At 34.1% G+C, this 236,405-nt stretch overlaps 12 protein-coding genes and 7 long non-coding RNA genes across 25 annotated transcripts; 11 read left to right on the top strand and 8 right to left on the bottom strand.

Moving 5' to 3' along the window:
• Positions 1 to 10,428: 10,428 nt before the first annotated feature.
• LOC141487112 (uncharacterized) lies at positions 10,429 to 13,148 on the bottom strand. Its single transcript, XR_012468202.1, has 3 exons — positions 13,042 to 13,148; positions 12,652 to 12,863; positions 10,429 to 12,479 (listed from the first exon to the last, which is right to left on the bottom strand). It is a non-coding gene; the product is annotated as an uncharacterized lncRNA (long non-coding RNA).
• An 11,422-nt stretch (positions 13,149 to 24,570) lies between these two features.
• Positions 24,571 to 24,988, top strand: LOC141487132 (uncharacterized). The gene is made up of 2 exons (XM_074185931.1): positions 24,571 to 24,757; positions 24,810 to 24,988. Exons 1-2 carry the CDS (start codon positions 24,571 to 24,573, stop codon positions 24,986 to 24,988), a joined length of 366 nt encoding a protein of 121 aa, XP_074042032.1.
• A 1,572-nt stretch (positions 24,989 to 26,560) lies between these two features.
• LOC141487131 (uncharacterized) lies at positions 26,561 to 35,898 on the bottom strand. The gene is made up of 3 exons (XM_074185930.1): positions 35,769 to 35,898; positions 29,886 to 30,571; positions 26,561 to 28,166 (listed from the first exon to the last, which is right to left on the bottom strand). The coding sequence occupies exons 2-3, from the start codon at positions 30,145 to 30,147 to the stop codon at positions 27,019 to 27,021; spliced, it is 1,410 nt and encodes a 469-aa protein (XP_074042031.1). The 5' UTR covers positions 30,148 to 30,571; positions 35,769 to 35,898; the 3' UTR covers positions 26,561 to 27,018.
• A 2,854-nt stretch (positions 35,899 to 38,752) lies between these two features.
• LOC141487103 (uncharacterized) lies at positions 38,753 to 39,840 on the top strand. Its single transcript, XM_074185903.1, has 2 exons — positions 38,753 to 39,315; positions 39,411 to 39,840. The coding sequence occupies exons 1-2, from the start codon at positions 38,753 to 38,755 to the stop codon at positions 39,838 to 39,840; spliced, it is 993 nt and encodes a 330-aa protein (XP_074042004.1).
• Positions 39,841 to 45,114: 5,274 nt separating this feature from the next.
• Positions 45,115 to 46,314, bottom strand: LOC141487122 (uncharacterized). The gene is made up of 2 exons (XR_012468210.1): positions 45,570 to 46,314; positions 45,115 to 45,368 (listed from the first exon to the last, which is right to left on the bottom strand). It is a non-coding gene; the product is annotated as an uncharacterized lncRNA (long non-coding RNA).
• A 773-nt stretch (positions 46,315 to 47,087) lies between these two features.
• Positions 47,088 to 49,656, top strand: LOC141487117 (uncharacterized). Its single transcript, XM_074185915.1, has 3 exons — positions 47,088 to 48,743; positions 48,888 to 49,380; positions 49,442 to 49,656. The coding sequence occupies exons 1-3, from the start codon at positions 48,213 to 48,215 to the stop codon at positions 49,654 to 49,656; spliced, it is 1,239 nt and encodes a 412-aa protein (XP_074042016.1). The 5' UTR covers positions 47,088 to 48,212.
• An 82-nt stretch (positions 49,657 to 49,738) lies between these two features.
• On the top strand, positions 49,739 to 50,686 carry LOC111511390 (uncharacterized). Its single transcript, XM_023167403.1, has one exon. The coding sequence runs from the start codon at positions 49,739 to 49,741 to the stop codon at positions 50,684 to 50,686; it is 948 nt and encodes a 315-aa protein (XP_023023171.1).
• A 751-nt stretch (positions 50,687 to 51,437) lies between these two features.
• LOC111511385 (ATP-dependent DNA helicase pif1-like) lies at positions 51,438 to 52,772 on the top strand. The gene has a single exon (XM_023167400.2). The coding sequence runs from the start codon at positions 51,438 to 51,440 to the stop codon at positions 52,770 to 52,772; it is 1,335 nt and encodes a 444-aa protein (XP_023023168.2).
• A 2,253-nt stretch (positions 52,773 to 55,025) lies between these two features.
• LOC111511388 (uncharacterized) lies at positions 55,026 to 61,083 on the bottom strand. Its single transcript, XR_002722913.2, has 2 exons — positions 58,537 to 61,083; positions 55,026 to 55,312 (listed from the first exon to the last, which is right to left on the bottom strand). It is a non-coding gene; the product is annotated as an uncharacterized lncRNA (long non-coding RNA).
• A 16,967-nt stretch (positions 61,084 to 78,050) lies between these two features.
• On the bottom strand, positions 78,051 to 95,842 carry LOC111511387 (uncharacterized). 2 transcript variants are annotated; one of them, XR_012468219.1, is made up of 3 exons: positions 95,461 to 95,831; positions 87,893 to 88,110; positions 84,193 to 84,331 (listed from the first exon to the last, which is right to left on the bottom strand). XR_012468219.1 is itself a non-coding variant. In XM_074185932.1 (2 exons), exons 1-2 carry the CDS (start codon positions 95,780 to 95,782, stop codon positions 82,932 to 82,934), a joined length of 1,722 nt encoding a protein of 573 aa, XP_074042033.1. In that variant the 5' UTR covers positions 95,783 to 95,842; the 3' UTR covers positions 78,051 to 82,931. The 2 variants fall into 2 exon arrangements, 1 of the variants encoding a protein (XP_074042033.1); XM_074185932.1 differs by lacking the exon at positions 87,893 to 88,110 and having other exon boundaries at positions 78,051 to 84,331; positions 95,461 to 95,842.
• A 16,865-nt stretch (positions 95,843 to 112,707) lies between these two features.
• On the top strand, positions 112,708 to 127,107 carry LOC141487116 (uncharacterized). Its single transcript, XR_012468208.1, has 2 exons — positions 112,708 to 112,915; positions 125,770 to 127,107. It is a non-coding gene; the product is annotated as an uncharacterized lncRNA (long non-coding RNA).
• Positions 127,108 to 129,742: 2,635 nt separating this feature from the next.
• Positions 129,743 to 132,648, top strand: LOC141487115 (uncharacterized). Its single transcript, XR_012468207.1, has 3 exons — positions 129,743 to 130,894; positions 131,810 to 131,972; positions 132,423 to 132,648. It is a non-coding gene; the product is annotated as an uncharacterized lncRNA (long non-coding RNA).
• On the bottom strand, positions 131,833 to 150,075 carry LOC141487114 (uncharacterized). Its single transcript, XM_074185914.1, has 2 exons — positions 144,640 to 150,075; positions 131,833 to 143,634 (listed from the first exon to the last, which is right to left on the bottom strand). The coding sequence occupies exons 1-2, from the start codon at positions 144,776 to 144,778 to the stop codon at positions 142,784 to 142,786; spliced, it is 990 nt and encodes a 329-aa protein (XP_074042015.1). The 5' UTR covers positions 144,779 to 150,075; the 3' UTR covers positions 131,833 to 142,783.
• Positions 142,246 to 144,604, top strand: LOC111512933 (uncharacterized). The gene is given in 4 exon segments (XM_074185912.1): positions 142,246 to 142,377; positions 142,450 to 142,682; positions 143,715 to 143,869; positions 143,871 to 144,604. Coding segments are annotated over 4 exon segments (1,158 nt in total). The 5' UTR covers positions 142,246 to 142,312; the 3' UTR covers positions 144,576 to 144,604.
• A 3,216-nt stretch (positions 150,076 to 153,291) lies between the features above and the next one.
• Positions 153,292 to 171,358, bottom strand: LOC111512934 (uncharacterized). Of its 6 annotated transcripts, none has more exons than XM_074185910.1 (3): positions 170,967 to 171,358; positions 161,965 to 161,982; positions 153,292 to 155,060 (listed from the first exon to the last, which is right to left on the bottom strand). In XM_074185910.1, the coding sequence occupies exons 1-3, from the start codon at positions 171,247 to 171,249 to the stop codon at positions 153,694 to 153,696; spliced, it is 1,668 nt and encodes a 555-aa protein (XP_074042011.1). In that variant the 5' UTR covers positions 171,250 to 171,358; the 3' UTR covers positions 153,292 to 153,693. The 6 variants fall into 6 exon arrangements, 2 of the variants coding, with proteins under 2 accessions (XP_074042011.1, XP_074042012.1); XR_012468206.1 differs by lacking the exons at positions 153,292 to 155,060; positions 161,965 to 161,982 and adding exons at positions 163,673 to 169,617; positions 169,700 to 169,894 and having other exon boundaries at positions 170,967 to 171,094; XM_074185911.1 differs by lacking the exon at positions 161,965 to 161,982 and having other exon boundaries at positions 170,967 to 171,354.
• An 18,869-nt stretch (positions 171,359 to 190,227) lies between these two features.
• On the top strand, positions 190,228 to 191,536 carry LOC141487111 (uncharacterized). The gene is made up of 2 exons (XM_074185908.1): positions 190,228 to 190,396; positions 190,460 to 191,536. The coding sequence occupies exons 1-2, from the start codon at positions 190,245 to 190,247 to the stop codon at positions 191,169 to 191,171; spliced, it is 864 nt and encodes a 287-aa protein (XP_074042009.1). The 5' UTR covers positions 190,228 to 190,244; the 3' UTR covers positions 191,172 to 191,536.
• Positions 191,537 to 202,451: 10,915 nt separating this feature from the next.
• On the bottom strand, positions 202,452 to 203,692 carry LOC141487092 (uncharacterized). Its single transcript, XR_012468196.1, has 2 exons — positions 202,624 to 203,692; positions 202,452 to 202,565 (listed from the first exon to the last, which is right to left on the bottom strand). It is a non-coding gene; the product is annotated as an uncharacterized lncRNA (long non-coding RNA).
• LOC141487094 (uncharacterized) lies at positions 203,461 to 205,067 on the top strand. The gene is made up of 2 exons (XR_012468197.1): positions 203,461 to 203,598; positions 203,687 to 205,067. It is a non-coding gene; the product is annotated as an uncharacterized lncRNA (long non-coding RNA).
• Positions 205,068 to 211,614: 6,547 nt separating this feature from the next.
• LOC141487102 (matrix metalloproteinase-26-like) lies at positions 211,615 to 212,052 on the top strand. Its single transcript, XM_074185902.1, has one exon. The coding sequence runs from the start codon at positions 211,615 to 211,617 to the stop codon at positions 212,050 to 212,052; it is 438 nt and encodes a 145-aa protein (XP_074042003.1).
• Positions 212,053 to 236,405: the final 24,353 nt, after the last annotated feature.

Genomic DNA, 236,405 nt, shown 5'->3' with positions numbered 1-236,405 from the left:
GTTATTGAATGTTCTGTAATGTATCTGAACTGGCCATAAATTTATATAAACCAAAAAATTTAAACTTTCCATGAAATGAGGATATGTATATTTATACACAAACTATTTATTGGTCATAACGATTCCAATATATAATTACACAAACTATTTTAATCAAAACCAATTAAACAGATTAATATTGAATCAAAGTATATTTAGTCATAATATTTTTTCTTTCTTGAGGTTTCATGAATGAAAAATTCAAAATTCAATTTGAAATTTAAAAATAAATTTAAAAAAATTCAAGGTAAATGAATAATCACTACTGAGAAGATTTTTTATAATTGATTATCATGTCAATAATTCGATTGATAGGTAGAATTGCAATGTCATAAAATGGCATAAAATCAATCTAATGAAAGCCTATATATACATACTATAACTAAAGCACACTTTCTTGACGTGCTTTTAGATAAACAAGTTAGCATCATCAAGAGATGATCGAAACTGAATCTTCAACTAAGTTAGAACCTTTTATTTACAATTGGAGGTAGCATATACATCGAATCCAGAACTGGACTCACTGAGACGGATAAACAGTTCCACCCTCCTCACAGGAATGTATATTAGAGGAAGATACCTTTGTGAATATTCTACCATTTTTCAATATATGAAGTAGAAATAACAAAAAGAATACAAGGTTGTTCAAAAAATAAGATGAATGTTCATACATACATACCTTCCTACATACCTACATACCTTCGATCAGCGATTTTTTTATATTGGTACACTCGTGTACCAATATAAAACACAGTTTCAGCTGTTTAGCATGTTTAGTTTGTTGGTGAGAGGCATAAAAGTTTTAAGTATTTTGCATGTTCGGCAATTTTCTACTATGGAAAAAAATTGATCAAATAATCTGCATCAAATTCAAGTGCTCAAAAAACACTAGAAATTTTGACAGTGGCATACGGTGATTGTACTCTGAGTCGAAAAAATGTTTACAAGTGGTACAAGCTTTTTGCAGAAAGCCGAAAAGATGTGATTCAGAATATTTTGTCAATTGAGATGGAATGAAGAATATCAACTGGTAGAAGAATCAAAAAGCATGAAAAAATTATGGGAATGTTCATTCCAGTGTGGATATCCTAGTAACAAAAGCTTAGTAATAAAATTGAAACTAATAAATTGATGGATGTAGCCTTTACTACGAGGCAGGAAATCATAATGAAGAAAAGAGAATTGAAACTTTCTATGTTTTTTGCCACTTTTATTTGTAACTAACGATAATGCAGTTTCTTCCTATAAGGACATTTTCAAACTTATACAACTATAATGTATAAGTATATTATGGAAATAATAGTTTGAGTAGATTTAAAGGGTGCCCTAAATGTAATAGAAATGAAAGATTTCTAATTTATCAATATCTGTTAATTTCTTGAAAAAATTTTGCAGAATATTTGACATATTTTTCTTGTGTATCCGTTAATAGTAGATGATCGTTGATGAATTTTTCACGTAAAAATAGAAAATAATTCATAGATAACAATTACAACATCAAATCAATTTGCAGTGCCGTCAGGGAGGGTGGAAAAAATAAAAATCAAATTTTTTAACATATTTTTTCTTATATCTCCGTTAATAGTGGATGATCGTTGATGAATTTTACACTGAAATATAGCACATTATTCATATATATCACGTACAAGATCAAATCAATTTGCAGTGCAGTCGAGGAGAGTGGAAAATAATATGACATTTTCCAATAATTTTTGCGTATATCTCTGTTAATAACCGATATGCGTTCACGAAACTTTCACTAAAATGTCGGGAAATATTCTATAAAGATATTCCTGAACTCAAATGAATTTGAAGTTCCGTAAGAAAATGTATGAGGAAAATAATATGTCATTTTCCAATTACACTAGTTTACAGCCAATTTACGACTTTAATGCCAAAGGCAGTTCTTTGTTAATTTTTGGTCTCTAAATGCGAAAATGATAGTAAAAATTTCCTAACACGTAAGAGTTTTGAGTAGTGGTGAGTTAGTATTAGAGAAGCGAGGTGAGCAAACACGCGAATATTAAGAGTATTATATTACTGTCATCTTTGTGAATAAAATAATTTGACTCCTGTAAACGCAGTATCACATATTTGAACTCGACATACGCAACAGTACAAAAATGTCCAAAGTACAAAAACGTGGCTGCGTTAATCCCGCAGATAGTTTTTGCTATATGTGTGGTCAGTTTACTCCTAAATCGCAGAAACGGCCAATTAATCAAACGACCAAAGTAGCTTATCCTAAGTATTTTGGATGTGTTGTTGGTGATCAAGATCGGGATTGGGCTCCTCACATATGTTGCCAAACCTGTGCAGCAAATCTAACTAATTGGTTAAATGGCAAACGCTCTTCTATGCCTTTTGCAGTTCCAATGATTTGGCGAGAAACAACAAATTATTACAACGACTTTTTCTTTTGCATGACAAACGTGTCTGGTTTCTCAAGAAAGAACAAACACAAAATTATATATCCGGATATTCTTTCTGCAAGAAGGCCGGTTCTTCATGTAGAAGATTTACCAGTTCCAACACCCCCGGCAAATTGGGAGGAATATTTGGAAATGTATGATGACCAGGCAGGTTCCCATGATGTGCCAGAAAAAGGAAGAACACCCCATTTAATTGAACAACCTGAATTAAATGACCTAGTTCGGGACCTCCACTTGTCCAAAGAGAATGCTGAACTATTAGGGTCTAGATTACAACAATGGAATTTACTAGCCCCTAAAACCAAAGTTACAATATTTAGGAACCGTAACCATGAGCTATCCTCGTTTTTTACTAGATTCGTCTAAAACAGGTTTAAAAGCTGTTCTGCTCCATAATGGTGACAAAAGACCCTGTACTATTCCTCTTGCACATACAGTTGCCATGAAGGAAACACACGAAAGTATGTTACTTATTCTAAATGCAATAAGTTATAATACGTATAAGTGGCAAATATGTGGTGACCTTAAAGTCATAGGTCTTCAGAGCAGATTCACGAAGTTTTGCTGTTTTCTTTGCCTTTGGAACAGTAGAGCAACACAGAGCCATTATCAAGTAAAAGAATGACCAACGAGAGATAAATATCTTCCAGGTGTGTTTACTTGACCCTGAAGAATATACCTTTTGTTAATCCCAAAAACGTTTTGTTACCTCCATCACACATTAAACTGGGGTTAATGAAAAATTTTGTAAAAGCATTAGACAAAGAAGGTGATGCGTTTAAATATCTTAAACACGTTTTTCCAAAATTAAGTGATGCAAAGCTCAAGGAAGGTATATTTGTTGGACCACAAATTAGAAAACTAAGTGATCAACAGTTTGATCAAACATTAGGTAATGTTGAATTTGCTGCGTGTAGTTCTTTCAAAAGAATTGTTTCGGAGTTTTCGGGAAACAAGAAAGTAGAAAATTACGAAACACTTGTAGAAGAACTACTTGAAAACTACTATAATAATATTAATAGCCTTTATTACCCAACAGTTAAAAACCATTTACAGAGTTGAGTAAGTATTTTAAAAAAGTAAATGAAATGAAATACTGAGATGCAGTGTCAAGAATATATTTTAGGGAATCAAAATTTATATCACATAAATTTGAAATAAAATCGAAATTATTGCAAATGCTAAAGATAGGTGACTTGAGCCAGTTGGCTGTAAAAAGTTTTTGTACTTCTAGTTCTAAAATGAGGCACACAGAAATTTATAAGAGATCACACCTCCATAGCATCCACATGGTTCTGCAGTAATTTATACGGAAAAATTGTTCCATCACGTTTTCTGCATAATTCAAGATATGGAATACCTCTATCAGGATAGATACCATAAGATTTGAAGTAAACAAACTTTAGGAAACAATGTTGAACTTTTTCAAATAATGTATTATAGCAATTGTAGAATGGAGACCTTAAAACACGGCCATATTCTAATTTTGACCTTACGTAGGCTACATAAAGAGAAAATAGAGCAGATATGTTTGAAAAAGATCTACAATAATTGCGAACTATAAAGCCATAAACTCTCAATGCTTCACTTACTTTCGATCTAATGTAGTTGGAAAAAGACAAATTTTGAGCAAAATATACACCAAGATCTTTGAGTTACTTTGTGACAGTGAAATGGTATCTACTCGATGACTAACATTTTCCTACTTTAAGACACTACTTTACATTTGGATGCATTGAGATATAGTTTGTTATCTTCACACCAAGTCTGTATATTTCAGAATGGGATGTTGCATGTCTCTCAAAATCCATTTCTTGTACTCCCATTCGAATTTTTTACCAGAAAATTTGGATGCTGTCAGTGACGAACAAGGGGAAAGGTTCCACTGAGACATACTGACAATGGGATGCAGCAATGATGGGGGATTATTGTTGCTTCTTTAATGATGAAAAACGATGAAACATATAAACAAAAGTCAACATTTTAAAAAAGGTTATGCACAAAAGACTTCATCTGAATGTTTTTTCATGTGTATTGTAAATAAAGTTTATTATCCTCAAAATATATGGTTTTTTTCTTGTTTTGATCTCATATTTCCGTATATGTGAAAATTTTTGTATAAAATAAAAATAACTACAACTCAAAATCTTAACGTAATGGAAAATTTTTGATGTTGAAGTTGCAGTCAGGATGCTTCAAACTCTCATGTATAGCCATTATAACATTAATCGCAATTTATTTTTTTATTTCTTGGCAAACTATTTTGATTCATACCAATCAAACAGATTAGTAATAAATCAAAGTGTATTTATTCATATTTTTCTTTCTAGAGGTTTTATGAATGAAAAATTCAGTTTAGAAGTTTGAGAATAAATTGTAAAAAAATTCAAGGGAAAATAAATTATTAATACAGAGATTTTTTGTAATTGATTATTATGTCACTATTTTGATTGATGGGTAGAACTGGAATGTCTGGCATAAAATGATTCTAAAGAAAGCCTTTTTCACACACTATAACTAGAGCACTCTCTCTGCATGCGTTTCGCTAAACAAGTTAGCATCATCAGGAGACGATTTAAACTAAATCTTTCCACTAAGTAAGAGCTTTTTATATACAACTGGATGTACTGAATACATCAAATTAAGAACTGGGCTCACCGAGACGGATCAACAGGTGTACCCCTCTCACAGGAATGCAGATCAGAGGAAGATACCTTTGTGAATATTCTACTATTTTTCAATACACAAAGTATAAATCACAAAGAGAAAACGAATGTGTGAAATGTTGACAGTGGCATACGCTGATTGTACTCTTGAGTCAGAAAAATATTTAGAAATGGTACACAGTAGCGGCGTTAGGGTATGGCGTGGTCAGGCGACCGCCCAGGGCGCTGTATATAAAGGGGCGCCTGTGGCGCCCCTTTATTTCCTCTCGCTCATTGAGCGAGGCCTACTTACTCGTAAATTCCCTAAATTTAGCGAAAAAATCGTTATGTTGGCAAAACTAGAATGGAACACAGTGTTCAAATTGGAGCACTGCACTGCATGCATTGAATTTTACCAGGAATTCCCGACCATCCAGAAAAACATTATCTATCTCTTTTTTACGTTTAAATTAGAGAGAGTTCATGTTAGGTAAATTTTCATTATGTGGACACCCGGCGATTTTGAAAAATTTTTTGACTGTACTTACGTATTTTGATGCGTAGATTACGAATCCGAAAGAAAAAAAGCGGCGCTCTCCCTTATTTAAAAAGTTACGGCCCTTCAAAGTTCAGAAAAGAGCAACTTTTCAGCCTTCTTTTTCACTAAATAAACTATTCAAAAGGTCACCTTTACACCTTATTCCTCCTTCTTTAACACTTTTCACTTCAATAATCAACATTTTTCTTAACGAATGCTTCTCCTGGTGACATTATTCTATTTTTAGGTTAGTTACTAGTGACATTTCAGAAAAAAACGGTTGGTATTTGCCGTCGCCTACTATTTCAAATTCGTAATACACCACCAAAAACCAATTTACGATCTAAAGAATGAAGGTAAAAAACATTTGAATTACTTCAGGAATATGGACTGCATCAGTCGTACCAACCATATCATTAACCTTAAAAACGTAAAATACAGTGATATGTAACCAAAAAGCAGCTCCGTACATTTTTTAACATTTTTATAAGAAAAATGTTGATTATTGAAGTGAAAAGTGTTAAAGAAGGAGGAATAAGGTGTATAGGTGACCTAGTGAATAAATGCTTGTGTTTTTAAATAGTTTATTGTGAAAAAGAAGGCTGAAAAGTTGCCCTTTTCTGAACTTTGAAGGGCCGTAACTTTTTAAATAAGGGAGAGCGCCGCTTTTTTCTTTCGGATTCGTAATCTACGCATCAAAATACGTAAGTACAATCAAAATATTTTTCAAAATCGCCGAGTGTCCACATAACAAAATTTACAAAATTTACCCATTTCATGATATTTCCTTCAAAAACCTCTTCATCCCCAACAGATTCAAGCTCTTTCTTAAAAAATATTTCACAATCCTCAATAGCCATTATCTTTGAATAAAGCCGAATTGTTTTCAACGACGAATTCACTTCACTTCACTCAAAGTTCTTGGCCTTTGCTTCCAGATAGGCGCATTTAGCCAGCTCGATTCGGATGGTTACGGCTTGGTCTGATTGTGAATCATGCTGTAATCCAAGACTTCTGTTTTCTTAATTAGATTTGGTGTTTACTGGTCCGTTATCTCTTCTCGTACTAGATAAAGTCGTTATTTTTATTCAACTTTGTCAACCCTTTTTTGAACGGAAGTAATGTAATTCTACTTATTCTTTTCTTGTTTACTTGTGGTCCAGCACAGCCAAAAATACTGTTTCGGATAAAAGGCACCTTTGGATGGATGAACATAAATATTGTTTCTGCATGTTTTGTTATTCATATACTCAGAGTAATAAAAAATATTCATTACTCTGAGAATCATGTACATATTTCATATGAACAATAAATCAGTGTCAATATGAAACTCAAATGGAAGGAAAAAAGAAAAAAAATTCGAGATTCAGTATAGACTGCTATAAGTGTATTTTACTCCGAATCTGTCAATTTCTGCTCGATCAATATACATCGAGCACAAGGTGTATTTTGTTGACACTCAAATTAGAGATTAAGTAATTTCCGTCAAAAGTTATTCGTTATTTATGCTCCTTGTATTCAGATCTAACAGAGAGAGTGAATAACTTGGCATGAATTATATATTTGGAATATGATTGATGCCAACAAAACATATCTAGTACGGACACGCAGAATGGTCACGTACTTTCATTTATTGCTTCGTGGAAATTCTGACTTTGAAAAAATTTGAAGTACCGTTCATAACAAGGAATGAAATACAAATTGCTATCGCATCCGATGTCAATAAAAATTTTTCCTGAATTTCAAAGCAAGTCAAAAGCAAACAGGCACGTTTATGACGGGTAATGAGAGGTTATGGAGAAATTGTTTACATTTGAAGTGAGTTGGACCATAAAACAGTGGCGGTTGGTTTAGTTGATTATGGGAGGGACATTATTTATATATTCATGCTGACGAATTCTATAATTACGGAAAATCATTAATGTAAATGAAAAAAACCGTATTCAAAAATGAAAAATATCTTTTTCATATGTGTGCCACAAGTCACAATAATTCTGTAATCAACAGATCAAAAGCTGTCTGCTCAATGTTCAGTTTGCATACTAAATAGTTATTCCTGTGCAACCGGTGTTAAATCTGTTATTGCTCACTTAACAACTAACTTACGTCGTCACAAAAAGAATATGATTTCCGTTTTGGTTTTATTTTCTTTGCACGATGCTCTCGCGTTGCATACAGACAATATTCAATAAGAAATGCCTGTTGTCATTTTTCAACCTTTTTTTGGTTGAGATATGTCGAATAATGAAATAATATAAACCTAGTTTCAAAAACTTCATTTATAAGAATAAGATAAAAAAAATGATCATTAAAAACATCAAAATATAATGTCGGTCCACAAAGACCCCTAGATATCAATTTTAAATGAAATCATGATTTCTAATCGAAAATTCTTAATATCGGACCTCACAAACCGTACCGCTGGTTTATGAAATCTGAGAATAAATCACAAATTTCTTCATCTGATTTTATGAAGCAAAGTTCATTACTTTTGAAATTGGCATTCATCATTGTTATGAATTAGTTCATATGAAATAATTTAATTTTAACCCAGTAAACCACGCGCTTTATTATAAAGCCATACATAAATAAAAATCTCGTAGGTGATAGAAAAACTGGCCTCATTTCCATAATCATTAATAATAAATCAGATTTTCTGTAGGAACTATTTAAACATAATTCATTTTCACATGAAATGATTTATTTTATAAATATATAATATCCCTCCGATTATCAACTAAACCAACCGCCACTGTTTTATGGTCCAACTTACTTCCCGTAAACAAACAAAGTTATGCTGCCTTCAGTGAAAGGATGGAAAAGGCCACTGTATTTTATTTTGTTACTCTGAGATCTTTTCATTCAAAAGTAGGTAATTTGAATTACCCGCCCTTTAAAGTCAATTTTTATATGACGTCATGGTATGAAAAACATCTGGTATGAAAAAGAGTTAATTTCTAGTACAATAAATTTCCAGCCAGAAACATCACTGCACCAGCAAAAGGATTATCCCGCGGTGCCAATCGTCAACGTCACACCAACCTACGAACACATCGGTCAATTTTGTTCATAGATGTATTTTTGGCTCGTCTAACCATAATGAAACTCGCTCAACAATTTGCAATATTTGAAACTGAATGAATACAACAATTTTCAAAAATCTTCAAGGGTCGAGGTTAGTGTTGGCCATTTTTTTCATGCCATTATCTTTATCTAACAAAAATGTAGTATTTTCAATAAAAACGTAATGAAATTACTATCAAATTACCTTTCAATGAAGAATGGCTTTTATATTTGAAATAATGAGAAGTAACTCATTTTGTTACCATTTTGGTTTGATTTTTCTGTGAAAACATTATATTTTACATTTTATGTTATTAATTTGATTACATTTACATGTATATATACACGCTTTGACAACAAAATGTTATTTTTTAATATTGTAATGAATCTGAAGCCGGCCCTGACCGTTATCTCAGACACCAAACATATGACTCATCGCGAAAGGAATGATCTCGACAAGTCGCCGCGAACAGTCTAGGCCACTACCGAAATAACTAGAGAAATCTAGCACGTTCGTTGCCGCTATATAAGCCGAACTCTCGTCCCGAGATGGCAGTCTGTACCTAGAAAGTGAATCGTGCGTTTAAAATAAATAATTCGAACTGTAAAGATAAATTAAGAGTTAGTTGCTAAGTGTTGTACATGAATTAGTTGTGATAGTGAAATATTGTTAAAAATAAATTTGTTTAAGACAGTTAATTCGTTACAATATTAAAGCAAAGCATATTTTCATTGATTGATTGATATCTCTCAACTCTGAAATCTGTCCATTTAAATATTAGTTTGAGGTTAAAATTTATGATTACGAAATGAAATTTATTCACTGGATAATATATTCATTAGTTTTTCAAACAACAAGAGCTACCGTTGATTAAACGACAAAGTATAGTGTTTTGCTTTCTTTTTTAATTGTAGAAGAAAAAGATGCTATTTACTAATCACTCACAACGATCAAAATGATCCTTTAGTCGTTCAACATAACGACCGCAGTCGTTGTGATCGCGACGAAAACATCACTCATAATGTTATTATTTTCGCCTACGGCAAGCTCACAATGACCCATCTGAAAGAAGTGGGTCAAAGTGGACGTTGACAATATTTCAGCGCAATTTTTGAAATAGAACATTCAAAGCCTAAAGAATGTGACAAGAAAAATCACCTTATTCCATTCAGAAATATAAATTCCAGTGGAAGATATTGTTTTTAAAGCCGATGCTGCTCATGCGTTAACAGGTGTGCAATTAGACATAACATTTTCAAAATCTACAGTGTGAATATGTGATAAAAAATCATATACCTGAAATGACTTGTGAATCCTTCATCTAAATAACGATTTATTCTCATAATCAATAACACGTGGTCTTAGTTTTCGGTATTCACGATTACAACATTGTAAAGTTGCATTTCACTCTTCATTTGAACCTCAGAGTAATAAAAATTAATTATATCATTACTCTGAGATTTGAACTAGTTTCTGCAGCACTATTACGGCGCATCCACAAATATCCAATTACCGTCAAAGACATTCTAATTACATTCAAACCTAATTTGTTTGATAACTTCACTGAAATTATATAAAAAAATTGAATTGTACTTCTTTTTTCATATAAATGAAGTCAGCTTGCAATTATTGAAACTAATTGTTGAGGCTTAGCTAAACTCTTCAAAACTTCTACTTTATATTTTCAACATCGCCATTTGTAATGTTTACATGAACGCCCAAAACGTTCCATTATCCATTCCACTTGAGTAACGCTCGTAAGCAAGTGGAACAGGAATTACTGCGGTAGTAAGGGTAATCTTTGTGAACGCTTAGTGGACCGCACTATTAAAAGTATGTGTTTTATCGATGATGCATAGAATATCTATGGTATGATCACTGACGAGAGGCTAAACCGCCCAGTTCGTACCAACGTTGCCAAGTGTACCCAGTTCGTATTTCGCGGGAAATTCAAAATGCTACGCTAATAAAAACTACTTTATAAAAATAAGTTTACTGCCAAACAAAAAACATACATATCGAAATGGTGATAATCAACAATATTGGTGGTCACGTATAGGTTGAACTGATTTGTAAAAAAATACATCTTCAGGGGCATGCAATAGGTTTTCTTGAATTGTTGTCAGTTCTTGTGGGGAGGCCCGTTGAAATGCTTTTTTCTGAACGCATTTCTTTTTTGTTGATGTGAACCTAATTTGTGGATCAATGTATATTTTAGAAGATTTATTTTTGGGTTTCAATTCATTATCCTTTTCTATCAATTTTGTGCATTTAGCCAAGTTATTCATTATGGATAAATGCTGATGTATTTTATTGATAGTGTCATCAAGCTGATGAAAATCTAAACTTTCTAATTTCATTATCAATTCTTTTGTTTGGTCTATTCTGCGTTCTATGTTTGACTCTTGATGTTCTTTTCCCAGAGCTGATAAGCATTCAGATATTGAAATGTCTCTATCAGTCGAATTAAAATGTTTTTCTGTTTTGTAGATTTTTTTATCGTCATATGGATATGTTTGCACATAATTTTTCTTTCTGTATAGAATTTGCACTCACATGTAAACATATAATTACACACCTCACAGAACAAACATAATTGTTCACAGCATTTCGATTCTAATATCTGGTGGATAGTGAACTATTTTGATTTTTGGAAATTTTCCAGTGATTACTAATTTTCAAAATTGTATACTCATACCTATTTTCAATTGCCTCCATATGATTCTGAGATATCAGTCTTGTTTGTTTGGTATGTTCACCTTTGCTCAATGTAATAATTCGTTCTACACCCTTGTCTCTTACATATTTCAATACCATGTTTAAACCCTTGTCAAGGCGTTTTACTGTCGTTTCTTTCCAAGTAGAAATACTTGATTACTTTATGCATCGACTCCAAATGCATATTTGTGTTAATGCTAGCTTCATTTCTGAAACAGTAAGCCCATTTTTTAAATTTATGACTGTAAGTATTAGAAAAATACTCTCCAAAATGTCTGGTTGCACATATAACTCAAAGCATTATCCAAAGCTGAAACAAAGTTTGATTCAATAGTTTTTTGTTGCAATATTTTTAGTATTTTGTAAATTTCTGAATGCTTGTCCTTAGTGGAAATTTTATTCAAATTGCTCTGCCAAGCTCTGTCAACATTCCAGGAGCAAAATAAGTGTTGTGAATAAGATTAAAAAACACCTCAGCCACATCTGACATGAAAAATTTACAATGAATAACTCCTGAAATAAAACAACTATAAGTACCAACCATCACCAAAACAAATCAATGTAAGATTGTACATACCTATGGTTGATTGCTGAAAAATACACTCTGCACTATGGTATCTTTTCTATTTGTGAACATTTCATTTCAGCTACGGGAAAACCATGGTGATATTCATCTAAGACCATTTAATGGTTGTCATTTCAAATTCATAGTATTTAGGCAATGGGTACTATCAATGGTAATTGTAGATGGAAACTGTTTAATCATTTGTCTTTGAAATGTGTTCATTATTATCAAGCAAAAGTCATCTTTTCTTAAAATAATATGGTCCTTTCCTTGCTCTTTATACAACAAAATAGGATTTTCTTTGAGATTTTCACATTCTTTCACCCAAAGAGCCACAGAAAAGGCATCATTCGAATCTCGTTTTCCATCTTTCAATTCAAGACCATAGCTTATTTTTATATTCCTCAGATCCTTAGTAGTTAACAAATCTACTCTTTTCAAATGTTCACCAATATTATCACGAGTGGATTCCAACATTCTGTGAAAAAATTGGTTAGGTTAATGCTCTGGTAGAAGGTGAATAATTCAAAATTGATAAGTGAATATTTAGATGCTATTTTACATCTGAATCACAGGATTCTGCAGAAATTGGAATAAGAATTGTTTATTAATAAGTCTCTGATGATAACATAAGTATAAAATATGATTACCTTTGGGGGGCAACACCATTTGTTATCTTTGTGGCAATATTTTGTTTTTCAGTTTCTGGCAATCTAATATGTTGTATGTCAAGCTATGACCAGAATTTTGTTGTTTTCTTTAACAACTTTGATTTTGCTTGTGCAAGAACTATTTATCTTACAAGATCCCTGGCTCTTCAACAATCTACGTCTTCGATCACTGTTGTCACTGAGGATATAACCTACGACAGAGAGATTTTTTTATTTCATCTCACCCTTTATTAAATTCCACTTATATAGGGTTAATATTTATTTAGATTTTTTAAATATAGGTACCCTCTCTCAGCAGTACCATATCCATGTAGCATCTCTGTACCCAATATCTATACCTTTACACTCAATACTCAAATTAGTACTCACTTGTTGTACTCCTGTTGCACTTGTAATACACTATTTCACCAATGGTACTAGCATTCCTACTTTTCAAAACATAAGAGCAATTGTTAATTGTTTCAGTATTTGATTTCAAAATCTGAAATAAATAAAAATAAATTTGAAAATAGTGTTATTCTGATTTTAGAATTAACAAACCATTTATATATTTCATAACATGGCACTCTGTTTCAAACTTCAGCTAATGAATTATCTGAAAATGGTCCACTAAATTCTTATGGGTTTTGAATGCAGCATCTCAATCTGCTTCAAGGCAACGGCTATTAAAAGTTGCACCGCATTTCTTCTGAGATGAATAAGATGGAGGCTCTGGATTTTTTTGGTGCACTTCTCGTATATGTCTGTTATGAGATGAGTGTGTGGCATATACTTTCTCACATATACTACATATAACTGGCATTTTCTGAATTCAAATTTACAGGTAGATAAAAAAGATTTACAGGTAGATAAAAGCAAGTTCTAACACATAACCTGATTTTTAAAGTATAGTTTGTAATTTCCCGCAAAATACAAACTGGGTACACTTGGCAACGTTGGTACGGACTGGACAGTTTAGCCTCTCGTGCACTCGCCGTCACGTCATAGAGCATCACAACACACCACGACATACTAATGTAATTCCGGCTTAAGGCGAGTTCATATTAGAAAGATTGCGATAATATTTTTGCAGTTCCGCAAATTTGGCCCAAGTGTCATGTTGAAGCGGGCAATATCTAGGGATTTTATTGTTGAATTTTAAATTGTATTACATATTACATGAACCTGAGTGATGACATACGACTCATACGAATTTTCTCAAGTTTTGATTAATAGGAGCGTGTCTTCAAACCACTTATCTTAACGTTACTGCCAACTTGAGTGCAGGAGCGATGGGTTCTTTTGCAAAATGAGTTTTCTTTAATGAAGGGCCAAACAAATTCAAAAATTTATTGAATAATGGGAGAGTCAGCCTGAAGCAGTGGAAATATTTCTCTGGATCACTAATTTTCATTTCAGCCACAAGGTTGTGATATTTTCCATATTTTCTTCGGTTTTTGAAAATATTTCTCACATCATAACGACGAGGTTTTCTTCATGAAGCTTTATATATATGGTAAAGTTGATATAATTCGAACAACCTGACACATTCGTCCATTTCGGATTCAATTTCGATGTATAGGCTTAAAAACGAGAGTCAAATAACAATATAACCTCATTGTATTTTGACATTAAAATTTTGTGGAAATCGCAAAAAAGTTCAATTTTTTCAACTTTTTCACGATAAGCACCACGCCATTTTAAATCGCACTTTTTATGCGATGTTCGAGTTCCAACATGAACTAGCCCTAAAGTGTTGTTTTTTAAATACTTATATTGAGAGCATATAAATTACCAAAATTAAGACACGAAATTTGAATTTGCTTACCACAAAAAGCACATAATGCATAAAACTGATTGTGATGATGGTGTCTAAAATTAAAATAACAGGAAATGGGTGTTTATTGGAAAAACTTTAAACAGTATTTTAATGAAAGAACAAACTTAGTTTATTTAAATTGAACAAACTTTCAGAAAAAATTATTTAGAAAACACATTTTCCTCCAAGTATTTATGAAAACCATTCCCGAAGAAACAAATTTGATATATTGTGAGTTATAAGCTACACCAAATGGACCCTTAAGTGCTTTGATTAAAATAAACGGGGTATATTGTTAGGAGAGATTAATGTCTGAGATTGGTGCCTAGATTGGTGCTAAAGAGGCAATAAGACAAGTGTCTTACTCCGAAATATCGGATGTCCGCCATTGAGGATGACAATGTTCCATGTAAGTGAAATTTTACTTATTTCAAATATGTGATGCAATGAACTTCATTTCAACTTTCCCTAGAAACATTGGCCGTTTATAATAAGAAAATTCAAAATCTAAATGTGTATACAATATATAAACATGTTCAAAGATAAATTGTCAAAAGTCTAATAAATATTTTTCCAAAAGTACTTTAAAATTTAAAACAAATTTTATGTTTTTAACACGTTGACTGCCACGGCAATTTTCAGAAATCTGGCTTAAAATGATAATTTGATTCAATAACATTATATTAAAAACTCTAATTCTAGTTCATAGTCATCATCAAAAAGCATAAAAAACGTGTTTTTTTTCTTTAAAAAGGTCTTACGAATTATCTCGAAGTTGGCTTCTGTAAAAGCCCACACGTCGTTCTTTTTCGACAGAATTACCTGACATGCAAAACTGTTCGGGCAATCACGAATCGTGGTGGCACCCACACATAGCTCGGTTCAGTTTTCTTTCAGTATTGTCATCGTCATGGAGACGACAGTAGCGTTAGCTGCGGTTTTTGCATTAAAAGTTAAATATGCTAAGAAAAAACGCTCCAAATGGGCAAAAGAGTGGTTTCTAAAAAGGAAACAATTCTCTCACGTTAATTTATTGGAGAAATTGCAGTTATAACCAGGTGATTGGTTTAAATATCTGAGAATGGATGAAGACACATACCTAGAACTACTTGGGTAAGTAACGCCTTCAATCAAGAAAGAGGACACTCTCATGAGACAAAGTATAACCCCCCATGAACAGCCACTTTGAGTTTTATCGCTACCGGAAGAAGCTACGGAGATTCAAAATTTTCAGCGATAAATATCTCAAGTTTTGGGACAAATCATATCCGAAACCTGTAGAGCTATATACCATGTTTTGAAAGAAGACGTTCATCGAATCGAGTCAATTCTCATCTTCATTCTTTCTATTGTTGCCGATGAATCAAATTCCGTTAGCTTGGTTGACATCTCCTCGTACGCCTTATTCTTTTTATCTCTGTCAGCATACTCGCTCGATTTGTCTTTCCAGAGACATGGAAAGTTTCTGTACATTTCAATAAATTCCGTCATATATTGTTTACTGCATTGCCTTGTTTTATTGATAGCACATTTTTACATTTTTTCTTATCTTTGATATTTTTTTTGTTTTTTTTTGTGTTATTTTTAATCTTCACTGTATTTTTCTGAATAGTATATAGACCTCAAAAAAAAACAACATTTTATATATTTTCAACATTTTATGTATTTATAAACATGACACTCTTTGTCGACAAATTGTATTAAATTTTAGTTAATAAAGATCTATCTATCTATCTATATCTATACTGATCGATAGAGAATTTTGTACTCTAAATATCGATGCTGTAATTTTTTTCAAAATTTTAATTTTTTGCCTCTTTTCAGCTCTGCGAATTCAAATTGAACCAAAGTTCTGACGGAATAGCCCGAAAATACCAGACACTTTGCAATGATGAGTGTCGATGAACTCATTGTTCAACATTGGTTTGCAAAACACCGCTCCGAAGATTTTAGGCTCGACGATGAGCCTCGAAGTGGCCGACCTACAGTAATCTAGGACGAGGATTTGAGGACCCTGCTAGAGACTGACCAATCACAAACGGTGCATGGGATGGCGGAAGATTTGGGTGCCAGCTCCCATGCGGTTTTTGATGGTTTAAGACGTATTGGAAAGATCAATGAGCTTGAAAAGTTGTCACGTTTCGAGGTTTGTCCTTCTTTTTGGTTTTGCACAACAAAAATATCCCTTTTTGGATCGGATGGTCACGTGTGATGATCCTCCATGACAACAGGAGACGTTCAGGACTGTGGTTGGAAACCGATGGGCCCCCCAGGCACTTTCCAAAGGTGGGAACCTACCAAAAATACCGTAGTTACTGTATGGTGGTCAGCGGCTGGTGTGATTCACTATAACTTTCTGTATCCAGGCCGAACCATCACAGCAGATTCCTATTGCGTCGTTCTGCCTCACCCACCACACTCCCCAATCATCTTTTCAAGTATCAAAAACTACACCTCACGATTTGATCTCCACAAACTTTATTTGAAAAATATATCACAACATGTTTCGCTAGCACAGTAGCTGTCTCAAGTGATGTTTCAAGCACTTCGATAATTTTCTCACCAGTAGAATCTTCACCACTCAGGACCAGGCAAAAACGGCCTTCGTCGACTTCATCGAATCCCGAACAGGCAATTTTTATGCTGACGGAATTATTCGACTTGTGTTACGTTGGCAAAGGTGCAGTGATTCAAATGGTCCTCATTTCGATTAAATTGAATAAGTACTAACTGAGATATTAGTTTAAAGAAAATTCATAAAAACGGACAAAACTCTTGAAACAACGTAATAATATGTATTTTTCGAGGCATGTCAATGCAAAAATCATTATATCCTTTCTGGTCAATATCCTTGCTTCTTATTAACTCCACGGATTCTCATTTTTTTTAAATCGGATACTGCGAATTTTGCAATGCCAAGCCTCATTTTCATTTTACTGGAGTTTGACTTTTAATTTATGATGCACTGTTTGGAACCTTTGGTGTAGTAATGAATATTACTACACCAAATCGTTATTTTCAACACCTCGATACGTGTTTCGATCACCAAGTGATCATCTTCAAAGAGGAAGATTAAAACTAAGAACTAGTGCGAGCTAATCCTATTTATGCTATAAAGTAAACTCATACAGGTAAACCATCCAGGTGTACCAACCATACAGGTATACCAACCTAAATTAATTTTACAATTTTGCCTTATCTATCATTTTACAATATATGTTTATATAAAACAATTTTCAGCTATATTAAAATTAATTTCACAATATTGCCAAAACTATATTGCCTCCCAAAAATCCACAAACCGGGAAAATCAATGCGCTCCATCGTGTCAGCTATTGGAGCTCCTACCTACCAAATAGCAAAGTGACTCACTAAAGAATTTGAAACCTTGTCTATTGCGGAACCAGGTTTTAGTATAAAAAACTCTTTAGAGTTCATACAACATACAAAAAACGTGGTTCTGCAAGAAAGTGAGATTTTGGTTTCTTTTGATGTTAATTCCTTATTTCCTAGCGTCCCAATTCCACAGACCTTGCAATACCTCAGGGAATTACTAGAGAAAAATAATTTCAATAATAACGAAATCGATGAAATCGTTTCTCTTACTAATTTGTGTATGAAACAAAATCGGTTCCAGGTAGAAGGTTGCTTTTATGAACAACAGGAAGCAACGGCCATGGGAAACCCCTTGTCCCTCTACCTGGCAGACCTGTTCATGAGCAGATTTGAAATGGAAACCAAAGAAAAGTCGAAGTATTTTCCTAGGATTTGGCTAAGGTATGTGGATGATATTTTCGCGATATTCGATACCAAAAAATCGAATATTGACGACTTTGTTTCCATTTTAAATAATAGATGTCCATCAATAAAATTCACATATGAGTTAGAAAATAAGGGACAACTACCATTTCTTGACGTTTTTGTATTGAGGAGCCAATATGGAGGGTTAGAATACGATATATTTAGAAAAGAAACAAGCACGTACAGATATATTCCTGACAGTTCACATCACTGTGGACAGCACAAACGTGCTGGGTTGAATTTTTAAGTGCATCGTCTTTTGACTTTTCCTCTAACACATGATAGGTTCACAAAAGAAAGACGTACAATACAGGAAATAGAAGCCATTAACGGTTTCTCGAGGGATATTGTAGAAGACATAATAAGGAAAAGAAGTTTAGGTTGAGAGTGAACGAAATCTCGACTTTCAGAAAGGACAAAAACCAACATAAATACATCTCAGTTTCATACCACCAATATACGATGAACTTTGGAAAGATTTTCAAGGAACTAGGTATGAAGGTGGTTTTTAAAACAAGTCATACGCTACAGAGCCTTTTGGGAAGTCTAAAAGACAAAGTCGAGAATTCGGAAAAGTCTGGAATTTACGAAATTGAATGTAAGGACTGCGATGCAAAATATTATGGACAGACAAAAAGATCTATTAAAGTAAGATATAAGGAACACATAGCACACTTAAAATATGGAAGACCTGAAAAATCAGCAGTCGCCCATCATATTTTGCAACAAAACCATTCCATAGACTTCAGTTCATTAAGATTAGTTAGACAAGTTAACAACAACAGGCAACTAGATGCCTATGAGAGTGTAGAAATAAGTAAACACAATAATACTATGAATAACGATGACCGACCTATACCAAAGAGCAAACTATATAGCTTGTTAAAATAAAATAAAATAATTTTGTTGGGTTTACTGATTACTACATAAGGACACATGCAAAAATAAATTTGGATAGGCAATATTGTGAAATTAATTTTTATATAGCTGAAAAGTGGTTTATATAAACATATATTGTAAAATAGTAGATAAGGCAAAATTGTAAAATTAATTTAGGTTGGTATACCTGTATGGTTGGTACGCCTGGATGGTTTACCTGTATAAGTTACCTTTATAGCAGGTTTGTTCTGGTTCTGCGAAATTCAGGTTCTAGGACGTCAGGATCATGCGCAGTTGATTTAGAGCGTTCTGGTTTATTGAGGATAATTTCGGACTAGTGAATCCTCTGTTCTGGTTTTGACAGCGAAATGATCCTAAACTGTTTTGAGTTTTGAACCGTCCCGAATCGTTCTTGCTCTCGAGGCTGAACTGTTCCCGTTGCTCATGCGCATTCATGTGGAAAATTTGTTTGGGCAATTTGCTAGGATGTTTTTTTATTTATTTGATTTGAATAATTGATGATTGAGGGTAGATACCATTTGAGCTGACTATAGGGATACGCTACATAACAAAATGGACATGATTAATAGTATTTTCTCGTCTTCATCTCTTCATATATACGATAGGTGGCACAGTGGTCTCCTCAAAAGCGTTCTGGTTTAAATAAGTGTCCGAGACTATTTCGGACTGTTTGAGATTTTTTGTTTGTACGCCCCATATCTTGCGCAGTTTCCAAACGTTTTGGGATGTTAGAACCAGAACAAACCTAGCATAAATAGGATTAGCTCGCACCAGTTCTTAGTTTCAATCTTCCTCTTTGAAGATGATCACCTGTTGATCGAAACACGTGTCGAGGTGTTAAAAATAACGATTTTGTGTTGGGAAAAAACTCCAGTAATATTCATATATTGACTTTTAATGTTAACAGTAATAAAATTGCATAGGTATTTGTAGGACTGTTGAAAAGCGTTTGCCTTCAGCTTGACTCGACACACTTTGTTTTATCAAGTAATGGCGACATTGGATACTGCGAATTTTGCAATGCCAAGCCTCATTTTCATTTTACTGGAGTTTGACTTTTAATTTATGATGCACTGTTTGGAACCTTTGGTGTAGTAATGAATATTACTACACCAAATCGTTATTTTCAACACCTCGATACGTGTTTCGATCACCAAGTGATCATCTTCAAAGAGGAAGATTAAAACTAAGAACTAGTGCGAGCTAATCCTATTTATGCTATAAAGTAAACTCATACAGGTAAACCATCCAGGTGTACCAACCATACAGGTATACCAACCTAAATTAATTTTACAATTTTGCCTTATCTATCATTTTACAATATATGTTTATATAAAACAATTTTCAGCTATATTAAAATTAATTTCACAATATTGCCAAAACTATATTGCCTCCCAAAAATCCACAAACCGGGAAAATCAATGCGCTCCATCGTGTCAGCTATTGGAGCTCCTACCTACCAAATAGCAAAGTGACTCACTAAAGAATTTGAAACCTTGTCTATTGCGGAACCAGGTTTTAGTATAAAAAACTCTTTAGAGTTCATACAACATACAAAAAACGTGGTTCTGCAAGAAAGTGAGATTTTGGTTTCTTTTAATGTTAACAGTAATAAAATTGCATAGGTATTTGTAGGACTGTTGAAAAGCGTTTGCCTTCAGCTTGACTCGACACACTTTGTTTTATCAAGTAATGGCGACATTTCTCTCTTGTTAAATAATATACCTACTATTAATTACTATATTGGTCATTTTTTTAGTGACTGAAACCTTTCCGAGGTTTGTCTTTCAAATAAGCCTTTTCTATTGGCTGATTTCAATTATCTGGATATTTGATTATTCGGACTAAGGGTGGTTCCAATTGATCTAATTAACTGGGTTTCTCAACTGTATTCCGTTCTCTCCACGTACCTACGATGAAATATTTGAGACTTAGGTTGAAGTTGTCAAACTTGATGTTCATTCAAACTAAAAGTTGTTTTTTAAATACTTATATTGAGAGCATACAAATTACTGAAATTAAAACATGAAATTTTCATTTGCATACCACAAAAACACATATTGCATAAAACTGATTGTGATAATGATGTGATAAAATTACGATAACAAGAAATTAGTGTTTATTGAAAAAAAATAAAGTGTTTTTATAAAAGAACAAACTTAGTTTATATTACACATATTTACATAAAACATATTTCAGAAAGAACGTTCCTGTAGAAACATAAATTTGATATATTGTAAGTTATAAACTGTACCAAATTGACCCTAAAGCGATGACAAAAATTTCTTAATTAAATTAAAAGGTATTCATATTTAGGAAAGATTAATTTTTGAGATTGGTGTTGTTGAGATTGGTACTCAAGAGTAAGACAAGTGTCTTATTCAGAAACATCGGATGTCCGCCATTGAGAATGGCATTGTTCCATGTAAGTAAAATTTTACCTCTTTTCATATACTATATTGTTTAACGATCTTGTGATGTCGTTCAATTCCATAACGGATGTTTGAAGTACAAACTGAACAGGAAAAAGTTTTTTTGTTGTGCAATTCAATGTTTATGAGAGTAGTTGTTTTGACAGGGATTTTTTCTTCCAGTTTGCGTCTAAAAGTTACTTCTACACATCTTTATAAAGAGTTTATTTTGAAATTAGTTGTTTTCCTTCTTTGTTTGAAAGTTTCCCACATTTTTTGTATAAACATGAAGAAGTAGAAAGGCAAAACCTTTCTTTCCCAATTTCTTGATATACACGAGTTTTTACCAATTAATAGTCTGACGAAAAACTGATGTAAATTTTCCCAATTTCTGGTAACACTGTTTTTACACTTACAAATATGAGGTGAAGGCAATGTAAGAATTTGCAAATGGGAAATCAACTGTTTACATAAAGTTCTTAGATAAACCCCATAATTCAACTTTTGTATAATAATAACTTTATTCACAACGTATACAGATTAGAGTACAATTGAAACAAAATATGTGAACAAAGTGGTTTGGCGATAAGAGCAGAGCTCTTGTTTCGCAAGAAGTTATAAAGAATATGTAAGTACATAAATATTTGTATAAAAATATGTATGGCCTTCATGGAGTAGAAACTACAAAACATTTTATCAAATTTTGTGAATTTGGTGTTATAGTTAAGCAAATTATATTTCAGCTTGAGATAAAATAGGCCAATTAAATACTAGACAAACAAAAAGTAAGAAAATAGATAAAACCTTAGAGAAATTCATGTTCTATAATAATAAAATATTAATGTACAAATAGATAAAATCTTAGGCAATATGGATAAAATTATACTACTTACAATACAGTATGATACAACATTGGGATAAATTTGACTATGACTAATTTATTTCACTCTAACAGATTTTTAAAAAAGTATCTGTCTTTTACGAGAATGTGTTTTCTAATTTGTTTTTTGAATATTGGTTTGGAATCAGAATTTTTTATTTTGTGAAAGAATATGCTCTTTGTGAAATTGACTTTTTAACAGTAGGATAGGTTAGTTGGTCGCGATGTCGTGTGTTATAGTCGTGGTTTCGTGATGATGCTTTATTTTTGCTGAAATGATACTTCACGTTTGTACAATAGTAATATAATTGTCTCATATCCATAACTTCACACTCTTTATACAGGAGATCTGACGGGAAACGTGAATTTCTAGACATGATCAACTTCATGAATCTCCTTTGTAATACCTCTAACGGATTGAGGTGTAAACGCAGAGCTGATCCCCATGCTGTTATACCATATCTCAAATGGCTCTCTACTAGGGAACTATATAATTGATTAAGTTCTTTGTGAAGTAAGTAATTTTTCAAGGAACGGAAGTTGTGAAGCATTGTTTGCAGTTTTTATATGAGAGTCCCACCTTAAGTTTCTGTCTATGTAGACGCCCAAGTATTTGATTTCTCTCAGGAAATCTGTTTTTATTGTTTTTCCTTGTTCGCCGACATCAAGAGATTCAAATGGACAATCATTGGATAGATTGCAGCTAGATGGAAGAAAATTAGTTTCTTCCAGATTCACTGTAAGGAGCCTTTGGTCAAACCATTTTTTGAGCAAGTGGAAATCTGTTTCTTTCTACGTTCTTTTTCAAATCAAGCCAAGTGTATGCCTCATAGAATATCGCAGTATCGTCTGCGTATCCAATTGTTTTCCCAACGCTGTTGAATAATTCATTTAGATATAAATTGAAAAGCAGAGGACCCAGTACCATAATGAATCAGTACTGCCCCAAAACATCAGACCATATGCTTTAATAACTTCGTTTCCGATTCACACGTTCAAAGGTTTTGTAATTAGTTTTTGAAATAATAGTTCACATCATGTTAAAACAAATCTCTCGAGAAAAAGTTGTTATATTTACTGAGAGTATTTACCCTCGCTATTAAATGCTATGATTTTTTTTGTGACGAGTAGATGTGTAACACCAACGTACACGTTATGACTTGTTCCTCAAACATAGCAAGTTTTCGAAAAAATATTGAAATTAAGAATTACTAGATGGGCTGTAAACTTCGTAGGCTAACACACAGATGGCGATTTTTAGTTACCCCTAACCTTCAAAAGACACGTGTACAAATTTTGTAGCTATCGGACTTCTACTTTGTGAGATAGAATATGTTGAGTGAAGCAATTTTTGTTAGTTTGAAGAAAATGAATGACATGGATTGTCGTGGGTTAATGAATCATCGCTTTTTGGCGAAAAAAAAAACTGTTAAAGCCAATGCTTCGTTTGATAAACATTATTCGGACTTTAAACATCAGAAAAGTCCACAAAATAATTTTGGATTAACTCAAGGTGGAGTTGATCGAAATAGCTGAGGCTCAGAAGATATCAAATGATCGTGTTGGACATATCGTGCATGAATACTTGAAGAGATTAATTTTTTTAGCTACAATACTCTTGCGAGTTGCGGTCAGTGTTGCCACTTGTAACATAATTATCGAATTGTAACATATTTTTTCCTCAAAAGATAATGTGTAACATAATCGATAATTGTAACATAATTTTTTAGTCTTGGAAGGTTTCAACTTTGCAGGTTTTATCATTACTGTACCAATAAAAAAAAATTATTTTTTTTATTCCATTCAATCAGTATCGACACTTCATGATAACCACCATCTATGTAAATATTAACGTACTTGAAAGACCGGCAAACGTCTCTGTCTCTTGTTTCACTGAGCAGGGAATTCACTCAACTGCACAGGGTTCCGGCCAGTTCGGGGTTTCCCACGGAATCTTTCCCGTGTTATTCGCTGATTTCTATGGCGATTTGCCGATGGCCGATGTTTGTTTTGCATTCTGCTGTGGTTTATTTGTTCATAGTGCGCAATAGTTCAATGACAAATATTTTATTGTGTTTCACCTATCGAAAGTGATTATTTTAAGCAATATGGCAATTACCAGTAAATGCAACTTGATACACGAACGCGATGATAAAGTCTCTGATTCTGACTCGGAAAAAGATGCTAAAATATTAAAGTTAAAAAATGTGAATAGGCGAGAGAATAGGCCTCAAAAATATAGGGGTGAATGGGAAAGTATTCTTGATTTCAAAGGATGGTTAAAATCTGTTGAAGGTAAGATGTTTTACTGTTGAAATATTTGTGTAGTATTATACGTATTTTTAAGGAAAATCTTCTCGTGTAAAATGTATTGTTTGTGATACAGAATTTCAAGCAGATATAACTGTTTTGAAAAATCATAGCAAGGAAGTGAAACATTTAAAAAACGTAAAGAAAATTGCAGAAAATCAACCAAAAATTACTGCCATGATATCTAAAAGAGACGAAATTAAGGATCAAGTATGAAGAGCAGAAATAAAAATTGCTGCGCTATTAGCGGAACACAATTTGCCGATAAGATTTTGTGATCATTTGATTCCTTTATTAAAAGACGCGTTTTCGGATTCAAAAATTGCGCAAGGAATGCAGATGGGAAGAACGAAGGTGACAGGAGTTATAAAACATGTTTTGGCAAATTCACATTTTGTTGAACTAGTTGAAGAACTGAAAGTAAAAAAATGTAGCATTTTGATAGATGAATCCACAGACATAGGTGTAGTGAAAAATATTTGTGTGTGTGTGTGTGTACGGTACTTTGGTAACAAAAATGAAATAACCATGAAATTTTTTAATTTGGTTCAAAGTTTTTCAAATCAAAATCCAGCTGAAGCAGACAGCAGAAGTAATTTAAACAAAATTGAAAGTTTATTTGAGTCTGCAAAAATATCTTTTGAAAATATAATAGGTTTTGGCTCTGATGGCTTTAACACTATGTTTGGTTCCAAAAATTCAATAGTGAGTAAGTTGAAAGTAAATTTTCCTGGTATTATAGTATTAAAATGCATTTGTCACTCATTACATCTATGTGCTACAATTTCAATGTTACAAAGTATATGATAAGTTCAATAACCTCGTATAAACACGATAAAGATGAAAATGTTGATGTTGATATTCATTTCGATACCAAATAATTTCGGACTAGATTTAGCTTTTTGTGTTATTTTTTGTTATCTGTTTTTTTATTTGATTATATATAAATAGAAATGAGTGCGGCGTTTTTTTTCCAAAACAACAAAACAAAGAAAATTGTATCATAATTTTCAAGAGAAATCGATAATTTTGGCAGCTCTGTAGGATAATTTCTTCATCAGCTAGTGGAAAACAGTGGTTGCGGTGGAGGGTCGGTTAGACACAATCAACTACGTATTCGTTTGAAAATGTTCTTATAGGACGAAACTGCAGTAACGTTAGATATAAATACGAGTGGTAAAAAAACATAAGATTTTAATTTCTCACTTTTCATGATGATCTCCTACCATGTAGTGACGGCTATATCCATCAATTTATATATTTATTTGGTTGATTTACCAACTTCGAATGTAGGAAAATTAACTTATTTGCTGATGATACTGTCATTTCCTGGCAGGCAAAGAACCGGTCAGACTTGAAACAATTAGTAATTCAAACAATGTATACCCTATTGTTGAAAGAACAAATTTCTTACCGAGAAAGCATAAAATGTATAACAGTAGTTTCGAGAAACTTTTTCTTCCACTTTGTGTCTTAAAGTTACTTCTTTGCATGATCTGCACATCTCTGTGAAGAGTTTATTTCGATATTATTTTCTTTCTTCAGTTATTTGGAAAATTCCAACATTTTTTGTATAGAGATGGAGAAGTAGAAGGCCAAAATCTTTCCCAAAAATTATTCTCTCTCAAAAATATATCACTTTCAATTCAATCTGTCAAATGTTCTGTACCTTCATAATGTGTGTGTAATTCAAGTATATCTATTTAGTTATAGTTGCTTGCTTATAATGTACTTACTATTGCAATTGTAAATGGTACTCAGTTAAACAGAGCAGTATCAATACGGGACTTTGCCGTGGATTGAAAAATAAAGACAATTTTTAATTTTATATTTTGAGATAATAAATTTATTTTATCAACTTCACGATTTTCTATACCCAAAAACAAATTATCAAAAGATAACTTAGCAGAATGAAATAATTTTTCCGATTTTAATGAGTTTTCGAAGACTTCAATGTGATTTTACACTGCAATGGTTTTTTCTCAGTATACGTTCGGTATAAAAAATCATTATGAATGTGTTTTTTCATGAGTTTTCAAATTACTACTTTGATTAAATGACTTCAAGCAGATTCTACACTGAAATGGCTTTCCACCAGTATGGGTTCTTTCATGCGATTCCAAATGAGCACTCAGAAAAAATGACTTCGAGCAGATTTTACACCGAAATGGCTTTTCACCCGTATGGGTTCTTTCATGAGATTTCAAATCAGTACTCTGAGAAAATGACTTCCAGCAGATTTTACACTAGAATGATTTTTTTCCAGTATGAATTCTTTCATGTCTTTTCAAACTACTACTTTTAGTGAATGATTTCAAGCAGATTTTACACTGAAATGGCTTTTCACCAGTATGGGTTCTTTCATGATATTTCAAACTAGTACTGTGAAAAAATGACTTCGAGCAGATTTTACACTGAAATGATTTAATTCCAGTATGAGTTCTTTCATGTTTTTTCAAATTACAGTTATGAAGAAAAGACTTCAGGCAGATTTTACACTCAAATGATTTTTCCCCAGTATGAATTCTTTCGTGGGATTTCAAATTACTTTTTTTAACAAATGATTTTAGACACGTTTTACATTGGAACAATTTCTCCCCTGTATGGATTTTTTCATGAGATTTCAAATTAGCACTCTGAGCAAATGACTTCGAGCAGATTTTACACAGAAATATTTTTTTTCCAGTATGAGTCCTTTCATGTGTTTTCAAACTACTACTTTGAGTGAATGACTTCAAGCAGGTTTTACACTGAAATGGCTTTTCACCAGTATGGGTTCTTGCATGTGTTTTCAAATTACCCCTCTGAAAAAATGACTTCGAGCAGATTTTACACTGAAATGGCCTTTCACCAGTATGGGTTTTTTCATGTGTTTTCAAATTAGAACTCTGAAAAAATGACTTCGAGCAGATTTTACAATGAAATGATTTCTGTCCAGTATGAGTTATTTCATGTGTTTTCAAACGACAATTTTTAATAAATGACTTCAAGCAGATTTTACACTGAAATGGCTTTTCACCAGTATGGGTTCCTTCATGAGATTTCAAATGAGCACTCTGAAAAAATGACTTCGAGCAGATTTTACACTGAAATGATTTCTTTTTAGTATGTGTTCTTTCGTGGGCTTTCAAATTACTTCTTCCAACAAATGACTTTAGACATAATTTACATTGGACTGATTTCTTCCCTGTATGAGTTTTTTCATGTATTTTCAAATGACTTTTCGAAATGAATAATTTTGAGCAAATTTTGCACTGATACTGTTCCACAATATGATCGTTCGCAGTGTCAAACTCTTTTTGACATAACGCTGATGAATTCTTTTCATTGAAGCTATCTTCTTTCTTATCGATGACCGTTTCATCCTCCATTTTAACAAAAAAGTTTCCAGAATCTGTGAAAAAATTACAAATGAATTGGGAATTTTATACAAAATCATTTGTTTGAAAATAATATTCATTTTTCACTTAATTACTGTTGATTTTACCGCTCAAAAAGGAGTAACCAAAACATTTAACCTTCTCAATCAAACAGATCAATAATAAATCATAGTATATTTATTCATATTTTTTTCCAGAGGATTCTTGAATAGAAAATTAAAAATTTGATTAGAAATTTAAAAATAAATTGTAAAAAAATTTAAGGGGAAATGAATTATTGATACTGAGGAGAGTTTTTGTAATTAAATATTGACTATTTTCATTGATAGGTAGAATTGGAATGCCTTGCATAAAATTAATCTAATGAAAGCCTTTTTTACACACTATAAATAAAGCACTCTCTCTCTCTCGGCGTGAGTTTTGCTAAACAAGTTAGCATCATCAGATGATTAAAACTAAATCTTTTAACTAAGTCAGAACCTTTTATATACAACTGGATGTACCATATCTATCAAATTCAGAACTGGGTGAACCGAGACGGATCAACAGTTCTACCCTCCTCGCAAAAATGCAGATCTGAGGAAGATATATTTATATAAATAATCCAACATTTTTTCTTATACATAGTATGAATAACAAAGAAAATACGAGGTCTGTTAAAAAAATAAGGTGAATGTTCAAATTTCGCAGGCTATATACATTCGATTAGCAATTTTTTTTATGTTGGTACACTGGTGCACCAACATAAAACAGTTTGAGCTGTTTGACGTGTTAAGTTTGCTGCTGAGAGGCATGAAAGTTACAAGTGTTTTGTAACTTAACAGCAATTTTCTGCTATGAAAAAAAAATTATCAAAAAATTTGCATCAAATTTTGTGTGAAAAATGGAAATGCTCAAAAACACTTGAAATGTTGATTGTGACACACGGTGATTATACTCTTGAGTCACAAAAATGTCAATAAATGGTACAAGCTTTTCACAGAAAGCCGAAAAGATGTAATTCTGAAGATTTTGTCAATTGAGAAGGAATAATAATAATAATGTTTGTACATCAAAAAATTACAATATTGAATACATAAGTTTATATCAGTAGTGCTCGAGAGCTGCATAAATAAACAATGGCATCACTGAAGAAACAATCGCAAGATTGCTCCTTGTGCGTGATGTAGCCTCTAGAAAAGATTTTAAAAAATGACAAAAAACATTCATGTAGCACATAATACAATATTTGAAATATCACAATGATTGGTTATCAGTTTCATGCAAGATTATTACATGAGATAAAATATCACAGTCGAGTCGATAAAAACGTCACATCCAGATCAAGTGAATAACACGATCGGTTTGAAATCTCAGTGAACATAATATACATATATGACATTACAAATTATCTAAATATCGCCAATAGAATGAAAAGTGTCAATTGGTAGAAAAATCAAAAACACAATAATTACGGGAATGCTCATTTCAGTGTGGATATCATATAGAATGGGATTGGAAAATTGAATATAAGATGAAAAAGATATCTTTTGTCTGATTTCTAGAAGTTTTCTATTTGTTACAATTAGTTTCAGTTTGTTAAACCATTCTCAAGTAAACACGGTTTGCTGTATTCTACTACTTCTACTCAGTACCAATATTCAATATGAATTTCTACAAAATAAATAGGTCATCAATCGAACATGATTGGAAAATTACTGAATGCAAAACAAACTTTCATCAAACTACATTACCTGAGGTGGGTTTTGAATCATGAGTCATATCTTCACCCTGTATATCAAGGAACTTAATTTGAGGGCCTTCAATTATTTCTTCTATACATTTTTCTGATTTGGGTTCAGCAATGACACTTTCACCAAACAGATTTTGTCCAGATTCACGGAATATTTCAGTTTCACTTGTTTCACATTTCATGATATTTGTTTCAATAACCACTTCATCCCCAACATATTCAAGCTCTCTCTTAATTACTCTTTCACAATCATCCGTAGCCATTATCTTTCAACAGATAAGTTTTGTTTTCACCGGCGAATTCTTTTTTTTTCAATTTTGTCAACACGCTTTTGAAAATATATAACATCTTCTTCTTCTTCTTATAGCTCTGCTTTTTCAGCAATTTGCCAGTCATCGGTGATTTGTTTCATCACCCTTCCCTCAGATGTTTAGGTTGTCTCACTCGAAGTGATTCCATAAACATCCTATTCTGCAATTATGACTATATATATTTTTACTTAACTTATTTACAGTGAAAGACAATGTATAGACCAACTGACCAGGTGAATGATTATTTTTGAGGTAGGTATAAGACAGATAGCACAACAAAGGATGTCACTTTTCTCGCTCCGGAGCAACGGCGGAGCATTACACACCCGAAATGTTGCCTCGGACTAGTAGCACCCAGGTTATAAAAAGTAGGGATCTGTAAGAGTGATTTTGTTATTATACTATAAGTCAATTCTGTTATAGGTTATAAATTTCATTAGGAGTAGCATTATTTTGAAGTTCATATTATATAAAATGGTTTGCATTGATAGAGGAGATTTTAAACCAAGATTTTGAAATTCATGGTATAAGTCCCACTCAGGTATATAGTTTATAGGGCATTCCAGTATGATATGATTGAGGTCCTCAACTTTTCCACAATCACAGTAAGGATGTTCTCTGCAACCAATTCGAAATAAATGGGCTCCTGTAAGGCAGTGTCCTGTTCGCATACGAATTATGGTGGTGAGGTGCCTTCTATCAATGAAAGGAAATTTGTTATACCAAGGTGATATTGGAAAACCTTCCTGAATTAATGTATACCATTTTCCCTTATTAAGGGATAGATTGTACCAGGACTCATTGAATTTTAGCCAAATTTGATGCCTCAACTTACATAATATTTCTGACTTATCTAATGGTATTTGTTGGGGGATATTGAGGATCCTTCCTATGGATGCCAACGTGTCAGCTTTATCATTGCCATCGATGTGTGTATGTCCAGGGATCCAGGCAATGCGATAGTCCATTCCATTTTCTATGGAGTCGTAGAAGAGCTGTTTAGTACATAGGGAGACGTAGTCATTTGATGAGTGTATTCTTCTCTGAGAAAGTTCGAAATAGCATTCCGTGAGTCAGTAAAAACAATGCATTTTTTGATATGTTTTTTTAAACAGGTACTTATACCTGAATTAATTGCAGCGATTTCGGCATTGCAAATATTTAACAAGTTAGGTATTCGGGATGAAAATGAAAAATTAATTTCTGGAATGTACACCCCAATCCCTGTTTTTTCATTATTTCTTCCCACATCGCATTTTGAAGCATCTGTAAATACAAAGGAATAAGGGTCTGAAAACTGCTGGGTAGCCTCTTTAAATAAAGTATTATTAAATAATGAATCTTTATTAATGTTTAAATTTATGGACGGGACTTCCCATAACTGGAGATCATATCCAAATTCAAAACATGGTAGTTTGTTTGAGTAGTAAATCTCGTCCTTGTAAAGAATGATCATATTAAAGGCATCTACCAGGTAGGGAGTTTCTTTGCGGTACCAGTAACCAGCATCAGTCATACAAATTTTTTTTAATTTTTCTAGGCAGTTTATAAGTGGATGTCCTTGAATTGTTATAATTTTTAATAAACATTTTGTAGCCAAGCATTTACGTCTATAGTCCAGGGACATCTCTGAAGTCTCCGCCAATAGCGCATTTGTCGGAGTAGATCTCATGCATCCAGTTATTACTCGAAGCGCCTGATATTGAATACAATCAAGCTTGTTCAGGGACTGGATAGATGAAGGTTTGATAAAAATTGATCCATAGTCTAGATGTGATTTAACAAGGCCGTTATATGCTATATGAAGAGTAGCCGGATCTGCTCCCCACCAGACTCTGCTGAATGATCTCATAATATTTATACCTTTTATACTTTTCATTTTAACTGTTTCAATGTAAGGTTCCCAATTAAGATTGTGTGTGAGATGGACACCAAGGTATTTAACCTGTTTTTTTAAGGGTATGATTTGGTCATTGAAAATGATGGGATTAAGGATATTTTTCTTGCTATTATTTTTTGTAAACAAAACACATTCACTTTTTCCAACGGAAACTTGAAAATTATGTTTATTCATCCATGCAGCAATGTTAGTGAGTGTCTCGTTCATAAGATTGCCCATTCTAAGTGTGTTTGAATCTTTTATAAGGATTGTAAGATCGTCTGCATATGTCAACAGGATAATATTTTCAGGTATTATTTCATAGATGGAGTTCGTATAGATATTAAAAAGAAGAGGGCTCAGCGAAGAGCCCTGGGGAAGACCCGTTGAAATTTGTTTAGGTCCTAACATACAATTATTGTTATCTTTGATAAAGACTTGCCTATTGATGAGAAGTCGTATAACAAGATTGGCTAATGCAGAAGATATGCTCATTTTGTGTAGATATTCGTATAAGAGAAAAATGTTGACATGGTCATAAGCAGCTTTTATGTCCAAAAATACTGCGAGAACTTGTTCGTTATTACTGAAAGCTAATTGAATAAAAGTGATAAGTTGAGCTATATTATTGGTTGTACCCATTCCTTTTCTAAAACCACATTGAAAGTGGTTCAATAATTGGTTATTCTCAATAAACCATTCCATTCTGTTTTTGATCATTGATTCTAATAGTTTAGAAATGCATGAAGATAAAATAATCGCCCGATAGCTACTAGATAAGCTTGGGTCCCTGGATTGTTTAAGGAAGGCTACAATGGATTGTTCTTTCCACTGACTTGGAATATCTCCTCCAATGAGGCAGTTATTGTAAATTTCAAGAGGTTTGTATTTGGCACATAAAGGAAAATGTTTTATCATCTCGTAGGTGATATTATCCCTACCAGGAGCAGACTTTTTTCTATTTTCTAGAGCGTTCCATAATGGAAAAGTAGCTAACATTTTCAGTAACCGTTAAAACAAAACTTGGATCTATGAAGCATGTTGATAGATCGTCTAAGATATTCAAACAGATTTGTTCAGTAGGGAGTTTTTTTGGGGAGGTCCCTTGTTGGATCAAGTTAAACTTTCGAACAGTTCGCCAAACATATGTTACATCCGATTCTCTGTTAAGCGAAGCACAAAATATTTTAAATTTAGATTTTTTTTTTTTGTTTTAGAAATTTTCTGCTTAGTGCAATAGTTTTCTTCGCAAGTATATAATTTTCTAAAGATGGATTAGATTTGAAAGAGTTTATAGCCGCCCTACGTTCTCTGATTTTCTTAGAACATTCTTCATCCCACCAAGGACATTCCGCTTTCTTTGATTTGAAGGGGTTACAGGTTATGGTTGGAATGGCTATTTCAACTGCATAGTTAACCATATCGATAAATGTCTGGTAACTTATTTTTCCAGTAGAATTATAAAGTGCAAGGGATATTTCTCTAGAGTAAATACTCCAGTCAGCTTTAGAGTAATTTCGTTTACTATAATGTTCAAGGTTGCACTCGTTAGTGTTTATTATAGATTGGTTATAGATACACGCTGTAGGAAAATGGTCACTGTTCGCACAGTCCCCCAATACTTCCCAGCAAGTTTTTGTGCCTAACTCATTGGATACTATAGTGAGGTCGAGGGGACTAGGGTTCTCGTTAGGATTTGATAAACGTGTCGGAGAGCCATCATTCAATAACACCATATTATGATTGTTAATTATCTCTATTAAAATGTTGCCATTCCTATCATTATTAGCGCTTCCCCATAAATAGTGGTGAGCATTAAAATCCCCCATTATGATTAGAGATCCATCTAGTTTATTAACTATATGGTTAAAAATTGTGAGAGATATTTTATTTGTGGGAGTGGAGTAAACGTTTATTATGTTAATATCTTTATATTTGATTGTTAAAAATTGAAAATGTTTGCTTTGAAATTCTGTCGGGAATTGTATAATGTCAAATTTCAAATCTTTCCATGTTCATTGTTTAAACTATGGGTAATATCTTGCCTGTCAACTCGTACTATGTTGTAATTTTTAATATAAAAGGTTTGTGTAGGTTTTAAATATGTTTCATTGAGTAATAAGAAGTGTGGTTGTTCGTCACGAATTAGATTGATGAGATTGCTCCTGTTGGAATTTATACTTCTTATTATCCATTGAATTATTTTTAAATTTTTTATTGTGTTCATTTTACTTTTTTTATTTAAAATAAAGTTTTTTTTTAATTAACTATTTACTTTTTGGTGAATCTATGTCTGAAGGAAGCCTCGAGAGCTGATAACTTGTGTTGATCAGTTCCCTAAGCTTATTTCGGAATTCTACAGGAAATTGCATGAAATTGTTATAAAATTGTAATATATCTGAGTTTTCGGAGTTGATGTACGATGCACTATTATGAGGCTGGGTAAATGATTTCGAGGCACTACTATGAGGTTGATTAATTTAACGTATGGCACTAATAGGCTTTGATAATGTTGAACTAGTTTTCAGTTGGGAATCAGTATTACTTGGTTGTGAATAATTATGATATATGATGGGTCTATGACTAAATGCTCTTTTTTCTGGTTGGGAAGAATTGAAGTTGAAGGTGGGGGTATTTTCAGCGGATTTATTTTCAAATCCTCTGAATTCTGTTTCTGATGCCACAGCTCTTTTTTTGTAGGTACATTAGCTACCTCTCCGTAGGAACGTTTGGATTTAACCATCTGATTTTCTAAAACAGACCGCCTTTGTTCAATACTTATACTATTGCTTTGGGAGTTAAGAGGTTTTGAAATGTTTGGAAAGTCACCCGCTACTAAAGAGAAGTTACTAAATCTAGGCTTTCTCGGTGTGTTGACTTCTGTCCTATCATTAAGAGATCTATCAATTCTAGGAACAAGCTGTTTAGCATCAAAATAACCAAGGTTTTCATAAGCCATTAATCGCTTAATTTCTTTCTGCCGTTCAAATTCCGGACATATTCTACTCAATGAATTGTGCTTACCACTATCGCAAAATTTGCATTTTTTTATACATGTACTATCATGAACTGTATCGGAGCCACAGTTGTGACACCTTACTTTACTACTCCTACACTGATTTCTAGTATGTCCAAATTCTAAGCAAGAAAAGCATTGCATAACTGGTTGAATGTATGGAATGACTGGCATAGATGGGAAACTCATAAAAATATGTCTGGGAAGGATTATTCCTTCAAACGTCACTAAAATTGTTGCAGTGGGAACATATTCCACCGTGTTATCTTCATTACGAACTCTCCTATTTAATCTTCTAATGTCCAAAATTTTGAAAGGACTGCGAGTTATTGCTTTAATTTTGTCAAAACTAAAAGATTTGGGTACGTTTCTGATAATGCCTTTGCATGTAACTTGATATTGTGGAATATAAATATTATAACCCTTATTTTTCAGACCCTCATTCTTAGTAAAGTTATTAGCAGTCTCTGCATTGCAAAATTCAATCCCTAACTTATTAATTCCTTTAATTTTCACCATTTTTACATCTTTTAGTTGAAGATCAAAAATTTCCGTTGCAATCGTGAGATGATTAAGTCTCCCTACGTTTTTTTGAAGCTCGTCCTTGGCTTCAATCATAACCAAAAAAGGCCCAATATCTGAGTTTTTATAATAGATAGGTTTAACGGGTTTTTTTACCTGGTTGTCTGTCGTATTTGGACTATTGTTTCCCACTTCATTATTTTTTTGTTGTTTTGCTATCCTGGCTTGCTCTTCGTCATATTCATCATCCATCAAAGTATTATCATTATCACCATCCTGATTTTCCGTAGTAATAGGGGGGTTGACCCCCCCAGGATCTAACATTTTCAGGAACCCTTGCTACTCCCAATATATAATAGTCCTCACCAAAAACAAAAGGAAAAGAAAGGTTTAATTTAAAACAAAGGAAAAGTTGGTTAGATTTCGCTAGGAAAAAAAAACACCCGGTTTTGAAACACGTCTATACAGAACAAAGTTTGACAACTGAATCCCCAATATATAACATCAACATTTCGACACATCAATGTAAAGTCAAATGGAAGAAACAAAGTTCTAGATTCATAAGTTTTCGGAGTTAGGTTTGACGAACCACGTGGGAAACGAGGTGAATTTAAAAGTTAGTGTGGAAATTGGTGTTTTTTATCAATCACTAAGCTAATTTTGTGTGAGTGCGACCCTACAAAACATTAGTGAGTCAAACTTTCTATATTAATTCTATTGGTGCTTTAAGTTGCAAAACTTTCACTTGCTCAGCTTTGTGTAGTCTTAACAGTCGATGGGGGACGAATCCCCCGGTCCCCCTAGGGGCCATTCCTCAGATGCAAACATGACAATAGATAATACAAACCTAATAATTAATAATCTTCTATCCCCTTCCTCTCAAACATTTATTAAATCCTTGCATCAAATGTCCCCTGCACAGTCCCAGGCAATAGAAAAATTATACTCAGAACAATTTAAAAATGACCAAACTATGCTTATCCAAATTAATGAATTGTATCGAAAGCTACAAAGGACAATTACCTACACCAACAGTGATTTTGGACCTTTCTTGGTTATGGTTGAGAAAAAGCAAGGAACCTCATTACATCCCATGGATTTGGGCAAAATATTTCACCATAGGAATATTAAAAATATAATAAGCTTTACCAAAAAGGGTAATCCGAATAGGAGTACAGTTTTCTAATCCACAAGATGCAAATGAATTGTTAACCAATTCAACGATTCTTTCGAAAGGCTATGCAGCATACATACCTCAACGCTTCATAACAATTAAGGGTATCATTCGAGACGTGGGCCTATCAATTGATGCAGAAGATGTTATTGAATTTGGTAAATCCTCCCTAAAAATCATTGAGGCTCATCGATTCAATAGGAAAATTACAATTGATGGAGAAGTATCATATGTGCCATCCACAACTATGCTAGTTACTTTTCAAGGTAACACACTGCCACATGATGTAAATATTTTTAAATATTCTACACAAGTCGAGGCATACATACCGTCTATCCGTCAATGTCAAAACTGCCTTCGTTTTGGCCACCCAGCCAAGAACTGCCGAAGTGCAGCACGATGTCCTCGTTGCGGAGAGAACCATAACAGTAATTGTACGGCTCCTATCAAATGCATCTTTTGTGATGGACAACATTTAGCCAACGACAAGAAAAATTGTAAGGAATTTGAAAGGCAGGGTTTAATTAATGAACTAATGGCACATAAGAATATGTCTTACTATGAAGCAGCACAAGTATATCCTTCATTGAAACGAAGAGAAGGTCCACGATCCTTCCAGCGTAGCAGTCATAACTTTCCTTCTATAGCCCATAAAAACAACAGTGAAAACTCTTACGCCAGAATAACAACACAGACAAAACGCAGGAGACCGTCTCCAATAGAAAAGCCAGGATATGACGAAATAGCTCATTGAAACCTATTACTTCCTCAATCACATCATACGCCTGTAAATTCTCCAATCTACAATAGTTCCTTTTATCACAATACCACTCCCTTGGAAACTACATCCCCACTTGGGATTAATACCTCAGATTCCTCCAATGGAACCGCCAGTATTTCTGTGATACCAAACATCCCTTCTGAGATTAGAGAGATCACACTTTTCAACAAAATCAAGTTATTCTTTTGGAAAGCTTACATACAATAATAAAACGTACAAATAGTAATTATAAACACAGTACTTATATTATGTTAATTCATTATAATTTTTATAAAAACAAAACAAATATTGCAACCATAACTGCCGCTGTCAACATTGGTGATATTTCAACATTTTCAATATATATTAGGGTTAAGGAGAGGAAAATATTCTCGTCTTCTTCTTGTTTTTTTAACTCGGACTCGATGGCAACGTTAGAAAGTTATAAATGCCACGATTCGCGACACTTGAGGGATTTAATTCCCTGGCTGATCAAACCTAAAGAATGGGATTTCTACCACTGTGTTGGACATACCCTTCAATCGACAGATATCCTACCAGGGTATTACATAATTCACAAGTTAATATTTTTAGCGATCGCTTTATATTTGATATTATGTATAAATAATCAGTTGTCGGAAGCGTCCGATTGGGGAGTGCATGGCACTCTGATCTCTAACATTCATATAATTAATATCAACGTTAGGTTTTTTCCAAACCACAAATACTTGACGCACTTATTGAGCAGCTGGATTGTGATACCAATAAAACGCTATTTCAAAACCTATCTCAATAAACAATTGTTAATTAATGGCTTTAAAGATTCTTCATTGGAACATACGTAGTTATTACCAAAATCATGACTTATTGGTGTCATACATTCGAGATCACGTGGTGGATATCATAGCAGTCAATGAAACTTTCCTACAACCACACTACTGCACCAAATTGAGGGGTTTCAATCACATAAGATGGGACAGAGAGGACGGACGAGGCGGAGTCGCAATTTTTATTAAAAACCACATCCCTTGTAACAGTATCGACTTCAGCAATATTCCGATGCATGATAATATACAAGTAGTAGGTATTGAAATGAAACATATGATGCTTATTAGCATATATGTTCCGAGAGAAACCCCATACTTTTCACATACTCTAAACAACCTTGTGAACACATATCCAGGACCACTACTGATCATTGGGGATATGAATACACAACACCCAGCATGGGGCTCTGGCATCTCAAACAGACAAGGTTCCCAGTTGCTGGAACTTGTTGAGGAACATGGCTTAGTCAAACTAAACGATGGTAGCCCTACACGACTGACTGCTCCAGGTATTAATGCAAGTGCTCCCGACATTGCCATGTGTTCACCACAACTATCACACAGTATAGACTGGATCGTACTCCCTGATGCTGGAATGAGTGATCATTTCCCTTTTTTATGTTGTCTGAATGATCGAAGAACCTCACAATCAAATACAACTCAACATCGGCAAACGTTCAACACTAAGAAAGCTGATTGGTTTCGATACGAGCAACAGCTACTCAACCAAATACATAGTGGGGATATACCTTACGAAGATCTGGCTGCCATGGTTTTAGACGCTGCTGATTCAGCAATACCAAAAAAATCTCCGGCTATAGGAACAAAACCTCAACATCACTGGTGGGACGCTGATTGCAAGCAGCAATTACAGCAAGGAAACTCGCATTTCGAGAATACAAAGACCATCCTCATATGCAAAATTATATCAATGTACGTAAGGTAAGAGCATCCACTAGAAAGCTGTTACGAGAGAAAAAGAAACAAAACTTTCAAATGTTTTGTACACAACTTTCACCTGATACTCCTATTTCTAGGGTATGGTCTTCAGTTCGAAAATTTGCCAATTCCAGACAGCCATCCCGACGAAATCCTTCACTAAACAACGACATTGCTGAAGTTATGCTCCAATCTTTAACCCAACCACTCCTTTACAGCATTACTCCCATGGAAAACCCTCATATCCAACCCAGTATACCATTCAACATAGATGAATTGCATGCCGCCCTTTGGTACAAACGGGATACCGCACCGGGTCTGGATCTCATAACTTACAGTATGTTGCAGCATTTACCGCAGAGCGGATTTGCGAGTCTTCTGAATATTTTCAACAGACTCCTGAATGGTTCCATTACCATCCCAATGGAGTGGAAACGGCAATTACTCTGCCTTATTCCAAAACCTGGCAAGGATATATCGACAGAGTCGGGTTGGAGACCCATTACCCTCACATCTTGTCCTGGTTAACTTTTAGAACAGGCTTTCGACGAGGTAGAGGCACTACTGAGAATCTCATTGGAATTTACTCTATCATTGCATCAAATTTAGCATCAGGTAATAACGTGGTAATGGTCTTGCTAGACATCAAGGCAGCTTACTATCACGTTCTCATACCCAAACTGTTGGAACGATTGGCTCAGTGTACAATTCCACATGATCTCGCTACATTGATCGGGCATATCTTTACTAATCGACAAATTAGCATCCAAGATCCAATCACAGGGCGCATAATAGAGCCTGAATCTACTAACTGAGGTCTCCCACAAGTATCGCCAATCAGTCCTATCTTTTTCAATATTTATAGCGATCCCATAAAACATTTAGTAGAAGACCAGGTATCTTTATTTGGGTATGCTGATGATCTAGCATTGATAAACGTCGGTACAGATACTCGAAAACTTATACATGATCTCAATGTGTCTCTGGAGAGAATTCATAACTTTCTGGAAGATTATGGGCTATCTCTTTCCATCAATAAGTGCCAAGCAATTTCTTTCATCAATAAACACTTGCCTGATGTCCGCTATCATATACTCATCAACAACAAACCTATTCCGTGGTCACAAGAGGTAAAATACCTAGGCATAATTTTTCATCATCAGTTATCATGGCGCCCACATATTAATATGATTTGTGCAAAAGCACAAAATGAAATAAATATAATGAGAACTCTATGTCGGACGTGGTGGGGGGCCGCTCCTTCTACCTTGATCCTACTATATAAAGCTCTAGTTCGCCCACATCTTGATAGTGGCAGCATATTTTTTGGCAGATGCTCAAAAACAGTTTTGTACCAGCTCGATAAAGTACAATATCAAGCATTACGCGTAGCCTTGGGTTTAATGAGATCAACACCCAGTACAATACTACTATTGGAAAGCTCAGAGATGCCTCTTGCTCACAGGCGAAATTGGTTGGGAGTGAGATGCATTTCTAAATTGTTATCTTACGTGAATCCTAATATTCATTCCGTTATGGAGTTGCATGATACATATATTCAATATCCAACATATTGGCGGCTCAATTGTCTTCCCCCTATCCTTACTGCATATATCAGATTAATACCCCACATCCCAGATATTATGTTGCTTCCCAATTTTCCCTGTTACCGTTATAGTTTACATGGTCAAATATTCCCAATTCCTCACCATGAAATGTATCTCTCCAAAAAGAACGACAACCACCAGGATTTTCTCAGAGTCGCCCAACAACAATTTGCCAATCACACATATTTTTTCACCGATGGATCTAAAGATGAACGCGGTAATGTTGGCATTGGAGTTTTTTCACACAACCTAAACCATTCTGGACGACTACCCTCTTTCTTTTCAATATGCTCAGCTGAAATAACAGCCATCCAAGAAGCAATACAATATATTGTGGACAACGATCTCAAACACGCAGTTATTTTTAGCGACTCAAAAAGCGCCCTGGCAAAAATCTCCCGGTCAACTATATCGGCAAACAGTGATTACCTTTCATTACGTACAAGACAACTGATATACAGAGCCGTCGCAAAGGGATTCAGCATACATTTGGCATGGCTTCCTAGTCATTCCAACATCAAGGGTAATGATATAGCCGATACTTTAGCCAATATTGGAAGAAATCATCCACTCTCTAATCACCCTCAAGCAGACTATAGAGAGTTTCAAGCATTATTGAAACATAATATTTGGATAGACTGGACCAATCAATATAGCGAGGACGGACAATTCAAAGCCAAACTTTACTTTTCCTCCGTACCACAACCTTACAAAACTCCATGGTTCAAGGATCTGGCTACTTGTTCTCGTAAAGAAATCGTCAATATGTGCAGAATTAGGAGCACTCATTCCCTCAATAAAGCGCATCTCCACAAAATTAAGATAGTTGATGACGACCGCTGCGAATGTGGGGAAATACAGACTCTCCTACATATATTCTTTGCCTGCCCTAATAATTCTCATAATATACAAATACTGCATGCCTCTCTTAGCATCTCTCCTTCAACCATTCAGCCTCTTACCTTCCACGATATATTTTTCAAACATATATCACCATCTTACATACAAACCATATCCAAATTCCTGATTGCATCCAATATAAAGCTGTAGTGATCAAGACAGACCTAATACTTGTGCGCATGCAGTGCTTTGCCAATCATGACCTGATCGTAGTGTCCATACACGTAACCGTAGTGCATCACCTCACATTAGTGCTTACACTCTAATGCAGACGGACATTGCTTGTTAACTGACCTCAAACTACAGTCGAACTTTGTTATAGCGCAAAACCAAGTGGGGTTTGGGTCCAGCTCAGATCCACTTTAGTGTGGGCTCCACCTGTAGTAGCAACATGATCCTGGAACTCCTGGCAGCTGAAGCCATTCATGGAAAAAGAAGAAGAAGTTCTATATTCAGGACACACTGCCATAGGTGTGTTTTATTCCAAATCTGTCATTTCCTGCTCGATCAAAATACATCGAGAAGTTGTGTTTTATTGGCACTCAAATTGAGTAATTTCCTTCAAAAGTTATTCGTTATCTATGCTCGTTCAAACAATGTCGGCGTCCTGAAAAGTCTATAATTAAAGAGACGAAACGTATACTTTTCCTATTATGCGTATATATGATGAATGGTACTGTGCTTTATCAATATGATTTTGCTCTGAAAGTATTGTCCTGTAGGGAGTTTAATATATAAAATAAAAAACATTCTCAAACAATTACACGAGTTGGATATCGAGTTGAAGCTTTTCCTATGTGTAGATGAAAGAGAGTAATGACCACTATAACAGCATCGGGTCCAATTTCAGGAATGGCTGTATAAGGTACACCACGATAAATATCGAAGAAACCCGATGGTCAGGCATGAAGGTAGGTAATTCGGTACGGGAATATGGGATCATGAGTGAGCTTCTGGTTCACTCAAGTGGTGAAATCGTGGAACGCGACCTTATTATGTTGGCCTCACTGAATGAGTGGAACGAGGTTTGAAGTGAGTTCCTTGTTGTCATTGCCATTGAGGTTATGGAAAGTTTGTTTACATTTGAAGTAGTTGAACCATAAGACAGTGGCGGTTGGTTTAGTTGATAATCGGAGGGATATTATATATTTATAAAATCAATCATTTCAGGTGAAAACGTATTCTGTTCAAATAGTTCCTATAGGAAATTTGATTTATTATTTATTAATGATTATGGAAATGAATCCAGTTTTTCTACCACCTACTAGATTATTATTTATTATAAAGCCATACATAAATAAAAATCTAGTAGGTAGTAGAAAAACTGGCACCATTTTCATAATCATTAAGAGACCATGGAAGCACGTGACTAAATTATTATCTGTCAACGATATTTTCATCTCTCTTCTTGCTTTACTCTCTCTAGCCAAATTAATCATTGACGCACGTTCCTGCTGGCGGGTACCGGAAGTGAGCGCGAGAATAACGTAAATTATCTCACCACCTAGGACAGTCCCGCTGATCTAGCAGTACCACCACCCTGTTCCAGATGCTGACAAGACAGTTCTCACAGGAGCGCACATCTTCGATGCTTCGCATCCAGAGTCAGTCAGATTTCATTCCTCAAACCAATAACACGTATAATTTCATTTATTTTGTACTTCTGCATTGCAAAATTCATGGAACGCATGTCGTAGATTGAATAGTGGTATATTACTGGTGGGGCAAAAATGTACGTGTTAATACCCACAAAGTTGAGCTGGAAAAATGTTATTTCGAAAATCTGAAAATGGTGCATTGTTTTACTCCTGGATGTAACCATAGGTATACAAGCAATTGCAATATGTTTGCAATTCCAAGGAATGAAAAATAAGCAAAAATATATAAAAATATACTAATAACTCTCATGAAGTTGAGAATGAATTTTCCCCACTTAGATTTTGCCACTCGATTTAATTGCAGCCCAACAACTATTACAAATACTTTTTTTACTTGGGTTCTCCTTATTCATAAAACACTTTACAGTGAGTTCATGACGAAACTCCCATCGAGATGTAAAATTATAACATGTCTCCCTAATTCTTTCTCTCATTTACCAACTGCAGGCTTATTATATTGACTGTACAGAGGTAAAAATTACAAATACAAAGGATATGAACATGAAGAAACAAACTTACAGCAATTATAAGCGTGCAAATACTTATAAAGTATTGGTGGGAGTTACCCCAAATGGCGTTATATCATTTGTAAGTAACATGTTTCCTGATTCAACGTCAGACAAGCAAATATTTGATGAGTAAATTGAATAATCATTTAGAACCAGGATGTTTCAAAGCCTGGAGTGACCATTAATGTGCCTCCATTTCTAATGATCAATCAGTTCACTGAAAGTGAATCCATGAGGACATTAGAGATAGCTAGACCCAGAATTCACGTAGAGCAGACAAATGCAAAAATTTCAGAATTTTGAATTTAATTCCTGGTTCAATGAAGAAATTCTCTTCTGCAATATTTCAAGTTATATGTTCTCTTGTTAACTTACAAAACCCTTTAGTTAAAAATATTGTAGAGCAAAATGAATGAATTTTCATTTTACCTTTTTTTAAGAAACCATTGAATGTTAAGTTTTTACTTTTCCAGAGTTTTTAGTTTTCAATAGAATGACTTTTTTTATATATTAATTTTTTATTATCAGAAAGTTTTTTTTTGATTTGTGCAGATTCTACTTTTTTCAGAGTTTTCTTTCTCTAGTCCTACACAATATAGTTACGTGTATTGAAATGAAAGGTGATTTAATTTGGGTTTTTCATATAACTATTTTTCCTCTGAGTCAATAATAAAGAGAATACAAACTGTCTATGCTTTGGCGTTGAAAATAAGTTGAGCTGAACAATTTCACTGCCATTATACCTATCAACTTGTTACATACTTCCTGCATATGAATTAATTTAGGATTATTTCACAATATATCTGATATGAGTTTTTATATAAAAATCAGCAAATCAATTAATTACATGTTTTCTCATTCATCTCAGAATACAAAACAAGCAGTAACTGCATCAAGTAAATGAATAGCAAATGTGCTGTAGGTATATTGATATTTACAAATTGTCCTATTTAATGTTTTTCTGTGATAATATGACTGTGTTGGCTGGAATATTTAGTTGATGGCCTTTTGGTATTCACCAATAAAGTACTTGTATTATTATAATCATTACGACTGTGATAAATATGACTGTGAAGAATGATTTACTTTTAGTATAAACATCACATTTTCCAATATCAGTAAACAATGTCAAAATTCATTTGCATATATTATAAAATAATAAATACAATACAACATGAGCTTATATAAGTGAGATATTCATTCAAATGAAACTCTTGTAGTATATTAATATTTTTTCCCAACTCTTATCCTTTTCAAATGTCTTAATGCGGCACCATCAGCAGTGGTCCATAAAACTATTGTCCCTTCCAGTAATGTGTAGCTGTCACTTTTCTTCAAATTATCTGCCAAGGGGGAGTTTTTCAAGGTATATGGACACTTGACTTCAATTATTCCATAAGTTTTAATTTTTTACACCCTCTCCGACGGCACTGCAAATTGATTTGATCGTGTACTTGACATCTATGAATAATGCTCGTTAATGAATTTCTCACTGTATTGTAGCACATTATTCATAGATGACATGTACAAGATCAAATCAATTTGCAGTGCCGTTGGAGAGAGTGTAAAAAATAAAAACTTACATTTTTTGACATATTTTTGCTTATATCTCCGTTAATAAAGGATGATCGTTATTGAATTTCTCACTGTAATGTAGCACATTATTTATAGATGTCAAGTACATGATCAAATCAATTTGCAGTGCCATCGGAGAGGGTGTAAAAAATGAAAACTTACATTTTTTGACATATTTTTGCTTATATCTCCGTTAATAAAGGATGATCGTTAATGAATTTCTCACTGTAATGTAGCACATTATTTATAGATGTCATGTACAAGATCAAATCAATTTGCAGTGCCGTCGGAGGGGGTGTAAAAAATTAAAAATTTTTTTTTTTTTACATATTTTTGCTTATATCTCATTAATAGTGGATGATCGTTGATGAATATTTCACTGTAATGTAGCATATTATTCATAGATGTCATGTACAAATTCAAATCAATTTACAGTGCCGTCGGTGAAAGTGTAAAAAATGAAAACTGAATTTTTTGACATATTTATTTTGAAAGGTTTCAATGCCCCCTACTATGCCTACATTGAAAGTGGACGTTGCCCAGCAAGAACCACGTAGAGGTGTAGGGGTATCTCTAAAAAAATAAAAATTCAAGAAATAACTGAGATCTGGTATCACTTGTATTGTTTCAGCTGGTAGAAAAAATAACCTACAGCACTACCCCAAACTTCAAAAATAAACAAAATGAATATGAAAAACTCAACAAACACATACTCTAATAAAAAATAAATTTATTCAAAAATGAATATCACTCAATATTCTTGAAATCTCAAATAAAATCAACATTCTTCGAAATGAACATATCTTAATATGCTCAAACTCGATAATAAATAAAATGAACATTATTCAAAAATGAATATCTCATTTTTCTTGAAATCATAAATAATATCAACATTCTTCGAAATGAACATAGCTTAATATGTTCAAACTCGATAATAAATAAAATAAACATTATTCAAAAATAAACATAAAGAAAATAAATACTGGCAACTCAATATGCTGAACATAAAGGACAAATACCAAGTTTGCATCAAAGACTATCTTTCCTTGAATCATATTCAGAAATATCGATACATTTCGCATGACTTATCTTCTGACAACTGCTGCATGTTACTTCAAAAGATAATTGTGATACTTCACTTTCGCAAAACAAACATTTGTCACTCATATCATGGAAAGACCGAATTTTAATTAAACTATTTCAAACTATTCCTATAATGTGTTATATTAACATTATTATTTAAATTTTCCCCATTCACTAACTTATTGAAAAAAATATATAATAAAAACCCCACAGTTATATGAATCTACTTGTTTATCGTGTTCTTTAATTTCGATTGACCACTTGTCAGTATCTAAATATGTTCCATTGACTTCATTATAATATTTTAAATACTTCAAAAATGAATTCAAATATTTATAAATTTCAATTTTACTACTTCCGTAGCGGTTCAAGAAAATGATTTTTTTATTTTCAATATCCACAAGCGCTAAACAAAAATGATGAGAACTTGAATTATCTGAGTAATCTGAATTTTGAATAATTGGAAATACTACATGATTTTTTCAATTTGGAATTCAGTAATTGAATGATGTTTCTCTCCATTGTCAAATAAGAATATTCTGGTAGCCAGCATGCAGGTTACAATTTGAAATGTTTTTTCAGGATCATTGAATATGTTCTGGCAAATATCTACAATAAAATATGTAAGCCAAGCTTTCCCAGATAATGTTTCAAAATCTTCATTTGTAATTTCTTTCACTTCACAATTGAAATTAGGAAAATACGAAATATAGTAATTTCTTCCAATGCTTTTATAATATTCTGAAGCAGAAACTAGCCCATTTGATAATATATTCAGTTCATTTACAGGTTTCCATTTAATAAATCTAGGTGTGACCACTGCCCCTGAGAGAACCGGAAGCATAATAAAATTAAAAAAACTGTTCAATTTAGGAAACATATTACCCCAAAAAAGTTTATTTCTATATATTCGTTCTACTTCAATACCCTTAAATGTCCAAATTACCAAATCACACCAACACCTGTCAGTTATCTCAAGAAGCCCTTGAATCTGATATTGATATTTATGATTTTTCAAAAGAAGTCCAGAACGTTTATCACAAAAGGTTATTTTACCAAGAAAGCATGCCTCATTGGGATTCAAATTTCTACATGAATAAGAACATTTAACCTCAACCAAACCATCATTACCCATCTGGAGATCCAGCAATGAACTGATATCTACTATATAAAAATAAGTCGGGTTTTCCTTCCTGACGCTATAACTCCAGAACGCACGAACCGATTTCCACGGTTTTGCATTCGTTGGAAAGGTCTCGGGCTCCGTGAGGTTTATAGCAAAGAAAATTCAGGAAAAATTCAACAGAAAAGCGGGAAAATAATTTTTCACATATTTTAAGTACATTGTTTGACAGCTACTCATTGTTCTCTGCTCAGTTAATTTCATGTGACAAATCGGTATTGTGTTCAGTGTGAAATTGTGAAAAAAAAGTAAAAAAAAATAAGTTATTCGTTTGCTAACATTTCAATTGGAAACCATCAAATCAATCACGTGTATTGTGCAAATTTTTATTCAATTTCAACAGCAGGCATTTGTCTTTAAGGTGGTAAGTTGAACTGTGTAAATTATGTGGATCGTGCATTTGAGGTTAAATTCACCACTCTGTCCATGGTCCAAAATGCCTAGAGGACGACGTGCGAACATCGGCGGCCGCACAAGACATGCCAGCCAGCAACAAGTGTATTCACAGAACTTAAGCGAAGAAAGACAAAATATAATAAGAGAAAATGCCCGATTGAGACAACGCGTGAGCACACGAAGATCATTGGCATCATACAATCGCTTGGCATTCCAATATGATCCCACTGCGAACTACAGTGATGATGAAAATTTAGATATTGGACCAATGACGACTGTATGCCGATATTGCAATGCGTTAAAGTTCAAAAAAGAAACGGCTGGATTGTGCTGCGCAAGTGGAAAAGTCAAACTGGATCCATTACTTACACCACCACAGCCACTGAAACCATTGTTCGATGGAAGTGATCCCGATTCCAGCCATTTTCTTCAACACATCCTTGAATACAATAACTGCTTTCGCATGACTTCCTTTGGAGCTAATATCATTCGAGAAGGCGGCTTCATGCCGACTTGCAAGGTAAAAGATACAACACATAACCAATCACTCACACCAACACAATGAATTGCAACACATAACAACTACATATATACCACACACTACACCATCACACGATCAGAAGTTACACCGTATTCTTCAACAAATGATTGTTTGCAATTACAGATACAAGGACAAATATATCATTTGCATGGTTCAATGGTGCCAAAACCAGATGAACCGCATCAATTTCTGCAAATATATTTCATTTCGTTGATGGTGGATCAGCTGAATGTGCGGTGCAATATACAGAGAACACAACAGTTAAAGAGACGAATTATTGAACAGTTGCAAGCATTTTTTCACGCTAATAACGCTGTGGTTAATATGTTCAAAACAGCATTGGAACGAATGCCATCGGATACCCACAAATTTGTCATAAGAGCTGATTGTACCCCAACAGGTGAACATGTGCGAAGATTCAATGCACATGATGTTGCTGCAATTATTGTCGGCGATCCAACTAAATCGCGAGACATTGTCGTTCAGCGAAGAAGCAATATCATGCATCGTGTAAACAAGACACATCGTTTGTACGATGCGTTACAATATCCAATCATTTATTGGCAAGGGCAAGACGGATACGACATCACGTTGAAGATGGACGATCCAATCACAGGTACAATATTCACACACTAAATTGGTTTCCATTAACAATTCATTTAATTTTGCATTTTCAGGCGTATCAACGAATAAAAATCTAAGCGCAATGAATTACTATTCGTATCGTATGATGATTCGTACACATGAGGAGAATGTCATTCTGAAGTGTCGTCGGCTATTCCAGCAATTCGCTGTCGACATGTATGTCAAAGTCGAGACCGAACGTTTAGCGTTCATCCGATTCAATCAGGCAAAGCTACGATCTGAGGACCATATAGGTACACTTGCGTGATGCTATTCATTCAGATGGTGATGTTCAGAATATTGGACGTCTGACGATTCTCCCATCATCTTATATCGGAAACCCACGCCACATGCACGAATACGCTCAAGACGCTATGACGTACGTGCGAAATTATGGAACTCCGGATTTATTTATTACGTTCACATGCAATCCGAAGTGGACGGAAATTGAACCTGAGTTGGAACCGGGCCAAAAACCGCAAGTTCGCGATGACATAATCGCCAGAGTATTTCAGCAAAAACTCAAGGCTATGATGGATGTGCTTACTAAGTATCGAGTTTTTGGTGACACACGTTGTTATATGTACTCGGTGGAATGGCAGAAGCGTGGACTACCGCATGCTCATATCCTAATTTGGTTGCTGAACAAATTGCATTCAAATGAAGTGGATGACATCATATCAGCTGAAATTCCTGATCCAGTCACTGATCCCCATCTACACGACATTGTGACGACACAGATGGTGCATGGACCGTGCGGTGCATTAAATCCATTATCGCCTTGCATGGCTGATGGAAAGTGCACAAAACGATATCCGCGCCCGTTAGTTGCTGAAACAGTCACAGGGAACGATGGATATCCAGTTTATCGTCGGCGTTCAAAAGAAGATAATAGTCGAACTATCAAAGTTAAAGTTCAAAATCAAGAGATTGAGATCGGAAATGAATTCATTGTACCATATTGCCCGCTGCTGTCACGAATTTTCGAAACACATGCAAACGTTGAGAGTTGTCATTCGGCCAAATCAATCAAATATTTTTGCAAGTACGTCACAAAAGGCAGCGACATGGATGTGTTTGGTATTGCGTCGGAAAATGTGAATGACGAAATCAGCAACTTCCAAATGGGCAGATACATCAGTACTAATGAAGCACTGTGGCGATTATTGTCATTTCAAATTCATAAAAGATATCCCACAGTTGTACATTTAGCAGTGCATTTAGAAATGGCCAAAGAGTTTACTTCACTGAGGCTAATGCGGCACAACGAGCTGAGAGACCACCATCGACAACATTGACTAGCTTCTTTGCAATGTGTGAAGCAGATCCATTCGCAGCGACGCTGATGTACGTTGAAATGCCCAAGTATTACACTTGGAATCAATCAACAAAGAAATTCCAACGTCGCAAACAAGGAACCCCAGTTCCAGATTGGCCATAGGTGTTTTCCACTGATGCACTAGGTCGCATGTATACTGTTCATCCTAGAAATGATGAATGTTTTTATTTGCGACTGCTGTTGGTAAATGTACGTGGGCCAAAATTATTTGCGCATTTGAAAACTGTGAATGGCCACCAATGCCAAACATATCGAGAAGCATGTCAACTATTGGGTTTGCTGGAGAACGATTCTCATTGGGATTTAACACTTGCGGATTCAGTTGTTTCATCAAATGCGTACCAAATACGAACGCTGTTCGCAATTATCATCGCCACATGTTTTCCTTCACAACCAATTCAGTTATGGAACAAATACAAAGACAACATATGTGAAGATATCTTGCATCGCTTGCGCATTCAAACGAATAATCCTGACATCCAAATAACCGATGAAATCGACAATGAAGGATTGATTCTGATTGAGGATCAATGCTTGACTATTGCAAACAAGCTACTGATTGAAGTAGGAATGATTGCGCCAAATCGATCGATGCACTCAACCAAGAATTAAATCGAGAGCTGCAATACAATGTTGATACATTGCAGGAATCCGTTCGAAATAATGTGCCGTTGCTGAATGAACAGCAAAAACAAGTATACGAAACATTAATGCAAGCGGTGGACAATAATACTGGTGGTCTATTCTTCCTGGACGCACCTGGAGGAACAGGGAGAACATTTGTCATTTCATTGATTTTGGCCACTATTCGATCAAGATGTGACATAGCTTTGGCGTTAGCATCATCTGGAATTGCGGCGACTCTTCTAGATGGCGGTCGCCGTACTGCACATTCTGCGCTTAAGTTGCCACTCAATTTAAACACAATTGATACTCCAACATGCAATATTTCCCGATACAATGCAATGGGAAAATTGTTGATGCAATGCAAGCTCATTGTTTGGGATGAGTGCACAATGGCACATAAGAAATCACTTGAAGCACTCAACTTCACACTGAAGGATCTTCGGCGAAATAACAACATCTTTGGCGGCTTGATGATATTGTTGGCAGGCGATTTCAGGCAGACGTTGCCAGTAATTCCCCGTGGAACGCCTGCAGATGAATTGAATGCTTGCCTGAAGGCATCACCTTTATGGAATAACGTAAAAACATTATCGTTAACCACTAATATGAGAGTTCAACTTCAAAATGATCAAAGTGCTGCACAATTTTCCAAACAATTGTTAGCTGTTGGAAATGGGAAAGTCCCAGTTGATGCGACATCTGGATTAATTACTCTTACCAACGACTTTTGCCGATTTGTAGACTCTCAATTAGCTCTTATTGAAAATATTTTCCCAAACATTAGTGAGAATGATCAGAATTATGCTTGGTTAAGTCAACGAGCAATTCTTGCCGCAAAGAATAATGATGTACACGCACTGAATTTCACCATTCAATCAAAAATTGCTGGCGATTTGGTGACATACAAATCCGTTGATTCCATAACAAATCCCGATGATGTAGTAAATTATCCAACGGAGTTTTTGAACTCTCTGGAGTTACCAGGATTTCCACCACATAACTTGCAACTCAAAGTTGGTACAGTTATTATGATATTGCGTAATTTGAATCCACCGCGACTTTGCAACGGTACTCGACTTGCGGTAAAAAGACTTATGCCGAATTTGATTGAGGCAACCATTATTAACGGAAAGTACGCAGGTGAAAATGTATGTATTCCTCGAATACCAATGATTCCGACTGATCTTCCGTTTTACTTCAAACGATTGCAATTTCTAGTTCGCCTTGCGTTCGCAATGACAATTAACAAGTCTCAAGGCCAATCGCTTAGTATTTGCAGGATAAATTTAGAAAATCATTGTTTTTTACATGGGCAGTTATACGTTGCGTGTTCACGAGTTGGGAAACCATCCGCTTTGTTTGTGTTGACGTCAGACCAAAAAACAAAAAATGTGGTTTACCAAAGAGCACTTCAATGAAACGGATAATTTGCGGACACGTATAACGCTTCGATTCAGTATTTACTTTGGATTCACTTTCATTTACTTGGAGAAGTTCAACTAAATAACACTTCATTTTTGTAATCGAAATGAATTCATTACTGTTGTGAAATGAAATAAAATTTTTCCTTTTCAAATATAAAACAAAAAAAAATGTTTCTTCATCTTTTAATCACCAAACGAAATGTTACATAAAACGAAGCCATCTGGTGGCGAAACGGAATTCGCCGGGTTTGCTAGTAATGAAATAAAAATTGAAATTGGTAACACTACCTTTTGGAATATGTGTCTGAAATAAAGTATCTGGGAGTTATTGTAGACCACAAACCACCTACTATAGAGTAAGTAGTTTGTGTTGTAGACAACACTTTGAGTTTGAAGTCATGCTGAATACGTTAATAATTTTTAAAAAATTATATTTTTTTCTAGGATAACAAATAATTTGATTATTAACTCCAGAATATTAACATTACTACAATGGCTGTCGATTTCAAATCGATTATTCTTTTTAACAAGGGTTTTTATATTTAAAATAACCAAAAGTCTCCAACCAACATATTTTAATGAATTTTTGGTTTTCAATAATAGAATACATGAACATGAGACAAGATCTTATGATAATTTTCATATATATAGAACTCACACTGGTGGCGGAACGAAAAACTTATTCTATAAGGGACTACGGGAATTTAACAATTTGCCAAATGCCATTAAAGAGGAAAATACTGTAAGAGGGTTTAAAAGTAAATTATTGGAATACCTAGAGCGTTAGTTAGTTGGAAAATATGTATATTATGTGTATGTTACTATATCAGTATTGGTTTTCAACATTGGGTCTTATAAATTGTATATTTTTTATTATTATCTTTTTATTTAGTTTATCTTCATTATTGTTATCTATATACAGATTTGAATTTTATTAATATTTTTGGCACTGTGGAAATTTACATTGTTAATTAGTTATTATGTCTTGTAAGATTAGGATGTAACCTATAATAAAGATGTAGGGAGTTTAGACTGGCCTGAACGAATTGTTCCTTTAGATGATTTGATTGTTGAAGTTATTCATTAAATTATTTATAACATCAGAGAAGTATTCCGAAAAATCATCAGCTGTCAATTCAGACGTTACATTAGAATTTTTATTAATTCTATTTTCATCGATTATGTCCCATGCTGTTTTTTGTTTGTTATCAGCAGTTAGGAGTTGTTTGCTATTTTCCTTGTTTTATTTTATTTTTGTAGTCCTTCTTCAAAGTATACATATACTTACATATACATGAAAATCTTCATTATTCCTAGAACAAGCAATTACATGAACAGCATCCGAGGTGCGTTTTGTTTGTTGCATATCATTATCAAAAACAAACTCTTTGTTATTTTGCTTGGATAAAAGTAATTGAAATGATAATAATAACATAGAATTCTGCACGAGTCATTTTTTGTGGAGGAAAGGCAGTTTTATATCGAACTTTTTTGGATATTATCACCTTCCACAATCTATAAAATATGAAAATTATAATGAAGAATTTGTCGATAACAAAAATTTATTTGTCAATATAAAAAATCAATAACAATTTACAGTTGTTTCTTTTTTATTCATAATGCACTCATCCAACCATTTTTAAACTTGAACAAGCTTTAATTTTTTTTTTTCGTATTTTTATGAACGCATCCAATATTTTTAAACTCCATAGCTTATTGATGATATTCACATTTTCTTGTATAAATATGAAGAAGTAGATAGCCAAAGCTTCTCTCAACTAGTACTTCATGCACCAGATTATTGTATGAGTAATGTGAGACTGTAGTCTCACATTATAAACGAAGTCTCACGAAGGCCAGCTGATATTCCAAAGATTAACTGTCAACAACTGACAGCGGAAACTGGATTATTTCTAATCCGAATAAATAACTGTTTCATACCCACAATATAAATTTGACACGGAAACTGTGTTTTGAAATTCTTTTGAATTTAAGTACTGTGAAGACTTTACACACCCCCGAAGAAGCCATTGTATGGCAAAACACATGTTTCGTTTTTGTAAAACTGATGGGTGAATATCTCACAATAAAGTGATTTTGAATACGTAAGCTTTGAAACATTTAAAAATATCAAAAAATTGAAGTTGTTAGCATGTGTTAAAAGCAAAAAAATATTTGAAGGGGTTATATTTTTAGGAGTGATTAATTTTTGGGAAAATAGGTTTTTGATACAGTAAAAACATAAAATTCGAACAACACTTTCCTTTTCTTCCACATACTTTATTTTTTCATATTCCATGATGAGGCTGTTCTTCTTATTAGAGCACACTAAGGAAACTTAATCACTTTGATGATAACTTCTGCCATGATTTTTCCACTTGATGAGTACTAGGAATATGATCTTTTGCAGTGCCAAACTCCAAATAAGTCATCAGCGTTTTGACATAACGCTGATGACTTATTTTCATTGAAGCTCTCTTCTTTCTTATCGATGACTGTTTCATCCTCTATTTGAACAAAAACGTTCCCAGAATCTGTGAAAAAATTACAAATTTATAAAAAATTATTTGTTTGAAAATAATATTCATTTCTCACTTATTTACTGTCGATTTTACTCCCCAAAAAGGAGCAAACTTTTGGTTTTCTACTATACAAATAGAATAGAATAGAATTTATTCGTCATTAAAAACATTACACACATAATATATAACATTTTATCAGACTAGTCAAAACAGTTGAATATAGTTAATTTAATAATAAAATTGTAAAGATAAAATCTAAAAGCTGACAATGTTAAATGTGTTGTATAAATTCCTCATATAGTTGATGTGAAGATAAAATAATAAAATTGTAAAGATAAAATAATAAAAATTCCAAAAGCTTCAATGTTAAATAATGAAATTCTAAAGTTGACAATGTTAAAAGTTTATAAATTCCTCAACAGAATAAAATGCATTTGATAAAAGATAATTTGTAAAAGCTGTTCTATATCTATTGAAGTTGTCTATATTTCCCAATATTTTTGTTGCTTTGTTAAAACAGATGACACCTTGATAGCTTGCAGAGTCCTGCCCGATGGTCAACCGTGAATAGGGTAGCCTCAGTTCATAACCCCGACGAGTGTTGTATGCATGCATCATATTTTGTTTTGTGAAGAGGGATACATTTTTTTATATTTGAAACTAATAATGATATATAAAGTGATGGTAGCGTCAATATACCCAATTTAATAAAACTGATCTTACATGATTCTCTGTGGTGTGAGCCAGCAATACATCTTATTATTCATTTTGAAAACTTTTATCGAGTGTGCTGAATTTCCCCAAAAGGTTAATCCATAGACTGTACAAGTCCAAAATAGGCCAACTTGAGCACTTGATGAGATACTGATCCACGTAGTTGCCTGAGTACAAAGCAAACACTACTTAATTTGGACGTCAAATAGTCAGTGTGGTTTTCCCAGGTTAATTTTTGGTCAATTATCAAACCTAGATACTTATATTGGCCTAACATCTCTATAGAAAAAGGAAACGTTTTTTTGTTGATAATTCATGAAAAAGGTTTTATTACCATTGACTAGTAGACCATTATTTGTACACCACTGAGAGAATTCACTAGCAGATGTATTTTCGGTCTGAACAGAAAGAGATAGTTCATTTTCTGCTATTATTTGATAGGTATCATCTGCATAGATTATTGTTTTTTGGGAAGATACACATGAATACCCTATATCGCTCATAAATATTATAAAGAAAAGTGGAGCCAAGGTTGAACCCTGTGGGACTCCTATTGAAACAGGGGCAGGTTGAGATTTAATTGAGTCTATAACTACTATTTGCGACCTTTGTTTTAAATAGGAGGCTACCCATTCGATTCAGTTTCTCAAGCAGCAGGACATGGTCAACTGTATCGAAAGGCCTGGTTAAATCAAAGAATAATTCGATTGGATTTTTTTATTATTGAGATTATTGTAGATATTATCACATAATTCATAAATTGCAGATGATGTTGATCTTTGTTGTCTGAAACCATGTTGACAGTGTGGAATAAGTTTATGATACTCAACAAATTTATTCAATCTCAAATAGTAGCCATAGTCAATTACTTTAGCAAATTGTGATTGCACACATATATTCCTATAGTTATTCATATTATTTTTAGATCCCTTGTTTTTATATATGGGTATAGATTTCGATATTTTTAAGTGAATCTGGGTATGTTCCGTCACAAAAAGATTTATTTATTATGAATGATAAAGGGTGACAAATAATGTCGCTAACAACTTTCAGAGTTTTTCCATGAATATCGTCTATTCCTGGAGCTGAAGTTTGAGTAGATTTTTTAATAATTACTTGAACTTCGAAATGCGAAGTTGAATATAAAAATAGAATGTCATATGAGAATGGCGATAATTTAAGGTTGTTTTTGTTTGGTTCCATTATTTTAATGTCCATGAAAAAATTATTGAAAAGATTACCAATGGTTGTTTTATCTGAGATTATATTGTTATCAGTGACCAGTTCTAAAGTTTCTTCATTTTTTATTTTACATCTATTTTCATTTATAATTTCCCAACTCTCCTTACTTATATTATTTGCACTAGTAATTCTTTTGTTGTTGTACCCCGATTCAGCTTGTTTTATTACTTCGTTATACCTGTACTTGAGTTGATTATATCTTTGAATGATAATTTCATTGCCAGTGGACTTGGCTATTTTACACATATCACATACCATTTGATGTAGATGTTTAATTTCTTTAGATATCCATGTTTTATCCTTATTACCATTATTCCTATCCTTTAGTCTTTTGAGTGGAAACACATTATGATAATGGAATTGATAAGTTGAGTAGAATGATTCACATCAGTGCCTTTGTATACTTCTTCCCATTGTTCATTTATCAACAAGTCTCTGAAAGCCATCAAGTTGTCATCAGAGAAATTTTGCTTATAAATAAAATCTACTTTATTACTCTCAAAAGAAGTTATAACGAATTCACAGATTTGGAATCTATGATCTGATAGCTGAGTGTTTTCGATAAAAACCGTTGAGGTAGAAATATTTGCATACACAGCATTGATGCTTCTATTAAGGCGTGTGGGAGAAGTAATTTGGTTTTCCATGCCAAAAGCATTGAAAATATTTTTCATTTTATTTATTTAGTTTATAACTACTAAAAAGTTTGTGAAACAAAGTTATTGATTGTTGTGTAATGTTTCTGGAACCGACTATAAATTTATACAAATCAAAAATTTTCAACTTTTCATGAAATGAGGAAATGTATATTTATACACAAAACAATTTACTATACATGAGGATTCCAATATATAATTGAACAAACTATTTTAATTCAAACCAATCAAACAAATTAATAATAAATCAAAGTATATTTATTCATAATATTTTTCTTTCTTGCAGTTTCATGAATGAAAAATAAAAAATTTGATTAGAAATTTAACAATAAATTGTAAAAAAAAATTCAAGGGGAAATTTATTATTAATACTGAGGAGAGTTTTTGTAATTGTTTATTGACTATTTTTATTGATAGGTAGAATTGGGATGCCTTGCATAAAATTAATCTAATGAAAGCCTTTTTTACACATTATAAATAAAGCACTCTCTCTCTCTCTCTTGGCGTGCATTTCGCTAAACAAGTTAGCATCTTCAGATGATTAAAACTGGATATTTTAACTATGAAGAGCCTTTTATATACAACTGGATGTACCATATACATCAAATCTAGAACTGGACTCACCGAGACGGATAAACAGCTGTACCCTTCTCACAGGAATGCAGATCAGAGGAAGATAACTTCGTAAATATTCTTCCTAAAAAGTGAATTAAGTTTGAACCATCTCCTAAAATTTTGCCATGCTGAAGTCCATTCCAGAATTTCTTATGGAATTATGGTATGGGGAAACACTTCAGCTGCACATAGTGTGTTCCTATGTCAGAAGCGTATCCTAAGATGTCTGGGTTGCCCACCTGACCATTCATGTCGAAACATTTTTGAAGAACATGAAATATTAACAGTCAGTGGCAAATAATTCTTGAACTGTTGACATATGTACATTATAATCAAAATACCTTCAAAAAAAACTGTAACAAACATACTCACAATACTAGGAAAAAAGAGAACTTTCAGGTACCCTTCAGCCCCCCGGAATTATCCAACACATATTTTTAGGCGAAAACTAAAAAATGGTTCTAGTCGATCTGTGTCCTTATACAACAAAAGAATTTAGTAGCAATTTAGCTTTAATTTAGTTATAACAAATTCAATAGATTATCATATGGAATATTGTATGTTTCTATGTTTTTAGGACTGATAATATTTGTAAATGTAAGACCTTTTTAATGCTTTTATTGACTTGTCCTATATCACATGTGATCTCCCAGGATGATTAAATTATTGTATTACATTGTATTGTATTGTATTTTTCAATATACAAAGTATAAATAACAAAAAAGAAGGTGAATGTTCAAATTTCGCAGTCTACATACATTCAATCAGTGATTTTTTCATGTTGGTACACTCGTGTATCAATATAAAATACAGTTTCAGCATGTTTAGTTTGTTGGTAAGAGACATAAAAGTTACAAGTGTTTTGCATACTCAGCAATTTTCTGCTGTGGAAAAAAATTGATTAAAGAATATGCATCAAATTTTGTGTGAAAAATGGAATTAAGTGCTCAAAAACACTTGAAATGTTGACAGTGGTATACGGTGATTGTACTCTGAGTCGGAAAAATGTTTACAAGTGGTACTTACAAGCTTTTCACAGCAAGCCGAAAAGATGTGATTCAGAAGATTTTGTCAACTGAGATGGAATGAAAAACATCAACTGGTAGAAGAATTAAAAACCATAAAAATTATGAGAATGTTCATTTCAGTGTGAATATCCTAACAAAAACTTAGCAACGGAATTGAAACTAATGCATTGATGGATGTAGCCGTTACTACGTGGCAGGAAATCATAATGAAGGAAAGAGAATTGAAACTTTCTATGTTTCTATGTAACTAACGTTACTCTGCAGTTTTTTTCTATAAGGACATTTTCAAACTTATTCATTATAGTTGTAGAATACATTATAGTTGTATAAGTTTGAAAATGTCTTTATAGGACGAAACTGCAGTAACGTTAGTTACAAATGAAAGTGGTAAAAAACATAGAAAGTGTCAATATTCTTTTCTTCAAATTGAAACCACCTGATCAGATTGAATGGGATTGGAAAACTGAATATAGGATAAAGAAGATAACTATGAATTTAAACAAAATGAATAGGTCATCAGTTGAACATGATGATTGAAAAATTACTGAATGCAAAAAACCGTCATCAAACTACAGTACCCGTGGTGGGTTTTAAACCGTGAGTCATTACTTCACCCTGTTTATAAAGGAACTTATTGTGAGGGCCTTCACTTATTTCTTCTATACATTTTTCTATTTAGGTTCATCAATGACACTTTCATTTTTAATCTGATCTATATCATATTTTTCTTCCAGGTTATGAGTAACCATTTCAATATCAAACATATATTGTCCACATTCAGGGAACATTTCAGTTTCACATTTAACCATTTCATCCTCTACACATTCAAGCTCTCTCTTAATAATTCTTCCATAATCATCAGTAGTCATTATCTTTGAACAAAGAGGATTTGTGTTCAACGACGAATTCTTTGTTTTAATTCAATTTTGACAATACTTTGTCACAGCACAGCACCTATGCTGTGACCGTGACCTGACCACAGCATATGTAACAATCAGCAATGCCACTTCGCTTGGCGGGAGAAGTTCGCGCATATCCGTCGCGTTGATGAGTCCGCCATTTTGGGAAGTGAGAGACTTTCTAAATTCTGCTTTTGGCTTTGGTCTTGTTAAGACGAATATGTTACCTGTGTTCTGTGCGTATCGTAAATTTTAACTTTTAAAATAATGAAAAAACTAATGGTGGTGGACACGTTTGTGCTGTATTATAGAACCAGTGATGTGCTCCAGCAAAATGTTATGAAATATATTTGCGGTTACTTGATAAATAAATTACTGAAAATTCATAGTTGTGACATTTGTGTGAGCTATTTCAAAACAAATTGTGAATTAAATAATGAATCTCTTTACTATTATTTCAGAGCATTTCAAAATGGAACTCTTGACACATTCGTTAACTCAAGGATGCCCAAAAATGAATTTGTTTATTTTATTTCCTCCTTGGAAGTAAACTTCCAAAGCAATTTGGAGAATATTATTGTGGGAACAAATGTCATTGCAGGATTTGTATCATTGTTTGAACAATTCAATTATAACCATCCATGTGAAAATGTCCCAATATCTCACCTTTTAAAGTTATATAGTAGAGTAAGATTATTTTATACATTAAAATATATAGGAATTTCAAATCTCATAAAAATATTGCCAAAAAGAGAAGGAAGAATAAAATAATAATTTGGAGACACGAATAAATGTTTCAAAATGAACAATTTGTAATTCTAGTATATTCCTTACATAATAATCACCAGCTACTCTGGAAACCTAGAAGGATCCTAAGTGGATCAACTACATGATATTGACATTTCAGAAGGGTAAAAAACGTTCTGTGAACGTATTACTAAAAAAGAATACAAAGATTGGAGTAACAAAAGTAAGTTGATGTTTGGATACAACTTACCTATGTATATATAAAAAAAATACATTTATGTTGAAAAAGAGTTCATTCTTAAATGCAAGGAGAACGTCAATTTTTACAATAAAGAACAAGCAATTCAACTGAAAAGTTAATTAGGAATATACAAAATTACATTTATTTTAACGCTGGACAATTTCTCCTTCAAATTCTAGTTGATTGTATTATTGTATTCCTACTGGTGATTTTAGAAATAATTCAGATGTTTTGACATTTTTTGAAAAAACCATGTAACCAGATAGAATGTCTGCACAAGAATTATTATATCAATTGAATTTGGGTACATTCCGTAAGGTATATAAAAATTATATGAGCATTTTAGAAATAAAAAAGTCTGAGTGCGAACCTGTCCAAAACCATTTCGCGAGTCCTGCCCTCTTATAGTCCCTTTCCAAAATGGCGTCCAGATGCATTTCCACATCAAAGGCGGCATGGCCAAGTGTCCATGCTGATTGTTATCTATGCTGTGACCTGACTTTGTGAAGAAAAATAATGTCATTCAACTTCTTCTTTTCTTGTTTATTTGTGGTAGCACAGACAAAATTGCTGTCTCGGATAAGAAGCCCCCTGGATGGATAATCTTAAATATGTTGTTTTCTACGTTTTATTATTCATATACATATAATTCATGTGAATGATTGAAAATTATTCAGTTAATAAAAGAAAATTATTTTGAATAATAAATCAGTATCGAAGTGTCAATTTCAAAGTCGAATAGAAGAAAAATAGGTTCTAAATTCAGTACACACTGCCATAAGTGTGTTTTACTCCAGATCTGTCACGTCCTGCCCGATCAAAATACATCGAGGAGGAGTTGTGTTTTGTTGGCTCTCAGATTAAGTAATTTCCTCCAAAAGTTATTCGTTATCTATGCTCGATGTATTTAGATCTAATAGAGAGAGCAAATAACTTTTGACGGAAATGATAGATTTGGAATATGATTGATGCCAACAAAACACATCTAGTAAGGCAGAATGGTCACATATTTTTATTTATTGTTTCTTGGAAATTCCGACTTTGCAGATAGTATTAGTAACGAAAAAATTTGAAGTTCCGTTCATAATGAGGAGTGAAATAAAAATTGCTATCGCATCTGCTGACAATAAAAGTAATTTTCTCTGAATTTTGAAGCAATTTTTTTAAATCAATCTTTGATCGAAATAGAATAAGTATTGAAATATAATATTTCATTGATAATAATAATAAAAAACTCAAGAACGCCTGGACCAATTTTTATGATTTTTGTGTATTCGGATTTGTCTTTTTCGGAAATAGCATAATAAGTATTGAAATATGACATTTCATCATTGAAAAGAATAATAATAATAAAAGAACTGTAGAACAACTGGACCAATTTTCATGTTTTTTTTTGTCTTTTTGGTTTGGTCTTCTTTGGGAATAGAAAAATAAGTATTGAAAAATGATATTTCATCAATAAAAATAATTATAGTAATGGAAGAACTCAAGAACGCGTGGACCCATTTTTATGATTTTTGTTTTTGAATTTGTCTTTATCGGGAATAGAATAATGAGTGATAAAAATTATATTTCATCAATAAAAATAATAATAATGAAAGACGCAAAATATCAGTGATAATTGTGACGTGTTATAATAGAACGAAACTGACAGCTCACATTTAGGTATATCACAGGGTGCTTTACCAAATAGAGCACTCTTACTTATCAATTCCCACGACTTGTTTTATAAAATTCTGTAGCTGTTCTTTTCACAAAATCAATAAATATTATCTTTCAGTTTTATGATTAAATTACGAACAGTAAATGGAACAAAATGATTGGTTTCTTTCTGAATCTAATTCTGAATGAGCTGATTTATTTTTTTGCAGCGTCAATTGCCGATACAGTATGACCTTCAACCTTCAAAACAGCTTGGCGAAAACTTGCTGACTGATAGTGTAAAAAACAAAGCAATAATTCAGATGTAGGATCTTCAAAAAAGTCTTTTAATGAATTGGGACATTACGTCCCAGATCATTATTTGGTGACAACGGGACAGATAGTCGAATAAAGGGACAGTCCCGTTCAAAACGGGACGTCTGGTTACTTTATATATACTATACTTGGGAATTATCATTGAGAAGCAAATAATAATAATAAATGACATTTATTATTAATTTCTTCAAGTAAATGAAATTGTTCTTAAAGAAATTGAAAAAATTTAAAAGCTTTTTCATAGTGTCACTGAACAAATAAGTGTGACAGCTAGCAAAGCCATACCACTATACTTATTATGAAATGTTTAAGAACTGTGTTAGACACAATTACGCCAAGTGGCAACTTGGCGTAATTGGCAACACAATTGAAATATTCCTTCTAAACGGAATTTGGTAGATAAGCTTCTATCCTTGTCAAAAACAATTAATTATACCGACCTAAACTTGAATAATAAATATGATGATAATTCAATAGCGACTAGTTCTGAATCACCTGTTTCATCAAAACTGACGGGTTGTAAAATGAGGCTGAACATTTGTGAAAATAATTATTTTTAGTTTTTTTATTGTTTAAACTCAAAGATTTTGAACAAACAGATAGGTATGCTAGTTTTTGAGACCATAATAAATGCTCATCATTTCATTTCATGTTCAATCTAATGAAATGTTTAAAGGTAGTTAAAATTTGTAGCAATAATATTTGATTTCCTTAATCTTTACCTTGAAAGTTTGAAGAAACATTTGTTTTGATTTTTAGTTTTGAATTCAGAATGTTGTCATTTTGGTTATTTTATATAATTATCATTTCATTTGATTTTTAATCTCATGAATTCTCAACATGAATCTCTTAGTTCTATTATTGGTATATAAAAAGCATGTAGTTTTTTGAATAATAATAAAAATTGAATTTTTCACAGAAATCGATTATTTCTTTCTTCTGAAATCGATTTCTGACAAATATATCAATATTGAAAAAAGAAAAATCGATTTTTAAATGATAAGATTCTTTTTTTCAACTTAATGAATAATACCTGGTGTTTTTAATCGATTCAGTTTTGTTTCATCAAAAACTCTCGACTTGAAAAATGAGTTTGACCCAATTTTGTACACATGTTGATAGATGGCGCAAGAATCGAAATTTGTCATGTGTATTTTATTGAGATCTTTAATTTATGGATCATAAATCAACGGTAGCTCTTGTTATTTTGAAAACTGATGAACATATTATAAATTTCATATCATAATTATGAATTATAACCTAAAACAAAGATATTTCACAGTAAATGAATTTTATATCGTAATTATGAATTTTAACCTCGAACTAATATCTAAATCGACAGATTTCAGAGTTCAAAGAGGAAATATAAAATATAATTTTCTACAGAATAATTACTGAAACTCTAAAGCAATCTTCATTCAAAGAAAATTTTATAGTAGTTTCATTACGTTTTTATTCAAAATACCTACTACATATTTGTTTTAAATGTTGCTAATTGTTGAGTAAGTTTCATTAATGTTAGAAGAGCCAAAAATACATCTATGAACAAAATAGATTGATGTATTAGTAGGTTGATGTGGCGTTGATGACCAGTCACGGCTTACCAGTATGAACACTTCTCATCTTTCCGGTAACAGTTACCATTACTGGATTCTCCTGCCATTTCATTCGATGACACTGCAGAATAATGCCTATGCTGGCGTCAGTCAACCATTATGGACAACAGGATTGCTTACTTTTGCGATTTTGTTAAGCACGTCACGTGATCTCGTGACGTAACAGTGGTGACTCTGGATTGATTCGGTACTGGGCTTTTAAATAAAAATAAACTAATTTCAGGTAAATCCCTTATTAAAATATCATTTCTATATAGGATTAAATACTTAATATAAATGGATTGATACTAAATAACATTTTTTCTTTTCTGGATGATAGGGCGAGCTATTTTGCCCTTTTAAAAAGTAAGAAGTTTCATCAGTTTTTTATTATTTTCGTTAAAACTGTAACTCCCACAAAAAATTTGTAATGAACTTTGATTTAGATAATAGTATTACCTAAAAAATTTTTTCATAACTTTTCGTTCCATCTTTTATAATACACGCTAAATAATAAAAATATATACAAGTAATAAATTGTTTACAGGTGTAACAACTTTTTTTCTTTATCTGACAGAAAATACATGATAGGGTATTCATTTTTTATAATATGAAAATGATGAAATTGATAAATCTACAATTTAATATATTAGGTATAATACTACATTTAGAGCAAAAAGGAACTACTCTATCCACTAAATATATTTGAATTAATTTTTTTGCATGAATGTAGAAAAATAAATTTGAAAGACTATGTATTATTTTATTTAATTTTCGATTTTTTTTCTATTAACAGAATTGTTTAAATTTTTTTTTTTAAGTGACCTATTTTCGTCGGCCTTTTCATTCTGATAATTGTTCTCAGTTTGCAAAATTCAAAAATAATATTTAAAGGAAAAATCTTTCCTGTTTGCAATTTTTTTGAGTTTTTACAACTCCTGGCCCTTTTCTAAATCCATTTAAATGATGTTTTTCGAAAAGCTTGTTCCACTTTTTAATTTTTTCTAACCAATTATCTGTGGGTTTGATAAGACCTCCCAAAGAAAGTTGCTGGACCCAAGACGGTATATTATGATTATGATATTCTGCTTCTATTTTATAAATATAATCATCCAAACCAGGTAGATCATTTTTATGCGTTTTATCAAAGTATCCAGCAAACCGAAATTTTTACGTCGATATGTGACAATGGCACAGCAATGGATGAAACATGACACTTCACTCCGGAATAAAAACGATCGTCATCTGAGTGGAGAACAACTGATGAACCTCTTCCAAAGCGCTCGAAAGCACAACAATCGGCTGGAAAGGTAATGGGCTCGGTATTTTTGAATGTGCGTGGTATAATATTCATCAACTATCTTGATAAGAGAAATATCAACAACAGTGAATATTATATTGCGCTATAAGAGCATTTGAAGACCGAAATTGCAAAGAAACGATCGCATATGACAAAGAAAAAAATGTTGTTTCATTAAAGACAATGCATCGTGTCACGGGTCAATCAAAACAATGGCAAAACTACATAAATTGCTCCCACTTTCATAATATTGGCCAGATTTGGCTCCCAGTGACTACTGGCTGTTAGGAGACCTCAAAAAAATGCTCACCGGTAAGACATTTCTCTCGAATGGAGAGGTCATTGCTGAAACTGAGGCCTATTTTGAGGCAAAAGAAGAATCGTTCTTCAAAAGTGGTATTGAAATGTTAGAGCGGTGCTGGAATGATTGTGTGACTCTTGATGGAGATTACGTTGATGAATAAAGCCAATTTTGAACACAAAATTGATCCATTGGTACGTTCACATACAAAACGTTATTTATTATTTCAGTTGAAAGCATACAATTTATTATCAGCATTGGCAGCGACATAATCTACGTTGTGAGGTTGAATTCTTCGCAGCGGATATCTCGTTTGAGGCACTTTTCGATCGAGCACTCTGTCTTGAATATGTAAATTATTCAACTGCTTCGAAAGTTTTCAATTGCAAATTCCAAAATCGAAATTTTGCTTAGATTGAGTCATAGCGGCGAAAAATCTTCCATTATGTTTCCTTGGTATCAACAAAAACCAATTCAGTTAGCGATGACGAAATTGCAATTGATTTTTTATATGACTGACGTATCTGCGCATTCATTATTTCATTGTTCTCAATTACATTCTATACTTATTCTATTAGAAAAATCGGTTCTAGTTCATATCATAAACGATTTTTGATCTTTCTGTCATGCGTTATTTGTTTGAGACGTATTTTGAAGCACTAAGCCACTCTATATACGAGTATTATGCATTGTTTTAGTCACTAGCAGGTATTGTCACAAAAGTATAATGATACGCCTTGTATACGTTTCTTCTGTTAAAATTATCAATCAAAAATTTCCTAAATCTAAGACGCTCTGTTTCATAAAACATGACATGAAGTGCTCTGAAACATATGCACCGTTGTCATATTTCTTCCTCACACAATGAACTTGACATAAATTCCTTGCTCTATATCATAAAAACTTTTTCTCTTAATGAAACGTCTAAATAAATTCAGGTTCCGTTTCCTATTACAAACAGTTTACTGCCTTTCTGTTAGACGATATTCCTATTTTTTGAAAATATGTAGCAATAAAAAATGCGAAACATTGGAAGCAGTTGATGTGCATAAAATTTTGATTAGCGAAACATCCTAAATAATGTTTTAAAGAAAATGATTTCGATATTTTGAATACTAAATTTGCATAGTAATTTTGAGATGAATTTTATTGGCTGATAGTCTGTATTTTCAGATGAAAATTGATTAGAACCGAAAAATCGGTTCTAGTTCATATCATAAATGATATTCGATCTTTCTGTTATGCGTTATTTGTTCGAGACGTATTTTGAAGCACTAAGTCTTTCTGTATACGCGTTTATATATTTTTTTGTTTGGAAAATATGTAGCGATTATAGCGTTTTTTCAAAGCGATTGGAGTGCCTGAACGCATCGAAATGTGAAATTTTTCATGTGATAATCGCAGCATAAATGAACGTAATCGGTTCTAGTTCATATCATAAACAATTTTGTTACTTTCTATCATGCGTTATTTGTTTGAGACGTATTTTGAAGCATTAAGTCACTGTGTATATGCGTTTACAAATTTTTTTTGTTTTGGAAAATGTGTGGCAGAAATAACGTTTTTCGAAGCGATTGGAGTGCCTGAATTGATTGTTTCAACGCATTGAAATTTTGCGAAATATTTCATGCGATAATCGCGGCATAAATGAACGTTTTATCGCGCTGAATTTTTGACATTTTTTTGAAGCGATTCCCATGTCATTTTTGCATCATTTTCCGTGACGCGATCCAATGCAAATCATATGGGTTTTTAGAAGAAATGAGGGTTTAAAAATGTATTTTTTTCGATGCGATTCAAATGACAAAACTGTCTCATTTAACGCATCGATATTTTGCGAAATTTTCAATGCGTTTTTCGAGACAAAACTGAACGTTTTATCGCATTATATCCTCCTAGATACTCGTTACCACATTTCTTTCTCAAACGGCATCCTATATACATTTTTCTATTATGTTTATCTTTATCTGGTTAACTCCTCCTGAATCTTTGTTTTTCCTCTGTCGATGTATTCTGCATTTCTTCTCCTTCCATTTACGCGTTGTACATGACGGTGCTACTATTATTAACGAAAATGTGGTTTAGTGCCATTTTGACTGCAATCTTGGTTTTTTCTCTACTCCACGCTGACTTCATATACACTGTACACTTTTAAGAATCACATGTTAAAGCGATAGAGTCCCGTTAAAGTGTCACGTTTTTTAATGACGCATTTTGGGACATCCTGTACACATTGACGTCATGGCGTAATTGACGTCTCGATGGCAACCATGTTTTTTTCTTTGACGCTGGTAGCCATGTTTTTTTCTTTGACACTGGTAACCATGTTTTTTCTTTAATCCGATTTTTCATTCATTATTTTTATAATTCAAAAACGCCGACGTATTTTGAGACACCCTGTATACATTGACGTCACTAACACAAAAACGAAAAAAAAAACGCATGTGACGTATTTTGAAATGGCATTGCTGAATACCCCCATTGCCCAATTTTCAAACGTTGCCCATTGGGATCGAACGCTACAACGTTTGGCCCTTCTGACATGTTTTTTCTTAAATGAGACACCCTACCCTGTACACATTGAAGAATCACATGTTGAAACGATAGAGCCCCGTTAAAATGTCTTGTTTTTTTGATGACGCATTTTGACACACCCTGTACACATTGACGTCATGTTTTTTTCTTTAATTCAATTTTTCATTCATTATTATTATTATTATTATTATATCATTATTTTCCACGCTGACGTATTTGAAACACCCTGTACAAGTTTTTATCCTAAACGATGAGACACCTTGTATGGCAGCCATGTTTTTTTCTTCAATCCGATTTTTCGTTCATTATTAATATTATACCGTTATTCTCCACGCTGACGTATTTGGGACACCTCGTACATGTTTTTTCTCAAACGATGAGAATCATTGAAGAATTACATGCCAAAACGATAGAGCCTCGTTGAACTGTATGTTTTAAATGACGCATTTTGAGACACCCTGTACACATTGACGTCATGTTTTTTTCTTTAATCCGATTTTTCATTCATTATTATTATTATTATACCATTATTTCTCAAGCCGACGTATTTTGAGACACCCTGTACATGTTTATTCCTAAACGATGAGACACCCTGTATGGCAGCCATGTTTTTTTCTTCAATCCGATTTTTTGTTCATAATTAAAATTATACCGTTATTTTCCACGCTGACGTATTTTGAGACACCCTGTACACTTCGACGCCATGCTTTTTTCTTTTACGTTGGCAACCATGTTTTTTCTTTAACACCCGTGGCCATGTTTTTTTCTTCAATCCGATTTTCGTTCATTATTATTATTATATCATTATTTTCCACGTTGACGCATTTGAGACACCCCGTACATGTTTTTTTCTTAAACGATGAGACGCAATGTATGGCAGCGATGTTTTTTTCTATTACGTTGGCAGACTTGTTTTTTTCTTTAACGCCCGTGGCCATGTTTTTGTCTCTAATCCCGATTTTTCGTTCATTATTATTATATCATTATTTTCCACGCTGACGTATTTGAGACACCCCGTACATGTTTTTTTCCTAAACGATACGATGAGAAATATAACAGTCCCGTTAAACTGTCATGTTCCTTAAATTATATATTTTGACGCACCCTTGTATACTCGACTCAATGTCCGTTACATTGCCGCCATGTTTTTTTTCTTTAACGCTGGCAACCATGTTTTTTTCTTTAATACCCGGTATACCTATTTGTTCTCATTCCAAACGCGCTCGAATCGTTATCTTCCAAACCGCGATAACGCTGCTCAATTCTCTGCCGTACGCGTGACCTTGAAAGGAACCAAAAATTGCAGAATGAACCTTAGCCGTTTTCCCATGTTAATCTCCATAAGAAAACTTTTAGAATTCCTGTAGCCCCTTTACTTGAGGTCTACTTTGAGGCAAAAGAAGAATCGTTCTTCAAAAGTGGTATTGAAATGTTAGAGCGGTGCTGGAATGATTGTGTGACTCTTGATGGAGATTACGTTGATGAATAAAGCCAATTTTGAACACAAAAATGCTATTTTTTCCAAATTTTTATTTTTTGACTTTTTTCGGCTTATATTACTATATGATGTCGTTAACTGACTAAAACCACTAAATGGTAATTTGGGGTTATAGTAATGGGGTCAACGGAAGTTGACATGTAATATTCATCCTCTTTTCTATGACATGCTGAACATATTTCATCTATTCACCACTGTCGTTTACTCCATCAATAACCGTTTGTTGGTTTCCTAGTCGAGAATCACCGTCTGTTGAATTCACATGAATAGGGGGGAAGACGTAGGAAAGTATGACGATATTTTGTCGATTACATATTCTTCATTAAAGTTTTTTTTTTTTAAGCTTTCAATAGCATTTTTATCGTAGCCTTTTTCGGAACTTCTATATTTATATGAATTTAAGAATTTTTTTTTGTGCTATTATTAGGAACTTTTATTATGTAGACAGAAATGATGAGCCGCATTGTCATGACAGTAAGAGAATTTGGGGAAAGATTTGGCAGCAGTTGTTCATTAAACCACTTTTTAAAAAGACTGGCGGTCATATCTTCATGGTAGTCAGCAGATGAGTGTTTCATTTACTGCCTGCGTAAAGAATGTAAACCCGTTTACCGCGAGTTTACCGTCATCCACCCATTCATATTTAATAATATCAAGTGTTCATTGAAGTACACTCTCTTGTTTTGATTGGCGGAATTTCCTAATTATTCGTAAATAATGCTGCCGCCATGCTACGATACGAGATGACTCAATTATAAACATTCTTTCATTTATTTTTCTGTACTTGGAGCCACTATATAGCAAAATATTATGCAGCGTGTCCAAAGATGTATATTCATAATCGAGATAATTCTATAACTCGTTACGAACCATTCCTAAAGTTGAAACCTTGTTTTATTAGTAAAATTTATATACAATTCGGCGTATAACGTCGTTGTCGACATTATCAACCTTCTTGGGCTTATGATTTTTTTTTTTTTGAAATGATCAATGACATCTCCTGCTCTAACAACAGTAAAAATTAGAGTACCAGCAAGTTTAGTCAGTTCACAAATTCTTTTTAAAATATCGTTGAGTTATTGGGCTAAGAGTAACACTACTTTTGTTAAAAAACTAATCAAGAGTTTATTGTATGATTTTCACTATAAGGGTTTTACAAAAACCGCGACACGTGTTTCGCTATACAATAATTTCTTCAAGCATAACTGAGAGTTACTTCTAAATTACAACCTTATATACTATAACATAGTACCTATTCGTCTACCTAAGTAATAAATCTATCTGAAAAAATATACCTGAAAAAGGCAGGTATCAATACATTTTTCGAAAGTCTACCTGTAAATATATTTAACTATTTTTACCTGCGAATGAACAGATTCAATAATGGCGAATTATTCAATTCAGTTTGATCGTTCATAAGATGTTGAGAGTTTTTGAATTTGTTTATTTCCATACTCTCCAATAGGTTAAGTTTCAAACCTTTCTTCTGGAAATGGAGGGGTTTGTATTCATGGTTGAACTCATGTCCCTCTGAGATTAGATGACTGGCATATGTGGAATTTACTTTTCCGTTCTGAAAACTATGTTTGTGTTGCTTTATGCGGGTTTTGAACGTTCTTCCAGTTTGACCTATATAAAACATCGGACATGACCCACACGATAATTTATACACTCCTGATTTTTAATGTGCATGCTCAAGTTGTTGGTTTTGAAAGCAGTATTTACACCTTTGCTGTGCAGAAAATCTGAAATGTTTGTAGTGGGTTGGCCTAAGTAGGTTAAGGTTTTATAACTTTTATCCTCTTCTTTTCGAATTGGGTAAACTTCTTTCATAGCTTGACTGTATAACTTTTTTGATAATAAAGAAAGTATCAGACCACTATCATAACCATTGTTGACGGCTATTTGCTTTATTAAATTCAGTTCTTTATTGAAATTCGCTTCTGACAAGGGTACATTTATTAGTCTGTGGATCATGTACACATGTCGCGGTTTTTGTAAAACCCTTATAGTGAAAATCATATAATAAACTCTATTGATGAGTTTTTCAATATGGATTTTCATCAAGTATCGGTCAGTTCTATTCAACTACTTTTGTTATTTGAAAAAAATAAAATAAAAATGGTTTAATATCTAAACAGGAATAAATCCCAATAACAAGACATATTAATATTATTAACAAGCATGTTACAATAATAATAATGATATAATAATAATTCTTTATTGGTGTGATGACATTAAAAATGTTTACACAAGTCAGGATAAAGGATAAAGACATAAAAATGGTAATATATATATATATATATATATATATATATATATATATATATATATATATATATATATATATATATATATATATATATATTACAATGTAGGTTTTCACGGATGGTAGAATATGATGTGTTGTTTTTCCGGGTGTTCATCCGTTGTGTACACCTCTCGAAGCGAAGCAGTAACTCGTCTTGATAATGCCATCTGAGATGATGGCGAAACGTCGACTATCGAATAGTACACAACGGATGAACACCCGGAAAAACAACACATCATATATATATATATATATATATATATATATATATATATATATATATATATATATATATATATAGTAATACAAAGTACAAAAAAAAAACTTATTGTAAATACTACAGTTCACAAATCTTTGTAAAATCAGCATTTAAAAATTCGTTAAAATCGTAAAAGGCACCCCTGAGTAACAGTTGCTTAATTTGGACCTTAAATGTGTTCAAATGTGCATTCTTAATCGATTCGGGTAGAGCATTGAAAAATTTTGGAGCATAGTAGTTGATTCCATTGCGACTTTTTGAAATTCTCTGGTAATCTAGGTATATGTTTTTAGAACTTCTGGTGTGGTGATTATGTATGTCAGAGTGACTTGTGTATTTATGTAAGTTGGTTTTAATATATATAAGGCACTGGAAAATGTAAGAGCTGGGAACTGTAAGTATTTGTAGAACTTTGAAGGAGTCCTTGCAGTCATCTCTGTACTTCAAAGCCTGACAGTACCCTTATAGCTTTTCTTTGCATGCCGAAGACTTCTGCAGCGTGTGGAGAGTGCCCCCAAGAAATGATTGAGTATGATAAAGAGGAATGGATAAATGCATGATAAGCGGAGAGAAGTGTGGCGTTGTTCACTGTTTGAGATAGGGTGCGTATTATATGGATGTGAGAAGATAGTTTTTTGCAGATGTTTTCTGTGTGATGCTGCCATGACAATTTTGTGTCTATAGGTATAGACTCCTAGGAATTTCACCGACTCTGAGCAATAGAAATTTTCGGTGTTTCGTAAAGAGAGTATGATATTTTCAGTTTTGCTGTCGTTTACCTTTAGTTTGTTTGCTAGAAACCACTCATGTATGATAGAATTAGAGTCATCAACTGTTTGCTTAAGTCTGTTTGGATTTCTGTCAGAATGGATCACAGTCGTGTCATCTGCGTAGAGTACACATCTGGATTGTGGTGAAGCGAGTGGCAGGTCATTAATAAAGATAAGAAAGAGAATAGGTCCCAATATGGAGCTTTGAGGAACACCATACGTAGTAGGTCTAGAGTTTGATGTACATACATACACATATACATGAATACAATACTAATTTATCAACTAGAAACACCTGAAGCGAGTAAACAAAAAAAATGAAGTAAACATTTAGGAGAGTTAAGCAAAAAATTAGGTCGAACACTTGTGTGCAGCAAGCTAGGAGAGTAATTGAAAAAAACCTTAAGTCAGATATAGAGCTAACAAGTAAAAACATAGTTCAGGTGTGTTACAAAAAAAAACATAATTCAGCAGTAATACAGTAGTAGTAATAAGATCACATGGTAGAATAATTTTCAATTTGGGCTCATGTATTTTGACTAGAGTGTAAAAGTTTCTTAACGTGGTTCTTAACTTGACCAATAGAGATTTTCACAGAGTTGATTGTAAAGTTTGCTCATTGCAACAACTGGTGACTTAAGTAATATGTTTGTTCTAGAGTTTGGTAGATAAAAAGTCAGTTCATTTCTAGAATTGATTCGTGGAACATGAAAGTTGAAGTGGGAGAGTAGTTCGGGACAGTCAATCAGATTATTCACTAGTTTATAAATGAAAATTATAGAGTAGTAGGTTCTTCGGTTTTGAAGGGATAATAGATTAAATTTAGTCAGTAGTATTCTGTTGTCGATGCCTTGTTCAGGGTAAACTCCTTCTAGCTTATAAGTAATGTATTTCATGAACTCTCTTTGTATAGACTCGATTTTGCTTATGTGGAAATTGTATATGGGTGAACATATAAGGGAGGCATATTCCAGCCGAGATTTGACGTATGCATTGAAAAGAGTTAAAAAACTGTCTCTGCTACGAAAGTTCTTACAGTTACGATAAATGAGCCCTAGCATCCGTTTGGCTGAGCATGTTATTGTGTCATAGTGGATGGAGAAACTCAGTTTAGGGTCAAATATGACACCAAGATCCCTTTGATGAGAGCTTATTTGAAGAGGTGTGTTATTTATGCAGTAATCATGAGAAATAAAATTATGCTTAAGGGTGTATTTTGAGTATTTACATTTGTTTGTATTGAGGGGAAGATTATTTTCGGTACACCAATTGTACAAAAAGTCAAGGTTTTTTTGTAAGATTAAGCAGTCCTCCTGTGATTTAATAGGCCGAAAGATTTTCAAATCATCTGCAAAGAGTAATAAATTGCTAGAGAGATTATTTCTTATGTCTTTAATGAAGAGTGATAATGAAAGAGGTGCTAAATTGCTTCCTTGAGGGGCACCACTGTTTGCAATAAATTGGAACGACTTGTGACCCCTATAATCTACGAATAGGATACGTTCAGTTAAGTATGAGCGGAAAAGGTTTAAGAGTTGGTAGTCGAATCCATATTGGTGTTTATTGATAAGAATGTTATGATCCAACTTGTCAAATGCCTTCGAGAAATCTGTGTGTCTGATTGTGTGAAGCACATTAAGTTAGTTATTGTTGATCTTTTGCTAAAGAAACCGTGTTGATTGTTTGAAATTAAATTCTTAACATCAGGAAAGCACATCTCAAAAGCCTTTGCAAAGTTTGATAACAAGGTTATAGGTCGGTAGTTTTGGATATTGTTTATGGCACCAGCTTTGAAAATTGGGCAAATTTTTGGTATTTTCCATTTGTTAAGAAAGCATCCTGTACTCTGTGCTAGATTGAAGATGGACTGTAATGGTATGGCTAGGAGGTGTGCACAATCTTTAACGAAAAAGCTTGTGAGTTTTAGTTTGTTGAGAGAATTGCAGACTTCAATTAGTGAAAAATGTTTTGAAGAAATTATAGGATTGTTTGAGGTAACATTCGTGTGTTCATATGATTGTAGGGGTGGAGAATATGCACTTTCAAAAAATTGTGCGAATGCATTAACGATTTCGGAGGCATTGTTGTATTCAACATCGTCCCAGAATAGAATACTAGGAATTCTTGATGTACCTTTCTTATTTTGAATGTACGACCAGAAATTGGTAGGATCTTCTTTGATTGCCCTTTCAGATTTATTTTCATATTCTCTGTATGCTAAATTGATTTTTGTTTTGATGGATCGACGAAGAGATCGGAATTCTTCTTTGAGAATATCCGAGTCTGTAGTTTTCAGTTTTCAAAACATTTGATTTTTTCTTTCAATATCGTTGATTATTTCATTATTGAACCGGGGAGGATATTTTCTAATGAAGTTGTGACTAACCGGAACACACTGACTAATAATTGGGGTTAATAATGAATAGAATAATTCGGTGGCTGAGTTAACTTCTGTACAATGGTCGATGGGCGACCAGTCAATATTTTACATTAGAGTATATAAAAGTGGAAAATTGGCTTTGCGAAATTTATAACTGCATTCTGATGAGTTATATGGTATTGCTTGTTCTGGTGATGAGAATTCAAAAATTATGTTCAGTGCTGGGTGATAGCCATCTTCGGTTAGAAGGGGTAGTTCATCGTGGGATACAGAGCATTGAAAATTAGATAAGACAAGGTCAAGTAAACGATTTGACATATTAAGCAGATAATTGAATTGGTTTAGATCATAAAAACTATTGAATTGATGGAGATTGTCCAAGTTGTGATTCCCATTTACGAGATTTTCGTTTGAATAGTTTGGTATATTGAAATCACCTGTAATGGGAATTTTGTTATCGTATAAACATTCAAGTGACTCTATTGTTTCAAATAATTTCAGGATATGAGCTTCGCTAGTACTTGGAGGTATGTAAATCACAAACATGAAAAAAATATTGTGCTTGAATACAATCTTACAACCTATGACATCAATAGTAGAGAAGTTACCCTCGAATTCAGAAAGATCAATTTTAACAGCCTGACAGTCATCTCTTACTGCTAATAGAACGCCACCACCTCTAGATATGGAGCATGCTTCGAAGTTTCTGTCTTTTCTGAAGGCCACATAATTATCAGTAAAGAGTTCCAAGTTGTAAACGTTGGATTGGATCCAGGATTCTGCGATGGCATTGATATGGCAATCGGCTTCAGAGATATATTTGTAAAAGTCATTTGTTTTTGTATTGAGACCTCTGACATTTTGATAGTAGCACTGTACATTGATGAGGGATCTCTGTTTAGACGAGCTTAGCTTATGATTCTCGGCTCTCCATTTATATGTTTTACTTTGAGATTTATCTCACCATTATTCAAGCGGTCAGTTAATTGTTTCTTCATATCTTGATACTGTTTCATTTGGTACGGAGTTTTGTCAGAGGTAATGAATATGCTTTTGAATTTATCTATGGATTTTATATTTTTGTTATTGTATAGTATATCATTCGCCTTCTCAGACGAATTAAATGCGATTTTTACAGGCCTATGTTTAGTATAGTTTTCATTTATTCTCCCAATTCGAAACATCAGATGTGACTAACTATCGTCCTATCGCTCTTTTAAGTATTTTCTCAAAAATCTTTGAGAAACTAGTTAACGAGAGAATGGCTAACTTTTTGTTGAATTTTAGGATTCTTACTGACTGCCAGCACGGTTTTCGTAAAGGTAAGTCCACACAGTCAGCTGCCTGTAGTTTTGCTGAAATCATCTATAACTCCCTAGACAATGGTATGCACGTAGCAGGAATATTTTTTGACCTCTCACGTGCATTTGACTGTCTATCTTATGACTTTATTGAAACCAAACTTATAAATCTAGGATTTAGGGGTGTATTTTTGCAATGGCTCAAACATTTTCTTTCAGACCGTACAATGTTGGTCAAAATAAAAGATACACTACCTGATCCTCAACCAATCAGTTCAGGAGTTCCTCAAGGCTCTGTCCTGGGACCGCTTATCTTTCTATTATTCGTCAATGATCTACCCAAATACTTCAACATCAACAGTCTCACTCTCTTTGCTGACGATACCTCGTTAGCGGTGTCAGCACACAGCCTAGAGGAATTAAAGTCATCAACGGAAAGGTTTATAATACACTTCTCAGATTGGTGCAAGTTAAACAATCTGATTGTTAACTTGAATTAAACAAAATTTATCCATTTTAGTTCTTCCATCGGTCTTGATAAACAGCCTACTGTCTTTGATATTAGAGGGGTGGAATTGGTATCAACGAATTTTACAAAATTTCTAGGTGTCTATGTGGATGATTGCTTAAGATGGTCTGAACACATTACAGTCACTTGTAAAAAAGTTAACCGTCCTATGCTCTCTCCAGAATAAAACATTTTATGCCGTTGCATACCTTGCTGAACGTATATTATAGCTTGGTCTACAGCCATTTAAGCTACAATGTGGTTCTTTGGGGATATGCCACCAACAAAGATAGGGTTTTTATTTCCCAAAAAAAAAAATTATCAGAAAATTATTTGATATCCCATGGAGAGAATCGTGCAAACAGCACTTCATATCATATCAAATCCTGCCATTCCCTTGTATTTACATATTTAAATGTTTATCCACGATAATATAACAAAATATAACACAAATTCTTCTTACCACAGTTACTCAACCAGAAATGGAAAATTGTTAAGTATTCCTAGACACAGATCCTCTAAATTTGAACAGTCACCCAAATATATGGGAATAAAATTATTCAATCACCTACCTGATCACTTTAAAACCATGAGTTTGATGTCATTTAAAAGAGAAGTTAAAAATTTGCTTCTGTCTAAGGCTTATTACAGTGTCAGTGAATTCCTTTTAGACGACTTTAGCTGATTGCGGTCCAGACTTTCATCCAGATTTTATTATTTTATTATACATCCAATTTTGACTAATCTTGTTTTTTTTTCTTTATATTTTATACATTTTATACTTTAAAACTACTGAGATATTTTATCTTAATGTATGTTTATTTTTTTTATACTATTTTAACGTGTTGTACTGACATGTCCTATACGTTGTTAACGTCTAAAAGAATAAATAAATATTATTATTATTATTATCATCATCTTGGTCAATGTTAGGATTTATACATTTAATAATTTCGGTGCAGGCTAATTTATCTTCTCGGTTGTTTTCGTTTTCAGGAAGGTTAAAAATAATCACATTTTTTTTTCTTGATTCCCTGTCTGCGATTTCGGCAATCACTTCACTCATTTGGAGGGCGGGAGGTTCCAGAATCTGCTGCTTGTTCTTCAGGGCTTCAATTTCGTTCTTTAGATCTGCGATTGATTTAACTATAGCAGGAATCTGCTGTAGGGCACAGCTACAATCATTGCATAAAAACCGGAGGACCCTATTTTTCAGTTGCATACACTTGATTTCGGTGGCTGATAATTCAGAGCAGAGTGAATTCGAGTGAACAGCCCTCTTACAGAAATCACACTCGAAATACGCTTCATCTCCCACATCATTCGTACATTTGCAGCACTTTAGTGGCAAAGTATATCACAAGCTTGTAGTTTCAGAATGATACGCACCAAATGATAAAAACTAGTCACTGTATGCACACACTACAACTCGCCTCTAGTAACTGTAACTCGCCTTTGGTAGGGTACGCCTCTGGTAGGGCGCTCTACCCACTTGTATTAACAGATGTGGCTAATTGCAAGCAATTTACGACTTAGTCCTAGTACACTGAATCAATTTTTAGTTTTAACTAACTCAAAACTAATTTCTATTTTCACAAAGTTATTCACGGTACTTTCACTGTCGTTTTGATGAGAAATTTGAAAATTTTCTTCTGGAAAAAAACCACTAAATCTTTAGTTTCTGTCGGGACAGCGGCGATGCACGTGTAAACTTATTCACAGATGGTAAATAAGCGCCATTTTCTAAATAATGGATCAAAAACAATTTCTTTTCTTAATTTTATACTGCTTCTTGATGGTAAAGAATACCCTTCAAGCGAAGCAAACGCTTGAAAAGTATTATAAGGACTCGGCTCCATCAGAAACAACGTTTTTGCCGACTTCAAACGTGGTCGAAGAGACACCGATGATGCAGAAGGCAGTGGACGTCCAAATGAGGCAGTAACACCAGAAAACAAAAAATCCACAATATCGTTTTGAATAATCGAAAAGTAAAGTTGCGTGAATTAGCTGTAATGTAAAGCTATCAAAAAAACGTGTTGGCTTTATATTGCATGAGCATTTGAGCATGAGCTCACAATCGTGCGAGCTCACAATCGACTAAAAACAAGAACATCTTGATAATTCTGAGTAAGAAATGTCGCTCGAATGGAGAGGTCATTGCTGAAACTGTTGTCTATTTTGAGAAAAAAAAAAGGATCGTTCAAACTGTACAGTACAACATTGTACTGTACAGTTTGCTGATGATACGTCCTTTTTACCGAGTTCTTCTTCTTTGTGAAGGGTTATCTGACCAGGCTGCTATTTCAGTCTGTTTTCATTTCCCTTTGCACAACAAAAATGATCCTTATCGTCACGTGTAATGATCCTCCATGACAACAGGAGACGTTCAGGACAGTGGTTGGACACCGATGCGCCACTCAGGCAGTTCCCAAAGGCGAAAACTCACCAAAAAAAAGACCATGATTACTTTATGGTGGTCAGCGGCTTGTGTGATTCACTAGAACAGAGCTAAACAACCACAGCGGAGTCCTATTGTGGGGAAATCAACGAAATGTACCAAAAATTGCGTCCGTAGCAGCCGGCACTGTTCTGCACATTTAAAAAATCAGCGTCCGAAAATTAAACGAATTGAGCGTCGAAGCACTTCGATAATTTTCTCACCAGTAGATTATATCGCAATATGCTAATCTAGACAATATAAGGATTTGGCAAAGTTTCAACTTCAATTTGGAAGTCATAATATCTCTACTTTGATGGAGTTGACGTAAGATACTATACGAGCTACGACAAAGTGAATTTATTATGTTTGTGAAATTTCAGATCAGCATCTAGCAACAAACCGAAGTTCTTGCTTTCTGTAAGTATTTGTAGTAAGTCTTGTCCAAACAAATTTGATTTCAATAAGTCATTTTTTTAGTCACTCAAACCTTTTCGGGGGTTTTTGTCTATTGGCCAAATTCAATTATCCGGATATTCAATTATCCAGACATTCAATTATCCGAACCAACGTCAGTTTCAATTGATCCGGATAACTGGGGTTCTCTACTGTATTGCATACTCTCCACGTAAGATGAAATATTTGACTTAGGATGGAGTTCCCAAACTTGATGTTTATTCAAACTACAAGTTGTTTTGTAAATACTTATATTAACAGCATACAAATTACTAAAATTAAGACATGAAATTTTTATTGCATACCTACCACAAAAAACACATATTGCATAAAACTGATTGTAATGATGGTGTCTACAAATTACGATTACAGGTAATGAGTGTTATTTGAAAAAACTTTGAACAGTATTTTAATAAAAGAACGAACTTAGTTTATATTAAACAAACTTTCCCAAAAAATTATTTGGGAAAACATTTTTTTCCAAGTATTTATGAAAATTGTTCCTGAAGAAACACATATTTGATATATTGTAAGTGATTAGAAAAAAATTCTCAATTAAATTAAAACGAATATATGTTTAGGTAGAGATTAATTTTTGAGAATGGTGCTGAAAAGGCAAGTGTCTTATTCCGAAACATCGATGTTCACTATTGAGGGGTGACGATGTTCCATTTGAGTAAAATATCACCTATTTAAACACTATTTGTATAGCAATCTCTGAGTCGATTCCATAACGAATATTTGAATTAAACTCAATGGGAAAAAGTGTTTTATGTATAATTCAATGTTAATATAAAATTAGTTGTTTCAAAAGTTTCTTTTTCTTCTGTGTAATTCTATGTTTATATGAGAGTAGTTGTTTTGAGAGGGCTTTTATCTTCCAGTTTTGTGGTTGAAAGTTACTTTTTTGCATGATCAGCACATCTTTGTGAAGGGTTTATTTCGAAATTATTTGCTTTCTTCCTTCATTTGTAAGATTCCCACATGTGTTAGGAATCACACATTAAAAGGTAAGACCTCGTTAGTCCTTAGCTCGCACAAGTTTCTCAACTTTTGAGAGTGGTCGTTCGTTTGGGGGCGACAGCTGATTAACGGAAAACATATTTTTTTCGAACAGATTTTTTATATAAAGGTGAAGAAGTAGAAAGGCAAAAACCTTTCTTTCCCAAAAATTATTCTCTCTCAAAAATATAGCGCTTTCAATTCAATCTGTTGATCGCTGTTTTGTGTACTGGACTTTGCCAAGGATTAAAAAATGAAGACATTATTGTTAATTTTATATTTTGAGATAATAAATTCATTTCATCAACTTCTCGATTTTCGATACCAAAAACAAATTTTCAAAAGGTAACTGTACAATAAAATATTTTTTCTGATTTTCATGAGTTTTGGAAGACTTCAAGTAGATTTAACACTGAAATGGTTTTTTTCTCAGTATATGCATAAAAAAGCATTATAAATGTGTTTCTTCATGAGTTTTCAAATTAACACTTTGATTAAATGACTTCAAGCAGCTTTTACACTGAAATGACTTGTCACCAGTATGGGTTCTTACATGTGATTTCAAATTAACACTGTGAAAAAAGGACTCCAAGCAGATTTTACATGGAAATGAATTTTTTCAAGTATGAGTTATTTCATGTGTTTTCAAATTACTACTATGAGTAAAAGGCTTCAAGCAGATTTTACACTGAAATGGCGTTTCACCAGTATGGAGTCTTTCATGTGATTTCAAATGAGCACTCTGAAAAAATAACTTCGAGCAGATTTTACACTGAAATGACTTTTCACCAGTATGGGTTCTTTCATGAGATTTCAAATGAGCACTCTGAAAAAATGACTTCGAACAGATTTTACATTAAAATGATTTTTTTCCAGTATGAGTTCTTTCATGTGTTTTCAAACTACTACTTCGAGTAAACGACTTCAAGCAGATTCTGCACTGAAATGGCTTTTCACCAGTATGGGTTCTTTCATGCAATTTCAAATGAGCACTCAGAAGAAATGACTTCGAGCAGATTTTAGACTGAAATGACTTTTCACCCGTATGGGTTCTTTCATGAGATTTCAAATGAGCACTCTGAAAAAATGACTTCGAACAGATTTTACATTGAAATGATTTTTTTCCAGTATGAGTTATTTCATGTGTTTTCAAATTACTACTATGAGTAAAAGGCTTCAAGCAGATTTTACACTGAAATGGCTTCTCACCAGTATGGATTCTTTCATGTGATTTCAAATGAGCACTCTGAAAAAATAACTTCGAGCAGATTTTACACTGAAATGACTTTTCACCAGTATGGGTTCTTTCATGAGATTTCAAATGAGCACTCTGAATAAATGACTTCGAACAGATTTTACATTGAAATGATTTTTTTTCAGTATGAGTTCTTTCATGTGTTTTCAAACTACTACTTTGAGTAAACGACTTCAAGCAGATTCTGCACTGAAATGGCTTTTCACCAGTATGGGTTCTTTCATGCAATTTCAAATGAGCACTCAGAAGAAATGACTTCGAGCAGATTTTACACTGAAATGACTTTTCACCCGTATGGGTTCTTTCATGAGATTTCAAATGAGCACTCTGAAAAAATGACTTCGAGCAAATTTTACACTGAAATGGCTTTTCACCCGTATGGGTTCTTTCATGAGATTTCAAATGAGCACTCTGAGAAAATGACTTCGAGCAGATTTTACACTGAAATGATTTTTTTCCAGTATGAGTTCTTTCATGTGTTTTTAAACTACTACTTTGGGTGAATGACTTCAAGCAGATTCTGCACTGAAATGGCTTTACACCAGTATGGGTTCTTTCATGAGATTTCAAATGAGCACACTGAGAAAATGACTTCGAGCAGATATTACACCGAAATGATTTTTTTCCAGTATGAATTTTTTCGTGTGTTTTCAAATAACTACTTTGAATAAATGATTTCAGGCAGATTTTGCACCGAAAAGATTTTTTACCAGTATGAATTCTTTCGTGGGCTTTCAAATTACTTCTTCCAACAAATGACTTAAGACATATTTTACATTGGAATGATTTCTCCCCTGTATGAGTTTTTTCATGTATTTTCAAACGACTTTTCCAAATGAATGATTTCGAGCAGATGTTGCATTGATACGGTTTCACAATATGATCGTTTGTAATGCCAAACTCCTTTTGACGTATCTCTGATGACTTCTTTTCATTGAAGTTCTCTTCTTTCTTCTCAATGACTGTTATATCCTCAATTTTAACAAGAACGTTCTCAGAATCTGTGAAAAAATTATAAATTTACACAAAATTATTTGTTTGAAAATAATCATATTTCATTTATTTACTGTTGATTTTACCCCCCCAAATGGAGCAACCTTTTGGTTTTCTACCATCCAAATAGTTTATAACCACTAAACAGTTTGTGAAACAAAGTTATTGATTGTTCTGTAATGTGTCTGAAACCGACCATAAATTCATATAAACTAAAAAACTTTCATGAAATGAGGAAACGAAGTATATCAAGTTGACGAGACACTTTTCGAAATTTGCAAAACGAATGATTTTATAATTTGCCGCTATTTATTCGCTAATTAGTTGCGGAAGAAAATATTTTTTCGCTCCTTTTTTCAAAAAAAATACATGTTGTCTGGCTAACTCGATATCAAGTTAGGGATACGACTTTTTTATTATTAAGTTTGGCTTCCAATCTAAGAAGAGCACCAATGATACAATTTTCAATTTGCTCAATGAAGTATATACAGGGTGTCCCTGGACTTCCTCTTTTCCTCTCGGGAATGTATAGATGGGGTCAAAATATCACCAGTACTTCATATAACTTTTTTTCCTAAAAGTCTTCGTAACCAAGTAACGGGCCCTGAAAAATGTTTTTCTTTGATAACTTTTCAAGTGAATATTCAAAATCATCCAAATTTTGGTAATTGACTAAACAAATGAATTCCTTTGATGAGCTTTCATGTAGGAGTCAGTTGTTTTGCTACAAAGTCAGGAACGGACTACCCCCGATGGTCCACACCCCAAAACTTTGAAATGACAGATATTTTTCAATATTTTTCAACAAATTAAGGTTACTTGGACAATTTTATGAATAAAAGTACTCGTGTGGAAAGTCGATCGGAGCAACGAGTCTTGATAAAAATGTAGTTCTACTCGACGACATTAAACCCGCTCGTCCACCATTATTTGAAATGAATAAATAATTATCAAAGCAGAAATAATAATGATAACGTTAATTCAACAACATTTATAACAGGAATAATACAAAGTATGCTAAAATGAAGTCGTAAACAAAAAGTACAGTACCTATATGGAAGTTTAAGTCACAATTGTGATAGCAGATATTTTTTCAAAAGAAATATCAAGTTCTGTAGATTCGTGGTGTTTTTAAACTAACAAGCTACTCTACTATGAAATATCGAATTCATTCCATATTTTGTATGTACATAATACGTGTGGAATAATCACGTTTCGTGTTGATCAGTTATCTGAATCTCATGAAACTCAACATTCGAATGTTTCAAATTCTTCTTCACAGCTAAACTGTTGAGGAGTTTCACTGATAATTATAATTTTATGGGAGAAATTTTTTAACACAAATCTAAATTTAGCTGAAAAAACGCACATCGGAAAAAATATTTACTATACTAATAAAAAGCAAACGAATGAACTACAAAAACGGCTGCACATGATCAGGTGAAAAATATCCAGGGAATAATTATGTTCCATTTCTTTCACAGATGTTGACAAAAAAACCTTTTAGAAAGTTTTGATAAAAAATGAGAAACTGGAATGCGATTTTGTTTTGTTGAGTGGTGCGTTGTCATATGACTATCATTCTATTGTCAATATTCTATAGGATATTTTGAATTTTTTTGATATGGCCGAACAGTTTACATTCAATGAATATGCAGATATGCATGTATTTAATGGACGAGCATTTTGTAATGCTGCAGAAGCTCGTCGTCTGTATTCCGAGCATTTTCCCAATCGAACGGTACCGTCAAGAGAAACATTCGAGCGTGTCGATCGCAGCTTGAGGGAGACAGGTATGTAATAATTGATAATTAATTTGAGCACGTTGTTTTATTTCGATATTATTGTAGGTACAGTTTTGCCAAAACGAGGTGGTGAGGGTGCTCCTAGGACTGTACGTACCGTTGTATTGGAGGAAAATATTTTGGAAGCCGTCGCTGATGATCCTTCAATGAGCATCAGAAATCTATCAGAACAGTTCCATACATCCAAGTCCACTATTCATAGAATAATTAGGGAACAACTGCTCCACCCATTTAACATCCAGAAGGTACATGCCATGACACCTGAAGATTTTCCAGCACGACTGGAATATGCCAATTGGTTCATGGATAGGCAAAGAGAGGATATGACTTTTATTAATCGAGTTTTATTCACTGATGAAGCAGGTTTCAGTAGAGATGGAGTTATCAACTCTCATAATCTCCATATATGGGCCGAAGAAAATCCTCATGGGATATTGCAAACCAAACACCAACGGAATTTCAACGTGAATGTTTGGGCTGGTATCATAGGAAACCATCTTATAGGACCATTCGTTCTACAGGACCGATTGAATAGAGAACGTTATTTGGAGTTCATTCAGAACGATTTGAATGGACTTTAGGAACATGTTCCATTGCAAACCCGAAGAGATATGTGGTTTATGCATGATGGCGCTCTTCCTCATTTTAGTTTGATTGTGCGTGACCATCTGAACCATATTTTCCACAATAGATGGATTGGTAGAGGTGGGCCATATTCATGGCCATCGCGGTCTCCTGATTTAAATCCATTGGATTTCTTTCTGTGGGGGCATCTAAAAAGCCTTGTTTACGCTACACCTATTCACACAAGAGATGCATTGTTGAATAGAATAACATTACATTGTGAAGCCATACGAAACGACCCTGGAATGCTATTTCAAGTACAGAGAGGGTGTCTTCGCAGACTAAGAAAATGTATAGAGAGAGAAGGTGGTCATATCGAGCAGTTTCTGTAGCGGATTTTTCATTTCTGTTTGCTCTTGAGGCTCTTGAGTTTCGTTAGTTAAACGTGTTTGCATTATAAAAATTCGTTATGAACATTTTACCTATCATTTCCATTTTCCTTGAAAACTAATATTTTCGAATAATGGTAGACATCTCAGGATAAATGTTGTTGAATTAACGTTATCATTATTATTTCTGCTTTGATAATTATTCATTTCAAATGATGGTGGACGAGCGGGTTTGATGTCGTCGAGTGAAACTACATTTTTATCAAGACTCGTTGCTCCGATCGACTTTCCACACGAGTACTTTTATTCATAAAATTGTCCAAGTAACCTTAATTTGTTGAAAAATATTGAAAAATATCTGTCATTTCAAAGTTTTGGGGTGTGGACCATCGGGGGTAGTCCGTTCCTGACTTTGTAGCAAAACAACTGACTCCTGCATGAAAGCTTATCAAAGGAATTCATTTGTTTAGTCAATTACCAAAATTTGGATGATTTTGAATATTCACTTGAAAAGTTATCAAAGAAAAACATTTTTCATTTTGTAACTTCGAGGGCCCGTTACTTGGTAACGAAGGATTTTAGGAAAAAAAGTTATATGAAGTACTGGTGATATTTTGACCCCATCTATACATTCCCGAGAGGAAAAGAGGAAGTCCAGGGACACCCTGTATAGGACTAAATGACGGTGAAGCTGTTAGAGCTGTGTTCTGTGATTTCTCCAAAGCCTGATTGTGTGGATCACAGTATACTGCTCCGAAAGTTGAAATGTTATGGGTTCAGAGGGGCTGCAAATAAATGGATTGAATCATACCTCTCCAAAAGAACTCAAACTGTTAACTTCCATAATAAATTCTCTGATCCTTCAAATATTGAATGTGGTGTTTGTTCCTCAGGGTTCAGTTCTTGGGCCAATCTTTTTCCTTGTTCATCTGAATGATCTCAGTAAACTCGACATTCGAGGATCATTTACAATGTTTGCGGATGATACCACATTACTGTGGCATGATAATAATGTTGAACTTCTGAAATCTAACATTTCCAAGGACTTAGAAAAGGTTAAACAATGGTGCGATGCAAACTTGCTTTGCTTCAACATTGATAAAACTAGCATATTGACATTTAAGTTCAAATATAATGACCTTTATCTAGGCAGGTATATTGTTATCAACAAATCACATACCAAATTCTTAGGAATCTACTTAGATGATAAATTAAAATTTGAGGAACACATAAGAAATCTAAATAAAAAACTAGCCTCAGGTTGTTATGCTATTAGAGTGATAACTAATGAACTGGGCTTTAATGCTGGTATAATGGCCTACTTCTCCCTTATTGAGTCTCACCTGCGATATGGCATTGCCTTTTGGGAATTTGAAAAGAACCAGTTGATGAAATCAATTTTTGTGTCTCAGAAAAGAGCAATTCGATACATTTCTGAAAGTAAACCTAGGGACCACTGCAAACCACTCTTTCTCAAACGTGGATTAGTAACTGTATACTCCATAAAAATTCCATTATATTTGAAAGTAAAAAGTTATATAACCATTCACTTAGTCTATCATTTATTCCATTATTTCGAAAGACCGTTGAAAATGCACTTGTGAAAAAGGCATTCTACAGTATACAGGAGTATTATGTTGACAATCTGGCTTAGTCCTGAAAAGCCCTAAAGTTGTCGCTTATAATTTTTACCGTAACTTGGATCATCTTTGCTTTTATCATTCTAAAAATGTTTGTACATATAATGGGTGTTTTTTATAGAGGTATAGAACTTTAAGTTGGCATTACTTTTCAAGATGGCGACCGATTTAACAGTTGTCAAGTGATTTATTCTTAGTTTGGTTTGGCAATTCATCATGAATAGACTCACGCCTGAAGAACGCTTGCAAATAGTACAATTTTATTTCGAAAATAATGGTTCTGTGCGGAAAACGAAGAGCCATGATTACTAACTTTTTCATTCCTGAATTGAATAACCATGATGTCCAGGAGATGTGGTTTCAACAAGACGGTGCAACATACCACACAGCTCGTGCCACAATAGATTTATTGAAAGACACGTTTGGTGACCGCCTAATTTCACGTTTTGGACCTGTGAAGTGGCCTCCAAGATCTTGTGATTTAACACCGCTAGACTACCTTCTGTGGGGCTATGTAAAGTCATTGGTCTATGCGGATAAGCCACAAACGCTTGACCATTTGGAAGACAACATTCGCCGTGTTATTGCCAATATACGGCCACAAATGTTGGAAAAAGTCATCGAAAATTGGACGTCCAGATTGGACTACATCCGCGCCAGCCGTGGCGGTCATATGCCAGAAATCATATTTAAAATGTAATGCCACAAGATTATCTTTCGGATAAATAAAATTCATGTCAATCGAATAATCCATCGTTGTTTTATTGCAACTTAAAGTCTTAGTTCTAATACTCTATTTATAAGATATTAATTTTGATATTAAAGTATATCTCACCTCGACTTCATATGACTATGATTATATATATATATATATATATATATATATATATATATATATATATATATATATATATATATATATATATATTATGTTTATAATTGTATTTATTTCTATATTTATATTTACATTTTGATTTATATTTATGTTTGTATGTATATTACTTATATATTTAGGTTTCATGTTTATACTTACTATCCATTCTATATAAACATGCTTTGTCAATAAGGTTTATTCTTGGACAATAAAGCATATTTTGATTTGATTTGACTATTGGTTTAGTATATTTATTCGCTAATTAGTTGCGAAGAAAAATATTTTTTCGTCCCTTTTATTTAAAAAATACATGGTGTCTCGCTAACTTAATATGAAGTTAGCGATACCACTTCTTTATTATAAAGTTTTCCAGAACTTTGACTAGAACATTGGTTTGGTATATTTACTTCGCTAATTAGTTGCGATAGGAAATATTTGACTTACTCTTTGTTTGAAAAACTACATGGTGTCCCGCTGACTTAACATCGATACAACTTTTTTCATTAATCAATATGAAAACAGCCACGAGTTCCAGACATGGATTTGTCGAACCGACGCGAGAGATCTCCCATGAATTAACTCAATTACCTAAAATTTACTCCGATGGCATTGACATTTTTCATCAGATGTCGGACTTTATATGTCAGACCTTTTGTAGGGCAGAAAATCAACCTTCACCCATGTTTTTATTAATCCATTACTCTCTCAAAACATTCGTAGATGTTAATTGTTTCTTATTAACATATATTATAAATTACATTATAAACAAGTTACACATGTCAAATTTATTTTGTCAGGCATTAAATCATCCCTGTTGTTATCCATTTTCAACAAAAATTGATAACTCCTTCCAAAAATTTGTGGATAGAATAAAAAAATAAATTCACAAATGTTTTTTGGAAACGAATGAAAACAGGGATGGAGGTTGATTTTTTGCCCGACAAAGTAATTTGACTTACGTAATTTGTTTAGTAAGTTATATTAATATATGTTAATGAGATAAAAGTCACACCCACGAAAGTTTTGAGAGAGTTACGAAATCATAAAAACAAGAGTGTGGGTTCATTTTCTGCCCAACAGAAAGTCTAACATATGAGCTTTGATCAACTACATAGTTTACATAGAATTCTCCAGATAAAGTTTTCATCCACGAAAATTTTGTTGAAATTGAGTCGTGACTGTTTTCTCACTGATTTTTTATTATTGTTAATTGTGTTAATTGAATCTAATAATGTCCTGATAACTACTTATAGGTCCTCTTTGTCCCAAGATTATGATTTATTTTTCAATAAAGTTGAATCAATTATCACAAGAATTTCAGATCAATACAAAAGGATAATCGTTGTTGGAGATTTCAATATTGACATAAATAAAATGAACTATATTTCTTGAACTTGGTTGAATATTTTGGATTCTTTTGGTATAAAACCCAAGATCACTACTCCCACTAGAATCCAAACCATACCAAACGGGTTTAGATGGTATGAAACAAGCTCTACAACTCATTAACTGGCATATTTTCTATGATGATAAAAATCCATTAGAAGTATTAGCATAAACCCTCAATGATACTTATAGTAATCTTGTTTCCAAATTTTTCCCTTTGAAGAAATCTAAAAATAAATATGCCAAAAGACGAATAAACTTTTTCGATGATGATTTGCGCCAAATGAGAAACACAATGAATACATTTCAAACAGTCAGCATCTCTTCAAAAAATCCTAAAGATAAAGGCTATTTTCAAAAAATACAAACGAAGATACCAAAGTGAATTGAATTTGGCAAAAAGAAACTCATACGACCATTTTATTCAAATGTCAAATAATAAAGTCAAAGATACATGGAGACTGATCAATTTTGAACGAAACTTTTCAAATATGGTCAATAAAAATACTATTACTATCAATCCAAATGAATTTAATATATTTTTTTCAAATATAGCCAAAAATATAATTAAATCTCTTCCAGCATGTAATACCAGTACATTAGACTATTTAAGTAGTTTTTCCAAACCGTGTGATTCTTTTTTCAAGCTTCCTATGCTTCATGAAGATGTAGTGGACACAATAATATGACATTTATCATTTAAACAGTCGAATCCTCAAAGGAACTATAAACATTCTTGTAGAACCTCTAACAGTTCTCATAAATCGCTGTTTCAGTGAAGGACATTTTCCGGATGTATTTAAAATCAGCAAAGTAATACCCATACATAAAAAAAGGAGACTTGAATTCCCCTGATAATTACCAACCTATTTCAATTAAACCTTTTTTGGGAAAAATCGTTGAAATTATCGTTGAAGAGAGATTAATGCTATATCTGAATAAACACAATATTCTACATTAACATCAATTTGGATTCATCAGAAATAGATCCACCACCGACGCAGTGCTTGAAGTCATCTAACAGGTGATTAGATACGTAGGAAATGGAGACCATACAGTTCTAACATTGTGGGATCTGAGCAAAGCTTTTGACTGTGTAAACCATCATTTACTAATAGAGAAACTTGAATTTTATGGTATCAGAGGATTAGCTTTAAAATTCTTCCAGTCTTATCTCTCATCTAGAAAACAGACAGTATACATAAATGGTAACTTATCAGATGAAAGGTCTATGAATAATGGAATACCTCAGGGACCTACCCAGTACAGTAATCTGTTTTGCCGACGACACCACAATGTTACAATGAAATTCTGATAACTCAAATTTACTTGTAAATGCCAAAGAAACCGAAGACAAAGCAGAATACTGGTTTACATCCAACAAACTAATACTAAACAGGGAAAAAACTCAGAAAATAACTATATCGTCTAATACCAGGGTAACAATCAAAGCTCAAGTTAAATTATTAGGTATAATTATAGATGAGTCACTTCGATGGGAATCACATATTGACCATCTCTGTAAAAAACTCTCAGCACAGTTGTTTCTACTTCGCCAGTTGAAAAAAGCATTGAGCCATAAAACACTTCTCATTTCGTATCATGCACTTTTTCACTGTCATCTTTCATATGGGATACTCCTTTGGGGTAGATCTAGTTATGCGATCAGAGCTTTTCGCATGCAGAAAAAAGCCATGAGGATTATAGCTGGAGCTTCATTTGACGCACACTGCCAACCACTTTTTAGAAAATTGGAAATAATGTCTTTGCCCTGTATGTTGATTTTCTACTCACTGTTAGAGATACATAAAAACAAACTACTACTCTCTAAACACTCATCATCATCATCATAATTATGAAACTAGAAATGCGGAACAACTCAGACAGCCAAGATTTAGACTTGAAATGTCATTACGAAATTCCCTGGACATTAAATTATTCAACAAACTTCCATGTAATGTGACTGAATTGAATTTTAATTTGTTCAAAAGGAAAATCAAAGAGTACCTTATACGAAATTGTTTTTATTCTGTACATGATTTCATGCAAAGTACATATTCAGACTAATTTTTTATATTACTATATTTACGAATCTTTCTTTTTTATAATTTGATTATTTATTTGTTGACAATTTTGTAAATCATCTTCAAAATTTAAATTTAATGATGCTTTTATATTGTTCTATCTAATTGCACACTAATTTGTACCAATTGTCACAAATGTATATTCATAACGTAATTGAATAAAAATCTATCTATCTATCTATTGAGTTTTCAAGATCTTTGACTATACCATTAGCATGTTCTAGTTATTAGCGAATTACTTGCGAAGGAAAATATTATAATTTCCTGTCGTTTAAACAAATTTGCTAATTTGTCACCCCTGTTAAGCTAGCAGAACCACTTTGGAATTTTACATTCATTTTCAGGCCATAATTTAAGGCTAATTTTTTATTCAATTGCCGAATTTTTTGCTCTTCGTTCAACATAGATATCATGGGTCCTGCTAGCTTAACGCTAAACTAGCAAAACCCACCCTTATAAAAAAATATTTTGTCAAATCGGATTCCATCATAATTTCTGGCTCATTTCAGGCACATCTTTTCTCTTATCGCCGATTATCCAGGAGTTCTATTTTTTGAAAACATGTTGGGTTTTGCTGGCTTAACCGTTAAGCTAGCAGAACCAAATCTAAATTCTTCACTTTTTAGAAATTTAGCGAGACATGTATTTTTTAAAAAAAGGGCTGAAAAAATATTTTTCTCTGCAACTAATTAACGAATAAATATATTAAACCAATGGTCTCGTCAAAGTTCTGGAAAATTTTATAATAAAAAAGTGGTATCGCTAACTTGATATCAAGTTAGCGAGACAACATGCCTATTTTTAAAAAAAGGGACGAAAAAATATTTTTCTCCACAACTAATTAGCTAATTAATATACTAAACCAATGGTCTAGTCAAAGTTCTGGAAAACTTTATAATAAAAGAGTGGTATCGCTAACTTGATATCAAATTAGCGAGACAACATGTGTTTAAAAAAAAAGGGGCAAAAAAATATATTCTTCTGCAACTAATTAGCGAATAAATAACGGCAAATTATTAAATCATTCATTTTGCAAATTTCGAAAAGTGTCTCGTCAACTTGATATTATACATGAGGAAATGTATATTCATACACAAGCTATTTACTGGTCATAAAGATTCCAATATATAATTAAACAAACTGTTTTAATGTAAACCAATCAAACATATTAATAATAAGTCAAGGTATATTTATTCATATTTTTTCTTTCTTGAATGGAATATTCAAAATTTGATTAGATATTTAAATATAAATTGTAAAAAATTCAAGGGGAAATGAATACTCACTACTGAGATTTTTTTGTAATTAATTATCATGTTACTATTTTGATTGATAGGTAGAATCGGAATGTCTGGAATAAAATAATCTAATGAAAGCCTTTTTCACACACTATAACTAAAGCACACTTTTGGCATGCTTTTCGCTAAACAAGTTTGCATCATCAGGAGATGATTGAAACTGAATCTTTCAGCTATGTTAGAGCATAAAAGTTACAAGTGTTTTGCATGTTCGGCAATTTTCTACTATAGAAAAAAATTTATCAAAGAATTCTGTGTGAAAAATGGAATTAAGTGCTCAAAAACACTAGAAATTTTGACAGTGGCATACGGTGATTGTACTCTGAGTCGGAAAAATGTTTCCAAGTGGTACAAGCTTTTCACAGAAAGCCGAAAAGATGTAATTCTGAAGATTTTGTCAATCGAGACAGAATGAAAAATATCAACTGGCAGATATCATAGTAACAAAGCAATAAAATTGAAACCATCTGATCATATTGAATGGGATTGGAAAATTGAATATAGGATAAAGAAGATAACTTTTGTCTGATTTCTACTACTAACAAATGAAAATCGTAGTAGAAATCAGACAAAAGCTATTTTCTTTATCCTATATGAAAATTTTTTAGTTTCAATTCGAAATTTCAAGAATGTGTCGAAATAAAGTTATAATTTTGAATTGATAAACAAATAACTGATAATTGAACATTTTATTTTACTTTCTAAAAATGCACCTATGCTTTTCATCAAATCGATGGAGTAACCAAAGAATTAAAGAACGGTACACTGATGTATCTATCAACAGTTCATTTTGAAAATTTGCTTCAAAATTCAGAGAAAATTACTGTCATTGACACCAGATGCGACAGTGCATTGCCCAGACTAGAAACAATAAATGAAAATATGTGACCATTCTGCTTGTCCCTACTAGATGTGTTTTGTTGGTATCAATCATATTCCGATTTTTAGTTTGTTACACTCAGTTTAGTAAATTCTACTACTTCTATATTCTCAGTACTTATATTTAATATGAATTTATTCAAAATAAATAAGTCATCAATTGAACATGATAATTGAAAAATTACTGAATGCAAAAAACCTTCATCAAACTAGAGTACCTGTGGTGGGTTTTGAATCATGAGTCATATCTTCACCCTGTATATCAAGGAACTCATTAAGAGGGCCTCCACTTATTTCTTCTATACATTTTTCTGATTTGGATTCTTCAATGACACTTTCACAATTAATCTGATCTATATCATATTTTTCTTCGAGGTTATTGGTGACCATTTCAATACCAAACATATCATATTTTCCAGATTCACCGACCATTTCAGTTTCACCTGTTTCACATTTCATGATATTTGTTTCAAAAATCACTTCATCTCCAACAGATTCAAGTTCTCTCTTAATATTTCTTCCACAATCATCGGCAGCCATTATCTTTGAACATTGAACAAGGAAGATTTGTTATGTCTTATGTCGATTGCCAAAGAGACCGTGGTTGCACGTGACTAAATTATTATCTGTCAACGATTTTTTCATCTCTCTTCTTGCTTTACTCTCTCTAGCCAAATTAATCAAAGACGTACGTCCTTACTGGCGGGTAGCGGAAGTTAGCACTCGAAATAAGTGCGACGAGAATAAAGTACAACATTTCTTAGTGAATGCCCACATTCGCCTGTTCATCACTTGGCAACGCTGCGCTGGTGAATTCAAAGACAAGGGTTGAAATACAACCGATGTTTTCATTCCTTTCTCAGTGGCGGGGCCAGAGATCGCGTGGCAGTGCGCGTTAAAAATTGAAAATACGAAATGCAAATTTTAAATTTTATTTTAGGTTTCTCTTGTTTGCAGTTGAGTTTGTGATTCCAAAGAATGTAGCTTTGCCGAATTTATATTAAATTTCTAACTGAATAGGTTTCTGAAATTAGTATATTTGATGCATTTTATGCTTGGCCATACTTCTATAGAATAGCTTCTATAGAAGAGTTACGAAAAGTTTATTTTTTTGTAACGAGCGCAAGTTACAAAAAAATGAAATCCTATCGTGTTACATACAAGATTTTTTTATTTCATTAAAACGTTGTTTTCATTATTTTTCGATCATAAAGTTGTAACGTTTTTTTTGTTCAGAGTATAACGCGAACTATTTTATGAAATTACCTGTATACATGTCATATTCCATCACGATCAATTCATTTCGTACTGTCCTAGTGATGCTCTTTACTGATAGGTGCCACCAGCCAACAATGAATTCGAACTTAATATTTATCATTTATTATGTTGTCTATACCTAAAACATTCCAAGTTCTACCTGTCTCTATTAGATGGCACACGACTTCACTCTTCCGAATCCCAAACTCCATTTCTGTCCTCTGAAAATATTTTTGAATATTGTGGATAGTTACCAAGGTGATGTGATATGATAAGCGGCTTTGCCTCTCTCTGCCTCAGCAAATTGCGTTTATGCATTATTTCTTAATTGGATTTGGTATGCTGTATGGCTATTGCTTTTTCATCACTTTGTAGATCATTTAATAGTAGGTTTTATACCTATTTGGAATAGAAACCTTCCTTTACTGGGGTAAGTTTTTTTAGTCCATAGTTTTTTTATAATTTCATTTGCTTAAAAAAAAAAGGGGAATTGGCCTATTTTCCAATCACGTGAAAATTTATTCCTAATTCTCTCGTAGGGTTTCTTCTGGAGAGTATCAACTCAGTCAGCTGAGAAAAGCTTACGACTTCAGAATTTGTTATATAATAAGTTTGATCGACTCCAGTATCCGAATCACCTTCGTCAGCCGAATCCGAAGTATTGGTACTAATTGGCAGAATCATATTTCTACATTTCCTGAGAACTCCTCTACTCCATATTCATGTAACAGTGGAACATTTTTTTTTATAAGAGCACTGCTACAAGTTGTCGTCATCTCTTTAGGACATTACCAAGAACTCCAAGCTCCATCATACATTGAGGGAAATTAAGGCCAGATTTTCGATATTTCCTGATTCATTATTTTTTTATTTGATTACCGATTATTAGATGATATTATTTTCTCCTCCGTAACTGATAATGAAAAATTATTGGCACTGATATATTTATCAGGTGCAATTCATTTAAAATAATTACTTTGAAGAATCAATCTTAATTTTTTTTACAGCGAGTCATTAGAAGACTCACACTTGTTACGCTGAACATAGTACTATGAACAGGCGAGTTATATAATATAAATGTTGATTATATCTAACTCAGATCCTCCTAAACATTTGATTATTTGAATGTTCTAATTATTGAATGATATTTTATTTTAATGTTGTTTTCTTTTTTCAACAGAGATAGTGGAATATTTTATGTAATCATTGGATAGTTTTTTTACGTCATATAATATGAATTTTGTTTTCCGTGGTTGGCAAAATTCTGAAATACTACTGTTTTAAACCCGGTGGCGCCCGATTCAACATCAAATTTTTTAAGTTTCCTCCTACTCACGACCCAAAGAAGCTTCCTGACTAAGAGCTCCGTGCAAGTGTACGATTTGATTAAAAAAAAGTTACAAAGTATCGAATCTACAAATATTTTCATTAATCAAGGATGCTATTCATCAAATAGCTTGTCACTTTGGCGTCTTCTTTATATTCATTTTGCTCCATTTACTTTGAGTGATTTCATAGAGGCAGTAGATATAGAGTAATGACTGATCAGAGTTCTCAATGGAAATTTGTTCTTGTGCTGTGTGATTTCCGAGTTGAAAAGTATGATAAAATCACTGAACCGAGACAAGAATTAGCGAATGATATAAACATATAGTTATAAAAGGCACATTCGGTAATCATTTACAAAAAATAAAACATGTCATGATTGTTTACAAGAAGTGAGGCGTTTCGTTTTTGTTAATTTCATAAATATATTTTTTATATCATTCGGTAATTCCAAGCAAGGTTCAATCATTTTTCCTTACTTTTCAACTTGGAAATCACTCAACGCAAGTACAAATTCTGATTCAACACTACATCCAACAATTTTTTGTCTTCTTTCACATTTCAAAATCACTCGAAACGAGTTGAATGAATTTATAAAATACGTCAAATGACAAGTTATGTGATAAACATAATTGATTAGTGGAAATGAACTGTGACTAATACTGCCGCCAGTAGTAAAAAGGCGGCAACTACAATTTTAGTGATTTTCAGATTTAACGGTCGGTAAGTTGGTGTGACTGTTTTCAACCTATATACGAACTTTAAAAGCGGTAAAAGTAGTCAGCATAGATAAAAAAGGCGAATCAAATTGGCCGTAAGTTCGGAGCGTCATCAGTTCAGGAAGTTAAAAGGCAGCAAGTAGTAAATATTTAGTGAGAAAGCGGTGACAGAAAATGTCAATTACCGCCTTTTTATTACAAACTCCTTGATTGATATATGTTAGTACTGACTGTTTTCTTGTCGGTGTCACAAATCGCGTTTATATTTTCTAACTTAGCGTAACATAGTAGTGGTCAGTTCAGTAAATAAGTGAGAGCTGAGTAGAATTGTAAATAAATAAAAATAGTGCAAAGAATCCACTTCTATAAATAGTGCATTTTGCTGAAATAATATTTCACTATAATGTCGACAAGTACAGGTCATCTTCTAGTGGCCTTAGCTAGAAATGAAAGCCTAATGTCTAACATTGTGAAGTGTAAATCAGCGAAAACAAATGAAAATGATGATCCTACTTTTTCTCCTCCGGACAAATCTTGTTACCGAAATAGTTATAGTAGTAGTTTTCACTCTTCAAATCTTCCTTGCACGCGAAAGGAGCTGCACGAATTACAAAATATCAATTGCGACAGTCCCAACACTATTGATAATATCAATATAGAAATATGTGATGCAGATTTTCAACAAAATGATGACCTAGGTAAAAATCATTTTTTATATTACGAACTGATTATCTAATTGACACTCATTATTTCAAGATGTTGAATCTAATAAGATAACCGATTGTACCTACTGAAATTAGAGAAGTTATATTTGCAAGAACAATATTTGCAGACAATAGTTGGAATATTGATATTAACAGCATAAATGAATTCATTTATGTCCGAGAGAGTAAGGATAATAGCAATTCAGGCGTCTTCAAATATGGTGAAAATGAGATACCATCAGGCTCAACTGTGATACTGAAGGATACTAATTTTTCAAACATGAGCATGCACCATTTTCACCAGTCTCTAATGAGAATAGCAAGATTAACGTTATACAGCATATTATAATAATACCGACACCAATCGTGAAAGTAGATTCTGAAGACCAATTCAATCAAGAACATATTATGGATCCCTCGAATAGTCTCTTATTGGTTACCAAAAAAGGTAAATCCAGAAAAAGGCGTACTCTTTCGACGCCACTTGATGCGAGAAAAAAAGCCAAAAAAAAAAGAAAAACGAAAAGAATATTACGTTGAACCTCCATGTTCAGTCAATTGTAGAAGAAAATGTATCTCGCATATAGATGAGAATTGGAGGATCCAGATAAATGATGAGTTCTGGCAAATGAGCTGGGATGAACAACGTCAGTTTATTTTGAATAATACTCAAAGGTTGAACGTTGAAAGGCAAACTAACAGAGTTGATGTTTCTGCTAGGAAAAATAGCTACACCTATCACATGAAGAATGAAAATGGTACCATTTTTCAAGTATGCAAACCATTCTTTCTGACTACCCTTGGTTTCAAGCCAAGCAACGACAAAGTTGTTCAGCACACTCTCAATATGTCTGTCAATCACCTTACGTTTACACGCGATATGCGAGGTTTGTATATCATTTCGGTGTTTAACACAATTTTCCGCCTACCTCTATCCGAAGTATACATTTCCTGGCCTCAAAGTAGGAGGCGAAGTCGTACTTTGTTATTTGAGGGAGGCGGAAAAATCATATGTATAACATGGGGGTTAAGTGCCTTTTCCTCCCTTGAATGATAATGCCCTCCGCTACGCGACGAAAACTTCATACTCGGGAAGAAAAGTAAAAATTTTCTCCCTTATCATACAAATAGCTATTTTTCAATCAGTATTACTTTTCAGGAAAGGAGCCCTCTACAAAAAAACTGGACAGAACTAAGATACGGCTCCATATTGAATCATTTCACCCCTCAATCTCTCATTATCCTAGAGAAAATGCTCCCAATAGACGGTATCTACCAAGTCATTCAACTTTGACATATATGTGTAAGGAATTTAATAAGGATAATCCAAATTTTGAATATTCGTATGACGTATATAGAAATGTTTTGAAAGAACTCAATATTTCCTTTGCCAAACTTGGCCACGAAGAGTGTGAGATTTGTGGAACATTTGATCAACACGAACACACCAAAGATAATCTGCAAGCAGATTGTACCACTTGTAATTCATATAGCTGTCATAAAGATAGAGCTAATAAATCCTGAGATCAGTATCGTAAAGATGCCAATATGTTGAATTGAATAGAATATCAGACGTGTGCTTCTCTGCGGAACTGCAGAAAATCATAATGCTACCACTCATGGATCAATATAAAATTGTCCTATTTACCCCGAGAATCGTCTTATTCAATGAAAGTTTTGTTCCTGTAGGTGTACATCAACGTCAATTAAATCCCATTGCCATTCTATGGCACGAAGGAATTTCTGGAAGGAAGAAAGAAGACATAATCAGCAGCTTTTATGCATTTTTACTCAAAAACACGATAAACCTCTGGTTAGATAACTGTTCGGCACAGAACAAAAATTGGTGTTTCTTCACGTATCTGGTCTATATTGTTCATAATTGTACTGAGATTAGTGCAACACAAATTTACATAAAGTATTTCAAACCAGGACATACATTTATGAGCGCAGATAGTTTTCATCACCAGGTGGAACAAGCGATGAAGCGTTATGGAAATATTTATGACTTTAGCGATTTTGAAAAAGCAGTACAAGACGCAAATTGTAAAAAGGTGTCGACTATTTCCATGCAGCCAAAAGATTTTGCAAATTGGCTGGATTGCACTTCACAGGCCAAACTTAAAAAAATTAACCCTCGGCCATATCTGAATAGCATAGTTCAGGTTTGTGCAACTAGGGGTAAGAATACCCTCAGATACTGGACGGATTTTGATGGTGAAGCAGTTGAATTGAATTTTTTAACAGCAAAATCAATTAAAACAGGTATAACAAAACCACAATTTCAAAGTGTCTTTCGTGGTATACCTCAAAATAAAAAAGATACCATCATCACGAATTTATGTCCACTATTGCCGGAGAACAGGAAACAGTTCTGGCATAAAATGCCCGTTGAGGACGTTGCCGATTTGAACGTTGTTCAAGAATAAAAATATTATATTAATTTTGTGTCTAATGAATTTATTTTCTTATATTTTGCGTTCATTTTATTCAAGTGATCTGAGGAATTCGAACAATGATTCGTATTTATGGTACTTGTCGCTTTTATATAACGTATTACCCTACTTTTTCTCTATTATCAAAGTAGCTGAAACGGATGCATGTGATACAATGTAAATGTTGCCGCTTTTATGTTACGAATCGCTCCAGGCTCCAAATAGTATCTACGTAGATGAAACGATGCATGTGTTATAACTTCAATGTCTAAGGACACAAAGCAAAAATATATATATTCCAGAACACAAACACTTCCATATTTTTCATTAACGAAACGAAATATTTTGAAGTTCTTTCATTTCTTTCGTGGCGTAGCACAAAAACGTTTTTCGCCATTTTCTCAAAACTGGACTGGTGGTAATTGCCACCTTTTTGCTACAGGCGGCAGAATACTCAAAGAGAGTTTCATTGAAAACAACAAAATATAACGTAGAATGAGCGAAAATAAAATAAATCACATTTCTATGAAACAGCAGAACGAGTGGCTAGGAAAGTGTGGTTAGGAAACTGTGGCTAACTTCACACTAATGTAACTTCACAACGTTTCGAATGTTAATATACACAATCGTCTTCGGGTGATGACTGGACTGATTCCTCCGTGAGCTGACTATTTATAGGTCATTTAAGTACTTTCCTTTCCAGTATTCTCATGGTTCCATATTATGAAAGTGTCATCAACGTATCTCAACAAGACACAAGGTTTCTTGTGGGCTTCTTCAACGGCCAGAGTTTCAAACCACTCCATATATATGTTGGCTATGACTGGTGAAAGTGGCGATCCCATTGGCAGTCCCTCATCTTGTGTAAAGAATTCATCCTTCAGTTGGAAATAACAGTTTCGTACACAGCATCCTAGCAATTCCATAAATTATTTCTATAGGTAAATTCGTTCTGTCTTTCAAGCCCCCTTCTTCGGATAACTTCCTTTGTATGATTTGGAGTGCTTCTTCTACCGGAACGTTGGTATAAAGGCTTTCCACGTCGAAACTGATTAGTTGATCTTCATGTGAGACTTCAATTACCCCTTAGTAGTTCGACAAAATGACTTGAATTTTTCACAAAAGACGATGTTTTTTCTTGTAATGGTTGTATTATGGGGAATAAAAATCTAGGCAAGTTTTGTGTAGACGAGTCTCTGAGAGCGGAACGTCCTTATGGACCGATCAGTCATCACGATTGTTGATACTAACAATCGAAACGTCGTGAAGTAACTTGACTTGGAATCTCTTAACTTTTTGATTTTATTTTTATATTTTTGTTCATTTTGTTCCCTTTTTACTTGTTTTTTATTTCACTTTTATTTTATTTCAGGTTTTTTTTGCTTAATATAATTGTTTTTTCAGCTATTGATTTTCATTCTTGTTATTTAATTTTTTAATTCTTCTTTTTTAGTTCTTTCAGAGATTTCGAATCATTTTATATAATATCAGACCATGGAAGTCCGAACTAATGAAATTCATCATGAAACATTAATCACCTTCAAACAAACATATATTTTTTTTTTATAAAATACAATAAACTGTAACACTAAAATAAAAAATGGAACTGAGAGAATCTTTGAAGATGGAAAACTAATATTTTGGGAAACTTATTCTTTATCAATTTCAATAGAAATAAAATAGCAGATGGAAAAAGTGATGATGATCGAATTTATTCGTGTGAAGTTGACAAATGGAAAATAAAAATTTGATACTAACTTTCTGAACAAAAGAGTGTAGTTCAACTTATACGAAGAATAAATTATAATAACATATATTTGTGAAGATATAGAAATGATCGAATTGATTAAACGAGATTGGATGGTGTAAAAGTTGAAACTTGTTGTAGACCAGCGGCGGCTCGTCAGATGAAGCAAGGGAGGGTTAGAGAGTCATAGTTACGACCGCACCGGGGGGCCTGGGGGGCCGGTTAGGCCCCCCAGACGTACCCTGGCGTTGGATGCGATCGGGCGTGGAGGGGTGGATTTTCGGGAAATCCTTGCGGGTACCGCCCCTCACCCCACACCAACAGGATTTCGCAGGGCTTCCTCCCGCTCACCGAACCCGGAATTGCTTCCTTACATCTACTTAGTGTGGCTAACCAAGAGACAGGACCATCGGCAGCGTTCGACCGAACGTTCGTACAAGTTAACTAAGCTCTTCTTTCGCCAGAGAGTGCTCGCGTCGCACACCTGCCCCCGCCAACCATGCCAAATCAATTGGGAATATGGTCCCGGAAGTGGCCGGCCGGGGTCCTAAGCTCGGATACTAGTAGCTCCGTCCATCCGGGTTCCGACACCTCAAGCGTCTGCCTTGGTGCCCTCCAAGGCTAGACTCGGATACTAGAGCCCGGAAGGACCGCAAGCCCAGACACCTCGAACGCTTGGATCCGTACAGAAGCAGGCGAGGATCACGGAACAGCATAAGCCGTCCAGTGCCTCATAATGGGGCTGCAATGCACCCATGAATGGATTACCGCAGCCCTGTATCCCTTTACCCGCTAGCGGAGCCGCTGCCCCTAAGAGGCCAACGCCAGTTGGAGATGAGGCTCACTAGCCTCCAGCCGCGAGCGGGCACTCACCTCCCCCCTAGAACTCATGTTAGGAAAGTTCCCTTTCCAACGTTTGATGAGTAACCGTCGAGGACTCTCACGAGCATCCTCTACCACACATCATATGTCGAAGATGTCGCGCCCATTACCCGTATAGGTGCGGGATAGGGCGGTTCATCAACGACTTTTGGGTGTACGCCGTGTGGTCTGCACCGCATACCCTTACGTTACCCCAAGGGGCACTCATGTTAGGAAAGCTACCTTTCCAGCGTTGGATGAGTAACCGCCGAGGGCTCTTGCGAGACACCTCTCCCACACATCTAGCTTGAAATCGGCCAACGCCTGTTGCCCGCAGATGCGGGATAGGGTGGTTGACCGATAACTTTACTGGGTGAGTGCCGTGTGGTCTGCACCGGGGGGACTGTCAAACACCCATAAGAGAGAGACAGTGATCCCCCGCCACTCACCCCGCAAGGGAGGGTTGAGGCTATTCATCACAATGAATTAAAAGATATTGACGAATAATTATGATTATTTTTTTTCTGAAAATGCTTGGGTATTATTACTTTACCATTATTTTTAATATAAATACATAATATGCCCGAAAAAAACACTATCAGTCACTACGTAGTACGTACCACACTGTATCCTGTATCAACAAACCTCAAACGCACCGCCCACGAATGAATAACGAAGAAACCATCAACCCGAAATAATAAATACCATACGTTGATACGTTGCAAAGGAGCCTATCCTCCGACCGCTTTAAAAAACACAAGCACCGCGAGACCGATTCAGCCAGCGATATACGTCCCGATTTGTAATTTCAGTTGCAGAAATTATAGCGTTAGAGGAGGCTAGCTTCCAGTTGGTCTTTGTTAGTGTACGACTGCGTTTATTTTTGATTTAATTATTCGGACGGGATGCCGTGACGGAACGGTACTGAAAAATATTTCGGTAAATCGTTTTAGTGTTTCTTAATAATATTTGTTATTTGTGTATAAAACAGGCAGTATTGTATTTTATCAGTGCTTTTTGGTAATATTTATAATGTGTTTTTAAAGCATGCACCAACATAAAAGATTGCCGCGTATTTTTTTCAAGTTTGTCTGGATTTTCGGCATTCTTTTCAAAATTCACCAATAGAAGCTATGTTTTGAATGAAATATGTGGTAGCCTAATGCCAACTTTTGCTGCTACGCGTTGGAATTCTACCTCTACAGCAGTAATTTCAGTGCATTCAAACAAAGACAAATTGATTGATGTCTTTGATTTTATCCTAAACAGTGACGATTTTAAAACCGACGACCAAAGTCTTAGGGAGGCGAGAGGTTTTAAATATATTTTAAATGATCACAAGTTTTGTCTCTTGTTAGAAATATTCAAATTAATATTTGAACATACCTACCGATGTTGTTTTTTCTATTCTTCAAAATAAATCAACAGATATTAATTATTCAAAATAACGGTTAAACAATTTAACAGAAATTTGGATGAATTTTAGAAATAACGATACATTTTTTAATAATATTTTCGAATCAATTGATTTAACTCTCGAACCGCCGGCGCCGAAAAAAATAAAATGCAAATCAAAGTTAGATTTAAAGATTTACTCAAATTAAACTACTTTGATTTGTTGTTGTTTGAAACATTTTCGTTCTATACCAAAGATTTTCCCCAAAAACTTTATAATAACTTAATAGCTCAGTATCCATTTTTCCATGTTATTCAACTGAAAAATTAATTAATCGTAATGTACAGCGACCCTCAAATGCTTCAAAATTGCAAGGCTCCTTCAGATTTATTGAATTTTATGTTTAAAAATGATTTGAGAGATTGCATGCCTGAGTGATATGAACTGATGTCTATAATTGTGACAATTCCCATAACATCAGCGTCAGTTGAAAGACATTTTTCAGCATTGAAAATAGTAGAAATTCGAAAAAATAGTAGAAATTAGTAGAAATTCGATGACTCAAAGTAGATTAAGTAATATATCTCTTCTTTCAATTGAAAAAGAGTATATAAAAGAAGTGACAGGCAAACCCCAATTTTATGACGAAGTAATTGACTACTTTGCCAATTTAAAAAATAGAAGGATTCCTCTTATATTTAAAGCAGAGTAGGTATATCAAAAAATCTGTATATATTATATACAGACTCTATATATATATATATATATATATATATATATATATATATATATATATATATATATATATATATATGTTAACTCGAAGATTCTCACGGATAAAGTATGATGAGCTGTTTTCTCGGGTTTCGCTCCGTGTTCTGTGTATTTTCTCCCCATAAGGATTATTTTCACAACGTTTCGGCAAAGTCTCATTTGCCATCTTCTGGTGATGTCTGGTTTTTTTCAACTAGACTGATTAATTCTAACTCTGTGTCTCAATTTATAGGGATGGATGTTTCCCTTTACCTGCGTTGCTGCCACTACCTGTGTTTGCTCGTGGCAGCAACGCAGGTAAAGGGAAACATCCATCCCTATAAATTGAGACACAGAGTTCGAATTAATCAGTCTAGTTGAGAAAAACCAGACATCACCAGAAGATGGCAAATGAGACTTTGCCGAAACGTTGTGAAAATAATTCTTATGGGGAGAAAATACACAGAACACGGAGCGAAACCCGAGAAAACAGATGGAGATTTTACACTTGGCTGCACCGCGCTGATGAGGCCAATAGCCAGAAACACGTGTCTGCAGTTTGCCCCCCCTTTTTTTTATTGAGTATTGTGTCCACGAAATATTTCATTCCTGATATATATATATATATATATATATATATATATATATATATATATATATGTAAACTTGGCAAGTTGACTTGGGTGTTACACCAATAGGTGGTTCCACTTATGTTTTTTCTGGTTTTTCACATTTTGTCTTCAATTGAGGACCGCCTGCCCGAGACTGACGATGCCCAATAGGCTGAAACAGCTGTCTACCGGTGGCTCTTAAATTGAAATCAATATGGGAATGATCAGAAATTACTTATCTATTTATCTTTTGATTTTCATGGAATTATTTTCCAGCAGCTTGACTGCATTAACCTTTGTCGATTTCATATCATTTCTAGAAACATGTGGATTCGTTTTCCGATGGCATTTCAGGTTAGCTTTCCAAATTCCTGCTAGCGCAGTTGTCGGTTGATTGGTCAAACTACCAACACTGACATAAAAACTTGGCAAGTTGACTTGGGTGTCACACCAATAGGTGGTTCCACTTATGTTTCACTTGCGTTTACGCAGCTACTTTTATCAAGTACTTTTCTGGTTTTTCACATTTTGTCTTCAATCGAGGACCGCCTGCCCGGTACTGACGATGCCCAATAGGCTGAAACAGCTGTCTACCGGTGGCTCTTAAATTGAAATCAATATGGGAATGATCAGAAAGTACTTATCTATTTATCTTTTGATTTTCATGGAATTATTTTCCAGCAGCTTGACTGCATTAACCTTTGTCGATTTCATATCATTTCTAGAAACATATGGATTCGTTTTCCGATGGCATTTCAGGTTAGCTTCCCAAATTTCTGCTAGCGCAGTTGTCGGTTGATTGGTTAAAACTACCAAAACTGACATAAAAACTTGGAAAGTTGACTTGGATGTCACACCAATAGGTAGTTCCACTTATGTTTCACTTGCGTTTACGCAGCTATTTTTATCAATTAGGTACTTTTCTGGTTTTTCACATTTTGTCTTCAATCGAGGACCGCCTGCCCGGTACTGACGATGCCTAATAGGCTGAAACAGCTGTCTATCGATGGCTCTCAAATTGAAATCAATATGTATATAAAAATGCATGTTTCTTCCTAGAATTGTTGTATGAATAGTTACATTATATTGCACTGTTTCCGAGTGTGAAGTAACTATTCCTTGATAACTTAGATATATAAATATCCTTTGAATTTGGTATGTTTGATATTTATGTGACCTCATAGGTTGAAAAGTGGTGTCTGCACACAGTGGCTCAAATTTGTACAGTACACAGTGAACCATGGTTCACTGTGTACCCTACAATTTTGAACTTTTCAACTGTGATTGTAATAAACAAAAAAGGCGTTAATAGAAGATTTAATACTAATAACAGGTAATCTTTTTGTTTTAGAATGGGTCGAACTAAAACCGATATCCGAAAAATTGGTGGACATGATGCCAACGACATGAAAAAAACTGTAGATCTGGTAAAGAATGGAACGAGTATCCATAGAGCTGCACAGGAATGCAATTTAAAATATTCAACCGTCAGAAGATACGTGAAAAAACACAAGACTGAAGATAATGCTAGATTCGTTCCGAATTACGAGGTAAACGCTATTTTTTCACGTGAACAGGAAGAGATATTGAAAGTTTATATAAGCTGTATCGTTTTCGCTACCGGACATGCCCTGCCTCCCGCCATGGTTTTTCCCAGAAAAAACTTCAAAGCTCATATGCTACATGGTGCACCAGCTGGAACAGTTGGTTTAGCCACACCTACAGGATGGATGAACGCAGAGTTATTTGTTGAGGTGATGAATCATTTCATAAAGCACACCTCTGCATCAAAGGAAAATCCTGTGTTTCTCATTTATGATAACCACGAAAGCCACTTGTCAATAGAAGCTCTAAATATTGCGAAGTCTTCTGGTGTAACAATACTAACCGTACCTCCCCACACTACTAGATGTTGGACTGAATGGACCTTTTAAAACTTTTTATAATGCAGCAGTTGACTCGTGGATGCTCCGAAACGCAGGACATGCATTTACAATCTATCAAATAGCTGAATGTGTAGGTCTTGCATACTTAAAAGCAATGACACCGGTAAATATTATCAGTGCTTTCAAAAAATGCGGTATATTTCCGTTTGATGAGTCAATATTCACAGAAGAGGACTTTTTACCAAGTGCTGTAACAGATAGGCCAGACCCACAAATTGAAGAGGTTGAGGGTTCCTCTTCACCTACTATTTTTTTGGATCTAGAAACAGGTAGTCCTCAGATTCCATTTGGTGCTCTAGATAAGTCTGACCAACTTCCAAATTTTGAACAGCCAGAAATAAACACCAATGCTCAAGAAGAGACAGCATGTTCTACCATGACCAAGCTAGAACCAAAGCGACAGGATTCAGTGCCCAGAATGACTATTTCGCCAAGGCCATCAACTTCACAACAAGGGGCAGAATTCATTACACCTAAAGAGATTAGACTCCCTCTGAAAGCAAGTCCTCGAAACACTAAAAGAAGAAGGACATTAGCGAAAGTATGATAGCGACAGACACTCCCGAGAAGGATAAGATAGAAGAGAGAAAGAAGAAGGTGAAGGGACTAAAGAAAGTGAAGAGAAGTGATATTTTTGAAGACAAGAAACCAAAGAAAGTACAAAGATTGGAAAAACATGACTGTGACAGTAGTGGCGATGAAACATTTTGTGCCAGTGGATCGTCTTCTGGGGTAGAGATATTTTTAAGCGATAGCGAAGACGACGACCCAGTGATTCTGGATGATGACATTATTTCCAAACCTCTGCCAAGAAACCCTAAAGTGGGTGACTATGTGGTTATTTTGATAGAGACAAATAAAAAGAAAAAATATTATTACGTCGCAAAGATTATAGAAGAGTCTAATGAACCGGGGTATGACTATTTTGTATCCTATTTAAAACTGAAGAGTAAAGTTTTTATAAATTTGCTGATCCACTGGAACCAAATATGGCAGAAGTTTGGAAAAATGACATAAAATTTATACTTCCTGCCCCTAAAGTTGAAGGCAGTAGTCGCCGGCAAGCAACTTATACATTTCCAATAAATTTGTCACTTTTGTCTTTTCCTCTTTGATTTTGTTGGAAATTTATAGAAGTTTATGTAGAATTTGATATTTTTTTTTAAGATTATCATTGTCAGAAGTAAGCCTTAATGCTGGTTTTGTTTTTTGTTAAGTTTACTTCACAAGTACCCTTTTATTTAGATGTGTTTTTTTTTGTTTTTGACGATGATGAGGTTCATTACGAAGGTGATATAATTTTAGTTCATTTGATGAAAACTGTTATAAGAAGCTTTTACTTTTTTATATTTTGACATTTTATATTTATATTTTATATTACTATAATTTTATTTAATGACATTACCATCAATAAATATGTTTAAATATGCGATTAAGGTAGATTATTCAAGTGATGGTTCACTGTATACACAATGGTCCACTGTCGACTCACCCTCCGATTCACTCTGTACTTATACTGGTACACAGTGAACCATTCGCCATCTTTTAAAAAAACCAATATTATCAATAAACTATTAGAATTGGTGCTGAAATTGATATGCAAAACACAAGTTTAATGAATTACCTTTCGTTTAATGTCAATAGTTCTCAATTACACTTACGTGCGGTGGATTTATAAATGTTCAAACTTTTAGTGGTTCACTGTTTACCATGTTACCCTATGTTTTATTTATCACAGTTTGTAACTCAAGCAAAGTATTTTATTTTTATGTATTTGTTTTTATTATTATTTTGTAATTTGTTTTTTTGAGTTTTTGTTCGTCTTGGTTAAGAACGAATGTTATGTTTACTTTTAGTTTCTTTTTTTATTTTCTTTCTTCCTATCCAAAATTGAAAAATATACCTTTCAATTCACTTTTCAAAATGCGGGACCCTCGCAGACTATATTGAACTTGAATGACCGCCGATTAAAATTATTTTGCGGGTACCTTGTGAATTCACATAAACAAACCAGATTTAACCTTCCGTCCTACCCCATCCTTTCTTTCTTTTCCTGGCAAGACACGACTCTCACCTCCCCGTTGGTTCTTGCTGGACAACATTTACTTTTAGACCTGTTTTTATAAGCATAATTAAGTACTTGTGCTTATAAAATATTTGTAGCAATTTTTAACCAAACTGTTATACTAGAAGAGAAAAGTATTATTTATTGACTGAGAAGAGTTCATTTATATTAAATAACTCAAAGACAACCCTTTTTCTTTGTTTTTTTAATGGTCAGTTTTATACGTATAATTTTCGGAAATACACAATTTTTGTTTGCATTTATGCAAATATTACGTATTTTGCTTGAAATAGATGCGGTACCCCAAAAAATTTTCGCGTCTCCGGCTGGCTTTTCTGTGTGTATACAGCGTGACTCACGGTCGATGGTAGGTAAGACGTTTCTGGAAAACGCAAAGCATGATTTTTATGAAAATTTCACCTCTCACATTTCCTTACCTGTTCTATCGATCTAAAATATTTTCAGCATTGCGGCGTTGCCACTTCCATCAAAAAGTCCTAGCAACTTTATTTTTTAAAATGGAACACCCCGTATATTAATACATTTTTGGAATCGCTTTAGTATTTTATTACTTTTTTCAGTTGACAATCAGTTGACAGTGTTTGTAAGCGAAGTTCCAAAGAATACCCCCTTCAAATATAAACTGAGGCTGATATATCAAGATCTTTTAGAAGTAGATACGAAAACAGTTGAATTTGTTCCAGAACATGAGAGGCTAAAGAAATCACAAATGGAATTTGACCTTTATAGAATTCTCATTATAGTATCTACGATATTAGCATGTTTACTGATTAAGGTTGTTCAAGAAGTAATTATGGAATTCAATAAGATATGGATGATTTGGTTCAAATAGTAAATAGTTGAATATTCACGAATTTTCGTTTTATTTCAAGTCGAAAAAAATATATAAGTCATGCATAACTAATGTTATCACGTTTTATTGATAAAGCCAGAAACAGGAAATTTACGTTAAGCCAAAACAGGAAATATGCAATAAGCAAGTTGGCATTGAGTCGAGGAGGAGGGGACAGGATATATGCCAACGGTTTTTCTGTTATCTGCATGTCAACGGTTATTTATTCCATATCAAATATTCTCGAATGTTGTTTTGTTACCACGCTGGACGAACGATAAGCTTCAGTTTTCGATTGATTTAGCAGCAGTAAAAATTTTCTTGTTGCGTTTGTGTGTCTGTGCACCATCTCTAACAATCAAATTTAATTGCAATATTTTTTTTCAAAATCTTTGTATAATCTTGTTTTTCATTGTTGAAACTCAGTAAACCGAATTTAATTGAGCTGTTTTCACAATTTTCGTTCAAAATTTTGCGCTTTTGGTATTTGTGTAAACAATGAATTACATTTTTCAATTTGAAATACAAAATATTTCTTTTTCCAAGATGTTTTTGCATCTATGAAGATTTTCAAAAAGTTTTTCAATTTTTTTTTTCAAAATTGTACTATTTAGTTGTGTAAACAAAAAATTTAATTTTATTTCAATTCGAAACACGAAATATCATTTGTAGTATAAGTTTTGTTTGTCGTAGATGGATTTTAATAAAATTAACGCTCCATTGTAAAGGAAAAACCCATTGTGGAATTGCAACATCTTCAGTTAGGAGTGACCCACATCATATTTCCTCAGCCAAAATAGTATCCACTAAATTTGGGAAGACAGTACTCAATATATCTACAGGAAAATGTCGTGTTTTTGCCGAGGAGTATTACTGCATATTCATATGAGCCATTCATTTCACATTTCCAAGGAGGAATATACGCCCTTGTTTTGAAAGGTGTAATAGACGTGGGCAAGGCCAACCCTGCTACATAGTTAGAGATTGTAAAATCTTAAAGGTACCTATAATAAACTAGCCATTATTCACTCAATATAAATGAACGTAACCTGAGACTTGCCATTTATTTTGACCAGAACACTGCGATCATTCTGATTTAGTGAAAAGATGATTGTATTAGTTTTTGAGCTGTTCAGAAAGAGATTGTTCGGACTAGTCAGTCCAACTGTGAATTCCTTTGATTTAAAGTCGAAATAAACCAGGAATCAAAACGTTTCAAGTCAATATATTTATTTCATAACTCTTCAAATTATTGTCAATGTCAAATCGTCTTTTTTATAAACAAACCATGATCAATTATTTCAACATACTAAGTGAACAAAATCAATTTAAAGCAACAACAGACACCAGTTTGAGAACAATATTTTTGCATATTAGCAACTGCTTGATTAGCCTGACACGACAATCCCTCATAATCCGAGAACTTCAGAATGAACGAAGAATCGTCGGCAAATTGCACTGTACAATTATGACGATTACTGTTATTGAGGTCATGTACGAATAAAAAAACAGCATCTAGGATGCTACCGTGGGGAACACCGGTGGTAAAAACACAGGTTCTAGAGTGGAAGGTCCTAGCCTCCAGTTTAACCCTCACAGTTTGCGTTCTGTAATCCAGATAAGATCTCAACCAATCCAGAGATGAGCCACAAATTCCTAGACAATTTAAAAAATATTAAGTGCAAATTAACTCGTCACGTTTCCAAACGTACTATTGCTTCGGGTGTGTTAATAGGCACTAAAATTAAAATAATTCTTTTCAAGAAACTGAGATGTACTCTTTCTGATACTACCAAATATCTAATGCCGTAACAGAGTTGAACACAAGACTCATTGCTAATGATCCAAATAATTTCACTCGTGGATACCAGGCTTTTAGCCAAAACCTAACTGAACAAGATAAGCTTTCAAATTCAAGTCAACTGTGGGTACAATTTTTTTAAACACCAAATGCTAATGTATATTAGGAATTGTTGAAAATTGTGCAGTATATTTCTTGCATTCCGGCACATAATGCCAATGTGATGAGAATATTCTCATTAATTACAGAAGAGTGGACAAAAGAAAGAAATTTACTAAGGGTAGAAACAATCTCCAAAGAGTACAGTTGCATTGATTGTTACAAATTCCTTTAAAAAAGGGGAAGACTTTCTGAAAGCTATCGGAAAGAGTGATAAATCCAAAAAAACTGAAAAGTAAAAAAAGCAAGAGGCTGAAGATAGTCAAATGATGTACTTATGAGTGCAATAATTTATTTATTTATTTATTTATTCAACGGCAAAGCCAATTTACAAAAACGTATTTAACAAAGTATGAGGAACTACAAAGTATTTTTGAATGCTCACGTCTGATGTCTACATTACAATTTTACAAAACATTTAGCAAAGTGTGAAATATAATTAATAAATCCTTATGTCTAGTGACTACATTACTAAAAAATGAAACAATTCTGGTACTTACAAAGAAAATGGTAAGGTAAAGAAAAGCTTCGAAAACGCTATAGCTTTTTCAATTGATTTTTGAAGACCTGACCTGAAATGTACTCAACATTTCGCGCGTGATTTCAATTATCTAATTATTTTTTTACATTTTCCGAAGATAAGATATTTATTCCCCTTTAAAAATTTTCACGGAAAAACAGTAAGTATGTTACAGTAGTCACACAACTGTTTTTTGTTTAGGTACGTCACAAACTACAAAAAAATATTTAATAATGAAAAAATATGTTAGTATGAAAAATTCGATATTGACATATTATATAAAATCAGTCACATTTATACATGTATGAGCAGGTATCACAAAATATGAAGTCCACACTCTTGACATGCTGAAATATTAGTATTTAGACCCATGAATGAAGAAAGATTTCATTTATATCATATAGTGGATTCAGCAGCATTGATTGTTTTAGTTGGTATTTTAATTTTTCAGTTGTGTAATACTTCCATTCCACTGGTATTTGGTTGTATAGTTTCATTGGCAAATATTCAGTTTGTATTTTTGTTTTTTCCTTATTTACTTTCGACGTTCTATATTGCTTTTTATTTCGTGTATCATATCCATGAAGATCTGTTCCCGAAATATATTTATCTTTATTTTGATGTATCCATAGAATTGCCTTCATTATATATAAACTAGGTAATGTCAAGATTTTCATTTCAATAAAAATTGGCTTGGCGTGTGCTCTGTTGCCCAAATTGGCCATGGTTCTTATAATTTTCTTTTGGCTCACCAATAGTTGACGACAAGCCGGGCATGTTCCCCACAATAAAACCCCATATACAAGATGGCAATGTACCATGCCATAGTAAACAGTCTTCAACACTTCGCTAGATAGTACTTCCCTGAGATTTCTCAAAACAAATATAGCCTTGGATAGCTTTTTTTGAGTTTCATTTATATGTATTTTCCAATTCAATTGAGCATCAACATGAAAACCCAATAGCTTAACTGTTGTTTCATCGTCAAGCACTTGCCTATTTTTCGTGAAAGTGATGTTCTTTGTTTTATTTTTGTTTAGGGACATACTTACGTTCTATCGCGCTTAAGTTTTTGTCCTGTAACAAAAGAGTAGAGTCATCTGTGTACATAAAAACATCACCAGTATCAATAAATGTTGGTAAGTCGTTTATGTATATGATGAAATATAGGAGACCTAGCACTGAGCCCTGAGGCACCCCATGTTTGACTTCTATAGTTTTTGATGTCTTATTAATTAGGTGATACATATTGCTGTCTTTTAGGTATGACTCGATGAGATCTAATGCTGTTCCACGTATTCCATATTTGTGGAGTTTTTTCAACAAAATATCATGAGAAACACTATTAAATGCCTTTGACAGGTCACATAAGATTGCACATGTATGTATCCCTACATCTTGATTTTTGACTATCGTGTGCTCTATGTCGGTGACAGCTTGAGAGGTTGATCTGACAGAACGAAAACCATACTGATGTCATCTAGGAGTTTTCCCTTTTCTAAAAAATTAGTTATTCTGTCCTTGATAATAGCTTCTATTATTTTTGAGATTAAAGGAGTTATTGTTATAAATCTGTAGTTGTCACAATTATTAGCATCACCTTTATTTAGAATATGGGTTGCTCTCCCCAGTTTTAAGTGTGATGGAAACTCTCCCTTTACCAGGCAAATATTTATCAGATGTGCAAGAGGTTCTGCTAAAATTTTCGAACTGATATTGTATGCATCCATACTACTACTATTTTTTAAGGTTCTCAAAAGTGTTAAAATTTCATTCTCGTTTGTGGGTCTCAGGAATACCGAGGTTTTTACATTAATTTTCAAAAGTTCCTCACCTCGCAGATCGGTGGGAGGTATTGTTTTAATAATATTGTCAACCATTGTTGCACTATATTCACTGAAATCACGTGCTTTCACTAGTGAAAGTGGATTTCTCTCTGATCTCATTTACTATTTTCCAGGCAGTTTTTGAAACATTTTTACTATTTGTGAGGACACTATCATACACCTCCCTTTTATATTTGTTTATTTTTTTTCTGTAGTCTTTTTTTGCTAAAATATAAGAGTGTTTTGATTCTGGATTCCCCGTCATTTTATAAATGTAATTTTTTTGTTTCACTTCATTTCTAAATTTTTTCAGATCATCTGTGAACCACTTTGGTTTATGAATTTTTTGGTTTTCTTTTTTTAGAGGAAATGCTACTTCAATCGCATACGTTATGTTATCACACAAAAATTTAGCTAAGATATTTGGATTGTCAGATAAGGAAAATTGTTTGTTTGAAGGTGATTGACAATGTTTTGTGATGAATTTCACTAGTTCGGACTTCCATTGTCTACTATATAAAATGATTTGGAATCCCTGAAACAAGTAAAAAAGAATAATTAAAAAAGAATAGTTGAAAATAACAATTATATTAAGCAACAATAAACCTGAAATGAAATGATAGTGAAATATACCTACAAGTAAAAATATAATAATTGAATAAATAAAAATTAAAGGAATGAAAAAAAAAAGTGTAGAGATTCCAAGTCACGTTAGTTCACGACGTTTTGATTGTTGGTATCTACAATCGTCTTCGGGTGATGACTGGACTGATTCCTCCGAGAGATGACTATTTTATAGTATTTCAACGACCTATAAAATAGTCATCTCTCGGAGGAATCAGTCCAGTCATCACCCGAAGACGATTGTAGATACCAACAATCGAAACGTCGTGAACTAACGTGACTTGGAATCTCTACACTTTTTTTTTTTAATTATTATTATTTTCTTTTTTCATTCCTTTAATTTTTATTTATTCAATTATTATATTTTTACTTGTAGGTATATTTCACTATCATTTCATTTCAGGTTTATTGTTGCTTAATATAATTGTTATTTTCAACTATTCTTTTTTAATTATTCTTTTTTACTTGTTTCAGGGATTTCAAATCATTTTATATAGTAGACAATGGAAGTCCGAACTAGTGAAATTCAAGGAAAATTGTGTCCAATCTATTTTGCTCATATGATGTTTGAACTCTGATATGCCCATGTCACTTATTTGCCTGAATTTTTTTAACTCTTTGTTGTCCCAAACAAAATCTGTATTTATTTTAACACTGATAAATTGCCCGAAATGATCTGATATCTCCTCACTGATGATTCCAAAGTCTATATAGCTGTTGAAATTTACGCAAATCAATAAATTGGCGCTTCCTGCCGCCCCGCTCCGTATGGCACCTAGGGCTGTGGTTACCTCAAGCTACGCCACTGGTTTCTCGATTTAAAAGCATTATGGATGAGTTTTTTCATGAGCTTCCAAATTATTGCTTTGAGTAAATGACTTCAAGCAGATTTTACACCGATATGGTTTTATTCCGGTATGTATGTGTGAAACATTTTTTACGTAATTGCGATTGAAATAGTATTATTTTCTGCCTGAAGGATTTGATATTGGTGTATAAATCAGAGAGAAGCTGATTTTCTCCTTGCAATCTCAAATTCAGTTTGTTCATATGATTTGTCAAATCGACATAGAAGGCCAACCTCCACATCCATTCACTATTTTCTAAATCGGCAAAAGGGCGCTGCTTCTCATTTAAAAAAATTTCGATCTCTGCTCGAAGTTCAAAAAAGCGCTTAAGTACTTTTCCGCAACTAAGCCAGCGTACGGCAGTATGATATGGTAAATCATTTTCTCCAATCTGTTGAATAAACTCGCGGAATTGTCGGTGATTCAGCCCAGTGGATCTGATGAAGTTAACAACTGATATGACTGGGTTTAGAACTTCAGACATATCCAAACATATTCCGCACAAGGACTGTTGATGAATGATACAATGTAAGACTAATGGTTTTGAACCACCATCATTTTCTACAGCCTTTGACACAAGTGCAACCACTCCTTTATTTTTACCAAACATATTTTTGCCTCCATCAGTTGTTATAGATTTCAAATATTTCCATCGAAGGTTCTTTTTATTAATGGCATTTTCAACTCCCTTAAAAATATCTGCCCCAGTTGTTGTGCCCTGAATACTATCAATATCAAAAAGTTCTTCGTACACTTCATAGCTTTTATCTACTCCGCGAATAAAAATCAACACCTGAGCAGTATCTGACACATCCGTTGACTCATCCAATGCTAGAGAAAACCACTCATGATGTCCATTTTTGTCAGACAGTTGAGATGATATATTTTCTGCGATGTCTTGCACCCTCCGAGCCACGGTGTTTGCTGACAAACTGACACTTTTAAATAAATTTACCTTTTCGGGGCATATTTCTTCGGCTACTGCAATCAAGCATTCTTTTATCATTTCTCCATCGGTGAATGGTTTGCCACGTTTTCCGATTTCAAGAGCCACACGAAAGCTGGCGCGAGTTGCAGACTCTTGTTCAGTATTCGCTTTGGTAAACAAAGATTGCTGCGATTTGATTCCGCGTTTCAAAGCTTCAAATTTTTCCATCCACAAACTTCCTGTATACTTGGAGTAACTTTGAAGATGTTTCGATTCATAGTGTCGTTTAATGTTATAGTCTTTGAGAACAGTTATGGTTTCATTACAAATTAAACATAGCGCCTTATTACTGGACTCAATCACAAAATACTGAAAGTACCATTTTTCTTGGAACATTCTGCATTCACTGTCGATTTTTCGCTTCTTTTCCATACTAACAAATCACAAATAAAAACAATAAGTCAAATCAAAATACTTTTATTGACGGGTGTTACTTTATTTCACAATAGACAGTTTCGCTTCCTTCGCCTTTCCTACGCAGACTAACTCGCAGTTGCGCCGCTAGCCTTTTTATATGCAATTATTACTGCCATCTCGAGGTGATCGGAATACACTAGCTAGAATCAGAACTTTTTCGAACTAACGCGGTAATTCCAAATATTTAATTACGCCTAATGCCACCTAGCGGGTAGCTGAAAAAGATAGTACATAGTACCACTACTCGCCACTAGATGTCGTTAAGTGTCACAATACACAATACTAATTGAAATGCAAAAAAAGCGTAAGTTTGCTTAGGTCACGCACTTTGCGACTATCCTAGTCTAGAAATATAGTTAAGGGCAGAAATTGGCCCTTGGAACAAACTGAAAAAATCATTATGGCCCGAAGGCTTCAAAGTTTGGAGACCCCTGTTCTAGAAGATTGAGTTTCTACTACCGAGCAACGTCGAAAATGGTAGCAGATTGCCAAAAACGACTCTCCTCGATAGGAAGACTTAACAGATTGTGTCTGGTCTGGATTCCTGGCTATACTGGCCTGGAAGGCAATGAGGCTGCTGACTCCCTTGCAAAGGAGGGTGCTGCAAGCAGCTTCATAGAACTAGAACCTGCCAAACAAAAATTGAACACCTGGATGGCAAGATTTATGGAATTCTGGCAGAATCTTCCAGGATTGGCTCACTTCAAGGCGTTTATTCACCCTACGAAGCGTGATACCAAACAGCTGTTGGACTACAGTATGGATGAACTACGATGTCTAACAGGCCTTCTTACAGGTCACTGTCATTTGAATCATCATATGCAGAGACAGACTGTCGGAAGACAGTTTGTTTTGCCTCTGTTTGTAAAATGATGAAACAGCAGAGCATATACTTTGTGCCTGCCCCGCTGGGGACCGAATCAGGTATTTAGAGTTCAGCAGAGCCACACTCTGATGAAACAGCAGAGCATATACTTTGTGCCTGCCCCGCTGGGGACCGAATCAGGTATTTAGAGTTCAGCAGAGCCACACTCTTACCATCTGACCTGATTTGATTTTTTGATTTATTCATTTAAGTAGGACAATCCTAATTTACAAAAAATAAACTAGTTAACATACTTATTTTACACTAAATATAACTTATAATAAATGTAAGTAAAGATATATAATAAATTTGAGTATAAATATACACATACACACATATATACAAATCTATAAAGTTAAATACAGTATAGAATAATAATGGAATTTTTTTTCAATTATAATAAAAAATTAAATTTTGTTTGAATTCTGGTATACTTCTTGACTCTTTAACATATTGTGGTAAACTATTGTACTGAATGAATCCTTTAAAAAATAAACTTTTTACACTATATGAGGTACTCTGCCTGTTTACATATAAATGAGTCTGGCCTCTAGTATTGTATGTGTCGATTTGGTTTACAGTTATAATAAACTCACCCATGTAAGTTGGAGTCAGTTCATGTATCATTTTATAGATATAGATCATAGTTAAGTACGTCAGTCTTCGCTCCACAGTAAATAACTTAAGTTTTCAGCATCAATGATATAGAAGTTGACCTACTACATCGCAATACTATTCTCATTGCTCGATTTTGTAGCTTTTGTAATTGGGATATTTTATTCAATCAAAGCAGTATAGTAATGTAGGGCAATATTCAAAATGAGATTGAATGACAGTCTTATACACAGTTATTCAGGAATTCAGACAAGTTTTGGGACACTCTAGAAAAGAAAGTTTTTTCAAGATTTTTTTTAATATATTCAAAGTGGCTACTAAATAATAAATGATTATCCAACATAAATCCCAGATATTTAAATTCCTTTACAATTTCAATTATTTCATTGCTTATTTCTATGTTAATGTTACTACCAATTATTTGTTTATATTTATAAGGTGTAGTAATTATCATTGCCTTACTTTTACTTACATTTAACTTCAATTTATTCATTTTCAAATATCTATCCATATTTTTCAGCACATCATTTATTTTGATCACTGCTCTATCGATATTCCCATCACTTACTGATATCAGAGTATCATTTGCGAATATATGAATGTAGTCACATTCAACACATTTTTCCATATCAATAATATACATTGAAAACAATAGAGGGCCCAAAATACTACACTGAGGAACTCCATGATTCACTGTAATAGCTGACGACATTACGCCACAAATTTTTGTTGTCCGTTTTCTATTTGTAAGTTATCCTCTGATCCAATTGAATACTTTACCCTCTACACCATATTTATTTAGTTTTTTCAATAATTTCTCTCTATTTACTGTTTCAAAAGCCCGTTTTAGATCCAGTGATACTGCTATAGTGTACAGATGATTACTCATTTTTCTTTCCATTTACTGACAGTGAGTTGTATAGCTGATTCACATGAGTGCTTTGATCTAAAGCTAGACTGATTAGTGAATAGCAAATTATTTGAGTTAATATATTGTAATAACTGTTGATAAACTACTGTCTCTAATAGCTTTTCTTCAAATGGCAAAGAATTGATTGGTCTAAACTCACCACTTTTACTTGTATTTGCAACCTTTTCGATAGGTATAACAATGCTGGTTTTTAATTCCTCGGAAAATGAGCCATTTTCCAATGATACATTCACAAAGTGGCACCACACATGACCAATAACATCAAAGCTATTTTTCGCAACTTTACTGTTTAGTTCATTAATTTGACTTCCTTTATTTTCTAAATTTTTCATAATTATACCCAACTCATGTATAGATACTAATTTAAAATTACTGAATTTTTTTTCACTCCACTGTATATTACAAGAAAACTCAATATCTTCAATACTAGATACCATATCAATACTATTGACAAAGAACTCATTAAAATGCCCAGCAATCTCTCCTTTATCTCTTACACAAAAAATCTGACAATTTTTTTCGAATTGCACACCATTGCAGAAATCATTATTAATTTGTTTAGGGTTTATTAATTTTTTTAACGTTTTCCACTTTAACGTGGATTATGCATATTTCTGTCAATTTCGTTATAATAATAACAATTTTTTTTCTCTTTTATCAAATTAACTACAGCGTTACGTTTTTGTTTATAATTTTCCCAGTCGGTTGTATTAGAGATACTTTATAATTTTCCCAGTCGGTTGTATTAGAGATACTTTTGAAGATTTTATATGCACGATCTCTTTCTCTGCTTAATTTTTTTATATTATCGTCATACCAAAGTAGGTCGTTTACGCCATATAGGTATTATTGTTTTCACGTGTGCAATCTTATTAACAATTTTGCCTACAATGTCCTTAATATTGTTGTAAATGTCGTTAACATCTATACTATTCAGTAGGAATGGACTATTAATTAAATTTAAATTTATGGTATGCAGGTTTTCATCAGTTAACTTTCTAATCATTTTAGTGCACCTCCCTGATGTATAAGGTCTCACATTTTGAAAACATTTAACAGTTATTATGGAGTGATCAGTGATCTTGGGCTCATCCAATATACTTCCAAATTATCCTGATTTATCAATACATACATAGTCTATTAAACTATCTATTATCTATTACTGATGTTAGTTATTCTAGTATATGTTTTCACATTTTGATGTATACAATAATGAAATTGCTGAATGGAAACGCACTTTGGAAGCCATGTTAATTTTATATAAAAATAAGTCGGCACCAATATAATGAGGTAAAAAAGAATATGATACTCGCTTGAGAAAATTTAAAGAAGATGAATATTTGAACAGAATAAAGACTTCTGATAATAAAAATAAATGTATGCGGACAATATGCTCAGAATTAACAGGAAAAGAGAAAAAAACCGAATATCAACTACAAGGGGATCCAGAGAAAATTGTGAATGACTATAACAAATACTTGATTAAAATTGTTCCAGAATTAATATCAAACCTCCCAAATATTCCTTTCGAATGTTCAATAAAATCTAATTTTGAGTCAATCTTAGCAAAGCCAATATCTCCTCAAGAGGTAATAGAACTATCACAAAGTTAAAAATAAGCACTCTGGTGGGTACGATGAAATTCCCACTTCTTTGATGAAAAGAAGTATACTAAGCATAAGTGAAATTATATCATATATCATAAATAACTCCATGAAATTTGGCGTCTTTCCTTCCAGACTGAAACTATCCCTAGTGAAATCTATTTATAAAAAGGGGGATTCTGAACTTATGGAAAACCATCGACCTATCAATATTCTACCAAGTTTTGCAAAATTATTTGAGCTAGCTATGTGTAATAACATTACAAATTCTCTATATAAATGTAATATAATTAGCAATAACCAACACAGATACTTACGAGAGTGATCAACAAACAGTGCAATATTTCAATTTACTCAAAATACAACAAACTTAATAGAAAGAAAATACTTAGCACTTGGTATGTTCTTAGATCTGCTTAAATCACGAGATACTTATTAAAAAACTAGAACTATATGGTATAAAAGGAAACTCACTGAAATGGATTGAATCTTACCTAACAGATCGCCAACAAATAGTAACTATTAACAAACATGGTCGAACATACAAATCTGAGAATGCGGCAGTGAAAGTAGGAATACCTCAAGGAAGCATTGCGGGCCCCTTGTTATTTATTATCTACATAAACGATTTATAATATAATTCAAATACACAATTCAATTACAGTCTTTGCTGATGACACTAATTTATTAATAGGCCGTGGAACATACCCTGAAGTAGTAAAAACAAGTATGGAAACGTTTAATGATACAAAGGAATGGTTCACTAGGAATTGGTTAATTTTGAATGAATCTAAAACTAATCTTATACTTTTCAGAACTAATCAATTACGTATAGAACGACCTCAAACTTTGGATATTGAAAACATAAGTATAAAATATTCAGAAGACACCAAATTTCTAGGACTTCATATTGATGAATTCTTGAAATGGAACAAACAGATTGATTATACAGCTAACAATTTGAGCAAAATTTCGTATCGACTAAGGGTGGTTCACAAATATCTCAATAAAGAATCGGTAAAAATTTTATATTTCTCCAATTTTGAGTCTGTAGCTAGATATGGAATCATATTTTGGGGAAGCAATAGTAATATAAATAAAATATTTATAATTCAGAAAAGAGAAATCAGAATGATGAGTAATTTGAAGTATAATCAATCGTGTAGAAATGTCTTCAAGAATAATGGGATAATGACGATATATGCTCTTTATATTTATGAATGCTTAATGTTTGTATTAAAAAATAGGCATCTGTTCGTTAACAATATTAATCAACATTCCTATGGAACAAGAAGAAATGATTTCGTGCTCCCTATACATAGGTTAACCAAAACAAAAAAAACTGATCGAATCAAAGATTTGAGGAGCATAAAAAAATTTAAGAAAGAAATAAAAAAATATTTAATAGATTTAGAACCATATAGTGTTAGTGACTTTTTAGACCAAATCGAATTATAGAAATGTATATATTTATGAGTATATGTAGTCTTTTTATTATTTTTTTGTTGTTGACATTATTTCATTCTATGTTGTCTGTGTACAAGCTGTAATAGTCGGCATATTTTTGAAATAAAGATTATTATTATTATTGAAAAGATCTTTAATTTTTTTAACATAAAATTCATTAGACAAGAAATCTAAATTAAAATCACCAGCCGAAATCACTCGAGCATTCCTGCAAAATATTTCTTCACATATTATCTCCATTTGATCAAGAAAAGCTGCATGACTTCCACTGGGTGAATGATATAAACTTCCTATTATCCATTTCGTGCTCCCGCTGGTTACAGATATTAATTTACATACATAATTTCCATTTTGCACATAGGTTTTACCGTTTGTAATTTTAATATCTTTTCTAATATAAATAATTACACCTCCTGTGTGTCTTGAGTTGGAGTCGCATCTTATAGTTGAATAGCCTGATATTTCAAGTTCATGGTTATATTCAGGCTTCACTTAGTAAAATAATGGCAGGATGGTAACAAACAATGTCAGCTATCAATTGAGTTTTGTGAGCTAACAAACTTTCTATATTTAAATAAACAATATCTACATTGAACTCAATTGACGTGAATTCTCTCTTATCTGTTGTATGATTCAGTTTTTTGTATCGTGACCACTCACCATACAAACTAATCGGCTTCGTTAAGAAGCTGGGTTTATTTGGTCGAGTGTGAATAGTTGTGAGCCACAGGAAACCCTTGCGGGTTGCGGTGGATGGTCGAATATACCCACTTACTTTGGACCTAACCTAACCATGTTCAGCCCTACAGATTGTCATAAACAGTTCAATTTTAGTTATATGCTTATATACTCTCCATGTTCAGTGATACTCTCCATGTTTGGTGTTTTATTTGTAGATGTTTTTTCCGAATAAATTGTCCTATAACTTTGTAAGTTCCACAGGATTAAATGAATGATAGATTGAATGTTTGAAAGTGGTTGACAGTGATTGTGGATACTAACAATCAAAACGTCGTGAAGTAACTTGGTTTGAAATATTTTTTAATTTTGTATTTCCATTTTCAATCATTCAATTTTTAATTTCAAGTTTTTGCTTATTTTTATTTTATTGTAATTTCATTTCACACTTTATTGCTTAATATAATTGATATTTTTTGGCTATTCATTTTACTTTTATTTGTACTTTCAGAGATTTCAAATCATATTATGATCAATAGACAATGGAAGTCCGAAGTAATAAAATTCACCATGAAACCATGTCAACCACTTTCAACCAAACGTTGAACACTCGGTACAGCAACTTATTTCGAGGATATAAGAAGACTATGATCAAGCTTACCAAGGAAAACGCTCATCCCTTTGCCAAAATTGAAAGCACATGCTTAAAGATCTGCCAAGACATGGAGAATACCCACAACAGGAAGTGGCGACATTTGGTGAGGAAACAATGCCCAAATGCAGACCGAAAACAGTACAACTACGAAGCCGCCAACGTCACCTGCTTACGACCATACAGGAATCCTTGTTACGGAAAGATCTAAACTTCGCCATTGCGCCAACATCTGTGCCCACTTTGGAGATAATTACTGCAGTGGAATCCACCAGTTCCCTTATTTGTCAGACCGAGGCAGCAGAATTTAGATGGGAAATCAGAGAACATCTAGATCGAGAACCAGTTCCAACGTCTAACATCAGGGATGAAGAACGAAGAGCTCCGTGAACGGCCTGAGAAGAGACAACACCATAAAGTCATTGAATCTCAAAGGGACTGTAAATTACTCCTAAAAGGTTTTGACTGTTTAGCTTCTTGGTTTAAATCTGTTTAAAATCTGTTTTTCTGTTAATCAGCTGTCGCCCCCATACGAACGACAACTCTCAGAAGTTGAGAAACTTGTGCGAGCTAAGGACTAACGAGGTCTTACCTTCTAACGTGTGATTCCTAACACGGTGTAAAAGTAAAACAAATGAATTACCCCTAAGTATACAGAAATGTCATTAAACTAAGAATCAAAAAATCGTGAAGTAACTTGGTTTAAAATCTTTATAATTATTTAATTTCATTTTCAATTGACCAAATTTTGAATTCAATCTTTTGCTCATTTTTATTTAATTGTAAATTCATTTAACGTTTTATTGCTTGATATAATTGATATTTTTAGCTATCCAGTTTAATTTTATTTGTTCTTTCAGAGATTTCAAATCATATTGTAAGTGGTGACATCAATGTAAATTTTTCAACTGAAAATAAAGACACTCACAAAGTAATTAATTTATTCAAGGAATTTGACATGATAAACCACATTGACAAACCAACTGCTATTTCTACGACTGTTTCAACTGATATAGATGTAATGTTCTCTAATCTATCCATTATGTCAAAGAATATTTAACATTCATACTTATCAGACCATACATTTCAGACTTGGGAATTTCTAGATTATGAGACGGATGAAATTATATTCGAATATGACTTTTCAGAATGTAACTTAACAACTTTCAGAAACTTAGTAATAAATGAAAAATGGACTGAGGTATTTAATTCCAAAACTGTAGATAAGGCATACAATTGTTTTCACTCCACTATTCAATATTACTTCAATATTGCTTTACACATTAAAAAAGAAAAAAATTAAGAACAGCAAAAAGCCATGGTTCAACTCAGAAATAAAGAACCTTCATCGGATGTTATGTGAAATGTTGAAAATAGTCAAACATACACAAAATGATTGCATCAAAAAACATTATAGATGTCTAAAGGTTCAGTACAGAGAAAAACCCAAGAAGGCCTAATTAGAATATTTGTTAAATGGAAGATAATCGATGAAGCAATAAATAAATCAACAACTCCACTACCATCATAACTAACAATAAATAATATTCAGGAAAAAGATAAAGCTAAGATTTGTTATCACTTCAATGAATTCTTAAAGAACGTGGGAGCTACTAAACCGAAGTTGGAGAACTGCTGAATGAAACTACAAAAGTGAAACCTATAATCGAGAGACTACTGAACATAGAAAATCGCTTTGCTAAAAACGAATTTATACAAACCAAAAATTTAAAAACTTTCATGATATGAGGAAATGTATAGTTTTATTATGTATATATCGTCCTCCCTCAGGGGACACTGAAATATTTTTTAACTTACTGAGTAAAATATTAGATGCATGCATTAGATGCATGTTTAGTGAAATTCTCTAAATTTAATATAATCTTATGCGGAGACTTTAACATAAATCTACTAACAAAAGACGCACTGACAAATGCCTTTTTAACCATTTTAACCACCTATGATATGCATCAAACCATATTTGACCCAACAAGAATTACAAAAAAATCACATACCCTTCTAGATAATATATTTATCTCTACAAGTAAACACTATGAATCAAACATTCTAAATACTGCACTTTCTGATCATGAAGGAAAAATCTTAATATTATCCACATTAAGCGAAACGAGACCCAAAGCAACACAATGCAAAAGAATATTCTCTGAAGCAAAGATGGAGCAATTCAGACTTGAAATAGACTCTCTTGATTGGAAAGAATTATCTACTACTGATGATCCAAATATAGCTTATGACATATTCATTAACAAAATAATGAATCTGATAAATATTTAATCTGAGCCAAAAAAAATTAATACTAAAAATGAAGACACAAAAAACTGGATGACTAAAGGCATTAAAATATCATGTAAAAATAAAAAGTATACTCTATCAAAAGAAATTAAAACAACTTATATCAAATGAAAAATACCGACAATACTGCAAAATACTAAAAAATGTTATCAAGAAGTCGAAGGTAATATCTGACAAACAATATATTTCAAATGCTTCAAATGCAAGAAAGGCAACATGGTCACTAGTTAAAAAATACACTGGGAAAGCAAAAAATGAAAGCGACACAATTTTAAGAAACCTAGATACAGAAAACGGAAATAAAAAACTGGTTCTAGATAAAGTAAATAGTTTTTACATAAATCAATGCTCGGAACCTGCGAATCCAAAATTAAATAACCCTTCTAGTCTCCTTTCCAAACCAGCAAACAATAAAATAAATAATCCTGCTAGCTTACCATCAGCGAACCAAACTCTATTTCTTACACCAACAACTGAAAGTGAAATTTATAGCATAATACTATCTCTAAAAAACATCAGATCTGTTGGCTATCATGAAATTCCTGTAAAACTACTGAAATTCACTGCGCAAGAACTTTCAAAACCCTTAACATTGATTGTCAACATGATGCTTAGTAATGGCATATTTCCCAATAAATTGAAAATTGCTCACATAAAAGCAATTTTCAAAAAAGGTGATAGAAATCAAATTGAAAATTATAGACCAATAGCTCTACTATCGACCATTAGTAAATTATTCGAAAAAGCCCTATATAATCGCCTCATAGCCTATCTAGAAAAGTTTGAGTTATTGAATGACACCCAAAATGGCTTCCGAAGAGGCAAATCTACTACACGAGCGATTTATCAAGCCTTGTGCACAGTGCTAAATAGTCAAAATGAAAGAAAACACACTTTAATGATTTGTCTAGATCTGTCAAAAGCTTTTGACAGTGTCGACCATAATATACTAATAGGCAAGCTTAATGCCTATGGAATCGGGGAAATCTCAGCCGATTTAATAAAATCATACTTGCAAAATAGAACGCAAAGAGTTGTTGAAAAATGCCACCTCACTAACGAAAACATACAGTCAGATGAATTAACAATCTTGAGAGGAGTTCCGCAAGGATCAATCTTAGGGCCCCCAGTTAACACAAACATCTATGCGATGTTACTTTCTTGTCTTTTAATCTATTGAAATGTGAAGTTCTTATATACATCACTGTTACCGTAAAGGGATATTGAATTTGAATTAACGCGTCATCTCTCATCACTTTTTTGCTACAGCAAGGCACAAATAGACCTGAATCTGTGATGCTATTTGATGTATCAAAGACGCCCAAATGTGAATCACAAATTTATCATCTATTGATTCGCATTTTTTTCGTCTCAGTGCAGTATATACTATTCACATAACGGTTCACATTCGGGACTCACAAAATAGTAAAGAGTGAGTTGGATTTTAACCGAAGTTTTATTTGTACCAAAAGTAGAAAATTTGACAAATAGATAGATTCTGTGGTTTCGCATTACATAGTGTTCTGTGGTTTCACTGAGTTGTGTTATCTGTTTAAAAATTATTTGGGATTGTTGTTTTGATGCAAAAGGTAAGTGGCAAATACAATAATAGTGAAAAAGGACTCCGCGTCTTTTCATATTCAGACATAAAACTCTCTCAATCAAGAATAATCAGTGTTTTAGTTATCACATTGAAATATTGAAGCGGATCAACATAACCTCAATTTCACCATGGTAAGGTATAAATCAGTTCAATGTTGTATGAGCTTCCGAAAGAGGAAAGGAATGATTTTGTTACAGTACCATACATTCATCATATGAAAAAAAAAATTTAAACAATATTTGTAGTGTTTAAATCACAACTGAAGGAAGTTGAAATCATTATTTGTTTATTTGATAAATGAGTTTTGTTTTCAATATGGGAGTTTTCAGTTTGAATCAGTCAACGAGTCATTTTCTTAGAGTTTCCCGTCGAACAAAATATTGATATTTATTTTGTAGTTGTAAAGTTTGTTTTTAAGTTATCCATTTATACAGGGTCATTGTTATTTTAGTTTTTCCATAATTTTATCAGTCATATATCACTCTTGATATATCATTATGATACTATATTTTATATAAATACTTTACTAGAAGACGGATAGTGGTCCTTCAAAAGGGATTGATTCAACCAATTTGCTTTGAATTAAAAAAAAATTGTGTAACCAGTTCTTGATCTGTCTGATCCCGCTTGTATTTAGTGCAATAATTTGCTTATTGGCAACATCACTGTAGTAGAGGTTCATTCAGAATTTTTCTGAAAAATGTCAGTTTCTCGTAAAGTCTGATTATTGCAGTTATATCTCTCCAGATTGTCTCCTGTTATTTTGTTTACAGTATGTCTTATGCTGTGGTTTGCTTTCTTCATGAGAGTGAGGTAGACTCCGAAGTGCTACAGGAGGTGCCACTAACATGGTTGAGAGAAGATAACACAATATGTTTATGACCACTAACTAATCAAACTCGACAAACTAATAGCAATGTTTGGGAAACTTACAGTGAACTTGGAACATACAAAAATCACATTGAAACCAGTTACGAAAACACAGAAAAATTTCCCTTCAGTTCGGTCGAGGGAATGGTCGAATTCAATAGTATTGTAAAAACAGACCTTCTACGAAGGAAAGAATTGGTATGTACTAATTTAAAAAATTTGAATTGAACTGAGCTAAGAAACTAATATGTTTTGAAATTGTTTTCGAACTGAAACACTATAAGAACTAGTACTGTGTTTTATAATAATAACAATTAAAATTAGTTCCATTGTTGAATATATTATCAGGGTTTGTTGACCGTAATATGCACGTTTTTGTGCCTGACGCTTCATTCACAACAAAAATTTGCAGACCATGGCTGATAAAAATGGAGAATACCTTTGAGAAAGTTAACATTGATGAATTATTTTCATTTCAATATTTATTTATGTCTGTATTATAATAAATGTGTGCTTGTTGTTCAAACTGACCAAGAACAATCGCCTTTTGTGTAAATCAATGTCATATATATATATATATATATATATATATATATATATATATATATATATATATATATATATATATATATATATATATATACTTACTTACTTATATACACTTACGAAAGTGAGGTTAGTAATTATGTTCATTACATAATGTAAAGTTTTTATTTCATGTTGTTTTTTACCAAGAGTGTTTGTCGTTTGGGAAGTGTTATGTTTACATATTGCGGCAAGTGAAAGGGATTACTAACCTCACTTTCGTAAGTGCAACACATTTCACAATATCTTAAATAAATATTACAATCAATTATCAATTCATTGTAGAGTTCCTGGTGAAGAGCCAATAAAAACTCAAAAGCTAGAACAGAAAAAAGAGTTCACTTATTTTACCATCCCCTTATTGACTGCATACCCGAAAATTATAAACAATTCTTTCTCAGGAAATTGTAAGCTAAAATATTTATCTTTGTTGACGTTTCAAAGGTTACAATTCCCAGAAAAAATACAAAAAAATTCACACCAGAGAGTTTTAACAATATTCATAATTATTCATCCAAACATTTTCAGACGAAGTATTTTTTGACCATCGGAGGTTTGACTGCCAAAGACTTCCACAGCAAAGCTATGGGAAAACTGATGACCAACTCGTTGGCGCTGATGTGCAGCTGAAAGGGGTTGAAAAACAATCACAAAATTGGTGATTACCAATTACTGGAATAATGTTTATATGGTGAGAACATCATGAAAAAATCACTAGGTATTTCTACCAGAAGATGAGTTTTTGCTATTAACCTTTTTTCTTTTTCAAAACAATTGTCAAACTATAACAACGTATTTGAAATAACGCTTTATTGTGTGATTTGAGTATTGAGCATGTCTGAAGAAACTATTGTATAGTGAAACACGTGTCGCCGTTTTGTAAACTGATAAGTGAAAATCAAACAATTAATTGTTAATTGAATACGTTATGATGAATTTTCATCAAGCAGCCATTTACATCACTTTTATTAATATATTATAATATATTCCACCAGGAATGTAAGGATGGTATTTGTCAAAACATTTTATTTTAATTTTTCGTTGATAAATTCTATTCAGTTTTATTTCTAAAATTTATAAGATTTCAATAGAAGCATTATGAAACATATCATTTGATTTTAAGCTGGGTTTTTGATTTCAGGTGCAATTTGTCAAAGATTTGAATTGACTTTGAAAGACGAAAGATTGGCTTCGCCATGCAAAGCAGAGGAGGACCAGGGAAGAAAATAAATCATCTTGTTAGTTTCTGTCATATGAGAAACAGTTTTCTGGGAATTTTGTTTTTGTTTGTTGCTTTTAGAGTTTATTTTTATTTATATTCATACTTATATACTATATGATGCGCAAATATAAATTGCGAAAATGCTTATTTGACTTTTTATTTTACTCTTTGGTGTTTGGCTATTGAACTTTGTAACTGCCTACAGCATATAGTGTGTCACAAATGAGCTTCCTATAAAACTTTGAGGGAAAGAATTATATGAAAGATTTAGCTATTGGTATTTTTTTGTATATTATCAATGTGATGAAGTGAAGAGTACTAAGAGAAATACCAATAATTGAATCATCAGAAGTTCCTTAAAGTTTCAGTGGATGCTCCACGTGAGACACTATAAGTGAATTGATCGGCTTTATCGCATTCACTATGAAAGCAACATCTATGCGAGTTACAACACACTTCAGAAAATGCATCGTTTTCATCGGAATGTGAGTTACTGAGTGAATCTTAATGTAACTCTCATTTTGAGAATTTCCAATCTCACATTTCATTACTAAAATCATGATTATGCGAGTTTGATTTTGAAGCGAAAGAGTACCTCACATTCAGCTCTTTTAGAGTTTCATTGTGCAACACAATGTGATGCCTGAAGCCGGTCACCAGGGTCCGAAATAGAAGTTCGTGAGATGTCAATGTGAGTCAAATTGCGATTCAAGGCTGTGATCTGAAACATGAATGTGCAGCACTTTGACATCTCTGAGATCGTTTTGTGTTAACTGGGCCGTTGCTATATATTCTGTATACCAATGAGCTAGCAAATGCTATCGATTTCAACACTGTGCAGTTTGCAGATGACACAAGTGTAGTAATCAAGGAACATAGTATAGAAGAATTAGACAGAAGCGTGTTTGAAGCAATGAATACATTGGAAGATTGGTTCACACATAATAACTTAAAGTTGAATATAAACAAAACACAAGTAATAAAGTTTTCCCAACAATCAACTGCATGTGAAAACTCAGCCTCAGATGGTAGATCAACAATATCAGCTTGCAAAAGTACAAAGTTCTTGGGAATTGAGCTTGATCTTAGATTGGACTGGAAATCTCACCTAACCTCAATAATACAAAATATTGCAAAATACTGCTATGCTCTAAGAGTACTAACAAGATCAATAGATATAAACGTTGCTATGTGTGTCTACTATACGCACAAGTTCACTCAAGGATCAAGTACGGTTTAATATTCTGGGGTGCTTCGACAGATGTCCCCAAGATATTTAAGATGCAAAAACGATGCCTTAGAATTATATTTAACCATATACAAACTGATAGTTGTAAACCCTTATTTATAAAAAATAAAATACTAATCTTATACAGCCAGTACATTCTTGATACTATACTATTTGTTAAGGAAAACACCAAACTTTTTAAGAATTCTAAAAAGACACACATATACTCTACAAGAAATAAGTCAGACTTGACCTGTAATAGTCCAAACTTCTCATTTATTCAAAAAAAGTACCACATACTCTAATAACAATTTACAACAAACTCCCTCTGACAGTGAGGAAATTTGATAAAACAACATTAAAAATAAAATTAAAAGCATTTTTACTTGAAAAAGCATACTATGCAACTGACGAGTATTTAAATGATACTATTATTATTATTTGATCTATTTGACTGCTTTTACTACAATCATGGACTCGTAAGAGCCTATATCTACATGTATTAATATTTTAATATATATGCATATACTTTTGTGCAGTTTATGTACTGTACATCTTTCCTTCCTCTTTCAACCTAATATTATTGTGATATATGTTTATATTTATACTGACATGTTCTATGCCCTCAGGGGTACTGTATTTCTATCCTGAACAAATAAATTTTATCTATCTATCTATCTATATTTATACACATACTATTTACTGGCCATAAAGAGTCCAATATATAATCAAACAAACTATTTTAATTGAAACCAATCAAACAGATTAATAATAAATCAAAATACATTCATTCATATTTTATCTTTCTCGAGAAACGTATTGAAAAAACACTTTAGTGTGATTGAAGGTGATCGACAATGTTTCATGATGAATTTCATTAGTTCGGACTTCCATTGTCTGATATTATATAAAATGATTTTAAATCCCTGAAATAACTGAAAAGAAGAATTAAAAAATTAGTTCTTTAATGAAATTCACTTTAGTGTGAGATTTTCATTAAACAGTTTTAACAAAAATGGGTGTCTTTACGCCCGAAGAAGCTATTGTATGGCGAAACACGTGTTGCATTTTTGTAAAACTCTTTAGTGAAAATCTCACAATAAAGTGTTTTTTGAATAAGTTAGTTAAGGATTTTCATCAAGTATCGGCCAATTCTAATATATTTCTTTCTTGAGGTTTCTTGTAATTAATTATCATGTCACAATTTTGATTGATAGGTAGAACTGGAATGTCTGGCAATTAATTAATCTAATGGAAGCCTTTTTCACACACTATAACTAGAGTACAATCTCTGATTAAACGAGTGGAGACGATTAAACTATATCTTTCAACTAAGTTAGAGCCTTTTATATACAACTGGATGTACCATATACATCAAATTCAGAACTGCACTCACCGAGAAGGATCAACAGTTGTACCCTCCTCACAAGAATGCATATCAGAATATTCTAGTATTTTTCAATATACAATAAAAAAAATACGAGGTCTGTTAAAAAAAATAAGGTGAATGTTCAAATTTTCCAGGCTACATATATTCGATTAGCAATTTTTTTCATGTTGGTACATTCGTTTCGAATATATGTTCACATTTACAGCTGTTTAGCATGTTTAGTTTGTTGGTGAGAGGCATAAAAGTTTGAATTGAAGTGTTTTGGGTGGCCGGCGATTTTCTGCTATCAAAGAATTTGCATTAAATGTGTGAAATTTTGACAGTGGCATACGGTGATAGTACTCCAAGTATTACAAATCTTTTCACAGAAGGCCGAGAAGATTTGAGACGTAATAAAAATATCAGCTGGTGGAGAAATCAAAAAGCATAAAAATTTTGGGAATGTTCATTCCGGTGAGGTTATCATAGGAACAAAAACTCAGCAATAAAATTAAAACCACCTGATCATATTGAATGGGATTAGAATTTTTTTTAAGGACAAAACACAAGCACTGCAGGAAATCGTTAGATAGATAGATAGATTATCTTTATATTAGTTCTTTGGTACAAAGACCCTTACGGGTGTAGAACATCTCAATGTATAAAGGAGTATGATAAAAATTACAAAAAAATAAAAAATAAACATAAAAATAAAAAATATATATATATAAATAAACACATTGCATACTATAAGACATTTCAGACAAACATATAGTATAATAATAACATTGTAAAAGTATACAAAACAGTCAGACAAAGAATATAAACAGTCAAAGTCTATCAGCGAAATATTCTTCTACCGAATAATAAGCTTTTGATAAAAGCATGATTTTTAGTTCTTTTTTCATTTTTCTAACAGGCAAGTTTTTGATGGAATCAGGTATTTTGTTATAAATATTAATCACAGAAAAAGGAACATTTTTCTCAACAAAAGAAAAACGTGTCATTAAGTTGAGAAGACTGTTTTCATTGGGAGTATTATGAGAGTGATTCCTATCAAAAATTTCAAATAATGACATGTTTTCTTTAACAAAAATAACACATTCATACACATACATACTTGTAAGAGTAAGAATTCTCTCTTCAGTGAATATTTCCCTGCAACTCTCTGTTCTAGGTAGATTGAAAATTTTTCTCAAACATTGTTTTTGTAGAATGAATATTCGCTGAGTGTCCACAGACATTCCCCAAAGGATGATACCATATCTAATGCGACTTTCAACGTATCCATAGTATGCCGGTAGTGCTGCATTTTGAGAATTATTTTGTGATATGACTTTCAAAGCAAAACAGTATCTTGATAAAGTTGTTGCAATATTATTTATATGACTCTTCCAGTTCAATTTTGAGTCAATTGTTAAGCCCAGGAAAGACAATTTAGGAGAAGATTCCAATGTTGTTGATCCATTACTGAGATTACAAACACTACTAGTACCATTTCATGTAAACGTTATGGCATGCTTTTTATTGGTATTCAATTTCAGATTATGGTCTGAAAAGTAGTCTTCTAGCAGGTTCAGGGTTCAGATATTGGTTTTTTCAGAAGAAGCATCATCTGAACTAAAAATCACAGAGCAATCATCAGCATATTGCACCATAAATTCATTCACAGCGTCTGATACGTTATTAGTATATAATATATAGAGTAAAGGACCCAAGATTGACCCTTGGGGTACCCCTCTGATTATTTTCTCTTTAATTGATGTTATTAGTTCGCCGTTTATTTGATCCCTTTGAATTACGCACTGCCTTCTATTTTCCAGATATGATTTTATTAATTTGAGAGGCAAACCTCGTATACCATAATTTGACAACTTGACACCCAATATTTCATACTCAACACTATCGAAGGCTTTTGACAGGTCCAAATTACCAGCTGTTGTAATTTTATTTTTGTTGATGGAATTTATTATGTTACATAAAGCCTGATAGGTTGCTCTAATGGTTGATTTCTTTTTCCTGAAACCATTCTGGGTATCAGACAGATTATTACCTTCCAGAAAGGTTATTAATTTCATGTATATACATTTTTCAAAAACTTTACTGATATTGGGAAGAAGTGCAATAGGTCTGTATATAGTTGTTAAGCTCACTTTTTTGCCTTTTTTATATATAGCTCTCACATATGCTATTTTTAAATTATCTGGAAAAATACCCGTTGAAAAACAGATTAATTATATGTGATAAAGGCTCACGAATATCATGTTCTATATGTTTCAGTAATTTAACAGGGATTCCATCTTTGCCTACTGATTCAGTGTTCTTAAGGTTTTTGATAATGTCATATATTTCTGTCGAAAAATATGCTTTGATTATAAATGGGAGAGGTTAGAAAACCACTTCCATGATTTTGATTTGTAATTTTTGGACAATTATGTATGAAAAAATTGTTGACTTTGCAAAGTGCTTTTGTTTTGTCATTTTCATTCGGAAAAACATTATCTATTACAGAATCAAGCTGCTTCTTTCCACCACCAGTATAGTTCTTTACTAGATTCCATACTACTTTAGACCTGTTAGAAGATGATTGCAAATATTTTATACTGGCCATTTTTTTTGCTTCCTGTACTACTTTTTTAAGTATTGTGCAGTATCTTTAGATATGATGCCATTCCTTTGAAGTCTGTATAGTTGCTTTTTACGTTGGCTAGATGTTTTTATTCCTAGTGTCATCCAACCCCTTTTTTTGTCAAAGTTTCTAGTCCTTAATGTTTTCATGGGTAAAATTAAATTCATTTGATATTTGATAATATTATTAAAGTAGTCATATGCTTTATTTGGATCGCCCATGGTGTAAAGTTCGTGCCAGCTATAATTTTTTAGTTCATTTTTTAACTGTGACAGTTTCACCTCTGAGAAAATTCTCTTCTTGATTTTTGACGTTTTGTTGTCAATACTAGGTAGGGATTTAATTATAAGTAATTGGGCCTCATGGTCAGATAATGCAGATGTTATCATCTCACCCGGATATTTATTTTCAAAGTTAATGAAGATGTTATCCAATAATGTAGATGAATGAGGTGTTATTCTGGTTGGCTCATTTATTTGTTAGTGTAGATCATAGGAGAGTAGGAGATTAAGAAAAGATTGTGTGCTTCAGCTGTCTGCGTTCAATAGATTGATATTGAAATCCCCACAGACAATAACTCTATATTTTTTATATTTCATTTGTATGAGATCAAGTATTTCAATAAGCTCTTGAAAAAATATATTGAGGTCTCCATGAGGAGGTCTGTAGACACAAATTACAACTAGTTTTAAGGCGTTCTAAGAGCGGTGCCTGTTGAGAAAGTAGCGATTCATGTTGGATTTGAATTGCTGGAGTTTAAATTAATGTAAGCAAAAAAATTCATCAGACTACAGTACTGCCCTGCTAAGCAAAAGTGTCGTATTTACAAAACAGCCATTTTGAGATATGCGGTCAATTGCGCAGTGATAGACGTGTTCCTTGATTAACTTGGACATTACTTACTTTCAACGATAGTAATTTTTCAAATACTCCACGTTTTTCCGCTGGAAAAAACATATACTGCAGAAATTGTGTAACCATTACAAACGAAAAATGCAGTATAATACACGCATATACTGCTTTATTATCGGGCAGTCTTCACATACTGCATTCATGCGTAGTAACTTGCTGAATAGTGTGAATGAGAAACTACATTGCAAATCATTTTATATTGCTCCATTGAAATATCAACTAATATTATCATTAATCACATTAATGGGACCAATATTGATTTTTTTCATATCTCTCAGAGTACTCTTAGATATACTCTGCGTGGTTTAGATTTATAAGAATTTTTTTTTATTACAATTTTATTTTAATTTTCTCTATGTAGGTTGATTTATTAGATATGTATATACTAGAATAGTTAACTTTCTAAGGTTAATATATTGTATAAAAATTGGGGGTTACACGTTGAATAAATAAATAAAACATTAATCAGCGACAGTTGATTAACGGAAAAACAGATTTTTTAAACAGATTGTAATTTATCATGAATTCTCAATTTCTTGAAGGCAAGAGGGGCCTGATTTCCAGCTCTTCCCAAAATCGTTTCCTATTATTTGGAATAACATTATTGAGATTCTTGAGAATACTTTCGCGTTTATCTACTGACACTCCACATGGTGATGATAAAGGGGATGGTGCGGGCATTCTATTGTTTTTCATGTTCTTTATACATAGAAAATCCAGTGTCATATAATCATCTTTCGCCAAATTGGTTTTACATTTCAGATAATAATTCCCCCTCACTGCTTTTATGTCTACTAAGTATAATCTATTTTCTGCCTTTTGAATTTTTTGTTGCGACTTGAAATCCTTCCAGAGAAAAAAGTCTGTGTTTCATTTCTTTCATGTCCACTTTTGACTTATTGTCACTTTGAACAGATTCTGAGAAATCCCTGAAATTGTAGGTTTTTTTCTGTTTCTTCAAAGCAGCTTCCACCTGATGGTGAAAGCTATCAGCTGACATGAATGTGTGACCGGGCACAAAGTACTGTATATCAGTTTCGTCAATGGCCACGTCATCTGAATTTACGACGAATACCAAAAAACTTAGAAAACATCAATTTTTATTTTGGCTGGAGCAGTTGTCCAACCACAGAACAATACGTAGAAGGTACTAGTAATGTCCTCCTTGTTTCGACCAGTGATACCCTCATGCCATAAACGTGCAAGTGGCTTTTGACCTGTTTTTTTTCCTACTTGAACTAAGCTTTTGTTATATACAACGATCGTTTTTGTGAAGATAACTTTTTTGAAACAGTCGACACGTGGCAACATAATTACTTTTTGTAAATATGCTCAAAAACAAAGTGTGCCATCTGCAAATGACTGTTGAGCATGTTCGCAATACAGATTTCGAGCTTTAGTGGCCTTATCTATGTGAATTTTCCAGTTTTGGCATTGTTCACAATGGAGTTGTAGATTTTGTTCTGTATGGCCATGTAATTTGAAACTCTCACAATTTTCGCATTCTTCATGGCCTAACAATGCAAACAATATACGCAAGCTCTTAATTTTCTGTGGGTACAATTCATATGATAATTTTAAATCTGGATACTTTTCTCGAAAATCTTTGAATATTATAGAAATATTCACATCACTGGGTAGATATCTAGTCTGTGGTGCATGCTCACGACGATAATGAGATATTGTGGGATTGAAAGATTCTATATGCTGTATAAATAAATCATCGTGTTGGAATTTATTGCGGTTTTCATGTTGTCCGCGTTTATCTCGATTTGGCTGAAGGCTTCCCTTTTCAGTTTTTGACAAAACTTCTGTTATCACATGATCATTTGTTTTCTTATAACCTAATGTGGTCAAAAAAACACCTTACAGACTTGATAAGTTACTGCCTCAGCTGATGAATTTTAGGCAGAAAAAAAAACTTAAATGTATTTTGTTTTTTCTCAGCTTCCGCAGATTTGGGACATCTTTTCACTGCAGAATGCTTGCAAGTATTGAATATGAATGTTCGTCTCTCTAACCAAGACAAATTCCAAAACTGCTCGTTGATTTCTGAACGTCGAAACTTCCAGATATATCACTGTTGCATTTCTTCTTGCACTTCTCAGGATCACATGGTGGCAACAATTTGTGATTTCTTTTTAATTGATTCAGTTTCATATGTTTTCGTGTTTCCTTATTTACATTATATTTTTTTCTTTTCTGAGATTACCCTCTTTTTTGAATAAATCTGTAGTTTCAGGTGCACTATCTATGATGTTTTGTGATGTTTCTATGACATCAGGTGGATCAGCATTGAATTCACGCTGATTCTCCGAATTGTTTCCACAGAGTACTAATATATTCTCAGAGTTGGGTTCAGTTTTTTCATCCTCGTCTATTATAATTTCTTGGGGAGTACTTTGCAAAATTATATAGTTTTTATTTGTAGTGTTACTCTGTAGCAAGTCATTGTCTACAACAGCATTGTCCATCTGTGAGATTTCAGGATGATTTACCGTGGCAAGTACAGCTGGTAATGATTCTAACCACTGCATGATATCATCTGAAAAATGTAATTTGATGTGATATTGGTTTTGAAACTTGGTAACAATATTCAAAAATTGAAAATAATTAAAATGTTCATCGATTGTTGTTGAATTTCTCAGTTACATTTTATTATATTTGAGAATAGATTAATAATTTGTAACAACTAACCACGTTGTGTTATTTCTTGTCCTTCCTGCCTCTCTGTTTTCGATACTTCATGGACATCACAAGAAAGCGACGCCGGGAAAGATTCTTCCAAAACTTCAATTTCTCTCCCTTTTACTGATGGACTACTCATCATTTGTTTAGAGTCTGTATTATAATGTGCCATAATTTTATCAATACGTCTCAACATCATAAAGTGACTTATGAGTCCTGATAAATTAATACACCGGCGTAAACAATCAAACAAAAACTACTACTTACTTGTAACCTCCAGACAGTTAACAGCGCATCGCGCCATCTCATCAACTTACTAAGCAAAAAGGCAGTAACTCACATGTGCTCAGGAAAAGTACCGTATTCACAGTGAATTTTGTACATATGGCAAACAAAATCAACAAATATTTCCACTCCTGGTGGTATATACATAGTTTTTGCTTGGAAAAGAAGACACAAAATGTTCATAATCTACAACCATCCGAAAATTTCAAAACGACCATTTTTGTACATATGGCACTTTAGCTTAGCAGGGCAGAGTATACCTGTGGGTTTTGAATCATGAGTCATATCTTACCCTGTATATCAAGGACCTTATTTTTAGGGCCTTCACTGATTTCTTCAATACATTTTTCTGATTTGGGTTCATGGTGAACATCAATGACATTTTCACTTTTAATCTGACCTATATCATATTTTTCTTCGAAGTTTTGGGTAACCATTTCGCTACCAAACATATCATAATTTCCAGATTCACGGACCATTTCAGTGTCACTTGTTTCACATTTCATGAAAATTGTTTCAAAAACCACTTCATCCCCAACAGATTCAAGTTCGCTCTTAATAATTCTTCCACAATCGGCAGCCATTAAGGCTCGCGCAAACCGGAGCGGCCGCGAACGCGGTGGCGGACGCGGTGGCGATGCGGTCGCAAAGCGAACAAAACCACCGCACACCAATGCGTTCAAAGTGTAAGAAACGATATGGATTTTGAAGAGGAAACGTTGCTTCTCGCCATGTTAATTGACGAAGATGGTGAACCTCAAAAGTAAGTATAAACTAATCTTGTTTCTTAATAAATAGGTATAGTTATAAAATTGACCTGTATATTTTTTTGTAGAAAGAAACGAAGAATTTGGATTCACGATATTAACTTAAGTCGTGAAATTCAAGGAGAATTTCACACATTATATCACGAACTAAGAGAGGACGAACAGCGCTTTTTAATATATTTCAGGATGACTGTAGAATATTTCGATGAAATATTAGATCTCATGAAAGAGGACATAACAAAACAGTTTACTCATTACAGAGAACCTATAGGACCAGCTGAACGACTAGCTGTAACACTTAGTAAGTAACTAACGAAATAATTATTTTTAAAACATAATTTTTATTTGTTGAACAAGTAAATAACGAAATAAGTATCTACCTAATTAAGTATTGCACATGTTTTAAATGTTGGACGGGAATTTCGTTAGTGAAGTTCCAAATCTTTCATACCAATCTACAGAAAATTCACTGTCGTGAAAATTGGATTCTGATGATCCCGGTCTGTCCAGAGAAGAAGAATTTTCAGAAATATGCACCACAGGATTGGAGTAAGCCTCAGGTTGTGGAAAAACGTACGAGTTTGTAGACCTGCGTCGCTCTTCCTCATCCAGATGCTCCAATTCTTGCTCCATTAGTAGTTGTGATATTTTAAATTTAATGATAACCTGTCTTCTTTTTGAAATTTTTTTTACAGTCTTAACATATCCTTTGAATATATCATCAATGTCATCACATGCACTTTCTGCAGTTTTCCTATCAAAATAAGAAATAACTTGCTCTACAGATGATGAAGATGATTGGTGTTTTGCTGGCTGATTTTGCCGTTGGCTTAACTGAGTTGCTGGTGCTTTGCTGAATTCATGTTTTTTGTTCTTTTTTGCTGGTGGCTGATTTGTACCAATTGGCTGACGGTTAGTATTTGTTTGCTGCATGTCAGAAAGTGATTGGGTACTTTCACTAGGTGTCTGTGATTCAACCGAAGGGTCATTTTTATCTGCTGTTTCCTGACATTGGACTTGATTGTGGCCTTCTTCAGTAAGTTCAGATGATGGTGGTTGTCGTACTGACATTACGTTTGAATGTGTTTTGGCAAATGCCAAGGAAGGTCGCAAAAATTCCATTTGTTGAGCCCAAGGCCAAGTTTTATAACGATCCAAGATCTTCGTTTCTTGTCCAGTGGTGGTTTTTTCGGTTCTTAAATATTTACTATAGGAATCGCGTAGGTTTTTCCATTTTTTCTTTATTTCTTCACCTGAAACAAGTTAACATTTTTCTTGATAACATTTTTATTGCTAATCTATTGAAATGCTTTAAGAAAATATTTATTTTTAGGATATCTTGCAACTGGAGATTCATGTAAAACTATTGGCCATAGTTTAAGAATGGGATTTCGAACAGTGAGCGCCATAGTTTTTGAGGTTTGTACTGCACTTTGGAACCATATGCAACCCTTATACATGCCTGAACCAACTGAAGAAATATGGGAAAAAAAGTATAAATGGTTTCTACGAAAAATGGCAATTTCCAAACTGTTTAGGAAGCATTGACGGAAAGCATATTACCATAAAATGTCCGGATAAAACTGGATCTAATTACTTTTGTTATTTGCAAAAGTTTTCTTTCGTTTTACTAGCTATCGTAGATTATGATTACAAATTTATCTGTTTGGATGTTGGAGGATATGGCAGAAATAGCGACGGTGGATTGTTCGAACAATCTATTATGGGGCAAAGACTTGATAACAAAACCTTTAATGTCCCAAAAGATAAACCTTTGCCATTTCAAGATGAGTGTACACCTTGTGTTCTTGTTGGTGATGAAGCTTTCCCACTAAAGGAATATTTAATGCGACCTTTTCCACATCGTCAATCAAAATCTGATCTAAGAAAAGAAGTCTTTAATAAAAGGTTGTGCCGAGCACGCCGTGTCGTGGAAAATGCATTTGGAATGTTATCCAATAAGTGGCGGCTTCTCTTCAGACCTATTGAAGTAAAAGTTGAAACAGCCATAATTATTGTTAAAACTGTTTGTGTATTACACAATTACTTGCTCATAAAACAGTGTGTCTTGCCATCCAATTTATTAGAAGCGTACCCTGGAACCATTAGAAATAGAAATGATAACAGAAGATCAACAAATACTGCATTTCAAATTCGTCAAAGATTTGTTTCGTTTTTTAATGACAATAATTAATAATTAAAATAAATATTTTAAGAAAAATACATTACCTACTACAAATATGTTATTTTGTACTTACCAGTTACCCCTTCAAACGACTCGGCAATCTCGTCCCATATTTTGTCTTTTTTCTTGATATTTTTATACTCACTATTAGTGAGATCATACAAAATTGGTTTAACACGAACACTTTCGATAAGCTCCTCTGTGCTCAACATGTTTTGTCCTGCAGAAGATCGCGCGAATTTAGCGGGCAAATAGTGTAAGCAGCGTTCTACCGCCGAACGCCAAGCGAGACGCGGACAGTTCGCTGCAAAACAAACGGGCGCGTGTGGTAGATCGCTTAGGTTTGCCCTCTTTAATTATTTTACACGCATAGCTTTTGAACGCATCGCCACCGCGTTTGCGGCCGCTCCGGTTTGCGCGAGCCTTTATTTTTGAATACAAATCACATAGGATTTAAAGATTTGTTCTCAACGACACGACAAATTTTTTCTTTTCTTCTTCGTTTTTTTTGGTTTTTGCTATTTGCTTTCCTTCGGCTCAGATCACAGAACTTAAACATAGAGGAGAACGGAAATAGCGTTCTGTGATAGTGTTCCTACAAGGAGAAAATTAAGCAGTAGGAACGCATGCGCATAACGCGTTTTCGGAGATGGTTTCAGATTATTTGCAGCCCACTTTGAAAAATCCGAAAATAAAATTGACACAATATTATTTGTACTTTTGCTATTTTTTGTTTTATAGGGGAGCTCTCTCAATCTAGCCATGCTAAATTAGAAAAAGGTCTTTTGGAATCTATAGTATAATAGGTTGGGGAGGACTCGCTTCCTTATACCTTGAAAGGATCATTAAAAAACAACTAATTTTTAAAATAACCCTAACTTTTAGAAATAATCTTTTTAAGAAATCAGAATAGTGGACCCACGTCAGTGAAAGTTGTCAAAAAATTGCTTGTTTTCCATTTGAATGAAACCAATGAAGTTTGTCCTACCAACATCAAATGAAACACGTTGGTGCTGTTATTCAACTATCTACCTCAAAATTTCAAAAGCATAAGAGAATAAACGGATGGGGTAAAGTAGTAAATTTCACAGTCTTGTTAGGTTGACTGATCAGCTCACTCATGACATCATCATCAGATGATTACAATATGTGCAGGTAAAAAAAAATCTCGAGGGCAGCCCCCATGATATTGTAATTTATTACTGGTTTATACACTTTACAATTTAATATTAGATAAAATGTTTGGCAATTCCTAATGTTCACCTACCAAACTTGTGTATTTCCTTGTGAATTGCTTTTATTATTTTTGACAAAATTGCCAAAACAGAAAGCCCCTTGGTTTTGCAGTTTCTGTTGGTTTATTTGCTTTCGTGCTATATTTAATTATTTTCACTATTGCAAGAGTAAACTTAAACTATTATTACAGGATATCATTTAATAGAAAAGTGAAAAAAATTATAACACGTTAATCACGAATCCAAAATATTATTACAAAACATTGGAAAACTAAGACAAAGTGAATCTGGTGTAAATTCGTGAACTCACTTGGAAGCGACAGTTTTTAAGGTTTCAAATATGTCAATAAAACTATTAATAGTAACGAATAATTTATTTTAATGTGATAATTACAAATCAATAAAAATAATAATCATGTTCTGACAAACAATATAACTTGATAGTAATTTCCAATATCAAAAACATTGCTATACATTACAAAAAACTACTTTTTTGTGTTATCATTCATTTAACATACAGAAAATGTCATCCAGCCAAACCAGTTTTTATTTTGGGGTGTGACATCTGGTGGGAGATCTTCTGGTGCTCTTTTATTCCTCAAGAAATATTTGGGCACTGCGTTTTTCTTGAGTGTGGCTCGTCCACTAGGAGTAGCTGGAAAGTTGATATCACAACAATCAAAATGCCTGGAACAGAGCTTATTTCTGGGACTCATATTTTCCACTCCTGAGATTCCCAAAATCTCCAACCATTCCTTTTTCTTGGACCCAAAACTGAAATGCACAAAAATCATACAAAAATGATCCATCGTTATTCTGGTCAATTATTTTCAGGCCGAGCCTGATGTTTGACCTTGAAGCACTTCAACTTACCTTAAATAATGAACTCCAGGAATATTACCGCTGCTGCTACAGGACCCGATGAAACAATGATCAGGCATACTTCCAATACTTTCAACAACACTTGAGTTGAGGCGAAATAAAATTGGAACAATGAAAAAATCACGTGAAATCGGTACAATGCATTTACAAAAACGACTTTCTAAACCTGTCATTTGTCAACAATGTCAACGTTTGTAGCCAATGCGCAGACTCTCCTACTGCAAGTCATTTCCCCTTATAGGAACGTTTACATTATCATAAAATGTATTATTTTTCCGTTCTCCTCTTTTAAGTTCTGTGGCTCAGATTTGTTCTCAACGACACGACAAATTTTTTTTCTTCTTCGTTTTTTTTGGTCTTTGCTATTTACTTTCCTTCGGCTCAGTAGACCAGTCTCCTCGTATTGCATAACGGATGTTATGCAATAGGAATATTGTGGAGAGGACAATATTTAATGAAAATAAAAGGGTGATGACTGAGTCATCACCCGAAGACGATTGTAGATACTAACAATCGAAACGTCGTGAACTAACGTGACTTGAAATCTCTACACTTTTTATTATTTTCTTTTTTCATTCCTTTATTTTTATTTATTCAATTGTTATATTTTTACTTGTAGTTTATTTCACTATTATTTCTGTTCAGGTTTATTTTTGCTTAATATAATTGTTATTTTCAGCTATTCATTCTTGATTATTCTTTTTTAGTTGTTTTAGGGATTTCAAATCATTTTATATAGTAGACAATGGAACTCCGAACTAGTGAAATTCATTATGAAACATTGTCAATCACCTTCAAACAAACGCTTATTAACAGAGATATACCAAAAAATTATTGGAAAATGACAGATTATTTTCCACTCTTCCCGACGGCACTGTAAATTGATTTGATCTTGTACATAATATATATAAATGATGTGCTATATTTCAGTGGAAAATTCATCAACGATTATTCACTATTAACGTAGATATAAGAAAAAATATTTAAAAAAAATCAGGTTTTGTTTTTTTTTCACCCTCCCGACGGCACTGCAAATTGATTTGATGTTGTAATTGTTATCTATGAATTATTTTCTATATTTTAGTGAAAAATTCATTAACGATCGTCTACTATTAACGGAGATATAAGAAAAAATATGTCAAAAATATCAGTTTTAATTTTTTCCACTCTCAAATATTCTGTTTTCAAGAAATTAACAGATATTGATGAATTAGAAATGTTCCGTTTCTATTATATTTAGGGCACCCTTAAAATCTACTCAAACTATTATTTCCATAATATGTTACAATCTGGGGTATACAAAAGCGTAGCTAGGAATTATGTGAAACTTGGCAACAGTGGACGGATATTCTCCTCAATCCCAATGTCGATGGTATACGCGTCAAAAAGCGTGGATAACTTCACACAAATAAAAATCAGTTAAGAGTTGGTGCTTATCAAAAGAATTTCTTAACAGGTAATCGAAAAGTTCGACAAAGAATTCACTGGTGATATTTCTTTGTAATCTAGTGAATTATTCAGATCTTGAATATTAGGAAGGTCATCATTAAATTGTTTTATAATTTTTTTTTCAATCTCACTGGTATGTCATCACCTCATTATTCAAATCATTTTCGATTAATATTCCGTAGTTATTGAAATATTTGTTGTTTCATGAATTCATAACAGTATATAAGAGATAATTGCTTTTGATTTTCATTCTTTTTTTGAAACGTTCAAATATTCCCAATGATTTTTTTCTGTAGGTATTTCCAAAAATAGAGAGGCTTCTGAATGACTTTTTGAAAAGACTGATGTTTAATGCACAAACCAAGGACTCAATACAACTTTCCCCATCACCCATCATAGAATTCCTTGCGAAGCACCAACTTTTATCACAAATAACTTTTTTTTTAGACATTCAGAGTAAAATAGGTTTCAATTTGTTGCATACTTCTTGTGACATACTGCATTTATATATAACACAGTTACATTCATTATCTTGCACACTGTTGATTCACTTTTCTTGACGCAATAAGAATATGATTAAAATAAAAAAATGTAAGGAACCTACATCGGATTCTTGAAGTAAATATTGTAGTTCTATGAGTTGTGATATAAATAAAATATTGCTATCACACAAATAAGAAATTTCATGTTTACAAAGATCATGATTAGCTTCTGCCCAAAATAAAAGGAATTTTTTCTGGAAACATAGAGTTTGAGACCTCTGTGGCTGGATAAAAATATTTTTCCATTCCAATACCATACCAAAAACATGTATTCAAGTATATAATCTTTATACTTACATACTGAATAACATCTGCCAACATTTCTTGGGTTGAAATATCAAGAAATTATACGAAATTTCTTCAAAACTTTGCTTGATTTGAAACTTCAACTAATAATTCACCAGAAATTGGACACTTTTATCTTTCGATTTAATACTGACAATTCGTCAATAACACTTGAAACACAAAAAATTCATTAACTCACTTCTTAAGTTATCCTAAAAGAACAGTATGAAAAATAAATGTGGAATTAAATATAAATACAAATACACCCTGTGTGGTCTATGATTACAGTTTACTGTAATGACTGCTAGCGCCATCTGAAACGGCGTTGATCTCTGCTAATCAAGTTAGCCATAAATCCCTCATTTTACCCCAAACTTTTGCAGGTATGAGTAGATGCACCAGGGTTTTTAGACATCTTAAGACTGCCATAAGTGTGTTTTACTTCAAATCTGTCATTTTCTGCTCGATCAATATACATCGAGCACAAGATGTGTTTTGTTGGCACTCAGATTACAGATTAGGTCATTTCCGTCAAAAGTTATTCGTTATCTAAGCTCGTTGTATTCAGATCTAACAGAGAGCGCGAATAACTGTTGGCATAAATGATATATTTGGAATATGATTGATGCCAACAAAACACATCTAGTACGGACACGCAGAATGGTCACATACTTTCATTTATTGCTTCTTGGAAATTCCGACTTTGAGAGTTTCTGCAGATAGTATCGGTAACGAAAAAATTGAAGTACCGTTCATAACAAGGAATGCTACCGCATCCGATGTCAATAAATTTTTTTTTTGAATTTCGAAGCAAAAAGCAAATCGAACGCGAACGGGCACGTTTATAAAATTAACTGTTGATTAGATACATCGGTAAACCGTTAGTAAATTCCTGGATTACTCCATCGATTTGATGGACAGCATAGGTCCATTTTTAGAAATTGGAATGAAATGTTTATTTTCCAATTATTTGTTAATAAATTCAAATTCTAAATTACAATTTTATGTTGACTTCATTTTAAAAATTTCAACTTGAAACTGAAAATATTTCAATTTCTAGTTGAAAAGTCGAAATTTTGAGATTGAAGTCGAAATTTCAACACCCGAAATTTCGAGAGTAAAGTTTTAATTCCAACATTATAGTCAAAATTTCGAGAAGGAAGTCGAAATTTCGAGAATAAAGTCGAAATTTTAAGAATAAAGTCGAAATTTCGAGAATAAAATCGAAATTTCGAGAATAAAGTTGGAATTTCGAAATCAAAATCGAAAATTCAAGTACAAAGTAAAAATTTCGATTTTGAAGTCACAGTTTCCAAGAAACAAATAATAGGAATATATGCCCCTTCCGTTTCCGTACACCTAGAAATAGTGAATAACTTCTGGCGGGAATAGGCAAGTTTTCAAATTCATCAAAAAAATTATGATAGATGGTTCTATCATTGTCTATATAAATCTTTAGACAATGGTTCTATCTAATAAAAATACGTTAACGTTCCGATTGGACCACTGGATGAATCCATCAGCAGAGAGGAACCAACGGATCAATTGGTGGATTCATCGGTGAATTATAGAACTCGTTTGATGACCTAATCTGGGTGCCAACAAAACACATCTGATGTGAAAACGATTATTTACACAGTCGACCTGCCAAAATTACTCAACATAGCGTTACGCAGCAAAATGATATTAGGAATTTATTTTTTTTATGCTTCTCTTATTAAATCACCTGAGAAGGATAGGTAATATAAATATTTTTGTCCTAGCCTATTGAAATGTTGATTTTTCTGTTGAGTCAACACAAAAAATTACTATACAAACCCAACGCAATTTCAAATCTATTCTGAAAAAATACATGTACATCTTGGGATGTTAGAACTACTATTGAAAATTCGAGACAATTCTAGTTCTATTTTCTTTTTTTTGTCCCTGCTCTATGGCGTTTCCACGCATCGGTCCTTACATATCATATTTCAAAGAAGAAGAACACTGAAAATGGCATAATATAAAAAGACCAATCGATTTCTACGCTGGACTAGAACTAATGACAGTAATGACGTATGACTTGATTTTTTCATTCAAAAGTAGGTAATTTGAATTTCCCGCCCCTTAAGGTCAATTTTCATATGACATCATTGGCTTACTGATGTCGCAAAAGCTACAACCGGAATAATGTAGTAATCTAGTACCTTACATCTAAATCTGGTATGAACAAGAGTTTATTTCTAGTACAATAAATTTCAAGCCAGAAACATCGCTGACGCCAGCAAAAGGACTATCCTACGGTGCCATCGAATGAAATGGCAGGAAAATGCAGTAATGGTAACCGTCACCGAAATGATGAAAAGTGTTTATATTTAGGGTTTCGTTCCACATGGGGTACTGGTAAGACTTGTCTGATCGTCAACGTCACACCAGTCTACGAACACATCAATCCATTTTGTTCATAGATGCATTTTTGGCTCTTCTAACCATAATGAAACTCGCTCAACAATTAGCAACATTCGAAACTGAATGAAGACAATAAACTTCAAAAATCTTCAAGGGTCGAGGGCAGTGTTAGCCAATTTTTTCGTGCTATTATTTTTTTTCACAAAAATTTAGTATTTTTGATAAAAACGAGATGAAACTACTATCAAATTACCTTTCAATATAGAATGGCTTTTATATTCAAAATTCACTAACAAGTAAGCCCTTTTGTTACCATTTTGGTTTGATTTTTCTATGAAAACACTATATTTTATGTTACTAATTTGATTACATATACACGCTTTGTCAACAAAATGTTATTCAAGGATATTGAAGCATATTTTTATTGATTGATTTATATATCTCTCAACTCTGAAATCTGTCAATTTGAATTAGTTTTAGATTAAAATTTATAATTACGAAATGAAAATTATTTACTGGGTAATATATTCTTAGTTTTTTAAACAAGAGCTATCGTTGATTAAACGAAAACGTATGCTGTTTTGTCTTATTTTTTCAATTGTAGAAAAAAAATATGCTATTTACCGTGCGTTCCACTAATCGCACACAACGATCAAAATGCTTCTTTAGTCGTTCCACATAACGGCCGCGGTCGTTGTGTTCGCGGCGAAAACGTCACTCATGACGTCATTATCTTCGCTCACGGCAAGCTCACAACGACCCATTTGAAGAGGTGGGTCAAAGTGGACGTTGAGAATATGTCGGCGCAATTTTTGAAATAGGACATTCAAAGCCTAAAGATTGTGGCAAAAAATTACCTTATTTGATTCAGAAATATAAATTCCAGTGGAAGCTATTGTTTTTAAAACTGATGCTACTCATTTTCAAAATCTAGAGTATAATATTTGATAGAAAATCATATACCTGAAATGACTTGTAAATCCTTCATCTGAATAACGATTTGTTACATTCTCATAATCAATAATACGTGGTCTTAGTTTTTGGTATTCATGATTACAACATTGTAAAGTTTTATTCCACTCTTCATTTGAAACTCAGAGTAATAAAAAGTAATTATATCACTACTCTGAGATTTGAATTAGTTTCTGCAGCACTATTACGGCGCATCCACAAATATCCAATTACTGTACTGAAAAGTCAGCTTGCAATTATTGAAACTAATTGTTAACAACTTAATTTTTTTCAACATCGCCATCTGTTGTTTACATAAACGCCCAAAACGTTCTATAATCCATTTCATCTGAGTTTACGACAGTAACGGTCGCAAGCAAGTGGAACGGGAATTACTGCGGTCGTGAGGGTAATCGTTGGGAACGCTTAGTGGAATGCACTATGAAAAGTGTGTGTTTCATCTATGATGCATAGAATATCAATGGTGTGATCACTGGAACCCCTTTCCCGTGTAAAATATTCTGTCAAAAACTCTCAACCCACGGCATTCTTGATTAAGAGAACCAATAAATTTCAGTATTTCATTCACAGATGTGCTGAGTACAACTCAAGTGACGCAAATTGTCAATGTCAAACTGTCACTTCAATTTTGAATGTTATTTACATTTTGGAATGATACTATACTAAAACTCCAAAATAGCATTTCTAATTGATTTGTTACTGCCTTTTCGTCACTTCCACAATCATTATGAAACAGTTGAAAACTATACAAGATACCTGTTGAACCAGTGTTAACGCCACCGAAAGTTCGTTACACTCTTTCTCGACCGTACGGTAGCAGTTACTGGAGTGAAGATGGAATAATGTAATCGAAACGTCGAAGCGAGGACACGGAGAAACTCACTTGAAAACGAGCTGCTATTTCCAAACAAGCGAGACCTTTCTTTGGCTAGCTAGGTGATAACAATCAACTATTGAATTACAAGACAAACATAGTTTTCAAAAATATATTAAAACAAATAAAGTCGTATGCAATACTGGTCTCAAACCGGCAGATAACGGACATAATTTAAAGTATATGAGGGCAAATAATCATAACTAAGCATTCTATATCATGAACCAGAATATCTAATCCTGTAATGCTAGTGTTTTGTCCTCAAAAAAAGTAGTTTCCTATCAATTTCATTTTTGCGAATAAATCGTACTAAGGCTTATCAAAAAAACATATCTACAAAACTGAACTAATAACTGAAAATTAACACATCAATATTATACTTGCTTTGGCGAATAAATCAAGCAAAAACTTGTCGTGGGTCATTTCTACTACAAACATGAAATGGCTACCATAAGTAAATCATTAATAACATATTTTCTTGAACGTATGATGTAAAAGCATTATGAATGAGTTTTTTCATGAGCTTTCAAACTCTTGTTTTGAGTAAATGACTTGAAGCAGATTTTACACTGAAATGGCTTTTCACCAGTATGTGTCCTTTTATGTGTTTTCAAACTACTACTTTCAGTGAATGACTTCAAGCAAATTATGCACTGAAATGGTTTCATTCCAGTATGTATCCTTTCATGAATTTTCAAATTATTATTGTGAGTAAATGACTTTTGGCAGATTTTACATTGAAATGATTTTTTTCCACTATGAGTTCTTTCATGTGTTTTCAAACTACTACTATGAGTGAATGATTTCAAGCAGATTTTGCACTGAAATGGTTTTATTCCAGTATGTATTATTTCATGAATTTTCAAAGAACTACTGCGACCAAATGACTTGGGGCAAATTGAACATTGAAATAATTTTTCGACAGAATGTATTTTTTCATGGGACTTTAAGGAACTACACAAAACAAATGACTTTGGGCACATTTTACATTGAAATTTTATCCCAGTATGAGTTCTTTCATGTGCCTTCAAATTACTTTTATTATTAAACGGTTTCAAGCAGATTTTGCATTGAAATGGTTTTTCACCAGTATGTGTTCTTTCATGAATTTTCAAATAATTAGTGTTAACAAATGACTTCAGACAAATTGTACACTGAAGTGATTCATCACCAGTATGCGTTCTTTCATGTGATTTCAAGTTACCACTCTGAAAAAATGACCTCGAGCAGAATTTACACTGAAATGATTTTTTTCCAGTATGGATTCTTTCATGTCTTTTCAAACTACTATTTTGAATAAATGACTTTAGGCAGATTTTACATTGAAATGGTTTTTCCTCATTATGAGTTTTTTCATGGATTCTCCAATAACTACATTTAGTGAATGACTTTGAGCAGATTTTGCACTGAAATGGTTTTTCACCAGTATGAATTATTTCGTGCTCTTTTAAATGACTTCTTCGACTGAATGACTTTAGACATATTTTACATTGAAATAACTTTATCCCAGTATGAGTTCTTTCATGTCCCTTCAAATTACTGTTACTAATAAACGATTTCAAGCAGATTCTGCACTGAAATGGTTTTATTCCAGTATGTGTTCTTTCATGAATTTTCAAAGAACTACTGTGAATAAATGACTTGGGGCAAATTGTACACTCAAATGATTTTTCGACAGATTGTGGTTTTTCGTGGATCTTCAAACTGGGCCTCTCTGTTGTATGTACCATCTCAAGTTTCCCGATTTGATCGTTTGCAGTGCCAGACTCCTTTTGACATAATGCTGATGACTTCTTTTTACTGAAGCTATCTTCTTCCTTCTCGATGACTGTTTCATCCTCTGTTTTGATAAAAACGTTCCCGGAATCTGTACAAAAATTACTTTTGAACAAAAAACCAAACAAAATTATTTGTTGAAAAAAATTCATTTTTCTCTTGATTTGACACCGCAAAGAATAACCCTTTTGGGGTTCTACTATCCCAAATAGTTTATAACCACTAAAAGGTTATATATATATATATATATATATATATATATATATATATATATATATATATATATATATATATATAAAGAGGCTAGTATAAAACTTAGGTCACTTGTTAAAGATACAAAAAGTTAATTTTATTTCAATAAAATAAATAACATACTGGATAATCCATCGATAATGGCAAAGAAATTTAATGACCTTTTTTTAATAAAAACGCCTGAAAACATCAGTTATGCCGTTCAATATGTGTGTGTGTGTGTGCTGAACTGGTTTCCGGGTATTTAATCCGTCTATCTCAAACTTCTTAGAGACATATTGATCGAAAATTCTTATCCCAGAAAACTTCTCAAAATAATTTTCAATACTGGCAATAATACAAATTCCAATATAATCAGCAGAAATGTATGTAATAATAATAGTTCACCTATCAATTTTTCTTACAAATCTATACCTAATCTTGGAAATTTATCTTCAAATATCATAAAACTTTTTCATAATGAACAAAATATCAAAATATGCCAAAAAAATATTAAAACTATAAAGAATTTAAATACCAAATTAAAAGATAAAACGGATGCTACCAAAAAGTCAAATGTGATTTATAACATTCCTTGTAACAATTGTAATTTGGATTATATTGGAACAACATCTAGAATTCTTAAAGATAGAATAACTTCACATAAAAGTGATATAAAGCTTAATAAGAAATAATGTGTATTAGCGCAACATTCTATAGAAACAGGACATAAACCAAATTACTCTAATATCACAGTTTTACATACAGAAAAAAATATTTAAATATTTCCAAACGCCTTTTTCTTGAAATGGTTGAAATTAATAAGTCTTCTAATTGTATGAATAAGAGAACTGACATTGATAATCTCAGCAGTATATACAGTAACTTGCTGGAACTACACCAAAACTCATATTGATAATAATGAAAATTGTATCAATCAACTTTCCCTTTAGAGTCAAAGATTATCAAATCATCATGCCCATTGAAAAATGACATTTATGTGAATGTATGACATTTGTCAAACCAAAAAACTCCATTAATGTTTAACTTTTTTCGTCGATTTATATGTTCAATTAATTGTTTTTTTTACTCATTTTTACTGCGAGTATGATTTGTAATTTTATTCATTGGCAAAAAAACCCACAACTCAATAAATTATAGGCCCTGAAGAAGCTTCACACTAGAAGCGAAAGCTTGGCAAAGTAAAGCAGAGTTTTTGATTTTTTGACTGAGAGACCCCGTTATTTCATTCTACTGTACATTTCTCCAGTCGCTAAGATTCTCAACTTTATATATATATATATATATATATATATATATATATATATATAAATATTAAATTTCACTGCAGTTTGAGGAGTGCCTAGAAGATGACAGTAGGAGCAGCTGTTGAAAGCGCTCGCAGATAATTAATAGAAGATATAAAACTTTAAATCCTTTTTGTGAAATTTAATATTAAAATACTGAAAATAAAGGAAAATTAGTTGCATCATTCAAATATATATATATATATATATGTGTGTATATATTCGTTTTGTTGAACAAGCCTTTAGAAATGAAACTGAAAGGAACAAAATACTTCTGGAAGCTGGAAAAACAAAGAAATGATAATATCCGAGCTCAAGGCACAAATATAAATCCTTAAAAAAGAACTTGGGAATAAAAACATGCCAAAAAACAGCGTAGGTACTCAAACAGTTACAAATTGTACAAAAATATATAAATAAACCCAAACGACTCATCACTATGTGATACCAGTGGCGTAGGTAAAATTATAAAACCATTTTCTGTGGGCACTACACGGGATGGAAATAGAAATGAGAATAAATGGACGAAGCAGAAAAATCAATTTGTTAGTTTTTTATGTCTTCTGCTCGCGATGTCCATGAAATCCTGAGAAACAAATATAAATTAGGCCATGCTAACGAAATATTTTTCCAACCTGATCAAACTCTCTATCACAAAAAGCAACTTGACTCGGTGAAAAATGAACTTATAGTACGTCAACAGGCTGGTGAGCAGAATTTGTCTATAAAATACTTCAACAATACACCAAAAATCATTAAAAAAAACTAAAACCTGGCTCACACCTAAATTCACCGACGCCGAACTTGGGCTTTCCAACTACAACGTATATAGCTCTAGTGAATCCAGTATCTTCAACAGGGGCGGTGGTGTACTGATAGCTATCAAAAAATCATTTCCTGTTTATCTAATTCAGTCTGATCCTTCGATCGAACAATTGTTTGTTCTTTTCAATAACAATTCAATTATTGGTACGTTATATATTTCCCACCTAAATCTTCACCAACTTTATACCAATCTTACTTTGATCAGCTAATTATCTTGAATGAGCAATATAGTAATGCAAACATTTTTTTAATTGGCGATTTCAATCTTCCATCAGCATTATGGGAGGTAGAGGATTATTGCTCTGTTGCTTCTCCTCTGCCTCTATCCACTCAATCTGAGATAGATTCTATTGAAACGATATCCAATATGTGTGCTTTTCTCAATCTTTTTCAATCCAACGAAATATTCAACGATAGAGGAGTTACTCTTGATCTCATCTTATCACCAGTAGACCTTACGGTATTAAAGGCTGTCGACATCTTAATTCCTGAAGACTCACATCATCCTTCACTTGAATGTTATTTGCCACTCAAAATCTCAAACGAATATTCATCTGGGGAAGAATATTATTATGACTTCCTCCTCGCTGACAATGCATCGATAAATTCGACCCTTGAACCAATCGATTGGGATTGTGAACTACATGGAAAGGAGCTTTCTGATATGATTTCAATATTTTACGACATTCTTTATTCTATCATTGATCGCTTCGTTCCTCAAAAAAAAATCTGTGAAAGGAGATTTCCATGCTGGCACTCTCCAGAGCTGAAGAAACTACTTTATGAAAATAAATTAGCTCACAAGATCTACAAGAGCGCAAGGTGTCCAGAAAGCTATGCAGCATTTAGCAATTTAAGATCAAGATGTAAATCCTTATCCAGACAATGTTATACAGATTACATCCAACACACTGAACATTCTATAATTAATAATGTTGAATCTTTTTGGAAATTTGTAAGCAGCAAAAGGGAAAATAACACTATACCTAATACAATGACTTCTGGTAATCGTACTGCTACCAATGGGATCGATATTGCCAACCTTTTTGCTAATAAATTTTCTTCCGTCTATACAAGTCAATCTTTACATCCTTATGATACCAATATTACATCCATGGTTAATGTGTCCAATTATCATATTGAAATCTCTAAAATGTACGAAAAACTGTCTGAACTTAATATCAACAAAGGCCCCGGTCCTGATGGAATTCCTCCAACTTTTCTTAAGTCATTTAGCTTTATTTTAGCTCGACTACTTTTCTATATATTTAATAATTCCCTATCATCTGGCAAATTCCCGGACTATTGGAAAACCTCATATGTCACCCCGATAGATAAATCAGGTCGAAAATCCGACGTGTGTAATTATCGTCCAATTTCTATTCTTAGCGTAATCCCTAAAGTTTTTGAGAGCATCATTTTTGATTATCTTACTTATGACTGCTCCCCAATTATAGGGACCAAACAATTTGGACTTACATCCAAAAAGTCAGCTGAACTGGGTCTAATTACCTACGTTGATTTTCTGTCTGACGCTCTGTCTAAGGGTTTGCAAGTTGACTCTGTGTACACTGATTTCTCCAAAGCTTTTGATAAAATTAATCATGAGCTATTGATCCATAAACTTTGTTTATATGGTGTTGATGGGCAAATATTGCAGTGGCTCAACAACTATCTTACTTGAAGAACACACATTGTTAGAGTTAATCATTATTATTCTCATACCATCTCAGTTACATCGGGTGTTCCACAAGGTTCACATTTGGGACCACTGTTGTTTAACCTTTTTATAAACGATCTTATCAGCTGTTTTCATGAAAGCGAAGCTTTGCTATTTGCCGACAATTTAAAATGTTTCAAAATAATTAAAAGTGAAGCTTATACATTGTGTCTACAAAACGATATAGATTGCCTATCAACTGGTGTTTGCAAAATTTGAATGCATCCAAATGCCAATTTCTTCGCTTTCATCGAACACATCACCCAATCATTTTTGAATATAGAATAAATAATCGGACCTTACATTCTGCTACTGAAACCAAAGATCTAGGTGTGATCCTAGACTCCACACTTAGCTATAAATCACACATTTACGCTGTAATTCCAAAATCTATGAAGATGCTTGGCTTCATAAAGAGAACCACTCGTGATTTCATCAACATCACTGCTATTGAATCTCTTTATTTTTCCCTGGTTAGATCTCATCTCGATTATTGTTCCATAGTTTAGTCCCCTCACTACGTTACACAAAAAAAGAAACTCGAGGTCGTACCGCACAATTTCCTGCGATATATTGCCTTCAAGGTGCGTGTATACTATGACTATACTGCATTGGAATGCATTTTGAACATACCTTCTTTTGAGACTCGCAGAAAACATAGAGATTTAATACGTCTATTCAAAATTATCAACGGACTGAGTATCAGTCCCGAGCTTCTCTCCAAAACATCTTTACATGTCCCCAGTCGTTCAACTAGACAGGCGCAAATGTTTTACGTTTCTTTTCACAGATTCAATTATTCATATAACGGCTTTATTCCCAGAACTCTTAGATTGGCTAACTCTTTAAACAACCTTCAAATATTTAATATATCAGTATCCCGCTTTAAAAACTATATTCTTCACCTAACCATCTAATACTCTCTGTCTAGTGTTACTTGCCTGTAAGAATTATATTACTTCATTTTGTTATACATTTTAATTTTTTCTTAATAATTTATTTGCTATCTTACTTCGGAATTGTATTATTGTTATAACTTACTTTTAATCCACTGTATTGTATCAAGTACTACATAGCACTGTACTACTTATATCCGAATTGGGCTTGCCCAATATATATATATATATATATATATATACACATAAATAAATAAATATAATTCTTGAAGAACACATCATTGATCATAAACTAGAGAACAAATTTTTAGGCCTCAATATAGACAACAAATTAAAATTTGGAACGCATATTAGTATACTATGCAAAAAATTATCCTAAAGTTGTTATGCGATAAGGTCTATCTCTAACTCTTTGGACTATCACTCTGCTAGAAAAGCATACTTTGCACTTTTCGAGTCCCACTTGCGGTACGGAATTTGTTTCTGGGGGAGCAGCTGTCAAAACTTATTGAGTCAAGTTTTCACAATACAAAAAAGAGCAGTGAGTTCATTACCAGAGCTGGAGTGCAAGATTCCTGTAAGCCTCTTTTTTCAGCACATCACATCTTAACAGTCTACTGCCTCTTTATTTTAGAAACAGTCTGCCTAATGCACAAAAAGCAGAAAGATAACATCTCGAACTCAAGTCAGAGTTATGCCATTCAACAGCACAAATTAAAAATTCGATTCTTTATAAATAGCAAAAAATATTTCAATCATCTCCCCCTTTCAATCAGAAAGTTAACATGCTACAAACAGTTTCGAAAAAGAATAAAAAACTTCTGCTAGATAAAGCTTATTATACTATTGAGGAATTTCTTTCGAATGACTTCGCAACTTATAATCCAACTTATAACATTTTTTATCGCAGAATTTTATCCATAGACGTTTTGAAGTGTGCTTGAGCCATATTAATATCTTATTTTAATTATTGACCTTTATTTTAATGTTTCTGATTGTTTTAGTTTTTAAGCCTGTTTTGTCAACATATAAAATTTTTTATCACAGACTTTTACCATAAACTTTTTGAAGTGTGCTTGAGCCATATTAATATCTTGTTTTAAATTTTTGACCTTTATTTCAGATTGTTTTAGTTCTTAAGCCTGCTTTGTCAACAAAACATAAACTTTTATGGCAATAAAGCATTTCAGACTCTGACTCTGTAGGTCCGTGTGGCAGATACCTAACGAAAAAATAACAACCCACCCAGCTAATGGCGTGCAGAGATTTGAAGTAAAACCATCAGGCACCTGTATATATATATATATATATATATATATATATATAAAACAATTAGTGGACACAACACTCCAAAAGTGGGGCAAACCGCGGACACGTGTTTCTGGCTATTGGCCTCAGCAGCGCGGTGTAGCCAAGTGTAAAGATGGGCAACACTTGTTTGCCGAAAGCAGGAAATAACACATATGCACGGAGTCAACAACAGAAGCCAACCGCACATTTGTGGTTCCAGTTAGAAGACCTAGAATTCCCAGGCTAACTGGAACCACAAATGTGCGGTTGGCTTCTGTTGTTGACTCCGTGCATATGTGTTATTTCCTGCTTTCGGCAAACAAGTGTTGCCCATCTTTACACTTGGCTACACCGCGCTGATGAGGCCAATAGCCAGAAACACGTGTCCGCGGTTTGCCCCACTTTTGGAGTGTTGTGTCCACTAATTGTTTCATTTTTGATTTTTATATCATACCCACTCGATAAAATCTCTCTTATATATATACAGTGTGTCTCACTTGTCATGGAAACACCTCCGTATCTTCCGTAATATTCCAGGTAGAACGATGAAACTCTCAGGACTGATGGAAATGCTCAAAATGCACCTACCACCTGAAAGGGGTTGGCCAAAGTGATATACACTGTCCGCCATTCGCGATGGAACACCCCATTTTTACGGTAAAACATATTAGGGGGCAAAATAGGCTCAAAATTCCTTCAGATTCGTAATCAGGACTACCAACTTACTATGTTTACACTTTTTTCCTGAAACAATTTCAGTCTTGAAAAATCCTAATTTGTCTCACTTCTTATGGAAACATCCCCGTATCTTCCGTAATATTCGAGGTGGAACGATGAAACTCTCAGGACTGATGGAAATGCTCAAAATGCACCTACCACCTGAATGGGGTTGACCAAAGTGATATACACTGTCCGCCACTCGCGATGGAACACCCCATTTTTACGGTAAAACATATTAATTAGGGGGCAGAATAGGCTCAAAATTCCTTCAGTTTCGTGATCAGGACTACCAACTTACTACGATTACACTTTTTTCCTGAAAAAATTTCAGTCCTGAGAAATCCGAATTTGTTTCACTTCTCATGGAAACACCCCCGTATCTTACGTAATAATTGCAGTAGATTTTTTTGATTTTGACATCAAAACATGAACGAAATTGTTTAAGAGAAACTCGACTTTTGTTTTCACATAAATAATTAATTTTTTATTTTGTTGTCAGGGAAGTTATTCCTTCTCAATAAGAGAGAACATGGTAATTTTGTAAGAGGAACGGAAACATGTAATCAGTGAGGTTTTATTTAGGATGGTTACCGTTAGGTCATATTCTCATTTTCCCATTATTTAAAAAAAACAAGGATATTTTGTGGCGAAAAATGTTATGTAGTTCAAAATTCTTTCGAAGTACTACTTTCAAAATCACATTTTCAATTAAAAAACAAAACAATCAATTTCAAATGATTTAACTGTTGACAATTTTATATTTTCGTGCCGTCTATGAAATTTCCCTCCAATCGAATACATTTTTCTATGCGCCTTCTATTATTTCCTCCAACTCTTCTCAGTTCTCTAGGTGTGATTTCTCTTCACGCTTGTATAATTCTTGCAAGATCTTCCTTATTTGTTGGCCTAAACTCATAAACTTCATTTTTAAAGTTTCCCCATAAATAAAAATCCAGTGGAGTTGAATCTGGGGATCGTGGTGGCCATACTACGAGAGGGCTATTGGGTCCTATCCATTTCATAGGTAGATTCCTATTCAACCAAACCCTTGTTATGCCACTATTGTGAACTGGTGAACCATCTAACTGAAAAATCATGCTATGTCTCACATCCAAAGGTAGTTCTTCCAACACATCGGAAAATGCATTTTCGAGAAAATCAACGAATAGTCGTCTGTTTAAATTTTGATTGAAAAAAAATGGCCCGATAAAATTTTCGTTCAGGATACCACACCACACATTAACTTTCTGAGATATTTGGTCTCTACAATTCACCAACCAATTTGGATTTTGTTCAGCCCAAAACCTTAGAAATACCAGAAAATCCAGACTCAGTAAAACTTCTGGGAGTACTCTTAGATCCCACTCTGAAACTTGATTGCCATGTTAACCACATAGCAAAAAAGTAGGAAAAAACATTTATTTATTAAAAAATCTCAGACCAGTTGTGGAACAGAGTATCTGTTTAATGGCATTCCATGCTCTTATACAGACTGTATGTACTTATGCCACATTAGTATGGGGACATTCTCCTCATGCTTCCAGAGTATTTGGCCTTCAGCGGAGAGCAGTGCGTGTTCTTACTAATTTAGAGTATCCTGCTGAAGTTAGAGATAAATTCATAGAATTGAAAATACTAACCATTCCATCGAGATATATATATATATATATATATATATATATATATATATATATATATATATATATATATGAATGTATATTATATGTCCAAGACAATCTCAATCAGTATAAATCCCAGAGCAGCATACATAACCATAATACAAGAAAAAAAGAAGACATAAGAATAATTAGTCTGAGGCTACAAAAATCTAGAAATGCTACATTATACTATGCTCCAGAATTTTATAATAAATGACCAGTACATATTAAAAATCTGGAGAAGAATAAACTGAAAATAGTTTAAAAAATTATTTGACCAGTAAGGCTTTTTATAATTTTGACAAGTATCTCAACAATTTTGACTTGTGTAAAACTTTATGTTAAGCAGCACCAATAAACTATTCTATTCTATTTATGTTCTGGGAAGATACAACACCATTCGTGGTAAAGGTAGCCTCATCACTGTATAAGATATACTTTAAAAAATTCCTGTCATTGAGATAATTTCCCTGCATCCATGAACAATACTCCATACGGCGGATTTCATCTCCTTCGTGCAAAGTATGTAAAAATTTGGGTTTGAACGCATGTATTTTATGCCTCTTTAAACACCTCCATATTTTACTGCGGCTCATATTGCTCATCTTACGAAAATGACTACCAGTGTAGAAGTCTGTGTAAACAATGCCTATAAATGTTGTAAAAATAAGCCATTCTGTAACTATGTCTGCACAAAATGTGCCAGTATTTTTCACAAAAGTTGCTTACCCAGATACAGAAAAATAAAAAAGATGAGTGGCAACAAAATTATTTGTTGTAATGAACAAACTGATGAACAGGACATGGAACTCATCACTTTGGAGAAAACAATATCAGAGTTGAGTGAAGATGGGGAAATGAAGAACAAACACATAACTGAATTGAAAAAACAACACAAACAGTTTGTTGAAGAAGCTACGAAAAATGAAGCGGAAATGAACAGTCTATTAAAACAGCAAGAAATACTTATATCTGAATTAAAACAAAAAATCAAGGTGCTAGAAAAAAAATTTGTGGACAAAAACAGACCAACCAAAGATAATCATACACAAACAAATCCAAGAGAAACAAAAAATGAGAACACCCAAACAGATAAAAATGGGACAACAGTAAAAAAGACTACTGACTCATCCACCAATGCCGTAGAGAGTGACTTTACTGCAAATAGAAATAAATTTGGTGTAATCATGGAATATAAAGACAAAAACCACAGGGAAAATAACAGGAAAGATATAAAAACGAAAAACTTGGAGGAAAATAATGCAAAAAACGATAAGAAAATCATTTTTGTTGCTGGAAATAATGGTCGGGATGTGGCAGGTTTCTTAAGAAAACAATTATCAGGAGAATATACAATTGAATCAATCTTAAAACCAAATTGTACTGAAATTGAATTGATGAAGACTTCAATAAATGCAAGCCAGCATCTGTCAAAAACGGATCTCCTAATTATATGGCCTAACAGAATTGACAATATCTCTACTATAGAGCTGGCAGAAATGTCACATAAAACAAACCTAATGATTTTGACTGAACCTTAAAGGTACGATAAGACATACATGAACGAGAGAAAATACATAAATCATATTTCTCTCCTGAAGGAAACACATCTTGCTGGCCTTCCTTTAATAGTTGTAGAATGCAACAATGTCCTGCAAAGAAGGAACTACTACCGAGATAACAGGAACATCAACAAAACCGGAAAATGGCATATATGTAAATTGCTAGTGAAAGTTTTAAAATTGAAAACCAAAATGTTTTTAGGATCCTCTACAACCAATATGAGCGTTATAAACGATGAAGGAAAAACAGGTCACAGTGAAAATTCGCAACCTATTAGACAGGCTACTCTATCTGAAGAATTAATGGAAACTGAGACACAGGAAGAAAACTTACAATATAATTTTTTATATCCTCGGCTAAGCCAGATTGCTCCAAAGGGCATGTGAAACAAAATCAAATTTTAAATCTCAATATACAATGTTTAAATAATAAAATTGATCAAATGACTGCATATCTAAATCAACAAGAGGAAATAAAAATTGCAGTATTGACAGAGCACTGGCTAAATCAGTGGCAAATAGATACCTTAGTTATTAAAAATTTCACTGTGGGGACTTACTACTCTAGAACACATCACATACATGGGGGGATAATGATACTTCTCAGAAACAATATGGAGTACAGAGAAATGAAAGAGGTGGCAGGTTTTTCAATTGAAATGCAGATTGAAATCGTTGGAGTTATAACAAAATATGGAATAATTCTGGCACTCTACAGATCGCCACAAGGAGAAATCGATATATTTTTAGAACAGCTGGACTCAGTCTTGCAATTTATAACAGGAACGAATAATATGGAAAATATTTATTTAGCGGGAGATTTTAACATCGATTTCATGACTGAAAGTAACACATGCTGTTCTGTGGAGGATCGGCTGTCATCCTATGGATTACATAAAACAACTGTAGAACCATCACGTGTAACATATAGATCTCAAAGCTGCATCGATAACATATTCACAAACACAATTTCTGAAACGAACTCTCAAACAGTAAATTTACATATGTCAGATCATATGGGACAAATACTAAATTTGTCTCAAAAAGATGAAAGAATAAAAAATCACATGGTGACAGCGAGAAACATAAATATTAAAAACATTGAAAAATGCAAAAAGAAATTATCAGAATTGGATTGGACAACATTACTTGAAAATCTTGATCCCTGTACAGCCTACACATGCTACCATGATGCATTTCTGACAATATATGAATCATGTTTTCCTATAAAAGAAAAGACAAATAAAAGAAGAACAAAATCGTCAAAATGGTACACTGAAGAACTGAAAAAGATGAAAAATAGATTGGATGCCTTAGACACAATAAGGAAAGTAAGATCAGATGAAGCATCAGAAAGAGCTTATGTTCAGTACAAACACGATTATAATAGAAACATAATAGAAACAAAAAAGAGGTATAATGAAGAGTACATTGCACAGGCTGTCGACAAAACTAAAGCAATATGGAATATTATTAAGTCTGAAACAGCACCGAATATTACAAAAATCAACAAATCTAAACTCATGGCTGATGAGTTAAACGACTATTTTGCAATGGTAGGATCAGAAACAGCAAGTAAAATAGGAAAAATCAATGTTCCCTCTATTGAAATGCTGAGAAATAATAATATAGATAATGTCCGATCAATCTATTTTTCTGAAGCGGATGAAAAAGAAATTAAACAAATTTTAAACAAAATTAAACGTAAACGAACTGAAGATATATTTGGAATTTCAACCACAATTTTGAAGGACTTAGGTGATGTAATAGCGCAACCTATTGCATTAATAATCAATAAATGCATAAACGAAGGGGTGTTTCCAGATGAACTAAAGCATGCAAAAGTTATACCAGTTTTTAAAAAAGGGGAAGATATTCCAAATAACTTTAGACCCATTTCAATTCTACCAGTAATATCAAAGATTTTCGAAATGGTAATCAAAAAGAGATTAGTCCAGTTCTTTGACAGTTCAGCATTTTTCAACAGCTCTCAGCATGGATATCAGCAAGGAAAATCTACAATGACAGCAATGATAGAGATTATTCAAAAAATCATAGATGCCATTGATAATCAAGAGGACTCCCAGATATTAAGCTGTGACTTGAGTAAAGCTTTCGATACTGTTGACCATGAAATACTGTTAGAGAAATTATCATATTATGGAGTAAGAGGAATTTCGTATAAACTGCTCAAGTCATACCTGTCAAATCGTTTTCAATCGACATGGTGGAAAAATTCACTATCTCAGACAATTCCGGTAACTCAAGGAGTGCCTCAAGGTTCTATTTTAGGGCCAATTCTGTTTATCATCTACACAAACGATCTTCTCGAAAATATCAAGGTTTATGCATCAAGTGCATATGCAGATGATACAACTTTTCTAGTTAAAGGCAAAGATGAAGATGACATAAGACAACAGACAGAGCAAGTTCTAGCCGAAGCAGATATTTGGTTTACGGCAAATATACTCCTGCTAAACAAAGAAAAAACTCAAAGGCTAATGATTTCAAGCAAAAACAATACAGAGGAAAAATCACTAAAATTCCTTGGAATACATCTGGACTCAAAACTAAATTGGAAGGTACAAATAAGCAAAATGAGTAAGAAGCTTAATTCAGCAATATATTGTATAAGGAGAATGAAAACAATTTCAACACATCAAGCGGCTAAAATAACCTATTTTTCAAACTTTCACAGCATAGCAACTTACGGAATCCTTTTGTGGGGCACAAGTTCTGATTCAAACAAAATATTTGTTCAGCAAAAAAAGCCATCAGAATTCTATGCGGACTTGCATATAGAGATAGCTGCAAAGAGGCTTTTCGTCAACAAAGAATCCTCACCATTCCCAGTGCATATATATATAGTTGTCTAAAATATGTTCACGCAAATCCAGAGATGTTCTCAAAAAATGTACTCAATCATTCTTATGATACCAGAAATAAAGATTTACTGCAAGTTCCTCTTCATCGATTGAAGAAAACACAGCAAGGATGCGATTATTGGGGCGCAAAATTATATAATAAAATTCCAGACTTTGCAAAAAAGAAACACTCGAATGAATTCTCCATCTGGCTGAAAAATGTCCTAATAGAAAAATGTTTCTATTCAATAGAAGATTTTATAAATGAATAATACATGTACTACATCTCTTGTAGGTTTACATGTGTATGATAATTTTGTATATATTTATTTATTTTATTTTGATCTGTGCATCTCTGTGTATATGTATTTTAATTTTAATACTAAGGAAATAACGACGTTGTAATGTTTCATTTACAATGAATAAATTGATTGATTGATTGATTGATTGAGTTGAAGCGATAAGTTTCTCAAACTAATTCTAGGATCAGCTTGATGAGCCGCCAATATCGTATCATTATCAATATGATATTTTACAATTTTTCCTTTCTTTGTTACTTGGCCGGTGCTCACGAATAGATTATATATTTTACGTACAGTTCCAGGGTGTACAGCTACCTCTAGCGGGTGTCTTCTATTAAATTCAGCGGCCGCTTCACGATAAGACCTCATCCCTTTACCAACAATTAAAACAATTTCAATTTTTGCTTGAAGTGACAGACGTGCCATGTTGAACTTTGTCAATCAAAATGAGCTGATATCAGTTAAAATGAGAACTTCAGAAATATTAAAATATAAACAGGAATTCACGAACAGAAAACAACTGAAACACAGGAACAATATCCAACACAAATACAGGAACAATAAACACAATGGGAACAAAAACACGGCAGAAACAACAGGAACAACGGTGATTCAAAGAACAACAATACTAGAAACAACAAATGCGATGAAAACTGGTCTGGGGATTAATACAAGATCTTTCAACAATATTGTCAGGTTGACAGTAAATATCAATGAGCAACAGTTTTCCATGGTGATTTCTCGGCACCGCATGATTCAATGAAACTGATGTAATTCAATCCCTTCGAATGATTTCAGACAACAATTCAGCAAGTAGGTAAAATAATCTAAATTCTACCTGTTCACCGAGTGCGATTTTTTTCTTTAAAAATTAACAGTTGTTTCGGTGTTGCAATGAGTATGAAGATTAATTTTGTTTCGGATGGTAAAATGTTTCCTCAATATTTTGATAAAGGACCCCGCACATTTCTTATAAGAAATGGCTTGCCTTGAATTTTGCCGAAATTTTATTATGTTGTAGTTCTTGATGTGCTGATTGAAAGTGTCCACAGCCAAAGCTCAGAATTGTACAGTTTTCGAGATGTGAACCTTTGAATATAGATTTTTTCCATTTTCTGCAGTTTTTGCTCATCAATCGAGAGCTCTCACTTCTGGTTGGGATAGAATTTGGATGTTCAGCAACCAGAATTAGTTTTACGAATAATCTTCTTCAGTTATAATAGATGCTGCCAGCGATAATTTTTCATATACTGCTTCACACTATCTCGATAATCTGAAAAAGTGGTGCTGTGACATTTTCCTCAGATAGGCTCAAAATGGATGATAGCATCTCACAGCATCTGTATCTTTCATACCTGAGAGTATTCTCCAGATAGAATGAAGGGGTTCAGGTATTGGAAGCGAACTATTTTGCGCCGTAATATGTTTTACCTAAAAATGGGGTGTTCTATCGTGAGTGGCGGACAGTGTATATCACTTTGGCCAACCCCATTCAGGTGGTAGGTGCATTTTGAGCATTTCCATCAGTCCTGAGAGTTTCATCGTTCTACCTGGAATATTACGGAAGATACGGAGGTGTTTCCATGAGAAGTGAGACACACTGTATATATATATATATATATATATATATATATATATATATATATATATCAACATTTTTCCAATAAAAATGTTAAAGAATGTACGGAGCTGCTTTTTGGTTATAAATCGTATTATTACGTTTTTAAGGTTAATGGCATAGTTGGTACGACTGATGCAAGCATTCGTTTTTAAATTAAGTTTTTTATAAGAAAAATGTTGATTGTTGAATTCAAAAGTGTCAATTAAGGTGGCATACGGTATAAAGTGAATAAATGCTTGTTTTTAAATAGTTTATCTTGTGAAAAAGAAGGCTGAAAAGTTGCCCTTTTCTGAACTTTGAAGGGCCTTAACTTTGTAAATAAGGGAGAGCGCCGCTTTTTTCTTTCGGATTCGTAACCTACGCATCAAAATACGTAAAAACTCTCAAAAATGTTTTCAAAATCGCAGGGTGCCCTCAAAACGAATATTTACCAGATTATTCATACAAAAACTCAATCATTGAAATATTTTTGTAATGTATAATTTGCTTTAGCCAATAAGAAATCTTTCAGTGATTTTTTGAAATCGAGAGTATTACAGGGAGTTTATTATATATTTTTACCCCTGCATAAGTTGGCTAGTTTTCAATTGCAGATACTCTAGTGCAATATTGGTGGTGGTAATTGTTTTTCTTCTGCAGATTTTCATGTTTTTTTTATGTGCAAGCAACATTTATATATTTAAATGCAGCACAATGTCAAAATCTTTCAACTCTTGAAAATTTCCATGAAAGAATCATGTGACTTCATGTTAAACATCAACCTAACAATCTGAAATTGAAACTACCTGTCATATTGAATAGGATTGGAATTTTTTTCAAGGGCAAAACACAAGCACTACAGAAAATCATTGAGGCACTCTAAGAGCGGTGCCTATGAGAAAGTAGCGATTCACGTGGAATTTGAATCGCTTGAGATTAAATTACTGAATGCAAAAAATTTCCATCAGACATTACCTGTGGTGAAGGAAAATGTGGGTTTTGAATCATGAGTCATATCTTACCCTGTATATCTAGGAACTTATTTTGAGGGCCTTGACATATTTCTTCTATACATTTTTCTGATTTGGGTTCATGGTAAACATCAATGATATTTTCACTTTTAATCTGATCTATATCACATTTTTCTTCGAGGTTATGGATAACCATTTCACTACCAAACATATCGTAATTTCCAGATTCACTGACCATTTCAATTTCACATTTCATGAAAATTGTTTCAGAAACCACGTCATTCCCAACAGATTCAAGCTCTCTCTTAATAATTCTTCCACAATCATCAGCCATTTTCTTTGAATACAGAGAATATGTTATCAATCAAAGGGGAATTCTTTATTTTTATTAAATTTTGTCAACTCTTGAAGAGAAATGTCATCCACGTCTTCTTCTTCTTTTTTTATTTATTTTGGGTCCAGCTGTCCAACACAGCCAAAATTGCTACCTCGATAATCTTAAAGATGTGGTTTTCTACATGTTTTGTTATTCATATACATGTTTTATGTGTATTGTTGAGGATGATTCAGTAATGAAAAGAACTATTTTAAATTATAATTCAGTGTCAATGTCAAAATCAAATGGAAGGAAAAAAAATTCTAGATTCAGTACAGACTATTATAGGTTTTCAGTGTTATGATCTTCGTTCGGGTTTGAAGGCCGTCGTGGTTTGGAACTGTATCCTAACGTTTCGCCAGCACGAGTGGCTGGCTTTTTCAGAGGTCTATTCATCCTGATGATTCACCGATGACTCGTGATTTCTAGTTCGTATGCTGTATTTATGTTGACACAGGTCAACGATTATGAACATACAGGATTGCTTACTTACATATATCGTCACGTTAAACAAGCGCCGAGTAGATGTGACGTAACACTGGTGACACTTTTAGTAGCTGCCATAAGACTGTGTGTTATGGCAGCTATGTTATGACAGCTTTGAGGATTATTTTCGGAAAGTATTACATCGTTTTTGTATGTTTTGATTAAATTTTTATTTAACTATACCAATTAGGTTTCTGGAACATTGAGTTTGTTATTGTGAAAGTCGTATTTTTTTTGTACTTTTGGACATTTTTTAAACTGGTGTAACGAGTAGACGCCATATAAGACTCTGTTATTTTCTTCCGTTTTGAGGTTTGTTTTTCGCCATTGCGGATCTTTTTTTTTGTTTTTTGAACATTTTTAAATTAAATTGAGATAAAAATTGAAAATATTCACATTTTTGTAAGTAATAGCAATAATTGTCTAACCATTAAATAACCTCGTAATTTTTAGTGAAAATGTCTGGTCGTATTTGTGCAGTGGTAACTTGCAAAAGCAATCAGTTGACTTTGAAGAGAAGCGGTGTTACTGATGTAATATTTCACTCTTTTGCTACTGCTAAAGATATGATTTCTACAGCTCTGCAAAAAGAATGGATTCGTCGTTGCAAAAAAGGGGATAAATTCACTCTCAAAAATGGATTTGTTTTTTCTAAACATTTTTCAGAAAATGATTATGAACAAGACCTTGAAAATGAATTGTTAGGTAAAAACTTATTCTATTAATTTACTGCTAAAAATAAATATTGGTTTTTTATAGGTTTGCTTCTGCGTCGTAAATAAAAAAAACTGCAAAAAGAGAAGATTTTCCTTTAAATATTATTTCTGAATTTTGCAAACTGAGAACAATTATCAGAATGAAATATAATAGTTTAAAGGCTGACAAAAATAGGTCACTTAAAAAAATCAAACAATTCTGATAATAGAAAAAGAAATCGAAAATTAAATAAAGTAATACATTAGTCCTTTGAATTTATTTTTCTACATTTATGCAAAAAATATAATTCAAATATATTTAGTGGTTAAAGTAGTTCCTTTGTGCTCTAATATAGTATTATAACATATTAAATTGTAGATTTATCAATTTCATCATTTATGGAACAAAGTTCAAGTTAAATTATTCTATCTAAATTTCTTATTTTCTTAATAAAAAATAAAAACCGTATCATGTATTTTCTGTCAGATAAATAAAAAAAGGTGTTACAACTTTAAACAATTTATTGCTTATATACATTTTTGATTATTAAGCGTTTATTATAAAAGGTGGAACAAAAAGTTATGGAAAATTTTTTAGATAATATTATTATCCAAAAAAAAATTCATTACAACATTTTTGTGGGAGTTATAGTTTTAACGAAAATAATAAAAAACTGATGGAAGATCTTTCTTTCAAAAAGAACAAAATAGCTCGCCCTATCATCCACGAAAGAAACATTTTTACTTAGTATTGATCCATTTATATTAAGTATTCAATCCTATATAAAAATGATATTTTTATAAGGGATTTAACTGAAATTTGTTTATTTTAATTTAAACGTGCAGTACCGAATCAATCCAGAGTCACCACTGTTACGTCATGAGACCACGTGACGTGTCTAACAAAATCGTATGTATGTCCATAATCGTTGGACACAGGTAGCCTGCCTTCCTAATTGGTACGTTATTATTGATCGAAGTGTAATTACCTGTTACATTGCGTTGCACTGCTGCCATGCTGCCACCTTAGCATCTTTTAGTATGGGTTTCCAAATCCGGTTAGGCGTTATCGCTTCCTCTTATCTGTTGTAGTTTTCTGTGTGTTTGTGTATTTCTATGGCTTCTCGTACAAGCCGACTGTGGTATCCATGATCGGGTGCAAGTAGTTTCGCATATTCAAACAGTATCGTTTGATCTCCTTCACTAAACGCGTGTTCCGCTACTGCCGATTTTTCCATTTAACCTAATCTATAGTTTCTCCGATGTTCATTCAGCCTTGTACCCATGAATTTTCTGGTGGTACCGATATAAACTTTCCTGCAGGTGCATGGTATACCCCTGGAGCTGAAAGTGGATCTCTTTTGTCTTTCGCAGATCTCATGCTTTGTTGTATTTTCCTGGTGGGCTTCAACACTGTTTTTATGTTATGCTTCCTTAGGATTTTTCCGATTCTATCTGTAACCCTTAGGGTTACGCGTTTAGTGAAGGAGATCATACGATACTGTTTGAAGATGTGAAACTACTTGCACCCGATCATAAATACCACAGTCGGCTTGTATGGGAAGCCATAGAAATCCACAAACACACAGAAAACTACAACCGGATTTGGAATCCCATACTAAAAGATGCTAAGGTGGCAGCAGTGCAACGCAATGTAACAGGTAATAACACTTTGCCCAAAGATGCTAAGGTGTCAGCAGTGCAACGCAATGTAACAGGTAATAACACTTCGGCCAATAACAACGCACCAATTAGAAAGTCGGGCTACCTGCGTCAACATAAATACAGCTTACGAACTAGTAATCACGAGTCATCGGTGAACCACCAAGATGAATAGACCTCTGAAGAAGTCAGCCACTCGTGCTGGCGAAACGTTAGGATACAGTTCCAAACCACGACGGCCTTCAATCCCGAACGAAGATCATAACACTGAAAATCTTGGCCGCGAAAGCCTTAATCAATTTAGTTATATTGTTAATGGCTGTAATACAAAAGATGTTGTTGAAAAGAGCTTTCGCATCCGGACTGATAATTATAAAGTTGGAAGCTAATTGAAATTCATTGATGAAATTTCAAAATTGAAAAGAATCTGTGACAAAGATCGTATATTGTAGAGTTCATGATGAAGAGACAATAAACACCTTGAAAGCTTGAACAGAAAAAATAGTTTTACAATCTTTCTGCCGCTGACTGCTACATTCGATTTCACTCCCTGCGTTATTCCTTAACTTAGCCAGTCGGAATTTCCAAGAAGCAATAAAAGAAACTATGTCACCATTCTGCGAGTCCGTACTAGATGGCATATCGATCGATGGCATCGATCATATTCCAAATCTATTGTTCACGCCAAAAGTGATTCGCTCTCTTTGTTAGATCTAGATACATCGAGCATAGATAACGAACAACTTTTGACAAAAATGACTTAATCTGTAATCTGAGTGCCAACAAAACACAACTTGTGCTCGATGTATATTGATCGAGCAGAAAATGACAGATTGAGAATAAAACACACCTATGGCAGTCTGTACTGAACTAGAACATTTTGTAGTTTTTCTTTTCGTTCGATTTTAACATTCACACTTTAACACTGAATTATTATCGAAAATGTTTTTTATTAGTGAATTATTTTCAATAATACACATGAAATATGTATATAGACAACAAAACATGAAGGAAACAACATCTTTAAGATTATCCATCCAGGGGTGCTTCCCGTGCGAGACAGCAATTTTGACAGCTATGTGAAGTTGGCTGCCAGACCCAGCTGCTAAATTTTCCGAACTCTATCGAGCGATCAGTGGCGTGTATCCGCACTATTAGCAGAATGAATATTGTTGTATAGGAATATATAATAAGTCATAATCGATATTTGTTGCAGAAAATCGATTTATGTAATTGAAATATAAAATTGCTTCATTATGCATGGAACGCGTTTGAGTTATACACTGCGAAAAATAAATTTTCAGAAAAAATATTTTCGATACCTTTTGCAACCGACTGCTTAGACGATATATAGTAAGATGTGATCACAGTGACCCAGTCTAACATTTCCTCGAAAATATACTTCCTTGCTTACGACGCGTTTGGGTCATACACTGCGAAAAAGAATATATATATATATATATATATATATATATATATATATATATATATATATATATATGTATATATATATATATATATATATATATATATATATATATACATATATATATATATATATCCAACTATCAATAGAGCTTCCGTACATTTACAATTTTCTATCAATCGGGCGTCCGGTTTCAATGAGGCGTCCATATATGGACGCCGAATTGTTTCACCATGCCAGGCAGTTCAGAGGTTCCCTATCTTCCATCTGACAAAATTTCAGATGGGCGCCTATTTATCAATTTCATTGTCAAAATTATATGTATTGGCGTATATTCTAGTTGAGTCTTTTTTATTTTGGTGGCGCTCGGGAGGTACGCGTATACTTGTGCCGTATATTTTTCATACATGTGAGCGATTATGAGGCGTCCATATAACTGACAACAATGCAATAGTTTTTGCGAGAGGGAAGTCTCAATGATTTGTTAGAAATATCGTTGATTTGGTATGTTTGTAGGTCGGCGCCGGTTTCATACACAGGGTGACAATTTGAAAACTTACAAGGTCTATCTCTGAGCAACCAAATAAAATATAAGAAATCGCTGAAAACAACTTTCATAATACAAAGGGAGAAACAAATGATGTGATGACTAACTTGTTTTTTCTCTCACACCCTTGCCCCCAGCCACCACAACTTCATATTTTTGAAAGGCAACCACCTACTTGTGATACATTATCTGAAAGCTCTTAAGATATGCTCTTCAATGGTACTCTTCAAAGCTACATTCGATGCAGTAAGTTTTGGTTCATCAAATAAAAGAATTCATTCAGAATAAATTTTATTTTCTATTATTAATTTAGTAAATTTTCAAAAACATGATTTTTACCATCGTAGCATTAATATTAAGACTTGAATATTTTACGCCTCTTCTATTTTTTTTTATTCGTCTCGATAATAGATAGGGATAGATAGGGAAGGAGAGTGGCACCTTGTTTTAGAGGTCTTTCGAATACCTTTACTACTCTGTCAACAGAAAATTTTTGTGACGATTAGTTTTCGAGATAATTTGAAGTTTTAAAGGTATTTGCATTGAGTTCAACTCTTTTTAAAATAAATCAAATTGTTTTTAAGGTGCAAGTTACGTTCAGAACTCTCATAAAAAAAATAAATTTTTGCTTTTTATGACAACCTGCTAATACGTGTCCATTTGATGTCGAATTATTTGTTTATTACGAGGAGATTTCTCCGGGGGATGGGGTTGGTTACCACCATTACATTTTAGGTAAATTGAGTGGCACCTACTTATGAAGGTTGAATTGCCTCTTCAAGAAGTTGTTAATAAGAATCACCGGTTGAATTTCCATCAATGAAAAATGAACCTATAATATGATTGCCTAATATTCCGGCCCAGATATTCAACTTTTGGGGATGTTGGGTATGTATTTCTGCGTATTGTCTTGGGTTTTCATCCGACCAATAACGGCAATTGTAACGGTTCACGCAACCATTTGAATAAAATGAGCTTTCGTCCGAATAACAGATGTTATAAAGCAGTTCGGGATTTTGCATTAATATTTCACTCATGCCCTCACAAAACTCCTGTCTTCGGTCAAAATCATCCTCATTGAGTTCACGAACAAGTTTAATTTTGTAAGGATGGTATTTGTGGTTTTTAAGGATTCTCCATGCGATCATATGGCTTATTCCTGCCATTGCGGATAAACCTCTGGTACTTAACCTGGGATTGGCGATGACTTGACCAAACACTACAATCGCATTATCGTCATTCACTACCCTTCTCTGAACATCACTTTTTTCATTTAAAACCGAACCTGTCTCCCTGAATTTTGTGACCAAATCCAGAACGTGATTTCTGCTTAGGTGTTTACCAGGTTTTTGCTCGTTAAATAAAATTGATGTTTTATTAGCATTTTGGTCGTTGCCAAAAAATGAAGCAATAACTGAAACCCTTTCGGCAGTAGTGAAAGAAATGTTTAAACAAATAACAATACACGACCCGTTTCAACAAAACAATCGAACGTTGTTATTTAACAAAAAATTGATAAGAAGAACTGCTTAAAATTTTTTTTATTTAGGCATACAAGTTACCGAGTGGTCTGTCTAATGTATTATCAACATGGCAATTTTAACTTCAAATTATCTCGAAAACTAATCGTTACAAAAATTTTCTTTTAACAGAGTTGTGAAGGTATTCGAAAGACCTTTAAAACAAGGTGCCACTCGACCTACTTTCCCCATCTAAATAAAGGTCGTCGGACGCACCTCTCTGAGGGGGTGCGTACTACAAAAAATCTGATTAGTCTGAAAGGTGTCCCCCTTCAATTAGAAATCGACGTGTCCGAGCTTTTTTGAAAATCTTACTTTTTATATTCAAAAACGGCTCTGTTAGGTTTTCGTTGTTACACACTGTATATAGAAGAAAATGTAAATGGCGAAATGTATGATCACATGCTAGAAAGATCTATCGAACCTCGGATAGTTCATGAATTAGAGAATCACAGAGACATACACGGCAATTTATCTTTGAAAGAAAATGTATTACATTTTCAACAGAATGGGGAACCTTATTATTTTGTAGTTCCAGTTATTCAATGGTTAGATAATAATTATGCTGATCAATGTATTGGAAGAAGAGATTCTACTGAATGGCCTCTCACATCCCTGGACCTATCTCCTCTAGATTTTTTTCTCTGGGCCACTTACTTAAAATAGGTTGTTTTAAAGACGACGCAATCTGATTCAATAAAGCCACTGAAGGAAAGAATAATCCAAGAATGCTGAGCTATTTTCAGAGAAACATTTGCCAATGTTTCGGAATGACTTTCGGAAATGAAAATTGCGAAAGTTATAAACAATTTAGTGAAAAATAAAAAATGGGTCCAGTTTTTTGGAAATATCTCAAAAACTAATTGGAATTTTCAAAATCGAAAAAAAAAAATTCGAAAAGAGGAAGAAATTTCCTATCGAAAAGTCCTGACTACCGGAACTGTAGGACCAATATTTATAATTTTCCCGGAGCTCTGAAATAGAGCTCTAAATCGGGTGTTTAGCCGCGTGTAGGCCGTGCGTGTTTAGGTTAATTTTACAAAAAAAAATTTATAGCATATAAAATATATAAATTGAGGAATGAAAAAATTCAGTCATATACTCAAAAGATAAATTAACAGTAATCTGTCGGTAAAAAATTTTTAATGCAATTATTAGATTTATTATGCTATTGTTAATTAACAATTTTTTATCACTCGATTATCATTATTGCAAGTGTGATATTTTTCAAACTAAAAGTGTGGAATTTTTTTCCTTCCATAGAGTTATGATTATAACGGTTAGGAATTGATTTACTTCCAAAATATTGAAAAATTATTATTTTTCAGTTATTTATTAACCATTTACTGCATTTTTGAATTAAAAAGTTTATTAAATAATCGAAGAACAATTTTTTTTTGATTATTATTATTAGTATATTTTTTTTTCAAATCAGAAGCTACATAAAAATATTTTTTTCATCACCTATTGTTTAAAAATTTGTTATAAACAAATGCGTTTATAACATATTTGAATTTATTTTGGATCCTAATCTTTAATAAAAATTATGATTAAAAAAAAATAGCGTTTCTTGAAAAATTGTGTGCAATGCAAAAAACCGCATTTGTTAATTTACAATTTTTTTACCACTAATTGTCAATATTTCAAAAAAAAAATTTGTAAAAAATTAGAATAATTCGAATGAATAATTTTATGAAAAAAATCAAACTTCAGCTGAATATATTCTTTTATTAATGGAGAAAAAATGAGTCTAGCGATTTTTCATTGTATCTCCATTAGTTTAATGAATATAATAATTTAAATGATGAAAAAATAGATTGATTATAGAGCGCCAAAATTTATAAAATTCGATAAAAAATTAAAAAAATAAAAAAAAAATACAGGGTTGTTTTTCATTCATTAATTGCAACAAGAACAAAAATGAAATGAAAAAATTCATTTGTTTATTACAAATTGTTTATTTATAAAACAATGAAAAATTTTAAAAATTTTAATTTTTTTTTTGTTCCAAATAATTGAAAACATTTAAAAACATTTAAAAAAAAATTGTCAACTAGTGGTGAAAATAAAAATATTAACAATAGCGTAATAAATCGAATAATTGCAATAAACATTTTCACCGACAGATTATTGTTAATTTAGCATTTGAGTATCTGCCTGAATTCTTTCATTCCTTGATTTATAAATTTTATATGCCAAATTTTTTTTTTGTAAAAACGGCCCAAACAGGCACGGTTCACGGCGGCCAAACATCCGATTACGATCTCATTTTCAGGGCTTCGGGAAAATTATAAATATTGGTCATACAGTTCCGGGAGTTAAGACTTTATTATAGAAAATTTCTTCCTATTTTCGAATTTGAAAATCTCAATTAGTTTTGAAATAACTAAACCCGTTTTTTATTTTTCACTAAATTGTTTATAACTTTTGCTATTTTCATTTCCGAAAGTTGTCCGTTCCCAAAAACTTTCTAGACGCTATTCCGAATCGAATGACACCTCAACCATAATTTTCGGAGACTGCTGAAGAAGAAAAAAGCACTTCTTGATCAGACTAGTCAAGTTCGAACATAGCTGAACAATCTTACAACAGCTACAGATTGGGGATGAGAAAAAATTGAGACTCTCTTTTTGTCCATGAAAACACCAGAATCATTGGCAGCTTTAGAATTACTGAAACTAGTTCATTGTAGTTACATAGTATCTAACTGCAGTGAAACTTAAAGCAGTAGAAAAGCAGTGATGAAGTGCATCTGTTGACAACTGTTGGGATGATGACAATTTCAACTTCGAGTACGGCATGATTGTTGATCAACAAAATACTAACCATCCAGTATATCGAAAACTGATTCAGGCATTCTACGTATCAAACTCAGATACTAACTCTGACGGTTAAGAATGCGTTAATAATAAATTGTTTTGGTAATAAATGATAAAATTAATTATGAAAAATGTTTCTGTCAATTTGTAGAGAAATGTCAATTATGATTTTCAAAATAGAAAACATTCTCCGAATAATCATTTGAACATTCGAGATATATAAAAAAACGTTCATAAACAATTAAAAATCGTATTTTTTTCTGAATATCATATTATGAAGATAAAAATTTTTTGAATTCCCATACGGTCATACACAATTTATAAACAAATTGCGCTAAAACAGTTTGTTCAACTTACCGAATGTCTTTATTTGATACAGAAACAGGATATAATGATAAATATATAGAAAAATTAAAACAATATGTTATGTTACTAAAAAAAATCATAATGAACAAAATATAATGTTTTTGAACTTTTATAATGTGATCTTGTGGAGCACATTGATAAAAAGAGATTCACGTTCATTACAAGACCAAACACGACTATGATACGATATTTCATCATGGAATCCTAGTGCCTATCTTCCGGCTCCATCATCAGATCAGCTCCAGAGTACCTACCATATTGTCATCAAAATCACATAAAACTGCCAATTTTCATAACGCTACGATCTTTAAAAGATGGTTAAATTAGTTTTCTTAGATTTGACTACATAGTTACATACATACATACAGGTCGACCTAATAAAAGCGTATTAAAAACGAAAAACTCTAGAAAAAATTAAAAAATTTTTGGTCAGTCCTTAAAGAAATATTGAAAAATGCATGACTCGAAAAATCGTATACCATACACGGAAATGAATCTTGACAGGTCTTGATGCCTTCTAGATGGCTATCCTGTGTAGTGTGTATCAGCCAAATGGAATAAATATGACACTGAGTAAATATGACTGTGCTCAACAAAACACTCAGGCACGTCCAATTTTCAACAACCAAATTTTTCAATGCTCAATAACTCAGTTAACGGGAACAACAACTCGACCACGAACTCGGGCTTTGCAACCGTTACCACATCGCCTCTGATAATGTATACCGCAGTAGTAGACGAAACGTCAGGCATAAAAACCTGCAAACCACGCAAACGCTGAAAACAGATTTTACACTGTCATCTACGGCCGTGAATATTTACATTCTTTGGTAATTCATATTATTTATCCTATCGTCTGTCATTTTGGCGTCTTCAACTAGTTTGAATACTTTGAATTCTTGCTGTTTTCTAATGGAAATATACAATGAACTTTTTGTAATTAAAGTTGAACTTTCAATAATCACACCATGCATGTGTCGGTTTCACTTCTCCTATCATTATATTCGGCTCGCTTAAATATCATACAGTGTTAAAATGGAAATATGCCAACCAAGACAAAAATTATCGAATGATATTGAAAATTTCGTTATGGAATAAACTTTTCATGATCAGTCAATATCACTTGGTACCTATGTAAAAATGAAATACATACCGGCTACCTGAAATCCATACGCAATTTGTCGTTGGCACAACGCTTGTTGAAAAACAGATGTGAAGAAATTAAAACCCACTTGCTGCCTACATTTAATGCGGTAAATATTGGCAACGTTGTAAGGATTCCCAATAATCTATTTCATGTATGAAAATATACTTATTGGACTCCCTATTATCAATCAGATGTCTGATGATGGTGTATACTGAGGAGTTCTTATGAATGTTTGACGGACGGACGCTCTACTATCGAATCAATAGTGAACTCAATTTTTTTATGGTGGTAAAAATGTCATGCCAGCCTACAGAAATCAGTTTTCTAGTACTTACCATGAAATATATTCGGTAAATTCTTCAAATTATGATGGACGCCCTATCAGCGCATTCAATGTATGGATGCCATATTGATATCGGGATGTATATATATATATATACATATATATATATATATATATATATATATATATATATATATATATATATATATATATATATATATATATATATATATATAAAGGATCCATCCTTTACACTTGGCTGTACCGTACTGACGAAGGCTAAATAGCCAGAAACACGTGTCTACGGTTTGCTCACTTTCATATGAGTGCTTGTCCAAAAAATTCATCTTCATTGATAATACCATATCCACTCAATATCCCTTCTTTCATGTTTGATTTATCTTGGACCCGGATGTCACGCAGGTTGCTATAGCTGCACCCGTGACAAAGTTGGGAGTTAGTCCTTGTAATCACGAGGTCTTCCAACGATGACACGAAACCGCAGTTGGCCCCCTGATGGTGAATCCGCTTGTTTTGTTTTCGACCTTTTTTTTCGCAACCAAGTGTTGCCCATCCTTTACACTTGGCTGTACCGTACTGACGAAGGCTAAATAGCCAGAAACACGTGTCTACGGTTTGCCCACTTTCATATGAGTGCTTGTCCAAAAAATTCATCTTTATATATATATATATATATATATATATATATATATATATATATATTAATGATAGAGTAACTTCTCATAAAAGTGATATAAAGCTCAATAAAAAATCATGTGCATTAGCACAACACTCTATATTAACAGGACATAAACCAAATTAATCTAATATCAAAGTTTTACATACAGAAAAAACTATTTTCAAACGCCTTTTTCTTGAAATGGTTGAAATTAATAAGTCTTCTGATTGCATGAATAAGAAAAGTGACATTGATAATCAGCAGTATATATAGTAATTTACTAGAAAAACATCAAAAACATAATAATAATGAAATATGTATCAATCAATAACTCTTTCTTTAGAGTCAAAAATTATGAAATCATCATACCCATTGAAAAATGACATTTATGTGAAGGTATGACATTTGTCAAACCCACACAAAAACATCCTATACATGTTTAATTTTCACGTCAATTTATATCTTCAATTTATTGTTTTTCACTCATTTTTACTGTATGATGTGTAATGTTATTCAATGGCGAAAATATTCACAAATCAATAAATTATAGGCCCTGAAGAAGCTTCCCATTAGAAGCGAAAGATTGCCAAAGTAAAGCAAAGTTTGATTTTTGATTTTTTGACTGAGAGACCCTGTTAATCCATTTTACCATAAATTTCTCCAGTCGCTGATATCGCTATATCGCTATATATATATATATATATATATATATACTTTTAATCTACTGTATTGTATGAAGTACTACACTGTACTTGATACAATACAGTAGTACCTATATCCGAATTATATATATATATATATATATATATATATATATATATATATATATATATATATATATATATATATATATATATGTGGCCCACTTAGTGTGCAACAAATGAGAAACTTTTTTATTATCGATATCTCAGAAAATTTCATTCTTGAAAAAAGTTGGTGCATGTTCCAAAACTATACCAAGTGTACCGGAAATGGTTTTATGACAAACACCATACAGGATACGCCAAAAAATATACAGTGCGTTCAAGAGTAAAGTACCCTTATTTAAAAAAAATATAGAAATATGTTGAAGAGAAAAGTTGCTTAAAATTAAAAATTATGTTTAGATACGAAGTCATGCCCTGTTATTCGAATTTTTTTTCTTTTGGAAAATTTTGAATTACCCCCGTATGATACATATTTTTACTATTTTGATTTGATATGTATTTGAAGTAGCCACAATCAAATCAGTTTGGAAATGATCGAAGCGTCTCTTCCGATGCCTCTAATTGTTCGCTCACAAAATTTGTTTTGTAGATCGCAACAGTAGGAGATTTGAGCCGGTTCTAAGCCTCCCCCCACCACTATGACGTATTAATTGCTTTTTTATTGGTTGTTGTTGGTGAAGTCAATGTGATGTGACCTTGAAGGGTGTGGTGTATGGATCGTTCAGAAATTTTTTTCCGGTTCTAAGCCTCCCCCCACCAATATGACGTGTTATTTGCTTTTTTTTGTTGTGCAGTGAAGTCAAGGCGTTGTGACCTTGAAGTGTCTGGTGCATGGATCGTTCAGATTTTTTTTTTCATATGAGATTTTGTGTGTGTATGTGTGTGTGTGTGTGTGTGTGTAAGAGAATGCACGGTACAGGGTTTCATCATGTGCTTGTTTGTCTATGTACAAACATACGTCTGCATACTTCGAAGATCCTCCAAGTAATTAATGCTCCATCGGTGTGAGGGCACCAAGTTAGTAGTGGAGTGACGTCACAGCAATAACCGTTCAACGGCTAGAGAGCGACATGTTCACTCCACGACGTGTGGCAGAGTAATGCGTATTCATCGGTCTGCTCTCACCTCCCTCGATGTAGTGAAGGATGTGACGTAACGCATCGCCCCAGACTCGCCATCAATGGTGACACGCAGGCGGGCGAGGACTGTGCTAACGTCTGTCCTCTCCGAGAGCGCAACGACAATTGCTTGTTCGTATCGCTCTCGAAGCAGTGAATGATGTGACGTAACGCATCACCCTACCCTCGCTATTGATGGTGACACGCAGGCGGGCGAGGACTGTGCAAACGTCTGCCCTCTCCGAAAGCGCAACGACCACTGCTTGCTCGTGCCGGCAACTGTTATCGCATCAAATTGGGAGATGGGCTTGGCTGTGACGTCAGGCATCTCTAGTGGATGCATCGATGTGTCCTTACCTACCCTCACTCTCTACGGTGATGCGCAGGCGACGTGGATTATGGTATTTAAGAAGCGGGCGAGTGTTGGTTATGTCAGTTTCCATCGAGTGAGTTAGTGAGAACATATCATAGAAAATGTATTCTTGTGAATGTGGTAAATCTTTCACCCATAGTGACAACCTTCGTCGTCATCAGCTCCAGAGTTGCCAAGGAGGTCCATCAGTGAAACGAGTGAGATTAGATGACGCTGCAGCACCTATGTATACATGTAATTGTTGTAATGTGATGATTCCATTGACTCAAGTGAATTCTCACAATAGAACTCTACAACATAAGAATAATACATGTGTTCAATTCAGTGATGGTGTTCAAATTATAAAGAGCGCCTTCAAACGTCGGATTGCGACATACAGGGTGCAGAGTTCCATTGTTTCCACCGATTACATGTTATTCTTTAATGAAATCAGGCAGAAAGTTATAGAATTATTGGAATCGGCCATCAGGGTTCACAAAATCATCAAAGTGAATATGGAAGTATTTGGGAGTTATATTCTACAAACACAAGACCTGAAGGAAACCAAATCATTTAATTCACAGAATAGAACAGTTGATCAATCTACTGATTTGAATTCCTTATTTGATGGATTTCGAAATGGGATTATCGCTCAAACTACAGAATTCCAGGAACGTGATTCAGGTAAACATTTCTACCAAGTTTTAATTGGATGGATTAGTAATATTGTTTTGTATTTAAGGTTGGACTTGTGAAAAAATCATGTTTCTGGAGTTGAACATTAATAAATACAGCCCGCTCAGTGGATGTTTATATGTGAAGCTGCCTGAATGTATCGAGCGTAGGAAGGCCGTGGTTAATGTCCGTAATGAAGATCAGCATTGTTTTGCATGGGCTATCACTTCAGCACTACATCCTGCAATTGATAGAACATCAGAAGTTTCATCGTATCCACATTTCAGTACAGTCATAGATGTGACAGGTATGAATTTTCCGGTAAAGTTGAAAGATATTGTGAAATTTGAAGACAAGAATGATATTTCAGTTAATGTGTACGGTTTAGAAAGTAAATTCGAGAAGGGTAAAATAATGTATGAAATAATTGGACCATTACGTTACTCTCAGAGAAGACTTAGAAGACATGTCAATTTGTTACTTATCACAGATGATTTCGGTAATAATCATTATTGTTGGATCAAAGATCTTTCAAGATTAGTTTCAAGCCAATTATCGGCTCATGAACATAAGAAATATTTTTGTGATGGCTGTTTATTATATTTTTCTAATGAACAATTACTATTACGTCATAAGATAAATGATTGTAATCACTTGAGTACTACAACACCATCAACCAATTTCAAAGTCAATAAATATGGGAAAACGGTACCTGAAAATATACTAACTTTTGAAAACTTTGAGAAACAAATGAAGGTACCATTTGTAGTGTATGCCGATTTTGAATCAGTACTGAAGCCGATTCAAACCACTAAACCAAATCCTGAATACTCGTATTCGATCAAGACATTCAAACATGAGCCTTATTCATTTGCTTATTTGATTAAATGTTCATACAATGATGATTTATCAAAATTTGTTTCGTATAGGGGTGTGGATGCAGACCAGAAATTCGTTAGCAAAATCGAAGATGATTTGAAAAATATTTATGAAAATCATCTCAGGTTTCCTATTCCTATGGATGTACAAACTCCTGAGGAAGAGGAACAGTTTGCTTCTGCCACAAATTGTGGCATTTGTTCCAAACAATTTAATGATGGCGAAGTCAAAGTGAGGGATCATTGTCACCTCACAGGAAAAAAAAGGTCCCCTGCTGCTCATTCATCTTGTAATTTGAATTTTAAATTGCCAAATTTCATTCCTATAATTTTTCACAATCTCAGTGGATATGATTGTCATTTATTCATAAAGGAATTGTATAAAAACAAAGATAAAGTGGATGTCATCCCACAAACTAATGAGAAATATATATCTTTCACAAAACATCTCTTTACACACTCCTATACGGATAAAGATGGTAGGGTGAAGAAGAATTATTTGAAAATGAGATTCATTGATAGTTTCAGATTCATGCCTAGTTCTTTGGAGAATTTAGGTGCAAATTTAACATCTGATCAGTGTATCGAGATGCGCAAACATTTCCCACAAATTGAAAATTTCAATTTGATGAGAAAGAAAGGTGTATTTCCCTATAGTTTTGTTGATGACATCGAAAAACTGAATCATCCAAGACTTCCAACCAAAAATCAATTTTATGATAAACTCAATTGTGAACATATATCAGATAATGATTATGGGAGAGCTCAACTTGTTTGGAATTTATTCGAATGTCAGGATTTGGGTGAATACTCTGATTTATATTTAAAGTCAGATGTGTTACTATTATGTGACATTTTTGAAAACTTTAGAAATATATCTGTTGATAAATATAAATTGGATCCGGCACAATACTTCACTGCACCCGGATTATCGTGGGATGCCATGTTGAAATATACTAATATTGAATTGAAATTACTAACTGATATTGATATGGTTCACTTCTTTCAACAAGGTATTCGTGGTGGAATAAGTCAATGTAGTGAAAGGAAACATAAAGCAAACAATACATTTTTACCGGATTATAATCCAAATGAACCATCTTCATTCATTTCATATTTGGATGCAACAAATCTATATGGTCACAGCATGTCGCAACCATTACCAACAGGTGAATTTTCATGGTTAGCACCTCATGAAATTCTCAATCTTGATATAATGAATGTGGATATTGATAGTCCTTATGGATATGTATTGGAAGTGGATATACATTATCCCCAAGAACTTCATGATAAACATTCCGATTTACCATTCTTAGTTGAACGTTTGATACCTCCATATGCAAAATCGAAAGTTCCCAAATTAATTCCAAATTTAAACGACAAAAGAAAATATATTGTTCACTATAGAAACTTACAGCAAGCTGTCAATCATGGTTTGATAGTGATGAACACACATAGAGTATTGAGGTTTAAGCAATCATGTTGGATGAAGCCTTATATAGATTTGAATACTGAAATGCGTAATAGGTCTAATAACAAATCTGAAAAAGATTTCTACAAACTAATGAATAATGCAGTCTATGGAAAAACAATGGAAAACGTAGACAATAGAATTGATGTTAGACTCATTACACATTGGGAAAATATAAAAAGAACTATAGGTGCTAGTTGTCTCATATCGCGACCAAATTTTGTTGCCATTCAATTGGCTAGAGTAAAAGTTCATTATGAATTATCTAAAACAGTTATGTATGATTTTTTCTATGGATGTATCAAACAACAGTTTGGAGAAGATGCGTCCTTACTCTACACTGATACCGACTCCCTTATTCTCAAAGTAAATACAGACAATTTCTATGAATTTATCAAAAATAATATAAATAAGTTCGATACATCTAATTATAAAATAGGAAACCAATTCAATATTCCAGTGACAAAGTCAGTTCTGGGTAATTTCAAAGATGAATTCCCAAATGATCCAATAATCAGCTTTTACGGTACAGGTGCTAAAGCGTATTACGTGAAATCTGTTGATGGTGAACTGAAGAAGGCCAAAGGTGTGAAACGATCTGTTATAAAGAATGAATTGACATGTGAAGACTATGAAAAAATCATTGAAGAGGGAGGTATGATATTCAGGAAGATGAACTCGTTCAGAAGCGTATTGCATGATATTTACACTGAATTGAAAGATAAAGTCGCTTTATCGTATCATGACGACAAGAGATTCATCATTCCGAATACCACTCGAACTCTTCCATGGGGTCATAGCGATATAGAATTTTATCGAAATGATCCTAATGATAACATTCGTTGGGTGTCTGAAATCGTTCATTCTTTTTCTCAAGAGAGCGCCTTAGACCAACTAATCAATTTGTTGACTGTAGAGATGAATAATTGAATTATAATGCGAAGTATTATTGCTTATTCCTTCAAACCGGAACATTCTTATTTGTGATTATTTGTGATTATTGTATTATGTATTGTATATGTATCACTTTTACCAAGTTACTTAGATGAATAAAAAATGATAAAAATATTATTTGTTTCATTTCTATTTTCCTAACCAATTACTGTGAAGTATATAGCATAATGTAAATGAAAGAAATATCAGTTTGAAAAGAATCATCGTAGAGTGTACAATGTCTAAAACAATCGATAAGTTTGGTAGAAAAAGAAAATTGGGTGGTAATGTCATTCGAGGTCCTCCCGGGATTGGTTTTAAATTAACAAAAGATGGTCATTATGACATGCAAAGAAAAATATTGAAAAATATAAGCGAACCAATTGACAAGAGTGATTGTGTAACTGTATCATATCTTGAGGGGGAAATTAACGGAACAAAGGAGGTTATACTTCTAGCCCTACAAGCTGCAATACAATCCACAATAGGCAATATTGCTCGGGACGCCCGGCAAGCATTTGACGATAAAATTGCAGAGGCTCGGATAACTTTCACTCGTAAATTTGACAAACTTACAAGTGATGTAGACATAAAAATGTCTGACATAACAGCGTCTACAAATAAAAAATTTGATGCTATGTCAAACATAACAGGGACTACAATGAAAAAGTATGATGTACTGGAACAGAGAGTTGAAGTATTGGAGAAAAACCATAAAGAAGTTTTGGAGAGAAACTATAAAGTCAGGTCATCATCATCAGGTGGACTGGGATATCCAGGACTGAACATTAATCCAAATCATAGAATAATACAACCAAAACCAAAACCAACTGATGATGTATTAATGGAACCAACATGGTGAATGTATTCCCTCGTTAGGTTAGGTTAATAGTTACGTTAGGTTAGCTGCATAGTTACGTTAGGTTAGGTGTTAGGTTAGTATTCCCTCGTTAGGTTAGGTTAACAGTTACGTTAGGTTAGCTGCATACTTACGTTAGGTTAATAGGCGATCGCTCAGCAGGCCGCTTCGCAGCCTGGGGCGCTCAACATCCACCACTTGCATCCGGGGCGCGTTTTTTGCCCCTTCTCGAAGCCCCGCCCCCTTTCCGAAGCCCCTCCCCTCCCCTCCCCGAAGCCCCGCCCCCCGACTCCCAACATTTGCGCATGTACACCTCTACCCTCAACGCGTATGTGCGCTCCCACCATTTTCCCACCACTCACGCATCGAAGTCGATACCCTCCGGAGAGCACTCCACAACATTCAGTTCGAGAAGTCATCTCATCGAGAGCAGTCCACTCCACAACAAGGCAGTACCTTCCAACGACCAACTTGATATTTGAGTAAGTAAATCAAGAATGTTATTTTTTATATCAACTAACTTTGTATTATTTCTTCTTTTTCAGAATGGCAACCAATACACAGGAGGTGAATAATGCTGTGGCGTCTATTCTGCCGGTGTCCGCTGACCAGGAGGAGGCAGCATCTTCGGGAGCGGTGCCGGGTGACCAGGCAACCACTTCGCGTTCGCGAGTTAGGTGCAGATCTGCTAGCCCTGACTTATTCGAGGAGGAGGAGGAAGTCAGGCCTGTGAAGAAGGTTTGCCAACGACCTGCAGCGAAGGTTGGTCCTATTTCTAAGTACCGAGCTACTTGCAATAGGACTAATCCTTATGCAGGTAGTTGGTCGACCTCTAGTAAGAGGGCCTCCACACCACCACCACCAGCAGCAGCAGTGGAAACTCCGAGGATTCCTTCTCCGGAGTTGGTGATATTGTCTCCGTTGGTGACGCGACTACCACCGCTGCCAGCGACACCGGCGGATCCTGAGGTGTTGGTGCCACAACCTATCGGAGAGGTTAGTGAAAAGTTGAGTGTTTTTCTGCAGAGATGTAAGGAAGCAGAACGAGCTTCCCGATCTAGCGAGGCCGCGTTGGTTACCATGAACCGGCAAATGGCTGAAATGGATAACCGACTTAGGGAACTCCAAAAAGAAATGGCCGAAATACATCGGAATTATGCATCTCTGCAGGAAAGGTGTAAAGCAGAGACCTCTTCGATAGAGCTGTACAAAAAATTAGTGACAATTATGGACACTTTTTTTGTAGATAAAGTGTAAATATAAGATTAGTTTTAGGTTAGTTAGGAATATTTAATTATGGTAGTTTTAAGTTTATATTTGTAATTTTAGGAACCAAAAAAATAAAATAAAAAAAAAGTGAAATAAAGGGTGTACATTGTTTTGGTTTGGTACACATTGAACAATGCGATGGTTGGAGCATTTTTCTTCACTTCCTCTTATTATTATTATTTTTTTTTATTTCAATTCCAAGTTCTTCTAGACAAATACCTCACATCAATTTTTGTGTTCTCTAATCACTTGTAAATAATTTCATGTGAAGAAAATTTGAAAAATAAAAAATAGACATGTTTCATAGTGAAATCGACAAGTATATTTCATTTGTATTTTATCCATTCAAGTATCTCTTTCATTGAATATGTGTTATGTCACTTTGCAATTTACCCCTACTCATTGAATATGTCTTATGTCACACTGCAATTTACCCCTACTCAATGTCCCACTCCTCTCCCACTCCCTCTCAAAAGTATAAAAGTAGGAATCATCTGATGAAACATTCAGTTGATCAGCTAGCATCGAGATGGAACCTGATTCAACTACTGAGCCCTATAGTGTCCCGGTGCCTCAGATGCCTTACTATGCATCTATACAGGAAGGATTCGTGGACTCCACAACGGCACCTCATGACATTCCCTTCGAATTCATGAATCATGACTATAGGGTGCAGGTTCAGCATGTCACTGGGAGTGATGAAGCTGACCTATCGGACGGGGATTATCCGGATCCCTACCAATGGGATGACGAATGGGGTGACCCACCACCTGGAGACACCACAGATGATGATGACGACGACGACCCTGGCGACGATGCTGATGACGAGCTTAACGTTAGACGTCCTCCACCATCCCCTATCCTCATCGAGGATAGTCCTCCGCCATCCCCAATCCTGATCGATGATGATGTCCTCAATTCCGATGATGACATATAATCATCTACTCGTCCATCCTTTCCTTCCACGGAGTACACACTTTTTGGTTGGTGTACACGAGGCACTGCGAGGCTGGGGCAGTGTCTTCCTCCCTTCCTCTCCCTTCCTCTCCCTCTTATTAGTTTTTATTTTCATAATAATCACTAAGAATTTCTCCTAATAATCGCTCAGAGTTTCATTCTTGATGTTTTCGAATCTCAAACACTGTTCTACATTTACACTTCACCCCCTCCGTTTCATTTCTTCCAATATAAATATAGCAACAATCCCAGTTCTATATCATTCTTCCACAATGTCGAGTACAGGACCCATCCAAATACATGAAATAGATTCAACGTCTGATCATTTGAGTACAACCTTCGCTCAATTTCTGCAGCGAATCTATGATCTTCCTGATGATTTCGCAGAACGAGTGGAACAAGGTATTCAGGACGACATAGATGCTGTTGACGATAACAATGCGGATGATGTGATTAGTATATCATCTGATTCAGATGATTATGACGACGACGACATCATGAGTATATCATCTGATTCAGATGACTATGAGGATGATATCATTAGTATATCATCTGATTCAGATGACGATACCATAATTATTGTTTCTGATGATGAGGAGCGTTAGTCCATATCATTGCATGGATTAATAAAAAAATAACAGCCCTTTTCAGGGCTACAATTAAAGACTGAAACAATGAAAAAAAATAGCTCTTTTCAGAGCTACCATTATACTTTCAAACAGAAACAGATTCATACCATTGTTAACATTATGTTAACATTATAATCTCAAACGAAATATATGTATGTGAAAGTATTCATCATTATATGCATACAATGATTGACAAAATGCCAACTTCAACTTTCATTTAAAGTAGTACTCATCATATGCATAGATATTCAATGACTGTCAAATTCCAAATTTCGACTTTTCAGTCAAAGTAGTAATTTATTTGTCATATAATGTATAGATATTCAAAGACTAACAAATTACTTAGACTTTTATTAGTCAAAGTATTCATTTGTCATATAATCTATGAATACTAATACAACTAACTACTGTTTGTGTGAATAATGTAGCCCTGAAAAGGGCTGTTGTTTTTTTTGACCAGTAGGTCCACGGTTATTGTGCCACAGGTTGGACATTATTACATATAATACATGTAGATACTCGGGTGAAGTTTGTTAGTGGCCTCTTGCAAGCTTTCTCACCAATTCTGTCCCATTTCCATAATTGAGACAGTGTTGTGGGTGTTGACATGGGCATACCACCCTCCATTATTGTTTCTATGCGAATAAAACTGAAAGCAGCACCAACATAGTTTTTTGTTCTCTCCATCTATTGTGCTGATCAATAGGTATGCATCCATTGCACAATACAAATCCAAGGGATCTTCCAGTGTCTCACTGACATTGAGCGTTCGCATACCGATCCTCAAAGCACCATCGCCTTCAGTTGTGTCAGCTTCTATCCCTTCATCATCTCCTTCTTCATCCATGACCCTCTCAAACTCCATCACGTCATCATCTTCATCGCTTTGGTTGGCCTCGTTTTCAACTTCGTCTATCTCATCTTCATCGACTCCAACATCTTCTGCTTCAACTATCACTTCCTCTAGCGGAACATTGACATCCTCATCATCTGATTCGTCTATCCAATTATTTTCATCAACAGCAGATATTCTATTTAATGCAGCATTTATTTTTGCAGAATTCATCTTGTTGTTGTTTGCTCACAGTTGTAGAGAGTGAATGAATGAACTCTAGGTTTGCAAGTCGACTTATATAGGAGGTGATGCGACTCCCACTTGACTCGTTTAGAGTGGAATAGTAGGAGAAGTTATTCCACTATACTTTCACATGATGTTGATTTGTATAAATAGAGATCGTAGGTGTAGGAGAGAGCATTCAGAGTTTCTGTAAGTCATCTCTTAATATTTCTAATCGAATTAGTAAAATGCCGTTTCCAAAAGAGTGGAATGAAAAACCAAAAGTGTGTGTCTACCCAATGATGATTGCAGGGGCTATTGTGTGCTACTTTTGTCAAATAAGTAGACCTAAGGATTCAATCAATCCATGTACTGGTATGTGTAGTGATTGCGTGTTGCGGATTCAACTATCGCCTCCTTCTCATCCACCGAAGCGAACAAAATCGGATTATTGTCAACAACAGTTACAGTGTCTGAAGTGTTCCGCTCCTATAATATTTAACAATATAGGTATCTGTAGAAATATTTGTGGTACCTGTGCTGCCGTTCCAACTCCACTGCAACGTTGTTTGCGTTGTGATACATATTCCATGAATTGTTGGAATCATGTATGCAATGCATGTAGAAGTACTTGGGATCTGTGTGAGAAGGTTGGTCAACTCTACCCCAATAGGAGAATCCATTGTTTTCAATGTTGGTGTTTGACGCACGAGCAACAACTATTGAGGAATAGAGTCAAAGAACGTTCCACATCCATAGAGACATATTAACATTTTTCATTTTATATTTTTTATTATCGTTATTGTCCCCTATTGTTAATAAATATATATATATTTTGAATTTATTTGTATTATTTTCTAACATTTAAAAATACATGCATGCAACACAAAGTTTTCCTCTTAAATGACAAAGATTGTTACATGCGTGAATAGTTTAGTGAGAGAGCGCATGTGCCAGTTGATGAAAGAGCGCATGCGCTAGTTTATTTTCTTCTATAAATGGTGAGGTCTCAGTAACATCATCACCTTTCCTATCCACATTCTATTGCTATCACATATCATTCCTCAGACCTTAATAATCATGAGCTCTATGCCGCTATTGATTGCTGAAGATGGTTCACCACTTGTTGATATCGATCAGACTGATTTTGAAAATATTCCAGTATTACATTTATCGAGTCAAGATTCGATAAATGATTTTGATATTAACGACTTCGTTAACTTTGCAGATGTGCCAGAACCAAATGAGCAAATTATTATTGAAAATCCGATCGTTTCGCAATTATCATCACTCAAACACTCTTCATCTACCCTTCCTCTTGGTGTTGATAAGAAATCTAGAACAATCAAGAGGAAGGTTACTAAGGCATCTTCATCGATTGTCACTGACTTTAAAGAAAAGAAAGAATCCAAAAGTGTTGTGCGACAGAAAAAACCCGCAACGAAAAGTGACAGATCGAAGAGGAAGCCAAAAGGTACTCCTAAAGAAATGAAGAGTGATTTGAAAGCTGAACCGCTATCTTCTTTCAGTCCCCTCCATCGGTTTGGGGAAATGAAAAGGAAAGCAAAATACCGTCTTGTAAAGGCACAGATGACTATTGCTGAACTTGAAAAGAGTGAGCGAGCTATTGATGCTAATAATGAAACTCTTGAAGCATTAGATGCCAAGATTGCATTAGCGAAGGTTGAATTGGCTAGAATGTCTAAAGATGCTGATGAACTCCGTTCAAAAATTGGTAAAGATAAGCAATTCCATCAACGTTCGAGAATGCAAGCTCAGGCTGAGCTTGAGGAGTCGACTAAGCTTTATGAGACGGCATTATCAGTGAGAGATAATTGGCAAAAAGAGTTGGATACTGCATTTCAAAGTGACGGCGATTAGTTTTGGGAATGATAATGTGTTTTCAATATCGTGAGTTGAAAAATATAAGCGGGAATGGAGTATACAATTAATTTGGTTTGGTATACACAGAACATTGCGAATGGCTGGGGCAATGTTTACCGCTGCAATATTTTTCAATTCACATACTTATAATTGAAATGAAAACAATAATGAACTTTAATATAACTTTATTCATGAAAGTCACTATTAGATACATTTAAACCATATTTGATTCATCAATCCAAGAATTTTGTTCGCTAGGAAGACCTAACCACTTTACATATACTTTATTTTTTCTTCTCTTCAACACCTTCTCAATCAGATATACGTCAGGATTCTCGGTTCGTAATAACTCTTCTTCGTAAAAACATCCTCTAATCGGCTGTTCATTCATATCTTCAAGATTATAAGTCGTTGGGATGGTTTTATTAATTTTAACAATCTTGAATAGCTCCGTGGTAAAATTCGCAGTGTAAGACTTTTCGAAAATATTTTTGTATTTACTTATACGTACAATATCATTCAATTGGAACTTGGGTTTACTTTGTCTTCCTCCAATTCCATTGATACCCTTGAATTTCAATTTTGTTGTTGAATCAACATTGATGGGTGCCATACCTATTGTACGATGAACTTTATTATTATATCTACTAGTTATAATTGGAAGAATATCAAGCCATTTGTGGTGACCTCTCATCGAAAATTCCTTGTAGAGCCATGCCTTTATTGTACGAATCACTCTTTCTGCTATAGCTGCCTTCTTTGAGCTGAATGTTGAATAATGATTGATATTATATTCTCGCATGAGAGATGAGAAGCTTCTATTAAAAAATTCTTTCCCTTGATCGCTTTGTATATGTTTAGGGGAAAATTTGGCTTTCTTTAGTACATATTTCATTGCATTAGTTATTGTACTACCTGTTTTATCTTTAACTGGCACAGTCCATAGATATTTTGAGTAACAATCAATTACTACAAGTATATACCGGTATCCTTCATTACTTTTTGCATAAGGTTGTAGTTCAGCTAGATCTATTTGCCATAGATCTGCAAAACCTTTGATGGTAGTTATTCTTCTACGAAAATTACGTCTTGCAGGTCTATGTAATTCATTAACAACTTGTCGTTTGATATCACTTACTTCATTAGTCATTCTATTTCAATATGATTAAAGAGAAAAAAAGTGATAATGTTACTGCATTGAATGATGATGTGACAGTGATCATTACTTGTGGATATATATTAATATATTATACCTTCTTCACGTAATTCTTCAATTATTGAAATTATTTCATTATCATGTCCGGTATGTCCAGCTGACTTTGAAGCTACCAATAGTCGTAGGCGAGCAACTAACTCTTTCGGTGAATTCCAGTACACATAATTCGCAGGTTTAGAATTATATGTTTTCTCCATTTTCACTCGTTTGAGTGCTCCACCAATTTTACTTCTACTCCTTATTGGATATTGTCGTGAGTCTAATAGTGGTTTGATAACTTCACGAAATTTTTTAGAATTTGTATTTTTAAAACCATTCTTCAGATGATATTGTTTATATGGAGCATTCGTTATTTTCAATATTTTGGAATATACTTGACGAATTTCTTCATTATCAACATCTTGTGGATTCTTCAAAAAGATCATATCATATAATTCTGGACTACCTGCGCATTCATATTTTTTCACTTTATTAGCATCCCAAAATGAAATGTTTCCATCTTTGAAATGTACCACTAGACTTCCCATTTTCAGCTTTTGTGTAATTGGATCCATACGTAAGCCAAATGTTCCATCATATGCTGGATTTCTAGATTTTACATTATTCAAATGTTTCATCAAAACATCTTCACCACTTTCATTCATAACAGGTGAGATGTCAGGATCCGAGGAATCGATGTGGGACGATGATGGTGTTTCGAATAGAGTTGTTCTCATATCGTCTTGAAGTGTGCTCGTGTCACTATTCACAGATGATACACCATCAAAAGATTGTTTTCTTCCTATTGGAGTACTCATGGGGTAATTTGAAGTAGATTGAACAGATCCACGATTTGGTGATAACACTGCTGATTTAGAAGTAGCGTTTGATGATAAAACATTCAATGGTTTCATTATGGGCTCATACAATCTTTCAAGTGTCGAACGATTTTCAATATTATCATTCTTGAGTTGAATTTCTGTCTGACAGCTTCTGTTGTCTCTACTAGTTGACGTTTCAAATTCATTTCATTGTTTTTATGTTCAGAATCGTTTTTTGTATTCATAATGCCCTTTTTAAATTATAGCTCAATTCGTTGATGAAGTGACCTCTACAATATTCAGTGATCGAATAAGTTTCAAAAACAAGATCATGGGTATATAAAACTATCGAATCCTTTGCGATATCTACCTTCATCTATTTTTCTATCCTTATCAATTACTAGAAATCCATATTGATCCTCCCAGCATTTAACACACATCAATTGGAATTGTTTGAATGTTACATCGGGTGAAACATGATCTGAATAAATGTGATGTAAATTCGTCTCATCTTGTTTGAACATTATAATGAAATTGGTATTGTCACGCACTAACTGTTTGGGTACCCGTGAATATGTCTGTGCTAGATAAAAACAATCAACATCCTTATGACGTCCCATACAGAAATATGATCTAATAATATCTTGCTTTTCACATATCACATCATCGAAAATGAAAACAGAATTAGGCTTAGCGTCGGAGGGTTTCACTATTTCTGCATTATTGCTGAATGTATAAAAACCTAATCCTTTTATAGGTTCCAAAACACTTCGCAAGTACTGATATTTAGGTTGATTGAGTGATTTCGAATAGAGATACACATTTCTAAATCTCAATCCTTGTGGATGTGTTAATAGTGATATCATTGCATTCGTCTTTCCACAATTTGAAGGTCCTATAATGAGTCCTCGAACTGATGATGGAAGTAGTGGACCATGTCTGAATACTCTTTGTCCATTCAATCCACACCCAAATTTCTCATCTAGATTATCTACAGCAAACTTTTCTTTCTGTTTTACAATGCGCATCGTGCCGTGGTTGGAGACTATATAAATGTTATTAGCTTATTCATTTCAATGTATACCATCAAACGATACGGACGTATTGAAAGTGATCGTAAAATTAAAAGAGGTTGTGGTTTTGTTAATGATTTAATAAACAAACTTCCTTTCGAATTACATCTACCCGGAGGATATCAATACTGTGGACCGGGTACAAAATTGAAACAACGTTTAGCTCGTAACGATCCTGGAATCAATAAATTAGATATTGAATGCAAAAAACACGATATTCAATATTCTAAGCATCCATCTGATCTTGCAGCAAGACATTTAGCCGACAAAGAACTTGAATACAGCGCTTGGGATAGGGTTAAATCAAAGGACGCGAGTATTGGGGAAAGAGCAGCTGCATTACTTGTCACCAACATTATGAAAGCGAAAAGACATATGGGCATGGGTTGAAGTACCAATAAGAAAAAATGTAAGAGGAAACAATCGAAGAAAAATAATATTAAAAAAGTTGCATTTGGTGCTGGGATAGTCCATAAAGTGAGAAATGTATTGAAGAAAGCTGGTGGGAATCAATTTGTGACGAATAATAGCAAAAAAGCTATCACTGTGGCATTGCAGGCGGCACGTAAATACCTCAAAGCTGCCGGTGGAAAGAAGAAAATCCGCACACCACGCATAATTCCTGTTCCCAAGATCGGTGGACTTTTACCATTGATACCAATTTTTGCTGGACTATCCGCACTAGGAAATTTGGCGGGAGCCGCTGCTGGTATTACCAAGGCCGTGAATTCGGCAAAAGCCAGCAGAGCGGCTTTAATGGAAGCCAATCGTCACAATAAAACCATGGAGGCTGTAGCATTAGGCAAACGCGGAAGTGGAATATATCTCAAACCATACCGTAAAGGTTTAGGACTATATTTAAAACCATACAAAGCCACATACAAAACAAAAAACTGATTGAACCCCTACCTCAGAGGTCTCTTACTGATCTCGATCTCAGTTATTATGCACAAAAAATGAAAATTCCACATTTTCGTGGTGTTTTTATGCGTGATAGATTACCATCTTCAGGTCCAAAACAAAACGAGACAGCTATTGTTAATTTAGATGGAATAAGTGGACCAGGAACACATTGGGTGGCATATAAAGAATGGGGGAAAGAAGTCACATATTTCGATAGTTTTGGAGATCTACCCCCACCATTGGAATTGATTCGATTCTTTCGAAAATGTTCGAATGTAAAAATCAAATATAACTATGATCGACAACAGAAATTTAATACAGTTCTCTGTGGTCACTTGTGCTTGCAGTTTCTCTCTAAATAATTTTCCAAATAAAAATGGATTCAACACCAAAACTGGATCGGGAGGCTATCAAGGGAATGGGGTTTTCACTTAGAATGTTTTCAAAATATGGTACCTTGAAAAAAATGGATAAAGTGATGCTTGCAAATATGCCTAAGGAAGTGATACTTGCATGTGTTGCACATGAGATTGCATATGTTTGGGAAAAGTTGCCTAAGCATCTGCAAGATGACATCGATATAATGAAACATAGATATTGTTATGAGCACCACCACGATCAAAATTCAGATTCGGATGTTAATGATGGTCCTATACCTCGAAAATCTATGTGTTGTATTTGTAATATAGAGGATGTGAATATTGGTATCAATAAAAATGATACTTATTACAATACAACACCTTCCAAAAAGTGTAAATTGTCTCAAATGTGCTGTTGCTGTGTACAATAATAAATTGAAATGTGTTTCAAAATATTCATCAGTCATGTCACGAAAGTTCGAGCTACAAGCTGTCGGGACAAGTGTCTTGAGTGCGGATTTTTTTCCACCAATTGAATTGGATAGGAACAGTCGTTATGCATTAGGACTTTTGGGATTCTATGGATGCAATACAATCAATAATATAACTGAAGCTAATAACTTAGTTACTTTTAGAATCAGTAATGACAACTCATCGATACCCCAAAAGTTGACAATTGAAATTCCATGTGGTGCTTACGAAATAGAAGAGATCAATGCCGTCATACAGAAACATATCATGTTCAGATTGTTTCATGATAAAAAACCAAATGATGTCGTTGCAGATGATATTTTCTATCTACACGCCAATAATAATACATTCAAATGTGAAATGCGATCCAAATATGAAATTGATCTGACACATCCAAATTCTATAGCAGAAATGATGGGGTTCGCTCATGGAATATTTCCACCAAATCAGATACATGAATCATCATTACCAATAAACATTACAACTGTGAGACTTATTCGCTTAGATTGCAATATAATATCTGGTTCATATATAAATGGTGAAGAATCTCACATTCTTTTCTCATTCGATATTGATGTTGAACCTGGCTACAATCTTACTAAAGAACCACACAGTATTATATATATGCCTGTCAGTCCAGAAGGTCGTCAATTGATTTACAACATTACAGTGCGTATTTTGGATGAAAAAAATAACCTTATCGATTTTGGAAGTGAAGAAGAGATTTTCATTATTTTGGAATTGAAGAAAATCGAATAACTGTTGTTATGGGTTTCATTTACAATAGACAAAATCGCATTGAACAATCCCAAACGAGTTGCATTATCAAAAAGAAAGGTGTGCATAAAAAGAAAAGTGTGCATAAAAAGAAAAGTGTGCATAAAAAGAAGCTCATTCCACAAGTGTATGCTAAACAGTTAGCACATAACGCTCTGTCTGTGAGTGATCTTAAATTTTTGAAATCGATTGGATTGAAAGTGATAAAATAACAATGGTGCTCGAAACAAACAGTGAAAAGTTGAATATATTCAATGAACCAGTGCTCGATCATTCTCTCATAAGTTTACATGAGCACACATATAAGCCCTATGGATCACCGCTATTCAGGAATTCGGATGAAATCAGAATTGCAATCAATAATCAAGATGTTATACTAGATATTACCGACAGCTTCATTTACATAGAAGGTAAATTCACCCCCAAAGATGTAGCGAAAACATACTATCTCTCGAATAATGCAATTGCATTTCTCTTTGACGAAATTCGTTATGAAATGGGTGGTGAACAAGTGGCTGTTGTTAGAAAACCTGGGATAACATCTACAATGAAAACCATGATATCATTTGGACAATCCCATGCTAACACATTATTGACATCTGGTTGGGGACTTTCACAATTGAAGCATGATATCTTGGATACAAACAGTCATGTTTTTAGTGGAAAACTACCACTGAAATATTTGATGGGTTTTGCTGAAGATTACAACAAAAGTATCTTGAATGCCAAACAGGAATTGATTTTGATTATCGCTCGATCATTCAAAAACTCGTATATAGGTGAGGTTGATGCTGATTTGGAAATAAATAAAATCGAATGGAAAATAAGACATATTGTACCAGATGATAAACACAAGCTCAAACTTTTGAGTAGAATAAACAAAAGCGGTCTGAATGCCAAAATCAAGTTGGCGTATCGTATGTGGTGTAACGGTCTAAATTTACTTGTAAATATTGTAGATATTGTTCGTTTATTTACTATGGAATCGACAGAATTGTCATTTATTGATGACGAACTTTTCGTCATAGCTAGGGACACATCTGGTTTGTCAGTGTGCCCAACCTACATTTTCAAAGAAGTTGTTACGTTTCAATTTAGCACTAGATCAAACTGCTCTTATGTGACCTTTCAAAAACACTACCTTACCTTTTAAGATCTTTATTCAGAGGATATTAACAATGTAATTCAGTTACAAGTTCATTTTATTCATTTAACATCATAGTAATGGGAATCTTCCGTTCCATAGAAAACCATACCTGAAATGTACAAGAATAAATGTATGCTCCCTGACTAACTGCTTTGACCAGTACTTACGCATTCTCCTTTTGCCAATCGACGTTGGAGATCCGAAATTCCTCGCTAGGTTGAAATAGTTGTTATTGTTTGTTTCTCAGTTTACTTCGCCTATCATTTTTCAGCCGCTGCCTGCCTTATTCTCTATACCTTTCCGAGAATATTTCTTGCATAGATTGTTATTCATCACTTCCAGAAGGATTACTACATATTAGAGCCATATCGCCTGAAAAACAATATTAGTTAGCTCTGGTTTCTGAATACTGTTTGATATTTTCGGTAAATAATCTGAATAATACGAATGCTCTAATATTTGTACTGAAAGGGAAGGATGTGGCGACTTACCTTGTATGTTTCTATTCCATCGCATGAATAAGGATTGGTAAATAGTTGAAAATAGGTTGGAACAATATATTTTGTAAATATTCGTAAACAAGGTTAAGAGACAGCTGTTGGTTGACATCTGCCGAACTTTCGTAGTGTCGTTCCGTCGACTTACACCGAACTAGTTCTACAGTTGTTCACGGGTGAGGGATTGATCGGTTACTCAAGTTGTCAAGGGTTGTTTAAGGGTTGCATTGCTTTGAGAAGGAGTTTTGATGGGTCATGGACTTGTTGATATTGTCTCAAGTGGCTGTGGAGGAATTGATAGATGTATGATGTTGTGCACAGCGCCCCCTTGGTGCTTGTAGTGTAGATTGGATGCACTGTGGCAACAACTGGTTAGCTGTCAGATGTGGCAGTCGCTTAGTATTTGGAAGTTAGCCTTCGGTGAGCTTGGTTCGGAGTTCAAAGGGTACCATCAGACTGATTGTAGGATATATTTGGTTGTATTTGTGCCATCCTTCACGGGGATTATTTCTACAAGTCAGGATTGTATAGTGGAAGACTGATTGGTCATTTTGGTGTGGATATTTGCAGTCTGAAACTTAAGCTCTTTTGAGGATTTGTGGTGGTTACCGAACTCGTGCCAGGTGGAAGGATTTCCGAAATTAGGTATGTCTGAATCACTGTCGCATCTCTCATGTGATCTTAGCTATGATATCACTTCTTCAATTCTACAACCTTCGTTTCTCGTCTCTAGATTCATAAGAAACAGAAGGCCCTCAGTCACTCATCAAGTCCCAGCAGGACTTCCGTGCAGAACACCGCACACGAAGAATCGTATAGAAAACCCCTTGGCCAGGGTAAGAATTTTACCATTAAATGTGTTTTAAATGATTTTAGTAATTTCTGGTTCCATCGTTATATCTCAACTGAATATTAGTATTGAAGAGAGGTTTCAACACTCATTCAATTTTCTTGATTTTTACGGGTCATATGGTTATACAGGGCACCCAAAAATATACTCTTGTTATCTTGCTACTTTGCTTAAATGAAAATATACCAGGGGTATTGATTAGTCAAATAGTCCTATTGAATGGGGGTTGAATCTCACCTTATTTTTATCTGATTCTGATTGAGAATTTTCTTCCGTAGGGTTTTTCTTCCTGCTTTTTTTTTTGTCTTCGTTAAGGGTTCCTGTTGTCCTTTTTTTTTCTTCTTGGGTCTTATTTGATGATCCATTACTGGTCCAGCTTGTCGTGCCCTACAGGGTGATCTATCTTGGTGGTGCTACAGGGTGATCCATCTCCGCCGTACTACAGGGTGATCCATCTCAGCAGTACTACAGGGTGATCCACTTCCGTCGAACTACGGGGTAGCCTAACACCATATACCGGGTGGCCCAAAAGGAGCACGCAAGTTATAATTGATTTAATTGAATATTTGTGATATACTGAGATATTTGAATAATTGTTGCCCTTATGTTTATTGATACCTGTTGATATAGTGTTTGTTTATCGTTTATTGATTAAGAGTTTGTTATTGATACCTGATTGACATAGATATTTGTGAAACGGAAATTGAGGTATATTCTTCCTTTCACGATTGCTGATTGACACCGATGCGCCTACGCCTGAGCTCACGCGACGCAAACGAGTTTGTCTTACCATCCGATACTAGTATTTACGATTTCACCTACTCAATTTTCGTGGTAGTTTTACTCGACGTATTGTAGTTTTTTTTTTGAGCGTCGTTACTACCGTAATTTATGGCTGATTGAATTCGTGGTATATACACCGCGCTCTTGTATGGACATTTGAACATCGCGTAGTAGTGTGAATATTGCATTGTTGTCTTAGAAGCGTTGTTGGTTAATCCATGTAAGTTAGGATTACTGAATAAATCATATTGGGGACCTTTATCTTTTATTTCCAATATTAATTGGTAAGTTATTGATATTGTGAGTTACTTAGGGTATCTGGAGGATTAAATTTACCTGGCGCCCATTAAGATCTATTTGAAATTTGCTAAGTTGTTTAACCCACTCCCGTCTCCACTGTTTAGCTTAGCCGCGGATACCCATCTGTCTTATTTGTTACCGACAGATGATTTAGTCTCCTCTTGTGGTTTGTGAGGTGACAGTGGGACCTCTATGAACTACCATCATTATGTGGGACTTCTTCAGACATATGGGCCATCAAAACAACTAATGCATTGGAAACTCCTCGTTTTGTCATCATCGCATTTCAAAGTACTACCACATCTGAAGATAGAACACACGATATTACAAAATTCACAACTGCTGATATCAATAGTATTCGAGTATACTTGAATTCTGAAGTTTATCCATATGAGCGTTGGAATTTGAATTTCGATAAAAAACTTGATGCTCCTGCTTATTATGCTTTTGAGAGTTTCCAGCGAAGTTATTATGATAAAGATATGAGTGAACCTCTGATGGACATTGGGCAATTTAGAGAGAATCCACTATTCGTCATCGATTGTTCCCATCAACCGAATGCAACAAAATCATCAACTATTGATATAAAGATTGAGTTTGAGACGAGGAAGACCAAGTTTCCAGACAACACTAAAGTATATGCATTAATTTTGCATAATACAGTTTTAACATACAATGCATTGGATGGTTCAGTTCATAGCAGATATTGACACTTTTTTTCACTCTATCATATACTGTTTTATGATCTTTTTTTTATTTGTAACTGACTTATATCATGTATTGTATTTTATATCATATTTATTGTTTTGTAATCATTTTCTATTGTATTTCATGAGATTTAAATAAATAAAACATGAAAATAATACAAAGTTTTTCATTTGACATTATCTATGATTTACAGGAACATACAGACTATCTAAAATAACTTCTTCCTCATAATCATTATTTTCGCGACCATCTTCAATTTCCTCTCGATTTTCATCATTCAATTCAAAGTGATGAATAATCCATTCTGGCAAGTATGGTTGGAGGCTATACAGGAATCTTCTTAGGTTCAGTTCAATCATAACCTCACAAAGTTGCCACAATTCCAATTCATTATCCAAAAATTTGTTACAAACTTCTGCACCACTCCAATACTTCTCAGCATCACGAAGGCATAATTCGATTTGTTTTTCATCATAGCATACACTCATATCATAATTGCTTGCATGTTCGGCTCCATCACCCAACACCTTCAATTTAGACGACAAATGTTGAACCGATGATTTGAGATCTACAACATCGACCCAATCTTGACTTGCGTACTGCATCCACATCTTTAAATGGTGGAACTCAAATCGAATAAAAAAAACAATAAGCAACCTCCAATTTTTCAGTGATATAATACTCACATTCCCATTTTACTTGTAGTTACAAAGTGGGTGTATTCAACTAAGTTAGTAATGTTTATATTTCCATATAATTATCATCTAATATATGAATAATAATAAAACAATAAGAAATTCATTATAATTACTATTATTATTCAATCATATTGAATTTGACTAGAGTTAGCGTTTTCACACCAAAAAACTTTGTAAGCTATGACCTAAAGAAATTCGCTATAAATTATTACAATTATTATTCAATCATATTGAATTTAACTAGAGATCGCGTTTTCATGCCAGCAAAACTTTGTTGGCTCTGTCCTAAATACACCATCGTATATTTACCACCTGATGAGTTGATACAAGATATATCGTCATCACTGAATTGCAACGAAATACGTTTTGGTAGCCATGTTTTAAATAATTTATCATTGCTCACATCTTGCAAAGATAATAAAATTGATTTACCAAATCGTGTAGAATAAGTTGACATATTTTTAATTATGTACACTTCATCAATTGGCAATGATGATAAGGCCTTTTGCTCTAGTATTTCAACCTCCTGTACAATCAAATTATTAATTTTATTCAAGTCTACTTTTGAAACGGACATGATGATAATATATATGAAAATATAAACAATTTCCAACAGACAAATACACTCACCGTCTTCCTTCTATTACGAACTGAATAACACTCTACCAATTGCTAACTGCTGCAGATATATTCGTCTACTGGTTTCATAGTGTGCCAGGCATTTCTTTTATATTAAACAGTGCGAGTCACCCCCACCATGAAACCGTGAAAGGTTTACATTGCTAGTTGCTATCCACTAGAGATGCCTGACGTCACAGCCAAGCCCATTTCCCAATTTGATGCGATAACAGTTGCCGGCACGAGCAAGCAGTGGTCGTTGCGCTCTCGGAGAGGGCAGACGTTTGCACAGTCCTCGCCCGCCTGCGTGTCACCATCAATAGCGAGGGTAGGGTGATGCGTTACGTCACATCATTCACTGCTTCGAGAGCGATACGAACAAGCAATTGTCGTTGCGCTCTCGGAGAGGACAGACGTTAGCACAGTCCTCGCCCGCCTGCGTGTCACCATTGATGGCGAGTCTGGGGCGATGCGTTACGTCACATCCTTCACTACATCGAGGGAGGTGAGAGCAGACCGATGAATACGTATTACTCTGCCACACGTCGTGGAGTGAACATGTCGCTCTCTAGCCGTTGAACGGTTATTGCTGTGACGTCACTCCACTACTAACTTGGTGCCCTCACACCGATGGAGCATTCATTACTTGGAGGATCTTCGAAGTATGCAGACGTATGTTTGTACATAGACAAACAAGCACATGATGAAACTCTGTACCGTGCATTCTCTTACACACACACACACACACACACACACACACACACACACACACACAAAATCTCATATGAAAAAAAAATCTGAACGATCCATGCACCAGACACTTCAAGATCACAACGCCTTGACTTCACTGCACAACAAAAAAAGCAAATAACACGTCATATTGGTGGGGGGAGGATTAGAACCGGGAAAAAATTTCTGAACGATCCATACACCACACCCTTCAAGGTCACATCACATTGACTTCACCAAACAACAACCAATAAAAAAGCAATTAATACGTCATAGTGGTGGGGGGAGGCTTAGAACTGGCTCAAATCTCCTACTCGCAACACATTAGCGGGAATGTTTCTGCAATGAACTAGTATTGAAGTTTCAAGCTCATCAACATTATTGAAGGGGCGGTCTCTGTAGACTTTTTGTTTTAAGTATCTCCATAAGAAATAATATAGAGGTGAAAGGTTTGGAGAACGACGAGGCCATCGAGGTTCGGTATTTCGTCCTTACCATTTATTACGAAATGTCCTATTCAGCCACTGGGGAATCCGGACATCCGTCATGTTGGAACCATAACTTTTGCCGTTCTTCTAATACCATATCACCCAAAAACTCACCTATTCAGTTTCCAAAAAGTTCAAGTACCTGTCACCATTCAAATTCTCGTGAAAAAAAATGGACCTAGTAATTTATCATTTAATATACCATACCTACCAAACATTTGTTTTCTGATAGTATTGATTTTTGTTGTCAATAATAAAATTTGGGTTGACATCTGACCACCATCTGCAATTTTGTGATTGATAGAACCCCATTTGTTGTAAAAGTAGATTAGTCTCCAAACAGAATACATCGATGAAAATCTCGTTGTTCTTCTATTTCACTCTGATTCCACATGTAAAAATCATATCTCAAATCATAGTCTCTTTCTTGAAATGTACAAATGAATGTAGGTTTGTAAGCATGGTACTTATGTTTCTTGAGAATACGCTTCACAGAGGTTTTTTTATGCCTCTATAATCAATAATTTCTTGGGTGGACCTTCTAGGATTTTCTACGACTGCTTGAAGTACGTCAAGCTGGTTTTCTTCTGTGCATACAGGTTTCGTACGCTCCGTATTACGTTTATATTCTAATGAGTCGGTCTGTTTGAAATTCTTTAAAATTCTACTTACCTACACTTGAATAGCAAATTTGTTTGTCTGGATGCTGCTCGTTGAAAATATTTGCAGCTTCGCGCATTGTTTTATAACCATCACCACAGATTAAAACTAATCACATTTTCAATTAAAAAACAAAACAATCAATTTCAAATGATTTAACTGTTGGCAATTTTATATTTTCGTGCCTTCTATGAAATTTTCCTCCAATCGAACTCATTTTTCTATGCGCCTTCTATTATTTCCTCCAACTCTTCTCAGTTCTCTAGGTGTGATTTCTCTACATGCTTGTATAATTCTTGCACGGAGATATTTCTTATTTGTTGGCCTATCCTTATAAACTTTATTTTTCAGGATACCACACCACACATTAACTTTCAGAGATATTTGGTCTCTACAATTGACCACCCAATTTGGATTTTGTTCAGCCCAAAACCTCATGTTCTGGGAAGATACAACACCATTCGTGGTAAAGGTAGCCTCATCACTGTATAAGATATACTTTAAAAAATTCCTGTTATTGAGATAATTTCCCTGCATCCATGAACAATACTCCATACGGCGGATTTCATATCCTTCGTGCAAAGTATCTAAAAATTTGGGTTTGAACGCATGTATTTTATGCCTCTTTAAACACCTCTATATTTTACTGCGGCTCATATTGAGTTGAAGCGATGAGTTTCTCTAACTAATTCTAGGATCAGCTTGATGAGCCGTCAATATCGTATCATCATCAATATGATGTTTTACAATTTTTCTGTCCTTTGTTACTTGGCCGGTGCACACGAATAGATTATATATTTTATGTACAGTTCCAGGGTGTACAGCTACCTCTAGCGGGTGTCTTCTATTAAATTCAGCGGCCGCTTCACAAAAGGACCTCACCCCTTCATCAACAATATATAATAATAATATATATATATATATATATATATATATATATATATATATATATATATATATATATATATATGATGAAGATGTTGATAAATGATTTTTAATTGATTTGGGTTTTGTAAAATACAATTTTTTTTAATTTTTATTATTATTATTTTTTTTTAATGAAAATTTCAATCGGCTAGACTTTTACGTTGAGTTTAAATCCTATACCTCAGTGTATAGAGATTTTTTTCAACCTCTCAGGTGGATTCAGGCAAAAACACAACAATTACTTACCAAACTTTGATTTTTCTAGTAGACTTCACCTGTGGAAAAATTTGGAAAAAGACACAATTCTTCTTAGGAAATATAGAACAGTTTTAATTGTAAAAGTAAAAATATGTTTGATTCAGAAATATATAAATTTATCAATTGCCAAAAGAGAAAATTCCTTAATTCTGAGAAAGTCCTAAATGTACACCGAACAACGAACTATTCAATATAGAAACACCGAACAGATGTGGTAATTATCAGTTGATGAATTGCAGGTCACTGTAATTCGGCAGAGACCAATTTCTGGTTTTGATTTCAAGTACTTTTTATTCTTATTCAGTTCGTAGGCCTTTTCATTAATATATGCATATATTGTTTATGAATGGTTTAAGTAAATACCTTACTTTCCTTCAACGCTGGTGTGTGTGTGGTGTGATATTTCCGTGAAGCTGAACTCATGGATTTCTTACTCAACTTGGCTGGACAGGTAGGTTCTTTCACTGAATTTATTATTACTAATCAGTATTCACTACTATTCAGTTTAATTCTTAATTCATGTACTATATAATTCAAATTTTACGGAGAGAAAAATTTAGCGTGGCGTCTCTTTCGTTGCCTCAAGAAGAATCCCGTTGTTGATAAAAAAAATTGAAAATCTATCTCGTTCCCCTAGTTACCATCTATCAATTTTCACATAAACAAATTTTCAAATTCTTTTTCAGGAAAATTTTCTATTCTACTAATTTAACATTGGCTCTTAAATTTAGATACATTTTCTTTTCATATTTTCGTACAACAATAGTTAACCTCACTTTTATGTAAATATAAATATTTTCAAAAGCATCACTCCATGTCAGTTTCTAAGGAAGTTATTCACAATAATAAATTTTGAATTTTACATCATTCCTAAATAATAACAATTAGTTTATCATGCCTTTTTCGTTTTTCCATGATCTTGATGTTCAATGGCATATATATATATATATATATATATATATATATATATATATATATATATATATATATATAAAATCGACAAAGGTTAATGCAGTCAAGCTGCTGGAAAATAATTCCATGAAAATCAAAAGATAAATAGATATGTACTTTCTGATCATTCCCATATTGATTTCATTTTAAGAGCCACCGATAAACAGCTGTTTCAGCCTAATGGGCATCGTCAGTACCGGGCAGGCGGTCCTCGATTGAAGACAAAATGTGAAAAACCAGAAAAGTACTTGATAAAAAATTAAGTTGCGGCTAAGTGCTTCATGTTTTTCTGTGACCCCATGCTGGCATCATTACCATCTCGCCCACACATACTCACAACTACCATATATAAAAATTTAAAATGATTTGGGAATTCAGTATTGTTTCAAAATGTTGTGGTGGGCACTTATATTTTTTCCATACCTCACTGCTTGTGAAAATGTGACTAATAAAGAATAAATGTTGCAGTATCTATTTCAATATGGTTACATCGAAAACAATAATTCTCTCACAGATTTTGAATAGACTATGACTATTTTTCAATAGAAATATAATCTCCCCGTAGATGGTACATTGAATTCGGATACTCTGAGTTTGCTACAAAGACCGAGATGTGTAATCGCTGATTACGATTCAAGGTAGATGAAACAAAACATATTTCAAATGGTCTTTTTCGTAAGCATGTGCCAAAATGAGGCCTAATGCTGAAAAAGCCTTCAGTTTATGGTGGAATATTACTAATTTCAAATTCAAGTATGTTCGTTTGACTGAAACCAATAAACCTGATATAACTATATCGCTGGTGCAAAGAAGACACTCATTACGCCGAGACTGCATGGGTAATGGACTGTGTCAATCTGAATTTGATTGGCCTAGGAGAGTTTTAGCTCATGCTCATCCACCTTCGGATGATGTATGCACAGAAATTCATTTAGACAAGGACGAATCGTGGGATCTTGATGAAAATGGAGGTACGAATTTTCTCATGACCCTGACTCATGAAATTAGATTAGGGCATAGCAACCAAGAAACTCTCATTATGTTTCCTTGGTACCAACAAAAAACAATTCAATTAGGAGGAGATGACTTATATGCCATTGAATCTTTATATGGTCGTACACTACAGTAAAAACAACTCAGCATTCTTCTTCAACGACAAATACCTCACAAATAATGGAGAAAACATCAACGATAAATACTCCCCAAATAACAAAGAAAACATCCAACACCCCTGAGACTCAATTGAAAAACCTTTGCAATCCTCGATTTTATATTTTTAGCAAAAGCTCCAGATTTTCCAAATCACAGACTATATGTAGGTTACAACAAATATTCATGGAAGCTGGATTTGAATGGGATGTTGAGAAAATTGCTGATTATATGAGTGAAAACGTTTTTGTTAAACAAATTTTTCAAAATTCAGCAGGCGACATAATTGCAGTCGACAAACATAAACGTGAATATTTTGTGGCAGTATTTCTTAGCCTAGAAATCAAAGACAATTATCCAATTCGAGTAACATCCGATATGAATGTGATATTCCAAACTAATAGCGGAAAAGGTTACATACTGTATGGCAGTAAATCATACGTGGAATTTTTTGAAACACCTGGTGTAATAACAACCAGAGGACGGATTTCCGATATATTTCCGGGAATTCCAGGAGACATCACAGAAAATATAATTTTTTACTGTATTTCAACAAATCATTCATTATATAATATCACGTTTTTTATAATTCAAATATTTCTTTTTCATTGTTGTATTCTGAAGGCAGAGGGATTTTGAATAAAGGAAAAAAAACAAATATATTTTCTGTGTGTTTTATTACAATATGAAGTATGTGAATATGCTTACAATTGAGGATTGCGGCGGCGGCGGCGAGGATTGTTGAGCGACAAAAAGGTAAATATCCAATTTTCTCATCTATTACATGAATCATACACTAGTTTTCGTTTATAATATTCACGTAAAGCATTACCATAGACGAACTTTTGTGTTTGTTATCCAAACCCAGCCATTTAACGTACATTTTTCTGCCTTTTTTCCTCAAGACTTTTCCCACGAGATATATATCGGGATTTGCAGTTTTCTGCAATTCTTTCCCATAGAAAGTAGCCTTGATAGGTGCTTCCTGCATATCTTCTAGCATAAAGGTGGCGGGGTTGGTAATGTTGACTTTGATAATTTTGAATAATTCCGTTGTCCAATTGGGCGTGTAACCTTTTTCTAAAACGTTGGCTTTGTTGATTTTCGATGGTTCTATGCTCGTCTTCGAGTATCACGTATCATTGTAGGATTTCGTTATTTCAGGCAAGACATTCAACCATTTGTAGGTACCGTTGAAACTGAAGTATTCGAAAAGTCTTTCTTTCAACGTTCTAATGGTACGTTCGGCCATAGAAGCCTTCGTGATGCTGAGCGTATTGTAGTGATTTATTCAGTGTTTTTTTCATCAAAGTTTGAAAATTTTTGTTGTAAAATTCTATCCCTTGATCGGTTTGTAGATTTTTTGGGCAACGTTCCGTATGTTCCAAAATATCTGAAAATGTTTTGGTGATTTCTTCTCTCGTTTTCGATTTCAACGGCCGTGTCCACACGAATTTCGAAAAACAATTTATGACGACGAGAATGAGTTTGAAATTTCGATTTTGGTGGTCGTAGGATCTCATTTCAGCCAAATCCATCTGCCATAAATCATCCAGTCTCTTGATGATGGTACGACGCCGAGGAAATTTTTTTCTGAATGGTTTATGCAGTTCAAGTTGAATCTTGTCTTTGGAAGCCATGTAACGACTGATGACCGACAATGTCAAACTTGTTATTTTATTATGATGATGGATAAAAATACATTTTGTTGATTTTCTGTATATCAAATTGTTCCTTCGCTAAATCCGAATTTATTTAGGAAATCTGTTTGGAAATATCACCTTGAAAGTGCTTCATCATGTAGTTCTGTTCAATTTTCAAAGTTTTGTTATGCGAATGAACCAAATCGGTGATTTCTGTTATTTTCTCTAGCAAATTTGCTCGAATATTTTCAATATTACTCACATATTGCTGATTGCATTTTTTGTAACGCTCCACCTCCTCGTTATTTCGTACCATATTTGTTTGTACCATTTGAACAAAATTGGTATCAAGTTTTTGAAATTAAGTGTTGAATCGTTTGTTCACATTCTCCTGTTCTTGAATGTCATTACTCATTTTTGTTATTTTATCATTAACTTGAGTTATTAGATGTTGGCATTGATCTACTTGTTCTCGCATTTTTGCTAGATTTTCATTTACTTGGGCCATTTGTTTTTGATGTCGACTGCTTTGATTCTGTATAGTTGCATACATTTTTTTATCGAGTTCATCCACGTACTCTTTGTCGACTGCATCTGATGTGTTCGTGGGTCTTTTCACATTGCACAATTTCAAATTATCGAAATCAATGTTGCCATCGGGTGTATGTAGCAAACCTCCACTACTGCCTACTGCTGATGTTGCAGAATGCTTCCTACGCCCGAACTTGTCGATAGTCATGATGCAAATATGACATACATCGATATGATTTTAGTAATATGCGTTTTTTCGAAGCGACCAAGATATGGTCGTTTCAACGCATTTTTTCGATACGTTTTTTGTAACGAAAATAAACATTTTATCGCATCAAATTTTTGACCTTTTTTTGATGCGTTTTTCGCGTCAATTTTGCATTATTTTTCATAGCATATTACAATGTAAATCATATCGGTTTTTGCATGAAATGATGGTTTAAAAAATAGGTTTTTTTTGTTGCGATTAAAGTGGCAGAAATGGTTGTTTTATCGCATCGAATTTTTGACATTTTTTCGTTGCGATTTTCATGTCAATTTTGCATTATCGCATCGAATTTGTGGAATAAAAGACATGTCATTTTGAAAGATTTATCACTGAATAATGTTGGCTTCTCTGATTATAGCTGTAATTTCATTGTCATGTGACGTATTTCCAGCATCTTTCGAAGCTATAGGCAGCTTTTATCTATCGCATAACTCATTCGGATCCTCCCAATACACATACTCGAAGGGCTTCTCATTATATATCCAACGATGAGTATCGATGGCGTTCGTTTGTAGAAACCAAAAAACAAAAACATCATTGCTATCGTAACCTTTACCAAGTGTTTGAGTTCAAAACATGGGCCTTATTATGCCGTACCATTTCCATTTTTGAGTTCCCTTCATGGATCCTCTGGCATTCAGATGGGCTTATGTTACTTCCAACAAACATTTATAAGAGGTTTGATCCTCCTTATTGAAGGCTTCAGGTTCATCGAGAAAGATCAAATTACATAGCCCTGGAGCTCCTTTGAATACGAGTCCTTCAGTTGTAATATTACCACGTTTATGAAAGTCAATGTAGTATCTACCGAGAATCCACTTCGAAGAGGACTCGCCATAAACTGGTCTGTATATTTCATCGATTGAATCGTCTTTAGCCCAGTGTTTCATGACATATTTGGGTGATATGGGTGGATATTGCTCCAGATACTCCATCATACTCTCCTCTAAAATATTTTCCATGGATGGTCGTGGTCGTGGCGGTGATGGCGACTCCTTTCTCGTCGTCTCTGCAACATCTTCGAGTGGTAAAAATTGTGTTTCTCTTCTTTTTGACATGTCTCAAATGGCCTACCGATGCTCTAGAGATTTCAGCTATATCCTTCAGAGGCTTCGATATAGGTTGAAAAAACTTTTGTAAAGACTCATCCTCTTCAGACTTTCCCAATTTCAGAGCTAGATACTTTTTTCTTATACTTTTTGAAATTTCATTGATTTTGTTCTTGCGCACAACATCGACTTCTTTACTGAGTGGTTTCATATTGACGAATAACGTTTTCATCTCTATTCACACACACATTCAAATCACATTCCTTGACAATTATAAAAGTTCCATACTTGTCACGCCAATATTCGGCACACATTCTCTTGAATCCATCGAGAGACATATCGGGAGAGACGTGTTCATCGAATACATGTTTCAAATTCATTTCGTCTTGCTTGAACGATATAAAATCATATTGCAATTGTCACGTATAAGTTGTTTGGGTATCTTGGAATACGTCTGACACAAATAATGGCATCAATGTCCTTACGGCGGCCCATGGAATAATATTCACGAATTTTCTGCTGAACATCGCAGGCTACATCATCGAATATGAATATGGAATTTCGTTTGGCCGCCTCTGGACTTATAATTTCTTCGTTGTCTTGAAATGGGAAATAACCGACTCCCTTAGTTTTTTCCAATATCTCTCTAGGCAGCTGATACTTCGGTTGATAAAGCGACTTTGAGTACACGTAAACATTTTCGAATTTGGCTCCATTCGAAAGGAATAATATCGATAATGCTGTGTTGGTTTTTCCACTTCCTGATGGACCACATATAATGGCGCGAAACGAATTGGGCAACAACTTGCCATGTTTATTTCGATATTCGACACCATCACTTAAATAGTCCAAGTTGTCTATGGGTAACGTATTGTCTTGTGGAACGACTTCCATGTTCTGATTGGTGTTTCGGAGTTTCACTTCAATATGTCATCTATCGTTCCTAATGTTCACTCATCGCGGAGAAGGTGTCGTCAATACGCTAATCAATAAGCTGCCATTCGAATTACACTTACCTGGTTATCAGTATTTGTGGTTCTGGTACGAAACTACAAGAACATCTTGCACGAGGTGATACTGGTATCAATCCATTAGACTTGGCTTGTAAACAGCACGACTTGGCATATTCGCAAGATACGTCTCTTGAAGCTCGACATCGAGCCGATAAAGATCTGGAAGAAAAGGCGTGGCAACGAGGGCGCATCACTTGGCGAGAAAGCGAGCGCTCTCTTCGTCACCGGAGTCATGAAGTCCAAACGCAAATTAGGAATGGGAAGTATGAAATCATTTCAACGCAGCATTTTGCAAAATATAATCAAAAATTAGAAGCCTACGACGAATGATTTAAAAAAATCCGCGGCATCGGCTCTAAAGGCAGCAAAAATGGCTGTTCATAAAGCTGGAGGACCTAAGAAGATACGTATACCTGGGATAATTCCATTCGAAGCAAAATCTGGAGGAATCCTTCCACTCATGCCTATATTTGCAGGTCTTTCAGCTTTGGGTTCATTGGTAGGGGGAGCGAGCGCTATCGCAAAAACCGTGATAGATGCAAAAAATGCCAAAAAAGAAACTTGAAGAAGATCAACGTCACAATAAAGCTATGAAACATTTGGGTTCCGGTTTGTACCTATGCAAAACACCGCGAGGATATGGTTTGTTTTCAAAAAAATAACAACAACGCAAAGGACGAGATCTTTACTTAAAAAAGCAAAAAAAATCCTGTTGAAGCTACCCCATTGAGCATTATATGATTCGGAAATTGAAAAATGTGCCCATCAATTGAAAATACCGTATTTTCGTGGAGTCTTTATGCGTGATACGTTGCCAACTTGTGGTGGTCCTCGGCTGCGAGAATGTGCTGTTTTGAACTTGGATTTTCAATTGAATACAGGCACTCATTGGGTAGCTTATATCAAAAACGGCAATGATGTACAATATTTTGATAGTTTCGGTAATCTCAAACCCCCAATGGAATTGATACGATATTTTGGAGGGGGTACAACGATTACATATGACAATAATCGACATAAAAATTTTGATCAGAGTAATTATGGACATTTGTGCCCACTATTTCTACTTCATAATTCCAAGACATAAATCTTTGAGAGATTTAACCGACGCTGAACTGAAAACTCTATCTATTGACTTTTTGATTGAGAATGCCTTGGGAATTATTTGATGTCTGGCATAAATTACCAAAGGACTCTCAACATCATCCATCATTCATCCATTATCGACATGAAGCTGCGTCATCATCATTACAAAATGCAATGTATTATGGTCCTGTTAGCTTACAAAAAAATGTTATTATTGTAGAAATAGAGGATTCAAACTTTTATTGTTTCAATTTTTTTTTAAGGTGTGTACATGTGGTAAATGTATCAGTCATGTCTTTGATATTAACTCTAACGAGTCGTCCTTCGACACTTTCCATTGATTCCAATCTATCCATTCGATTGAATTCCGATTCCGAATACAGTTTAGCTTTACTCAGTTTCCATTCGTACAACAGTATACCGAACATTGTAGAAGACGCGAAGTTCTATTATTACGAAAATGGTGCCAAAACTAAACGAAAAAGTATAGATATATTTTCTGGATCTTACGAAATTGGTGATATTGAAGCTTTAGTCAGCAAATTTATTGTACCTAAAACGTACAAGGAAAATCCTCAAGAATTTTTCTATCTCAAGCCGAAAAATAATACGCTAAAAGTGAAATATTCTGTTTGAAGCACTCTATTGATTTCTGACCTGCAAATAGCTTGGCTCACATTTTGGTTTTTTCGTCCACCCTTCTCAAGCCCAACTTGCATGTCATTAAAGTACGTATCATACATATAGATAGCAACATTACGTTTGGAGCCTTCTACAACGACACACCGTCTCATACTATATACGAATTAGCTGTTGATGTTGATTCTGGTTACGCAATCGGCGAAACACCCAGTCATCTCATGTATCTACCTATTGCACATACAGACGAAATAAACAACATTACATTACGAGTGCTTGACCAACATTCTAGACTCATTGATTTTCGAAACGAAGAAATAATAATTCGTTTGGAATTGGAGCTAATGTATGGTACTGGTCATCTATAAGAATAACTCATCACCAACCGCTACGTCAGTCTTCACCAAGACCTTCAAACATCATCAACAACTATCAACGGAGAATAAATCATTCCTGGAATCTCATTACTATCATGTTGTCCGTTCAAGTGTTCAACATTTTCCGAAAACCGCAAAACGATGAGTCCATACAAAAGGTAGAATGGCGGACCTACTATCCATATGTCAAATCTTTTGGCAATAACGACGTCATTGAAATCAACATTAATCAGTCCAATGCCTATGATGCTTGGTACGATAGCCTGCTATTCATCAGGGGAAAAGTTGAAAGGACCAAGGGAGATGGTCGGGTGACCTTTGTAAACAATGCTGGTGGTTTCATGTTTCAATCTGCTACCTATGAGCAAAATGGTGAAGAATTGAAAGCGGTTCGTGAAGTTGGAATTGTTAGTACTGTCAGAGGCTTCCTCACCTACACCGATGAAGATATCAAACACTTGGCAATTTCAGGATAGACATACCCCAACAGCTTCGGCATTATTCAAACTACATCTTTAACGTTCAACATACTTATACCTATCAAGCATTTCTTGAATATTTGCAATGATTATCAATGTATTTCCTATGGTAAACACACCATCCGATTAGTACGAGCTAGAGATGATAGCAACTGTTTCAAAATAGATGAGACTGCTGGTACAGTAGCATCGAAGAAGGTAGTTAAGCTAGAAATTGAAAATATCGAACTGAAAGTTAAACAAATCTTCCCTCATGATCAAACCAAATTGCAACTTTCAAAAGCTATCCAAGCCGACACTCCTATTCTCATACCGTTCAGAAAATGGAAACTCCATTTCCACTTTTCCACTCCATTTCCCTCCATTTCTCACTCCACTTGAGTGTGAGCTACCTGCTCTCACTCAAGGTGCAAAAAATGAAATATGGGCCGTCAAGACTTCCTCGCTTCTCGAAAGCCCTCGCTATGTGATTGTATGTTTCTGAAAAGATCCGTGATTACACCAAAGTTAACAATAGTCCAACGCAATTCCAACATATAAATATCATCAATATAATGTTGACTCTGAACGGTGAAAATTTCCCCAAAGAAAATATGCATCTGAATTTTGGGAAAATGAATTTTTTGCAAGCCTATTTCAACTACGCACAGTTTGGTCTCAGCTACAAAATGACTAATCAACATAACCCTCTTATCAATACCGCCGACTTTATACAAAAAACTTTCTTCGTCATCGAATGTTCCAGAAGGGATGAGATCATCAAAAGTTCCAGTGTCGATGTAAAACTTGAAATCGAAGCATCTGAGGGATTTTCACAAAATATACCAGCCTATTGCATTATTGTGCATGACACTGTCATCGAGCTCCTCCCACTCAGCGAAATTATCAAGAAATGGAACTGAAGATGTGATTTTGCTTCAGTATCAATCGCAGAGTCAACATGAGAATAGCTACTGTAGGTTTTATCATCGAGCAACAATTCCATCCTGAGGAGATAGCCATTAGGATTGGAAATCAGTGTAGTAACTTTTTATTGCTGCCTAACAAACCATTATTCTGTTTGAGTAAAGAAGATCGTCGTACCGTCTTTTACCTGGAGCGAAACGTTCATGGATTGAGGTATTCCTCCGGCTATGTGGAGTATAATAAATTGGATGCTATTCTCATGGAAAATCTACGAAATGTTGATATCGTTAATGTGCGAGGACATCAAAAACGTGACTATCTAATTGCGAAATTTCACGAGTTGGATATACCTACACACGCTGTGAATTTGGAGGAGTATGACAATACGTCGTGGATAGTTCCCACATTCGGCAACAACAACAACAACAACGAAGGTGTCTCACCCTGTATGCTCCACATTCACAGCCGAACCAAAAATAATTGCAGTCTCCGAAACGCAGATATTCTATACAAGTGACTATAATGTATTACCAAAATGAATAAAATGCATGTTACAAACATATGTTTTTCATTTTTATGTTCTCCAGTGAAAATTGTGACGTTACCCTCAACCCCCCGCCATCTTCAATAATCACAAAGTTAGCTCCCAATGCTTTCAATACTTTTGCAAATGCTTGATTATGTTTCTTGACATCGAGACGAATCCATTAACGTCGAAATTATCGAAATCGGACCACCGAAAGTGAAAACCGGAAGTGACCATTTTATCGTAGATTTGGATTCTATACGATATGGCCATTCCGTATTCACCATTACTTTGTTTCTATCTCAATTTTTATAAACCGGAAGTGTTTATTTTTCGATGAATCGTACAGATCCGAAACTTTGTTATTTCATATATTTGACACATTCATCGGAGACGAATAATGTCTGGCATATAGAATCCCACGAATAATATTAGACCCTCCTAACCTTTCATGTTGCGTGTGAGCCATCTATGTTTTTTCTCCGTCATCTCCTGATGACGCCAACTTGGATGATTTTTTCTTGCATGTTGACAGCTATGTTTTTTTTAACGTTGTATATTCCGCTCAATTTCCGCCGCCATATGTTTTCTTTGAATGCTGCACACCCTGTACACATTGATGTAAGCCATGTATTTTTATTTAATGCTGGACGCCATGTTTTTTTCTGTAATGCTGCACACACTCTGTATACTTTGACGTTGGCCATGTTTTTCCCTTGAACGCTGCACACTGTGAATATTACGATGGTAGCCATGTTTTTTTCCTTAACGCTGGACGCCATGTTTTTTAACGCTGCAAAAATTCATACGTTCCTTATTAGAAAAGTGGCAACGTCTCATAAGTCACATCGCCTCCATAATTTACAATTGACAACACCGAACTGTATACGCTACTACTATCTTTGAAACAGATCAGTTCAATGATACCTTCGTCTCTCTAACGCTCATAAGACTAACCAAACCATCGAAAATAGTATTATGCTGTTAAATGACCACGTAGGTCACGCCTCGAGGTACGGCCCACGTAGGTCGCGCCTCGTATAACGCACACGCTCCACGATGTATCAAGTGGATTTTTTCACCATCAACAACCAATCACAGAGCTCCAGCAAAGCCGTCATACTTATTTTTCAGAAAACTACTAATCATAGTAGTGCCGACATTTTTTTATAAACCAATCACAGAGCTTCAGCAAAGCCTCCATACTGATTTTTCACATAACTACCATTCACAGAGCTCCACTTAAGCCGCCATACTCATTTTTCACAAAACAAACAATCACAGAGCTCCAGCAAGGCCGCCATACTAATTTTTCAAAAAACTATCAATCATAGCAGAGATGACATTTTTTTAAAAACTAATCACAGCCATACTTATTTCTCAGAAAACTACCAATCACAGAGCTCCAGTTAAGCCGCCATACTCATTTTGCACAAAATACCAATCACAGAGCTCCAGCAAAGCCGCCATACTTATTTTGCACAAAACTACCAATAAACAGAGCTCCAATTAAGCCGCCATACTCATTTTTCACAAAACAAACAATCACAGAGCTCCAGCAAGGCCGCCATACTTATTTTTAAAAAAACTATCAATCATAGCAGAGACGACATTTTTTTAAAAACTAATCACAGCCATACTTATTTTTCAGAAAACTACCAATCACAGAGCTCCAGCAAAGCCGTCATACTTATTTTTCACAAAACTACCAATCACAGAGCTCCAGCAAAGCCGCCATACTTATTTTGCACAAAACTACCAATCACAGAGCTCCAGTAAAGCCGACATACTGATTTTTCACAAAATTACCAGTCACAGAGCTCCAATTGAGCCGCCATACTCATTTTTCACAAAACAAACAATCACAGAGCTCCAGCAGAGCCGCCATACTTATTTTTCAAAAAACTATCAATCATAGCAGATACGACATTTTTTTAAAAACTGATCACAGACATACTTATTTTTCAGAAAACTACCAATCACAGAGCTCCAGCAAAGCCGCCATACTTATTTTGCACAAAATTTCCAGTCACAGAGCTCCAGTAAAGCCGACATATTGATTTTTCACAAAACTACCAGTCACAGAGCTCCAATTAAGCCGCCATACTCATTTTTCACAAAACAAACAATAACAGGTCTCCAGCAAAGCCGCCGTACTTATTTTCCACAAAACTACCACTCTCAGAGCTCCAGCAAAGCCGCCTTACTTATTTTTCTTAAAACTACCAATCACAGAGCTCCAGCCATTCCGCCATATTTATTTTTCAAAAAACTACAAATCATAGCAGAGACAACATTTTTTTAAAAACCAATCACAGAGCTCCAACAAAGCCGTCATACTTATTTTCCACAAAACTTCCAATCACAGAGCTTCAGCAAAGCCGCTATACTCATTTTTCACAAAACAAAAAAGCTCCAGTAGAACCGACATACTGATTTTTCACAAAACTACCAGTCACAGAGCTCCAATTAAGCCGCCATACTCATTTTTGACAAAACAAACAATCACAGGGCTCCAAGAAAGCCGCTGTACTTATTTTCCATAAAACTACCACTCTCAGAGCTCCAGCAAAGCCGCCTTACTTATTTTTCTTAAAACTACCAATCACAGAGCTCCAGCCAAGCCGTCATATTTATTTTTCAAAAAACTACAAATCATAGCAGAGACAACATTTTTTTAAAAACCAATCACAGAGCTCCAACAAAGCCGTCATACTTATTTTTCACAAAACTACCAATAACAGAGCTCCAGCAAAGCCGCCATACTTATTTTGCACAAAACTACCAATCACAGAGCTCCAGCAAAGCCGCCATGATGATTTTTCACAAAACTACCAGTCATAGAGCTCCAATTAAGCCACCATACTCATTTTTCACAAAACAAACATTCACAGAGCTCCAGCAAAGCCGCCATACTTATTTTTCGAAAAACTATCAATCATAGCAGAGACGACCTTTTTTTAAAACTTACATACTTATTTCTCAGAAAACTACCAATCACAGAGCTCCAGTAAAGCCGTCATATTTATTTTTCAAAAAAATACAAATCATAGCAGAGACAACTTTTTTTTTAAAACCAATCACAGAGCTCCAACAAGGCCGTCATACTCATTTTTCACAAAACTACCAATCACAGAGCTCCAGCAAAGCCGCCATACTTATTTTGCACAAAACTACCAATCACAGAGCTCCAGTGAAGAAGACATACTGATTTTTCACAAAACTACCAGTCACAGAGCTCCAATTAAGCCGCCATACCCATTTTTCACAAAACAAACAATCACAGGGCTCCAGCAAAGCCGCCATACTTATTTTTCAAAAAACTACCACTCTCTTAGATCCAGCAAAGCCGCCTCACTTATTTTTCTTAAAACTACCAATCACAGAGCTCCAGCCAAGCCGCCATATTTATTTTTCAAAAAACTACAAATCATAGCAGAGACAATATTTTTTAAAAACCAATCACAGAGCTCCAACAAAGCCGTCATACTTATTTTCCACAAAACTACCAATCACAGAGCTTCAGCAAAGCCGTCATACTTATTTTTCACAAAACTACCAATCACAGAGCTCCAGCAAAGCCGCCATAATTATTTCTCAAAAAACTATCAATCATAGCAGAGACAATATTTTTTAAAAACCAATCACAGAGCTCCAACAAAGCCGTCATACTTATTTTCCACAAAACTACCAATCACAGAGCTTCAGCAAAGCCGTCATACTTATTTTTCACAAAACTACCAATCACAGAGCTCCAGCCAAGCCGCCATATTTATTTTTCAAAAAACTACAAATCATAGCAGAGACAATATTTTTTAAAAACCAATCACAGAGCTCCAACAAAGCCGTCATACTTATTTTCCACAAAACTACCAATCACAGAGCTTCAGCAAAGCCGTCATACTTATTTTTCACAAAAGTACCAATCATAGAGCTCCAGCAAAGCCGTCATACTTATTTTTTACAAAACTACCAATCACAGAGCTCCAGCAAAGCCACCATACTTATTTTTCAAAAAACTATCAATCATAGCAGAGACGACATTTCTTTAAAAACTAATCACAGCCATACTTATTTTCCAGAAAACTACCAATCACAGTGCTCCAGTTAAGCCGCCATACTCATTTTGCACAAAATTACCAATCACAGAGCTCCAGCAAAGCCGCCATACTGTATTTTCACAAAACTACCAGTCATAGAGCTTCAATTAAGCCGCCATACTCATTTTTCACAAAAGAAACAATCACAGAGCTCCAGCAAAGTCGCCATACTTATTTTGCACAAAACTACCAATCACAGAGCTCCAGTGAAGCCGATTGTTCACAAAACTACCAGTCACAGAGCTCCAATTAAGCCGCCATACTCATTTTTCACAAAACAAACAATCACAGGGCTCCAACAAAGCCGCCGTACTTATTTTCCAAAAAACTACAACTCTCAGAGCACCAGCAAAGCCACCTTACTTATTTTTTTTAAAACTACCAATCACAGTGCTCCAGCCAAGCCGCCATATTTATTTTTCAAAAAACTATAAATCATAGCAGAGACAACATTTTTTTAAAAACCAATCACAGAGCTCCAACAAAGCCGTCATACTTATTTTTCACAAAACTACCAATCACAGAGCTCCAGCAGAGCCGCCATACTCATTTTGCACAAAACTAACAATCACAGAGCTCCAGTAAAGTCGACATACTGATTTTTCACAAAACAATCACAGTGCTCCAAAAAAGCCGCCGTACTTATTTTCCACCAAACTACCACTCTCAGAGCTCCAGCAAAGCCGCCTTACTTATTTTTCTCAAAACTACCAATCACAGAGCTCCAGCCAAGCAGACATATTTATTTTTCAAAAAACTACAAATGATAGCAGAGACAACATTTTTTTAAAAACCAATCACAGAGCTCCAACAAAGCCGTCATACTTATTTTCCACAAAACTACCAATCACAGAGCTCCAGCAAGGCCGACATACTTATTTTTAAAAAAACTATGAATCATAGCAGAGACGACATTTTTTCAAAAACTAATCACAGCCATACTTATTTTTCAGAAAACTACCAATCACAGAGCTCCAGCAAAGCCGTCATACTTATTTTTCACCAAACTACCAATCACAGAGCTCCAGCAAGGCCGACATACTTATTTTTAAAAAAACTATGAATCATAGCAGAGACGACATTTTTTCAAAAACTAATCACAGCCATACTTATTTTTCAGAAAACTACCAATCACAGAGCTCCAGCAAAGCCGTCATACTTATTTTTCACCAAACTACCAATCACAGAGCTCCAGCAAAGCCGCCATACTTATTTTTCAAAAAACTATCAATCATAGCAGAGACGACATTTTTTTGAAAACTAATCACAGCCATACTTATTTTCCAGAAAACTACCAATCACAGAGCTCCAGTTAAGCCGCCATACTCATTTTGCACAAAACTAATAATCACAGAGCTCCAGCAAAGCCGCCATACTGATTTTTCACAAAACTACCAGTCATAGAGCTCCAATTAAGCCGCCATACTAATTTTTCACAAAACAAACAATCAAAGAGCTCCAGCAAACCGCCATACTTATTTTTCAAAAAACTGTCAATCATAGCAGAGACGACATTTTTTTGAAAACTAATCACAGACATACTTATTTTTCAGAAAACTACCAATCACAGAGCTCCAGCTAAGCCGTCATACTTATTTTTCAAAAAATTACCAATCACAGAGCTCCAGCAAAGCCGCCATACTTATTTTGCACAAAACTACCAATCACAGAGCTCCAGTAAAGCCGACATACTGATTTTTCACAAAACTACCAGTCATAGAGCTCCAATTAAGCCGCCATTCTCATTTTTCACAAAACAAACAATCACAGGGCTCCAGCAAAGCCGCCGTACTTATGTTCCACAAAACTACCACTCTCAGAGCTCCAGCAAAGCCGCCTGACTTATTTTTCTTGAAACTACCAATCACAGAGCTGCAGCCATGCCGCCATATTTATTTTTTAAAAAACTTCAAATCATAGCAGAGACAACATTTTTTTAAAAACCAATCACAGAGCTCCAACAAAGCCGTCATACTTATTTTCCACAAAACTACCAATCACAGAGCTTCAGCAAAGCCGCCATACTCATTTTTCACAAAACAAACAATCACAGAGCTCCAGTTAAACCGACATACTGATTTTTCACAAAACTACCAGTCACAGAGCTCCAATTGAGCCGCCATACTCATTTTTCACAAAACAATCACAGGGCTCCAAGAAAGCCGCCGTACTTATTATCCACAAAACTACCACTCTCAGAGCTCCAGCAAAGCCACCTTACTTATTTTTCTTGAAACTACCAATCACAGAGCTCCAGCCAAGCCGCCATATTTATTTTTCAAAAAACTACAAATCATAGCAGAGACAACATTTTTTAAAAACCAATCACAGAGCTCCAACAAAGCCGTCATACTTATTTTTCACAAAACTACCAATCAGAGAGCTCCAGCAAAGCCGCCATACTTATTTTGCACAAAACTACCAGTCACAGAGCTCCAGCAGTGCCGCCATAATGATTTTTCACAAAAATACCAGTCATAGAGCTCCAATTAAGCCGCCATACTCATTTTTCACAAAACAAACAATCACAGAGCTCCAGCAAAGCCGCCATACTTATTTTTCAAAAAACTATCAATCATAGCAGAGACGACATTTTTTCAAAAACTAATCACAGACATACTTATTTTTCAGAAAACTACCAGTCACAGAGCTCCAGCAAAGCCGCCGTACTTATTTTCCACAAAACTACCACTATCAAAGCTCCAGCAAAGCCGCCTTACTTATTTTTCTTAAAACTACCAATCACAGAGCTCCAGCCATTCCGCCATATTTATTTTTCTAAAAACTACAAATCATAGCAGAGACAACATTTTTTTAAAAACCAATCACAGAGCTCCAACAAAGCCGTCATACTCAGTTTCCACAAAACTATCAATCACAGAGCTTCAGCAAAGCCGCCATACTCATATTTAACCAAACAAACAATCACAGAGCTCCAGTGAAACCGACATACTGGTTTTTCACAAAACTACCAGTCACAGACCTCCAATTAAGCCGCCATACTCATTTTTCACAAAACAAACAATCACAGGGCTCCAAGAAAGCCGCTGTACTTATTTTCCACGAAACTACCACTCTCAGAGCTCCAGCAAAGCCGCCTTACTTATTTTTCTTAAAACTACCAATCACAGAGCTCCAGTCATTCCGCCATATTTATTTTTCAAAAAACTACAAATCATAGCAGGGACAGCATTTTTTTAAAAACCAATCACAGAGCTCCAACAAAGCCGTCATACTTATTTTCCACAAAACTACCAATCACAGAACTTCAGCAAAGCCGCCATACTCATTTTTCACAAAACAAACAATCACAGAGCTCCAATAAAACCGACATACTGATTTTTCACAAAACTACCAGTCACAGAGCTCCAATTGAGCCGCCATACTCATTTTTAACAAAACAAACAATCACAGGGCTCCAAGAAAGCCGCCGTACTTATTTTCCACAAAACTACCACTCTCAGAGCTCCAGCAAAGCCGCCTTACTTATTTTTCTTAAAACTACCAATCACAGAGCTCCAGCCATTCCGCCATATTTATTTTTCAAAAAACTACAAATCATAGCAGAGACAACATTTTTTTAAAAACCAATCACAGAGCTCCAACAAAGCCGTCATACTTATTTTCCACAAAACTTCCAATCACAGAGCTTCAGCAAAGCCGCCATACTCATTTTTCACAAAACAAAAAAGCTCCAGTAGAACCGACATACTGATTTTTCACAAAACTACCAGTCACAGAGCTCCAATCAAGCCGCCATACTCATTTTTGACAAAACAAACAATCACAGGGCTCCAAGAAAGCCGCTGTACTTATTTTCCACAAAACTACCACTCTCAGAGCTCCAGCAAAGCCGCCTTACTTATTTTTCTTAAAACTACCAATCACAGAGCTCCAGCCAAGCCGTCATATTTATTTTTCAAAAAACTACAAATCATAGCAGAGACAACATTTTTTTAAAAACCAATCACAGAGCTCCAACAAAGCCGTCATACTTATTTTTCACAAAACTACCAATCACAGAGCTCCAGCAAAGCCGCCATACTTATTTTGCACAAAACTACCAATCACAGAGCTCCAGCAAAGCCGTCATGATGATTTTTCACAAAACTACCAGTCATAGAGCTCCAATTAAGCCGCCATACTCATTTTTCACAAAACAAACATTCACAGAGCTCCAGCAAAGCCGCCATACTTATTTTTCAAAAAACTATCAATCATAGCAGAGACGACCTTTTTTTAAAACTTACATACTTATTTCTCAGAAAACTACCAATCACAGAGCTCCAGCAAAGCCGCCATACTTATTTTGCACAAAACTACCAATCACAGAGCTCCAGTGAAGAAGACATACTGATTTTTCACAAAACTACCAGTCAAAGAGCTCCAATTAAGCCGCCATACCCATTTTTCACAAAACTACCAATCACAGAGCTCCAGCAAAGCCGCCATACTTATTTTGCACAAAACTACCAATCACAGAGCTCCAGCAAAGCCGCCATACTTATTTTGCACAAAACTACCAATCACAGAGCTCCAGTGAAGAAGACATACTGATTTTTCACAAAACTACCAGTCATAGAGCTCCAATTAAGCCGCCATACTCATTTTTCACAAAACAAACATTCACAGAGCTCCAGCAAAGCCGCCATACTTATTTTTCAAAAAACTATCAATCATAGCAGAGACGACCTTTTTTTAAAACTTACATACTTATTTCTCAGAAAACTACCAATCACAGAGCTCCAGTAAAGCCGTCATATTTATTTTTCAAAAAAATACAAATCATAGAAGAGACAATATTTTTTAAAAACCAATCACAGAGCTCCAACAAAGCCGTCATACTTATTTTCCACAAAACTACCAATCACAGAGCTTCAGCAAAGCCGTCATACTTATTTTTCACAAAACTACCAATCACAGAGCTCCAGCAAAGCCGCCATAATTATTTCTCAAAAAACTATCAATCATAGCAGAGAAAACATTTTTTTTAAAACTAATCACAGCCATACTTATTTTTCAGAAAACTACCAATCACAGAGCTCCAGCAAAGCCGTCATACTTATTTTTCAAAAAACTATCAATCATAGCAGAGAAAACATTTTTTTTAAAACTAATCACAGCCATACTTATTTTTCAGAAAACTACCAATCACAGAGCTCCAGCAAAGCCGTCATACTGATTTGTCACAAAACTACCAGTCATAGAGCTTCAATTAAGCCGCCATACTCATTTTTCACAAAACAAACAATCACAGAGCTCCAGCAAAGCTTCCATACTTATTTTGCACAAAACTACCAATCACAGAGCTCCAGTAAAGCCGATTTTTCACAAAACTACCAGTCACAGAGCTCCAATTGAGCCGCCATACTCATTTTCCACAAAAGAAACAATCACAGAGCTCCAGCAAAGCCGCCATACTTATTTTGCACAAAACTACCAATCACAGAGCTCCAGTAAAGAAGACATACTGATTTTTCACAAAACTACCAGTCACAGAGCTCCAATCAAGCCGCCATACTCATTTTTCACAAAACAAACAATCACAGGGCTCCAACAAAGCCGCCGTACTTATTTTCCACAAAACCACCACACTCTGAGATCCAGCAAAGCCGCCTCACTTATTTTTCTCAAAACTACCAATCACAGAGCTCCAGCCAAGCCGCCATATTTATTTTTCAAAAAACTACAAATCATAGCAGAGACAACATTTTTTTAAAAACCAATCACAGAGCTCCAACAAAGCCGTCATACTTATTTTCCACAAAACTACCAATCACAGAGCTCCAGCAAAGCCGTCACACTTATTTTTCACAAAACTACCAATCACAGAACTCCAGCAAAGCCGCCATAATTATTTCTCAAAAAACTATCAATCATAGCAGAGACGACATTTTTTTTTAAACTAATCACAGCCATACTTATTTCTCAGAAAACTACCAATCACAGGGCTCCAGCAAAGCCGTCATATTTATTTTTCACAAAACTACCAATCATAGTGCTCCAGCAAAGCCGTCATACTTATTTTTTACAAATTTACCAATCACAGAGCTCCAGCAAAGCCGCCATACTTATTTTTCAAAAAACTATGCTATCAATCATAGCAGAGACGACATTTCTTTAAAAACTAATCACAGTCATACTTATTTTCCAGAAAACTACCAATCACAGAGCTCCAGTTGAGCCGCCATATTTATTTTGCACAAAACTATCAATCCCAGATCTCCAGCAAAGCCGCCATACTGATTTGTCACAAAACTACCAGTCATAGAGCTTCAATTAAGCCGCCATACTCATTTTTCACAAAACAAACAATCACAGAGCTCCAGCAAAGCTTCCATACTTATTTTGCACAAAACTACCAATCACAGAGCTCCAGTAAAGCCGATTTTTCACAAAACTACCAGTCACAGAGCTCCAATTGAGCCGCCATACTCATTTTCCACAAAACAAACAATCACAGGGCTCCAACAAAGCCGCCGTACTTATTTTCCACAAAACTACCACTCTCAGAGCTCCAGCAAAGCCGCCATACTTATTTTTCAAAAAATCATCAATCATAGCAGAGACGACATTTTTTGAAAAAATAATCACAGACATACTTATTTTTCGCAAAACTACCAATCACAGAGCTTCAGCAAGGCCGCCATCCTTATTTCTCAAAAAAGAGTCAACCGTAGCAGAGACGACATTTTTTTAAAAACTAATCAGAGCCTTACTTATTTTTCAGAAAACTACCAATCACAGAGCTCCAGCAAAGCCATCATACTTATTTTTTACAAAACTACCAATCACAGAGCTCCAGCAAAGCCGCCATACTTATTTTTCAAAAAACTATCAATCATAGCAGAGACGACAGTTTTTTAAAAACTAATCACAGTCATACTTATTTTCCAGAAAACTACCAATCACAGAGCTCCAGTTGAGCAGCCATACTTATTTTGCACGAAACTACCAATCACAGAGCTCCAGCAAAGCCGCCATACTATTTTTTCACAAAACTACTAGTCATAGAGCTCCAATTAAGCCGCCATACTCATTTTTCACAGAAGAAACAATCACAGAGCTCCAGCAAAGCCGCCATACTTATTTTTCAAAAAACTATCAATCATAGCAGAGACGACATTTTTTTGAAAACTAATAACAGACATACTTATTTTTCAGAAAACAACCAATCACAGAGCTCCAGCAAAGTCGTCATACTTATTTTTCACAAAACTTTCAATCACAGAGCTCCAGCAAAGCCGCCATACTCATTTTGCACAAAACTACCAATCACAGAGCTCCAGTAAAGCCGACATACTGATTTTTCACAAAACTACCAGTCACAGAGCTCCAATTGAGCCGCCATACTCATTTTTCACAAAACAAACAATCACAGAGCTCCAGCAAAGCCGCCATACTTATTTTGCACAAATCTACCAATCACAGAGCTCCAGCAAAGCCGCTATACTGATTTTTCACAAAACTTCCAGTCATAGAGCTCCAATTCAGCCGCCATACTCATTTTTCACAAAACTACCAATCACAGAGCTCCAGCCAAGCCGTCATATTCATTTTTCAAAAAACTACAAATCATAGCAGAGACAACATTTTTTCAAAAACTAATCACAGAGCTCCAACAAAGGCGTCATACTTATTCTTCACAAAACTACCAATCACAGAGCTCCAGCAAAGCCATCATACTTATTTTTTACAAAACTACCAATCACAGAGCTCCAGCAAAGCCGCCATACTTATTTTTCAAAAAACTATCAATCATAGCAGAGACGACAGTTTTTTAAAAACTAATCACAGTCATACTTATTTTCCAGAAAACTACCAACCACAGAGCTCCAGTTGAGCAGCCATACTTATTTTGCACGAAACTACCAATCACAGAGCTCCAGCAAAGCCGCCATACTATTTTTTCACAAAACTACTAGTCATAGAGCTCCAATTAAGCCGCCATACTCATTTTTCACAGAAGAAACAATCACAGAGCTCCAGCAAAGCCGCCATACTTATTTTTCAAAAAACTATCAATCATAGCAGAGACGACATTTTTTTGAAAACTAATAACAGACATACTTATTTTTCAGAAAACTACCAATCACAGAGCTCCAGCAAAGTCGTCATACTTATTTTTCACAAAACTTTCAATCACAGAGCTCCAGCAAAGCCGCCATACTCATTTTGCACAAAACTACCAATCACAGAGCTCCAGTAAAGCCGACATACTGATTTTTCACAAAACGACCAGTCACAGAGCTCCAATTGAGCCGCCATACTCATTTTTCACAAAACAAACAATCACAGGGCTCCAACAAAGCCGTCGTACTTATTTTCCACAAAACTACCACTCTCAGAGCTCAAGCAAAGCCGCCTTTCTTATTTTTCTTAAAACTACCAATCACAGAGCTCCAGCCAAGCCATATTCATTTTTCAAAAAACTACAAATCATATCAGAGACAACATTTTTTCAAAAACCAATCACAGAGCTCCAACAAAGCCATCATACTTATTTTCCACAAAACTACCAATCACAGAGCTCCAGCAAAGCCGCCATACCCATTTTTCACAAAACAAACAATCACAGAGCGCCAGTAAAGCCGACATACTGATTTTTCACAAAACTACCAGTCACAGAGCTCCAATTAAGCCGCCATACTCATTTTTCACAAAAAAAAACAATCACAGGGCGCCAACAAAGCCGTCGTACTTATTTTCAACAAAACTACCACTCTCAGAACTCCAGCAAAGCCGCCTTACTTATTATTCTTAAAACTACCAATCACAGAGCTCCAGCCAAGCCGCCATATTCATTTTTCAAAAAACTACAAATCATAGCAGAGACAACATTTTTTTAAAAACCAATCATAGATCTCCAACAAAGCCGTCATACATATTTTTCACAAAACTACCAATCACAAAGCTCCAGCAAAGCCACCATACTTATTTTTCAAAAAACTATCAATCATAGCAGAGACAACATTTTTTTGAAAACCAATTACAGAGCTCCAACAAAGCCGTCAAACTTATTTTCCACAAAACTACCAATCACAGAGCTTCAGCAAAGCCGTCATACTCATTTTTCACAAAACTACCAATCACAGAGCTCCAGCAAAGCCGCCATACTTATTTTGCACAAAACTACCAATCACAGAGCTCCAGCAAAGCCGCCATTCTGATTTTTCACAAAACTACCAGTCATAGAGCTCCAATTACCAATCATAGTGGAGACATTTTTTCAAAACCAATCACAGAGCTCCAGCAAAGCCGCCATACTGATTTTTCACAAAACTACCAGTCACAGAGCTCCAATTAAGCCGCCATACTCATTTTTCACAGAACAAACAATCACAGGGCGCCAACAAAGCCGCCGTACTTATTTTCCACAAAACTACCAGTCTCAGAACTCCAGCAAAGCCGCCTTTCCTATTATTCTCAAAACTACCAATCACAGAGCTCCAGCCGAACCGCCATATTCATTTTTCAAAAAACTACAAATCATAGCAGAGACAACATTTTTTTAAAAACCAATCATAGATCTCCAACAAAGCCGTCATACTTATTTTTCACAAAACTACCAATCACAGAGCTCCAGCAAAGCCGCCATACTTATTTTGCACAAAACTACCAATCACAAAGCTCCATCAAAGCCGCCATACTTATTTTTCAAGAAACTACCAATCACAAAGCTCCATCAAAGCCGCCATACTTATTTTTCAAAAAACTATCAATCACAGCAGAGACGACATTTTTTTAAAAACTAATAACAAACATACTTATTTTTCAGAAAACTACCAATCACAGAGCTCCAGCAAAGCCGTCATACTTATTTTCCACAAAACTACCTATCACAGAGCTCCAGCAAAGCCGCCTCACTTATTTTTCATAAAACTACCAACCACAGAGCTCCAGTTAAGCCGCCATACAAATTTTTCAAAAAACTACAAATCATAGCAGAGAAAACTTTTTTTTAACCATTAACAGAGCTCCAACAAAGCCGTCATACTTATTTTCCACAAAACTACCAATCTCAGAGCTCCAGCAAAGCCGCCCTACTTATTTTTCACAAAACTACCAATCACAGAGCTCCAGTTAAGCCGTCATACTAATTTTTCACAAAACTACCAAACACAGGACTCCAACAAAGCCACAGTACTTATTTTCCACAAAACTACCACTCACAGAGCTCCAGCAAAGCTGCCATACTTATTTTTCACAAAACTACCAGTCTCAGAGCTCCAGCAAAGCCGCCATACTAATTTTTCAACAAAGCAGAGCCGACATTTTTTTATAAACCAATCACAGAGCTTCAGCAAAGCCATAATTATTTTTCAAAAAACTATCAATCATAGCAGAGACGACATTTTTTTAAAAGCTTATCACAGACATACTTATTTTTCAGAAAACTACCAATCACAGAGCTCCAGCAAAGCCGTCATACTTATTTTTCACAAAACTACCAATCACAGAGCTCCAGCAAAGCCGCCATACTGATTTTTCACAAAACTACCAGTCATAGAGCTCCAATTAGGCCGCCATACTCATTTTTCACAAAACAAACAATCACAGAGCTCCAGCATAGCCGCCATACTTATTTTGCACAAAACTACCAATCACAGAGCTCCAGTAAAGCCGACATACTGATTTTTCACAAAACTACCAGTCACAGAGCTCCAATTAAGCCGCCATATTCATTTTTCATAAAAAAACAAACAATCACGGGGCTCCAACAAAGCCGCCGTACTTATTTTCCACAAAACTACCAGTCTCAGAGCTCCAGCAAAGCCGCCATACTAATTTTTCAACAAAGCAGAGCCGACATTTTTTTAAAAACCAATCACAGAGCTCCAGCAAAGCCATAATTATTTTTCAAAAAACTATCAATCATAGCAGAGACGACATTTTTTTGAAAGCTTATCACAGACATACTTATTTTTCAGAAAACTACCAATCACAGAGCTCCAGCAAAGCCGTCATACTTATTTTTCACAAAACTACCAATCACAGAGCTCCAGCAAAGCCGCCATACTGATTTTGCACAAAACTACCAATCACAGAGCTCCAGTAAAGCCGACATACTGATTTTTCACAAAACTACCAGTCATAGAGCTCCAATTAGGCCGCCATACTCATTTTTCACAAAACAAACAATCACAGAGCTCCAGCATAGCCGCCATACTTATTTTGCACAAAACTACCAATCACAGAGCTCCAGTAAAGCCGACATACTGATTTTTCACAAAACTACCAGTCACAGAGCTCCAATTAAGCCGCCATATTCATTTTTCATAAAAAAACAAACAATCACGGGGCTCCAACAAAGCCGCCGTACTTATTTTCCACAAAACTACCACTCTCAGAGCTCCAGCAGAGCCGCCTCACTTATTTTTCACAAAACTACCAATCACAGAGCTCCAGCAAAGTCGCCATACTTATTTTTCACAAAACTACCAGTCTCAGAGCTCCAGCAAAGCCGCCATACTAATTTTTCAACAAAGCAGAGCCGACATTTTTTTATAAACCAATCACAGAGCTCCAGCAAAGCCATAATTATTTTTCAAAAAACTATCAATCATAGCAGAGACGACATTTTTTTAAAAGCTTATCACAGACATACTTATTTTTCAGAAAACTACCAATCACAGAGCTCCAGCAAAGCCGTCATACTTATTTTTCACAAAACTACCAATCACAGAGCTCCAGCAAAGCCGCCATACTGATTTTG

Source organism: Leptinotarsa decemlineata, unplaced genomic scaffold (assembly GCF_025532065.1).
Source record: "Leptinotarsa decemlineata unplaced genomic scaffold, Ldec_3_MD MMD2_tig00078363_RagTag_RagTag, whole genome shotgun sequence".
Lineage (NCBI taxonomy): Eukaryota > Metazoa > Arthropoda > Insecta > Coleoptera > Chrysomelidae > Leptinotarsa > Leptinotarsa decemlineata.
This window is presented reverse-complemented; position numbering and strand designations above follow the sequence as displayed.

What these genes read in the sequence shown, in the direction of transcription:
- LOC141487132 (XM_074185931.1), top strand. Translation starts at nt 24,571, where the DNA reads ATGGCAATTACCAGTAAATGCAACTTGATACACGAACGCGATGATAAA. An exon ending in ATGGTTAAAATCTGTTGAAG is followed by an intron (nt 24,758 to 24,809) that starts GTAAGATGTTTT and finishes CGTATTTTTAAG; the next exon opens with GAAAATCTTCTCGTGTAAAA.
- LOC141487131 (XM_074185930.1), bottom strand. Translation starts at nt 30,147, where the DNA reads ATGGCTACGGATGATTGTGAAAGAGTAATTAAGAGAGAGCTTGAATAT. An exon ending in TGATTCAAAACCCACCTCAG is followed by an intron (nt 28,167 to 29,885) that starts GTAATGTAGTTT and finishes ATTTTTTCACAG; the next exon opens with ATTCTGGAAACTTTTTTGTT.
- LOC141487103 (XM_074185903.1), top strand. Translation starts at nt 38,753, where the DNA reads ATGAATACACAACACCCAGCATGGGGCTCTGGCATCTCAAACAGACAA. An exon ending in ATTATATCAATGTACGTAAG is followed by an intron (nt 39,316 to 39,410) that starts GTAAGAGCATCC and finishes TCCTATTTCTAG; the next exon opens with GGTATGGTCTTCAGTTCGAA.
- LOC141487117 (XM_074185915.1), top strand. Translation starts at nt 48,213, where the DNA reads ATGTGGATCGTGCATTTGAGGTTAAATTCACCACTCTGTCCATGGTCC. An exon ending in GCTTCATGCCGACTTGCAAG is followed by an intron (nt 48,744 to 48,887) that starts GTAAAAGATACA and finishes TTGCAATTACAG; the next exon opens with ATACAAGGACAAATATATCA. An exon ending in GATGGACGATCCAATCACAG is followed by an intron (nt 49,381 to 49,441) that starts GTACAATATTCA and finishes TTGCATTTTCAG; the next exon opens with GCGTATCAACGAATAAAAAT.
- LOC111511390 (XM_023167403.1), top strand. Translation starts at nt 49,739, where the DNA reads ATGCACGAATACGCTCAAGACGCTATGACGTACGTGCGAAATTATGGA.
- LOC111511385 (XM_023167400.2), top strand. Translation starts at nt 51,438, where the DNA reads ATGCAAGCGGTGGACAATAATACTGGTGGTCTATTCTTCCTGGACGCA.
- LOC111511387 (XM_074185932.1), bottom strand. Translation starts at nt 95,782, where the DNA reads ATGGCTGCCGATGATTGTGGAAGAAATATTAAGAGAGAACTTGAATCT. An exon ending in TGATTCAAAACCCACCACAG is followed by an intron (nt 84,332 to 95,460) that starts GTACTCTAGTTT and finishes ATTTTTTCACAG; the next exon opens with ATTCTGAGAACGTTCTTGTT.
- LOC141487114 (XM_074185914.1), bottom strand. Translation starts at nt 144,778, where the DNA reads ATGTTGAGCACAGAGGAGCTTATCGAAAGTGTTCGTGTTAAACCAATT. An exon ending in GTCGTTTGAAGGGGTAACTG is followed by an intron (nt 143,635 to 144,639) that starts GTAAGTACAAAA and finishes AACTTGTTTCAG; the next exon opens with GTGAAGAAATAAAGAAAAAA.
- LOC111512934 (XM_074185910.1), bottom strand. Translation starts at nt 171,249, where the DNA reads ATGGCTGATGATTGTGGAAGAATTATTAAGAGAGAGCTTGAATCTGTT.
- LOC141487111 (XM_074185908.1), top strand. Translation starts at nt 190,245, where the DNA reads ATGTGCGCTCCCACCATTTTCCCACCACTCACGCATCGAAGTCGATAC. An exon ending in ACGACCAACTTGATATTTGA is followed by an intron (nt 190,397 to 190,459) that starts GTAAGTAAATCA and finishes CTTCTTTTTCAG; the next exon opens with AATGGCAACCAATACACAGG.
- LOC141487102 (XM_074185902.1), top strand. Translation starts at nt 211,615, where the DNA reads ATGAGGCCTAATGCTGAAAAAGCCTTCAGTTTATGGTGGAATATTACT.